This window comes from Crinia signifera, chromosome 3, assembly GCF_055691185.1.
Source record: "Crinia signifera chromosome 3, ASM5569118v1, whole genome shotgun sequence".
NCBI lineage: Eukaryota > Metazoa > Chordata > Amphibia > Anura > Myobatrachidae > Crinia > Crinia signifera.
The window spans coordinates 187,310,776-187,568,454 of NC_139219.1; the positions used below are offsets into that span (position 1 = coordinate 187,310,776).

At 42.7% G+C, this 257,679-nt stretch overlaps 2 long non-coding RNA genes across 3 annotated transcripts; both read right to left on the minus strand.

Annotated features, from left to right (window-relative positions):
* Window positions 1-27,113: 27,113 nt before the first annotated feature.
* Window positions 27,114-32,951, minus strand: LOC146062626 (uncharacterized). Its single transcript, XR_014471427.1, has 3 exons — window positions 32,217-32,951; window positions 27,750-27,859; window positions 27,114-27,541 (listed from the first exon to the last, which is right to left on the minus strand). It is a non-coding gene; the product is annotated as an uncharacterized LOC146062626 (long non-coding RNA).
* An 84,139-nt stretch (window positions 32,952-117,090) lies between these two features.
* On the minus strand, window positions 117,091-241,042 carry LOC146062627 (uncharacterized). 2 transcript variants are annotated; one of them, XR_014471428.1, is made up of 5 exons: window positions 241,001-241,042; window positions 132,833-132,974; window positions 126,703-126,769; window positions 124,837-124,891; window positions 117,091-117,606 (listed from the first exon to the last, which is right to left on the minus strand). It is a non-coding gene; the product is annotated as an uncharacterized LOC146062627 (long non-coding RNA). The 2 variants fall into 2 exon arrangements; XR_014471429.1 differs by lacking the exon at window positions 241,001-241,042 and adding an exon at window positions 146,015-146,090.
* Window positions 241,043-257,679: the final 16,637 nt, after the last annotated feature.

Here is a 257,679-nt window from a genome sequence, read left to right on the forward strand (position 1 = left end):
ACATAGATGAATGTAAGCATACAAGTAAGAAAACTTGTCGTAAAGATACCTTGATGTGTTTCTAAATCACCTGCTATATGTAGGCATACATGTACGACAGCTTGTGTACGAATCACAAGACACGTGGTGAACCCCGTAATGACATACTAGCACTGGAAAGAAAAAGGAAATAATTTGTGGCCCATAAACCCAAGAATATCTGTTTGATTTGGAAACAGGACTACACATTGTTTTTCTCTATTGGGTGTTTTTTTACATATGTTCCACTGAGAAAGAAATGGAGAACCTGTTTGGGACTTTAATATTGAGGCTGGAACGTAAGCATCATCCCCTAATTGTGGGCGCTTTTCCTGTTTTTTTTTTGTATTTATTGTACTTGGAGTGAGTGCCGGGCTGCAGCACGATATATAGGTATGTATAAAATATGAAATGTGTGTGGAGGGGTGTTTATTTTTTGGGAGGGGGCCCGGAGATGTCTATGTACCAGGCCCCAAGATTTCCATTGCCGGCCCTGCATATTGAACTCAAGTTTAATGGGGCCCAGACAACTATAGATTCCCTGTCCTGAGAATGTAGATCCAACCCTAGATCAGTATCACAGATTGGAAGACACTGATGATCAGTGATCCATCTGGGAATCTGCAAAAAACTGTATGTTAAAAATGTCTGCCCTACTGATCCCATCATTGTTTAGTTTGTAATCTTTAAATTGAGACTCTCTAAAATAATAGAGAGCAGATTCCAGATTATATAGGTTAGTATTATATTAGGTTATATAGGTTAGTAGACTGAATATGCAATTCCATAGGAAAAATACATACAGTAAGTGCTAAAAAAAAAGTAAAAAAAAACAAAAAACGGGGAGGCGGTCGGGACCCGGATGACCGCCGACAAGCCAGCGGGGACCCGGGGGAAGCGGCGGGGACCCGGGGGAAGCGCCGTCGGAAGGGGAAGAGATGCGCGCGCGTCCCCTTTCGCATATCAGATGGCGGCTGGCGGGGGATGGCGGCTGGCGATTCTGCCGCCATCCCCTGCAAAGACCAGGCCGGCTCCATCTGTAGATCTGTGTGAGTTACTTTGTTTCTGTGCAGGGTAAATACTGGCTGCTCTATTTTTACACTGCAATTTAGATTTCAGTTTCAAAATACCCCACCCAAATCTAACTCTCCCTGCACATGTTACATTTGCCTCACCTGCAATTCACATGGTTTTGGCCATTTTGAGAACAAATTTGCCCTGCGATCAGGTCTGAATTAGGCCCAGATTATGTGCCAAGCTTATCTGCTTGCAGAACACAGGAGAGGCCTTATGCCAATGCCAACTGTTAAAAATGTATCTCTGGCTCCAGCGGCACACTTGAGAACTGCTTATGGCATACTAATGTGCCATGGCATAGTTGTTGGAAAATGATGCTCTATGCAATTGTATCACAAAACATTATTAGCAATAAACAAAATGATATATTCTCTCTTAGATTTATATTTCTCTCTTTAATCCAAGAAACACCTAACACATTATTTTCCAGTTATGTGTATTCTGTGCAGTGTATAAGTGATAAAGTAAATATGTACAAATGATGATGATACCTTAATTTTGTTTCATAATTGCACTGTTGCTTGATAAAAATGAATGTTTATTGATCTTCAAGACTTTGAGAGTCCCTGTTTGAGAGCGTAGATACAACTATCTGAGATTTCCAACCTTTTAACTAATACTTAACTATATCATATGCCGTCTGGATATCCTCTGTGATCATGGCCTTCAGATTCTCAATTCAATTAAAATAAAACTGAATAGTTACAGTTCTTGTCCTTTGATGCTAATTTGAAATTCATTTTTCTTTGAACTAAGAGTAACTAGACTTTAGAGAAGATGAACGGAATATTCAGTCATTCTTCAAATACCTACGGATCATGTCTGGTTCATCTAGTAATTATCTGTCTCTTACACTTTTCACTGGTGCAGAAAATATTCATATTCCCCTCATATTTATCCAGCACATATAATTAAGGTGTTTGGTGTGATATGATGAAAAAGAGACATTGATGTCTTGAAATGTTTTGGCAGTACTGTGACAAGGCTATACAATTAGACATTTTCTTCCATATTCACCACTGCTGCCTACTTCTGCGAAATGAAATGTGTCTATCTATAATAAAAAAATATAAATGAAGTTTTACATGCCATGGGAAAATTATATGGTGTAAACCTTGGCAGTGTTGAGTCTATCTGTTATGAGAAGCAGACAGGCGCAGCCTGAAATACCCTTATTATGTGTCACCACACAAAGAAGATTTAACTTTTATATATAGACTTTACCTTAGCTAAATAAAGGAGAAACCGGGTGAGCAATTGCTTTATATAGATTCTCCGGAGATAGATGTTCTTCGAACCTGATACTAGTCTGCTCACAGATGCAGATTTAAATTTACATTGTCAAGTACTAAAGGTTAACCATAAAATGTTCACATAAGAAATATCTTTATTAACCTAACTTTGCAGTTGTTAAAAAGTAGAGTATTATCTAAATTCCATTATGGCCTTCGCCCACTGGTATTGTGTTTGACATGCAGTGGCTAATGAATGCTTGCACTTGCATACAGGTGTGGTACCCTGCCATTTGGGGTACCCCTTCATTGTACTTTAACTTCATATTGGTGGCAAGTGCTACCTATAATTATACACACTGACAGCCCATGCTTCTCTAAGAATCACCACAATGTACCTGCAGGGATTAATAGGCACCTGGATTGCAAGGCAACCACTACCACAGCAGCCTGCCTAACACACAGGCAGGACCCAGCACCCACCTGTGGATGCCTGGAGAGCGGGAAGGAAAGGGTGTCCCCTCATTAGTGGGTGCCAAAGAAGAGAGGAGGAGTCAAGCTGGGCGTGAAGAGGAACGCAGTCAGCTGTGGGCCCTGAAGGAGAGAGGTGTGCACAGTGGGCCGTGTGAGTAGTAAGCAGCACGTGGCACGGGGAAGTGCTGTGGAGAGACACATCAGGACGAGCAGAGTGGCAAGAAAGATTGAGAAAGAGCTGCCCGGAGCTAGAGAGCCACTTCAGTCACCATACCATACAGTGCAACCATACCTCCCAACCAGTGGCGTAAGTTCATACCAGGTGCCCGGAGGCGACAAAGATTGCAGTGCCCCCCCCCCCACAGCATTTATTAACCGCTAACATGGGGACAGTAAGCAGTAGCTGAGACTAGGATCTCTGTCACCCACCAGCACACATCCTCCCCCAAGTCCCCGTCAGCCTGTCTGCATGTGTGCAACTGTGTACACAATATACATAAAATCACACATATATAGTCCCACATATGCATACATACACCTATGCATACATTCAGTAATATATACATAGTCAAACACCAGTATGCATACATATACAGTCACACACCTATTCACAGACAGTCACACCCATGCACATATACAGTCATACACCTATTCACAGCCAGTCACACCAATGCACATAGGGTAACCAACTCATCCCTTTAATCCAGGACACATATTAATTACACAGGTTCTGTGGCAGTTTAAAACCAGGTGAAATGGAGTCTTGAGGAGTGCCAGTTTAAAACCAGGTGAAAGCCAGCCACAGAACCTGTGTAATTAATATGTGTCCCGGATTAAAGGGATGAGTTGGTCACCCTAGTCACACCCCTATTCACAGACAGTCACACTCATGCACACATACAATCACACACCTATTCACAGCCAGTCACACCAATGCACATATACAGTCACACACCTATTCACAGACAGTCACACCAATGCACATATACTGTACAATACAATAGTTACACAGATAAATACATAGAGTGCACCTTGTCACACTCAACATTCATCCTGAGGGCCTGCCGTTTGGCCCGGCCCCCTTTTCGGACTGTCCAGCTCCTCCAGAGCCTCAGTCTGCTGACTGGTTTATTAAACACTGTGGAAAGGCTGGTGAGGGGTGTCAGGGGCTGAGAATACTAGCCCCATCTTCATCTGGCTGCCGGGTGCACGGACAGCACTACAGGGAAGAAACTGAAAGTAAATGAAAGCTCTCAGCAGGTATTGTAGTTTACTTTCAGTTTCATGCCTGCAGTGAGTGCACACAGGACCCGGCTGCCGCAGCAGTGCTTACTTTGATCTGGATGGGCTCCCACATCATGCCCCCCTAGTTGTGGCACTTGCTCCTTCTCTCCTGCTGTGACTGAGCCTGAGGTGCGTTGCCGCTCACTGCAGAAGCCGAAGGACAGGAGATGCCTGGTTTTGGCTCCTCTGTGTCCCCCCCTAGTGGCTAACGCCCGGCGGCCAATGTCTCCATTGCCTCCAGGAGTTACGCCACTGCTCCCAACATGGGGAGGGACACAATGCTCTGTTTTTGGACCTTCCTCTTAATTTATGATTATCATCACCTGTGTTGCAGCACCTTTCTTATCAATTAACCTGTTTGACACAGGTGATGGCAATTATACATTAAAAGGGTAGTCCAGAAAGAGAACATTGTGCTCCTCCTGGAGAGGGTCATGTTGGGAGGTATGGTGCACCTCTGACCCGGCACGCAGTGATGGTGTGTGGAGAGCTGCAGCAGCAGCCAGAGACACTGGGGACCACCGCATTACACAGGCACAGGCAGAGTGACTCAGCACTGATCCTGACGCTGAGAGCCCAGAGCTGCAGCAGCAGCCGGAGAGTACAGGAGAGCCATGAAGGGAGACCTCATGGCGGTGATTGACAGATGTGCACCGCGCAGCAGAACAGCAGAGGCCCCGTCAGAGAGGACCAGAGACCCTGCATGCCCAGCCACCTCAATGCCACCCTCAGAACCCCCAGGTGCTGCCGACCACAACTGGAGGAACAGTGAGCAGAGTGGTGACCGGCAGGAACCGGCATCTCATGTGGAGCTGCAGGTACCCCTCATCTCAATCAACCCTCCTGTCCACTGTTACCTAAGCCCACCAGTGCTCACCAGCAAAGTTGTCCCTCAAATTTTCCCTAATCTTACCAGCTATAAATACACCCTATCATATGGGTGAACCCTCAGCCTCATTAGGGACTGTTTTATAGGGAAAGAGTTTCCCTGTGTCCCTGCAGACAGAAAGTAACAATGATAAAAGACTGATGTTGTTGTATATTGATAATGGAGCACTGATGGAGGTGAGAATCTATGGTGCAACACCAATGGAGCAGGAGACTTTCTGGGAAGCTAATAGTAAACTTTGGAGGTCAGCAGGAACTGATGAGGAATCAATATGGAATTGATGGTGAACCCATGGTGACTGATTGTTACAGGAGACTATCTGGTTAGCTAGTAGGAGACTCAGGAGGTCAGCTGGAACCGATATGGAATTGATGGTGAACCCATGTTGCTGAGAATCAATGGCGGAACACCGATAGAGCTTGGTATCGATGACAGAACACGATGGTGGAACACCGATGGAGTTTGGATCATTGCTGGAACATCGATGGCATGGATATATTAATGGTTGTATACCGATGGAGGACAGGAGGGTGCCCAGGATTGGCTGTGAACAAACAGGTGACTGGAATAAACATGGCTGCTCCCAAGTCCAAGGAAGGAGGAAAACACTGTACTGCATGCATACATACTGTTACATCTGGGGGGGGGGGGGATCGGGGACGGTTTCATACACGTGAGTTCTCTTCTTCCATCCTGGGAGCTCACAGCCCCAACCCCCAGAGAAGGGGATTGTGCTCACCGGAGGGGTAGGAGGAAGGACCTTGTGCTAACACTGGAGCGTCGATGGATGCAGTGTGCCCCGGTGCATAAATAACAAAAATACAGTACAAATAAAGAGCGCCATAGATCAATACACATTACAGCTTAAAAGTAAGTAGTGAGGACTCAATCAACATACAACTAGAGGCTTGAGGCCAATGATGGAGATGAGTATGCAGACGAAGACGGTCACTGAGTTTTGGAGTATAGGAGAGCTGTGAGTGACATGTGAAGAGAAGTGGGCTTTGACAACAGGAGGGAAGAGGGCCCTACTCGGAGGAGCTTACAATCTAGTAGGAAGGGGAGACAGACAGATTACAAGAGGTGCAAGCAAGTGGGTGGTGGTTAGATAGCAGGATGTAAACAGGCAAGGGGTCGGAGAACCAGCTGGTTTATGCAGTGGAAGGGTATGCTTTGATGAATAGGTGAGTTTTCAGTGCCCGTTTGAAGCTTTGCAAGGTCGGGGAGAGTCTTATGGAGCGAGGGAGTGCGTTCCACTGAAGGGGTGCAGCACGGGCAAAGTCCTGTACTCTAGCATGGGAAGCAGTGATCAGGGTGGAGGAGAGACGACAGTCGCCAGCCGACCGTAGAGGGCGGGAGGGTGTATGAATGGAGATGAGGTTAGAGATATATGGAGAAATGGAATTAGAGATGGACCTGTATGTGAGTGTGAGGTGTTTGAAGAGTATTCTGTAGGGGAATGGGAGCCAGTGCAGATTTTCTTGATGGGGAGTGTCAGAATTAGAGCGGCGGGAGAGGAAAATAAGCCTGGCTGTAGCGTTGAGAACAACTGCAACTTACAGTACAATTCTGACACATATGCTATTTGTTTAAAGTGTGCCCCCCAAAAAGAGTCTTCTTTCTTTACATGTGTGATATACACTTCTGGCAAATGCCAGAAGGGCCGATGGCCAGGTGGGCCGATTGTCAGCTCAGCACTGCCTCCTCGGCTGGCATCCCTGTGGTGAGCAGACAGCCTGAGCATAGACGTCTGCACGCAAATGTGGATTCCTGGCCCGCAGCAGCACCCCCAGAGCTAGAGCAGGCTCAGATTCATTGTTGGGCTCTGATCTTGCGCGTCCGCTGTTAGCCTGTGCAGCGTGAAGGAGCGGGTGTCTGCAGAGGCAGACCGCTGGTGGCTACACGGAATAAAGATGTCGCTCTGATCGTGCGGCCACTTGCAGGGCAGCTCACACAGCTCAGCTGCACCTGCATGAAAGCCTTGATGTGGGGGGGGGGGATTGGCTGGCTGTTTATCACTCTCCATTTAATCACTTTTGAAGATTTGTGCATCTGGCCCATACTGTGTGTGTTGAGGGGTACCCCAGTGATGTCAGAATACCAAGCCCTGGGATTACTGTTGCTTGCCCTGCCTGGAGCTTCTCTCTCTCGCTCTTTCACCCTGGTCTCTTTCTCTGTACCAGGTCTGTCTCTCTTTCTCTGATCCTGGTCTGTCTTTCTGTCTCTCTCTCTCTCTCTGATTCTGGTCGGTCTCTCTTTTTCTCTCTCTCTATGACCCTGGTCACTCTCTCTCTCTCTTTCTCTCTGATCCTGGTCTGTCTGTCTCTGTCTCTCTGACCATGGTCTTTCTATATTCGCACTCTCTCTGACCCTGGTCTCTCTCTCTCTCTCTCTCACCCTGGTCTCTCTTTCTCTCTATCTTTGACCCTGGTCTGCCATCTCTGTCTCTCTGACCATGGTCTTTCTCTGGTCGTACTCTCTCTGACCATCTCTGTCTTTCTCTGGTCGTACTCTCTCTGAACATCCCTGTCTTTCTCTCTGGGCATTACGGTGTGTGCGTGTGGCATATTGGGTGTGGTGTATAGTGTAAGTTGCATTACGTGTGCGTCATATATTATATAAGAAATATTACGGTGTGTGGTGCAATGTGTAGGAGGTATTACAGATGTGTGTGTGTCGGGGGGGCAGACACTTTTTTTGGCACAGGGGAGCAAAATGTATAGGTACGCCACTGGGCCTTGTGTTTTTCACCTGGTAAATGAGGTTTGTATCACTTTAATTTTCCATTATGGGTTTGAAAATATTTGTACTCGCTGTAAATTGGGTATGCCTACCATATTATTTCATCAGAATCAATGTTTCCTTTATATAATCTGTGGCACCACTCCTTAGGAATGTTTTCCTCACGGATTGATAACACTTATCTACTAAGAAATCCACACATTGTGGTATTTGGAATACTACATGAACGTGAGTATCCAATAGACATTGCCTCTGTTGCACCATGAAACAAGTTATTCCCAACTATTTTTGTTGTGCAGTACTAAGCAACAAAAGAGTTAATAGATACTGAATGCATTGAATTATCATAACTAATTGTCATAAACAGATTTTAAACAAATATCAAAATGCTTATCAGTTTGCTCTTTTTATTTTGTATTGACCAAATGTTAACTATGTAACGATGCTAATGCTTCAATAAAAATATGATTAAAAAAATGCTTATCAGTTACCCAGGAGTACATAAAATACAAGTAAAACAGAAAAACATTTAGAAAAATTGTGAATGACAACATTGTAAATATACAGGTAAGGAAATATAATGTAGTTGCAACAATAATATAACCCAGAACAGCATTACTGAACTTAAAACTGTCCAGTTCGGGACTCAGAACATCTCTGAAAAGCTGAACGTGACCAGATACTGGACTCTTTGCACTGGTGGTCTAACAGCTGTTATAGATGTTTTATTAAATATCATATATTAAAAACAGTAGGATAGAGGCTACATTGATTATGTACTACTTATGTACAGGGCCACCATCAGGGGGGTGCTGCGGGTGCAGCTGTCCCAGGCCCGACCACCCTGACAAAGAGGGAAGGGCCCAGGCAGCTCACTCCGCTGTGGCAATATCCCTTTAGTAGTGGTGGACGCGCTCCTGCAGATTCAGAGAGGTGCAATTGCCCCCTCTAGGCCCGCACAGCACACCACTTGTGTCTAGCCGTGACCACGTGCTGGCCTGGGTGGGCACCGCCCGTGTGTGACAGTGCTGGCACATCCTGAGCTCAGTGTTAGAGTGAGAGCATGCTCCCCCCCCCCCAAGGGTCCCTCCCAGCCCAGCCTTACCCACAGCACCTCGGCAGAGTGGTGGTGATTCGCACAACGTGGCTGCATCTGGAAGAAGTTGGCTGCGCAGTAGCACCCGGGGCTGGGGGTGAGCGCACAGGAGAATAAGCTGCCTGACCCCCATGGACAGTTTCCTGGCCAGCACTGATATAATCAGGCCATTACATGACGCCTAAGCATGTAGGACAGGTAGGAGGCAGTGTCAACACCACGGGCTGGGGCTGTAATGAGCACAGGACACTTCAGGGTGCTGCTGGAGGTTACCCCAGGGGGGGGGGGGGGGGAGGCGCAGCCTGATGTGTGCAGCTGCTCCTACTCCTAGTACTGTGTAATGAGATGGAGAAGTCAGTGGGAGGTTACACGATGACAATGTAGTGACTTTGGAAGTTCTCCTATGCACTTGCATGCACATGGCAGCTATAAAGTTCAGGGCACCCAAGTGACCCAGCAATGGCATGCACATGACAGCTATATACAGTAGTACAGGGTACCCAGGATAGGGTAACAGTGGCATTACCAGTGACTTAAATATAAAGGAGTCTGGACTGGAGGGGGAGGGTCAAGATTAAACAGTAAACTGCCCCCCCCCCCCCCCCCCCCCAGAAGAAAAGTCTAGATCCACCCCTGGTCTCCTGTGTGCTGAAGCCTGCCTATATATATATATATAGGCAGGGCACACTCTGGCAATGTTTTTTTTTTTTATTTGGGGGGGGGGAGCCCTGACCCCACCCCAAAATTTCTAGTGGCAGCCCTGCTTATGTGCACATAAGAAGAAAATGTGTTCTTCTATTCTAATGCTCATTACAGATTCAAAATAAGAAGAATGTTATCACAAATAAGGGATTTTTAATGGTATGAAAAACACTTTTAGAGATTACTGTTCAATCGAATGATATCTGCCCTAACTAGAGAATACTTAGCTGTGATTTAAATAACTAAACAGAGACAGCGTGATCTCATGAAGTGATGTAGAGAAGCGAAAACAAAACAAAAGCTGGCTCTTGGGATGCTGAATATACTATGAAGATAATTAAGGAAAATTTTGTGAAATGGCAAGCTGATTAAAAAACCTGACAAACTGTGACTTTTTGCTTTTAGCATAGATACACCACTACAGTATATACCGTATATACTCGAGTATAAGTCGACCCTATTATAAGCCGAGGCACCTAATTTTGCAACAAAAAACTGGGAAAAAACGTATTGACTCAAGTGGGACCCTCACTCGAGTATAAGCCGAGGGGGGCTTTTTCAACATACATTTTTTTCTGAAAAAGTAGGCTTATACTCGAGTATATATGGTACATATTTAAAGATCTCTATTGCTAAAAGTTAGTTAGTAAAGTGGGTGTATGAAGCAGGGATAAAAGTAAAGTATGCCTTGGCAACCAATCAGTTGCTATGTATAATTTAATAGAATTACTTTGATAAATGTTAAATCAAAGCTGATTGGACACTTCTCCACTGGCTCCACTACTATCACTGCTTTATACATTTACCTCACTATGTAGGTTCAGTGGCGGAAGTCCCGGAGGCAATGGAGTCATTTGCCGCCGGGCGCCACATTTGAAGGGGACACCCGGCCTGACATCCATTGCCTCTGAACTCCAGCCCCTGCGCGCCACTCAGAATATTGTATGAGAGCAGCGCTGCAGTGATTAGCAGCGCTGCTCCAGGAGCTCAGTGAGAGGAAGAGAGACTGGACTTCCTGTCACACGCAGAGCCCCTGTCTCCTCCTGACAGCCCTGCAGCCCGTCCAGCTCTCCACCCCCCACGATCTGCTGGCTCATGCTAAGGAAGGGATGCCTCATTTACAGGTGAGAGGGGGCAGTTGTAGTGTTTATTAAACTATTTATGTGTATTGTGTGTATATTTATATAGGGTTATGTTTACTGTATGTGCTTTTGTTGCTATGTGTGCATATATGGGCATGGGCTGTGGACATGTTGCTGTGTGTTTACATAGGTGTGTAGTGGGTGTATGTGCATGTGTGGCTGTGTGTATACATGTGTGTGTGTGTGTGTGTGTGACTGTGTATACATATGTGTGTGACTGTGTATACATATGTGTGTGACTGTGTGTATACATGTGTGTGTGGCTGTGTGTACAGTATACATGTGTGTGTGTGTGTGTGTGGCTGTGTGTATAAATATGTGTGTGTGTGTGTGGTTGTGTGTATATATATATATTTGTATGTTGCTGTGTGTATACATGTGGGTGTATGTGCATGTGTTGCTGTGTGTATACATGTATGTGTGTGTGTGTGTGTGTGTGTGTGTGTGTGTGGCTGTTTGTATACATATGTGTGTGTGGTTGTGTGTATACATATGTGTGTGTGGTTGTGTGTATACATATGTGTGTGTGGTTGTGTGTATACATATGTGTATGTTGCTGTGTGTATACATGTTGGTATATGTTCATATGTAGCTGTGTGTATACATGTGTTTGTGTGTATGTGGAAGTGCATACCCTCCAACATGACCCATTCCATTAGGTACAAAATGCTCTGTTTCTGGACTTCCCTGCCAGTGGCAGTTGCAGCTGTCAGGCTGCAGCACAGTCCAATATTCAAAAAGGGGAGCCACACCTAATGCCACTTCAAACATCACTGTCCTGGACTTACTGGCAGTTGATGTGACCCCCCCTCTTTGAATACTGGACTGTGCTAGAGTCCAAGCTCTGTAACTGCCACTGGCAGGGAAGTCCAGGAACAGAGCATTTTGTACCTAATGGAATGGGTCATGTTGGAGGGTATGGAAGTGTATAATTGTGTGTGTATGTGTGCATATGCACTGTAGCTACTGTGTATAAATGTGATGTATGTGGCAGTGTGTATACATGTGGCTGTGTATACATGTGATGTATGTGGCAGTGTGTATACATGTGGCTGTGTATACATGTGATGTATGTGGCAGTGTGTATACATGTGGCTGTGTATACATGTGATGTATGTGGCAGTGTGTATACATGTGGCTCTATGTATGTGGCTGTGTGTATATGTATGTGGCTGCTGTGTATATGTGTGTTCCTATGTGGCTGTGTGTATATGTGTTTGTGCATGTGCCTCTGTGGGTGTGTCTGCATTATAGGATGGCTAACCAATAGTGTTAAGAAAGCAAGGTTTTTCTTTTTTGGGGGGGGGGGGCATCACACTTTTGCCTCCGGGCATCTGTTATAAACTTACGCCACTGGGTACGGGAAATTCCCCCAATAATGGACTTTCTTTACAGTGATAAACGCTATTCTCCATACAACTAATGTGAACAAATTATCATAAACCAACTGCCCACAATGGGTTGGGATCGTTTGGTCTACAACAAGTTGGTCGACAAGCATTAGGGCAACATGGTTGTAGGTCAACATGGGACAAGGTCGACATGGGTGTAGGTTGACAGGTCAAAAGGTTGACACAAGCATTAGGTCGACAGTCAAAAGTTCGACATGGAGTTGTTCACAGTTTTTTAGCCGAATGTCGATGCAGTCGACATGGACACAATTTCCAGTGCACCGCATCCCCTCGCATTCGCTCGCAATGCTTCGGGCACACTTTTATCCTCCCACCATGCCCTAGTGCAGTGGTTCCCAACCCTGGTCCTCAAGTACCCCCAACAGTGCACGTTTTCCAGGTCACCCAGCAGGTGCACTCATTATTCAGGCACATTTTAAAAGATCCACAGGAGGAGCTAATTATAGCACCTGTGATTCTGTGTGGAGACCTGCAAAATGTGCACGGTTGGAGGTACTTGAGGACCAGGGTTGGAAACCACTGCCCTAGTGGATGGTAGGGCATGAAATACCACCTGTCAGCAAATGTTGGCTGAAAAAACAGGGAAAACCCCCATGTCGACCTTTTGACTGTCAGTCTAGACACTGTCGATCTAATGCTTGGGTCGATCTAATGACCTGTTGACCTAAACCCATGTCGACATTGACCCATGTCGACCTAACGGTGTTGACCCAATGCTTGTCGACCAACATGCTGTAGACCCAATGACCGTATCCTCCACAATAACCCCATATGAAGACTGTCATTATAGCCTACAGGCTATATTGTATAAGTTATACTTTATAAATCAGCATGTTACTTTGTATGTACACAAAACTGACTAATTCAGCTTCAGAATGTTATTTTAATTTCTGGCACATACTGGGAACATAGTACATACATACATTTGGCAAAAGTATGACAATCTTTGTAGCCTGGGCACGTTTTGATAAAGTAATGGAACACCCAGCGTTTTATGGGCATTACAGGTGTTAGCTGTGCAGGAGAAAGCCAGCTCACCCCGCTGTCAGTGCGGGGTGAGCTGGCTATGCAGGAGGGGTGTGGTATAACACACTGACAGTCGGGATTCTGACAGTCATTAGCTTGACGTCGGAATCCCGACTGCACAGCTGCGCTCGCCACCTATTTTATTCTCCCTCTATGTGGGTCATGGACCCCCACGAGGGAACAGTCGGGATTCCGACGTCAGAGTAATGAGTGTCGGAATCCCGACTGTCAGAGAGACATCCAGCACCCATGCAGGAGACAGACCAGCGCTGGATCCTGGATTGGTAAGTATATAGGTGTAAAAGTGAGGTGTATGTTTGTGTGTGAAATAAAGTTATATTTTTCTGTGTGTGTGTGTGTTTTATTTTAACATTCTTTTTACAGGTGGCCAATTAATGCCCCGCATGCTGGGACTTGTGGTTCTCCAAGTCCCAGCATGCAGGGGCGGTCTGCTGGCACTTGTAGTTCTCATGCATAAAGCAATGTTAGTTATGTGAAATTTAACCCTATCAGGCCGGCATCCACGGGCCACGGATGCCGGTGACAGCCCCGGGCTTCAGCCCTGGACGGGTGAAGCCTGGAGGGGAGACCCCTTTATTGGGGGGTCCCCACTCCTCCAGGTACCCCGTCCAAGGCTGACCAGCTACGGTGCTCATGTTTCGGCCGGAGGACCTTATATAAAAAGTGTCCCCCAGCTGTGGCATGACATCGCGTCCTGTTGGAGCCTGGTGCTTGTTTCAAAATACGGGGGACCCCCAGATTTTTTTGTCCCCCCGTATTTTTGGAACCAGGACCGGTCCAATAGTCCGGGGCTGGTTTCAGAAATACGGGGGACCCAAATGCTTTTTGTCCCCCGTATTATTGGAACCAGCTAAATGAGCCCAGGGCTGGTTATTATCAGGAGGGGGACCACACGCCGTTTTTTTTTTTTTATAAACACAAATTCGCACATTATCTCAAATTCGCACAATTTTCATGCCTAAAATTCACACTTAATCACACTTTTTTCCTGGAATATGCACCTCATTAAATATGCAAATTCATGGCAAAAAATGCGATAATGGGCGAATTTGAAAGAGCGAAAAAATTGCATTCTATTAAATGTCACCCATGGTATCTGGGCTATATAGCTGAGCTGGTTATCGGGGATTATGTTAGGGTTTTGCGTGATAGGAGTGCTAGGTGATTTATCAGTAAAAATTAAAAAAAAAAGATAAGGCAAAACTAAATAAGAGTAAACGGGATGCGGTCATCTATTAGAATGAACTTAGGTCTACAGTCATTAGGTCGACCCCACTAGGTCGACTGGCAGGAAGGTCGACCTGACTTAAGGTCGACATGGGCCAAGGTCGACATGACTTAAGGTCGAATTTGCATAAAAGTCGACATGAGGAAGGTCGACTGGTCATAATGTCGACATGGGGTTTTTCACTGTTTTTTGAGCCGACATGTGCCGACAGGCGGTATTTCATGCCCTACTATCCACTAGGGCGTGGAGGAGGTTATTAAAGCTGTGGCGAGCGAAGCGAGCCACCGTGCCCGAAGCATTGCGAGCGAAGCGAGCGATGCGAGGGTCCGATTTTCATTGCCAACTGTGTTTGTCGACTGTGTCGACATTCAGATCTAAAAACAGTGAAAAACCCATGTCGACATTATGACCAGTCGACCTTACTCATGTCGACCTTTATGCAAATTCGACCTTAAGTCATGTCGACCTTGGTCCATGTCGACCTTAAGTCATGTCGACCTTCCTGCCAGTCGACCTAGTGGGGTCGACCTAATGACTGTAGACCTAAGTTCATTCTGACAGATGTACCGATTCCGAGTAAATAAATAAAAAGAAAATGAACCAATACAAATAAATAAAAATAAAATAAATATAATGTATAAACAATAAGTAAATAAAAGAAAAATATTGGGATACAAAAGAATGTGACCAGTGATAACTAAAAGTTACTTTGCAATGTTTACACTCCTTTGGAGTGGTGGAGTGTCTGTCCCCTAACTTTCCCTGCTTTGCGGCTGAGTTACCTTAAGCTGCGTGTCCGTTCTCCAGTCCTGTAGATTGACAGCGGGGATTCGAGCGTGTCTTCTGTCGGGGATTGTACTTGCGGCAAAATGCTTGCACCGCAGCTCCTGCTGCAGCGGGGTTCAACGTGGTGCTGGGAATTGAGGCTAACAGTTTTATTAGGGAACGCTAAAACTATGGCAAGGCATGCTGGGATGTGTAGTTTCACAACAGCTGGAGGGGGCTTGGCAGCCAGCATTGTTGCCACTTTTTCCAGGAGTGGCCAGGCAAGGACGCTACCTCAATGCAGAATTTTCTTGGCCTCACAAGCCACCTTGTGATGGGCAGCTTAAGTAAGGTCTGACTAATTTTGAAGTTGCATAGGAGCTTCACAACTGATGGTAGTGATGTTCCTCTAGAGCAGTGATGTGATAACAGTTTTCAGCAGATGCAGGAAGGAGATGGTGTGCATCCCCTCCTTTATTTGCATTGCTAAGGATAACATTTAATAAGCTGCTGCATACAGTTTATCATATGCTATCAATGCTGAATCAGGCCAATGCCCATATTTCCATGCAGAGGAGTAGCATGGAGCTACTGTATGGCACATGGAGCAAGCCCATGCCATAACACCCCCCTCCCCCTCTCTATATATACACAACCATAGACAAGAAGCCTTGACCTCCACAAGTAAGAAAACACACAATAGCCCCCACAAAGGGAAAATTAATACACAATGTCCCCCACAGGAATAAAAACACACACATTGGCTTCCACTGTGGGAAAATATCCAGTAGAGATACTGAGCTGCCCCTGCCTGCTTTATCTGTATGATAGGAGTTGGGTGCTGCAGGTGAATGTCACACTGCAGCAGCAGGCATCTGTCACTGAGGAGCCAATATTTTGGTGTCACCCCCTATGAGTGATGATGCGGGAGCGCGCAGCAGCGCTAACCGCTCATCGCTGGGGCATACACAGTGGGCGGCTTTGAGCTGAAAGCCGCTCAAACAGGCGGTTTTCAGCGGCTTTCAGCTCAAAGTCACCCAGTGTGTATGGGCCTTTACTATCCATGACCAACAGGGGGCCACCCTATTATGGTAAAATCCTGGCAAATTGGATGATACTTCTATGAGTCCTGTGCGATTGACCCCCCCAAGAACCCATTCTTCTGAAGCGACTGCTCATTATAGTTATGATTTATGAACATGCTTCAGTTTGAACATCATTCTCTTAGGAAAGTTTACACATACTGAGCAGTCCTTTGAGAACTCTCATGAAGTCTTTTTAGTTCATAAACTTATAAAAAAAACATCAAAACTACACAACTTGTAATGACTATATCTAAGGTACACAAGTTATGTTATATGTATGCAGAACTACTCACAACTTCACTTGAAATTCACTGAGCATTCCTATAAAAATATTATTCCTCATAAAAGGGTCTAAAATATAGGGGGTTATTCTAGTTCACTCTTTCTGACAAAATCCTTTTTGGGTGGGGTTTTACTTTAAAGTGAGATCTATATTGCAGTGTAAAAATAAAGCAGCCAGTATTTACCCTACACAGAAACAAAATAACTCACCCAAATCTAATTTTCTCTGCACATTTTACATCTGCCCCCCTGCAGTGCACATGGTTTTGTCCATTTAAGAAGGATTTTGTCAGAAAGAGTGAACTAGAATAACCCCCATTGTTACAGGAATAAATGACACAGCCTGCCAAATTAATACATTTGACATAACATATACAACTTTTTACTGCAGTCCAAAACCCCAACATTAATTACCAGTATCTCAGTGTATTGACCTGGTTTCACCTCAAACTTACTGAAACTTCACTTCTTATTATTGTAGTGGATTCTGAATAGAGGCTAGGCTGGTAACTCCAACTGTAATTAGTATTATATTTAATTGGATGAGAGGGATTTACTATTGCAATTTAATAGAGGTGCTGAAGTTAATTCCAGTGATGAGAGATATCTCAATTGAATAACTCTAGCAGTTTTCATGCTTTACTGTTACAATATAATTACTGGTTACACAGTTGCAAAGTACAGGCATTCAACCAACAAGTACCAATGTGTTGCCATGATTAGTTCTCTCACATGATTGGTAAGCTTCCTTACATTATATTTTTCAATATGCAAAGTTCAACTAGAAATAATTTAATGCAAAATGCCGAAGCAGTTCATGGGAAGCTAAGTATTGTTCTTGGAAAATCATTTGCAGAGATAGAAGTCTCTGGGGGCAACTTACTAAGATGGGAGTTCTATTTCACATGTGACGTTGCAATGAACAACCAATCAGAATCTACTTCTTATTTATACCCCTTTCAGATTTACCACCTGGGATTTTAAACCTGGTACAATCTTGGGTTTTTAAAAATCCCGGGTCAATTGCAGATGTAAAGGACCCAGGATTTATCCTTTCAGACATACGCTAGTCCCGGAATTATGCACCTGTACCTATGTCTGAAAGGGATATGATTTAGCATTTTCTAGAAGATAATAGATATTATCTGATTGGTTACCCATAGAAACATCCCATCTGAAATAGAACTGCCATCTTAGTAAATATCCCCCTCTGTTTCCTACTTATCATCCACAGACCATATTATGGTTGAAGTCATTACTTGAAGTTTATTCAATCTATCTTTGAGTATAAAGAGACCATGACCAGGTATTACAGTTGGGTAGCAGAACCTCCCATCTATTATTTAAGGCTGTCTGTCCCTTCCTCTGCTATCTGTGCTGTAGGTGTAAATCTGACATATTAAGGGACAAATATAGGCAAATGGAGCTAGTTTAGGGAAGTTTGTTACTTCAGAATGTCTGCTCGTCATAAGGTTGAACTCACCAGTTCTGGTCATGCACCACAGGGTGGTCCTGAGTGACTGTAATTTATATATATTTTTTAGTATTTTACTAACACACTGTCTGCTACTAATTATGCATGCTTTTTACTAAACCAGATAAAAAGAAAAAAAGGGAAATAAATTACTAACACTTCCCATCAGGCACCTTAAAAATACAAAGCTGATAACCAAGTTAATCATCTGGTTTTTGTGTCAGTCTGTCTGTTATTTATTAATGTATGTCTATGTACCATTTTTTTATATTATCACTGGCCAGTGGTTTATAATGAATAAAAAATGCAAGTTATACTAAGGCTGTTCCCAGTGCACTTTTTCTATGTTTGTTTGTCTTGTTGTTGTTTCCAGAATTGGCACTGTAAAACATTTCATATTCAGATAGGGAAGATACATTATTCTGTCTGTCAAATCACCAGATCCACCTCAACTGCGTTCCAACAAGGCTCCTGATAGGCACTACCACGTGAAAGACTTGTAACATCTGCCTCTTCCCTCTTTATAGCTATTGGCTCATGCTGACTCCTCCCTTTTATTATAACTATTAGCTTATGCTGGTACTGCCTGGACTATTTTATGTATAAAAGGTAACCAATGGGTTGTCATTCATTTTTTTTTTATGGATAAATATAAATTAACATACATTTGTACATATCAACAAGTATTAAAATTCCATTATACCCTCAGTTCAGCTGAACTCAGGGTTATTTCATATAAGAACATCACTTTAGGATTTCTATAATATAAAGGCATTTTAAATGATAATGCCATGCTTGGGCAGCGATTCACACATGCATATATAGGACGTTGCCCCTAATCTTGTAAAATGCACCTACAGTACAGTATTTTAAATATGGCACTTTGTTACCATTCACCTGCACAATTACATCAGTCTTGCAAGAGTATCTTTGGACCAAACTGTTTTTTGTTTTTTTGTAAATAGGAAATTAGTTGTTTGCAGACAAAGAAAAGTATCTAGGAAATCTTATTTCATTCTGTGCAGCAGTTAGCTTTGCTGACTCAAAGGACTGGAGTCTTGAATTTAATTCCAACCAAGGGCCTATCAGAGGACCTTATTCTGGTTCGGCCTGCCAAACGTACGTACGTTCCGTATCACCGTACGTTTCCCGTACGCGGACGTTGAGCAAAAGTCCACTCACAAAACATCCGCATACGGACGGTCACAAACACCGACAAAGGGGAGTGGCGTACACTTGAGCGTACGCCACCGTACACGGACGGATCTCCTCTTAGACACCGACAACTGGCGTACAACAGAGCGTACGCCACCGTATACGGACGGGTCTCGTCCGTTTTCACACCGACATCTTAAACTCAGCGTATGTCACCGATCGTTAGAGTGAGCGTACGTCCTTGCACGCTGGCATACCCTTCACATATATGACCCTGCTAATCTAGCCTTTCAACTATGATTAAGCCAATTAAAGGAATTATTCTAATTGCTCATCAATTATTGTTTTCTATTACCTCAATTGTGTACCTTAATGAACACCCTAATAAAAATACATTTTACCCTTCCTTACATGTATATTTATTATGTTCTAATGTGGCATTTTAATCACTATCATTGTGTCCCCACATTGCTTTTACTTTTACAAAAAGTTATGTTTGTATAAGAGTGAAAAGGTTGACACATGTCGACTTGTGTAGATTGAGTGTGCTGCTGTTTAAAGTATATGAAAACACTTACTGAATGTGTGTAAATGGTTACAAAATAACTACCTTGGCATATATAAGCAGGTCTTAAAATTAATCTTAGCTAAAATGAAACCAACCTTTACATGTAGAGAAGTGTAGAAAGATATGCTTCCAATGTGTTTGAGTGCTGTGTGTGGCTTGCAGGTAGTGAAATAATGGTTTGGACTTAATAGGCTGCAGCATTGCTTATTACATTCAGGTGTATGTGTTTGACCAGTAATCAGCGTTAATTAGCAGACCCAGGCGTCCGCTCTCATGCGGTATCTGTAGGGGTGGTCTGGAGGTGTCGGTGGCGGCCGCCTGTTTTGTGTCCGAAATGCACGGTGCTTTCGCTTATCGAGCGGTAGTTGCACCGTACATTTTTTGTGCACACCCCGGTGTACGCCCATGTTTACGCCCAGTTTCCCTCATTATTTCGGCCGCTCCCCTCAACACGACCCTATGCCGCCCACAATGACCGTACTCTTGCGGACAGGTTTTTTCGCACGGAAAGACCCGTCCATGAGCGTTGTGAAGTCGCCGCGCCTGCGCATTGCGGAAGGTACGCATGCGCAGATCAAAAAAAAAAACAGATCCGCCGGCGTACGTTAATAACGTACGAACCAGAATAACCCCCGGAGTGTAGTTTGAATGTTCTGTCCATGTTCTGGGTGCAACGGTTTTCTCCACTAATTGAAACACCTATTGGTAAGTTAATTGCACTCGACCCCCTCCAATTTGTGTTTGTGAGTGTGTTTGTTTGTGTGTGTGTCGTACATAAGCTAAGGAATACAGGGCCTGATTTTGGAGTGGTTGACTTGAGCATTGCTGCTGCTTACATGGATGCTCAGATATGTTAATGCAGCAGGAGGCATCTGGTATAAGTAGATGTTTGCAGGCACAGTGTGTCTGATAATGCAGGGCCACAGTACACATGGACGGTGTGTCTGATAATGCAGGGCCACAGTACACATACACAGTGTGTCTGATAATGCAGGACCACAGTCCACATGCACAGTGTGGGTGCCAGTGCATGCACAAAGTACTGAACATAGGTACTGCTGCCACAAGAGTGTCAAGACCTGAATCAGACCCACAGTTTGTAGTGTTTGCTGGAACAGTGATTGATGCGAATGACTATATAGGGAAGCTATAGCGACTGTACAATTGCGGTCATATGAGGATAAGTTGCACACTCTTTAACCGGCTCTTTAATTAACAGAAAAGTTCTGAGATAAGCTACGCTTAACCCTTTGAGTGCCAATGTTATTTTGAGATATATCTGCTAAATATGCCAGCCTCGCTCAAAGCAACTGTTTATTTGTGCGTGCAGTATTTATGATTTCAATAAATTGACTTCAGATCAATTGCCGGCAATAACTAAACTAATTTATATTCCTCGACAACGGCCCTGGCGTTTTTAGCGGATATTTTGCACATCTCTCACAGCAATGTTGGCAGGGTTAAACTGTGTTTTGCATTACGTATTATTTTGTTTCATTTTTCAAAAATATAAAATTTATGAGTGCAAACTGTTTCAGCTAACGTGAAGCTCAATCTTTCATTTTCAAGATATGTGTCTAAGCATTTTTGTCATTTACCTACATTATGTTATGGTATCATTATAATATTTCATATTCAGATAACTACACTGACACTTTTTTATTATGATGTCTTATGAAGCTAGCTGCATGACTACACTAGTTTGCCTAGCAACCAGAAATGTGTCTCCCCTTCAAACTGCGATTGACAGTACAATATGCCTAACCTCCGAAATGGCACTAAGTTACAAACAGGGACAGTCTTCTACAGAGAGTTTGCCTAACTCTTGTCCGATAATTGGCAAACAAGATCAGCTGGTTGTTGCTAACAGCCAATTGGGTATATATAGTTATGCCTCTGATCTGACTAAGCGGCTTAACATACTGTAACTGGGTCCAGAGATTTATTACATGTTTTAGAGGACAACATTCCAACAATCAGCCTCTCGCCGGGGCGCTCCCAGCGTTTTATGCCTGCTTGGGGTGGGTGGCTGACATTAAATTACTTCAGTGCCCAACCCTTTTTCGGCCAAGTAAGACTAGACATAAGGAGCCCCCATACACGGTCCGTTGTGTATGGCTCCGTTCTGTACTATGCGATGCGCGCTCCCGCGCATCACATAGTACGGTACAAAAAGTATGTGCTGCACTAACTTTTTGTACTAGCTATACATCGGATCGGATCGCAGTGCATGCGTAACGGACCGTGTATGGGGGGCTTTACATGGTGAGAGATCATCGGTTGATTTTTCTTCCATGCGTAAGCTTACACATCGACTCGCATGCTAGTGTAGGGATTTGCTTGGTGGGGTGGGGGCGTGCGTTCAGCGCTAATATTTATACAATTGCATAACTCCCTCTTCTATTGGTACACCTCTTCACGTAGCTATATTTGGACTTCAATTTTATAAGGAAAGGAAGAGAAAAAGGTATCCAGAAAATATAACTGGTGAACTTTAGGTGAATTAAAATAGAATATAAAACACCAGTGATGTGGCCAAAACATGCAAGATAAAGAAAAATACTTCTCTTTTTCTGTTTTTCTTCGCCTTTCACAGGCTTTTTGTGATATGATAAAAAAGAAAGAAAATGCGCAATATGTCCAATATATTCAAAAATTTTATTCACAAATACAGAAACCTTTGGAATTATAGGGCCATCTGATGGTATCTTTGTAGAGGGAGCTGGTTTGTCTGTAAAACTGCTCACAGGGCTCCTAAAAACACGTTTGCTGGCAGATTATCCACCCCATCTGTATCACAGTCTGTATCTGCTACGCATTTTGGGAACAGTTCCCTTCTTCAAGGCAGTGAAGAAGGAAACCGATCTCGAAAATTTCAATCTCTATACCCTTGCCTATGGAACATTCCATATCCTCACCTGTCCTTCTAGACTTACCCCCCAGACGATGTTCATATAATGCTTGGTGTTTGATACTTTCTGCCCTATCATCCAGGCTGCAGTACATATACTACCCCCACAACCCCACCCCGGTGCCATGGATCTAACATAGTATTGGCTAGAGATATGCAGGCTCTGATTTACTCTGATTTCAAAGCAGGATCTTATTGGCTACCAACTGTCAACAATGGTCATGTGATTTGATATAGCCAATAAGACCCTGCTTTGAAATTAGAGTAAATCAGAGTAAATCAGAGCCTGCACATCTCTAGTATTGGCATGCCTTAGATGTGATTGAATCATAGTAGAGTTAGTCCCCTTGAAGTCACAGGCAAACAGATTGAAATGTCTATTAACTGGTCTATCTCATAAACCAGACATGACTAAACCACGTTATGACTGGTTTCTACTCTGAGACCAGATCAGGCAGACACAGGGGGCCAGAGACACAAAGCATCAAAAAGTGATAAAGTCGAGAATGATAACGCACCAGCCAATCAGCTACGAGCTGATTGGCTGGTTGTTTATCACTCAACATTTTATCACTTTTTGAAACTTAGTGTATCTGGCCCAGAATGAATACTGATAAGAAAAATGAATATGAATAGCATAACTTTCATTTCACTGTGGTCTTTTCCTATGATAATTGAATTATGTTTTTATAAAACCACTATTAAATGAATATTAATAGGATAGATTTGAATTGACAGTAATTTCAATAAAAACACTGCTTTATAGAACATGCCACTGCTGAATGTCATTTAAAAAACTACCAGGAATTGTAATTGTGTTGTTTTGCCACAGGTAAAATTAACACTTTTGATGATTCTTCTTTTTTCTTCAGGGACATATCTGATCCAAACAGAAGAGATGGAATATCCTGTTGGGAGAAAACTTTGCATGACAACATGGGACCTTCGTGGAAATGGGACTTCATCTGCTATGGGATCACAGTCTAAAGTATAAATTTAATAAAGCTTTTTAAAAATGAAAAGAGGATGTGAAGCACCAGAGAGGAGATCCAATAATGTCCAAATATCAATTAGAAGGGCTGGTTCAGGCAGAATTCTGGTCAGGTTGATACTGGGCACAATAGTCACACTTACTGTACTACCGATGTATTTCGATGTTTGCCAGAGCTTTATCAAGGTGAACCAGCCCTTCTACTTGATATTGGGACATTATAGGATCTCCACTCTGGTGCTTCACATCAAAGAGACCCCACCCTGTCTGACCTACTTACCTTGGGTGGAACATCACCTCTCTACACACAGAACACTATTCATTCATACACGTATTCACACAGTGCAAAGGGGCAGCACAGTGTTTCACTTGAAATCTGGTCAGTGGTGGGGAAAAGGGTGGGACGTACTGCATTGATCCAGGAGCCCAGTGGCAGCAGTGATTGATGGCAGCGGTGATGGTCCAGGTTCTCCATTATCAGTGGTGGCAGCGATGGCCCGGGATCCCCAGCAGCGGTAGTCCAGGGTACCCTAGCAGCATAGTGAGCAAACAGCAACATTTCTCCCAAAAATGTCAAACTGTAAATGACCAGTCAGTAACGGCTCTCCGCTTCATCATCCCACCCACTTTAGCGGGCTATATTAGCCTATGGGAGATAGGAGGCAGCCAGTCTGACAGAGGTGGGGGCGTAGAGAAGCACTGAAGAGGCAAAGACCTAGGGAGGTGGCAGCCACGCAAAAGCGCTTAAATGCCGCTGCAGACAGGTGAAGAACACAGATAAAGGCGCTGGAGTAAGCGCTGAGGAGGGGCATGCAAAAGTGCTTAAAGGCCGCTGCCCCCAGGTGAAGGCGCAGATAATATATTGGAACTGTACTGTGCTGCTTGTCAGGCCTTGCTGCAGTTTCTGTTCATTGCATTCAGTAGTGCCATATATATCCATGGCTAGTCAGCACTGTACTGTAGTTTTCATTAGTGGAGCAATTGCCAACTAGCGGTGAATCAGTGTATTTACATTCTTTTAGATCCTTGCATGCATTGGGGGTTATTAAGACCTGATCTACAGATGGAGCGCCCGCCATCTAGCTGGGGTCTGGTGGTCGGATCTTCAGCCGCCGGAAGGGAAGACGGCAGGGTTCTTGTCCCCCGCCACCCAGAAACTAGGATGTGCGTGCGTGTGGGCCGCTCGCGCGTCCCAGTCAGATGGAGCACCATCTCCCCAGCGGGGGCATTCTGGTGAGTTCTGGCACTGGCTGAGAGGTGCTCCATCTGTTGTTCTAGTTGCTAGTTCACAGAGTCCTGCGGTCAGGTAATCTCTACCCATACAGAGTGAAACCCTGTCCTGTGCAAGCCTGCAAATTGCTGTGCAAGGTTTGCGAATAGCTTATGGAAATTTTGCTGATCTGCAATTAGCAGCAGATCCATACACAAGCCAATCTCCATCAATGGCGCAACTGCAGCAATGATGAGCATGGCTATATTTGTAGTACTACTAATGAATGCATTAAGCAACACATTAGTCATAACTAATGTATCAGGAATTTTACTGGCTACCAGCTGTTCTAACTTTGACTATAATTTTCTGGTGTAACTATAATAGACTACAAAAGTGTCAAATTAGCCATGAAATTGAGATATTCTTTCCCAATAATAGATTTTGCGGCTATTGACAAAAAAAAAGCTGCAAAACTGGCTTTTCACCAGAATTTTCAACCAATCCTATTTCAAATTTGTGAAAGTGTGATTTGCTCAATGATTCTTCTTACATTCAAAACCAATGAAAAGTGTTGGTGAAAATGGGGATATCAGCCTGTACCCCCCAAAAATAAATGCTTAACGAACAAAGGATTAACATATTAAAGATATTTTGAAGGCTTTAATATGAATTTTTCCTACTAATTAAAAAACAAAACAAAGCAAACTTTATGTACAAAAGAAATGCTTTCATTACATTTTGGGTAAATGATAATGGGTGTAATTCTATATTTGGGTAATTTCAAGGTAATTTAAAAAAAAGTCACACTTATAAAACACCCCAATATAGCTGTCCAATACCTTGAACACTAATTTTCATAACTTTACTCCAAAAAATGACATGTCATTAATCATTTAAAATAATTATAAACTTCAAAGTGCCTAATTAGTCATTAAGGGTGGGCATTCCAGGGGCTATGGCTGAAATGCAGACATTTTTACTTTTCAGTATTTCAGTATTTTGTACTTCTTACTGTATCACCTGCTCAAATCCTAATTATCACAAGTAAATTATTACTGCTAAATGGAGAAGGGGTTTTCACTACCTGCAATAAAAACGCTGTTTTTAATGCAAAAATGGGTTTTCAGGGCTATTTGAATATAAACCCTGAGTTTTTGACAACAGCAAGATTACTGCAATTAAAAAAGTTTTAAAGTGTCAATATTTTACTAGTGAAACGCAACATGGTTTTGCTTTTTAAAATGTTGCCTCTTTTAATCTGAAGATAACCAGTAAAATCTCATTGGTTTCTGCAACTCGCAGGCTATTAATTAAATTAATCCCTTTGTCTCCTGTGTTTTAAACCTTTGTCTATTTCATTATTTTCCAGTCAAATGTAGATTCGGGTGTTTTCATTGACAACCTCAATCCCGGAATCCCGGAACTGAACATTTTTTTAATCCTGAATTTTGGGATTGGAAAAATGCCCCACGATTGGCATCCCTATGTTTCATTTGTTCCACATCTATCTATTGCCAAAATCACTAGATTTGCATAACATGATCTTCCACTAGCAAATCCCATTTCGTATTGGATTTTGTCATTTGATTTAAAAGTGATTTTATGAATTTATTGAATAGAAAATTTAACACTCATGAGAATATATACCTACTGTACATATATTACTAGTATTTGCCGCTACTTGTTATTGCCTGTGGCAATCTCTGAGTCAGACATAATCTATATCTAGAAAGAGCAAAATGTACATAAGAGAGATCAATTGACGGCAAAATGATGAAACCATTTTTTTGTCCTGATCTGATTGTTCCTCTATTTGCCCTTTTCTCTGTAAAAGCTGTCATGCTGTGTACCAATCATTTATTCCACTAGGCTGATCCACATGCTAGTCGTTGGGCAGTACTCAACCAAAGACTGTAAAAGAACCTACATTTATTTCTTGCTGCGTCTTCTAACTCCCATTATTTACTTCTAAATTGCATCTCTAATTCTCTATCCATTAAGTGAAAAACAAGCTGTGAAATAGAGCCAAAAAGTTGCTTAACGTGTTCTTTCATCTTACTTAGAACTTTCTTTCTCAGGTCATTTCAAATTTAAATAAGCATTACAGGCAACATTGGGATATTACAATCCTAGGTTTTAATGGAGATGTCCTAAACAATTACTAATGAGCGACCTGTCATTAAATAAAAAAGTAAAGAAAAAAGTAAAGAAATATTATTTTATCATTCTGCAATTAATACAATTTAAAAAAAAATACAGTAATAGATCAACAATAGTTTTATATAATAAATAAAAAAATCAAGGATAAACTAAATGGGGTAAATTTATTAACAATTCTAAAAATGAAAAGAGATGATGCTGCCCATAGCAACCAATCAGATTCTGTCTATCATTTCCTTATTGCAACCAAAAAATAAATGGCAGCATCTGATTTGTGGCAACATTTTTAGAAGCTTTAGTAAATATACCTGAAGACTAAATATTGTTATAAAGAGAGATAGGCAAAAAAAAGAAAGAAAAAACCATTGTCATTATCTATGTATGCAAATAAGGTAATTTCCTAAATTATAGTGCAAGAAAAGGATATGCAGCTAGGGTTACAGTGAAATTGGTGTTTTGTTAATCACCCCAAAAGGATTGTTTAATTTTCCTTCCAATGTTGGCCGATAGTAAATAACTCACCATACGATCAACAGCTGCAGAAATCAGTGTACATGGAAGACAGATAATTGTCTAACATGGCGGAAATATCTCCTGCAAAATGAGAGCCAATTATATTTGTTAAAGGTTTTGCTCCAGATTTTCAATAAATATGTGAAACAAAATGAATTGAAATAAGCCACAAATGACATAGAAAGAAGTATAGATAATCAGCATAGTTAGTGACCTTTTCATTATTTGCATTGCCAATTTCTTGGACTAGCAATGAAAGTAAAGTAAGTCTTCTGAGACAAGTACTTACATATGTCACTGAGTCCTCATTACTACATCTCATCTCACATTTATACAATAGTTATGATGAGCCAGGGCTTCTCCTGATTGGCATTGCTCGTAGCAACATCAAGCTTCAGCCTAGCGACACAGAGATAGGACATTTCGTTACTTGTTTTCAACATTAATGACTGACACATTTCAATTATACTTAAAAAGAACAGGAATATGATATGCCATGCAAGAAATTAATGCTGAAATATTAGCATTTGACAAAAGCTTCAGAGAGCACAGGAATATTTGGAGCAAAATAACAGTGAGGACAGTTACATTTTTATCTCCACTTAATGAACTATATTTTGAATATATATTTGAAAAAATACCTACTTTTATATAAGCCAAGAACTCAAGGGGCATCAAAAGTGTTAACAAAATACTTAAACCACATCCCAAATGTATACATTATTATGTTAGATTATAATCATATTTATACCAGTTTATCTCTTCTCCAGGTTTAATACATCTGCCCCAATGTTACTTAAATTACTATCAATAGAGCTAGGCTACATATCAGGAAAATCCCAAATCACTGACAAACAAATTTCCATAAATTTTTCTCTTAATAAAGGATTCACTTGCAATAATCAATAGAAATATCGGGTGAAATTTAATAGGATGAGAGATTTAGAAAGTGAGAGATTTGGTAAGAAATCTCCAGGTTTTTTAAAGCGGCAATCATTTACACTGCAAAACCAGTTTGATATTAAAGTGTAAATGATTGCCACATTAAAAAAACTGGAGATTTCTTACCAAATCTCTCACTTTCTGAATCTCTCATCCTATTAAATCTCACCCATCGTGTGTGGATCGTAGGCTCAACAGTATTTATGTCAAAAGAGTCTTTGCCAACCTCAAAAGATCAAAATGAAGTTTGGAGCACATGGACCCCAATTAGTGTACCACATACCACTTTCCGCACTAACAATGCTTCAGGCCAGGGGCCTAACTCTACTACTGCTGTTCCTAATTTGATAGTGTAGATGGCAAAGTATGAAAAAGTAAAAAAAATTCCATGTGTTGAACATGATCACGCAACCTTTTGACTTATTGTCTATGTCAATCTAGTGCATGTTGACCATTAGTGGTAACTGTTGACCTAATGCATGTCCATCCAAAGTCCAGATCTGAGAAATAATATTAGACAATATACTGTTTATTTTTCTATCTGGAGTCAATATAGAGAATCCCAACCAATGTAACGTAATTAAATGTATTCCTCTATTTAACATAGGGGCTCTTACTCCTCAAAATCCATTACTTAAGGCTTTCAGGCCAAATGCCAAAATACCTTGCAGCCCTGCATCATTCCCCATAATGCAGAGCAATCCCACAGTAGACCAAAAAGGATTGTGCTGCTTCCTAATTGCATGACACCAAGGACTGGCCGGCATTCCACAGGTATAAATACTGTATAATATGTACTTAGGATAAGGATATATTTTATTTACATAATTCTAAAGATATTTACTTGAAGGGATCAGCAGACTCGATGACCAGCATTGGATCATGGTAATCTTTTAAACGATTGGTCGCTCTGATCTATCGGAAACAGCCATATCATTTAAAAAATCTTGGACTTTGCTTATTTGATTACACAGCGATAATGCTACTGCTTTTTTCATGTTATGAACAGGTTAATGTTTCCTTTTGCTGCAGTATACTATCAATGTTGGTATAAAAGTATTCCCCCAAAAACCTGTTTATCAGATCAGTTTACCTCTTCTCATAAATGATGCACAGAGCAATTGATTTATGTTCAAACAGCAAGTATCTGGAATTGACTGCAAATTATTTGCATAAGTTATGAACTTTGGTTTAACCTGTTTCCACAAGTAATGAAGACCGTGGACCTAATTCATCATGGATCACTAATTAGAGGATTTTTAAATAAAGTAATTATCGAATGAATGCACAAGTGTACCGTACACATTGCACATGCGCAAGGGTAATTGGCAACTGAAAATGCATATGGATCTTAAATGCAATTGTGCCGCAGTTTGACAGGACCCTATATTTGGGGGTGAAGACCAGGGGTTTTCATGGGTGTGTTGGAAAAAATGAAGGCGTGCCCAGGCGATTCTGAGGAGGGTTTGTGATGTTTGCAATGACCACTTCCAGCCTATCTAAGTCACAGATTAGTGGAAGCCTCAGACCTAATCACATTTGCACAGATGGCAAAGTTTCTTCAATGTTTTGGGAATTGAAATGGATTTGCGAATGAATAGTCGTTATTGATAAATTTGCAATATATTCGCAAATTGGCACAGGGCATTTTCTTTTTCAGACTTTGTGGTAGCTTTGTCCTCGCAGTCCACTGTGAATTCTCTGACTGGTGATTTAGGCTGAATTAGGCCCTATCACTGATAATTGCTGTAAGGTTAATGGACATGTATAAATAATATCATTGGTTCAAATATAATGGATTATATTAGAAAAATTATTTATAAACAAAAAAAGTGAATTTAAGTAAAACACAAGAAAATTATTAGGCTAATAAAATTATTGTCTGTGTTCTACTAAATCCTGCATCAGTAATATTATGTGTGTTAGTGTAAATCTATATATATTACAGGCCCGTGGATTTGGATATATACTTTGTTTTCTCTTTATCATGCTTTTATGGATCTCTGGTATAACTCCCCATAACTTACCTGTCATCAGGCAGTTTGCTAGTATTCATATGATCACCTTTCCTAGCTAGAAGTGCTGATCAGTAACCTCCATACCTATTCACTTGATATAAGGATTCAATAACCTGTTTCTGAATGTATTCTCCAGAGATTGTCTGATAAAATAACCCTCCTGTGATATATAGAGCTAATTATGATGTTACATGTATTTCTGTTCACCCTGCTGTAGTAAATTTCATTCCCTTTCGAGAAAGGTGCATACGGCACTGAAACGGCCATCAGGGTACGCTATGGCAATGGAGCCTGTACTTAATATATTGACCATGTACTATGCCTAAGGGTGGGAACTAATTATGTCCTCTCAAGCTGCTATACCGATATTATGCTTCATTAACTATCTTTGATGGAATTGAGTAATACAGTTTTCTGAATACTACAAAGGGGTCTGGTGCTGTTTTTTTCTAACAGGTTGTTATAACATTTGGACATGTATATGTACCCCCGCACGGGTGCTAAAATACTGATCAGGCACTCCTTAACTTGTTCCAGCAAATTCGTCATACATTACATTAAATGTCCGTGTGGTCTTCTCTACATAGGGAAGACCATACGACAATTTAAGGAAAGAATTGCGATGCACAGGTGCAGCATACGCGCTGCACTGGAAGGCAAAGGTTCTGATCAGCCGGTCGCCCGACACTTCAAGTTGCTTAATCACTCTCTACCCACTTTGAGGTACAAAATTATAAACTGCATCCCCCCAGCAGGTGAGGTGGCGATAGGGGCAGAGCGCTCCTCCAGCTGGAGGCGAAATGGATACACCGGTTACAGACAGTTAGCCCGTTAGGTCTCAACGAGCAACTGTCTCTAACATGTTTTTTGTGATTCTCGCATTATCTACCTTGTTCTGTTTTCTCAACACACAGTATGTGTTCAAGCGCAGTTGCAACCTATCTGAGGTTGAGCGCTTGCAGTCTTATTCCCTTGTTCCCCGTTCCCCATGATCCTGTCAGACGCAACGCGTCATGAGCTTGTCATGTTGGACAGCTCACAAGGCAAGCAGCCGTCTCAGCACAGAGACGCCTTTCCGACCATACACGCTTCTGTTTGTTTCTTGCATACACTACATGGGTGAGACACCCCTGTGAATTCTTTATTACTGTACTAACCTTGCTATTTGTTTTGCTTGTTACGGTTTCATATGTACATTGTTTTGTTTCATTGCAGACTGCTACATGTGCGATTTTTTTCATTGTTGTTATGTCACCATGGTGACAGTTACACTGGTGGCACGCCCCCCCCCCCCCCCCCCCCCCCGGGCGACTCAGCCTCGTCGGAGCTACGGCGCTCCAGTGACGTCAGTCGGCTCCCCGGCAGCGTGCAGGTGATGGGCAGACACTTTGGGGTTTCATCACTCTCCTATATATGTAAGTCTTGTTTGTTTGCTTTATTATATGTCTTGATAAAGGACCTAATCATCCGAAACGTTGACCACATAACCTTGGGTTGTGTCCTTCTTTTGCATTTACCTATTGCTGAAATCGTGTCCGAGTGCATGCTAGTATTTGCCTCTATATATATATATATATATATATATATATATATATATATATATATATATATATAAAATAGTGTGAAGGAAGCGGCACTCTCCAGACTGGTTTCAGTAGTATAAAAAGCCTTTAATCCAACGGCATTTCGGGTGTTACCCCGTTATCAAGGACATACAAGTGCATGTGACAAACAATCAAACATATATACCAGACAAAATCCCGCCCCCACATTAATCAGGCACTGCCTGGTCTTACCGGTATCACCTGCGAGCGGCCATGGCGGTCAGCGTGTGTCCACGAGTTCCCTGTGTGTGCGTCGCATACGGATGATGCCATACGCTATTGTAGCGCACGCACGTCACCCCTCTGCTTACTGCCTCCAAGGCAACTTGCTTCCTCCCTGCTTAGCAACGCCCTGCGTCACTCCGCTGCGTCCCGGCTTCTCCAGCGTTGCCTGGCGACCTGTGTAACATAAACATAAGAGATAAAATGAGTTAAAGTACGTAGAACATACATTACATTCAATGATAAAAATGGACTGTACACCATACTGAGCTAAGTGGATAGGGAGAAACCTCTTGATTATTTACATAAGTATTCCCTAATATCACAAACATGTATAGGTTATTAACTCATGGTCTGCCCAGGCAGAGAAGAGGGAAACACAATAATATACAGCAGGTGCTGAACCGTGAGAGAATGAAGTATACAAAGAAGAGAGATTTGTATCACATAAAAAATTATTACATAAATACAGAAAATATAGCAGAACATCAATATAAAGAGGAGGAGACTTTTCTAGATATTATGGTCTCATACATTATAAATAACACTGCAAACCCCATTGTTCATTTAAGCCCTTTGGGGCTAGCGTTTGCAAAGAGTAGATCCATTTACACTCCAACTGCATCAATTTTTTGTTTCTATTTCCCCCTCGTGGGGAGGCCGGTATTTGATCTATGACCATTGATCTCATACTTACCACACTGTGGCCCATTTTGATGCAATGGCGTGCAACAGGTTAGTCACTATGTCCGCACAATAATCCCTGGTGTATGCCTGACCTATGTAGGGCCATCCGCTCCTTAAAGGTGCGTTGTGTTTTCCCCACATAGGACAGGCCACAGGGACAAGTGAGGACATAGATGACATATGTGGAATGGCAAGACAAGGGAAATTTTATTGGAATCCGTTTGCCAGAGTGTGGGTGGTTGAAGGTAGCACCTACTGTCATGGACCTGCATGTAATGCAGCCCAGACAGTGGTAGCAACCGTTCTTCCTTCCCAAGAATTTTGGACCTGGGAGTTTATCCCACCCCGATATATCCAGCTTAACTACCCGATCTTTGATGTTTCTACCCTTAGTGAGGCTGGGTAGCAAACTGGTGTTATTCAAAAGGGGTAAATCTTTGTCAGTAGACACTGCTGGCCAAAATTGCTTAGCTTTTGCAATATTTCCCTTGCTGCGGGTAGAGAACTGGTTTACCCATGGTATTTTAATGGCTGTATTGGTCTTTTTGACTGCCTTTCCCTTAAGTAGTGTGTTTCGGGGAATTTTCAGGACTTTCTTTTTGAGGGCTAGTAGCTCTTTCTTAGGGTAACCTCTATCTATAAATCTTGCAACCATGGCATCCAAGGCCGGTTCCACCTGGCTGGGCTCTGAGGTAATATGCCTTACTCTCAACAATTGAGAGTAAGGTAAGCCCTTATGGGTAGACAACGGATGGAAACTTTCATGGCGCAAAACCGTATTGCGGTCGGTAGACTTGATATACAAACTAGTCTGGATGCGAGCACCCACAACATCGATAGTCACATCCAAAAAATGCACTGTAGATGGATCCATAATGTGTGTGAACTTAATCACACTGGTAGTGTGGTTGTGTATAGCTAGTAATCTCTCCAATTGCTCAGACCCATCGCCCCAAAAAATCAATAAATCATCAATAAAGCGCCGGTAAAATAAAACTTCAGGATTCAGGCTGTTGTGATGAAAAAATAAACCTTGCTCGACATGATGCATAAAAATATTGGCATACGCCGGGGCCACAGAGGATCCCATAGCGCAACCAGCAACCTGTAAATAAAATTTACTGTCAAAAATAAAATAATTATGGGTCAAGATGAGCCTGAGCAATTGTAACACCAAACATACTGGGGGATCATCATATGTCATAACAGATTCCAAGAACACACGCACTGCCTCCACACCAGCATCATGAGGGATGCAGGTGTAGAGGCTGGCGACATCCGCTGTGCAAATGCATTGGAACGCCCCCAATGCATCGCTCTCCTGGAGTACCTCCAAATCTGCCAATAAAGTAGTGGTATCTTTAAGATACCCTGGCATAGTCTGCACTAAAGGGTTTAAAATGCTATCTAGATAGACAGACACCGGATGGTATAAGGACCCCCTTGCCGCGATGATAGGACGGCCTGGTGGATGTAGGGGGTCCTTATGCACCTTGGGCAAGGTATAGTACAGCGGTACTACCGGGAAATCCACTTTAAGTGCATCACACAATTCACTAGATATAAGCCCTTCATTAACTGCTTGTACCAGGATAAGATCCAGTTCACTTTTAAATTCCACAGTGGGGTCTTTTAAAAGACGTTTATAAACCATAGAGTCGTTAAGTTGTTTATAACACTCACTCTTGTAGTCGTCCAAATCCTGTATGACTACAGCCCCCCCCTTGTCCGCACTTCTGATGACAATGTCCTTCCTTGCGGACAAATCATTAAGGGCTGTCAGTTGTTGTGTAGTCAAATTAAGTCGACACAACTCGGGCGTCGGCGTCGGTTCACCCATCTGTTGTAAGAGGCGGGTGTAAGTTTTTATAGAAGCACTTGTAGACATAGGCTCGAACTTGGACGGTGCCATAATTTTTCTCAATTGATGTGGTAAATTTTCTTTTTCTTGCTCTTTAACTTGATTGTAGCTTGGTTTGGATGCTTGCTTCCCGAAATACTCTTTTATTTTTAATGTTCTATTGAACTTGTATGTGTCAATTTGCCATCTAAAGGGATCCATTTTAGTGGTGGGTATGAAGGATAAACCCAGAGACAGCACTTGTTCCTCTGTTGACGTAAGGGGAACTTTAGAAAGATTAAAGATTAGTTCTTTACTTTGCGGGGAGGACAGTACCTTGTTTTGTCTGCGGTTCTGTCCCGCCCTCCTCGTCCTCTTCCTCTTGGTGGAGGTGGTTTGGAGCTGGTGCTGGGGTCGACCCCTAAAGGGCCGCATGTTTCACCTGCACTGGATGGAAGGGACTCAATGTCACTTTGGGAGGTGCTAGTATCTTGTGGTCGTATTGGACCCCTACGGTTACGTCGGAAAAAATCTTCCTCTTTCTTTCCCTTGTTGTTGGAAGGGATTGACCCAATTATAAACCTGTTTCTGGTCATAATCGGCCTGGACCTTCCTCATCTTCTCTCTCTTGAACGCTATGAGGTCCTTTTTGTATTTTTCCATCTGTGACTGTATTTGGTCCATCCAATTTGCCCCCGTATCTTTAACCAGAGTATCTTTGTAAAGAGATTCAAATTCCATAATCTTTTGTTCAAACACTTTTTGCTCTCGGGTAGCCTCTTCTACCACCAATAAGATCAAGTCCATCGAGCACTTGTTTAAAACTGCCATCCAACGGCGACAAAAACTGATATTGTATTTCCCAATTGTTGGACAGTTTTTAACGCGGAAGCCGCGTGGAATTTGTTTTATCCTGTAGTACTCGGATAGTGTTATTGCGTGATACATAAAATCACATTCACGCTGTTTGAGCTTGATTAATTGTTTAGACAACATATCGGTCGACATACTGGGTGTGTCGTCATCCAAACGCTGACTAGAGAGGATTTTGTCAGCTTCAGCTTCACTTAGAGAAATCATCTCACGTACATCAAGCTGCATAAATTCTGCTGCCTCCTCCAGTGCCTGGCTTGCAGAAGTCATCTTAGCACTAGCAATTGCACAGTATGTACAGTCCAGTTAAAAATGTGTATCAAACTTACTGTGATACTCAGTGCTTACAGATGTCACTTATTGATCAATCTGGGTATGCTGGATTGTCCTTTTTTGAAGAAAGGAATACGGTGCCACGACAGGACCCTATCTAGGCTAGGTAGCCACAAGAGTCCAATATGTAGACAGACAGTTGGTCTGGCACTCGTGTAGTTATCCAGGGATATTGCTGTGGTGCCTTCTCAGGTAACAAACAAGGTTGCTCCAAATATAATAGTGTGAAGGAAGCGGCACTCTCCAGACTGGTTTCAGTAGTATAAAAAGCCTTTAATCCAACGGCGTTTCGGGTGTTACCCCGTTATCAAGGACATACAAGTGCATGTGACAAACAATCAAACATATAAACCAGACAAAATCCCGCCCCCACATTAATCAGGCACTGCCTGGTCTTACCGGTATCACCTGCGAGCGGCCATGGCGGTCAGCGTGTGTCCACGAGTTCCCTGTGTGTGCGTCGCATACGGATGACGCCATACGCTATTGTAGCGCACGCACGTCACCCCTCTGCTTACTGCGTCCAAGGCAACTCGCTTCCTCCCTGCTTAGCAACGCCCTGCGTTTTATATATATATATATATATATATATATATATATATATATATATATATATATATATATATATATATACAAAAGGTGTGTGAGCTGTGCTTTTGAAACAAGTAAATCTCAGACACAGTCACCAAATTAATCCCTTTAAGTGCAACACGCATCCAGGGTCAGGATGAACAAAATCTAGAAAATATAAAGAACAAAGGGGCGCTCCAATTGGTGCATGTAAATGTGATTTAATGGAGACAAAATGACAGCTCCAAGCATTCAGATAAAAGCAGATGCTCGTACCATTTAAAATATATGGGAGCAGTGGAGCAGCTTTGCCCGGGTATTTACTATTGTGTCATGTGGTAGCCAGCCCACAGCGATATTTTAAATGGTACGAGCATCTGCTTTTATCTGAATGCTTGGAGCTGTCATTTTGTCTCCATTAAATCACATTTACATGCACCATGGAGCGCCCCTTTGTTCTTTATATTATATATATATATATATATATATATATATATATATATATATATAGAGGGAGAGAGAGAGAGAGAGAGAGAGAGAGAGAGAAGATACGGTCCGGCACTACACACTATATATATATATATATATATATATATATATATATATACACACACACGCATGGACCCCAACATACATACATACACACACACACACACACACACACACACACAGGCACACATTTTATCCCATCTGAGATTACATCTGGTACTCACAGTTAAAATACCATCAGCAAGGGTTGTGTGCAAATCTCCAGCATGTAGGACTTGTATGAAAAAGCAGGACACTTACCAGTAAAAAAAATAAAAAGTGTAGTTTATTCCACAAATTTCTGGTTACAAAATGTAAAAGACATACAATGTTTCATTCCAGTTTATTCCACTTTAATCAAGGCAACCCGTATGACCGCATAAACAAGAATAGTCTTATTAGGGGAATGCATTTAACATCTGATTCCGGCATCCCAAATTTAAGTATGGGGGCTGGTTATGCAAAGGGAAAGGGGGGTGTTAAGGCAGTGATGGGTGACTGAGTTAGGCTAAGGGGGTGGAAGAATATGGTAAAGCTGCATACAGGGATGATTAGGTGGTGGAGGGATACTGTAAGGGTTATATTTAGGCTGTCGGGGTGAAAGGTTAGGTTTAGTCACAAGTGGGGAAGGTTATTTTTAAAAGGCTGTTTTTAGCCACAGCCTATGTAGGCTGTGACTCTAGCTAAATCAAATATTATTCTTATGCAACTATTAAATTATACCCAGTTATTGACATTTGAGCACTAACATCTGCTAACACCATGTTGATTATACATATGAAACACTGTGTGACCACTAGTTCGCTATACCACCACCTCAACAGTAAGAGTTAGCGTTGAAGCACATATCAGAGCAAGATTCCTGGGATAAACTGAAACATATTTGGTAACTTTTTATGGAGAGACATTTAAGGGAATTAACAGCTGTTACTTATGTAACAATTTAATAGGCTCTCTTTGGTTCTTCAACTACTGTACCTTATAAATAGATGCATTCTTATTATAGTGAGATACTCTAACATTCCCTTATATGACGAATATTAATTAAGGAACTATTTATATCCATTGAATACATCCAATTGTCTTTTAAATATCAGGACAAGAGGCAAACTTAGAATACTGATATGATATGAAAGCATACTCAGAAGATATGTATAATGTAGGGCAATGGTAACATAAATGTATCTGTACAACAGGTGTGCCATATTAGACCACTGTCAACAAATGGTTTTTATTATGTCATTTTATGGATTTATATGCGTATAAGATGTGGTACCATATACCACTGTCAGCAGATGAGGTTTCACTATATGTATGCTGCAGTATGAGGTGCCTTAATTGTATCCCATAGGTATTATCTTCATACAATATATCTGCCTAATCTATATTACAGTATTAACTGTCAATGAGAAGAATTAAATAAATATTTACTTACTTAATATTGTGCAATCTACAATATTCCTTTAATCAGATTATAGATTTGGAATTTAACCCCTTCCCGACATTTGACGTACATTTACGTCATGGCCGGGATGTACTTCCCGACGCATGGCATAAATGTACGTCATGGCTTTAAACTGTCACCGCGTCTATAGACGCGGTGACAGTTTAAACATGTCTGCTGTCCCTGACAGCAGACATGTCCCTGCATGCCCAGGGGGGGTGGCGATGCCTCCCCCCCGTCGGCGATCGCTGTGATTGGCTGTTCAAATGTGAACAGCCAATTACAGCGTTTTCTGTGTACCGGCGAATAACGTTCGCCGGTGACACAGGGATCGATGGTGATTGGTGCTGTAAAGTACAGCACCAATCACCACGGGGTGTAAGGGTGACACTGGTCTCACCCCACCCGCCCCCAAAGGCCGTGATTGGTTCGTCGGACCGACGGACCAATCACAGCCATGGAGGGTGATTTAAACTAACGGTGACTGCACTGCAGACGCCATTCCGGTCTGGAATTGCGTGCAGTGTGGTCACCGTACCTATCTGCCGTGATATACTGACCTGATCCTTGCAAATACTTACCTGATCACCTGATCACTGCTTGTAGCGTGCTGGATGCTTCCTGGATCTGACTTCTTGTGACTTCCTGTGTTGTGCTGCTGCTGCTGCAGTGTGATAGAGTTATAGATAGAGAGATAGAGAGAGATAGAGAGAGATAGAGAGAGATAGAGAGAGATAGTGACAGAGAGTGCTATATTTTTTGTCTGCTGCCCCCCCCCCCCCCTGTTGTGCTGATCAGTATATCTGTACTGATCAGCTACTTTTTGGGGGTGCTGTTTTTTTTTAAATATATATACAGCTGTGCTGCGTGTGCAACTGACTGCTGCCCCCCCTTTTGTGCTGATCAGTATAAATTAACTGATCAGCAACTTTTTGGGGGTGCAGTGCTGCTGCTGCAGTGTCATAGAGTGATAGATAGTGAGAGATAGAGAGATAGAGAGAGATAGTGACAGAGAGTGATAGAGAGTGCTATATTTTGTGTCTGCTACCCCCCCTTTTGTGCTGATCAGTATATCTGTGCTGATCAGCAACTTTTTGGGGGTGCAGGTTTTTTTTTTTTATATATACCTGTCAGTTGCTGCCAGTTGCACTGTCAGTTGCACCAAAGGTTGTGCACCTGCTGCCCCTCACTGGTAATCAGTGTCGCATAACTGATCACCTTTTTTTTTTTTTTTGAGGGTGCTGTGGGGTCTTTTTTTAATTTTTTTTTTACACACACTGTGATTTTGTGGGTGTCCTGTGGCCACTTTGCGCTGATCAGTGACGTACATCACTGATCAGCTTTTTCGGCACAGGGTTGATCTATTTTTTTTTTTTGATCAAATTCCTGTTGCCTTTGAGCGCTGTTCAGTGACGGACGTTACTGACCAACATCTGTGCTCAATTTTTGGCGCAGGACCTTTTTTTTTTTTTTTTTTTCTGCACTACATACACACTACACACTACATACCCCCCCGGGTTGAAATAAAGTTTGTACCCCCCCTACACTATACACGTGTTGAAACATTTCACTACCAGAAACACAAAAATAAAAATGGCATCCCAAATGTCATCCCAAATGTCATCCCAGTCATCCAGAAGAATGTATTCAGCGGAGGAGGCATATGACACAGCCAGTGAGGCAAGCGGGGAATTTGAAGGATTCATCTTAAGCTCCTCTTCCTCCTCTAGTGATGAGGGACCCCCTCAAAGACGCCCCCGTAGAGCAGCTGAGACCCCCCCCAATAATTGATCTCGTATGGACCCCACCACCAGACAATTTTGAGCCCCAGGTTCCTGAGTTTTTGGCCATCCCAGGAATCCAATTTGAGTCCACAGGTCTCAGAGAAATTGACTTTTTCAAATTATTTTTCTCTGATGATTTTATAAATTTAATGGTGGACCAAACTAATTTATATGCCCAGCAGTTTATTGCTCAAAACCCTACGTCATCATTTGCTAGGTGGACCCCTGTAGATGCAGTAGAGATGATGACGTTTTAGGGTCTGGTGTTTCATAGGGGCATAGTAAAAAAGCCAGAAATTAGGCAATATTGGAGTACAGATGTTCTGTACAGCACCCCACTTTACCGTATGGCCATGACCCGGACTCGTTTTGAGTTAATCCTTAAATTTTTGCATTACAACGATAAGGCACAGTGCCCACCCAGAGATGATCCCACCTTTGACCGGCTATTCAAAGTCAGGCCGGTCATTGATCATTTTAGTGCCAAATTTCCAGAGATGTACATCCCAGATAAATTCATTTGCATAGACGAGTCCCTTATACATTTTAAAGGAAGGGTTAAATTCCGCCAGTACCTTCCCAGTAAGAGGGCAAGGTATGGCATAAAAATGTATAAGCTGTGTGAAAGCACCTCAGGGTACACTCACAGGTTTAGGGTATATGAAGGGAAGGATTCAAGAATTGAACCGCCAGAATGCCCCCCCTCCCTCGTAGGTGTTAGTGGAAAAATTGTCTGGGATTTAGTGCACCCCTTCCTGGATAAAGGTTATCACCTCTATGTGGATAACTTTTACACTAGCATCCCCCTGTTTAAGGCCCTTGGTTCAAGAGGTACAGCAGCTTGCGGTACTGTGCGCAAGAACCAAAGAGGCCTCCCAAAAACGCACATTGCCCAAGTAATGAGAAGGGGTGAAAGCAGGGCACAATCCACCGAAAATATGTTGTTGGTCAAATATAAGGACAAGAGGGATGTCCTTATACTGACAACAATTCACGGAGACAGTACCACCTCCGTCCCTGTACGAGGTACCAGTACCCACACCTCAAAACCTAATTGTATCCTGGATTACAATAAGTACATGGGCGGAGTGGATCTTTCAGATCAGGTACTGAAGCCGTACAGTGCCCTGCGGAAAACAAAAATCTGGTACAAGAAGCTGGCCGTGTATATCATCCAGATGGCACTGTATAACGCTTACGTGCTATTCCGTTCTACCAGCCAGAGGGGGACATTTATGCACTTTCAAGAGGAAGTCATAAAGAGCCTAATATTTGGGAACCAGCAGGCAGAGGGCCCCAGTACTTCTAGTACTGGCCCCCGTATTGTACCAGGGCAGCATTTTCCTGATGAAATCCCCTCCACTGGAAAAAAGGGCAGGACACAAAAAAGGTGCAAAGTTTGCTATAAAAAGGGAATAAGAAAGCAAACTATTTTCCAGTGTGACACTTGCCCCGACAAACCCGGCCTATGTATAAAGGAGTGTTTTAAAATATACCACACACCTATGGATTATTAGGTTCATCATTTCACCGTGCTTCGGGGGTCTTGCTAATGCCACATAGCACCCACCATTCATTCCACCAGAATCTGAGCCGCAAAATCCAAAAATCACTCCTTCCCTTCTGAGTCCTGCCATGCACCCAACTGGTATTTTTTGGTCACATGTGAGGCATTGCCGTAGTCGGGAGAAATTGGGGCACAGATTTTGGGGTGCTTTTTCTCCTTCATAACTTATGAAAATGAGAAATTTTGAGCCAGAACTGCATTTTTGTGTAAAAAAATGTAATTTTTCATTTGCACAGCCCAGTTGTATCAAAATTGGTGAAACCCCTGGGGGTTTGAAATGTACACTATACCCCTAGATGAATTCCCAGAGGGGTGTAGTTTGCAAAATGGGGTCACTTGTGGGGGGGTTCCACTGTATTGGTGCTTTGGGGTCTTGCTAATGCGACATAGCACCCACCAAAATTCCACCAGAATCTGTGCTGCAAAATCCAAATATCACTCCTTCCCTTCTGAGTCCTGCCATTTTTTGGTCACACATGAAGCATTGCCGTACTCGGGAGAAATTGGGGCACAGATTTTGGGGTGCTTTTTCTCCTTCATACCTTATGAAAATGAAAAATTTTGAGCCAGAACTGCATTTTTGTGTAAAAAAATGTAATTTTTCATTTGCACAGCCCAGTTGTATCAAAATTGGTGAAACCCCTGGGGGTTTGAAATGTACACTATACCCCTAGATGAATTCCCTGAGGGGTGTAGTTTGCAAAATGGGGTCACTTGTGGGGGGGTTCCACTGTATTGGTGCTTTGGGGGTCTTGCTAATGCGACATAGCACCCACCAACATTCCACCAGAATCTGTGCTGCAAAATCCAAATATCACTCCTTCCCTTCTGAGTCCTGCCATTTTTTGGTCACACATGAAGCATTGCCGTACTCGGGAGAAATTGAGGCACAGATTTTGGGGTGCTTTGTCTCCTTCATTCCTTGTGAAAATGAAAAATTTTGAGCCAGAACTGCATTTTTGTGTAAAAAATTTAATTTTTCATTTTCACTGCCCATTTGTACCACAATTGGTGAAACCCCTGGGGGTTTGAAATGTACATTATACCCCTAGATGAATTCCCAGAGGGGTGTAGTTTGCAAAATGGGGTCACTTGTGGGGGGCTTCCACTGTATTGGTGCTTTGGGGGTCTTGCTAATGCGACATAGCACCCACCAAAATTCCACCAGAATCTGAGCTGCAAAATACAAAAATCACTCCTTCCCTTCTGAGTCCTGCCATGCACCCAAATGGTATTTTTTGGTCACATGTGAGGCATTGCCGTACTCGGGAGAAATTGGGGCACAGATTTTGGGGTGCTTTGTCTCCTTCATTCCTTGTGAAAATGAAAAATTTTGAGCCAGAACTGCATTTTTGTGTAAAAAAATGTAATTTTTCATTTGCACAGCCCAGTTGTATCAAAATTGGTGAAACCCCTGGGAGTTTGAAATGTACACTATACCCCTAGATGAATTCCCTGAGGGGTGTAGTTTGCAAAATGGGGTCATTTGTGGGGGGCTTCCACTGTATTGGTGCTTTGGGGGTCTTGCTAATGCGACATAGCACCCACCAAAATTCCACCAGAATCTGAGCTGCAAAATACAAAAATCACTCCTTCCCTTCTGAGTCCTGCCATGCACCCAAATGGTATTTTTTGGTCACATGTGAGGCATTGCCGTACTCGGGAGAAATTGGGGCACAGATTTTGGGGTGCTTTGTCTCCTTCATTCCTTGTGAAAATGAAAAATTTTGAGCCAGAACTGCATTTTTGTGTAAAAAATTTAATTTTTCATTTCCACTGCCCAGTTGTACCACAATTGGTGAAACCCCTGGGGGTTTGAAATGTACATTATACCCCTAGATGAATTCCCAGAGGGGTGTAGTTTGCAAAATGGGGTCACTTGTGGGGGGCTTCCACTGTATTGGTGCTTTGGGGGTCTTGCTAATGCGACATAGCACCCACCAACATTCCACCAGAATCTGTGCTGCAAAATCCAAATATCACTCCTTCCCTTCTGAGTCCTGCCATTTTTTGGTCACACATGAAGCATTGCCGTACTCGGGAGAAATTGGGGCACAGATTTTGGGGTGCTTTGTCTCCTTCATTCCTTGTGAAAATGAAAAATTTTGAGCCAGAACTGCATTTTTGTGTAAAAAATTTAATTTTTCATTTTCACTGCCCAGTTGTACCACAATTGGTGAAACCCCTGGGGGTTTGAAATGTACATTATACCCCTAGATGAATTCCCAGAGGGGTGTAGTTTGCAAAATGGGGTCACTTGTGGGGGGCTTCCACTGTATTGGTGCTTTGGGGGTCTTGCTAATGCGACATAGCACCCACCAAAATTCCACCAGAATCTGAGCTGCAAAATACAAAAATCACTCCTTCCCTTCTGAGTCCTGCCATGCACCCAAATGGTATTTTTTGGTCACATGTGAGGCATTGCCGTACTCGGGAGAAATTGGGGCACAGATTTTGGGGTGCTTTGTCTCCTTCATTCCTTGTGAAAATGAAAAATTTTGAGCCAGAACTGCATTTTTGTGTAAAAAAATGTAATTTTTCATTTGCACAGCCCAGTTGTATCAAAATTGGTGAAACCCCTGGGAGTTTGAAATGTACACTATACCCCTAGATGAATTCCCTGAGGGGTGTAGTTTGCAAAATGGGGTCATTTGTGGGGGGCTTCCACTGTATTGGTGCTTTGGGGGTCTTGCTAATGTGACATAGCACCCACCAAAATTCCACCAGAATCTGAGCTGCAAAATACAAAAATCACTCCTTCCCTTCTGAGTCCTGCCATGCACCCAAATGGTATTTTTTGGTCACATGTGAGGCATTGCCGTACTCGGGAGAAATTGGGGCACAGATTTTGGGGTGCTTTGTCTCCTTCATTCCTTGTGAAAATGAAAAATTTTGAGCCAGAACTGCATTTTTGTGTAAAAAATTTAATTTTAAATTTTTACTGCCCAGTTGTACCACAATTGGTGAAGCCCCGGGGGGTTTGAAATGTACATTATACCCCTAGATGAATTCCCTGAGGGGTGTAGTTTGCAAAATGGGGTCACTTGTGGGGGGCTTCCACTGTATTGGTGCTTCGGGGGTCTTGCTAATGCGACATAGCATCCACCAAAATTCCACCAGAATCTGAGCTGCAAAATACAAAAATCAGTCCTTCCCTTCTGAGTCCTGCCATGCACCCAAATGGTATTTTTTGGTCACATGTGAGGCATTGCCATACTCGAGAGAAATTGGTGCACCGATTTTGCGGTGCTTTTTCTCCTTCATACCTTAAGAAAATGAAAAATTTTGAGCCAGAACTGCATTTTTGTGTAAAAAAATGTAATTTTTCATTTGCACAGCCCAGTTGTATCAAAATTGGTGAAACCCCTGGGGGTTTGAAATGTACACTATACCCCTAGATGAATTCCCTGAGGGGTGTAGTTTGCAAAATGGGGTCACTTGTGGGGGGCTTCCACTGTATTGGTGCTTTGGGGGTCTTGCTAATGCAACATAGCACCCACCAAAATTCCACCAGAATCTGAGCTGCAAAATACAAAAATCACTCCTTCCCTTCTGAGTCCTGCCATGCACCCAAATGGTATTTTTTGGTCACATGTGAGGCATTGCCGTACTCGGGAGAAATTGGGGCACAGATTTTGGGGTGCTTTGTCTCCTTCATTCCTTGTGAAAATGAAAAATTTTGAGCCAGAACTGCATTTTTGTGTAAAAAATTTAATTTTTCATTTTCACTGCCCAGTTTCACCACAATTGGTGAAACCCCTGGGGGTTTGAAATGTACATTATACCCCTAGATGAATTCCCTGAGGGGTGTAGTTTGCAAAATGGGGTCACTTGTGGGGGGCTTCCACTGTATTGGTGCTTCGGGGGTCTTGCTAATGCGACATAGCACCCACCAAAATTCCACCAGAATCTGAGCTGCAAAATACAAAAATCACTCCTTCCCTTCTGAGTCCTGCCATGCACCCAAATGGTATTTTTTGGTCACATGTGAGGCATTGCCATACTCGGGAGAAATTGGTGCACCGATTTTGGGGTGCTTTTTCTCCTTCATACCTTAAGAAAATGAAAAATTTTGAGCCAGAACTGCATTTTTGTGTAAAAAAATGTAATTTTTCATTTGCACAGCCCAGTTGTATCAAAATTGGTGAAACCCCTGGGGGTTTGAAATGTACACTATACCCCTAGATGAATTCCCTGAGGGGTGTAGTTTGCAAAATGGGGTCACTTGTGGGGGGCTTCCACTGTATTGGTGCTTTGGGGGTCTTGCTAATGCGACATAGCACCCACCAAAATTCCACCAGAATCTGAGCTGCAAAATACAAAAATCACTCCTTCCCTTCTGAGTCCTGCCATGCACCCAAATGGTATTTTTTGGTCACATGTGAGGCATTGCCGTACTCGGGAGAAATTGGGGCACAGATTTTGGGGTGCTTTGTCTCCTTCATTCCTTGTGAAAATGAAAAATTTTGAGCCAGAACTGCATTTTTGTGTAAAAAATTTAATTTTTCATTTTCACTGCCCAGTTGTACCACAATTGGTGAAACCCCTGGGGGTTTGAAATGTACATTATACCCCTAGATGAATTCCCTGAGGGGTGTAGTTTGCAAAATGGGGTCACTTGTGGGGGGGTTCCTAACTTTTAGCATCTTATGGTGCCTAGAATCCTACATGGTGCCTAAAAAATAATCTCATAAAAAGGAGGCTCCAAAATCAAGTAGGTGCTCCTTCTATTATGAAGCCTGTGGTTTGGTCAACGTGCACACTAGGGCCACATATAGGATATTTATGAAAACAAAAGAATTGGGGGAATCAATTTTTAGTCACATTTCTCTAGTAAAATCTACTGTGTTCCTTAGAAAAATGTATTAAAATTGCAAATCTGCAAAAAAAATGAAATTTTGAAATTTCACCTACACTTTGTTTTAATTCCTGTGAAACACCTAAAGGGTTAACAAACTTCCAAAATGCTGTTTTGAATACTGTGAGGGGTGCAGTTTTTGAAATGGCATCATTTATGGGGGTGTCTCACATACAAGTCCCACAAAATCACATCAGAACTGAACTGGTCCCTAAAAAAATTAGTGTTTGAAATTTTCTTGAAAATTTGAGAATTTGCTATTCATATTTTAAGCCTCCTAGTGTCCAAAAAAATTAAAAGGAGGTTGAAATAATGATGGCAACATAAAGTAGACATATGGTCTATGTTAGTTAATAACTATTTTGAGTGGTATGATTATTTGTCTCACAAGCAGAAAATGTAACATTTTGAAAATTGCAAAATTTTCCATTTTTTTACGACATTTTGGTATTTTTCACAAAAAAACACAGACTGTATCGACCCAAATTTACCACTAACTTGAAGTACAATGTGTCACGAGAAAACAATCTCAAAATCACTGGTATAAGTAAAAGCAAAAAAAAGTTATCCCCACTTAAGTGATACCTGTCAGATTTGAAAAAAAGGGCTCTGTCAGGAAGGCAAAAACAGGCTGCGGCGGGAAGGGGTTAATACCACTGTTAGAAGATTTTATTGCATTCTCTTCTAATGTACACCAGCAAAAAAAAAACTTTTTCTTCTTTTTTTTATTACTGTAGTTTACATTAATTGTTTTTAGCAGCACTCTGTGTACATTATTGGTGACAGATTTGAGTTATATCGGGGAAAATAAATCCTGGATTATGACTGTCAGAGCATTCAGACAGTCATAATGCCAGCCATTTTTGTTCCGTTCCACTGTAACTTGTGAGCTGGAATTCAATGTTCCAGCTGTCGAGTCTCAGAGTCTCCACTGTCAAAAACAGTCGTGTATTGTAAAAAAAAGGACATGAATTTGACAATCCGTGGCCCTCTCCAACTACACAGATCCGGATTGTTGTTTTCAATTAGGTTCTGTTTTGTCAGAAACTGCCTTCAATGCTTTCAGTAATTGAGCATTGAAGAGGTGAGGGCCGCTATTACCGCCAGTGGAATACCCCCTTTAATGTTGGAGATGTTGTTGATATTGGAATACCTGCAGGTACATATGCACTATTCTATTTCCTTTATCCTTCTTTGTACTATAATACAGGTACAGTATCCCGTGTCCGTATATCCAAAACCCGAAATATTCCAAAAACCGCGGTCACCGGTGCGCCTGCAAACTCACGCAATGCACCCCTGGGACCACTGAAGAGGATCCTGAAGGCCATTGTGGAAGCCGGGGGGCGCCTGGGGACAATCTGGGGAACCAGGTAAGTATATTAAAATAAATATTCCAAAAAACTGAAACATCCTTTATCCGGAATGCTCATGGTCCTGAGCATTTCTGATAAGGGATAATCAACCTGTATATGAAATGGGGCTTCTCAAAATTACAAATTGCTCCTAATTTAGTAAACAAACTATGGGGTTTATTCTAGTTCATTCTTTCTGACAAAATCCTTCTTAGATGGACAAAACCATGTGCACTGCAGGTGGGCAGATGTAACATGTGCAGAGAAAATTAGATTTGGGTGAGTTATTTTGTTTCTGTGCAGGGAAAATACTGACTGCATGATTTTACACTGCAATATAGATCTCACTTTGAAGAAAAACCCCACCCAAATCTAATTCTCTCTGCACAAGTTACATCTGCCCCACCCACAGTGCACATGGTTTTGTCCATCTAAGAAGGATTTTGTCAGAAAGAATGAACTAGAATAACCCCCTATATTACTTATTGGTACATAAATTTAAGGGTGTTGTTTTTCAGTTTCTTTAAAGTAATTTCATTCATTACAACAGTATCATTCTGTAACCTTTCTATGAAGAAAATGCTTGCCATGTTTTTACGTTGTTTCAGTTTAGCTTGATGTGACCTGGCATTTATTATTCTACCCTTGTGCGCAAGTACCCTTTGTCTCTCTGCAAGGCCTACATGTTTCCTGTCACAGGAGAAAGTTAGGCAGTAGATGACCCCTTGTATTAATGCAAGTTAATGTACACTTTGATTTCCACAGTTCCATTGTATCTGTTTCATTATTCTTTTGCAGGTTATTTATATTTACATGATTTGTAATGTAATGTAACATTTCTAACATCATATTAAGCAGGTTAGAGGTTTTTCTTGAGGCAAAATTACTACAAACCAGCTTGTACTTTATGCTGTGTCATTTTATCAAAATTATGATTTTTCTTGCCAGATCATTATTTGTTGTGAGAACTGTACTTTCCAATGGCTTCATAGGATTGACTGGATATATCTCCATTGGTCACAGAAGAAGCACATCAATGTCATTTTATTGTCTGATTTTCTCTTTCTGTCTCCTTCCAAAGGCAATTACGATTCTTAGCTGTAGTGTAGGCTTGTTTATCTCTCTTCTCAAGTCTGTTCTATAGCTCTTTCTTCAAATATTTCATTATACTGTATAAGCAATTCCCCCATCTTTCTGAGATGTTCTCCTCGGAGAATACCTTTTGAGTGCCAGTGGAATATGTGCAATTTCACAGTGCAATATGCTTTTTGTCGCTGTTGTTTTCTGTAAAGGTCAGTTATTATTGTTCCTTCTATTGATTTCATAATGGAGGGGTCAAGGAATGTCATTTTTGTTTACATCTCATAGGTTCACGGTATTATTATTGAGATTGTTGAATTACTCCAATTTTTCTTTTTTCCAATCCCAATCTGTCTGGACTGTGAAATCCCATGTTCAGTATAATATTTATTTACATGGCAAAGACACATTGTGAGATGATCATTGACACATATGGAGACATATGTTGATGTATCTCAGGTATATACCTAGATGCTGTATGTGATAGTCTATGATTAAAGAAGAAGTAGGTCGTAATGAGAATAAATATTAGCTTTTGTATGATTAGTAACTATAATTCCAGTGTTTGCCTTTTCCCATTAATTTTTGTATACAATTGGCCCCGTTAACACAAAAAAAATGCTGATTTTTTTAAGGAGAAAATGTCCTATTATCATGCAATAGCACATGGGATCCATGATAACTTCCCATGTGTTATCGCGGCTCTGAAACCTGTTTATCACAGATTATGTTTTGGGTACCTGAGGCCCATCAGGCCCACATATTGGCTGGGGACACTTCACTTAGCTCTAACCAGTTTAGGGCACTCAAGACTGTAACAAATATGGGGAAATTACCTAGAGTTTTACAGGTTAGTCTTAATGAGTACAAGGCTTCACCAAATACATAAATTATTATACAATGTAATAAAGTAAATCAAACAAAAAGTGCCCACTGCTTGTTAATCACAGAGAAGATATCTTGATTCAATGCAGGATGATAATCTCTTATCCGAGACAGTTTCTTTCTACAAATAGAAAAGCAGCATATTGCTAATCTTATAGAGGTGTGTCATTTATTTTTTCTTCATATTGTATGTGTGACATTGAATAGTGATAAACTGCTAAAAGCATGCTATGAAAAGGGGGATTCTGCACCTTTAAGAAAACCATACAGATGGTATTGGAATTATTCCTATGCTATTTACACAGCATGCAGACAGCATCCCGGTGGTCAGGATGTAGACATTCAGTAAACCGACACCAGCATCCCAACTGCTTTCAGAACATCAAAAGATCAAGGATGTTAACCCTGGAATACTGACAGCCGGCATCCTGATCTCTGAGTATGCTAGTGGTATAGAGTCAGGCTTGGGAAGGGGATGATAGGTTTAGGCACTAGTGGGGGAACTTAGGGTTAGGCTGCTGGGGGTGATGACTTAGGGTTAGGCTGCAGAGTAGTGAGGTAAGGTTTAGTCATTTAGTGGGGAGGGTTAGGGTTGGGGGGCAGGGGGAAGGTAAGTATACTCACCTGACCCCCTGATTCCGTCTGACATCGGAATTTGGCTTTAGTTTTCTTCATCTCCTCATGTACTGCCATTAAAATATAGACACTACATTACATTAAATTCAGAAGCCCAAAATGGTTAATAAATAATAGCTGAAAGGCAGAGGCATAAATTCATTCCAATCGCTCGGAGGCAAGTTGATCTTTGGTGCTCCCTCCATTAAAAAAAGGGAAACAAATATTGTAGGTGTGTACCAGAGCCCCCAGTGAATTGGCAGGATTAGAGCTTTGCTGTTTGAGAATGGTCGGTGGGTCAGACTCATGAGCATTCAGAATGCTTTGTTTTCCTAATTTAATTTGACAAGAGTCTTTATAGATATAGATATAGATATTGCAGACGATAGAGTAGGGATAATTTGTTCTCAATGGTAATATTTTCATTAGAAATAAATATGGAGGTATGATGAGGTTGCCTCTTAATATATAGACATCATTATTCATAACTAGTAAACAAAAAAGCAGGAAATGTATATGGATTACAGGAATAGATACTATATAAATAACATCACCACAAGCCAAATATAGGTAAAACTCAAGGTTACATTGGCATCTTGTATTTTTTTTAAAGGAATTCTAATAAGGCCTTATATTGTGTTTAAAAAAATAACGAACAATGAACATAGACATGCTGCTGAATGTGCTGGCACAACATACATTAATAATAATAATAATAATAATAATAATAATAATAATAAATTATTATTATTATTACTATTATTATTATTCTATGAGATCTAGATCTGTGCCTTGCTTCGAAAACCAGAGCAAACTACTTGATAAACCCTTCTCCCTGAGGGGTTCATGCCACAGCTGATTGGATTGTTGTATATATCTTATATCTAGTGAAACAAACTAAAGGAAATATATGTGTAGCTGCATTACATTTCCGAATCAGTAATGGACAAATCAGAAAACACTGACAAGCTATTAAATCAATGCCTTACCTTACTTTGATCTCTCTATAGTTAGGCAGATCAGAAGAAAATACTCGGAATGCACGTTGCTGTCACGTACTGTATACTCACTAGCGGAAATGTTCTGTACTGTATGTTTAAATCAAATGATGTCTATATGTATATAATGAGAAGAAGATAATAACTTTCAGGAAACCATTTAATGCAATTTTTTTACAATGCAGTCAGCTCTGTACATCTGTACATATGTTTTGTCTTACAGTGTATAGAAAGACCTTGTTTCTAATACTGTAAGTGTTCTCCAGTGCTACACTTTGAATGATGCACAGAAACACATTTTCCAAGTGCTATTATAATGTGTTTTAGTCTGACAAACCTGTTAGGAAATGTACAATATAAAATAAATTGATGAAAATTGCTGTATACTGTATATACTGTAGGCTGCACAATTTCCATTACATAGGCTTTGTGATCTGTAATAGATATTGTGAGATGTGATTATCCACAGTCAGTCATCAATATTCCAGCCTACTGTAACTTGCAAATGGTAGATAGGTCAGTATTATTACTTTTGTAATTAGCTTTGATTAAAAAAAAAGTATATACTCTATGGCTGTGAGATAATGTACTGATGGATATTATACAGCTGTGCGCGAATCTCACTTGCAATCTTTCGCAGAAATGGTGAGAGGAGGCAAACACTTTGCATCTGCTCCTGGCGAAGTGTAATTTTGAATAACAATGTTAATGGACTACATATGGCATTGATTAATTAGTATCTCAGGTGGAAGCAATACCATAATTAATCCACTTGTTCCTTGACAAATGTGTGTGTTTACAAACCAGGGACAGTATTTGCATTTCCATTTATTGTTAGTATTTTGCATTTACACAAAAACAAGTCCTTCTGAAGGTAATCTTTTCTTTCCTTGTGATGTATTTGCATAGAAGCTAGATGTTTGTATTTGTATTCTTATATTGCACTCGTAAAGCAAACATACTGTAAGTAGTACTGTTATGCAAATAAATGTAAATGTATATTATAATGTTATATGTTGTGTTCGTAGTAACGTATTCATTTACTAATGCTTTTATGCTTTATTTTATCCTATCCTTTATACCGTGGATTGCACGATTTTATGTTATATATTTTTTGCTTTGCATTGGAGAATATTTCTTTGTGACTTTGGGACATTTAGCCTTATCCAATCACCTACTTGTCTAATTGTAGAAATTCTGTCTTGTCGAGAGAAATGTCATAAATTTGACTTATAGTATACAGTATTTAACTAAAAATAAGCTTCAAAGCAGTTTTATAGTTTAACACACCCTCCAACATCACCCTTTGCATTCAGTACACAATGCTCTGTTCCTGGACATCCCTCTTATGCTGCTTTCACACTGCCTAAAAGTTTAAGACCTGGTATTTCAAAACAGTATTTAAAACGGGTCTGAGCCACTAAAGCCCTTGCACATTGCAGGTGCAGACCGTTTTAAATAGCATATAATACCATTCACACATTCAACCCGTTTAACCCCCAAAGAACACGTTACAAGCCATAGAAATAGAGCCATTCACAGTGCCCAAAAAAGGGCTCTGAAACGGTAGGACACTGCTTTTTAACCGTTTAACAAATAACGGTATTTGTTAAATGGTTAAAGCACCCTGGAGTAAATTTACCTTTTAAGAGCTGCAGTGTGAAAGGGGTATTAATGTGTGAGTGCCATCACCTTAGTTGAAACACCCTTCTCGTCAATTACCTAGTTCCACACAGGTGATGGCAATCATACATTAAGAGGGAAGCCCAGGAGCAGAGCATTGTGTACCGAATGTAATAGGTCATGTTGGAGGGTATGGTTTAGTACATCCACTCAATAACAATAAGGTGAGTTTTCTTTGGCTTAGGGAGTGGTGTTGTGAAACTGAAACAAACATCCATTGTGTGCCTAGTTTTATTGCATTAACAAGCAAGTCCAATTATGACAGGCCAACATATTTAGCTATGCAAACATTTATTTAAATTAATATTACAGTTAGCGTTTCTAAGCATCTTAAGCAGGTTACCCCTTGGCACCAAGTGTTTACCCATGAATAAATGCATATTTGATCCATAATTACACTGTTGTGCATCTACTAAATTCATATTGAGATTTCTATACAATTACTAAAGTCACATAGGGCTAAATGTAATAAAGTGTGAAAATCAGAAAGTTAGAAATTTAGGGGGAAATTTCTCATTTTTTTTAAAGCAGCAATAATATACAGTACACTGCATTCATGGTTGATTTTGCCATGTAATTGATTACTACTTTTAAAAAATGGAAAATAACTCCCAAAATCTCTCACTTTCCTCAAAAAGGGAATATATGAGTGCAATATTTGCACTCTCTAAAATGCAGCAATGAGGCAAGGGCCTCAAAAGGAATTCCATATCGATTTGATGGAGCTATAGTGATGCCTTTTGTTAGTGAGTGACAGATAAGGGAATTATGGGTAAAGGCAATGGGTGACAGGGAGAAGGTGACAGAGAGTGGCAATGGCTGAGAGGGTGGAGAAGAATGTTTGATGGAGAGAGGCAGCGGGTGACCAGGAGATGGTGACAGGGAGATGTGATGGGAGAAAAGGATGGTGTGACTGAAAGTGGATGACAGACAGGGGAAGGAGGTGTCGGAGAGTGGGTGGCAAGTGAGTGATGGGGAGTGAGTGATGGACAGAGGCAGGGGGTGGTGGGTGTGGGTGACGGAGAGAGGCATTGGGTCACATAGAGTGGGTGATGGAGAGAGGCAGTAAGTGACAGCAACTGTGTAAAGGACATTGGCAAGGGGTAACTTGTGTGGGTGATGGAGAGTGGTTGACGGTAATTCTTGAAAAGTGTATAACAATAGCCTTACCTGGTCCTAGAAATGCAGCACATGGAAGGCAGCTTCAAATAGTGGCGATGGCGCTGGACTCTTTTTAAATCCAGTTCTCATGGATGATTGTAGAGTTGGGTACGGTCACAAGAAATTAGAAGAAACAATATTGAAGAAAGGAGCAGAAAAATGCATACAGGTTTCTTTAAGGATCACCTTGGTGGTAAGGCAGATGGTAATTACCAAATCACTCTATTAATTTGGGTGATATGTGTACCATACTCACATATCAACCCGCCATTATCAGCTCATAATGGTATCTTTTATATACCAAGCCTCCTTTAATTAAGTCAACAACGATCCTTATTCCCCCATTTTGCTGGCTAGCTGCAGTGTCCCACATACACCTTATTTCTACCCTCATAGAATTGTGCAGCCCCGCTCGCTTCTCCATTGGACACTACCACAGGGACTAGCCAACAGTCCAAGTAGGACGTATGAAAGGAAGCCTTTTTCCTTTCTTTGACATTGTTTCTTCTAATTTCATGTGACAGTACCAAACTCTACAATCATCCGTGAGAACTGGGTTTTAAAAGCCTAAAAACTGAGTACAGTGATTTGTTGTTTATGTCCATTTGCTTGAGGATCTTCTGTATCTGTATTTCACCCACATCCTTTTCCCATTTAATCCTTAATACCACCACTTTATAACTTTGTTTTATATTTTGAAGGGCTTTATAAATGAAGGAGACTTCATGTCTAATTGTGGACTTTGAGTAATTTTTTAGTCAATGACTCCTTCAGGTTAGATCTGCCTCCACCAAACTGGGGAGGGAGAATTCCATCTTCAATGATTGAAATGTTCTAATACCCTCATCATCATTCAGCTGTCCCAACTAGGATTGCCTTTACCCCCCATATCCTCCATATTTGTAGATCTTTCAGCTCTCTAACGAGCGTTATATAGTGGTGTTTCTGGGTCCATTCCCTGTCCCCCCATCCTTACCTCAGCTTGGTTCCATACCATAATCGCTTGTTTAACTATCGGCGGCCATCTGCGATGTAGATTACCAGACAGCAGTATATATTGAGGAATGTGTCCTGGGGATATATACCCTATCATTGCATGTATTAATTCTTGCTCATTTCCCCTCATTACCCATGTTTTTAACTGCGCCAATTGTGTAGATAAATAATATAACCGAAAATTTGGCAATGCCAGACCACCCTCGCTTTTTGATCTAAAAGAGTATCTATCCCTAGACGGGGTCTCTTATTACCCCATAACAGTGATGATATTAATCCATCCATTATACCGAATATTCGTTGGGGGAGATAAAGTGACTTTTTTAAATTGAATTCAATGTAAAGTATTGCGTTTTTTTACCCATCAGTACCGTGCAGTAAAGGTAACATGCAAATAGATCTAAAATGCTCTTCTGTAAGCATACCTATTTACTTTTTTGTGCCTTGGGCTATCAACCCACAACTGTTCCTTTCACAGTCACTTTATCATTGGCCTCTATTTGGCAAAGCACTCTTTCTACAATGGTATTAGTCACAGACACATAAAAACACATACATTGACGGCATATTAGAACCATCTAGTCAATATCAAAAGGAAAAACAGGTGATTTTAAATGCAGGGGAGTGATACCACTAGTAATTTAATATTTTTGTCAACTTGGTGGCACTATTACAGACATGATTTAAGTATATGCAGTATCTATAAAAAAAATGAAAGAGCAGTGACTGTCACACTGTGTTGTACTACTGTATATAGAAAACATTAAAACATAACTTTTATTTATTCTAAAATAGTCAAATATAAGTGTCAATAGCAATAGATAAACAGGAAGATTTAATGTACAGAAATATGAGAAATGTTTGTGACAATAAAATAGAACTAGCCATTTATCTATTATTTACCTATAAATACAAACAGCAGATAAAGTACTGTATAAAAGTTGCTAAATTATAAATTGTGAATAAGATATATAATATATTCTTTGAATGTGGTCAGTTATCTCATGGTTAGAACAAATTGTTTTCACTATACTCTTGGTTAAAAAAAATATATCTCTTGATATACTGTATTGTACTATGCTGTAATGTCCCATTTGGTTTAGAAAGCCAGAGCTTTAACCCTTTGAGTGCCAAGTGAATTTGTCAAAATAGGTGTAAAAACTGCCAAGCAAACCTTTTTATTCATCATAATGACCTGTACTTTTACCTTATATAGGAAATCTAATATTTGTTCACACATTTTTTATTTGAATTTATATAACAAATGTGAGCAAGGCTGGTATTTTTAGCAGATATTTTGCACATCTCTCACAGAGATATTGGCACTCCAAGGGTTAATGACTCTGTAACATACATACCTAGTTTGTACAGTATATCTTCTATTCCATTGCTCTCGAGATTAACGGTCTGAAATATACAATCCTGCCCGCCTCACTGGGAAGCAGGCAGCATGCTAGAAAGCTACTGTATGTACTTTTCTGAAGCCCAAAAATAGTGAGCTTCTGGGAGGGTAGTCATGTGTGCTCTGCAAGAACTTATTATTTATTTTTCCTCTGAGAGTAAAGTAAAAATAACAAGTAACCTTCATAAAACCATATCTATGTAATATCTTGCAATAAAATAGTGAAGCATTTAGGAATATCCAAATCTTCTATATTCAGTAGTATATCAGATGCAGGCCCTTAGTGCTCACTCCCAGCATCTAGTCATATATATGCAGTTCAGAACAACGGAATGGCTGCATAGACATGCAGTGAATTAAACATGCTGAAGCTGGGTGGAGACCTAAGTGAGCATGTGACTCGGGGTTATCCAATAGGGGCATAGGGATTGGTAGGTTAGCTGGTTCATAATAGCTGAAAGGGGGAGGAGTCTCCCTCTCTTCACTGAAAAATTGTGGTGAGTAGACGTGCTGCTTAGCTTGCTGCTTACCTTTTGGTCTTTGTGAGGTAATACATTTTGTGGTAGCCTTTGTGTCATGCCCAGGCCTGCCCCTCAGCGCCCTAAACGTGCCCCCAGGCTGCCGGCTCGTTATGCGGCCGAATCTGAAGTGAGTGCTGCCGGTGGTGAGGTTCCGGGGCCTTCTGCGGCACCCCCTGCTGCCATCACGGATGCTGTGGGCAGAGGGCAAGCGGCTGCTGGTTCCAGGATGAGGGCCGCGGCTGCGTCCTCTGTTCCTAGGCGTCCGTGGGTTGGTCGCTGGGTGGCCGCATCACGCGGCGAGCGTGCTGCTATGCGCGGTGCCCGTCGTCCAGGCTCTGTGTTCTGCCAGGCCGCCGCTCAGAGTCACGCTGCTGCAAGCGGGCGGCGGCCATTACCCGCTGCCGCGAGAGGTGAGAGGAGTGGGGTAATGGCGGCTAGGCCCGGGCGCATAAGGGGGCGGGGCGGCGCTGGTACTAGGGCTGCTGCTGCTGCGGGGAGACTTAGCGCTGGTCAGGGACAGGCACAGTGTGAAGTGGTGATAGGGACAGAGCCTGCCCCAGACCCTGAAACCCCGTTATACGGCTACAGGCCTTCATGGGAGAGGCAGGATGCTCCTGCACAGAGTGATGGGGCTGCAGGCGTGGCGGGCCTCCTGGCACTGGTTTTGACCCGGCTGTGCTTTCGCAGCTCTGTCTTTGATGGCAGGGGCTTTGGCTCCCTTGCTGGATATTGGGCAAGCGGGGGATGGGGGATCTGCAGGTAATAGTCAGAGCAACTTTGATTCCATACCTGGTTGTGCAGAGTTTGTCAACGCTTTTAGGGGTTTGCATCCCCCGGTTGACGTGGAGGTGGAGCAGGTTGAGGAGGTTCCTTGCACCTCGCGCAGCCACAGTAGAAGCAATAGGCGCTCGCATACCCCGAGGCCCCCTTCTTTTACCCCCACAGGTGCTGAGTCAACTGGTGGGAGCAGGAAGAAGATAGGGAGCAAGGATGACACTGATGTTGATGAGGATGAGGTTGGAGATGATGATGATGACACCTGGGAAGATCAGCCTGGGACATCAGGTGAGGGTTCTTCGAATGAGGTCGGGGGTTCCAGGGATGGTTCTTCCTCATCAGGTGGGTCACACTCCACGCACTATTCTTCTTCTTCCTCCTCTTCTTCCGCGGAAGGCTCTGAGGTTGGCAGTATGGCAAAAGCTTGTAAGAGGGCTGCCAAGTATGCGAAGAAGGAGGCTGGTAAGCGGGCGAAGAAGGAGGCTGCTAGGCGTACTAAGGATGCAAGCGAAAACGGGTGGTTTCCATCTCTAGGAGGGAGAGAAAGCGCAGAAACCTACCTAATGTGGTACATTGTGATTACACTGCTGTGCTTCGCGGGCTCAGGGAGAGTTGCAGGAGAAAAATCAAAAAGGGGAATTTTGTGGATCTATTCAGCCTGACAGATGAGACAAAAAAGGCATTCAAGGCTGCTAAGGCAAAAGGGGGAATTGACACGGAAGCATTCAGGTCTTATGACAACTGGTTGTCAGGCTTCTGTGTCTTTGCTGCATGTTACTTGGAGGATAGGCCCAAGGAGCATATGAATATCATTCGCTATATTCACATGGTCCATGACATGTACAGGAAGTACGGGGGAGTGGCTTGGAGGACTTATGATGATCAGTTCAGACACAAGCAGGACTGCTTACACATAATCGACTTTGGATGTAAGGATGTTGAAGTTTGGATGGAGGTTGCCAGGCTACACTCTGAGGTTACTGAGGGTGTTCGTCCACCTCCTGCGGCGCCTGCGCCCAGCCAAGTGCCTCAGAGGGCTATCACTGATAGCTCAGCTGGTAAGCGTTTCCCTCCTGGAGGAAAATCGCTTACTCCTGGTTCAGCCAGAGGGAAATGTTATGCTTTTAAAAGTTCCTTCTGCAACATGGGTCAGCATTTTCTGTATAAGCATATTTGTATCACCTGCTCTGGCAACCACCCTTCATCCAATTGCTTTCGTGGTGGCCGCCCCTCTCGAGGGGCGGGTAACCCAACTACTGCCAAACCCTCCTCCTCAAATACTCCTCATTAGAGCAGGCACACCTGTTAGTGTGGAAGCCATGTCTTCATGGCTTCAGAGTTACCCTGATAGAGATACTGCTAAGTTTTTGTTTGAAGGTTTTTCTGAAGGTTTTAGTTTACCAATCGGGGCAAGGTTGAAGGGGGATCTTTCCGGAACTTACAGTCCGCAAGGTCTCTCGCTTCTGTTTTAAGAGAGAAAGTCGACAGGGAGGTTCACTTGGGTCGCATGGCCGGTCCTTTTTTGGCTCCTCCGCTGGCAGATATGGTTATATCGCCGGTGGGAGTTGTGCCAAAGAAGGACCCAGGAAAATTTAGATTGATCCAGCACCTTTCCTATCCGGTGGGTTTCTCGGTCAACGACGCCATCCCATTTGAATGCTGTTTGGTTAATTACCAATCCTTTGATGATGCGCTGGCAATGGTTAGATCATTCGGTCCTGGAGCACTCATGGCCAAAATTTATGTGGAATCGGCTTTTTGCCTTCTACCCTTACACCCCGATGCATTTAGGTTCATGGGCTTCCGTATTGGGGGCGAATACTTCGTCGATAAATGTTTTTTTTGAGAGGTTCAGTACCTTCCTGCATTGGTGCATAGAGAGGTCGTCGGGTCTGGGCGGGATCGCCCACTACCTAGATGACTTCTGTGTGGGTCCAACTGGGTCCGATCAGTGCCAGCGCATACTGTGCGAGGTTAGGTCCCTTTTTGCTAAATTTGGAGTGCCCATTGCTGAGGAGAAGACCGAGGGGCCTTCAACCTGTCTGTCCTTTTTGGGGATTCAGATCGATACAGTTGAGGGTTGCTGCCATCTGCCTCTGGACAAGGTGGCGAAGCTGAGTGAGTCCATCGCTCTCTGCATTGGCTCCCATAAGGTTACACTGCGTCAAGCGCAATCCCTGCTAGGGCAGCTTAACTTCGCCTGCAGGGTCATACCAATGGTGCGATTGTTCTGCCGTAAGTTGGAGCGTTCCACCGCCGGGGTTAAGAGAGCACATCATTTTGTGCGCCTTTCAAATGAGATAAGGCGAGACCTGGCCATATGGTCCTCGTTTTTGGAGGATTTCAATGGCATTCGCATTTGGCTGGCTCCGGTTGTGGATAGCTCCAGGTTGCAGCTCTACACAGACGCAGTGGGTTATTTAGGCTTCGGATGCTATTTGGCTGGAAGTTGGTGCGCCGAGGCTTGGCCTCTGGTTTGGTTTTAAGAAGGCCTCAACAGGGACTTGTTGCTACTTGAGCTTTTTCCAATCATGGTTGCAATGGAGATCTGGGGTCGCAGCGTCCTTTTTTGGTGCGACAACTATAGTGCAGTTCACGCGATCAACAATCAGAAGGCAAAATCCCTGCTTGTTTTGCGCGTGCTTGGGCAGCTTTCCCTCCAATGCTTACGTTTTAACATCTTGTTTAAGGCAAAACACGTTCCTGGCGTCCAGAACGAAGTGGCTGTTGCGCTTTCGCGATTTCAATGGGAGCATTTTAGGGAGCTTGCTCCAGGGGCTGATGCTTGTGGGGTTTCGTGCCCTCTTTATGTTTGGCAAGTCATCAGGCCGGACTGGAGGGGCTAGCTGAACTGTCGGCGGCGCCAGCTACGCTTAGGAAATATCGCCAGGCTTGGTCGGAGTGGGAAGTGTTTTCTGGAGGGTCTGCGCAGCCAGGTAGGCGAGGGCAGAAACTTCTGCTATAATTTCTCTGGAAACTTTACAACTCAGGCAAATCCAGGGCGGTAGCAGCTAGTTATTTAGCAGGTATATCATTTTTTGCCCAGCTAAAGGGACTCACTGATTTCACAAAGGGGTTCCTGATAAGAAAAGCTATGTGTTAGGCATTTCTGTATCCCTGTATATCACCACTAGGGGCATCTGGCACCTGTGGACTTGTCTCTCTGTCTCCAGACTCTGAGGAATCAGGTGCCTGATGATTGGAGGCAATCTGCTCAATTGGACACCTGTGAGCGGCCTATTTAGTCCTTCTCAGACCAGCACTCAGGGCTGGTCATTGCTTCTATATTCCTGTTGTGGAAAGGAGTGTTTCCAGCTCATGTCCTGTGCCTCAGCCTCCTTCAGCCATTTCCTCGTGTCTTGTGCCTCAGCCTCAGTCTCCTACAGCCGTTGCCTGGTGTCTTGTGCCTTGTGCCTTGTGCCTCGTGTCTTGTGCCTCGTGGCTCAGTCTCAGCCAACTGCCGGATCATCTGCATCTGTACTCGGTACCTCGTTGTTTATTCTGTACCCCAGTCACCTTGTATTTTGTTTCAAGAGCATTCAAGTTTGTTCCTGTTGTCTTCCGCATTAGTTCCTGTGTTCTTTGTTATTTTTTCATTAAACAGCCAGCATTCCCCTGCATCGGTTTGTTTGTTCTGTTTTTCCTGGAGCACCAAGGGTTAACCGTAACATAGTGACCAGCCAAAACAGACAAGAGAATACTAATGTCAGTCTGGATTCTCTAATTATAACCTTGTGTGCAGAGCTCCCTGGTGTTTGCAGGGTTGCTGATGACTCCTGTGAAAAAACTGCAATTAACCCTTTGCATGCAGACATAATTTTATTGCGTATTCAATTGGCTCAAGTCTGTGTCTTTTTTCCTGACTTTCTGAAGAAAATGTCTGAATTACTACAAGTTTATTCTGCTTCTGGTATTCCTGGACATGTGACAGCAAAACAATCCTCCATACCGCAAGAGGGGCCTACCATTTATTCCTGTCCTCAAGATACTCTTTTACCATCTGTCGATGTGGCTACTAATATAGTCCATACACTAACTGGTGGTCCTCGTGCTCCGCTATCGGTTACAGAACGTGCCTTTCGCAGGAATAACTTTTTGTGTTTATATTGTGCCAGCCCTGAACACTTCTTGAACTCCTGTCCCAATCGCAGGCCTAAAATTGGGGAACTTCTGGCCAAGTCCCAGCCTGAGTCTCTACCCAGAGCTGCCCAGCCAGAGTCTCTACCCAGAGCTGCCCAGCCAGAGTCTCTACCCAGAGCTGCCCAGCCAGAGTCTCTACCCAGAGCTGCCCACCCAGAGTCTCTACAGTCTGAGGAATTTCTTGGGGGGAGGCCAACGTCCGATGTCCCGGTCTCCACCAGAGGGTCCGATGTCCCGGTCTCCGCCAGAGGGTCCGATGTCCCGGTCTCCGCCAGAGGATCCGATGTCCCGGTCTCCGCCAGAGGGTCCGATGTCCTGGTCTCCGCCAGAGGGTCCGATGTCCCGGTCTCCGCCAGAGGGTCCGATGTCCCGGTCTCCGCCAGAGGGTCCGATGATCCGGTCCCCGCCAAGGAGCCCGATGATCCGGTCCCCGCCAAGGAGCCCGATGATCCGGTCCCCGCCAAGGAGCCTGATGATCCGGTCCCCGCCAAGGAGCCCGATGATCCGGTCCCCACCAAGGAGCCCGAGGATCCGGTCCCCGCCAAGGAGCCCGAGGATCCGGTCCCCGCCAAGGAGCCCGATGTTCTAGCCCCAGGAGGGGGTTCCGTCTGTCTTGCCCCAGGAGGGGGTTCCGTCTGTCTTGCCCCAGGAGGGGGTTCTGTCTGTCTAGCCCCAGGAGGGGGTTCCGTCTGTCTAGCCCCAGGAGGGGGTTCCATCTGTCTAGCCCCAGGAGTGGGTTCCGTCTGTTTAGCCCCAGGAGGGGTTTCCGTCTCTCTAGCCCCAGGAGAAGGTCCTATCCATCCCCAGGAGGGGGTTGCTATTGCCCTGGCCTCCGGGTCAGAGGACGTTATTGCCCTGCCCTCCGGGTCAGAGGACGCTATTGCCCTGGCCTCCAGGTCAGAGGACGCTATTGCCCTGGCCTCCAGGTCAGAGGACTCTATTGCCCTGGCCTCCAGGTCAGAGGACTCTATTGCCCTGGCCTCTGGGTCAGAGGACGCTATTGCCCTGGCCTCCGGGTCAGAGGACGCTATTGCCCTGGCCTCCGGGTCAGAGGACGCTATTGCCCTGGCCTCCGGGTCAGAGGACGCTATTGCCCTGGCCTCCGGGTCAGAGGACGCTATTGCCCTGGCCTCCGGGTCAGAGGACGCTTCTGCCCTGGCCTCCGGGCCTGAGGACGCTTCTGCCCTGGCCTCCGGGCCTGAGGACGCTTCTGCCCTGGCCTCCGGGCCTGAGGACGCTTCTGCCCTGGCCTCCGGGCCTGAGGACGCTTCTGCCCTGGCCTCCGGGCCTGAGGACGCTTCTGCCCTGGCCTCCGGGCCTAAAGACGCTTCTGCCCTGGCCTCTGGGCCTGAGGACGCTTCTGCCCTGGCCTCCGGGCCTGAGGACGCTTCTGCCCTGGCCTCCGGGCCTGGGGACGCTTCTGCCCTGGCCTCCGGGCCTGAGGACGCTTCTGCCCCGGCCTCCGGGCCTGCCTCCATGGCTTCCGGGTCCGAGACCGTGGCCTCCGGGCCTGTTGCCTCTGTGACTCCTGCGCCCCCCTGTCTTGAGTCCGCTCCTGCTGATTCCATTGGGCATAAATTGAGTGCCGCCGTGTCGGCCGTCAGTTGCAATGTTTTTTCTTTCAGAGCATTTCCACCTGCCATGCCAGAGGTCCGTGAGGGTCCACCCGATGTGCCAGAGGTCCGTGAGGGTCCACCCGATGTGCCAGAGGTCCGTGAGGGTTCACCCGATGTGCCAGAGGTCCGTGAGGGTCCACCCAATGTGCCAGAGATCCGTGAGGGTCCACCCGATGTGCCAGAGGTCCGTGAGGGTCCACCCAAAGTGCCAGAGGTCCGTGAGGGTCCACCCGATGCGCCAGTGATCCAGGAGGTTCCGCCAGATGTCTCTGAGGTTCCGCCTGCTGTGTTAGACTTCTGTGTTCCAGAGATGCCAGTCAGGACCCAGGTGCCTTTGGTGTCAGAAGAGGATTTCGAGGAAGTCCAGCCCATCTATTTTGATGGAGATATCACCATGCTCAATTCTTTCTTCTGCCAGCCTTGGGAAGGGACAACTATGGAGGAACTAATTGCCAACATGTTGATTAGGTTTAGAGGGGAGGCATTGACATGGGCTCATTTTCTGGTGAAGACTAAAGACCCAGCATTGTACATTTTGGCTGCTTTCACTGAGGCAATTACCAAAAGGTTTGGTCCACCCGAGATTTGGGATCTTCTGAAGGACTCTCTCCAAGAGGCTGGTCTCGTTATGGCTCCTTCGTTTGGTTCTAAGAAGAACAAGAAGAAGAAGAAGAACAGGAGAAGATGACACTCTAGGCATCTGGAATCCGCCTTCTTCAGGGGGGCATAATGTTAGGCATTTCTGTATCCCTGTATATCACCACTAGGGGCATCAGGCACCTGTGGACTTGTCTCTCTGTCTCCAGACTCTGAGGAATCAGGTGCCTGATGATTGGAGGCAATCTGCTCAATTGGACACCTGTGAGCGGCCTATTTAGTCCTCCTCAGACCAGCACTCAGGGCTGGTCATTGCTTATATGTTCCTGTTGTGGAAAGGAGTGTTTCCAGCTCATGTCCTGTGCCTCAGCCTCCTTCAGCCATTTCCTCGTGTCTTGTGCCTCAGCCTCAGTCTCCTACAGCCGTTGCCTGGTGTCTTGTGCCTTGTGCCTCGTGTCTTGTGCCTCTTGCCTCAGTCTCAGCCAACTGCCGGATCATCTGCATCTGTACTCGGTACCTCATTGTTTATTCTGTACCCAAGTCATCTTGTATTTTGTTTCAAGAGCATTCAAGTTTGTTCCTGTTGTCTTCCGCATTAGTTCCTGTGTTCTTTGTTATTTTTTCATTAAACACCCAGCATTCCCCTGCATCGGTTTGTTTGTTCTGTTTTTCCTGGAGCACCAAGGGTTAACCGTAACACTATGAAAGACTGGTTGCGCAAAGCTCCAGTACCCCCAGATAGCAGACGGCCTATTGACGCCTCTATCCTCCCTTCTCTGTTAGATAAAGTGGGTAGCTATGCTGAGTCCGCGTTTGAGGCTCTGTTATTTCGCTTGGCCTTTTCTGTTGCCTTTCACGGGGCGTTAAGGATACTCGAGCTTGTTGCTCCGTCTAAATATAAAGATTCCTGTTTGCGGGCATCGGACATTCGGGTGGAAAAGCAGTTGCTGTGGTGTAGGATTAGACGGTCAAAGACTGACCAGTTAGCTAGGGGAACTTGGGTGTCAATGCTTTCGGTGGTGCCCGTATCTATCTGCCCAGTGGCTCTTGCGAGGCAGTATGAACTGGTGAGTCCAGATTCTGAGGGATCCTGGTTGTTACACTATGATGGGTTTCCTTTGACTAAGTACCAATTTAGTTGGATGATGAAGCACTGTTTGGAGGGCCTGGGTTTGGCGCCGGAGGATTTTGGCACCCATTCCTTTAGGATAGGCGCAGCTACATCAGCAGCTAGAGCAGGGTGGCCAGTTAAAGACATTAAATTATTAGGTAGATGGCGCTCTGTGAGCTATAGAAAATACATCCGTCCGCATCTTCTGCCCTGTTAGTCTGTGTGTGTTTGGTTTCCAGCTGTTTGGTTGTACTCCTATGTTAACCCAGCCCTCTTGTTACCTACTCGGGGATTAGCTACGCTCTGTTGTTGGGCCAGCGTCCGGAGTTTTTACGCTTTTTTGCTTGACCTGACGGACTGAATTCGGCTTACTCAATTCGGCTAATTTGGCTCCAATTAAAAGTCCCTCAGCAGGTTCAGACGTTTTTTCTCCGGCCGAGTAATCCCTTTCTTACTGACACCCCCTCCATTCCCCTTCCTTCCCTTTGTACGTTACCTTACCTTTTGTGTCTAGGAGTGGCTTCAATTGGTATTGAAGCGGTTCTACCACACCAAATTTGTGCACCATTCAAAAAAATTTTCTTTTGGCAGATCCTCCTAATGTGTACATTTCTGTCCTGACAAGAGCCCATATTAATCCCTCTCTACACAATTTTTTCCCTTCAGGTGTGGGCAACGATAACCTTAGAGTGTGGGTGGTAGGTCATTCATTCGTCCATTGGGCGGGTAAGCTGGTAGCTTCAGGAGAAGGTCCGGTGATTGATGGTTGGCAACTGGTGCGTTGGTTGGGAGTTAGGGGATGTCCTGGCGCGAGCTAAGGGCTTTCCTCCTTATGAATGTGGAGCGCTTTGGTTTGCCGGAAGTATTGGTACTTCATTTAGGTGGAAATGATCTGGGGAAAGTGTCCCAGCTGGAGTTACGGGCCTGGATCCTGGGTGACCTGGCTACTATTAGTGCAGCATGGCCTGCTTGCACTTTGGTATGGTCATACATAGTTCCCCGCCTGTGTTGGAGAGGCGCTAGGGATTGTCGTGCGATTGACGAAGCCAGTAAAAAGCTAAATACGGCTGTGGCTCGTTGGGTTCTGCAAGCTGGTGGGGCCGTGGTGAAGCATGAGAGGATTAGGTTTGGATACCACCAGCTTTATAGGCCTGACGGGATACATCTTGTCTAGGCAGGTCTGTGGGTATTTGTGGAGGATCTGTTGATCAAGATAGCTTCTGTGCGCTAGTCTGGTGGCGGGGTGGGGTCTCCGGGACCGGAGCCCCGCTTTGGCGGGAAAGAACGGCAAGTTGATAGATTTTAGATTATTTATTAAGTTTTTGTTAGTTGCGGAGTTGGCTTGTTTTCGGTGCACTCGCCTCTCATTGGCTTAGGCATTTCACTCTATCACCCGCCCGGGGACAGCGATCCCACCCGGATGGGTGGGTAGTCATTGTTGTAGGTTGAGTCGATACCGCCTTTCTGAGTTATGCCGATTTACGCAAGTTAGTTTGGGGGGTGGGGCTTAGCAGTGTTAGCCGTTCTTTCTGGCCACCATTAAATAACCAATTAATAACAAACAAAATCAAAAATTAGTTTAACATTTAAATAAATTCAGCTAACAAGTTCTGCCAAACCTATGTCTCCGAGTCTTTATTTAAGATAAGTTTATTTAGAAGTATAAGAACATCATGACATGCTTCAGGTGACACATCTGCTGATTGAATGTTTAGATGGGTTATGATAACAAGCATATCCAATACTCCTTGTCCCTCACGTGACACTTATCACAATAGGAGTAGGGACATGTGCCTGTGTTCTTTCCTGTTATTTTTACTGAGGTAACTCCAATGCTTTACTTCAGCGTTTGTTACACTTTTCACTGTAATCTTCTTCTGTGCATTTAACACACTAGTCCATGGGTCCTCAAACTGCGGCCCTCCAGATGTTGTGAAACTACAAATCCCAGCATGCCTTGCTACAGTTTTGCTATAAGGGAGTGTTAAAACTGTGGCAAGGCATGCTGGGATTTGTAGTTTCACAACATCTGGAGGGCCGCAGTTTGAGGACCCATGCACTAGTCCTTCATATCTCAGTTCCAAAATCCCTGTCTATCTGTCCCTGAACTATTACCCTTTAAAACAGGGGTGGGGAACCTTTTTTGTGCCAAGGGCTGTTTGTATGGGGAAAAAATCCTTCGGGGCCATATGTAAAAATTTCTCTTAAGCTGTGTACACACGGGGGCGATAGGGGCTGAAATAGCTGGAAATATGGTCGCAGGTGACCATATTGCCAGTGATGGGAGTGTGCCCCGGCGATAAATCGCCGGGTGCGCACTCCCGTTTTCAGCCCCGTTCTAATCGCTGGTCGCAGGAGCTTGCTCCTGCGACCAGCTGATTACCTCTGCCGGTGGTGCCGGCAGAGGTTCCGTTTCATCAGCGACCATCTCTGGTCGCTGATGAAAAGGAGAAACTGAGCAATATATTGCTCAGCCATATATTGCTAGCAATATATGGCTGAGCAATATATCTCCCCCATGTGTACGGGGCTTTACACATTGTCCTGCTGCAGCTGTAACACGCTCTGGTGGCTGCCGCTGAATAGGACTGACAGTCTCCGGCTGCTGTTGATCAAGAGGAATCTCGTGAAAACTACAGACCTCTCGTGAGAATTCGCCTGTACTTGACTCCCGGCAAAGCTGCCGGGCGGGTTGGCAGGCCACTCAAATCGGCTACGGGAGCCACATACAGCCCCTGGGCCTGAGGTTCCCCACCCCTGCTTTAAAACAAACACAGTCCTGCAAAACGGTTTTAAAGCAATATCTTGGGTCTCCCCACCAATTCCCTATCTAACTTACTGTAGCCACAAATCTCAGTCCATCATCAAATACCCCTTGGTAAACTGTAGTAACACAGGTACTTATCTTGCATGAATCCTTAGAATGTCTTCCTCCTCAGACTCTCCTCTCAGTGGGTCCAACCACAATTGTAGAAAAGCTTTATCCTCTTTAGGCATACAAATAGGTTTTCCTTTTTGGTCAAGTGCTTTTTTTAGATGGATCTGGGGATTTTGTTCTCAGCAAGCTTTAGCCCAGACCATGGCTGAATATTCCTTCCTTCTTCCATAGCTGCTGCCTATCCTTCCCCCTCCTCTCTTGCTCTGAACAATAACATTTCATTCCTTGCTCCCCCCCACTCCAGGCAGTGTGTCCCTGCGTCTACCAGCCTCTGCATGACTGTGTGCATATTCTCTGGCTGCAATGCTTTCTGGGAGATGTAGTCTCTAAGTACACATGTTTCTTTTCACATGTGATGCGTGTCCTAGGCACTGGCGCTACATCTAGTATAGGTGGATGTCAATCAGTTGTGGGATATGTGCAAATGTAGCCAATATTTACACTGCATGCTAAAATATTGTATTTGCACTTCTTGTATTGCAACATTGATTGTTCTAGATCACGACTGTCCAACCTGCGGCCCTCAGCTGTTATGAAACTACACATCCCAGCATGCCCTTCCACACTATTGCTGGTAGAAAATACTGAAACTGTGGCAGGGCATGCTGGTATGTGTAGTTTTAGCTGGTGGGTCTCACATTGGACAGGCCTGTTCTAGATAGATAAAGAATTAGCCCCTGTGCATCATTAAAATGAATTTAAGTACTGATCATGAACATTGTATAAATATAAATCAATAAACAGCTTCAAAACGTATGTCTCATATTGTCAGTATATAAACCACGAGTATAATTGATGTTAATTAATTATACAGCTATTAAAATGACAGTTGTTTCTCATCTATGATAGTCAGCAATTAGGCTCCAGAGGTGGTGCTATGGCACAGTTCAAAATTCAAACAGGGGAGCCACACCAACTTCCACCTCAAATGCTGTCAGACATCGCCAGCCAGGACCCACTGGCAGTTGGTGTGGCTTCCCTATTTTTAATATTGGACTGCACTGATGCCCCATCTCTGTAGCCGCCTCTAAAACAGCGTTTAGAAATATTTTTTTGATAGATGAAGTGAGCTATGCAATTACATAGTGCTGTAACTGGATGTTATTGACATGTGTTTATTGAAAGTGAACAATATTAAAATCTACAACACCAATTAGCATTCAATGTAGAGTAATATAGGAATGTCCTAGTGTATGTGAACAAATATTGTGCTCCTGGTATTACAGTATATGAAACATACAATATATTAGCACTACTATGAGTAATAAAGCACCAAATGTTTTAGTGTTTCAAACTCCATGGTAGGATAAAACAAAAGCTTCTGATTATCAGCCACATGTATTAATTAATTTTTTACTACACACCCACATTTTCTTGTTTTTAAATACAGATGGAGCGCCTCTCGCTATTGCAGGGGATGGCGGAAGATTCGCCAGCTCCCATCCCCCGTCAGCCGCCGTAAGGGGACGCGCGCGCACGAGATGCGCGGGCGTCGCCTTACAACGGGGCTCCCCCCGGGTCCCCGCCACCTCGCCGAGGGTCGCCCTGGATCCCCGCCACCTTGCCCCCCCCCCCCCCCCTAACCCTGTCCGTTTCCCTGAAGCGGAGACGGACAGGGTTCCCGTCCCCCCGCCGACGGGAAACTGAGACGCAAATGTGTGTGAGACGCACGCGTGTCTCAGTCAGATGGGGCGCCTCTTCGCCGGCGATCGCCAGCGGACAGATTCTGGCGCTGGCGGTGCAAAAGTGAGAGGCGCTCCATCTGCAGTATTAGATTTATATCCATACATAAATTATTATAAGTTTTTCTGAAGATGTGGTGTCCTGTATTGCACATAAACAGAATGTTGTTCAATATCTCTTGTCTGGCATCAATATATTATTTTACCCCTTGGGTGCTATGCCCGGAAATTTTCCACATTGCATTAGGTGCGTGTTAGTGGTGCCACAACTGGCGCACTACCTTTGGGGGTCTGGCTTCCTCAGGAGCAAGTCACACAAGGAACACTTGCTCCTGAGGAAGCCGGAGTATATCCGGGGAAACGCGTTGAGCCACTGAGTTTACCCCAAACTGACATCACCATTCACATTGCTGCTGCTGAGGAAAGAAGTAAAAACCTTTTCTACTCCAACTAGACACTGCATATGGGACAATTGCATCGGTTCCTAATTTGCCAGTATCCAGAGTACAGACCCACAAGGATTCCAGCAAAGTCTGTATTTAAAAGCCCTTTATGAGGACACAAGGGATATGTGAAGATAACGCAAGATCTCACATCCTTATTTCCTCTTAACATTATCGTCAACAACTACAATACCTCAGCAACACTCATACAGTACATCAGTGGATTGGTGACAAATTCGTCATTTATTTCCATTTGGACATCTATATATAGATCAACATTCCATATATTGCAATAAGATATTATGCAATTTAAAATCACTTGCAGACTGTTATATTTTATATATGTTTTATATGTGTATGTGTTATATGTTTAGTTATTAAAATAATATATATTTAAACTTCCAACTTGTAAATCCTTCAGCCAGCGCTGGCACTTACACTGTTTTTTTTTAGCTATTATTGGGGAGTGACTACCATATGCCAGCTGCTGCTGATTGAGCAACATACACAGCTTTTATAAAATTTTACACTAGCCTAGTCCCTGCATTTTCTGGTGTGAAGGGGAGAGAACCCCCTTCCCCTTTAACCAGCTATATCGTTTACCCGGCTATATATTCGGAATCAACTGACCCATTTACATGAGGGTGCCGGACGGGGTCACGACAGTCGGGATTCCGACAGGCATTTACCCAACGTCGGTATCCCAACGGTCAAAACACCGACAGCCGGGTTCCCGACGGCCACCTGCTATTTTCACTCGTGGGGGTCCACGACCCCCATAGAGGGAGAATAGAATAGGTGGCTTGTGTAGTGAGCCACCGTGCCCGCAGTGTGTCGAGCACAGCGAGCCCGCAAGGGGCTAAGTTGCGCTCACCATGCTGTCTGGGTCCGGCCAGTTGAGATCCCGACGTCAGGCTAATGACTTTCAGGAAATACCAAGAGGGTGGTTTAATACACAATTGTGTATAACCCCCAGGAGCGCTTATGTTAGAGATGCTGACTCAATTAGAGCGGCTGCTTAAGTGGGGAGGGTCATTCTCCACAAAAATTGTGAAAGAAAAGAAAAGCAAGAAAAGCAGCGCTCACATTCAATAATGAGTGAATCAAATCTTTAAAAATTAGAAAGGTTTAATTTATCATATGGTGTAAATTTCATGCATATGGCAAGCACATATATATCACAGTAATAATGCATATATTACAAAAAATTGTGTACACTGTTACAAAAAATATATGGATTAAAATGCTGTTTTAAAAACAATAATTGGTGTCAGATCTCACGTGTATCAGGGCAATACCCAGGGGGTGGAGGGGTAATGAATCCCGCACTGTCCACACTGTGCAATAATCCCAATAATAGGATGGAGTCCAGAAACGGCAATTTGTATTCCTGTGGGCACACTGAGGGAGTGGCTGATGTTTTTTGGTAGCCTACCTTCAACCTCGTGGCTAAGTGTCCAGGTCAGATGAAGTATTTAGCCAAAGACTTCCGATTTTTATTTGGGGAGCGCAGGGGTCAGATTATTGAGGAGGTAGGTCCTCCAAGAGTTAACCAAGATCTGGTATCCAGCAGCTCCAACGCGTTTCGCTGTCCAAACGTCAGCTTTGTCAAGGTTTTGACAAAGCTGACGTTTGGACAGCGAAAAGTGAAAGAGAAAAGAGAAAGAAGAGAGGAGAATGAGGGAGAGGAGGAGAGAGAGAAAGGAGAAAGAGGAGAGTAGGAAGATAGAGAAGGGGAGAGAGAAAGGAGAGAGAGAATAAAAGAGAGAAATCGAGAGAAAAGGGATCGAGAAGGAGAGAAAGAAGGAAAGATAGAAGGAGAGGAAATGAGAGACACACAGAAAGGAGAGAGGGAGAGAGAAAGAGAGAAAGGATAGAGAGAGAGAGAGGGAGAGAGAAAGTGGGTCATACAACTGTATTTGTACTATGTAAATAATCCTTTTGCCTGGCTGTAAATTACCTTTTTGTGCCATAAACTACTTGATGAATGTTACAGTAGCTATATTTATGTATTAAATATCACATAATCAAATACTTCAGTTTAAAAAGTATTTCCCACAAATAGAAATACAGCTATTTTCATATCATTTCCTCACAGCACACACATTAATCTATATTATGCATGCTAAACTTGGTTTTATTTTTAAAATCAAACTCTAATGGGAAAATAATTCAGCCATAAACTGTTGAATGATATGTAGTCATTGGCCCTTGGATAACAGACACAAAATATACATTATTTTCAGGGTTTTTAGATTAAGTATCATTCATGTATTCACTTTCGCCTTATGTGTTCCGGATGCTGTCAAGATTGAGCAGAAAAGAAATGTATTAGGGAGCTAATCTTAGTCGATGTTCCTAGCTGAATCCTTGCATCAATGCTTCTGTGGTGAGCAGACCAGACAGAAGTTCCTGGATTCTGAGTAACTGCATTACAGTAAATTGTCCTATATTCTAAGAGAGTCTTATTTGTTAAGTAATTATGCTACAAGATGTTTCAAGATTTGCTTAACCCTGGGCAACATTTACCTACTGGTTTATAAGAACTACCCAAATTTTAACTATAAAATACATTTACTATAATGATGTTTCTTTTATAAAATGAAGAAAAAAAACTAAAAACCCTCAGTAATTTTTAGAATGCTAAATTTAGAATTTTGGATATATTTCATAAATAGGCTTCATTTTCAACAATCAATTTAACATTTTTTTTCAATATATACTATATGCCTGATTTGGGTAGGACAGTTCCAATTTGAACATACATTAGTGGAACTGATCAGTACATGCCAAACAGCACATATAATTAGAGAGTACATACAGTAGGTAACAGAAAACGTAGACATAAAATGGGATTGGAATTGTGGTCCAAAGTGAGATGGCCACTGATGAAAAGGAACCTCAGCCGGCGGTGCCGCAGAGGTAATCAGCTGGTCGCAAGAAAATGGGAGCACGCACCCGGCGATTTATCGCGGGGGGCACACTCCCATCACTGGCAATATGGTCGCCAGCAACCATTTTCCCAGCGATTTCAGCCCCTATCGCCCCCATGTGTACACAGCATAAGTAGTGAAAAGCTATTTCTGTAGACTACAAAGTGAAAAATTGCAAAAAGCAAAGCAAAAAGCAAAGCAAAATTGCAAAGCAAAAACACCTGAGGGTCTGTAGTGTAAAAGAACACCTAGGGGTAAATTTACTAAAACTTAAAAACATTAAAAGAGTTGTCTATCATTTTCTAGGATGCAATAGAGAAATAATAGAAATAATCTGGTTGCTATGGGCAATATCACCTCTTTCAATTGTAGAAGCTTTAGTAAATTAACCCCTAGTCTTCAATTAAGCAGAAGCCCAAGGTGTATGGAGTTGGTATACACATGCGCATACCTATGAACTTGACAACTAGAATAAAAAGGCAAGGTCAGAGGTGATATCATGTGTCATAAAAGCATAAGGCAGAGTAAAATGATCCTAATACTATAGGCAAATGTGAGTAAAGCTGGCTATACGCTATACAAACTTTCATGCAACCATCCAGCTAGTTGCTTCTAATGGAAATCTAGTAAAGTAGGCATGCTGCTGACAATCAGCAATTGGTTAAATTTGATTTATACTGTACTTGTTTGAACGATAAAAAGGGTTTCATAGAAAATGTTTGGGTGTTCCCTACTCTAGTTTTCTGCTGTACGCAGTAGCGTAACTATTAATTCTGTGCCCCCCCTGCCGAAAATGCAGGGGGCGCCCCCCCTAGGGTAAACAACTCCCCCCCCCCTTCCCCGTGTGGCCGTTACCTCCTGCCACATCCGTCTGCACCAGGTCCCGGCTCTCCTGGCTACTGCTGCTAATACATAGTTACACTCGTAAAATGGCTGCCCCTATACAACAGACCATTTTTAAGGTTGGTAGAGGAGTCCGCTGCCTCCTCTAGCATTCTCTAAAACTGTCTACAGTATGGGGGCAGCCATTTTCTGAGTGTCACTTTTTTGTATTAGCAGTGCTGCAGCAGTAGATGGGAGATGCGGGACCCGGCGCAGACAGAAGCGCCAGGGGCAAAAGGCAGTGAGTAACCCTCTCAGCACCTCCCCTGCGGGACTATAGTTACGCCACTGGCTATACGTAAGGCCAATCTGAAAACTGCATGAGAGGGTTTGAAAACTGCCTAGAAAACTGTGGCTATAATCCTCACTAAGTTTATTATATGCAGTTTGATCATTTGAAAACTTTTCAATTAAGCAGGTCTTCTTTCTGTATAATTGGTCTGGTGTAAAACTAAATGTACACCCACATTTTAATTACAGAATGTACTAGTCCGTATATGTAGCTAGGCATGGCTTTTGCTTATGATTTCTTAAAATAAAAATAGTTTGAAAAAAAGGGCTGACTAACATAGCCCAAGTACAGGAATGGCCTGAAACACACTTTGTACTATGGAGGGATGAAACAGCATACTGTATATGCCTGTCAGGAGACATTTTGCTGTTTCACCCCTAGTGCAAGATCTATACTAGAGGTAATGATATTATAGATCTTGCAAATACTGTATGTAGGGAAATAAATATTACTTTTAAGAAGCAAATGAACAAAAAAATTATTTCCTTTACTTAAAGGTATGTAACAAAACACAATGGGGCAGATGTATTAAACCTTAACGAGAGATAAATGCAAGGGTGATAAGGAGAGATAAACATCCAGCCAATCACCTGCTAACTGCCATGTTACAGTCTGTGTTTGAAAAAAGTCAGTAAGGAGCTGATTGGCTGCATGTTTATATCTCTTAATCACCCTTGCATTTATCTCTTGTTAAAGCTTAATACATCTGTCCCATTGTATGTCTGTCAATGTACTAAAAAGTGTATTACCAAATAAAAATTCATGATTATAAAAAAAAAAAAAACTGCAATAGTGGTAAGAGCCTTAAGCTGTTTCCCCCCTAGCACTTGCTAAAATACCCTAGTGCAGTACATATAGGATGATAAAAAATGAAAGATAGTTTAATAGTATTTGATTCAGTAAACTACTAGTTGCGAAAAACCCTATCTGTAGTAAAGAGTCTGGATACAAGACAGTTTCTAGATCCTAGAGGCTAAAGGACCTCTGATGGCCAACCATGTGACATGAGATGCCAGGGGGAGGAGTAAGGTTAGTGGTCTCACACTGTCAATATCCACATTACCATTTATTGCCTTTAGTAACCAGGTGGAGAGCAAAGCGGAACAAGTCACCATGCCCAAAGCTAACCCGCGAGGGTACATTTGGGCTCCCATGTTTGGTCTCCCATGTTTGCACCCCCCCCTGTTGTGCTATGTCACGTGCTTGTGATGTCAGGGGTCATTTAGCCAACTAGGCTAGACTTAACCATGGGTACATGGCCATAAGGAGGGTTGTACATGTGGGGTGGCTGCACCAGGTGGCAGGGCATGGACCCAGCATCTATACTACTCACTGGACAGCCACTGTGCCTTCATGTGCGCTATCCCCTGTCTCCTCTGTGTGCCTCTCACAGAGCTGTGCAAGGATGCATGGGAGCATCCAACCAATGGTTTCTCTCTCCATTCTCATGTTTGGAATGCTGTTTAAAGCCAACATTGGAGCATTCAGGGGGAATTGGGGGTGGGGGGCTGTGTGCAGGAACAATGAGTGCATGGCTGTCAAGCTACAGTGGTGGCTGGGTATGCTGGTTGTTGCAGTGCTATAGATTTCAGCATACCCATTTTTGTCAGAGCATGCTGGCAGTTGTGGAACAAGAAGTTCCAGGGTTCCCTGGCCTTGCATAAACACGCTCTTTCACACATACCTCAGTACCCACTTTATTTCTCACCTAATTCCATAGGGGAAAGGCAGCAGTAAGATCCTCTACTTTGGTTTCTGTAGGTATTCCAATGGTTAGCAATGGCAAATTACAATTAGAAATTCCCAACACAATTAACTGATACAATACTAGTGCTGGATACAATTAAAGCATATATATCACTATAACCATATCTTACTGAACAAATCCACATATTGCATAAAATGTATATACTTTGTACTCAATTTATGCTTTTGTAGGGTCCAACTCTACAACGGCCTCTATATGCCCATCAACAATCCACATTTATATAACTGTGGCAATCACAAAGTATACTTCCGTTGCAAACAACGTTTAGAAGTTTTATATGTAAGCATCTATAAAAATGTAAATTGTCTGCATTAAAATGGAAATTTGATTACAATCTTGCAAAGTTATACTCTGGTGCATATTGTGTAGCTAAGAATAAGCTAAAAGAGGGGGAAAAAGATGAAATAAATAAGGTCTGGCGCCCAGATCTCTGATGACCTACAGCCATCTGGTAAACACAGTACAGTGAACTGCTGTCAAACCAAATTATGAAATCTATTCTGATTGTTCCATGTCAAACCCCTGGGATGCAGGCATATGGAAAAAAGTCACTTACTACAATAGCCCAACTGTTATCTCAGGATAGATATGTAAATACATTGTTTCCAGGCTTTTATTGCAAATTTAAATGATATTGCGCTATTGAAGTTATTTTTAACTCATTAACTTAAACAAAGTTAAGTATAATTTTTAAAGTCCCTGCAGTTAGGTGGTGCAAGCTCAATATATACTGCTGTGTTTGAAGAACAGACGTTCTCCTCACCATAACACGTCTTTACTGGCATTCCTAACTGCAACAGTACTTTTGTAAACTTTGCTTTTTTGCTCAGGAGTGGTGGTAATCCCTGGTTCCTTAGGTTATTATTATTATTTTTTTTAAATATCAATTTTATTAGTGAGACATCATAAATACAGAGAGAAAACATTGCAAGAAAACCTACATAGAGGTTTTGAACTAATGAGACAAATATTAATATATGTGTACATTTAATATATCATATGGACATCTCTTTTTAAGATAATAGAGTAATAAAAAGTTAAGAATTAATAGGAAAAGCAAAAGAAAAATGTGGGTAAAGAAAGAAAATTTAAAAGAGGGAGAAATGGAGAACCGGAAAAGGGAACCAACCCGACTGGAAAATACAATTATAGCACATTTGATCATACAATCACCGGAATGTCTACCTAGATCAATTTATTGAAAAGACGGAGGGACATTAAAATAAGTGGTCCAGGGATCCCAGGTTTTAATGAATTTTAAAGAAGAGCCCTTCATAATGCTGGTTATGTACTCCATTGAATGGACATGCCAGATTTTTGCAATGATTTCAGCCATAGTATGGAGGTCTGAAGATCAGTGGCTCGCAATAGAGGATCTGGTTGTGAGAACTATATGGGTGAACAATTTGTTCTGTGTGCTAGATGCTTCTGGAATATCCATGGAAAGGAGAAAACAACCAGCCCCAAAGGGAATATTTAGAAATAAAATAGAGTTAGCTAGAGCTGCAACATTCTGCCAGAGAGGAATTAAAACTGGACAATCCCACCATATATGTAGAAATGTGCCATCCAATTTTTTACATCTTCAACAAAGGGGGAAATCTCTGCATTCGTTTTATTGAGCCTGACTGGAACATAGTACCATCTATAAAACAATTTATATGCATTTTCTTTTAATCTTACACATATTGAGCTAGATGCAACGTTAGTGTATGTATTTGATCAATTTTAATCCTCGAGTGTCACTGCCAAATCAGTTTCCCACGCTATTTCATGTGCATCCCTAGTGTTTGAACTATGAGGCAACAATAAAAGGTAATATTTATTATTTATTTATTAACAGTTTTTTATATAGCGCATACATATTACGCAGCGCTTTACAGAGAATATTTGAACATTCACATCAGTCCCTGCCCCAGTGGAGCTTACAATCTATATTCCCTACCACATGTACAAGCACACACAGACATTCTAGGTTTTTTTTTTGTTGGAAGCCAATTAACCTATCTGTATATTTTTGGATTGTGGGAGGAAACTGGAGTACCCGAAGTAAACCCACGCAAGCACGGGGAGAATATACAAACTCCGCACAGTTAGAGCCATGGTGGGGATCGAACCCATGACCTCAGCGCTGTGAGGCAGTAATGCTAACCATTACACCATCCGTGCAGCCCAGGTAATAATGAAGATATAAGGCCTTTAGTGGATGCATTACGAAAAACTAGAGTCTCTATTGAAGAAAGTGGTCTTGCAGTGATTTGTGATTTTACCTAGAAGTGGAAATATCTGATTTGGAGATATTTAATTTTTTTTTATGAGGGATTGAATGTGATGTTTGAATGTTCGCCAAGGTGGGGAAGACAGTAGTTTGAGACATATCATTAAGGAATCTAATCCGCTATTCCACCAAAATCTAAAAGAGTTCAGGGAGCACCCTGGGTGAAAGCTAGGATTATCAAACAATGGAACCAAGGGGCTAGGAAGTGGGGCAAGATTAAATTGTCTATTCGACGCATCCCAAACATCAAGAGAGTGTGAAATTATCAGGTGGGGCTTAGTATTTTTAGATCGGGCCTTTCTAGGTAACTACAACAATGAAGAAATAGAGTGCATCTTAAGAACATTAGATTCAATTTACCTTTGAGCCCAATGTGATGTAGCTGATGAAAGAAGAGTACTGTACACTACTGTTCAGAAACAAGATGTATCATGTATGTTTGTAGGTGATAACGGGGTTCCCCCTTGCACATTATGGTCAGCTTTGAAGCCACTGCTGTTTATGACCAAAGGATATGGGAAACCAAATTGGGTAGGAAACGGCCAAGTTCAGTAGGGATCTGTTCACACAAATGAGTCCAATGAAGACCTACTGTATAAGTATTTCTAAATGTGCCTGTTAGCGTGGTACTATGAATACATTCAATACGATAATGTGGAGGGAGAATTATTACAGGTCCGGATGTTAACTTCTCATAATGGGGCAGATGTATGAACCAGCGTTAAGTGCAGAAATGCACTTAACGCTACTTAACTGGGGGAGATTATGTTTTCCCCAATGTATCACTAGCTAGTGACAGCCCACAGAATTACGCTCAGCGGGGCTGTCCCCTGTAATCCCCCCCAGTGTTTAGTGACCGGGGCGATGTATTAACAGCTGCCCAGGCGTTAAATCGCCCCAGTTGCTTTGCCAGCTCAGGGCAAGCATTGTCCTATCCCCCACTGTGGGGAAAATGCTAGCCCTGCTTCTGGCTAGGGCTGTGCTGGAGATCTCATGGTTTTAGCGAGATCTCACAAATGCCCATTAGAGCCAGCTGGGGGAAGAGGGAGAGTGCGCATAGACAGGGCGATAAGGAGAGCCATAAATGCTGAACCTCCTTATCGGCTGGGGGGGGGGGTCATACATCTGCCCATAACACACGCCCACTTCTCCATGTTATGCTGGAGAAGCGGGACCCGTTATTTAATAAACACTATGGGCAGATTCATACATCTAGCTTAAAGGTACATGCTGTACACAAATTTTACTTTCAAAATAGACAAAGCTTTTTAATGGAGAAGAAACAGCATCCAGTAATGCTGATAAAAAGATGATAAAACCGAATCAAATGATTATAAATTATTGAGATGTTGTTCTACAGGAATAGCAAAAAGCTCATTTGTATCCTGGAATCTTTATAAATATTTGAGAAATGTAATTATAAACCAAATATTTCATAGAACGAAAGTAATGAAAAATTTAGTAACAAAATGACATATCAATGAATTGGACAAATAATTTAACAGATTTAGCAGTTTGGAAAATCATTCTCCGATAATCTTCTAATTTTTTTGGTAATTTTTAAATCCCATTGTTAAAAAAAATTATTGCTAAAATAAGCATGATACCTAAAGTGGGTATCATGCTTAAAAAAACTACAATTAGCTCATGTATGGGATAAAAAATCCATTGATTCTGCACTTTACGCAGAATCAGTAGATTCCTTCCTTTAGAACTGGATTTTTTTTGTGAGATGGGGTTTTCGCATGGCTAGTTGAATACCCCCCAAAATGTATAAAAAAATAATCACATACTGTACTATAACTGATGTTTTGCCAGATTTTAGGATGTTTACTAACAACATTTGGTTATATGTTTTGTTGGTAATAGCAAGATTTTAAGATTTTTACTACCAAAAGATCAGATGTTTCTACTGTTTGCACACATACAATATATGACATGTAGGAGGAAATTTAGATGTGTATTCTACTTCACATGTGGTGTTACTATGGACAACCAATCAGAATCTACTTCTTAGTTATTTAGCACATTGTGGAAGATAGTAGACAGGATCTGATTGGTTGCCCATAGCAACATCACATGTGAAGTAGAATAAACATCTTAGTAAATTCCCCCCAGTGGCGGATCCACCAAGGGGTGACTAGGGGAGGTCGCCCCAGGGCCCACTTGAGGTGGGTGGTGGGGGGGGGGGGGGGGGGGTGGCAGGCAGCAGGGTCCAGGCAGCATGTCACTGTGGTCTGGGCAGCACGGGCAGGGGATCCCTGCAGCGGCAGGACAGTTAGCAATGGGGTCCCTGCGGCGGATGGGAACTAGTTCCCATCCGCCGCAGGGACCACGCCACTGCACATCCGCCACATCATGGGAAGCATTGCAGCAGTGCTGGGGGATAGGTGCCATGTTCTCCCACTCACCTGCCAGCCCTGCATTTCCTTACTGCCCTGCTTTCATCACACTGTCTCCAGGGGGACCTAACCCGACTCTCCATGCCTGTTTACCATGTGTCCAAGGCGCCATGAAGAGGCCGTGCCTGTGCACCAGCTCCGATTCCGAAGGGCAGCGAGAATAACTACTCCAGTAAGTGCTGAAGTGGGGTGAGAGGAGAGGAGGGGGGTGAGAGGAAGGGGCCCCCACAATTGTTGTTGTCCAGGGCCCCCACAGATCTTAATTCAGCCCTATTTCCACCATAATGTTCACAGAGATTTTGTCATAAATGTTATAGCCAGCGACTTGAAGGCATTTGTTTTAAATATTACTGCATCTGCTCAATCTACTGTGGATGAACATCACACCTTTGATGTACACTCCTTGTGGACCTTTATTTAAATCATATCACCAATTTTAATCATGGTCTGTTATTGCTTATTGTGATGCACTTAAACCTATTGTTTTATTGAGAAGGATTTTTCATAAAGAAAAAACCCTGATGTAGTCTGTCACAGACAAATAAGGTCATTCTAGTCTGTTTGCTCCCACGTGCATTTGCACAGGGGAGCAATGTTTTTTGTGTGCGCATGTGCATAAGCATTAATGCACATGTGAAGGCTCCTTTAGTGAACGGACACGGCGACACGCATAGTTGCTGGCCATTCGCACGGAGCAGTGTGAACGAGGGGTGGCAGGCATGGGTCACGGCCATGGGAACACCCAGCGTTTCATGGACATTCCCATGCAAACACTGGGCACTCTCATGCAAATGGTGCCATGACACGGGTGCCGGGGATGGGTAGTTGGAGTAACAGATAAAGTTTCCAATTAGGGGATGGGTAGTTGACATTGCCGGTTGTCAGCTGCCCGCCCTGTATCAAGTAACAAAGCGCCACAAATCAATGTCACCAGAGAGAGACTTAGATTTGCGTGCACTTAAGAAATAGCTCAACGGTCGGCGACCTTCAAATGATTTCAGCCCCATGCGCAAGCCTGCGAATGGAAGGTTATGCAAAACATCCATTCACATGCGTGTATGGACATTTGTTTTACGGGTGGGGGTGGACGTCCATGCGGGTGGTAAAGCTGTGAAATATGCAGCTTTGTGAGACAACAATAGTGACCTCCAAAATGCGTTGCGTTATTGTTTGGACTTTACCACAGTTTGCTCGACATGATATGGACTACTAAAAACTACTGGTTATACAGTACATCTCTAATATAGAACTTATTGGTGCCACTCCATTATTGTTGTTTTATTTCTATATTTAGATACTGTATATCAGGAAGAACTCCCCAGAGAAAGCAGGGATCCACAGGCAGGCTGTAGTATAGGGGAGGATATATATATATATATATATATATATATATATTTATATATACAGACAATAATCTGAAGAGCGCTCAGTCTTTTTCATGAAGTGAGTAGTCACTTTTACATACACATTTCTGTGACCCTGCCTTTCCTCCACATTAGAGGCTATCTCCAACATCAGGAATTCGTACTATTCCATAAAAGCTCACGTACACAGAAGATTAAAATAAACAGCTCATTCGTCACAGCGTCCAAAGATTTGGTACACTCGAGGTTCCCCCAGCATGGTGGCAGAAGCACACACAGACCAGCATGGATGTTACACGTCAGCTTCGCCTCGCTGAGGGGTCGGACAACCGGTTCACGTCAGACAGGAACACCCTGAACGCGATGGACTGACGAGTGTGGAGAACACCACTGCCGCCGCCGATCGATCTTTGCCGGTCCTGCTGGATGTCCTCCGGTTTCCGTGCTACAGGCTGCTAGCGGTGAATACTCCTTATGCCGACTACAGTATATTGAATTGTATGTGAGCCTACACTTTTTTAGTAAATACTGGTCATCACTTTGCTCATGTGTGCACTCCTTTCTTTTGTTATATATACTGTGTGGCGGCACTCCAATCATTTAAACAGTAGAATTCGGTACCTGGTCCATAATAGTAATACAGTACACTTAACCCCCCCCACTGCGGAAGGAGTCCAAACCGGCACACGAGTAGTGAAGAAAAAAGATGTGGTTTATTCCATAAGTACAAGAGTTATAACAGCGGTCCCGACAGCTGTTTCAACTGGGCCCCTGATGAAGACTGGTAGGACCCAGTTGAAACAGCTGTCGGGACCACTGTTATAACTCTTGTACTTATGGAATAAACCACATTTTTTTCTTTACTACTCGTGTGCCGGTTTGGACTCCTTCCGCAGTGTGGGGGGGGGGGGGGGTAAGTGTACTGTATATATATATATATATATATATGACAACTCCGGATACAGGGGGCTTATGAGGTAGCTAGATGCCAAATTAATTTAGTATAGAAAACACTAGTCACTTATTTGAGACTGTTATACCTTCACAAAACAAAGGCTTCTTATCCTGCCCCTCCCCCCTCAACTTTTCCACTTGCCTTTGAACAGTGTGGGTGGGGTAAAAGATGTGGGTGCTGCCTGGCTGTACTCCCTCCTTGGCTGCCAGATACCTCTTCTGCTCCTATCCTTGACCCAAGCAACAGACACCTCCACTGGCTTCTCCACATCAGGACTCCAGGTCTGTCACAGCTGCTGCCGACTGCCTGCTGTATGCACCTGGGAGGCGATGTTTGGGGGGCGGGCAGGCAGCGTGAGGCTAGTGGGTGGATAGAATCTAGAAACAGAGGCAGGTGTTGCAGCAGACTGTGATGGTACCCTTACCTGTAGCGGTGCTCTGCGCTTCTGTGCAATCTGTCTAATGGGCCAGCTAGCCCTGTGTGCAACAGAAAGTGTTGTCTTCAATTTACTATCAGGCAGCGACATCGGACAGCCCCTAAGGTCACGGTGCCCATAGACAGCTGCCAAATGGAAGCTCTGGCCCTGATTATTGGTGTATTAACCATGTTATCTTGTTGGTATGATTTATATCTAGTATGCAACATATTGCAACATATGTTCCCTCCACATTTGCATTAATATTGCCATTTTCAATGCTAGTCACAGAGTGTCTCGGATAAGATTTGCCATATTTTACTCTGCTATATTGAGTGACCCAATAGCAAATTAATTAATTTAGCGATTATGCTCACTATATTGAGTTTACACCAGGGTAAAAACATCAATGCGTGATGTTCAAACACTTCACTTGAGTTTAATAATTATTTAATCATGGTTGTAAAAATTGTTATGAAAAGAAATAGTCATGATGTGATGCTGGCCTGAAGATACCTCCAAGGGATGTATCACTGTATATTAATTTGTATACATGCAAAATTGTCATTGCCTTTCTACAGTACTTTTTGAACACTCCAAATCTAAGTCATGACATAAGAAATTTATATTTATAAGATGCAACCAAATCAGTTTGACCCAAAAAGTAATGAAGACATTTTCTGATGATTCATCTCATGCCTAGTACCTTTAGTATTACATGGTCTGCTGTCAACAACAATATAAATTTTGTCAACTCAATTCAATCCAAAGAACAACTACTTTACTTGCACTGAAACTACAACGAATACAGACCATTAAGCTTAATTGTTAAGTATCCTTATATAATGATATGATATTTCTTTATACCTACTGTATAAGTGCTGTTTTACAATAAAAATTTGATCTGTGTGTTACACTGATTAAGGCAGATGTTAAACATATTTGCTAAATAAGATAATGCACTTTTTTACTGATAGTTTAATGTCCAATTTGTGCTGACAGTGAATCTGCAAATATTTGTGGCCAAGATCACAGGTGTAAAATGCATTCCCTAAGAAGATATATTTGTGGTTATTTTAAAAATTACAAAAATGTAAATGCATGCTTGCCTGAACTCATAGCATTTATGTAATAACAAGAAAAGAAATAAAGGGGGTTATTCTAGTCCATTCTTTCTGACAAAATCCTTCTTAGATGGACAAAACCATGTGCACTGCGGGTGGGGCAGATGTTACTTGTGCAGAGAGAATTAGATTTGGGTGGGGGTTTTCTTCAAAGTGAGATCTATATTGAAGTGTAAAATCATGCAGTCAGTATTTTCCCTGCACAGAAACAAAATAACTCACCCAAATCTAATTCTCTCTGCACATGTTACATCTGCCCCCCTGCAGTGCACATGGTTTTGTCCATCTAAGCAGGATTTTGTCTGAAAGAATGAACTAGAATAAACCCCAAAGTGATGAGGTAGGCAATCAGCAGCTGCTGGCAGGGGGATCATCACTCCCCTTAGAAATATATATATATACAAGAGGTGTGCCAGCGCTGGATAAAATAATATAATTAAAAATGATTGTTTATTATCTATAAAATGAATTTGTACAATAATAAAAAAATAATTTATTAATTAACATATATTCTCTAAAATAGTGGTACTCGTACTCTGCTGCTTGAATATTACCAAGTATGAATGTCAATCATATTCAAAGTCTTTCCCAACTAGACAATATATATATACGATGTTATATTGCCATTTTTTAATATGATCCCTAATCAGTGGTCGAAGTGGGGCGGTATACGGGGGTATGCCATACCGCCACTTTAATCTGAAGATAAAAAAAAAAGTTTTTTTTCCCCCTCAGGATGCTCTCTGATCACTCAGCAGCGCATATTGTGCTTTTGTAATACCCCTGTACAACGGGGCAGTCTGGCAGGGGACGTTGATGGACAGGGGGGTGTCCGAAGGTGCGCACTATATTCACTCTTTACTTTTCCATACCCCCACTTCAAAATTTCCATACCCCCACTTCAAAATTTCCACTTCGACCACTGTCCCTAATAATAGGGTCTGTAGAAATTAGGGATGTAGATTTTGTCCCAGGATTTGCAGTGGATCTCCAGTTATCCCAGAATGCTCTATGATTTTAAAAGCTCAAGGTTCCTGATGACAATCCACTTGATAACGGTCTGATGGAAATTAGGGATAAGGCTAGGTACCCACAAAGTGCGTGTTTGCAATGCTATTCCTTCTCGTGGTTCTCTATAATTTCAGAAGTACAGTAGATCAGGTGGTAATTCAGATTTCATTGGCTAATTGCCGATATAAGAACATAAATACACCCCATAAACACTAAAAAGATTACCTTGTAAGTAAAATTCTGTACTAGCATGGTTAGGGACAGAAGGTTGCTTGGCTACAGGACACACATTTCGTTAGTAGTGTAATCTCCTCCGATTGCATATATATACTGTAACCTAAAGGCACTGAGAAGATCACCTAAAGGCACTGAGAAGATCATCCTCGAATCAAAATCCCTATGTTGAAACATGTGACCAGAGTCAGTCACCTGTGATCTTTGATTAAATTCAGACTGTCAAATTTTTTTTTTTATGGTGGTTCCTTTGATGTAATTAGAACATTATCACACATGAATCCCTTTTGTAATTAAGGGGTAGATTTATTAAGCTTGGTGAAGTGATAAAATGTCTGTTTTTTTTATCACCAGCCAATCTACTCCTACCTGTCATTTTTCAAACCAAGCCTGTAACTTCACAGTTAGGAGATGATTGGCCAGTGATAAAAACTGGACACGTTATCATTTCACCGAGCTTAATAAATCTGCCCCTGAGTTAGTTGAGTGGTATATATTGAGCTGCTTTTTATCCAACGTCACATTTGCTCCTAAGGAAGGTGGAGTGCAGATGATGCGTAGAAACATTGTTGAGCCATTTAAAATATCACCATTGAGAAACTTGTCACTAACCAGGAATTATATGGAATTACCACCTATACAATTGTTGGCCCATTGTATAGGTGTGATTGTACAGGTGTGTATTACAGTACCAATCCAGAAGAAATAATAGTTGTTAAAAAGCTTAAGAACGCTCCTGGAATGGTAAAAACTGGGAGGTTTCATTGTTTGTGCTGTATATCTGACCATGCAATCCTCAAAGAGGAGCTGCTTGCCTCACTACTAATGTTACTGCCTTATAGGGGTCATAGCTGGATACGCACCACGGATTGGAATTGAGATTGTGATAAAATAGGTTTGTACGGTGTACAAAATTGTTTACTGTCATATGTAAATTATACAATAAAATCAGGTTCCTGATTGGTTGATATGATTTTATGTCAATTTTGCCCCTGAATATATCAGAAAAGGAGACAAAAATCACTTTAACTTTTTAAAATAATGTTATTTTCAACGACACTACATAGTTTGTAACATATTGAGATTCATTGACTTATTTGTACATATTTCTTTTTTATTTAAGCTTTATTTAAAGTCCTTTTATTGCATTTTAGGGCTTTGTCTAACATGCCAAGAAAACGACAGGATAGAAATTAATTGTTTTTATATATCATTACATTTTTATATATCAGAGGCTTTAAACAAGAGTACCAAATTGTGAAAACGGCTGTAATGCTAAAATGCAGCAGTGCTGTAAATATTTAATGCATGCCCTCAGAAAAGCTAAGCTTTTCTATTTTTATAGATAATAGCTTTTATAATAAAATTCCAAACCCCATGAGTACAAGCCCAGGAATGGTAAAAGTTTTGGCTGTGAAATCCACTTTGACCCTCCTAGGATAGCACGAAATTAGACATTTTTGGCAGGGAAAAAAAACATATTTTGTGGTTTCTGCGAACACCAGAGATTGTAGGCAGGATAAACAGATGGTGACATAATTTATTTCCCAATATATCCAGGTTTAGATCATGTTCCTTTTCATATGCTCTATGAACTCTTGAATAATGTAACAAGATGCATTTTTACATGCATTTAATAAGCCTATGCACAATTGACTTCTTGTACTAAAAAGGTTCTTGCCAACAAGCTGGAGCTTTAAATATAAATGTTTCTATTCTATTATTAGATGCTATTACTAATGTATGACGTTAAAAAACTAGAAGAATGTTTTCTAGAGATCTGTAAAAGTTAATTATGTAGTAGGTTAAGAGGTTACATTAAGGTATTTATTTAGTAATGTGCAATCTATTTGGACGGTGTAATGGTTAGCATTACTGCCTCATAGCACTGAGGTCATGGGTTTGATTCCTCCCATGGCCCTAACTGTGCGGAGTTTTATATTCTCCACAACACATTTGTTGGTAAGCTGCTCAATCAGAGGTTTGTATATTCTCCCCATGATTCTGTGGGTTTACTCCAGGTGCTCCGGTTTCCTCCCATAATCCAAAAATATAATGGTAGGCTAATTGGTTCCTAATAAAAATTTACCCTGGAATGTCTGTGTGTGTGTGTACATGTGGTAGGGAATATAGATTGTAAGCTCCACTGGGGCAGGGACTGATATGAATGTTCGAATATTCTTTGTAAAGCACTGCGGAATATGTGTGCGCTATATAAGAAACTGTTAATAAATAAATAAATCTATTCCAGCAAGTTGGATGGAAAATATTTATTGTCCAACTCAACATGCTGAGTTCCACCTTTAAAAAAAGTTAATGCTTTATGTAAAAATAGCACCTCTATAAATAAACTGTCATCTGTCTATACTACTGTTGATATACAGTAGGATGATCTAATGAATGGGGACTCATTCTCCAAAACATCTCCATTTAACACTGCTTGTTACTGAAGTTGCAGACTGTCTTCAAATTCTCTGCATATGATAATAAAAAGTAGATTGTGACTCCGTCTGGACCCCTTAAAAATTTACGAAAAAAAAAAAAAAAAAAAAAAGTAGATTGTGAATCCTTATGTACAGTACATGTGATTTCGTTGTTTTTAGTAAATTTGCAAAAGTCTACCAAAAACTGTTTCACGCTGGGTACAGTTTGCAGAATTTTGAGAGGAAAAACATTAATGTATTCCATTTTTGAATGATTCTTTCTTTGGTCATTCCAATAAATATGGGACCTGACAGAAGGAGGTGCTAAGCTGTATAAGAGACCTGCAAGTGGCTGAGGTGGGAAATGGTAGCTCAGGAGAGATGGCTGATCAGAACAGCAGTGTTTTGGGCTGTGTAGTAATATGCAGAGAAAATACAGCAACTAACTTTTTTATTGAACTTCAGAAGATGGGTCTGTGGGGTAAATGTTATAGGGTGTGCATTTCTGGGGGAATGTGATACGGTGAGCATTTCTGGTGCATTAAAATGCAAATCAAGTTATGATTAATTTTTAGTGCGTTTGGACTGAAACCATTGAGCTTGTATGTGAATCTATTGAGCTCAACTGCATTTTGATTTCAACTGCATTTTGTTTTATAGTGTGAAGTTACATCTATTAAGGTGTTACAGACTTAATTCCAGAGATGAGTTTAAAACGTCTAGTAAGGTCTAGTAGTTTAAGTCCACTGTAGGTTAAGGGGCTAAGTTACACAAAATAGGATGAGTTGGAGAAAATTAGAAATTCTCACCCAGTGCATATCTTGTCAGATGTACACACATTTGGAGAAGTCGTTCCAAGGTGCATACCTCTGCCTGAAATGTAAGCAATTGGTCTCTTTGGAAACCAAGGTAACTGATATAAGGCAGACCATTGCAACAATGAGGGAGATTTCCAACCTTGAGCAAAGTTTGGAGCTCCCCGTTGAACTGTGAGGTAAGCCAAGTGGAGCAAGATAGAGGTGAATGAACAGGTAGGCAGTTAGGTAACAGTTATAAGGGGTAGCAGAGTTCTGAGGTTAGCAATCCCAGCAGATGTGCCCGATTGGATGAAGATACTGTGTATGGAACTTCAGATATATCTGCAGGTACCTATGCAGATTGTGGTGGTAGGAGATTAAATTATTAAGTATTGTGGCAGGAGAGGTACTTTGATACCTGGAAACAACCCTAGGGACTTGATAGTGGCCTGTGGAAGCTACTCCCAGGGTCTCAGGGGTAGATGGGAAGTGTGCATGGACAGGGTTCCCATCCATTGGGCCCATACCAGGTCTTATAGGCTTCTTAAGACAAGAAGCTGCTTCAATCATCTAGCACCTGGCTGCTTGGTTTAAAGCTGAGTCTCTCCCATTTATTCAGGACTTCTGATGGCAGTTAGAGTTCAGTTGAAAGGTCTGCTAGGGACAGTGGGATACAGAAGACTGGGGTACTAGTTTCAGGATGCCGGGACCTGATGGGTTCCTGATTGAGTAAAAAGGAGTGAGGCAGGGCCTAGCAATCTTGCAAGAAACCTGTTACAGTATGTAGATAAGTCAATCTTCTAACAGGACAGTTAATGCCAAATAGTCTCCTTGGTGCTCGAGTATTGCATAATGCAGATCAGGTATAGGTTGTTGGGAGGGGCTGAGAATGACAATGGGGTTTTGGTGCATGTTGGCACCAATGTTCGAGTTAGAGGAAGATGGGGTGTCCTTAAAAAATGATTTCAGGGATCAAGGTTGTAAACTTAAGGCATGGACATCCAAGGTAACATTTTCAGACATATTATCTGTGCCATATGCTAGTCCAGGGAGGCAGAGGTAGATTATGGATTATAGTATGAAATAAAGTATGACTAGGAGTTTGGTGTAGGAAGGATGCTTTAGATTCTTAGAGCATTGGACATATTTCTCTCAGGTGCCTTCTTTATTGTCATGATGGATTGCACCTGAATGGTTAGGGGGCTGTTCTTCTAGGGGATAGGATGGTTAGAAGGTTGGAGGAGATTTTAAACTAGGCTTCAGAGGGAGGGAAAAGTTAGAAATGATGGGATAGATATTGAGAGGGGTAAGGATTGGTGTATTTATTGTCAAGGGGGTGAGTAGCATAGCCAATATGGAACGGCCATTGGTAATGCCAACAGGTAAAAATATGATAAAACCACAAAAAGGTGCAAAAAGCCTTTTATGTAAAATGGGGGAATTAAAACTAGTAGCAATGAACGGAAAATATGATATTATAGGTATTGACATGGTATGATGAAACTCATGAATGGGCAGACAAGCTGGAGAGCTATACTCTCTTCAGGAGACATAGGGAAGAAAAGAGGAAGGAGGAGAATATGTCTTTATGCTAAAATATGCATATAGGAATTTATTTACTGGGGTATTGGTGATAACATAGAGGCTTTATGGAAGTACAGTATCAAGTTGATGTAAATGTTCTAAGAAGTTGCTATAACTATGCAATAAACTGCCAGATATTAGTGACACTGAAGAAGCTTAACTTCTCCTCCAAAAAAATGCTTCAGAACTGGGTCCTATTTTAATTATAGGGGATTTAAATTATGCACACATTGAATGGAGTAATCAGGGGCAAACGCAGGATTTTCAGAAGGGGGTTTCCAGAGAGTGGCGGAGCAAAGCACAGAGATGGGCACTTAGGTGACCCAGTATATGCCGGGTCAGTTAAAGTATTATAGATAGATCAAATGTATATAAATAATAATAATAATAATAATAATAATAATAATAATAATATACATATATATATATATATATATATATGTATATGTATATATATATATATATATATACACACATAACAGCAATGTAGTCCCCTGGGCATAGCAATGTATTGGGGCTCCTACCTATCCTCCAGCGGTAGGGGTGAGGGGTGCTATGAGCGGAAGCTTTGATGTGGGAGAAGGGGGCTTTGGGCTGAATGAAGGGGTCCTGATACATAACTTCCAGTGTGGCAGAGGATGTTTAATAAGCAGAGAAGGGGTGTATAGTGGAGTGGCTTATTATTCATAATTTTCTGGTGGGAGGACAACTTGCTTGACTGCAGATATCTCCAGTTCCCGGAACTAGATTTCTTAGTTTTTAATGGAATTAAAAACTAGAGAATCCCTCGAGAATTCCGCATTTCGTCGTGTTCACACGCCTTCATCAGGAGTTGGAATGTCCATTCCAGCTCCTGATGAAGGCATGTGAACACGCCGAAATGCATTGAGCCACTACATCCTGCTCTAGCACTTTATTGAAGAGCCATCCATCTCACACCCAGTTCCATTTTAAAACCTTGGAATCTCAGAGGACACCATACCCGGACCAGTTTTGCTGTATCTACCACTTTGGATCCCCTGAAATCTGCAGCCAATACATTTGGTACCAGCCGTACCTTAAGGACTGCCTCATCATTTCACCAACCGTGAGAGATTCGGGAATCCACCACTGGGAAATCTCCGGGACTCTGAAAACCCACTCCCATTTAAGGTCATCCATAATATATGGTAACTATACATCCTGGTGTTGATTTGGACTAAAATATCCATTTTTTGCCCCAACATTGATTGCTAGCTGAAAATCATCCTTTTTTAAATACAGTTTTATCATCATTTTTTCACTTTGAGAATTCTCATATGTAATGTATTGTATATAATTTGTATTTCATTTCTTTTAATATTGTAATAAATTCAGTAAATACCCGAGCGCTGTATCATATATCTCTCCATATATCTTGGGAAGAGCAATTAACAGGCTTGGATGGGGACCACTGCTTTGAAGTCAGATAACTTCGGTTCCCCAGGGCAGATTTTTTAAATTCTTGTACCAATAGAAAGAGGGGACCCTCAGCTTTCAGGCTAGGGCCCTTAAATTCCTGGGGGGTTCTGGGTACTCAGAAACCCCCCCCTGCGTGTGCTACTGAGTAATGATATATGTGGTACAGATAGGGGCAACAGGTTTCTGAGCATACTAAAATACCACTACATGTCCCAAATAGTTGGAAAACAAACCAGAAGCAGGACTAACTTGACCTAGTAAAAACAAATAATGTAGAGGTTATATAAAAAACTAAAGTAAGGGAGCACCTGGAAAACAGTGATCATAACATTTTTTTATTATTATTATTATTATTATTACCAGTTATTTATATAGTGCACACATATTACGCAGCGCTTTACAGAGAATTTTTGAACATTCACATCAGTCCCTGCCCCAGTGGAGTTTATAATCTATATTCCCTACCACATGTACATGCACATACAAACAATCTAGGGTTAATTTTGTTGGGATCCAGTATACTCACCAGTATATTTTTGGATTGTGGGAGGAAACCAGAGTACTCAGAGAAAGCCTACGCAGGCACAGGGAGAATATACAAACTTCGCACAGTTAGGGTCATGGTGGGATTCCATCCCATGCCATAATTGCTGCGAGGCACTGGCGTAACTATAGCTCTACAGACCCTGAGGTGGCTTGGAGGTGCTAGGCAAGTTTGGGTGCCACAGGGTCTGTGGAAATTATTGTTGTGGTCGCCAAATCTGGCCTGCCATGCCAGCCCGCTGGGACTTGCAGATCCTCCTGTCTGCATTCCTGGTGCTCCGCCTGATAGAAAGTTACTTGCAAAATGGCCACCCCTCATAGCAGACGGTTATTAAGGATGCTAGAGGGAGGGGTGACCTCATCTTGCATTCTAAACAATGGTCTGCTGTAAGGTGGCAGACATTTTGCAAGCGACATTCTATCAGGAGGAGCGCCAGGACTGCAGACAGGAGGATCAGCGGTGAGTGGAGGGGGCGTGAAGATACAGCGGTGAGGGGGGGTCTCATATTGTAGTTATGCCACTGCTGCGAGGCACTAATGCTAACCATTACACCATTCACACTGCCATCTCATTTAAAATTAGTTTCCAAAAGCAACAATATAAGGGATCACCAAGGACAATAAATTCTAGAAAAGCACATTTTACTATGCTTAAGCAGTCTCTAAAGTACATAGACTGGGATGCAATATTTCAAGGAAATAACACTGTAGAAAAAGAGGGAGGCCTTTATAATGTTTTTGGTTACACATACACATAAGTTAATTCCCATGAGAAATAAAGGCAAAAGTTCTAAGTTTAAACCAATGAGGCTTAATAAGAAGGTAAGGGTAATATAAAAGAGGAGGCATGCATGGAAAATGGTTAAAATCTAACAGGAAGGAGTCCTTCCTTTTATATAATTAAATTACATTAAAAAATTCACCTTATTCACCTGGTCTCATTGGAAGTTCGGGCTACAAAATCATTTGTGACTCCTTAATGGAGAAGGATTTTCATCATAATTCATTCTGGATTTGAATTGTATTTGACAGATATAATTAGAGTTCCCCTGATGAAGTCTGTCTTGACGAAACGCATAGGGACGTTTTCTGTTTTTTGATGATTTGCCTGGATCAACTTGCTGGAGAATGGTAAGGGTAACATATAGACAATAAAAATAATGATAATTTTAATAATTATAATCACAACACTAATAGTTGCACTTTTATGAATATTAATTTAAATTAACCTTTTCAGTTTTGTCACATTATGTATTATTTTATATTATTATTTAAAATCTAAGAGAATATATGATTTATATATACAAATAAATAAAGGGTCATTACAGTGAAATATCAGGTGATCTATTTGCCAAGAGGACATGCAGTCACCCTAAGGTTAGAGGAGATGAGATTTCTCCCCCAGTGAAGGAAGGATTTCTTTACAGTAAGTTATGAATTACTCTGCCAGTGCAGGTTGTGTTGACAGACTCAATTTATACCTTTTAAAAAAGGGTTAGACACATGTTTACCCAGATGAGTAACCTGGTAATTTACACCACATCTGGGTAATTTACACCACAGGAAATCAAATAGAGGTTGAACTTGATAGACTCACTTGATAGATTTCACTCACAGCTCTCCTTTTACTCCAACACTCAGTGACCATCTTCGTCTGCATACTCATCTCCATCATTGGCCTCAAGCCATTAGTTGTATATTGATTGAGTCCTCACTACTTACATTTAAGCTGTAATGTGTATTGAACTGTGGTGCTCTTTATTTGTACTGTATTTTTGTTATTTATTCAATGTTATGCCAAGTTTTGTCTCCCTGTACTGTTCCTTTGTACGGCGCTGCGAAACACTTGTGGCGCCTTATAAATAAAATTATAAAAATTATAATAGACTTTTTTCAACCTCAACGATTACAGTATGCTACTATGTTACTATCACATGTAATAGATGCTGGAGGAAACCATGCCTTAAAGCATTACTGTATTTCTCAACTTCAGCTACAGAAGAAAAACCTGCTAAATCCAACAGTGGCTCGGCTTGCCTCAGATCCTTAAAGTTTGGGTAGGTTTGGTTTCCTGTCCCAATGGAGTACTAAAATCAGCTTCATGAATGACTGTAAGTTATTAAAAGGGGGAAGTGATAATATAATCACAGGAATATAATACATTTTTATTAGGCAAATAGAAATAGTGGTATTCCAATAGCAGAGAGAGTGGATATGTGATGCATTTGTAAACAGATTACTTGGAAAACAGTGATCTGGGGTTAGAGTGACTCTCCTGGAACACTGTAAATGGAGATATAGGGAAATCGACAATCACATGAGTGAAATCAATTGCAATGGGTTTCCAAGTACAGTAGATATCCTATCTTGATTCTGTCTAGGAGGTAAAAAGGGATGGTCCTTAAATAAAAGATAAGCAGTTGTGAAGGAGTGTCAAGTGAAAGCAATCTCGATCCAGAGTCTCAGAAACACTTATTTAGCATTTAAGTGCCTTTCCAGGCTTGCGTTAAAGTGTGCTCCTAACAGACTGTCATACAGTACCTTTCCTGCGCCTGCCCAGTGGCATCTCTGCTGTCTCTTATGTGCTCGCTGTGCCATCTCCTGTGGATGTCCCTGATAGGCATTCCTGTGAGCAACTCTGTCCCACTGTGAGTCTAGGCTGAAGTAGCGTGCGAAGCACGCCGGAGTTCCTGCCGCTGTGCAGACATGGGTGCAGCCATCTTGCCTTGTCTCACATGACGCGCTGCAACCAATCCATGCTGCCTATTGTTGACATCACTTCACTGCCTCCAATCAACTTCCACTTCTCCCTATAAGTATGCTGGGAAAAGGCTCAGAATCTGTCAGTGCAATGGTGTCTACAGCCTAACAGCATTTACGGATTTGTTCCTGTGATAACCTTTTTGCAGACCAAGTGCTATTTCCAGCTTCAGCACAGTCTGACTTCTAGCAGTGCTACTGCATTGACTCCTTCTGTTCCAGTCAGCTTCCACTCCTTCTGCTTCCAGGCAGCCTCCACTTCAACTGCGTCCAGGCAGCTTGCACTCCAGCTGTGTTCAGTCAGCATGCACTCCTGCGGATTTCAATCATTTTCCACTCCTAAAGAACTTAGGTTAAAGTACAACATATTGGGCGCAAACACTAAAAACTTACCCTTGGAAAAAGGGAATCAATATACAATAAAGTAGATGGCTGCTCCCAATTAGCAAATTGGATGGTTTGCTAAAATGGAACAATAAGAAAATGGATATGTGTGAATAAACACATACATCCAGAGAGCGCCACACAATTGAAAAATTGTTCAAAGTGTTTTTAAATTTATTGGTACATACATATAATATAAAAACTATACCCGTGGTACAGACTTATCATAAAAATAAATATAAAAACACACAAACTCCTTTAAACATATAGCAGCTGCTAGTCCCGATAATTAATAGTTCAAGTGAACTCTTCTTGAGCAATAGAATAGAGTTATATTGGTCACTCCCTGTGCAAAATCTTTGAGGTAACAATTTTAGGGAAGTCGAGAAAGTGATTAGTGGCCAATATTTATATTTACAGTCCGTCCTGTCCGTAGACAGCTCTAGCTACACTTCCAGCTGTCGCCGCCTATTGACGATGGAAGCCGCTAGATGGAAGCCGCTGAATTGCCGGGGACTAGGAAAAATTGTGCGAGATGCAGGAAGACCCAGGCTGTTCTGACTTATCTCTCCTGCCAGAGAATGGCTTGCATTGTTAGTGCCAAAGCACTGGGGGGTCTCCTGTTGATCTCTGATGTGGGAAGCCGGCTCAACAGATGAAAGTAGGTTTGAGGAGATTGCACGGGAACTGCTGGTTATAGATTCACTTTTGGAGTATAAGTTAGCTCTGCTTTTGGAGTATAAGTTAGCAGAGCTAATTTATACTCCAAAAGTTAATTTATAACCAGCAGTTCCCATGCAATCTCCTCAAACCTACTGCCCTCTGTTGAGTCGGCTTCCCGCATCAGCGATCAACGGGAGACCCCCCCAGTGCTCTGACCCTAACAATGCAAGCCGTTCTCTGGCAGGAGAGATAAGTCAGAACAGCCTGGGTGAGTCTTCCTGCATCTCGCACAATTTCTCCTAGTCCCCGGCAATTCAGTGGCTACCATCTAGCTGTACGCCGAAGGTGGATGGCTCACTCACTGCATACAGATACATCAGCTGGTCGTCAACAGAAGGCGATAGCTGGAAGTGTAGCTAGAGCTGTCTACGGACAGGATGGACTGTAAATATAAATACCGGCCACTAATCACTTTCTCGACTTCCCTGAAATTGTTACCTCAAAGATTTTGCACAGGGAGTGACCAATATAACTCTATTCTATTTCTCAAGGAGAGTTAACTTGAACTATTAATTATCGGGACTAGCAGCTGCTATATTCTTAGGGGTATTTGTTGTGTTTTTTTTATATTTATTTTTATCATAAGTCTGTACCAAGGGTATATTTTTTATATTATTTGTATGTACCAATAAATGTAAAAACACTTTGAACGATTTCCAATTGTGTGGCGCTCTCTGGATGTATGTGTTTATTCACACTCATACGTTTTCTTATTTTCCACTCCTGTCATTACTATAGTGATTATCTGAGCATCTGCTGGCTCCCCATTGGCTACCCATTGGCTCCCCATCGTTGTTTGCAATCTCTCCGCTTCATCAACTGCTACTGCTCATCTAGTACCACTTGCTTCTACCAGACACCTCCTAGGTCACTGATACAGCCACCATCGGTGACCCAATATTGACCAACTGTCATCATTGGTGTACTTTCCTCGAGTGCCTGTGTTACAGTATTCTGGTGAGCTACTTCTACTTACCGGCAGTCATCGTAGTCTCCAACACCCTATTGATGATCAACGTCACATCATATAAGTGAGCATTCATTCTTCAATCACTGTTGTCTTCAACATCCTATCAATGGTTTTCATTGTATCATGTTAATGTGTTAATGAACTTTAATTTTCCAGTTCTTGTTCTCTTCAATGTCCTATCGATGGTTCACATTATATCATGTTAATGAACATTCATTCTCCAGTTGTATTTGTTGTCTTCAACACTGCATTGATGTTTTACATTGAATCTCATAAATGAACATTCATTCTGCAGTTGTTGTTGTCTTCCACATCCTATTGATGGTTTACATTGCATCATCCAAGTGAACTCTCTTTCTTCAGTTACCACTGCCTTGTTACTTCTTCATTCCAAGATCCAGTACTTAAGTTGTTTGCAGATTATTCATTACTTTTGCATAGTCATTATATTTACCAATTACCAATCCACATTGTTGTACCTACTGTATTGTGCTAACTTCTTTAAAGAATCCACTTTTCATTTTACTCCTCCTTCAGAGTCAAGTCAGTCCTCAAGTGTGTCAAAAGCGTTTATTCATTTTATATCAAGTGTTGAGAATCAGTTAATAGAATAGATTGAGAGAACCAACTTTGCCCAAAGGAGGGGACTGAGCCATGGTATGAATTCTAAGGAATGGCTGCCTAGTAAGTCACTTTCCACTCTACCCAAGTGTGTAGTGGGTGTGCCAAGCCACAAGACACTTGTCATGATAATACAAAAGAAAGAGAGGAAGTCCATATTACAGTAGCCCTGGCCAAAATAGTTTTCCATAGAGAAGTGTTTAATGCTTCAATACAAAATTCTGGTGAAGACAATCATCTTGGTTACATTGATTGTGCTGATCCAGCATATTAAATACTTTTAGTAACAAAAGAGATCCTGGCCAATTGTTGAAAGAAGAGTTGGATAGATTTGTAGAGACAGATGTAATCCTGTTAAAGGATTTTATAAAGCTATGTTTTCACTTAAGGTTACAGATCCACAGTGAAAGGTGAAACGATCAAGGTGAAATGATCTCAAGGGTATCAAATACCAAAATGTATAATCTATTGCAGATAACTTTAACATTCTAGAGAAATCTCCATATCCTAATGTCTAGTACAGTAGCTATATTTATACAAATTGCCAGAGAATACCACTAATTGTTCAGGCAAGCTTTCCCCAGGAAATCTTTCAAATTAAATTGGATATGGAAAATTGACACCACTATCTCATCTCCTGGATAGGACATGCCAATATTATTAAGATGCAATTGCTCCTTAGATGTGTGTATTTATTTCAAACATACTGTAATCATTTTGGATTTCTTCAAGAGACAGGAAAAGTGATAACATGGAGAGAGATAAAGTACCAGCCAATCAACTGCTTATCTGCCATGTTACGGGCTGGGTTTAAAAAATGACAGGAGCTGATTGGCTGGTGGTTTATCACTCTTCATTTTATCACATTTCAAAGCTTAATACATATGTCCCTATCTTTTTATGTTTGTTTAATCTGTAATTAAACATTAATGTAAAAAAAAAAAAGTTGAGCTATTCTGAAAAGGTAAAATGTATTGGAAATGATATTCCTATATAATTGTCAATACATTTTACCTTTTCAGAATATCTCAACCTATAAAGATAAGTAAATTGATTTTGCAAAGTAGTTTACAATATTCTTCTTCAATGGAGGAAATACCCAGCCTCCTGTAGCCTTAATAAGAAGGCAGTAGAAGCACCGTCCATGCTGTTTGTCTTCATTCAATTAACTATATGTGGCAAAAGACATTAATTTACTGAGAGAGGGGAATTTCATCTTACTCATATTGTAAGACTGTACAACTGATAGTGACAGCAGTATACAGTGATAGGTAAAATGTATGTAAATTAGCTGCTTCTTGTAAATTAACCTTTCACCTTTGTATGTTTACAGTGACTCAGAATTTAAGCCGACACATCAAAGTGAATGCTAACAGCATATTAACAGCAATAAGCACATTGATATTCAATATTAGCCAATTACCACGTGACAATCAAAGATAATTGGTCCTGCAGTGCAATGATTTGCACAAGAAAAGCAATGCCAATATAATGAAAAATCTATTTAAGTACCCAATATTAATAAGAGAATAATCTACATATTTTTCTTACATATACTGTAGTACAGCAGTTATAATACATTGGGCTTCAGAGTCATTTCGTTGTAAACCGAGTAAACGTATGACTTACCAATATGTGAGTTTTCTTCACAAATGAATTATAAACAGTTCAGGTATTTTAAAGTGTTTGAACTACCAAAGGTTAATTCTGAATAACAAACAGACATATAAAAACCACGCTGAAGACAGAATTATAACAGCTTGAATTTATTAATCAATCAGATTCATTAATATCATTGGCCAGTGAAGATATTAAAAATAGTATTTCACAGACAAACACATTTAAAAAACATTTAATAGACATTTAATAGACAGACACATAGACAAACTAGCAAACTAGACGGTTATTAACTGGATAAAAGCAGCCTTTGTATGGTGCCTTAGATTTGGTGTTAGGGATCCATCTCGTTTACCCGATTATTAGAATAGACATGCGCGGTATAGAAACTTTTGAGAAAATTATTTATGTTTTAGGTGGAGATTTACTAAGATGTGTATTCTACTTCACATGTGATGGTGCTATGGGCATCCAATCCGATCCTGTCCAGGGGCAAACACAGGATTTTCAGTAGGGGGTTTCCAGAGGGGCGGGGCAAAGCATGGAGATGGACACTTAGGTGACCCAGTATATGCCAGGTCAGTAAAAGTATTATAGATAGACCAAATGTATATAAATAATAATAATAATAATAATTAAAAAGAATATATATATATATATATATATATATATATATATATATACAGGGGCATCAACAGCAGTGCAGACCACTGGGCATAGCAATGTATTGGGGCCCCTACCAATCCTCCAGCGGTAGGGGTGGGAAAAGCTTTGATGTCCAGTGGGTGGTAGGGGGTATTATATCAACCGCTCAGCATGTAGGGCCTGGATCAGTAATTTCCACTAATTACCCCTTTACTGCACAGATGGTGGGAGATGGGGTGGTAGAAGGGGGCACTGGGCTGAATGAAGGGCCCTGATACATAACTTCCATGGTGGTAGAGGATGTTTAATACGCAGAGGAGGGGTGTATAGGGGAGTGGGCTTATTATTCATAATTTTCTGGTGCGAGGACAACTTTCTTCACTGCAGATATCTCCTGTTCCCGGAAATAGATTTCTTAGATTTTAATGGAATTAAAAACTAGAGAATCCCACCTACCAAATGGTTATGGGGACTAGGGGATCAGAGTTCAGGAGGTAGAGCAATCTGCCAATGAGAATATAAAACTACATACCAGGTGTGTGAAGCTGGAGCAGTAACCAGCTGCTCGAAAGCTGATATCTCTGGTTCTGGGAATAGTAGAGACAAGCTACTAGAGTCCAAGCTTATGGAATATACCCTCATAAAAACTCTAAGTCAGACAGAACCTGAAATATCTGACTGGGAATAGCAATTAACAGGCTTGGATGGGGACCTCTACTTTGAAGTCAGATATCTCCGGTTCCCAAGGGCCAATTTTTAAAATTCTTGTACCCATGGAAAAAGGGGACCCTCAGCTTTCAGCCTAGGCCCCTTAGACTCCTGAAGGGGTTTCTGGGTACTCAGAAACCCCCCTGCGTGCGCTACTGCTGTCTACTATCCTCTAGTGGGTGGTAAATAAATAAGAAGTAGATTCTGATTGGTTGCCCATAGCAACATCACATATGAAGAATACACATCTTAGTAAATTTCCCCCTTAGTGTTTAAGGTGAAAAATAGTCTCTTACTTTGTCACGTCTGGCCAGACAGAAAAAGGTACAGTACCTCTCCAGATCCTGCAGTATGGCGTTCCCTGAATGTTAAAGTTAATGCCAGCGGCGACACATTGTCTCAAGTGCTAGGTGGAAATAGTTGTATTGCCTTTTATACAGGTTCCTGGCAGAGCCTCCTTGTATTCCAGGTAGGTATGAGCGATGAAGCATTTCCCCACCTCTTCTACGGTATTAGCGGCTTCCTGAGATAAAAGTAAGGTGTTTGACATTGCTGCTAGTTTAAATAGCGTTTATTGCTGGTTTGCACATGCACATTCACTCGCTCATATTTTTACAGCAGTTCCATTGGGCGCATCCGTGCATTACAAGCCTCTCTCTTGTTTGCAGCAGCCCAATCATTGGCTTGTTTTTTACGGGCAGCTGAGTACTTCAAGTCTCATTTTCACAGCTGCTGCTGCCACCCCCTTCCCCCCACGGCTGCTTTACAAATGGTGCCCTTTGCGATACTAATTGCATATGCAATTAGTGTCTTTGTGATGAGTGGCGGAATGTACTGCAGTTGTTTTAAGACTTATCAGAATGCTGTGTACAGTAGTTAATATTCTAACCCTTTAATGTCCCACTTGTTGTGAATATCTTTAAGAAGACACACTTACGCTACCTTCTAGTCTAGTTCACAGGGGGTTTCTGTCCTCTCTGAGCTCACCTTAGAACACCTGTATTTTTGGTTTCAAACTCCTTACAATACCTGCTACTGTTCCCTATCCCAGAACAAAGAATCCTAACTTTCATTAATGGTGTTGCTGATGGATCTATTACTTTGACTAAAGTTTTTATTTGCATAAATCAGTCTCTTTGATGCCCAGATTATGAGATCTAAGCATAGTCATAAAAAATTATAACAATTTATCAATTGAAAATTCTAAATAGAGGTTGTCAAGTATTTTTGCATCTAGTTATCGTATAATCAGATGCAAAATAAATAAAGCAAGGTGGTGATGTGGCATCTAGAACTTTGCACTAACCATGTTTTAAAATATAATATAAATGGTGAGACTCCTCTTTGTGTTCTGGTTTGGAGCTTACTGCCAGTATAATGGTGTTAAGTCTGCTAGTATAAATATGGTATGTCTAATGTAGTAAGTCCTGGTACGGTACACACCGCAACACCTAATAGTGTATTATTTAAAATAAATTGCATATGACAAGGTATATTAAGCATACTAAAGGTAAAATTTAAGATTGCTGAATGGTGAGTTTCGCTTCTCAATGAATCTTCATATAATGCCAATCCAGGGATTCTCCTCTCTGATCCAATATGGTGTGAAAAGCATGTAAAAGCCATGCATTTTATGTGGTTCACAGCAGGATATACCCACAATATGTGGGTTGGACATGTATATATGGGTTTTTGAATGCCTCTAGAATACAAACTGTCATTGGCTTCACTTACTCATTTCATTTTGACTCCCAGAGTTACTTGCAGAAACATCACTGACATACTGTATATGAACTAATGTATTGAAATGTCAAAAGATCCAAACATGAAAAAATGGGGAGTAGGGCCACACAAACTCTTCAACAAACTCTAGATACCGCTTTCACACAGCTGGCAATTACCGTAAATTTTCCGGCTTTTGAAGCGCTGGGTTATTCGGCCACTCGCTTGCAGACTGTCACACAGGAGAGCAAATATCCGGGTCTAATATTTAGACCCAGAGATTTGGTCTAATACACGTGTTATTCACCTGTGTAAAAGGGTCAACCTGGATCTTAACTCCAGGTCTCTCACCATGATCCTTTGCAGGGTCGGAGACCCGGAGTTTAAAATCCAGATTGACCCTTTCACACAGAAAATTTCATTAAATTTCCGGGCGGAACTGCATCACCCAGGAATTTCATTTTGTATGTGAAAGGGGAATTAGACAGACTATTCCAGTGCCCACTAAATCGTTTAACACAGTTTGGACTGAGTTAAATACAGTACTCTGGGCTGGTTCCCACTATTAACAGAAAACACAGTGCCTTCCCTACTTATCAACTTTGAATATCCCAGTGTAATGGCAAAGGGTACCTAAAACCCTATTCTATTATATTCAAATGTAAAATAACAATAACAATAACAAAAAAAAATCTTTGCCAAAATAAATTTTACTGGAAAAAAAAATCTTTGAACTCACATTCCTCAAACTACTGTAAAAAAATATCTAATTTTTCATAATAATACTATTCTTGCAATTCACTGGGAAAATGTTTTTCTTTGCAATCGAAAGGGATTGTAATTTCATACTAGTAATTAAAAGGGATTTGTTTTTGTAATCCATTGGAAAAAAAACTAATTAAAAAACACTGAAGATCATTCAAATGTCTCTATAGCTTGGGACGCCAGTCCTTCAGGACGCTAGGGATCTATTATATGAAGGTCTAGTTATAAAGACTTTAAATTATTTGCAGCGTTATACTGGCGTTCTATTAGTTATAACTCCGTTGGATATCGATTGTGAATTGACTCCTGTATCCATTCCACCAACAGGTAATCATATGTCAGAAATCTACTGCAGACCATCACTGCAGCTTGCACTGACTTATATTGGGTAATCATATGTCAGAAATCTACTGCAGACTATTGTTTTAAAACTGTATAAGGCTGTTATTGTGATTTTATATCTGTGCTATGTCAAGAACTTAGAAATAGTAGGTCTGATTAGCACCTTTTGCTGGTGGGGGAGGTGTATTGGGTGGGGCAGTTAAACCAGGATGCACATATGTTTCTTTTGGCTGATATATTTATATTCAGTATAGCTTTGGACGCCAGTCCTTCAGGACGCTATGGATCCAGTATATGAAGAGTCTAGTTATAAAGGGTCAGCTTTAAATTATTGGTAGCTTTATACTGGCATTAAACCAGAAACCAGAAGGTAAACAACACACCAACATTACTTCTGAAGGACTGCATTATAACCACAAAACTCAGGAACATCATGTGGCCTCAACTCACCTTTGCCATGAGAACACCTGGACCAGGCCCACCACCCCTAATGCTGAGAACACCAGGACTAACCCTCATGGTGAGCATGGAGCTGTGAGGGGAAGCACCAGGGCCAGCCTATGTAGCAACACTTCCCCCATGAGTCCCTTGTAAAAGTGTCAGTCCCCTGCAAATGTGTGTTCATGTCTTTTCTCCCCCCCCCTCCTGCAGCTTACATCTACCCCACCATGTGCTATTCCTGTAATATATACCTCTGCAGATTGCACACCCTGCTAGCTCTGACCTATGCAGTGCACCAAGCTGGTTGCCTCAGATGGTATCTCTGTTGGTCACGTGGATGTTTCTGTGCAGGGTTTATCATACTACTACACAAGTATTTGCTTTCCAGTGTATGCATTGGATCCTTGTATGGCTTGCCTCCTACAGTGTAACCTTCGTAGTGCGCCCACTATGGCTGCCGCATCTGGTGCACTTGTGGATGGGATGAAAAATATATGGACCTGAGTATACATTGAAATCATCCATTTCGGGTAATTTCTTTTACGGGTAATCTATTCCACCCAGGGTAATCCTACACAGAGCACCTAAAATGGCTGCCGCACCTGGTACCTTGTCAGGGTGGAGTACACAACCCATGGAAGTTATTATGCTGCACCAATCCTGCATTATGCTTACTGTGTGCTCAAGGGTTTCTTTTGTCTGTGACTTGTCTGGTACTGTACCACCAACATCCTCTGTATTATGTGCATTGTTTTTTTGGAGAAAGTGCGCTATTTAAATTAAAATTACTTACTTATCTGCAAACTCACCACAGAATGATAAAAAAAGATACATTTCCCAGTAGTATTGTAATAGTCTCTCAAATGACATCTGTCGTGTGACAGTGACTGTATGGATTATGGGGGTGAGAGAGGGCAATATCCGTGCTATCATCTCCATTTATGTCTGTAGCCAATTAATGACCACTCCATTTCTCGTAGCAATCCAAATTTGTCCCAGCCTCGATGGTTGGTGTTTGTGGATGTGCCTTTCTGTAAACCCCAGCATGAACAGCTTTGGTGAGTTACACACTAGCCTGGCCATTCGCTGTGGGGAGAGGGGAAATAGGCCGGCTGCAGGGGAACACCCAGCATTTTATCGGCTTCCCCATAAAAACACTGGGTGATCCCCTGGGAACGTAGACGTGGCATTCCCTGCTCAAGGTGAGTGGCTGATGTCACATGACCTCAGCGCCTGCCCCCTCTTTGGCGGATCAACGGAAATAAGTCAGTATAGACTAACTTTTCTTTCCGAAGGGGAGAGAAAAGATTTGATGGTAGGCCACTATTGAATGGTTTCTCTCCCCTTCGGCCGCATGCGAGGGGATGTGATCACGTAATCCCCTAGCATGGTGCTGAGGGGATTTGGCACATGGGGGGGATAGCCTGGCAGCGGGTGGCATTAAGCGAGCTAACCTGATCACCCTCGTAATCCCATGGGAATGTGTGGGTAAATGAACTGAGACTGAAAGACTTCAGTACAACACTAGTTAAACTGCGTGTGGGTAGAGTACGTCACATTTTACTGCTGTAAAGATCTGTCAACTGTTGTAAGTGCTGTTACATACTTGTAAGGGAAGCACCAAAATTGGACAAGCAGCTTCTGAAAAACATACACCACAAATGCATTCAAGTATAAATTGAATGATTTATGGACACATAGGCCCTTATTCTGGTTCACTCGCAAAGGCAAATTCCTTCTTAGAAGGACAAAACCATGTGCACTGCAGGTGGGGCAGATGTAACTTGTGCAGAGAGAATTAGATTTGGGTGGGGTTTTACTTCAAAGTGAGATCTATATTGCAGTGTAAAAATAAAGCAGTCAGTATTTTCCCTGCACAGAAACAAAATAACTCACCCATATCTATTTCTCTCTGCACTTGTCACCTGCAGTGTATATGGTTTTGTCCATTAGAGAGTGATTGTGCCTTTGCAAGTGAACCAGAATAACCTCCATAGGGTGATATTTAATAGGATGAGAGATTTAGGAAAAGAGAGATTTGGTAAGAAATCTCCAGGTTTTTTAAAGCGGCAATCATTTACATTTCAAAATCAAACTGGTTTTGCAGTGTAAATGATTGCGGCTTTAAAAAAAACTGGAGATTTCTCACCAAATCTCTCTCTTTCCCATTAAATCTCACCCATACAATGCATTTTCATTTGACATGCATTTTAGTGCTGTTCATCTCCACATCACACAGTTAAGCCTACTAATCCTGACATGATACCCTATATATCATTTCAGTGATTGTTTTCTCTGATTACCTTATTTTGTATGTACACAACAACTGACAACTTCATTTTAGTAATAGCTTTTCTTTCAAGATACAGTACTGCTATGTTGCTTGATTGTTACAAGACAGCAGTATGTAAACATAATAGAAATGTCAGCATGCTGTCTTAGAGTGTCAGGCGGTGGGTATCCTGAACATTTTATAAGCTGATTATAATATTTTGTCCTCCGATAAGGTTGTTGAGCTGAATAGCACTAGTGTAGCAAATGATTATGCATCTAAACATTGCAGTATAGAAGAAATAACTCCATGGGAATTACTTTCTCTAAGATTTATTTCTGGTGTAATGTAATGTTCCACAGCAGGTTCTGTATTTCAGTTGTTTCAGTAGAAGACTTGAAAGATTCAACTGAAGCAGAAAGAGAGAGCATTATGTAACACACGGAGTCTGACCAGACGTTCTTAGTATATTTTCACTAGATAAAAAAAATTAAGAGGGAAAAAGGTCATTGATTAACGTAAGTTATTTTATATACAGTTAGTAATGTAGAGACGTGGGGAAATTTACTCAGATGGGTTTTCTGTTTCACATGGGATGTTGCTATGGGCAACCAATAACAATCTACTTTTTATTTATGTAGAACTTTCTAGAAGATAATAGATATTATCTGATTGGATGTCCATAGCAACAAGCTATCTCAAATAGAACTCCAATCTCAGTAAATTTCCCCCTATGTTTCTATAGGATGGCAAAAAAAAATAATCTTGTATACAATATGTTGGGTTAATTCAATAATGAATAAAACCTTATAAAATATCTAAATATATAAAAACATATATACAAAAAAAAAAAAGAAAAAGGAATGCTGGTAATTAGAATGTGCTCTTCCCAGTATAAAATGTAATGAAAAAATAAAGCCAGTACCTATGTTTGCAGTGATATTACTAATAGCAACAAATACTGCAATTAATATCCACAAGAAATGTTACATTAAATATTACTTCATTAACACAAACTATTTATACAACCCCACACACAAATTATAACCCAATGAGTTTAATTACCCAAAGAGAGTAATCAAACTGATCCACTAAATTAATTCTACTAAGATGTCATTGGTTATATTAGCATTAGATGCAAAAATTATTTAACCACATGACCTTACTATTTAAAGTATGTTTTCCCCACTTTAAGCCTTGAAGGTTTTATAGGAAGGCTCTTAAACCCATCCATGCCCTTTATTACAACCTCTTCTCATTTGTCACTTTGAATGAGTTGTCCCCAGATATGTTTTAATTGAATAATTGCATCAAGTACATTTGTCTGTTGTCTCTACTGATCAAAGTAAACAGGATTTAAAGGCATAAACAATGATAATTAGTAGTGATGTTCTGCTTCTCATGCTATCTACTGTATAGAAGTTCAATTATTTATATTCCTACTTTGCTAACTGAATGTAAGACAAATGTATAACATATACACTGTCCAGGTGCAAAATTATTCATTTTAAATTCAAAATGATTAACTCCATCTAGATTGTAAGATTGTGGAGCAGGGTCCTCTTCCATCCTGTTCTCGCAGCCCTCTTCTCTGGCCCTTCAAATACTGTTTCTCCTTTTTCGGCAACCATCATTACCCGCATCTCTTCTCACTTGTAATAATTCATCTCTTCCAACAACAACTTGTAACAACTCTTTTGCTTCCTTACATCTCAGTTGTATTGTGTACTGGGAATTGTGGTTCTGTGTTACCTGTGCTCTATTTAAATTTTTTCAGTTACTCTATTGGCATGTTTGGTGTAACATTTATTTATTGTTGTAATGTGTGCCATATATATGTCATGTGTGATATATGGAACTGAGAGCCACTTGTGGCAAATTAATTATCAGGAATAACCAAAATTTGAATGTCCTACTGTTACTACTCTATTTGTTACAGACCTGCCCAGTCATGATCATCAGTTTCACACTAGTGTTGCTTCAATCAGTACATTCATATGCTGTGAAGAGAGCAACAGACCTAGGAGTGCTCTAATTCCTAATTTTAAGTGTAAAATATCTCAATGTCTACCACAGGTACACAAAAAAGTCTCAGTTTAACTTTGAACTGAAAATATATCTAGGGGAATGGATTACTGGTGCCAGTGTACCATGTAATCCCCCTCTCCCTCTACTCAATAAATCCATTAAATTAGTAAACGCACTAATGCCCCTTTCACTTTGACTGTAGCGACCAGGCATTTGCAAGGTTTTGCTCACCACAGCGTATTGCTGGGTCTCTGACATCAGTCGTGGGGTGGAGCAGAGTGGCAGCGTATCATCGGGGGTATGGAAGGAGGCAGCACTTGGAGCTGATGCTGTCTTCAAGTGCTGCCTCCTCCATAGTGTGACTGTGATCCGGGCTGCTCGACCCGGGTGACCTGTTCACACTCCACAACAACCTGGGTCCGACCCAAGATCAACCCTTTTTTTCGGTCGGATTGCTGGGTTGTTGGACCCGGGAAATTGAAAAAGGTCTTTTCACCTCGACCAGAGACCTGGGCCGACCTAGCAACAATGAAATCCACCTGGGTTATTTCTGCAATGTGAAAGGAATATAACAAAGTAATAATGCATGTCTGTAATGAGTCCAAATTACTGTGTATGGCAGTGGTTCCCAAACTTTTTAAATCACGGCACCCTAATTTATCATAATATTTTTCAAGGCACCCCTAGGCCAAAAGTTTGTTACTGAGAGTTTTAGAAAAAATATTAAATTAAAAAAATTGTGATTAAATTGTATCCTTAGGTCCAGTTATATGGTGAGGAACATGATTCACTTCTGTTTGACCAAATATTTTATAATTGGAAGCCATGAGCACTGATTTTGCCTATTTCATTGGCCATAAATATTTTTTGTTGGTTCTGGACCACCAACCCGAGGCACCCCTGCAAGTGCTCCGAGGCACCCCAGGGAGCCTAGGCGCAAAGTTTGGGAACCACTGGTGTATGGTATTTTCTCATACAGAATTCATTACTTCCTTGTTACATGAGAATCTTTCGATATTTTATCATTAGAATGCCATGTTTAATATAACGATTCCCTTGTTTCCAGTCCACCTTCAAACTTAGAAACAAGGCCCTTCTCCAGACACCATATTCACATCAACCCATCAAATTGAAAATTACCCTGAATCGAAGCGTGTTAAATGATTCGATGTAGATTGGATCTCGATGCGGCATCGGGATCAAAAGCAGAAATAGATTTGCCTGTCAGATCTGACTGGCGCAATCGGATACATTATAGAACAGGATGCCAGAAATTGTTCTGCCTGCTGTCTTCCGGAGACTTACCGCACTAGAGGTTCCGTGAGTGCCCTAAGAGGATTCCTGTTCATACTTTTGCCAGTGTGGTACATGTTTTAAACCCTGTGGTATCCAACCCACAACAGAGGATAATGTTGATACGGATGCCGTACAAATCATATATTTTTATGTGACACTTCATCCTATTAAATTGATGAAGCTGCACGGCAAGGCACCCCTTCTATTTCTTATAGATTGCTGTTTTTATATATATATATATATATATAAATAGGGACCTCAACACTCACCTTAGTAAACTAACTTACCTTAATACACAAATAATAAAATAAATAATGGGGATTTAATTCATGAATTCATCAATGCATTTAAGCTTGCAGCCCATCACCAATGGATCCCATTTCACTGCAAGTCCTACACTAACAACCAATCTCTTAAGAGTCCGGCAGCTGCTGACACAGCATAGCTAAAATGAACATGTGCTTGTTTCTGGGATTATAGCTCAACTGCTATACCTTATGGCTTTTAAAGGTGAGACAATCACCAACACATGTCCTGAACTGCCACTAAGGGCTGTCACAGGTTTAAGATAAATGAGCTTACCTGGGGTGCATGAGAAAGCTCTTGATTAATAAAATTTTGCTGCTTTTTTAAAAACAGCATAATATATAGTAATTATTGCAGGGCAGTGTAATCAAGTAATATAATTGTAACAACAAATAATATTCTAGCGATATTTTATAAAAACATAATATGGTTGACTTTATTTCAGATAACAAAAAGAAACCACAGAGTTTTCCTTTGCTTGGTTAATGTTATTTTAAGAAAAGGGATATTAAAGTACTGTTGCTCTTATTCTGTTTTACTCACAAAGGCAAATGCCTTCTCAAATGGACAAAACATGTGCACTTAGATTTGGGTCATTTTGTTTCAGTGCAGAGAAAATACTGACTGCTTTATTTTTACACTGCAATATACAGTAGATCTCACTTTGAAGTAAAACCCCACCCAAATCTAATTCTATCTGCACAAGTAACATCTGCCCCACCTGCAGTGCACATGGTTTTGTCCATTTGAGAAGGCATTTGCCTTTGTGAGTGAACCAGAATAAACCCCTGTATGTGGTCCATAGACTACCACATTTTTTTCCATTATGATTTTAGATCTAAACAACTACAGAAAGATAAATATCTATAATTTTTTTTAGCTTTGTACAACATTTTTTTTTTGTCAAAATAGCCTTTGCCCTGTACAAACTTTCTTAAAAAAATATTAAAAACTTGATATCAGTTACATATTACACAATTGTATATTATGCACAGCGGTAATATATTTTAAAGGCAGACATATAAATACAGGCTACAGGGAGAGAGGGAACACATGCTGTATCTTATCACTGTTAAAGGTTCTGATTCATGAAAGCATATATCTATTTAATATTTCAATTTGTAATGCCATTTTCATATTTTGTACTATTTTCTCACCAATAGTCCATGCTAGAGGAAGTTGGAATAATATCAAAATATGCATGTCTGAAACATTTTTGAGATAGCTAAGATTATTTTGTAATCTTACTTTATCCACCAAGGGAAGGCATATTGAGAACTATCCCGTTGCTTTAAAATAATATTTTTTCTTTGAAATATCTCTATGCAGTTCTGTGTTTGCTACTTTTGATCGTATCATTTTAGTTACAACATCCTTCTGCTTCTAATATCGTTACAAAAAGAATGCATTTTTATATAAAGTATGTTAAATTAATAAACATAGGGGATGATTCAGGTTGGCTCACAAAGCATATCTGGGACCTTATTCTAGTTGATTTGCAAAGCTGCAAATTTCACAACTTTGCAAGTCCACCAAACGCCGCCCGCACAGCCATCCGCCCCCCCCCCTCGCACACTGAGTTTACTCCACACGCATGCGAATAGATGTTTTGCATAAAGATCCATTCGCAGCTTGTGTGCAGGGAGGAAATCATTCAAATGGATACTGACCATCGAATGATTTCTACAGCGCTCACAGATGTGAGACACCTCTCTGGTGTCTCACATCTATAAGCACCCTGTACGGGAAGCAGGCAGGCAGCTGAAATTCCCTGATGTCAGCTTCCCATCCCCCGCATGTGCGTCATGGGCACATTTCCATGGCAACGCCCAGCGTTTTCATGGGAACGCCCATGAAACTCTGCGTGTTCTTAGAGTTTGACCTCTCACCACTGCTAGGTGCGAACAGGGCAGCGAAGAAGCGGTTTGGATCGCCCGCTTGCACCAAGCACCTGCACATGTGCATAAATGCGCATGTGTAGATGCTAAACATCGCTCCCCCTGTATGAACCTGAGAGGTAATGTGCCATTCAGAGTAACCTCCTTGGTTTGCTAACGGACTAAACCATGTGCACTGCAGGTGGAGCTGTTGTAACATGTGCAGAGAGTTAGATTTGGGTGGGATGTGTACTTCAAACTGATATCTAAATTGCAGTGTAATGGTGCCCACACACGCACCGATTTCAGTGCTATGCGTTTTTGGCTGTACAATGGTTCTTTACAATTTTTCTGCCAGAATTAAGCATGACCCGATGTGATGGTTATTTTGCTGTCTGCAATGCGATGCTGTGCGATTTAAGCACATTTTTTCACTGGCTTTTTCTGACCTTTATTTTGTTTGAGTTCACATGTTTTAAACCTGCAATAAAGTTGTTGATACCAATTTGTATGTAATTATTCCCCCCCCCCCCAAAAAACCATCGTATAGCATCGGCTCGTATGCCTGTATAATGCTGAGCCCGATGCTATGCGATAATGTCCAAAAAGTACCTGCTGCACATACTTTTTTGGACATCTAAAATCGGCCCCCGGGAACGCGCATAGCACAGCATCGCGTCGCACACGCCGCACGAATACACCCCGATAATTGTACGCACGATGCGTTTTGTACTTTAAAAGTACAAAACGCGTTCTAAAATCGATGCGTGTGTGGGCTGCATTAGAATAAAACCGCCAGTATTTACCCTGCACATAAACAAAATAACTCACCCAAATCTAACTCTGGGGGTTATTCTAGTTCATTCTTTCTGACAAAATCCTTCTTAGATGGACAAAACCATGTGCACTGCGGGTGGGGCAGATGTAACTTGTGCAGAGAGAATTAGATTTGGGTGGGGTTTTTCTTCAAAGTGAGATCTATATTGCAGTGTAAAATCATGCAGTCAGTATTTTCCCTGCACAGAAACAAAAAAACTCACCCAAATCTAATTCTCTCTGCACATGTTTCATCTGCCCCCCTGCAGTGCACATGGTTTTGTCCATCTAAGAAGGATTTTGTCAGAAAGAATGAACTAGAATAAACCCCTCTGTCTGCACATGTGACATCTGTCTCCCCTGCAGTTTTGTCCATTAGCAAACCAAATGTGCTTTGTAAGCCAACCTGAATCACCCCCATAGTACACTTTGAAAGCAGAGCAGTGTTCCCACTCAAATTAGAAGTAATAATTTTCCCCACTCATTTCCTGTATGTGTCCATTTTTGATGGTTTCCAAATGGCTGACAATGTTTAGGTTGACAGTCAATTGGTTCTCCATTGTTTGGACTGTTACTTAACCATCCACTTAGACTCCAATTGGACACGGTAAAATAAATTTGGGGTCCACATGCTCAGGTTTCAACATTAAAACAAAAAATTAGAAACATTCTTGTCTATCGTGTCATGATTTGACCTTGTTTGAGAGAAAGAAAAGAATTTGCACGTTGGATGCACAACTTTAGGTGTGCATCCAACGTGCAAATTATTTTCTTTCTCTCAAACTAGTTCTACACCAATTACCCGGATAGCACCCCCGGCCACATCACTAAGAAAATGGCGGCCTCTTCTCTTTTCAAATAATACCCTATACCAATTTGAGATCAAGGGTACATTTAATCTGTGTGTGGACCCAAAACCCTCCCCATTCCCCTTTCCCCACCTAAAAGTCATGATTTGACCTTTCCATGTCAAATTTTTGCTTGTTCCAACCCATTTCCTGTGTCAACCTTGTGCATGGTAACCTTTTTTGGGTTAATTTAGACATTGTCTGAGAGATATACCACACCCATTTTGACAATCTTCTCTTTCCACTCTATTTCTTATCTCTCATCAGCTTCTTCAGCCTTAGGGCCAGATGCACTGAGCTTCAAAGGGGATAAAATGGAGAGTGATAAACAGCCAATCAATCTGCTCCTGCCTTACATTTTTCAAACACAGTCTGTGACATGGAAGTTAGGAGCTGATTGGTTGGTTGTTTATCACTCTCCATTTTATCAGTTTTGAAGCTTAGTGCATCTGACCCTTAATATCATCCACATGTTGATAATACTTAAGGCCCCCTTACATTATGCGATTTGGGCACGATTTTGCCCGATTCGGATGAATCGGGCCGTGAAATCGTCCCAAATCGCCTCCGACCTGATGCGCGGCCCCGTGCGCATCGGATCGGAGATGGGAGGTCGGACAGGCTGCACATAAGATTTGCTAAATCTTATGTGCTGCCCGGAGCCGTGCTCCCCCACAACAGGGGACCTACCAGAGTCAGGAGCAGGGAGCCGGGCAGCATCAGCGGGAGCAGGGGGGGCGGCGCAGAGTACCAGGGAGCCGGGCAGGAGAAGACGCTGCAGCAGCAGCACTTCAAAAAAAAAAGGGCCATACAAACGCATAGGAAGCCATTCATTGGCTGAGACCTCTCTCAACCAATCAGCAAATGGCTGAGACCTCTCTCAGCCAATGAGCGATTGGCTGAGACCTCTCTCAGCCAATCGCTCATTGGCTGAGAGAGGTCTCAGCCAATCAATGGCTTCCTATTCGTTTGTATGGGGTTTTTCTTTTTTTTTGGAAGTGCTGCTGCTGCATCGTGTTCTCCTGCCCGGCTCCCTGGTACTCTGCGCCTCCACCCCCCTGCTCCCTGCCCAGCGGCTCCCTGCACCCGACCCCCCCCCTGCCCACTCTCTGTTTGCGGGCATATTCCTGCTGCTGTCCCCCGCTCCCATTGTCCCTGCAGCTCCCCGGGAGTGGCATGTGATAAATCGCATGCGATTTATCACATGCAAAACTTGGCACATGAAGTGCCATCGCATGTGATCCCTCCCGGGGAGCTGCTGGGACAATCGGGTCCGACTTGTCGTTATGACAAGTCAGACAAATGTAAGGGGGCCTTTACTGTAAATCTACTTAGTTTCTCCTGATTTTTCTTTAGTTCTCCAACCTTTCTTGTGTCTATAACAGTATTTATGCCATACAAAACTATGGGGGATGCTTGCCAGTTGTAATTGTTGGAGACTCTGCAGATATTGGAAATATCTGCCACAGTCCCTCCTTGATACAATCCGGTGATATAGTGGTTTCGGCTGGGATACCTCAAAACTTACATTTTGTTGGGATTTATTTACCACAAAATAACATTAATAACTATGACCTATAACCCATTAATGCTGCAATGGAAATCATTAGCAAAATGATGTACACCCAATGTTGAAGATGTGTATTCTACTTCACATGTGAAGCTACTTCTTATTTATTTAGCACCCTCTAGAAGATAGTAGACAGGATCTGATTGGTTGCCCATAGCAACATCACATGTGAAGTATAATACGCATCTTAGTAAATTTCCCCCAATTAGTTTTCTCTTTAATCAGTTATTATTACATATTACTTATTACAAAGTTGGAATATGCATTCCTTATTTTTATTTTGAATATATCATGTGATGTATAATAAATAAAGATATGTTGTTGTGTCAAAAATGCCTTTGTGCATTATGCTTCTTTAACTGATTAATCCATTTTTGTTTTATAAAGATACGTTTCCCTCTTGGAACTAGTTCTCTGTGCTATTGGGACCCCTTATATAATTAGACCCCATTGCAGAAATCCATTACTTCAGTCAGCTAATATAGTAAGTAACAAACTGTTTCAGTAATTGATGCTCTTCGGCAGTCATATTGTATATTTTTGTGTTAGCAGGCAAGTATGGAATACATTATGTATATAACTTATTGGATTTGTTAACTTGCTTCTCCCTGTGCAAGAAGTACAGTAAAATACTGTATGACAATGCAAGGTTTGGAGAAGTACACAAAATTTCCACACAAAATAGATTTTAATGCATTGAGATAACTCTGGAGGGTGGTTGCTATGAGACAAAATGTGTTGATGATGATTACTATCAGCAGCTCTATATAGCTGCTTCTGATTAGCTGGCCTCTTACTGAGTCCTCCAAATGATTGAGCTTAAGTGATTATGTTATTATATATGAAGAAACTGTTGTCTACAGTATTCATATTGCTTAATTGACATTTCAATGTTGACTAACGCAGGAAAGAAGATTCCCATTTGATTTCAGAACAGAAAATAACAGATGCTTGCCTTTGTTTTTGTATGTAATTACTCTTTCTATGGAAAATGCATCTTTCTCATTTATAACTGTCCAGAGAATATTCTCTCTAGTTTACATGACATGAAGCTTATCAGGGCAAAGACATTACAACGACACACACACATTATTTAGGGCATTACAACACAGAAGCAGATGCACAACAAGGACCAGTCCATTAGGAACAAATGCATGTTGTTGTAGCACAGAATCTAAAACAAATAAAGAATGTAAAGCAGCACAAAAGATCACAGCTGTTGATTAATTGCCACAACAACTAACACAGACAAGGCTTGGGGAGAATAAATCAATGACTATTATAGACTCTCTTGTCCAATAAACATTAGTACATACTCATTGGTGATTGGTTTTGTAGTCCTCATGTGATCACATGCTAAAAGTACTTCAGGGTCATTGGCAAAATATTTCAGAGTAATATTTATTATACATATGGTTAAAGATTGCTAATAGCATTTCTAAGTTTAGAGGAAACTGAAATTTTACTGAAGAAAAAGAAAAATATATTTATGCTGTGAGACTGTGCAGACTCTAGTCTTCCTGTTCTCCATGAAGGCTACATACCCTATCCCAAGATGGCTACTGAGATCTCTTGGGCATGTGTGGGAGCCATCTTGAGATGGTGTTGGTCTTTATTCTTGTACCCGGTATCTTTCTAAATCCGTGCATTTCGTCTTCTCACTTGGGGTGTCACTCTTTGTTGTGGTGCTTCTGGCACAGGACTGGTCTGTATATCACTGCTGAAATAAAGAGCACATTATGCTATAAGCACCACAGCAGAGGATGACAACCAAGGGAGGGAAGAGGGACTGCATGGGTATTGGACAATACAAGGTGCTAGAAAAATCCGTCATCCAATAAAGTCAGAAATCAATTGCAATTTCTGGTAATTTTTTCAAACTATTTAGAGCCGGGAATGTGTGATTTTTTTAGTAATGGGAGTGCTTTTTTTTTGGTAAAATAAAAGGCATGGGGTCACTCCCCTGAGCATAACCAGCCACAGGCTCATTGAGCCAGTCCTGATTTCCCAAATATGGGGGGGAAATCGGTGGGAACCCCCATATTTAAAAAAACAGCACCGGCTCTTGGATGGTCCAGGTTAGGTTACAAATAGAGTAGGTGTCCCCCATATCTTGGATTCAGCACTGGGTTCCAAAAGCCAGTGATGTCATGCCACAGCAGGGGGACACTTTTTATACAAGGACCCTTATTCAGATCTGATCGCAGTACAAATTTGTTCTCAAAATGGGCAAAATGATGTGCACTGCAGTTAGGGCAGATGTAACATGTGCAGAGAGAGTTACATTTGGGTGGGGTGTGTTTAAACTGAAATCTAAATTGCAGTGTAAAAACAATGCAGCCAGTATTTACTCTGCACAGAAACAAAATAACTCACACAAATCTAACTCTCTCTATAAATGTTACATCTGCCCCACATGGTTTTGCCCATTTTAGGAACAAATGTGAACTGCAATCAGATCTGAATAAGGGCCTAGGTCCCCTGCCGAAACATGAACACTGTGGCTGGTCAGTCATGGATGGGGTACCTGGGGAAGTGGGGTCCCCTCAATAAAGGGTTCCTCTCAGGCTTCACTCATCCATGGCTGAAGCTCTGGTCTAGCCCTGATGGTCCTGGGTGTTGGACGCCGGATTGATTATTTTGTGGTTAAAAATAGACCTAATATTTAATATTGTGCTGTGGGACAACAAGTCCCAGCAAACCTCTATTTGCATACAGGGACTTGAAGAACCACAAGTCCCAGCATGCGGGCATTAAAGGGCCCTCTGGGAATTGTAGTCCCACAGCATGACCAATGTTACAATAAATACATGGGGCCTTATTCTAGTTCACTCTTTCTGGCAAAATCCTTCTTAGATGGACAAAACCATGTGCACTGCACGTGGGGCAGATGTTACTTGTGCAGAGAGAATTAGATTTGGGTGGGGTTTTACTTCAAAGTGAGATCTACTGTATATTGCAGTGTAAAAATAAAGCAGCCAGTATTTACCCTGCAAAGAAACAAAGTAACTCACCCAAATCTAATTATCTCTGCACATGTTACATCTGCCCCCCTGCGGTGCACATGGTTTTGTCCATCTAAGAAGGATTTTGACAGGAGACTGTGTTGGGACAGTATCATTCTAAATCCAGCTCCCCTCAGCAGAGGAAAGGTGTCAGCACTTCTTGGTCGACACTTTAGTGGTGTAGACCTTGGGTCAGTCCTAAATTATTGTGCCTCCTGTTATATATTAGCCACCACTATCATATCCCCACATATAGCAATGGGGAAAACTGGGAATACCAGTGCCATGGCACGTTTAGAAAAATATGCCCGTGCACACTCAAACACAAAGGGTCAAACCTCTTCCTCCACCCCGCTGTCAACCCCTGTGAAAGGGAATGACCCACAAGAGGCCCAAGATATAACAATGGTAACTCATGGAGGCCATAAAAGGATGTGAACAGAGACTTGTGGAAAAAGTCTCAGATTTACAAATAGAAGTGTCCCAGATGAGACAGGATATGAAAATGGTTAAAAATCAAATGAAAGAAGCCGAATCTCGGATCTCAAAATTGAAAGATTGCAATAATGTCTTAGAGGCCAAAGTCGATGTCCTGTCCAATAAAATGAGTGAGATGAAAAATAAAATCTCAGATTTGGAAGGGAGGGGCTGAAGGAATAATATAAGAATAGTGGGCTTACCTGAGAGGGAAGAAGGTACAGAGCCCATAAAATTTGTGGAACACTGGTTAAAGGAGAAGTTGGGAGGAGACTCCTTCTCTAAGTTCTTCTCAATCGAAAGAGCCCATCGGGTACCTTTTAGACCTCTACCCCCGGGAGCCCCACCAAGAACATTAATAGTGAAAATGTTGCATTTTTTGGATCGGGACGCAGTGATCCGTATGGCCAGAGCCAAGGGCCCAATTGAACACAATGGGGCCAAAATTATGATCTTTCCTGATTATACGATCGAGGTCCAGAAAGAGAGAGCCAAATTTGCAGAAATAAAACGTCGACTACGGGAAAAAGGTCTGGTGTACTCTATGATGTACCCCGCCAAGCTGAGGATTGTATCTGGCGCAGAAACAGTCTTCTTTGACAATCCTAAAGAGGCAGCAAGGTGGATCGATAAATGGGTCCCAGGCTCTCTCTTGCTGGCAGAGAAAACATAAATTAATAAACCAAATCCCAGGGGGCTCCCCGCACTATGGTGGTCGGAAGAAGTAAAAGCCCCTAGTGTAGTATAACATCTTGGGAGGGAATATAGGTGTACCTTAGGGAAGATAGGTATACAGGGTGGTGGGAGGTAAAAGGGGAGGTTTGGGGTTGGAGTGTGTTTGTAATTGTATTATGTATTGTCTTGTGATTTTTTATGTTTATGTGTAGGTACCAATATAACATAAGGCTGATTCAATATAGGGGATGTGGTAAAGATTCTGCGATACGGCCACGTAGGTGGCAAGTTATATGATAAATATGGTGTTTGGCGTAATAAAGATGATAGCTTGGAATATCCGTGGGATAAACAATAAGATAAAACGATCTCTGGTGCTGAATCAGCTGAAACAATATGAGGTGGACGTGATGTGTTTGCCCGAGACGCATTTAGAGGGAAAGAAACTCCTGACATTAAGGAGACCCTGGATAGGTCACACATATCATGCCCCCTTCAACTTCCAGAGGAGTTTCGATATTGATACGTAAAACACTGTCTTTCTCATGCAATAGTGTATCTAGAGACCCTTATGGCTGTTATGTTTTCTTAGATTGTACGATTAATTCTAAGCAATTGTTAATACTGGCATTATGTATTCCCCCACCATTTTCATATAATATTCTTATTAAGGCCACCGAGTTTGCCGCTCAAACTCCACAGGTCTCCGTGCTATGCATGGGGGACTTTAATAATGTATTAAATTCTAGACTAGATAGATGGAGCAAAACAGCAGCTGATAAAGGGAGGGGGAATCAGGGACTATCGGAGTACGTTGAAAATATGGGATGGATTGATCCAAGGCGTTTCCTAAACCCAACTGCAGTACAATATTCTTGCTTCTCTTCCACTTACACCACCTTTTCAAGGACAGACATGATACTTACTTCCAGGGATCTCATGCCATTGGTCCCTAAGATCGATTACAAAGCATGAGGCATATCCGATCATTCTCCAGTTTATCTGGAGCTTGAAGTTGCCAACGAAAGAGGATTTGATTTTTGGAGACTAAATCCCACTTGGTTATATAGTATAGATCAAAAAAAGGATCTGGCGGAGCTTTGGCAGAGATTCTGGGAAAGTAATTTCAATTCAGCAGATATACACATTGTATGGGACGCCTTTAAGGCATACATAAGAGGAACCTTGAGAAAGTGCATCGCTGAACAAAAAAAGAAATGTAGAGAACATATTGCAGAAATGGAAGGGAAGTGTATTGATAAGGAGAGAGAATATTGTATTAATAAGACTGGGACAGCATATACAGAATGGCAAGTGGCAAAGGAGGAGTGGTTGGAAGAAATTAGAAGGGGTAATTTAAATATTATGGCACATAAAACCAAGTTAAAGTATCAAAGTGAAGATAGGTCTGGAAAATACTTAGCCTACCTAATGAAAAGTGATAGTCCATCGAATGTTATATTAAAGATGAAAAATATCAATGGCAGTATTGTTCATACTCCAAGTCAGATTGGAGAAGCATTTGTATCATATTTTACCCAATTATATGCCAGTAGATTGCAATTTCAAGAATTGGAGATAAAACGATATATTGAGAAAATAAAGCTTCCAAAACTAGAGGAGGAAGGCCTCCTGGAGTTAGACGCCCCCTTTAAATTAGAAGAAGTTATAGAGGCCATTAAAGCATCACCATCTGGCAAAACTCCAGGCTTGGATGGCATTACTGCTGAGTTCTATAAAAAATATGTAGATATATTAGCACCTTTGTTGTATAAAACTCTTGAAGAGGGATTTGTGTCGGGTGCCATCCCAAAGTCATGGTCAGAAGCAAAAATAATTGTAATTTTGAAACCAGATAAAAACCCCTTAGAATTAGATTCATATTGGCCTATCTCTCTTATTTCCTTTGAGGCTAAAGTGGTGGCTAAAATACTTGCCAATAGATTAAATAAATATATCTCCAAACTGGTACATCCTGATCAATCAGGTTTTATGCCGGGCAAAGTCACTAGTTTAAATATCAGGAGGTTGTATTCTCACCTTCAGTTAATGGGGGAAAGAGAGAACCAGGCAGCAGTAATATCTTTAGATGCAACAAAGGCCTTTGATTCCATAGAATGGCTATACCTTTGGGAAGTACTTAGAGCCTATGGATTTGGCCCAAACTTTATAAGGTGGGTACAATTGCTATACACTGATCCTTCTGCCCGGGTATCTGTCAATGGCTGGACATCTGCCCCCTTTCGTCTCACCAGAGGGACACGGCAGGGTTGTCCCTTGTCCCCTGCCCTGTTTGCTCTGGCGATCGAACCCTTGGCCTGTTTAATCAGGCAATACCCGGGCGATATAGGCTTCTCCTCAAAGCAGCAAATAGAAAGGGTCTTGTTATATGCAGACGATTTGCTAATTTATTTAAAACAATATAAGGAGTCTCTGCCGATGATATTAGATTGCATAGGGGAATTTGGGGAATTTACGGGATTTAAGGTTAATTGGGCGAAATCAATTATTCTTCCAGCTGGGCACCCGAGCAACTATACTCAAGACACCTCCCTTCAGTTGAAGTGGGTAACCACATTTAAGTACTTGGAGTTGTTATTTCCCAAGACCCAAAGGAGTTTATAGAATTAAATATTAACCCGGTAATGAAATGGCTAAAAGAGAAGATAAGAATGTGGAGTAGATTGCCGTTGTTAACAGCTGGAAGAATAAATTTGGTAAAAATGACGGTTTTACCCAAGTTTTTATATATAATACAGCAGTCGCCAATATATCTTCCCAAATCTCAATTTAGGAAATTGAACGGTATTATAAGCTCCTTTATTTGGAATGGCACCCGCCCCAAGATCAACCTAAACAACCTTATGAGATCCAGATCAGACGGGGGTATGGGTCTTCCCGACTTTAGGTGTTATTATATAGCTGCTCAAGTGGCGCAATTAAAATCTTGGGGTAGCGTGACTGAGGAGGGTAGCCATTTGGTGAGAGAGATGGTAAGAGCTTCTACCCCTAAAATTGCCCCCAAGGATAGATTGATACAGGGGAAAAAATACTCAGGAGATTTAGCTTTGGTGGAGCAAGCGGTTAAAATTTGGAAGGAAGTAAACTATATTCTGGAGGTAGACTATATAGATAAAGAAAGTAGGATAGTTTATTACCTCACCCCAAGGGAAGTGGAAGAGCTACAAATAGTTGAGGCATGGCATCCTTTTTCAATTATATTCCTCTCCCAGGTATATGATTCCAACGGCTTAAAATCGTTCCTCCAATTAACAGAATAATATGACCTCCCAAAGACCCACTTTTTTCGATACCTTCAAATGAGAACCGCGCTGGGGGCGATTTTTAATGATACCTCCCCGCAATTTGAGGAGTCGGCGATTAAAAAGCTAATCAAATCCCCCAATAACAAAAAAAGTATCCAAGGTATATGGAATACTAATGAAAAATAAAAACAGGGATGGCTTAATGCAGTTAAAAGAAAAATGGTAGAGTAATGTTGGAGAGATAAGCGAGTTGGAATGGCTCAGGGCGAAGAAGGGGGTGACTAATGCAACTAATTCGATCCGAGTGCAACAAACTTAACTTTTCATTTTACACAGATCCTATATGTCGGCAAGTAGATTGGAAAAATTTGGGGGAAGAGCGTCATCAGATTGCCCAAAATGTGGTAACTCCCCAGGTACATTCATGCACTTAATTTTGGAGTGCGAATTGGTAGCCGAGTTCTGGGATAACGTCAAGTCAAATATAATAAGTACTGGGATACCTCCCGAAATCCTGACCCCAAAAACTGTTTACTGGGAATAGTGCCAGGAGATATGGATAGGAATGTTAAGTTGTATGTGAATAATCTCGTCTCAATTGCCAAAATCCTAGTGGGTAGTAAGTGGATGTCTAATGTTGCACCTAATATAGAAGTATGGAAGGCACGGGTGAACTTTATTATAGAACAAAAGAGAAATCTTGCACAAGCACGAAACATAAAAAAAAAAAAAATTTATTCAATATGGAATTATTGGTTACAGTCACCTCTATATAGAAAAAGTACACTTGTCCAAACTTATCCATGTAAACTTATGAAAGAGGTATAAATTTTGAGACAGTAAACTTAAACACGACCACATTTTAAAAGATCAAGGGTGAAATGTAATAGGATGAGAGATTCAGAAAGTGAGAGATTTGGTAAGAAATCTCCAGTTTTTTTAAAGTGGCAATCATTTACACAGCAAAACCAGTGTGATTTTGCTGTGTCAATGATTGCCACTTTAAAAAAACTGGAGATTTCTTACCAAATCTCTCACTTTCTGAATCTCTCATCCTATTACATTTCACCTTAGTTTCTTTTCACTTTATTTATTTATTTATCCTTTTCCTTTTTCTCTTTAGCCTCCACTCCCACTGAGTACACTAAGAAAATAGTAGATTATGGCAAGTAGATGTAGGGGTATAGTATATACAATAAAGATCTACATTACAGTCTCCCCAGTAGATATTATGATATATGATATGAGATGATCAGCCATTAATTATCTTCCTATTTTTTTTTCTTCCTCTCCATTCTATTTTTTATATATTTATCTTGTGTTTTGGTACCTAAACTATGTATGTATGTCTTTGTGAATGTAATATATGTTTTGTAATGTTCCAATTATGTGATGTTTTATAAAAATAACAATAAAGATTTAAAATAAAAAAAGAAGGCCCATAGTGACACCTAGAAAAGAAGAGCTTTATTAACATACATGCATACACCCATTCGCGCACACATACATACATATATACATGCTCACCTTGCCACATGTTCCCCCTGCAGATCTCTCCTCTTATCCAGTAGGACTCCTGCTTCTAGGAGAAAGAAGAGGGTAATGGGCCCCATACATCAGCAATCACAATTTATGGATTTCCAGATACAGGGATTTTTTGGCCAGATAAATGGATTCTACAATCTATTGGACTTGCCCACACATTACAGATTTATTTCAGTGATCGGCAGATTTTTCCATCTAAAGATTGCATCTTCATATCTGGAAATTGCCCAATCGATTGCTGTTCATAATGTAAATAGATGAAGAAGACGAATTGGGAATGCCCACACATATAAAAAAGATCTGCAGATAATACCAGATTATTAAACATGTTTAAAAACCTGATTAAGCAATCGATTGGCGATTTTGATTGGGATTGCCAAAAGGGGGAGCCCACACATCTAAAATTAATTGTGGCAATCATCTCCATATCTGAAAATTGTCACAATTAATTGCTGATGAATGGGGCTCTTTAGTTTTTATTCGTTAATGCAGGCATTTCCAACCACGGTCCTCAAGGCACACCAACAGTGCAGGTTTTAGTGCTATCCAGGCTTCAGCACAGATGGTTTAATCAAAATCCCTCAGATACTAATTAAGTCACCTGTGCTGAAGCCTCTATATCACTAAAACCTGCACTGTTGGTGTGCCTTGAGGACCGTGGTTGGGAATGCCTGCATTAATGTAATAAATAATGTCCAAAAGAACATTTGTAAACTTTTGATATGTGCTAACTGGCTGGGTTTATAATGGTTTCCAATTTTTTTCACATGGTTATGAACAAGGTTACCCTATAACAGTGATGGCTAACCTTGGCACTTCAGTTGTTGTCCAACTACACATCCCAGCATGCCCTGACACAGTTTTGCTATCTGGCCATGCAGGCATGTGCTGGGATGTGCAGTTCAACAACAGCTGTAGTGGCAAGGTTAGCCATCACTGCCATTGTTGACACATGATTAAAGATACATATCAAACAAGTGACCTGTTTAGGTGTTTGACACACATGAGTACTTTATTTGGTTTGTGTTTGTGACACATGAACAGTGGTGCTGACTAACACAGTGGCCATAAAACTTTTGTATTTGCCCTTGGCTTAACAAATCAACAAACCCATTTTTAGTGGGATCTGCCATCCCAAGGAGCAACAATCCATAGATTTTTTAAACAGTGAGTTAATGTTAGAAATAAAATGTGTGTTTACCATCCAAATGGGGGAACCAAGCACCAGCAGATTTGCACTACTGCTGTAAATCATAGTTGCCTAGTGCCTACCCTCCTGCATTCTGCAGGAGACTCCCTGAAATAACAACAATCTCCCTCTCTCATTCATTAGTCTACCTTTCTCACTAATTTCTCCTAGCCCATATTACACTGTTACAGTTTTCGGCGGAAAAAAGGAATGATAGACTGGTACATTTACATTGAACCATCAGCGCCATTTCCCAGCACTTTATCAAGTATAGTAGCTCTTACTAATGGCTTTGGGGCTCATCTACATTTGGATATAAGTCATTTTAAATTACACACCAACGCTTCAAGGTGCCACATTCACAATCTCTTTTCACAATCTCTCCATATATGGAATTAGACACGCCCTTTGGGTGGAGCACATCATGCCCCCTCAATTGGGCGCTTTGCAAAATTCTATTACCAACTATAATCTCCCTGAAACTAGTTTTCAAAAGTAGGCAAGTATGTGCTGTCCCTTCATTTGGTTTACCAATGCATCAGACTGGGACATTTCGGTGTGGATTTAGGATGGACCTAAAAGCAAAACAATATGTCAAGGCCTTAGGAATTGAATACATTTTTTTCAATTTAAAAACAAAAACCTTATATTTACAGTACCAGCATCAATCGAATCCTCAGCATTCGTCTGTTATTGTAGTGAGTTTCTGGGATGGGAGGGGTTTAGCTGTGAATAATTAAATACAAATGCAAATATAAATGATGTGCTTTTGTAAAGCGCCTTGAGTCCTATTGGAATAAGAGCTATGTAAATACAATTTCTATGATGATTATTATTATTATTATTATTATTATTATTATATGCAAAATGTGTTTTTTGCAACATACATTGTTGTTGTTTTTTTTTAACAAATATGAATTTAAAGAATATCGTAATTTAGCTATAATATGGTGGCTAATTGATGTTAGGGAGTAAAATGGTTTGTGGCCTACTTTTACCATATGGCCAAGGAATATTACACATGTAAATGTAACACATAAACAATATATTGTAATAATAAATCCTTGAATCCTCATGGACTCTAGGCAGAAATAAGCCACATACAGTGCAGACTGCCCCCTGCACACGCCTCCCAGCTAGTTAGGTGGGAAGCCATCACTGATCTGCGTATCTAAATAATATTTATCAGATCACACTTGCTTCACAGAATGTTTTAAAAAATTCCTCTCATTTGAGCGGGTCCTGCCGATTCTATCACCAATCGCCAGGACCCACCATCAAATGGAAGGGGGGACGTGTGCATGAGATGCTCGCACCCCCCGTTCCGTCAGAGCCCACTGCCGCCCTCTGCCACCTTCCCGTCGCTCCCGCGTTGGTGCTCACAGCCCTCCCGCAACCCCCCTAACCCTGCCTGTCTCCCTGAAGTGGAGACGGGCAGGGTTTCGCCATCCGCCACCGAGAGAAGGGGACGCACGTGCATCCCTATCAGATGGAGCGCCTCTCCACCAGCTCTCGCCAGCGGAGGCACTCCATATGTTGGATTCAACTCATGAAGACTTTTGCAGTATTAACAAAATAAATGGCCCATGTGAGATGGGAAAAACATAATACAGATGACTGACAATATTTAATATTTTTTCAACTAATAATTTATTTTCTGTGTCCCCTTAAATGTGAGCTTGTTTCTTCAATCCAGATCACACATAAGGAAAACGGCAGGACAGATGTGTTAATTAGCTGTGTATAGTTGACAAAAATCTCATCATGCATTTTAGTAGATAATAGAAACAAATGGTGCTATTGAAGTTCATTAATTGTAACAGCTTCAGTCTGTTCTCTACAATCATTGTGTAGAGTTCAATTTGAGAAATGGGCAATTTCTCGGGAATTAACAAATTGTTTTAAACCAATCAGATAGCTCAAATTTAGATGAGCATTCTGCTTAGCTGGAAATAATCCATTAATGTTAATAGTTCACAAAGTCCTCAAGACTACAAATAGGACAATGTTTTCTTTATTTTTTTCATTTAAATATGTCCCTTGTGAAAATTCTGCATCAGAAAGTAAAATGAGAATTTGTGTTTTGTCTGCAGTGGGAAGAAAATATAAATTTAAAGCCCACTGGACTCAGTACTAAAATCTGTGATGGGGCAAGGAAATACAATGATTTAAAATGCTCTGTATTTGCTGCTTTCCAAAAAATATTTACACACTATATCTGTAGAAGAAATCAAATTGATCTGCTCCACTATTACTAGTGTCCTACAGTATGTCATCTAACAATATTAATGGATAACAAATTTAATTTTTCCATATGTATCTATCATTGTTTTTCTCATCATAAGCTATATATTTTCCCTTTATAAATGGACAACAATAATATGTTATGTACAGTTTAATCTGGTAGGCCTAAAGAAGGGAATATGCCATAGTAAATCTGGCATAATTTGCTGAAATTAAAAATATTTTTACAATGATTTATAATGTTATATTGCTATGTTAACTGGGGAATCCAACATAAAAAACCACCATACTGTAAAATATGAAGGACTAAAAATTTGAACTTCTGGTTCCATCATTTAAAAAGCTCCTACTGTAGTTTTTTATTTATTTGAAAAAAAAAAAGTTCCTCTTCCCTTCCTGGGGTGTCGCTGTCTGCTGTAGTGCTTCTAGCACAGTGTGGTCTGTATATCAGCACTAATATGCAAACCAGACCTGTGCTAGAAACACCAAAGCAGACAGCGACACCCCAGGCAGGGAACAGGAAATGCATGGGTTTCCAAAGATGGCGGGTGCTAGAATGAACACTAGTTTAGATGATAGAAGGGAATAGAGGTGTTGAGCTGTGAAGTCATGTATTTGGAGTATATCAAATGTGTCTTACCTGCTTAATTGATTTGAGGACATTTCTCCATTGCAGCCAGGGGCAGCTGAAAGCATGTGACTGATTAACCAAGGTATCTGTTTGGAACTCCCTTAAGAAGACATTGTGGGACTTGTCATCTGCCCGCCTGGCTGGGAGGGGAGGAAGATTCTATACATGTACTGTATAAAATCCTAATAACACCAACTCAAGAAAAGGCAATAGTGTGGGTGCAGTAAAGATCCTTTAACCCCTTGAGTGGTGGGATTTGCTGGGGCATGACACACCTGCCAGGGTATGGGCAACTCGGGGGGACTCGGGCGCCCAAACTACCAAGCGCTCCGGAGTCCACACTAGCCACCTGGTAACTGATACAGTGCAAATGGTGGCAGGGGCATTGACAGGGGAGCTCCAGCATACAATCGGCGGATCACTGGTGGTATCCCTCGGACAGACCGCTGCTGCAGTGCAGTTGAGCGCGGAAAATTTCCGGGCATACCATTGAAGCTGTTAAAGATCCTAAAAAATAACCTTTAATTATATAATGTAAAACCTATTAATAAACTAGGTGAAACCTAAAAAATATATAGATAGTGAATTAAGAAAGAAAATTTCTGTATGAAAAATGATGTCTGCTGTCTGTATACAGTATTCTCAATAGTATATATTTTTATTATACTGTAGGATAAATTACCATTTTGTGTGTTTGTGTGTGTTCCAGTTCAATTATTATGAAATAAATGTTTCTAAACTGTTGTGCTATGTTACACTCTGCCAGAGATATCTATAGTAATATTCACTAACTGTGAACTCAATACGGTAACAATTTGTTTCCTTCAGGACTGTTGCTACTGTGAGTTTCTCAATTTTTTTACATTTCATGTTTAACAGTTTTCAGAACACAACAGTTTAGAAACATTTATTTTATAACAGTTTATCTGGAACAGCAGGGACAAACGCAGGAATTTTGTGTGTGTGTATGGGGGGTTTCCAAATGTATGTGTGTGTATATAAACACTGGGACCAGAAATCGGCCCTGGCATTTTGAGCACACAGGCCCAGTTGGAGTGAGCGGGACCTTTGCGCGGCGAAGCTGCGTGGCAAAAAGGGGGTGTGGCCTCATGAAAAGGAGGCATGGCATCACAAAAAGGAGGCATTACACATTATTTAACACACCATACTGCCCATTACATATTACTACACACCGTAATGCCCATTGCACATACCACAACATAACCCTTAATTCACTTTTATGCCACACACCATAACGCTTTACATGCAATGGTATGCACAATGGATAAATCGCCTTAAAGTGCCCCTCCCCACTGTGGGGTACATGCAGAGGGTTGTGAATAGAACAAAAAATGAGACATTAAAGTGTAATAAAAAGAAACCTAAATAGTCTTTCATTTTCACACATCCCCACACACAGATCAAGCAAGCATTGTACACAGGGGCATGTGGGCAGCGCACATCATATTAATCACAGTTGTCAGCAGCCATTCACAATAAGGAATAAAGGGAGTATAGAAATATGTGAGCCCCTTCTAGTGATGGGTTCTGATAAACAGTCACCTTATGAGGCCGGGGAAAGGGCCGCAGCAGACGAGCGGTTGGCATCGAGAGGGTGGACCGGCGGCGAGTATGGTGCCAGGCGCAGAAAGCCACGTTCAGATAGGGGAGGTGGTAGGCGGGTTGACGCTCAAGAGGAGTCGTGGGACAGCACTGGGCGGCTCAAATGCACGGCAGTCGCGTCATGACGCGACCACCCAGCGTTCAGCACAGGAGGCGGTGCTGTATGCACTAAATCCTGACCTGAACGTATGGCTGCACTAAATCGGCCCACGAGGCCATCGGCCATTCTGGCATTTGCCAGAAGTGCCAGATGGCCAGTCCGTCCCTGCATATATGGGACACATATTGAGGTCTGCCAGTGTTCTGAATTCAGATGCCGACATCCTGAAGGACCCTTACCCCCATACACCACTGCTTAAATCTAACCCCCCACCCTGCAGCCTAACCCTAATCTCTCCTCCCCACAGCCTAACCTAACCTTCCACCTTTGCAGCCTAGATCTGAGTTGTCCATAATGTCTAGCCCCCCTCCCAAACACTCAGAAGCAGCATCCCCCCTCCCCAGTGGTAGCCCCCTCCCCAGCCCTCAGTGACAGTCCCCCCCTCCCCAGCCCTCAGTGGCAGAACCCCCCTCCTCTTCACCAGCACTCAGCAGCAGTCCTCCCCAGCCATCAGTAGCAGCTCAATTACCCCCGATGTCTTCCTCACATGGCTTGCTGGGCACACCCTAGTATATGGTGCCGGTATCCTGAAGGTGATGGTAAATGGTCAGGGAGTTGGTTCCTGTGGTGCCGCTCCCTCAACAGCGCTGACTATCCTATGCAGCGCGGGCTCCCCCCCAACAGCATTTCCCCTCTCCCCACCTGTAAGCATTGCACCATGGCTGCGCAGCAGATTTGGGGGTAGGGGTCGGAATCAGGAATGTTTCTCACTGCTCTGCATCAGGTGCTTTGGTTATTAGTTATACCTGATGCAGAAGCACTGATAGCTGAGCCAGCTCTGATTGCAGGTAGCCTGCGGTAATGGTAGAGATAGAGACAATCTCTGGAAAAACAATTTGGGCTGTCAGGGGGGGGGGGGGTTCTGGGTACTCGGAAACCCCCCTGCGTGTGCTACTGAATAGGTACAGTAAAACAAGTCACACACACACAGAAAAAAGGAGCCATAAGAATGGAAACATATACTATTGAGATTATACAGACAGCAGACATATTTTTTATACAATTAAAATGTATTTAATATATCATATAAATACATTTACTTGCTACATTTAAAAAAAAAACAGCTAAGCCGTGTTTTGCATGCTGTGCCAAATTGAAAAAAATAACCAAGATGTATGTGGACACATCTGTATATACAACAAAAGATGATATCGGAGTGCAGTAGATTTATTAATAATAATAATAATAATAATAATAATAATAATATGGTACCACCCACCAATACAATAAATTATTCTTTAAGTCACTCTTCATGTTGCCGACCATGGAATGATTTATCTCCCCTTGCGCCGCATGCAAGGGGATGTGTTCATGTAGGTCTCCTTGCATGTTACTGCGGGGATTCAGCGGTGGGGGGGAGGGGCATGGGGCCTGGCAGGGGATGACATTAAGCCACTCGCTAGCCGCAAATGACCGCTGCTTAGCGAGCGCTTCTGAATCAGGCCCACAGTGCACTGCCAGGGAGGAGCTGGACTGCTTGGAGTCTGTATTCAGGCCTATGGGTTACTCCAGAGGTGGGGCTGCAGCATATTTGAAAATTAAAATAGGGAAGGCAAAGCAACTGCCACCATTCCATTCCAAACTAACTAACTAGCAGTGGGTGTGGCTCCCTTATTTAAATTGTGAACTGTGCTGCAGCCAGAGCTGGATTAAGGATTTCGGTGGCCCGGGGTACTTGAGACAGGGGGGGACCCAGGGTATAAAATCAAAATTGTGGTGTCATCAATTACAATTAGGTGGTAAATTTATAATATTCTTTCAGACAATACCTTCTTAAATGGAATAATTAATATTTAGTAGAAAAAGCTAAATATACACTAATATATATCTTTATATATATATATATATATATATATATATATATGCGTCTCTGTGGTATCGGCGGCACTCGGAAATAAAACACACACCCAGCTGTGATGCCAACGTTTCGAGGCTCGGTGGCCTCTTTATCAAGGTGCTCAAACAACAATATATATATAGTTGTGCGTTCTATGATACCGCACACTTAGGACTCCATTTCTGCCTCATTAATCAATAGGCAGCAGCCAATTTGTTTAGCAATGTTTCGGAGACTTTTATTATCCAGTCCTCAGGCTAGATATACAGTACAAGAAATTATGAAAACATTTACCTTAAATTTACCTTGGCTTGCGTTCAGCGTGCGGCATCCTCCCTCGCTCTTCCGGTTTGGGAACACTCCCCCCATGTGACGAGATGTTGGTGACATCAGGGGAGGCCGTCAGCTGTGGCAGGCAATGTTACAGTGTGCAAAACTGAAAAATTATACAAACATGGAGTTACATTAAAAACATTAATAGTGTTGAAAAATATGAGTGGACATTTTATCCAAATGTTATGCAGAAACCGATCCTCATTACTCATTAGCATTATTTTTACATAAATACGGAACTAACATAAGATAGATAAACAGTAATACCTCTATAAGAAAATGCTCCAAATCCTTTGTTCATTTAGCCCTTTCAGGTTGAGGGTGTCAAGTATAAATATCCACTTGGCCTCACATTTAAATGCCTATCACCAACCCTCTGCCATCGTCTGGTATATGGTCTATAACCATATGGCGAAAACTTGCCAAACTGTGTTTGGCTACTGCGAAGTGTTTGGCCAGTGGTTGATCCACATTCTTACCCTGAACTGCCGCAATAATGGCAGATCTATGCATTGCCATGCGTTCCTTAAAGGAGCGCATGGTGTTACCTATGTAGCTGAGCCCGCATGTGCATTTTGCCAAATAGCCTACATATGAACTGGAACACGATAAATTGTGGTTAATGGTGTATTTTTGTCCCGTATAAGGGTGACAAAAATATGGGTATCAAACTCATTGGCTTTCCTGGTCTTCATATTGAATTCTTTCAATTGTTTGGTCACATCACTGTGAACCACCCAATTGCGGATGCTCTTGTCTCTCTGGTAGCAATGTCTTACTTTCATTCTTGAACTCATCTTCTATACCTGGCCAGTTAGTATTAGTAACTTTCTTGACAGAGCTGGAAGCTGTATTAGATTTCTGTACCCAGTTGATATTTGGGTCTCCTGTATCTTTGGTTTTAGAACAACAATGAATTGTCGGTGGCAATCTATCATAAAACTTCAAATGTATATTTATCAATAAAGTATATAAATATGATAAATGTATATATATTAATTATTCACAAAGAATAAAAATAAGGATTTGTAGTGCACTTATCTTCCACTCTTAGTTGGTATGAGTGTCCAACAAATATCTATTGGTGAAGCCAGCTCAAAGTTTCCATGTTAGTTAAATGTTACAAATATATGAAGACATGTATCCACCATTACTTTGTTTATATTACTCACAAGCCGCAATGGTAATTAACAGATGTATTCCAATGTTGTCAAGCAGGGAGGTGGAAGGGCTATAACCGTGAATGGAGTTACAGGTTTTTGCAGTCCACTGCCCTCCATTCTACAACCCGCAGCTGGACACCAGACCAGAACCGGTGACCAACTTCCAGCGGTATGCTTTCAGTCTGCAGCAGCAGCATCTCTAAGGTGTGGCCACCTGATGCCTAGAGTCCGTCGATGACCTCAGTGCTGTGGAGCAGCATCTCTCATCCACCGCTCAAGATAATCAGCACCCGAGGCTCTACAGCTGCAGCTTGCAAGCATTTGTAAGTCCGTAAGTACAGCATACCTTTCCAATTGAAGCATCGGTACTTATATGTTAGTTGGGCGCCCACTATAGTTACTACGCTCATACCCCCACTATCCATGTCGGAATGGAGTTGATTTTATATAGTGTGGTGAGCGCAGCAAGCCACCATGCCCGAAGCGTGGCGAGCGTAGCAAGCCCTGCGGGGGGACACGGAAAACTAAGCAAATAGCTTAGTGTGTGCCCAACTAACATATAACTGATATTGGCAGTGGATGATATTATGTGTAGCTGGCAGCATGTCTCTTTGTTTTCAGGGGTACCGGGATCCTCGAACATGTCCCCTCAACTCCTTATGTGTGTTTTGTTTGTTGATAGCTAATTGCTCAGCTAATTGCTCAGGGACAGTAATTAGCCAGCCCCTGCCGGAATGGCTAGGAGATCCCATGCAACTGTGGAGATTCCTCCATATTGTTCATTATCCTTGGAAGGAGACAGGTCTGAGACCTGTCCTTGTGATGTCCCAAGTGCTCCACTCCGGCCCACTATCTCCTGTTATGTATAATTGGATTGGTGGGTTTTTGTTTCCCTGAATTTTTATTTTCTCTGAAATTGTCTTTTATTTTTGGCTTGTACATTTTAACAATAACTTGTAACCTGTTTTTCTTTAATATACTGTAATCCTTATAGTGTTTTCACTTAAATTAAGATCATTATTTAGTTTTGGTGTCTGTTGTTATCAAGCTCAAGCCTCTGAAGATTTTACCAGAGAGCTACCGTGTAATTAATAACTTTGTGTGTCGGCAGAACCATAGCTGCCATTGACTAGGTCCAGAACAGGTACTGTGGTTGGTGGCAGTTGAAGATCGTGTTGAAATAGACACGTGCTTGGGATTTGCAGATTGGTGTATCTGTGAATCGCCGTGCTTCGGATCGTGACATGGATAATTACAAAAATTCAGGGAAAACAGAGAGAAGAAATAAGGGAACAAAAGAGTTTGAGATGATGGTGCTTTATCATTGGTATGAACAAATCCCCAAAATTCAAACCTCCAATAAAGACTCAATTGTGAAATACCACAAATGGCTGTGTTATAGGATAATTATATGTGTATAGTCATAGTTACATAGTTACATATGTACATTTAGTTCAACCTATGTTTATAGTAGCTTATCCCTTGTTGTATAGTATGTTATGATATTTTAAAGACAGATTTTGTTACTTATTCATACCCATGGATGTTTTTAACCAATAAATGTTTATCCAACCTTATTTTAAACATATATATAGTGTCTGCCGACACCACTTCTCCAGGAAGAGAGTTCCAAAGTTTGACTGCTCTGACTGTAAAGAAATTTTGGTACTTGTGAGTTATCCGGGCGTCCGATTTTAAAATTGTATGCCTTAAGTTAAGGCATACAATCAGATGCGATGCGATACGATATCGCATCGCATCGCATCGCATGCGACCATCGGATGCGATGACCCGATTTTTCCATAGGAATCAATGTTAAAATGGACTGAGTCCATTTTAACATGGAATTCAATGGGAAAAAGGGGTCCTTTTCATACCCCTACTATCCAAGTGGGCATGGAGTTGGATATAAACCTGTGGCGAGCGTAGCGAGCCACCGAGCCCGAAGCGTGGCGAGCGAAGCGAGCCCCGCGAGGGGACGGTATTCCGTGTCCGCTCGCCACGCTTCGGGCTCGGTGGCTCGCTACGCTCGCCACAGGTTTATATCCAACTCCATGCCCACTTGGATAGTAGGGGTATGAAAAGGACCCCTTTTTCCCATTGAATTCCATGTTAAAATGGACTCAGTCCATTTTAACATTGATTCCTATGGAAAAATCGGGTCATCGCATCGCATCGCATCCGATGGTCGCATGCGATGCGATGCGATGTCCTGATCCGACCCGATTTTAAAATCGGACGCCCGGATAACTCACAAGTACCGAAATTTTTTCTTATAGATGAACAAAATATTATTTCTTCTAATCTAAACTCGTGCCCTCGCATCCTAGATTCCTTTCTAGTAGAAAAAAGGGTGTTTGACAGTTCCTTATATTGGCCCCTAATATATTTATACATGTTGAGCATATCCCCCCTTAAACGTCTTTTCTCTAGTGTAAATAGTCCCAAATTGTTTAATCTTTCCTCATAGTTTAAATTCTCCATTCCCCTAATAAGCTTTGTTGCTCTTCTTTGGATTTTTTCTAATTCTATTATGTCCTTTTTATAATGCGGGGCCCAGAACTGCACTGCGTATTCGAGGTGTGGTCTAACCAATGATTTGTACAGAGGCATAATTACTTTTGAGTTTCCAGGCCTCTTTTTATACATGCGAGAATTTTGTTGGCCTTTTTTGTTGCTATATTACATTGAGCACTACACACCAGTTTGTTGTCTATTTGGACTCCTAGATCCTTTTTGAGTACTGATTTACCCAATTCATCCCCACTTAGGTAATAACTTGCACACTGGTTATGTCTCCCAAGGTGCATGACCTTGCATTTGTTCACATTGAACCTCATCTTCCACTTTTTTGCCCACTCATCTAGATTGTCAAGATCATTTTGAAGCGTGGTGACATCTTCTGATGATTTAATAACTCTGCTCAGTTTTGTATCGTCCGCAAAGATGGATACATTGCTGAGTAACCCCATCCCAATATTGTTAATAAAAATCTATATAATAAGTTGAAGAGTCTGTGTGCGTGTGTGTGTGTGCGTGTCCGTCGCATTGCGGACACACCGTGGCACTCAGAGACACCAAATTTGGCAACAAGATACCTCTGGTCCCGGTGGTGTGCACCTCGAAGCCGTTTTTGGGAAATTTCACTTAGAAATTTAAAAAAAACATCAAGTTTTAATCAGGGCCGTTTCTAGAGGCGGACAAGCCGTGCAGCAGCCCGGGGCGCAGCACGGCTTGTCCGCCTCTGTTGAATAGCCGGGGCGCCCGGCAGCTCCCCCCACGCCGCTGCCCCCACCTTACTCCGCCTCTCCCCGGCTTCCGACACTGTTGGATAGCCGGGGCGCCCGGCAGCTCCCCCCACGCCGCTGCCCCCCCCTTCCTCCGCCTCTCCCCGGCGTACGTACGCCGCGGCCACACCAGCAACAGATGATTTGAAAGGGGAGGAGAGGAGCGCATAGCGCGTCTCTGCCTTCCCCTGTCTGTGTCACTGGGCTGTTAGCGAATCATCTCGCGGGCCGGCAGCTAATCAGGAGCCAGCCCGCGAGTTATGATTGGCATAGTGAAGGGGAAGGAGAGATGCATTAGAATGCGCTCCCCTGATCCCCTCCCCTCCCCTGGGAACTGATGAGGCAGCAACAGCAGCAGCAGGAGACCCGGACTCTGCTTTCCCCAGCAGCAGCAATGGTGAGTTGTGCTGCTGCTGGGATATAATATTCTAGCACTGTGGGGGCATATAGGTCTTGCACTGAGGGGGGCATATGTGTGGCACTGTGGTGGCATATATGGCACTGTGTGGGCATATGTGTAGCACTGTGGGGGCATATGTGTGGCACTGTGGGGGCATATATGTGGCACTGTTCGGGCATATTTGGCACTGTGGGGGCATATATGTGTGGCATTGTGGGGGCATAGCTGTCACTGTGGGGGCATAGCTGTCACTGTGGGGGCATGTTTGGCACTGTGGGGGCATATTTGGCATTGTGGGGGCATATATGTGTGGCACTGTGCGGGCATAGCTGTCACTGTGGGGGCATATATGTATGGCACTGTAGGGGCATATATGTGTGGCACTGAGGGGGCATATCTGCCACTGTGGGGGCATATATATGTGGCACTGTGGGGGCATATATGTGGCACTGTGGGGACATATTTGGCACTGTGGGGGCATATATGTATGGCATTGTGGGGGCATATATATGTGGCACTGTGGGGGCATATATGTATGGCACTGTGGGGGCATAGCTGTCACTGTGGGGGCATATATGTATGGCACTGTGGGGGCATATCTGCCACTGTGGGGGCATATTAGTAAACAGCATCAGTTGTATGGCAGCGGCGTGTGGGGCATAATGTGTAATAGGCATTACGTTGTGGGGAGTATTGTGTAATTGCCACCATGGTGTGCGGCATAATATGTAATTGTCATCACAGTGTGCGTAATGTGTAATTGTCATCACAGTGTGCGTAATGTGTAATTGTCATCACAGTGTGCGGCGTAATGTGTGATTGTCATCACAGTGTGCGACATAATGTGTAATTGTCATCATGGTGTGCGGCGTAATATGTCATTGTCATCACAGTGTGCGGCGTAATGTGTAATTGGCATCACGGGTAAAAAGTGTATAATGAATTAAGTAGCCAGTCATTGTTTGGCCTTGATCTGTGAGGCGTACTAGGTAACTGTGTGGGCCTTTATATTTTTATGTCACTGTGTGGCCTTCAGCCCGCCAACTTAAGTGCGGGAGGACAATGTCTAGACGTGCAGGTTGCAAAAGTGAGATGTAAGGTAATTGTTTCCTGATAGACCACGCCCTTATATTAAGCCACGCCCCTTTAAAATAAACCACGCCCCCTATTTCGGCGCGCGCCGAAGGCGCACGCAATTTCTTCTATACCATGTTATGTGTTGGGGGGGGGGGGAGCATTTTTATTTCTTTGCCCTGGGAGCTAAATTGTCTAGAAACGGCCCTGGTTTTAATTTGCCTTCATTGATGTTCTGGGGAAAAGATCGACGATCTGGGAAACCGTTGATAAAGGAACAACTCCACACCTGATTTCATTGCTGTCATTGAGTATGAATGACACATTCTAACATTATGGTGAAGGCTTTAAACAATTAGGAAATAATTGAGGATATACATAGACCACGCATAACACACACACGTACACATTGTACCACACATAACGCACACACACAGTACACCACATACGCACACATAGCACACAACACACACATTTATACGTAGAGCACCTCACACACTTACACATTGGACAGATACACACACACAACACACCACATGCAGTACAATACAAATCCATACACACTACAACACACACCCAAAACAGTACAACAAACACACAGAACACACACACTTAAACATTGCCAGGATCCGCACAGCACACTACACACACATATATACGTAGCACACCTCATAAACTTACACATTCGGCAGATACACACAACACAACACACACACATAACACCCCACTCACAGTACAACACACACCAACATTCACTACAACACACACCCAAAAACAGTACAATACACAGAACACACACACTTAAACATTGCACAGATACACAAAGACACAACACACACATACTGTATATACATAGCACACCTCACACACTTACGCATTGGACAGATACATACAATACAACACACACAACCACATACACTACAACACACACAAACACACAGAACACATAAAAAATAATTTTCCGTTTATTTAACAGTCTGTACCGGCAAATAAAAACTGTACCTAATGTACCGTTTCTACTTTGTTCCCCATATCCGTCTCTCCAGTCCTCCAGCCTGTCACTGCGCTCCTCGGCCAGTTGCACTGAGAAATCTTTGTCCTGGCCAATGCACCCATTGATCAATACAAAGTAAGTACACTGCACTCACCCTGTTAGTCAGTTGGATATCAGGCACTGCTCTGCCTTAAGGGTTTCCCAGACTCTTTTGGTTCATAGATAATGTTTGGTCGGTGGGCATGAGCGCTGCATGCATTTGTTTGAATGTTATGAGTGTAAGAAGTTGAAGAATAAGACTGAGATGAAGATTTGTCATGTTATAGTGTACAATTTACTCAATAAATCGTAAAAAAAATATGTGTACATAGAAGTACAATCAAGAAATAAAAGTAGGATTAAAAAATAAATTCTGATTCAAACTGATAATTGTTTGGATGGCGGTGGGTTGCAAAACAAATCTATAGGTGGAGGGGGTATGGATATTGTTGGCATAATTGGTGCTTGGTACACCTACGGGGGGTCCCCAGTTGATGAGAAATTTTCACTACAGTGTCACCGTAGGGGGATTTCCAATTGGGGTTCAGGTGGTCTTTTAGGGACCCCTTTACAATCCCGTTGGTCTCTTCTCCTGGTGCCTACGGTCTCCCTCAGTGATTGACTATCATTAAGGGAGACCGTAAGCTCAAGGAGAAGAGACCTACAGGATTGTAAAGGGTCCCTAAAAGACCACCTGGACACCAATTGGGAATCCCCCTAAGGTGACACTGTAGTGAAAATCCCATCAATTGAGGGCCCCCTGTAGGTGTAACAAACACCAATTATGCCCACAATATCCATACCCCCACCTATAGATTTGTTTCACAACCCACCCCATGCAAACAATTATCAGTTTGAATCAGAACTTTTTACTCCTACTTTCATTTCTTGATTGTACTTTTATGTACACTTACATTTTTTTTCACGATTTATTGAGTAAATTGTACACTTTGTAACATGGCAATTATTTTTCTCAGTCTTATTCTTCAACTTCTTACACTCATACCTTATCAATGCACCCATTGATGATTGTGATGGCTGGATCAGTGGATTGGCCCGGCGGGTGTAGGGAAGAATTTGGCCCATTGCACCCATTCCCAGTGGTGCATTACAGTGGTGTGGGTAGCGTGCATCGCGTCATGACATCATGTGGCCAGGTCCGCGGACCTGCTCCCACACTCAGGGGCTGCCCCACTGTTTGGTAGAGATGCCCGGTGTATATGCTTTACAGATCCCCAGACCTCAGAGACTGCCGCAGGCAGGTTCGGTGAGTGGAGTGGCAGTGGAAGGGAGCAGTGAATTTTTTATTAATTATGGCCCGGTAAGTAATGCCCACCCCGATCCCCACGCACTCAGCACCTGTAATTACACACCCTTGAAACTGTACCATTGAAAGTATAGAAATGGAGGTGTGACCACATCCCTTTCTGATTTTGTACCGATTTCTGACCCTCAGATGTTGGAGGATATGTCATACAGTAGGTGCTAAATCTCAGGAGTGGATGTGGAATTCATCAACACATACAAGTTATCAACTCAGGAGCGTTGTGTTTCAAACAACAACACCACACCTGATTTCATTGCCATCATTGAGTATCAATGCAAACACATTCTAACATTATGGTGGAATCTATAACAAATTACAATCTTAGGTCTTTGGCACAGCATACTGTAAGATTACATTTTTCAGCAATTTTGGAAATAAAGAAACCCCAAGGTTTTCCCGGGCAACGCCGGGCGGGTCAGCTAGTGTTAAATAAAATGGGCCCAAGAACCGAATGCTGTGGCACTCCACTTAGTACTGGTATCATATTAGATACGGCACTGTTCACGACCACTCTTTGTTCTCTATTACACAGCCAGTTCCCTACCCATCTACAGATATTTGCCCCTAATCCCATGTCCTCCATTTTATTTATCAACCTCTTGTGTGGTACAGTGTCGAAGGCTTCAGCAAAATCTAGGAAAATCACATCTACAGCATTTCCATTGTCAAGGTTTTTGCTAACCTCTTCATAGAAACCAAGTAGATTAGTTTGGCATGAACGATTTTTCACGAACCCATGCTGGTTATTACTGGGTAAACTATGAAGGTCTATATAATCCTGGATACCATCTCTTAAAAATCCTTCAAATAGTTTACCCACTATTGATGTTAAACTAACAGGTCTGTAATTAGCGGGATCCTCCTTTTTTCCTTTTTTGAATAATGGCACTACCTCTGCTATTCTCCAGTCTTTTGGTACCTTTCCTGATGATAGTGAATTATGAAAGATATAATGTAGAGGGGAAGCTAATTCCTCCCTTAATTCCATTAGTACTCTAGGATGAATCCCATCTGGCCCAGGTGATTTATTTGTTTTGATTTTGCTGAGCCTCAATATTATTTCCTTAATAGAGAATTCAATATTGAGGTCCGACTTGTTCATCCCATTTGTGGTATGTGTGCGTTCCACAGTCTGCTCTCCCTTAGTAAACAGTGATGAGAAGAACTCATTTAACAGTTCTGCTTTTCCCTTGTCCTCTGTAAAACTTTTTCCATTGATATCGGTTAGTGGGCCTATGTTGTCCTTAATTATACGTTTACTATTTATGTATTTGAAAAACTTCTTGGGGTTAGTTTTACTTTCAGTGGCTATGTGCTCTTCATAATCCCTTTTAGCTACTTTAATTGCCTCTTGCAAATTTTGTTTGATTCTTTGTATTTGGTGAACGCCTCCTCATTTAAGTTATTTTTATAGAATTTAAATGCTCTTGTTTTATTGTTGATTGCTGACCTAACTTTTTTGTCCAACCATGGTGGCTTTTTTTTATTGAATTTACCCTTAGTTACTTTAGGAATGCATTTAATAGTTAATGATTTGAGTATATTTTTTAGAGTATCCCACATTTCCTCAGCATTTATCCCCTCAAAAACTCTTTCCCACACAATTCTTTTTAGGGCTTCTCTGAATAATTCGAAGTTAGCTTTTCTGAAGTTTAGTATTTTTGTCGATCCTTTATGATGTAATTTACTGAAGTTGATTTGGAATGCACTTCTGGCTGTGGTGAAACCAGGGCCTTCTTAACAATTGTGAGGGACCCTGGGCAAAATACCCCCAGGGGTCCACCCCATCTACCTCCCACCTTTGCTACCCGGATCTGGGCCCGCTGCGTGGATCCGGGCAGTGGGGATCTGGGCATAGGCAGCTGGGAGCATTCCTTTTAGTGCTATTTGGCAGTGAGGTGGGAAGCTCTGCTGAATTTGAAAAGACTGGTCGGATGCTGATTGGCTGAATTCTCAGCCAATCAGCATCCGGCCAGTCTTTTCAAATTCAGAAGCTCTTCCCACCCCGCCACCAGAGAATAGCGCTACAAGCTCCCAGGCCCAGCCTCTGCTGCCCGGACCCTGCTGCCAGCTACCTGCCACCACAGCCGCTCCCCGGGGAAGTGCTGGCCATTGGCATGGGTGGCACTGGCTTGCATGGCGACCAGACCTGCATGATATGTGCTGCTCTCCCTGATGGGAGTGGGCCTGTGTGCACACCTTCCCCTCCCTACCCTCATCAGTGTTCACAGCTCTAACTGTGGAGACTTGGTGGTACTCGGGGACCCACCGGTTGTGACACGGAGCACCGGCGGTGGACTAATGCTGGGCGTTGACTAGTGGTGCAGTTCGCTTGCTTCCTGGTGCTGATGAGAGTAGCGGCCGCCCTGTGGGGATTGAGAAGACTGGTCTGAGAGTCCGGTAAGAAGGAAGGTGCCGGGGAGACAGGGCGGCAAGGTGACTGCATGCCTGATGATTACCTGCAAGGCCCCAGACAGAGACGACTAGCATGTTGAGGAGGCCAGGTAGGTCCGCGGAAGTGGTGGAGAAGAGGTGGCTATGCACACGAGAAATGGTGGAGATGCTGCAGCGCACCCTGCTCAGGCCAGGGAACTGTGCCGTCTTTCTTATTGGGGTTAGTCCCTAGAATCCCTGGGCCCCTGGGCAACTGCCCATTGTGCCCAATGGGAAAGATGGCACTGGGTGGAATGCAAGCCGGAGCAGCGCAGTGCTGCACAAACTTTAAAAAAAATACACCATCAAAAGCATTTACAACAATCTGATGCAGAGGCACCTCTCACTTGCCTTTGTACTAAGAGTATATATAACTTATTCTGACATGGAGCCTAGAATTAAAACATTACTAGCAAATCACTGGTGTTCATCACACGCACAGCCCCTTGGGAATTCCCAGAGCACTATGGTTAATAACTACAAATTGTCTTTTACGTTTCCCCTTCCCCACTTATAGGCCTATCACATTTATTTATCATTAGCTATCACCCTTTCCAATTGGGGCAATACAGATGGTGTAATGGTTAGCATTTCTGCCTCACAGAACTGAGGTCATGGGATCGATTGCCACCATGGCCCTGTGTGGAGTTTGTATATTCTCCACGTACTTGCGTGGACGTACGCCAGGTGCTCCAGTTTCCTCCCACAATACAAAAATATACTGTTAGGTTAATTGGCTCCTAACAAAATTAACCCTAGAATGTCTGTGTGTGCATGTACATGTGGTAGGGAATATAGATTGTAAGCTCCACTGGGGCAGGGACTGATGTAAATGTTTGACTATTCTCTGTAAAGCGCTACGGAATATGTGTGCGCTATATAAGAAACTGTTAATAAATAAATAAATTACACCATTTATTATGGAATTGCAAAATTCAGCATTTATACATATTTAAAAACAGTTAAACCTGTGACCAATCAAAAAGCGGGAGGAAGTGATGTAAAACTCCTTCCCTATAAATAAAGTCAGAACTGAGCCAAAGCAGTCATACTTGCTTCTGACTCAGAGACAACAGGTTCTACTGAACAAGGTGAGCTCATTGGTATGATACCTACTTTGAAAGCAGTTATTTTAGTTATAATCACTTTGTCAAATGTTATCTTATTGTATGTATTACACTTCTATAAGCTAAAACATATATATACTGTATGTATTTTTGTAGGTCAATTCCTGAGGTTTCTATGAGCATCATTTTTTGGTGTTAATGCAGAACCTAGTTTGAAAACTAGAATATGCATATAAGAACTTTATTTTATGGAGTATAAGTTGGTTCCATAAAAAAGAAATCTCTTTTCTGTCTGTATTATGGCCCTTATTCAGATCTAATCGCAGTACAAATTTGTTCTCAAAATGGGCAAAATTATGTGCACTGCAGGTGGGGCAGATGTAACAAGTATAGAGAGAGTTAGATTTGTGTGAGTTATTTTGTTTCTGTGCAGGGTAAATACTGGCTGCATTATTTTTACGCTGGAATTTTGTTTTTAGTTTCAAAATAACCCACCCAAATGTAACTCACTCTGCACAAGTTACATCTGCCCCCCCCTGCAGTGCATATGGTTTTGCCCATTTCGAGAACAAATTGGTACTGCAATCAGATCTGAGTAAGGGCCTATATCTTCTACATTTAGGATAACTTAAATATCTTGCCATGTCATGTCACCAATTTACAATGAACCAATTAATTCTTACTTTAGCTTGTGGCTTGAAACACAGATGCCAATATAAGGTCCCAGATGGCCATGAGGTGTTCTAACTAAGATAATATATGATGACTACATAATAAAGGTAGGAATGGTAAAAGGGTTGCCAGGTTAGACATTTATGTCATACAAAAAGGAAGTTTGCATGCTGCATACAGTAACTACATAGCACAGTGGAATTAGTTCAGATGCATAGAGCCTTCAGCTTCTACTCTGCAGACATGCAGCTTTCATTCATGCTATTAGCCAGAAAACATGTATTTTCATAAGTGGATAGTTTTTAAGTAGCTGACTGGCAATCCTAAGTGATTCTGGTCATCAGCATCTAAATGTATCCTTTTTCTGTCATTAGGACATAGGACATTAAGACATAATTGGTAACAATACAATTTGATAGCAGACATCTCTACTAGTCAATTATTATTATGAATGAAGAATATATTTATAATCGTTGAAGTAACCTAGCCTAGAATGCAAATATATACATATATATATATATATATATATATATATATATATATATATATATATATATATATATATATATATATATATACACAATAAGATCCTGCTTTGAAATCAGAGTAAATCAGAACCTGCACATCACGGGAGGGGGGGTCGTGGGGGGGGGTGCCGTGAATCGCACCTCGGGGGGGGGCGCTCACCTGGTGGCTGTGGAGTAGGTTCCTGGGCAACATGGGGAGGCAGAGGGTGTCTGGCACTGTGGGCTCACTGGGCTGGTTCTTTGTCATGTGAAGGACAAAGGACAGAAAGAAACTCTATTAGTTGGGGCACTGCTTATGACTTACAAGATATAAGTATCTATATCTAGGAATATTAAAATCTTTTAATTCAATTAATAAATCGAACATGAACAACATATAACATTTAATATATACAGTGTGCATTTATCATGTTAGGTTCAATGATCAAAGCACCGCGTTTTGCTGCGAAAAGTATAGCGTAATTAACAGATTAAGCAGTAATGCGCTAATTTCTGATATGTGAGGTATCCTTCCTTTATCTCTATAGTATTATCAAATTACTATCTCCAAATTGAGTGGCCAATTATCCAAACTACCACACAATCTGTGCTACATAGTAGTGCTCCAGTTTGTATACAATGTCATATGAGGTAGTACTGGTGTACTTTAGAATAGAGTAGGGAAGAAAAGATATCGTATCAGGTGAAGAAATGCCTGCTGTGCAACATCTTGAAATAATTACATCAGATGTAGCATGAGTTTCTTCCAAGCACCTAATAGTCTATATAAAAGAAAATAAAAAATGAGGTATTACAGAGAGAATAAAGTCTGAAAAGACCTGCGTAGAGCTAACCACTTAGCACTCTTGAAAACTCTCTCTTATAAATTTTAAAGAGGAGAGGGTAATTCTGGTGCCTGCACTCCGTGTCTCAGAACTCTTTGGCAGGGATAGAGAGTTACTGCTTTCGACTTATTGTATTTCTGTGCCCGAAGCCGATGAGTGCACTCAAGAAATATTAGAGAGAATATATAATATTAGAGAGAATATATAATAAGATGAAAGTTAAATTGGGTACACTGTAAAATTGCACAAAAGTTATCACTAACTAGGGTACACTGCAAAAATGCACATAAGTAATAACTAACTTTTCATTAAGTCGTGTGGGGTACTAAATAATTGATTACAGATATCTAACAGTGTGTAACCTCTATGTGTTCACCTTGCATCAGACTGGACCGTCTGTCGGCCCGGTTCAGGACACCTAGAGATATATTGCACTATATACAATAAACTGTACTTTAGTACCTACAGTTGCTCATAATTTCTATATCAATAGAGTTTCTTTCTGTCCTTTGTCCTTCATTAATAATAGAGTTTCTTTCTGTCCTTTGTCCTTCATTAATGATTAAAACTGTAAGGGAGCACCACCAGAACATACTATCCCACATCCTATTTATATAATAAGCATGGATGGGGTAACCATAGCATCACATGTATATTCTCTTCTTCGGATTCTGGCTTAATAAATTAGTCATAGCTTGTGCGGTGTAGCAAACCCCCTTCCTTCTCTGTCATGTGAGTCAGTCATGTGAGTCAGAGGCTCCACCCAGCGTTACAGATGCACTCACACCCTTTGAGTGACAGATGTAGCTAAATATATAAGAGATATATATATTGTAGGGGCTCTGCACTCACTAAATTAACTGATATTAATAAATAGTGGAGATTTAGTTCACAAATTGATCAATGCATTTAAGCCTGAAGCCCCCTTCACGGGACTCCACTTTTCTGCAGGTCCTAACACTATTGCTCAAAATGGCTACAATACACATACTGTAGCTATCACATTAATGTTTCATTCCAGGCATGCTATCTGGTCTAAAGCATATATATATATACCGCCGCTTCCACTGGTCCCCACTCCTCTGACACCCGCCGGGTACATGCGTCGGAGAGTGAAAGACACATTTTTAAATATATTTTTAATTTTGGAGTGTGTTTTATACAAAAATAAATTATTTTTGTTATAAGAGAATTGCACACATTTTTATTCTTTGAATGAGAATATCTGAAAGAAACCTTTTGAGGAGTGTCATCATGTAATACGCCGTGAGTACGGGTACGCACCCATCATCTAAAATATACCATTATATATGTACTATACAACATTACATTGTAAGTAAGGTACGCCCCCTTGCTGACACTGGATGTTCTTCTTATTAATCATTCCGTGAAAAAAATAGATCATCACACCGTTCTATTTCCAAAAATTTTATCTTTTCATGTACCTACCTTATCGGAGACGAATAATGAAGTAAAGAGTACCATCAATTAAAAAAGATCTCCATGAAAAGATAAGTATAGATATATTCTTCATTCAGCGACACTTTTTCTAGATGGGCCAAGTGGTTCTTATCTGCCGACAAATTCTATGTTTCACCTCACACACTTAGACATTGGACAGATGCACACAATCATGTTAGACCAAACTGAAAGAGCCAAGATTCACATTATGCCACATGGATTGAGCCAAAATTTGCATTATGCCAAATTCACATCATGTCACCCAGTTTGAGCCCAAATTTAAATAATTTCACCTGGAATGAGCCCAAATTCACATCATGGCATCCGAATTGAGCCAAAATTCTCATCATGGTACCCAGATTGAGCCAAAATTCACGTTATGCCACAAGGATTGAGCAAAAATTCACGTCATGGTACCCGGATTGTGACATGTTATGACACACTAAATAGTCAAAATTCACGTTATGCCAACGGATTGAGCAAAAATTTACATAATTCACCCGGATTGAGGCCAAATTCACATCATGCCACCCTTATTGAGCCAAAATTCAAATCATGTCACCCACAATGAGCCAAAATTCACATCATGGTACCCTGATTGAGCAAAAATTCACATTATACCACCCGGATTGAGCAAAAATTCACATTATGTCATATGGCAGCATGAAGCAGGGATAGAGACAGTGGAGTGACACCGGGACAGAGACGGCAGGGTGATGCATAGATGCCTAGGTGATGCAGGCACAGAGATGGTGGGGGTGATGCTGCACATACATGTCACACCATGTCACCCAGTCTTAGTGCACTACATGTCAAATTCATCCCACCTGCTACTGGTCATGCTATAGGATGAGGGCAGCAATTACAGGGCAGATGCGGAGAACATAAATGCACAAACTGTATATATTATAATGAGCACATGTGAGAGGGTAGCAGTGCGGGAGACAGCTGGAGGGGGAGATTGGATGGAAGCTGCACTGTGAAAGAGCCCAGCAGAAGTGGCTGCAAAAGGTATCGCAGAGTGGAGTGACTGCGAACACTGGGCATGGCGGCAGCAGAAGAGAAGCCCCGGCACCGATGCCGGCATCACTCCTGGCTGCTGTCTTTTTGTATGTTACACAACTGCTGTCCGGTGTCCCAAAGATGCCTCCTCCCTCTATTGGCAGCGGAAAATCTACCAACGACAGTACATCGCAGCCTCATACCCGCACTTTCTCACACACATGCTGCGCTGCACCAGCAGAACAGACTATTGGGTAGAACAGCCTGACCAATAAGATCACTGCCCCAGTTGCAGGTGGATTTCCCCACCTCTATAGCAGTCCAGACACCAGCATTTAAAAAAAAAAAGTTCAGTGCATGAACTGCCAGTATGTCATTTCGTTGCATAGCAGCCCACTTCGAGTACTGTGTGTGTTTAGTGCGCTGTGTGTATCTGTGCAATGTTTAAGGTTGTGTGTTTGTGTATCTGTACAATGTTTAAGCGTGTGTGTTCTGTGTGTTCGTGTGTGTTGTAGTGAATGTGGGTGTGTGTTGTACTGTGAGTGGTGTGTTGTGTATGTGTGTTTGTGTTGTGTGCATCTGTCTAAGGTGTAAAAGTGTGAAGTGCGCTACATATATATTTGTATGTATCTGTGCAATTTTTAAGTGTGTGTGTTCTGTGTGTTTTACTGTTTTTGGGTGTGTGTTGTAGTGCATGTGGGTGGGTGTTGTACTGCATGTGGTGTATTATGTGTGTATGCGTTGTGTGTATCGGTCCAATGTGTAAGTTTGTGAGGTGCGCTACATATATATGTGTGTGTAGTGTTCTGTGTGTGCATACAGATGTAGCGCCACTCATCCAGCGTCGGGGCCTGCCAGAACGCCCGCGCTGGCGAGCCGGACACTACATCTAATTGGGACGCGCGAGCATCTGACACACACGCATGTCCCAGTTTCTCATTGGTGGGGGACAGGAACTCTGGTCGCCTCCGCTTCATGGAGACGGGTAGGGTTAGTGGGGGAGCGGGGAGGTGGGGGAACGTGGCAGGGACCGGACGCAAGGTGGCGGGGAAGCTCCATTGTAAGGGGGCACACGCGTGTCTCATGCGCACACATCCCCTTGCGAAGTCGGGCTGGCGCATGGCGAATCCACCGCCAGCCCCTACTGACTACAGGCGCTTCATCTGTATGTGGTGTACTGTGTGTGTGTTTTGTGTGCATACAATGTGTATGTATGTGTGATGTGTAGTATACTGTATGTATATCCCCAATTATTCCCAATTGTTGTAAGTCTCCACCATCATTTTAAAATGTGTTTGCATTCATACTCAATGGCAGCAATGAAATCGGGGGTAGTGTTGTTCCTTTGTCTTCTGTTTCTCAGATCATAAATCTTTTTTCCAGTTCATCAATCACCTTGGTGTTTTTTCAATTTCTAAATGAAAAAACGGCTTTGAGGTGCACACCACCAGGACCAGAGGTACCTTTTTGTCGGATTTGGCAGCTCTGAGTGCCATGGTGTGTCCGCAATGCGACAGACACGCACACACATGCACACACACAGGTCTACGCATGTCGTCTCTTATGCTAAGGACATCTGGAAAAAGTTTGTGGTCACCCAGACAATTGCGTGTTTTAACTGACTTTTATTTATCAAATGAGTTGCAAAATTAATAGAACATATACTCAAGACATTGACAAGGTTGACAGATTTTTTATTTGAAATAATAATTTTATCTTTTAAACTTTCTTTAAAGAATGCTCCTTTTGTAGCAATTACAGAATTGCAGACCTTTGGCATTTTAGCTGTTAATTTGTTCAAGCTTCTCCCACAACAGCTCAATGGGATTGAGATCTGGCGACCTCAATATACTAAATCGCAGAGAAAGATATAGTGGAGATAGAGAGAGAGAGAGAGAGAGAGAGAGAGAGAGAGAGAGAGAGAGAGAGACTACCAATCAGCTCCTAACTGCAATACTGAAATTCAGCCTTTAAAATGACAGTTAGGAGATTATTGGTTGGTTCTTTATTACTCTCCACTTTATCTCTCCCAATGCTTATTAATCCTACTCTCCCACTGTAAAAACAAGTTGTGATGGCATCATGGTGTTGGCTTGAATTGCTGCTATTTGATCAGATTCAGGACAGCTTGTTATCATGATAGATTAACCAGCAAGACAAGGGGCCTGATTCTGGTTCACTCGCCAAAGCAAATTATGTCCCTAATGGACAAAATCATGTGCACTGCAGGTGGGACAAATGTAACATGGGCAGAGAGAGAGAGAAAATGTTTTTTTTTTTTTTTGTTTCTGGCTGCTTTATTTTTACTCTTCAATTCAGATATCAGTTTAAAGTACAAACCCCACCCAAATCAATCTCTCTCTGCACATATTACATCTGCCCCCCCCCCCCCCCCGCACACACACGGCGTCCGCGGCTGGCTTCAGGATCCTCTTCAGTGACATCTACGGTCCCTGGGGTGTATTGTGCAAGTGCGCAGACGTGCCGGCGACATCACCGCTGTGCCTGCAAACTCGCGAAAATGCACCCCTGGGACCACTGAAGAGGATCCTGAAAGCTGCCGTGGATGCCTGGGGGCCATCGGAGCACCACCAGGTGACCAGGTAAGAATGTTTAAAAACAATATTCCCAAAACCGGAAAAAACCCTTATCGGAAATGCTCGTAGTCTCGAGCATTTCGGATAAGGGATACTCAACCTGTAATGTGAACTTTTAAGATGAATTCAAAAACTTTACATTGCAATAAACTTAAAATTTGTGGGTTAAGTGAGAGTGAAGAAATATAAATACAGTCTTAGGATGGACTGTATTTTATAAACAATAATGCCCTAAATCAGAGTAGCATTATTGTGCAGGGAGTCCAGCATTACTATCCACTTGCCTACTCACACAACTCCCTGAGCATCTGTGTCGTCCAACGCATTCCATCTAATAACATATAGTTTTTCAAATTAGTCTTTAAAGATGTGAACTAAAAAGTTGCCCTTTTCTTTAGTGTTTTGTAGAACATTTGTTTTTAAATCATCTGCTGATTGTTTAATGGATTGCCATTTCATATTGCACAATGTAAACCACAGAGTATTTCTAATTTCAAATATTCCTACAAACAAAATGCATAATCAGGTATGGTATACCTCTGTGAGAGTTGGGATTCAGATTGTCCGTTCTCTGACTTTTGAATCCCATTTGTCAGGAGCCCGACAGGGGGCGATCGCATTCAAGCTCCTTGCAGGCTTGGTGGCAAGCTGCTCTTGCCACCTATTCTATTCTATTCTCCCTCTATTGGGGTTGTGGGCCCCCAAGAGGGAAAATAGCCCATATATGTCGGGATTCCGACTGCCGGGCCCCTGGCAGTTGGGATTCCGCTGTCAGAAAAAAATTACCGTTGGAATCCAGACTGTGAGTCATCTGACACCCAGTAGCAGTGCTATTAACTTTCATCTGTGTTCACTATTGGTTTAACAGCATCTTACAACTATTCCTAGCTATTGTATATAGGAGTTTTTCCAGAGAAGCAAGGAAGACTGTCTTTTTGGTGCATACTTTTACTATGGCCTGATTCTGTACACCAAAGCCGGTACTTGTTTCCTAGCAAGGCGCCCAATCTTTTGATCGTAGTACATCTTATACAATCGCATCGCATGCAATATAGCGGCATGCGATGCGATTCGATTTTTAATTGTACAAGCACCCTGATGGGTGCTTTCAATGTTACATGCACCCCCATTTGCAACGCCACCCCCACTATCAACGCCAACCCGAACCATGGCGAGCGCAGCGAGCCCGCGAGGGGCGTCGGTAGTCGTCCTCAGACCATTTAATACCTCCACTATCCACGTCGGGACGGAGCTGAGTTTAGATAGTGTGGCGAGCACAGCGAAAACTTTACATGTATTCCGCGCCCACTCACCACGCTTCGGGCTTGGTGGCTCGCTGCGCTCTCCACACTATCTAAAGTCTTCGCAGATTAGCTGGCCCTGAGGAAGCTAATCTGCAAAGCGCGTGCCGGCTAGCGGTGCGCAGGCAGATGGCTTCACTTTTATTATTTTTCTTACAAATGTATTTTGATTGATTGTGTGCTTAGCTTGGTGATTATCCCGTTAACCGCTGCCTAAGACCCACATACGCCTGGGTATTTGTGCGCTGGCTGACAGTGAGACACACTGGTTCTCAAACTCTAAGGAGACCAGTCCCTCCCTGGGTTGAGATCCCCTAGTGTATTAAGCTAGTGGGATACCCAGTAGTACCTAGGAGGCTTAGTCACGTATCTGTGCGTCTCTCATCAGCCAGTTGTGGTACAATTCCTGATACAGGCACAGATGCAGCACTAGTTATAGGGATTAATAGGAGTTATTAGAGGTGTTTTATACATACTATACCCACTCCTACTGAAGCAACCCAGGTGATCTTACAGTTACTCGGGCACAGTACTAAGACCCGGAGCTAACTGTTAAGAACGGGTCAGCTCACACACCTCACTCGCACACTGGAGTCAGAAGAGGTTATATCTTTAACCCCATGAATAAGTGTCGCGATCTATTCTTAATTTCGCGATAACTACATGGATTTAGGTAGCCTGCATCAATCAGCCTAATATCAATACCAGATAGCCATCTCTGCCTGCCACCATAGTTTTTTAAAAATTGTGTGTATCCCACCCATATATGTTATATGTCATTTTTAATCAATTTCGCAGCCTTTTAAGTATGTACTAATAAAAGTTAAATTTTAATATTTTCTTCGAGGTGCACCTTATCAAGGACATTCTTTCTTTCTTTGTAAATCTTTACAGTCTAAAGAAAAAACACAAGTAAGGCAGCACCCCAGAAAAGACTAGATATGCCTACCAGAGTCATCATGAAAATGTAACAACTGCATACATATTCATGAACGGAACAAAGATTTTTACTAAAGGTATAACCGCGCCAAACCTGACTGCAGCACCGTGTCCCACCTTGGGATACCAACCCCACCTCCAATACACAACAGTGGTGGACAATGATGCGCTGGCTCTATAATACAGGTGTGTTGTTTACTCCTCTTTGTTGTAATGGTGTTTCTCCCCTGGTATTTTGCTTATTCAAACGATAGAAAGATAAAAATATACTGATGAGTCAATAATTCAGCAAAGAAAATACAGTGTAGATCCACAGGCTTCCTTCTTACTGACCTGTATAACAGACCCTATATGCCTGTAAAGGTATCTTTATGGACCACCAATCACATCACACTCTATGCAGACATGCAGACATGTATTCTATATTTAGGTAACTCATATCATCTGTTACACCAGTATTGAAGTAGCTGCTTGCATACTGCTATATTCTATATTTAGCTAATTGTGCAAATATTTTTATAAGATTTGAAAGTGAGTTAGAATTTATTAGTGGCTGGGATGGTATGTAACCTCTTACCATTTGTTATCTTAGTTTTATTGCTAGTGGAAGAGGGGCTCTGGCTGGGTGGGGTCTCAATCAATTCACTTAGAAACAGCTTTTAGTATATATTGTGAACACAAGGCTGACCTCAGCCTGGCTGACTATTGCAAGCTGACTATTGTTAGTTTGTCATATTTTAAAGTAGGAATATTTTTAAGTAGGGCGAAAACTGTTACATAGATTAAAGCTTGGACTTATTCTGGATTTAAACTGGACAGAAACTGCCAACCAACTTAACATCTTCGTATCAAAGTGAATCAGAAAGACACCAGCAACCCAGAAAACCAAGAGACTGCTTTGAGTGAGCTCACTTCATTCTCACATCATACTACTCCTGGCTGCTTAATCTGCCTATTCAGCTGTGATATCCCCATTTCTCCATCTGCAAAAACTTTTTGAATATCACTCTTTATGCTTGTACTTGCACTGTCAGTTTTGAAAATGCCCAGCTGTACCTCTAATGACTTTACCTCTCTTGCTGTTCCATTGAGAGTAGGTGTCCCTGATTATTTTATTCTTGGCCCTCTTCTCTATCTCTACATGTCCTCTCTGGGTGAACTTATTTGTTCACTCGACTTCCACTATGCCGAAAATACTAAAATCTACCCCTCGTTTCCTGATCGCTCTCCTTCCATCCTAACTCATATCTCCAACTGTCTCTCTGCTGTCTACTCTTGGATGACCCAGCGCTATTTTAGACTTAAAATATCAAACACTAAACTGACCTCTTCCGACCCTCCTGCATAAAACCTGACCATCTCTCATCCTAACCTGTTTATGCTCACTTCTCCCCCTTCTGTGTTACCCCTGTCTGTCTAACCCTCCCCTTTAGAATGTAAGCTCTCACAGGCAGGGCCCTCTGTCCTCATGTGCCTTTCTTAGAATATATGAACCACTGCCACCCTGATAATTGCTTCAGTGTCCTGTCCCCTGATGCAACTATCTGTATTAACCATGTACTTGTCCTAAACTGTCTTGTAATGTAATTTGTTTTGTGTTTGCTCATAACTATGCTCTGTAAAGCGCTGCGGAATTTGTATGCGCTATATAAGAAACTGTTAATAAATAAATAAATCAGGGGCTCCTCGTCCCATTAGATGTGTGCTCACCTTCAAACAGTGCCCTATGTGCATCAAAATGTATCTTTTACGTCCCAACGTCTCCGTGGACGGATGTCAATCCAAGCTTAGTCACAGGTGGTAAAAACCAAATGGGTCTTTATTCCAAACAATCCATCCAGCATACAAAACAGTTAAAAAAAGTAAAAAAAAAAAACACAAAGAGCAAGCAATATTTCACCTATTTCATACATATTCACAGCAGAGGCGCAAATCTACTGAGTGAGTCTATGGTGAGTCTACAATTATAAGGCTGTATACTGTTATCATGCAGTGCTATGGATGGACTTTCAGTATCGGAGAAGCCTTGACTTTGGCCTGGAGGCTTAACCATAGTGCGTGTGTGCAATGTGGCCACAGCGCATGCCTGATCATCTGATAATCACTCGTAGAAATATTGACATTTCATATAAATTGGAATCAAGCTCTATGATTGTAGTAATTATATTTATTAAAATTTGACATTTGTTGTATACCCTAAAGCAGGGCTGGGCAATTGCGGCCCTCCAGATGTTGATGAACTACACATCCCAGCATGCCTTGCATCAGTTTCAGCATGGCCACATAGCAAAACTAATGCAAAGCATCCTGGGTTGTGTAGTTCATCAACATCTGGAGGGCCGCAATTGCCCAGCCCTGGCCTAAAGTAATATAAATAGTGAAATATATAGTATGTAAGGCAAAGTTCTCTTAATTAAGAAAAAATGAATTATTAATTATTCCTCATATGTTGAAAACAGGTTACAAAATGTATGTGCTGTATGTATTCAAAAAACTTTTAGCGTGTCTAAAATACTGTACGCCTGTCTCGCTGGGTGCTCTTGAATTATAATGAACTACCTTCAGTCATTTTTAATAGCTGCTCTTAAGAATCCTCGGAGATGTGTTGATGCAAAATATAAACTTAGTCTCAGCTGAAGTATGTATCCTATGTACATGCTAACCTCTAATTATAATTAACTGAGATTATTAATCAGCACAGATAAGTGTGCAATTACATACTTGTGTTAATTACTATATATTATTGTACATCTAAATTGTATCACCTAAGAGCAACAAATTAGGACCTTTGCAAATACATCCATGACATTAAGATCTGTAAATGAATTGGTTTACGAACAAGGCACAAATGATATATATAGTGTATCTACAGTACCTTGAATACATTGCTGTTAACAAAAAGCCATATTGTATGCTTGATTAGGTGAGTACAGAAAATAGAATTTTAACTTTGTTTCCGTGACCACTTATATTAATATCATGGTGATGACTCAAAGATGGACGCAGTAAAGTATTGGCTATGACAAAAGGAATTAAATCAGCTTTCCATTACGCGAGGGGCTTATATTTGCCTTGACAAGTGGTCCAAATATATTTAAGCTCTTTGTGGATCTCATTAGATATGTTCATACTTTGGGCCAGATGTATCAAGCTTCAAAAAATGATAAAGTGGAGAGTGATAAACAATAAGCCATTCAGGTCCTACCTGCCATTTTTCAAACTCAGCCTGTAACATGGCAGTTAGGAGCTGATTGACTGGTTGTGTATCACTATCCATTTTATCACTTTTTGAAACATAATACATCTGGCCCTTCGTGTCACAAAATAAAATAAAAAATTAAAACACAGCTAGAATCTAACCTTCTCTTATATTAAAATGATATGTGGCATGTCTATATTTTGTGTGTATTTGTGACTGTATCTGGTTTTCTGCCAAACACTGTAATATAATTAGGTATGCACTGTAGCATAACATTTTGTATACAGATACAGCTGCAATTACACACATAATATTGACATGCTGGATATCATTTTAAAAAACAAAACCTGCTTGTGCATTCTTGTGCATTGTGTTTTTATTGTGCTGTAATTGTATACTTTATTTTAACATTTTTAACATTGCTGAATAGAATTTACCCCCCCAAACAGCTCTATTTTTGTCTGACTTTGTAGAGTTTGTTTTATGGGAGAATTTCTAACACGGGTTCCATTGCAACTGTTATACTATACAACGCATTCCAGTTGGTCTGAAAAGTCAGACACTTCCTCCTCTAAAAATTCAATGAGTAGTTGGATCTGATTTACATTCGGACTGTTAAAGATGCACGCCATTACATTGGCCGAGTTCCAGAAAAAAGTTAGACATCATAATGTCCAAAGTTGTGAGCCTTTGTCCCAGACACTGAAGTCAGCTAAGTCATGGGGATGGCAATGGGGTCCAGGTTTGTGAAAACCTGTACATAGCTGAGTTTGAGGACCTCCATTTTTTGGACTGGCAGTTTCAGTTTTGCCCTGGTATTCTGTTACCGATACATACAGGAAAATTTACTAAGTCGGCCGTTTACGGCTGATCCCTGTACAAATGGGTACGAATGGCATAGGCCGTATATGGAGAATACAAAATATTCCTCATTCATATTTTCCAATGTTGTAGTGATTCATACCCGTTCATATTCCTATTCATTCATATACGTATTTGGCAGCCGTATTGACGACCGCCAAATACGTGCAAAGCATCAGCATTTCACAGATCAGTCAGAGGAGGAGGCGGAGGAAAACACTTAAGGCTGCTCCCATATGATGGTCTGGGTAATGTGCTTTGTTGTTTTAACACCCTGCATGCCTACTACGAATCGTAGAGGACGGCATCTATGCTGGAGGCCTTGGTAAGTATAATTTACTTCTGCAGGTACCCAATGGGATACCAATGGAGAAGAGGATGGGCCTATGTTGGAATCCATAGGTGATTATGTATGAATTAATGAAGTATGAATTAATGTTTTATTTTTCTAATGTGGGTATATTTTATTTCACTATTGGTGTTGTTGTAGAACTACAAGTACCAGCAGGCCCTTTAATCCCCCTCATTTTGGGACTAGTGGTTCTCCAAGTCTCTGCATGTGGAGCAGGCTTCCTGGGATTTTTAACAAGCAATAGATAACACTGCACTACTTCGAGGAGGAATAAATCTGATTACCACCATGGGATAAAAAACATATACATTTAATCACAAAACTGAATTAAAATACAAAACAAGGTACTCTTGTGTTGATAGAAAAAATATATAAAAAATATACATAATGGAAAAATTTAAAAATAAAAGAAATGGCAGCATGTGTGGATGCTTTCTTTACCAGTCTCTCTGGAAGCAGATGATCTAGTATCAATCCAAGTCCTGTTCCTATAATGCCCTCCAATTGCTAAAGATGGATCCCAAGGCTGACTTCATACACTCACTATTGTAGATCCTCACTCGCTGAGCATATAAATTGGCAAGGAGTATCCTGGAATAGAATGGCATCACAGCACAGGGAAAAGCTTTTGGCCCATAGTTTGAGGCTCTGACGTCCTGAATCAATTTTACCGGTCTGGTTTGGGGTTGGAGAACCGCTGTAGATGGATCCAATTGGGATTTGTCCAAGAGAGGCTGGTTAGTAGCAGGTGCTGGTAGAATAATGACTTGGATTGATACTAGATCATCTGCTTCCAGAGAGACTGGTAAAGAAAGCATCCACACATGCTGCCATTTCTTTTATTTTTAAATTTTTCCATTATATATATTTTTTATATATTTTTTCTATTAACACGAGTACCTTGTTTGTATTTTAATTGAGTTTTGTGATTAAATGTATATGTTTTTTATCCCATGGTGGTAATCAGATTTATTCCTCCTCGAAGTAGCGCAGTGCTATCTATTGCTTGTTAAAAATCCCAGGAAGCCTGCTCCACATGCAGAGACTTGGAGAACCACTAGTACCAACATGACTACCCCACCCCACACAGCAGCTGGGAATCTAACCCTAATCAGCGCCTGTCAGTCCCTAGTGGACATTCTGCTTTTTCTTTGTTCCTGGGATTTTTAGTTTTATAACAACACCCAATAGTTTATTATCTTAATTTTACACTAAAAATCAGCCCAGTGCCCACCGCCCTGGGGCACCAGGGACAGCCCCAGGCTGGAAGGGGTGATCCTTTTATTGGTGGGGTCCCCACTCCCCCAGCCCAGGCTGACCAGTCAGGGGGTATAATGTTTTGGCCAAGGGAACTTGTATAAAAAGTTTGCCACGGCTGTGGCATTACTCTGATGGCTGTTTGGGCCCGGTGCTGGTTGTCAAAATACGGGGACCCCTATTAATTTGTCCCCTGTATTTTGGGAACCAGGACTAGTCCTTGAGCCTAGTGCTGGTTTTAGAAATATGGGCTATCTTATTTTTTGAGCCAGGGGATGGTTATGGGGGGCGTGACATCACATGGTATTTAAAATTATTTATTAATTCTTTTTTTACACTGTGAAGCCTACATAGATCTGACTTTCTATGCAGGCTTCAGTCACGTGTGAATGAAAAAGATTTTCAATTTGACATTTTTATTTATTGGTGAATTTGTATTCATATTCTCCAGTACAAATGATAGTACATTTGTTGATACCATTGAAATGAATGGGGTTTTATGGCCTTATTCTATCAATGGTGTTTTAATTCATATTTTTTTAGAACTTCTATAGGAATTGTATACATTTTAACTTAGTAAATAGGTGTTTCACATTGAATGGGTACGAATACAGCCATTCATACCCATTCTGTCTTAGTAAATTTCCCTCATAATATCTATTTATTATTTGGGATAGAGATCCTCTATTATTAGCACAGAATTTATTTATTTTTTTCTCGCAATCAGAATTATTTTCTTTTATCCTTCACCCACCAATATAGTCGAGATTGTGTGGTTTTCCTGGATGTAACTTTCGAGGCTATAGATTCCAGGAGACATACATCTAATTGTACCAAACCTCTCTGCAATCAATTTTTTTGCACTTTAAAAGTGCACACAATGATCTGTGAAGGGTGAATATTCGCAATGGACAGTTGATGAAGCTCTGAAAAAACGAGAGGATGTTTTCCTTAAATAAGCAAATTAAATGGTAGAAACTTTTCGTCATAGAGGTCATCCAGATTCCCTTTAAATAAAAGCTCTTTCTGTGGTTTTACATATGAACAGATCAAGCCTCTTAGTAAAAAAAGAAGAAATTCATTACGTCTAGACAGATTTTTTTGTCGGTCTACAAGTTCAATAGCAAGCATATGAGAAAAAAGAAAGCTAGAAAGAGACATATATAGATTTTCAAATGTATAATATTTTGAAAGATATATTACTCAGTAACCCCAATATTAATTAGCTCTGAGTCATTGAAAACATTTAAGGTGAACCACAAGGATAGCCAGGTGATCTATGTGGAGCATTGGTTACCCAAAAGACCATCTGTTTTTTTTCACAGGTGGAACCCATTGTACATTGTGTACATTAGGAGAACAGGGAACAATCTAGTTATTGAAGAGGGATATGTTCATTTCATTATGAGCTTTATCATTGATTTTATTTTCAGAATATCATCTACCTTTTCATTTGTCTGTCAATGTGGGTTATGCTGTGTGTGACATAACACCAGCCCATTAAAGAGGCATTGTAAGGAACAATGCTCTAATATTGTTAACAATGTGATGACCCACAATGTACCCAACCATTTCCCTAATTGCATATTAGTGACCCTACTAGCACAGTATTAGAACAGGATTAGAACATGTTTCTAATAAGGCCTTTGATGGTGACAGATTTACAAGTTCATACAGACAGGAGGTTTACTGGATGTTTAGAATTAATTTAGTAAACCCAGATGGCCTCAACGAGACTGTAGACTTCTATAATTGAATAGCTAATTGTTACTGACAATGAGCATAGCCGTGTGCTAGCAGTCGCATTGAAGTCACTGTTTGATTGACAGTAAGCCAGAATTCAGGGGCAGAACCATTGTATTTTTTGTGTATAAGTGAAAATACAGGCATGCCCATGCATTTCTTGGGTGGGTCTTTGACATCAGCGATGATCACTTCCAGCCTGGTTCTTGAGCAGATTAGTGGAAGCTCGAGACTTACTCAGATGGAAAAAATGTCCGATGGTTTAGATTTTGCAAATGGATCTGCGAATGCATCACTATTTGCAAAGCATTCACAATTTTGTTAATGGTGTTTATTCATTCTGTCTGGCGGTAACTTTTAAAGGACCTGTGTTGAAAAGCAAATTAACAGGTAGAAGTACTTCACCCGGTAATTTTCTTAGCAATGTGAACAAGGTATAAATCACAACTTAATGTGAATAGAATGCACCTGAATACTGTGTTGATTCATTTGATATATATGACACTTGTATATTGGGGCTAATTCAGACCTGATCGCACAGCTGCAAATTCGATGCGGCCAGCGTTCTGCTAGTTGCCGCCCCGCTAGAGTGAAATTAAGCCTTGCAAATTATTGTGATCGCTGCATGGGTGGATGTGCATGTTTACAAATCTATTTGCAGCTGAGTGAATATGTCCAAATTCCATCGTAACAGACTCACCATCAAATGATTTTTACACTGGGCACAACTCATCGCAGGCTCAGAGTAGCCAGAGACTAAAGGTGGCCATACACACACAGATTCTGATCTGTAGATCTGTCTGGTTGGAACAAAAACATGGTTATGGATGAGAGCAAATGACAGTTACCATCTGTTTGGAAATGCTGGAAAAATGACCATCTGTCACTCATCCATAACCATGTTTTTGTTCCAACCAGCCAGATCTGCAGATAAATCTTACTAGTGTATGGACACCTTTACTCAGCCGTGTGATGGATAAAGAGAATTGGAGAGATCGGGACAGCTAATGGTGTCAGGGGCAAACGCAGGATTTTCAGAAGGGGGTTTCCAGAGGGGCGGAGCAAAGCAACGGAGATGGACACTTAGGTGACCCAGTATATGCTGGGTCAATTAATATATATATATATATATATATATATACACATATAGACCCCACTGACAAAGTCCTATGATGAAACGCGTAGGGGCATGGCCTGTGTGACGCACCCTGTACCGCCTTTATGTCAGTTACATGCCGTCTCAACAAATTGCCTGAATCAGCCATAAATGAGGTGACTATCCAGCTGTTCATTTAATCTTATTAAGGCACTATTACAACTGCTTGTGCTTACTTATCTGCATTTACCCTATACGGGGATTCAAATCTGGCAAACTAACGTCACCCTTAACATAGCGGGTGTGTGGATAACAACCATTGTGTTAAATCAATCTAACACCCAGTGAACTAACAAACTACACCTGCTTATTAACCCCTCATCTGCTGCTAACTGAATTGTGGTTCGTGCATGTTTGCCTACATGCGAAAACAACAAGGAAGGGGAACATAATTGTTAAATTCTATCTATACAGGCAACTTATTGTTATTGGAGGCATTAAGTATGACTATTGATATCAGCTGAAATGTTGTGCATTGGATGTGACCTTTTAATTTTATCACTGTTATTGAATGTACTTGTTCTTAATATTTTACTGAACCTTATTTTGCATATATAAAATATATTATATTAAATTAAACAGTGAGTCTGGTTTCTTTGTGCACAGCAATTACCACTAAATATTTGCAGCGCAATGTAATTGCATAAATTGTGTGATGGATAAATGCCTGGAGCTAACGTCACACACCCTCCCCAAAAATGTCCCGGACACTCCCAGCGTTTTCCTAGACACTCCTCCATTTTTCTTAGCACTCCCACTAACAGCAGGTTACCATCCCCAGATGCCTACTTACTGTCAACCACCTTGTGATCTGTGTGCAAATAGAAAAATTAGCTGGATTTCATCACAGCACCACCTCACGCATGCGTACTACTAGCTGTGCGCATGTGCAGTGTATCGATAATTGGCCACCATGTGAATTCGCGCCCGGGCGATCAGGCCTTAATTACCCCTATTGTGTGTGACTTAAGTTTGTACACAGAACCCAATGGAACATGTACTATTAAAAAGCTGCAGATGCTACAAGTATCGCCAGCCCCTGCAAAGTTTAGGCCGGCTCTGCCTGTATATACAAGTGTCGCATACAGTAACAAATTAATCAGCACAGTCTCCTGGTGCATTCTAGCAACATCGCATTCCAACAGAGATGCCCAATATGAGAAGAGTCTCATGGGACCAGGTGCGCCTACAGTGACTGAGGTGACTGCAGAAATGATATACGAGATTACAAGGACTAAAATGGGGCAGTCACATAGCATTGTCAGAAGGCAATCCACAGCCAATGAATATGTACTTCATACTTTTGTAAGAATCATGTTTCAAATAAACCCAAATCATTTTCAATCTGGATATGGACTACACCATAAATATGCAATGTTAATGTAACATATCCTTATGATGTAAGACATCTCTGTGAGTAGCTTTTATTCAGAAGGATAATAAACCCTTTAATGTTCATTTGGTAATGAGTGCACTTCAAGTTACATGAGCGTGTCCTTTTTTGGGTTGATTTAGGTGAAAGTACACCTGACATAAACATTGTCCATACTGTATGCTACTTTATTAATGCAGGACCAAACACATCTTTTGAGATCAACACATGCATACAAATGAGCCTTTCTTGCCTTCAGCCTAGCAGATTTGTTGCTGATGCAGATCTGGATCATTTCTGTGGTGTATAGTGATCGGTATATGGGCTGAAATACAGCATTACTTCCTATGCTGAATGTAAATTTATAAGCAATTTCTGATCAACTATGCATTGGCACCACTGTCTGTCATTTGTGACTATTGTTATATTTATTAGAGGAATGTTATACACTTATAGAATATAAAATCAGGTTCTGTTTTTTTCATGATATATCATTAATCAAACCAGCAGAAACTACTTAGTGTATAAGCCATAATTATTGTATACAAAAGATAATCTATTATTTACTATTTTCTATCTATCTATTTTTTACCTATTTAACTATCGTTAACATATGTCTTCCACTAATATTTGTCTCTATTACTTTCTTTCCATGTTATTTGCTCAATATAAATAAATACAAACATTAAAATCAGCATCTAGCTGTTCAAAGGACTGTCTTTTATGTATGACCCTCAATCATACTTCCCGACTTTCTGGCTGCCCTCTCTGGGAGAGAGCAGCCAGATCAGTGAGGCAGGGGGGTCGGGTCCAAGGGCAGATTGGGGACCAAAAGTTGCCCTGGAAAATTTCTGGAAGCGGCCTCATGTTGGCGGCACTAAATCAAAATGAGGGGGGGGGCAGCATAACAGAAGGCGGGTTACTACATCAGTATACCTGCTGAACTTGAAGCTGGAAGATGCACGTGTTTCCACCTAGTCACTGGTGTTGCGCCGCCCAAGCAATTCAGCCGGGGACACTGCAGGAAACAGGGCTGATTATTGTGGATACATACACTTAAAAAATATGAATATGAAGTTTTCAGCCCATGTATGATTCTGAACAATGGGAGGAGGGAGAGCACCTCTCATGGGGGGGGGGGACGACGACACATGTTCATGAGCTCTCCTCCTAAAGCCTAAGGGGTTGCGTACACATGGGGTGATTTCAGATCATTTTCTAAGCGATCTGAATAGATCACCTTCCCTTGTAGTGACATAGTACGCCTAGATTCCTGTGTAAGTCATAGTTGCCTACCGTCCTGCATTCTGCAGGATACTCCCTGAAATAGCAGCAATCTCCCTCTCTCCCTCATTAGTCTAGCAATCTCCCTCATTTCACCTAGCCCACATTACACTGTTACATTTTTGGGGATAAGAGGAATGAGAAACAGATACATTTACATTGAATCATCAGGACCATTTCCCAGCACTTTACCAAGTATAGTAGCTCTTACTAACTGCTTTGGGGCTCATCTACATTTGTATATAAGTCATTTTAAAAGATTTCCCTCAGATGTAGCAGCACACAGCCACGCTTCTAGGTACCACGTTCACAATATTTTTTCACAATCTCTCCATATATGGAACTAGACACGCCCCTTTGGGTGGAGCATGACACACACCCTCATTGGGGAGCTGTGTAAAATTCTACTACCAACTATAATCTCCCTGAATCTAGTTTTCAAAAGTAGGCCAGTATGTCGTAAGTTCTGTAGTATAAGCTTTGGCCGCAAAGATGAGAACGACCATACATACATACATACATACATACATATAGAAGAGGAGATATGGCCGGCACTCCATTTTTGACAGACATTATACCTTTCCCAGGCTGTTTGTTTGTTGAAAACAGTCAATATGGAGCAGTAAGTTGAAGTTTTGCCTAGAGTGCTGTGAAGCCTTACACCGGCCCTGCACTCACCTGGTGCAGCGTCGCACCGATGTCCAGCTCGATGACGTAATTTCCGTCTCTACGGCTCGAGTCACTGCGACGCATAGTAACTGGAATGATGCGTTCCACAGGTGCTTCCATAGAGAGCACTATACCCAGAAGTACTATATGTGCTTCACTCAAGTTCCAAACCTCTGTATCATCATCCCTCCATTATGTGTGGTTCGAAGAGGAAACTACATGTACGTATCCAAGAGCACATCTGCAACATCACCAACAAAAAGAACAACCACAGCATTCCTTCGCATTACACAGAAAGACACAACAACGACCCAAGATCCCTGAAGTTCATCGGCCTAAAAAAAGTGAAAATCGACTGGAGAGGTTGGAACCAAGACAAAGCTCTAATTAAAGAAGAAACTAGAGTCATTTACAACATGGGGACACTCACCCCCAAAGGACTGAATGTGGACTTTGACATAGCAGCCTTCCTTTAAATAAGTTTAAATAAGCGAAACTTTACCACCGCCCTCCGACGCAAAACGTTCCCATCCCCCGATGTATCCGCTAAGTATCCTTAATTGAAATTACCTTCAGACCATATTAATACCAAAAAACATCACTTAGACAGTATATCACCATTGTAATTTGGTCCCATTTTTACTGGTATTACTATAGACTATGTAAATTATACATCAATCCAGCCCATCTACTTTTGTGGGTTTAAAAAAAATTAAATATTTTATATTTTTAATTTTATTTATTTCATTATTATTATTATTATTATTATTATCTCTATATTTATTTATTTATTTTTACTTTATGTTATTTTATGTTATTCCATTTTTTCCATTATTTTCCATTTATTTCTAATATATACCAAACTACATTAGCATAGTTTAGTTGATATTATTATTATTAATATTATTATTATTATTATTATTATTTTATCATTATTATAATACTATATTTAACAATTATATCCAGAGTATAAACAACTGAGACAAATACCCCATTGTGTTAATATCTGACGTTTTATGTTACTTCGCAAACAAAGTGAACACCATGGAGCAACTGTCTACATAACAAATATACATGAACCAAAAAGTCGACACAGGAAACACCCAACCTGCGCCCACACCATCCAACCATCCAATCTCCCCCTACTGAAATAAAGAAGCAGGAGAAGGGACTGTAGATGATGGAAACTGCACCAGCCCATGAAAGGCGGACACTTGTAAAGCAGCTGTCAAGCGGCAGAACACTGCCGGAGCTGATATGATGTCGCGCCCAACCCCCTCACACAGCTGATCATGGCAATGAGAAGCAGGTGAAATCTAAGGGAGGATGTGACATCACACTAGACACTCCCTATGGAGAACACTCTCTACCAACACGCCCAGGTAAGGGCGGAAGCACTACTGCATTAGATTACAGGACGCCCACACAGGGGCGTGCTACACAGGCACCTGAATCAATCAGAGGACAAAATAAATCGTACTTAAACCCTGGCCTGCAGGGGCATCTACCACACACACCATCCTGAGGAAGCCTTGCTGGCGAAACTAGTCGATGTTTGTGGAGATCCCGCCAACGCCGTTTGCACAATACGGCACTGTTGGGTAAGTCTGCCGGCAGACCCCCTGTACCCTGAAAACAGGTACTCGTTTACTTCAAACCACTCCAACTATCCTAAAAGACTTTTCCCAACAGCTAATTAAGCTGCACCTGATTTGCATTTGCATTGGTCTCTTATGTTTGTCTTGTGACCCCCAGTCCTTATGTATATGTATACCAGTATTATCTGTTACATTTATATAGCGTAATACTGTAGCATACTGCTAGCATACTATCCTATATAATAATTTTTATCTTAATAATTTTTATCTATTTGCATTTAATATTATTATTCAAATTGCAGACTATAATAAATATCTACTTTTATTTTCACTAAACCACTGTGTACGTAATATTTTTCAGATTGGAAGTATAGCGCAGGGTGTACATCCCCCTTGTTTCCCTATTGCTCACAACTTTGGGTATTTGTAGTGTACCCACACACCGAGCCGCTGACTACCAGTATTATTGGTCTGTGGCACAGTCTTCTCTCCCCTCTCACCCAAATGGTGCTAGGGTGTTCGGCGCCCTCCTGCAAACTTTACATTTGCGCCCTCCTTGTGGTCTCACAAGGAAGGGGGGTACTTGTTTCCTAGCACGGCGCCCATCGCATTGTATACCATAAGCCTTACAATAGTATGCGATGTGATGCAACGCAATGGCACCCAATGTTATATAATTTAAAATTGTATACCATTGTATATGGCATACAAAGGCATACAATGCGATGGTATACAATTTTAAATTGTATAAGCACCCTAATGGGTGCCCATAATACATTATGCCACCAGTAGTGTCCCTTACACAATGCCCAGAGAAGTGCCCATTGCAGTATGCTTTCAGTACTGCTCAATGTGTAATCCAGTCCTGTCTAGCCCTGAGCCCAGCAGAGCATGCAGAGGCACTGAATTGATTTTACATATGGTGCCAGCTTTTGAGCCAATCAGCTCTTGGTCAGACAGCCTATCAATAACTGCAGCTGCTGGACCACATGATGTACCCACAGAGCAAATGGGCATGGAACCACTAGCACATGTGGCAGGTGCCCCTGGAACTATTGGATATCAGCGTACCTGGATCAGACGACGGCTATGCACTTGGGAGTCTTCACGGCCCTTTCTGATGATGAAGACGCACCTGTGGCAGGGGATGGAACACCCGGGAGAGAACCCACCAAAAAGCACAAAACACCCACAGCTGACAGCAACTGATATTTATTAAATGGAAAAATACTGCACGGTTGCTGCGGTTTTCTCAATGAAATATAATAACATCACACTTACAGTACAGACTACACAAATGAATGAATAAATATCCCTGCAAAACACTCTAGGGACCAATGACCACCTCAGTCCGTATCAAAGGTCAGACTGCTTTGGTCATGAGCAATTCTACCTACGGTACCGTAAGGCTAAGGGATGACACATAAAATAACAACGATAATGACAGAATAATGCGACAATCAAATTAGAATAAAGATAGCTGTAAATAAGATGAATATTACAAGAGGATGCTGAACTGTTTCAATAATGGACATCCACCAGAGGGCACCATATACCTTACATATACATTACAGTCTCGGATGTAAGTCAGTGTCCCCAAATTCAAATAAAGGTCCCACGCCGGTAACTCCTCAGGGTAAGGAACAAAATAACAATCCCCTTTTTGGGGTACAGGCGAGTCCCCGCTTCCTGGGCAACTCCCTGCTAGCACTGCCACAAATGGCCTTAAGGCAGGTGGCACTGCAATGGGATCAGTGGCACTAACGATGGGGACAGGACCAGTAGCAAGTCCCCTTTTAACTGGCCTCCGAGTAGCAGGGCGGTATGGGGGTCCTTAGGCCCTTTTGGCAGCCCTCCCTGTGAGGTAACAGGCTCTTGGGTGGTGTGAAGCAGGGTGTCAGTGATGGGGTCCTGGGGCTGGTGCAGGTGGTCAGGCAGAGGTCAAGCAAGGGAGAGGAGAGGGTACCTGCAATACTGGTGCCGCTGCTGGCTCCTGCCAGTCTCGATCTGCTGGGCTCTTTGATCTGCGTGTTCCTGCTGTTGGCCGGGGCTCTAGATGTCCATCACCGCCGGGGGCTGCTCTGGGGTGCCGGCTCAGTCTGGGCGCAGTCAGCTGCTTCCTCCCGTGCCTTCTGCCGCTGTCCTCTTGCCGCTGTCCGGATCTCCCTCTGGGGTCGGCGGGGGTCACAGCTTCTTCCGGGCGGGCACCTCCGTCCTCCCCGCCATCAATCACCGCCGGGAGCGTGGCTTGCGATGCGCCGGCTCTCTCTCTCCCTCTTCTTCCGGCTGGGCGCAGGCTGTCAGCTTCTCCTCAGCGTCTGTGCCTCACGTCCACACGCGCTGGCGGCAGGTCTCACGCTTCACCCCTCTTCCTCTGGCTGAACCCCTCAGGGCAGCCACACTCCTCCTCCTCCCCTTGGCGCACTTCCAGCTGGCCAATCCCTGTGAGACCAGACTCCCTTCACGTGAAAGGGAGCTGGACACTCACGGGGACATGGATTAACCCCTTTCAGTGCCGGGGGTAGCTTAAAGGGCAGGCCACTGCAGTGGGCTGTCACACATCCCTCTGCTGGAACAATGCGTGTCCGCACGCAACAAAACGGGGACCGTGAGTCCAGAATAAAGTCTTTTCAAGGTTCCTTGTAAACAAGTAACAGTATACAAAAAAATATACACATTCAATGAACAGGAGTAAAGTTATTCTCGGTAGCGCGAGGGCAGAACGCCTCTGGTGTGGCGCTCTGACCTCCTGACACCGATTACATTTGGTGCAACCTCAACATGAGCAACGTGATTAACATTTGGCACAGGATTTTGCTCTCCAATAATGGGTTCATCTTCCCACAACTCTGGAGCCGAGCTCCTGACCCTGAGATTGGGAACAGCATTTCCCAAAAACATCATCAATTCAAAGGGGTCGTTAAGTGGTACACCTCCCCAAGAATCCCATCCCTCTGCCACAGAGCTCTCTGCTTCCTGCAGTGCGGGTTCCTGTTCTGCGGAGGTGCATAATTTCAGCTGGTCACGAGGTACAGTGGCAATTCGGCCGTCTTTCGCTTGGATTTGATATGTATATGAGTCGCCAGATGGAACGGTCACAAGGGTATACGGTGTATCTTCCCACATCGCATCAAGCTTGCTGGTTCGCCGACTTTTCTTCCTCCACACTCTTTCACCCACTTGCAACGGGACTGGCCTTACATCGGAGTTGTAGTCTCTCTCTTGACGGGTATGCACAACCTCTAGGCGCTTTCCCACGATCTGGCGGGCGGTCTCAATGCGGTGTTGATGTTCCTGCACCCACTCGGTGTGCGGGGCACTGGCTTCGCAGAGTTCCGGGGTTAGCTCCAGATCTTTGGGGAGTTTACCCTGCCTTCCGAACATCAAGTAGAAGGGTGTGAACCCCGTTGAGCAATGTTCCGTGTTATTGTACAGATAGGCCATATCTGGAAGAAGGCGGGGCCATTGGGCCCGATTCTCAGCGGAGAGGCTTCGCAACATCCCGATCACCGTCTGATTGGCCCGTTCGCACAGGCCATTCCCCTGCGGATGGTAGGCCGTAGTTCTGAGTTTGCGACATCCATACATTTGGCATAGTTCGTGAAAGAGTTGCGACTCGAATGCCGGGCCCTGGTCTGTTAGAACTCTGTTGGGGAAGCCGTAGTGATGGACAAAATGCTTGATGAAGAGCTCGGCTGTAGTTTTTGCAGTCAGGTCACGGGCTGGGACCACCACCAGGAAGCGGCTGTAGTGGTCCATGATGGTGAGGGCATACTGGAAGCCGCTGGGACTGGGCTCTAGCTTGACGTGATCCAGCACTACAAGTTCACACGGTCGGCTGCTGGGGATCGGATGTAGAGGATCTTTCTGAGAAGACTCGACCGGGCGTTTCAGGCTGCACCTCACGCAATCTCGGCACCATCTCTCTATGTCTGGACGCATGCCAATCCAGAAGTACCGCTTCCTCAACGTGGCTTCTGTCTTCTGGGTGCCGAAGTGGCCCGACTGGTTGTGGTAGGCTGTGAGTAGAAAGTTGGCTCGTTCTCTCGGCACCACAATTTGGTAGACAGGCTGGTGGGTCCCAGGGTCAAGGCTGGTGCGCACAACGAGTCCTTGTTGGAGGCTCAGGCGGTCACGATGTCTCAGCAGTTTGACCAGTTCGGGGTCGGCATTGACCCTCTGCGCCTTGGTGAGTCGCTTCTGTTGATGGAGAAGATCTTTCAGGCCTTTGATCACCGAACTCCCTTCCTGTATCTGCTCCCAATCGAATCCCAACTGGTCACTGGGGTCCGACTCAGGAGAGGCGTCCATAGCGGCCACTACGGGATCGGAGGTGACAACCGCTCTGCACTCCTTGGGTTGCCTGAACACCGGGGTCTCAACATCTTCGGACCGGTCTTGCTCCTCTTCCTCAACATCTTCAGTGGGCAGGCGGGATAGGGCATCTGCGTTGCCGTTGGATTTGCCACTTCGGTAGACCACGGTGTAGCGAAAGTTGGCTAGACGAGCCATCCATCTCTGCTCCAGTGCCCCCAGTCGGGCTGTCGACAGGTGGGCCAGGGGGTTGTTGTCGGTAACTATCTCGAAGGGAGTGGCAACCAGATAATTCTTAAACTTCTCCGTCACCGCCCAGATGAGAGCGAGCAGTTCGAGCTTGAAGGTGGAGTAGTTCTCGCTGTTCCGCTCCGTCTTCCTGAGGCCCCTGCTGGCGTAGGCAATCACCCTCTCCCTACCGTCCTGGACTTGCGAGAGCACAGCTCCCAGGCCTCGGTGGCTGGCATCAGTGTAGAGGGCTTCTCGTAGTCAGGATAGGCCAGGAGGGGTGCTTCAAGCAGGGCCTGCTTGAGCTGGGCAAAGGACGCCTGGTGTTCACTTGTCCAGGAGACCACGGACGTGCTCCTTTTCTCTTGACCCGACTTGCCACGGAGTAGTTCATGGAGGGGCGCGGCCACCTTGGCGAAGTGTTCGATGAAGCGTTGGTAATAGCCAACGAATCCCAAGAAGCTCCGCACGTCCTTGACCGTCCTGGGTGCTGGCCAGTCTTGAACCGCGCAGATCTTCTCGGGATCTGGTTTCACTCCTTCAGCACTGACTATGTGCCCAAGGTACTGCACTTGAGGCTTCAGGAGGTGACACTTGGACGGTTTCAGCTTTAGGCCACATCGTGTCAGCTGCACAAAGACCTCTTCAAGATTCTTCAGATGGTCCTCATACGTCTTGGAAAAGATGATGACGTCATCCAGATACAGACGGACCATCTCAAAATTCCTGTGGCCCAAACAGTGCTCCATGACCCTTTGAAATGTAGCAGGGGCGTTGCAAAGCCCAAAGGGCATCCGGTCAAATTCAAAGAGGCCCATGGGGGTGGTGAATGCCGTCTTTTCCCGGTCTTCGGGGGCCATCGGGATTTGCCAGTACCCGCTGGTCAGATCCAAGGTGGAGAAGTAGACGGCAGTCTTCAGGGCCGTCAGCGACTCTTCGATCCTGGGCAGAGGGTACGCGTCCTTGTGGGTGACTGCGTTTAGCTTCCTGTAGTCGACACAGAAGCGAAGGCTGCCGTCCTTTTTCTTGACTATGACCAGCGGGGCGGCCCATGGGCTGTGACTTTCCTTGATCACACCGGCCTCCTGCATTTCCCCGAGCATGGTCCTCACTGGCTGGTACATGGCCGGTGGAAGCGGCCGGTGTCTTTCCTTAATGGGTGGGCTGGATCCGGTAGGAATATGGTGCTGCACCCCTTCTGCACGTCCGAAGTCGGCTGGGTGTTGGCTGAACGCACTGGCATTCCGGCAGACGACCTGAAGGACGCCCTCATGCTGTTCTGTTGGGGTATTGGAGTCGCCATCCTGTATCTCCTTCCACCACGCAGTTTCGGTTGTGATCAGGCTCGACTGACCCACCACGGCTTCTAGTTGGGCTTTCGGCAAAGACTCTCCAAGGATATCCTGGAAATCAACCAGGACCACGTTCGCCACTGTGCAGTGTCGGAACAGCCGCACCGGATAGCTGTGCGGGTTCAGCACGCGGACGGGGACTCTCCCACGCTCTACTCTGGCTAACGTCCTGGCCACGGCAAAAGGCTGCTGTCCCTCGAGGTCACATGGTTCAATGACGGCATCATAGTCTCGCCCACCTGGGCCAATTCTGGCCTTGCACCAGATCACGTGTTCGGCATTGGGCCGCAGAAGGATGGGTTGTCGGTCGGTGATCCTCGCCTTGCCCACTTCCCCTTGTGAGTTGGTGAAGCACTTGTGCCCTTCGATCAGGCGCACTGTCTGCTGCATGGCTCTTCGCTCCTTCGGGGCGGCAGCCCGCATCTCGATCCGGAGAGCTTCCACCAGCTCGTCTGGGCAATTCTTCAGGACGTTCATTCCCAGGATGACCGGGGGTAGATGTTCGTTGCAGGTGGACGTGACCAAGCAGCCCTGACGTTGTAGTCGGGCATCTCCAATGTTGAGATCTGCTTCCCAATAGCCGCTGAACTCAATTGGCTGTCCGTTACTGGCCAGCAGACTAAGCCACGGGGTCGGGGGTGACACTATCTCTTCCTCTCTCCAATAGCGTTGAAACGCATCCAGTTGTATCGTTGTCACCTGGGACCTGGTGTCCAAGAGAGCTGCCATTTCCACTCCGTTCACCTTGATCTTCAAGTGGGGGCACTTGCCAACGAACTGCGGCCACCACTCTTGGGTTGGCGGACCTACTGGCGAGGTTCCTCCCGAGGGTCGGTCCCTGGCCTCGGGGTTGAGTCGTTTAAAGGCTGTTTGTCGCACTCTCGTTCGACATGCCCGCTGAGTTTACATCGGCGGCAGATGGGCCTTCCTTGGGCATCAAACTGGTCTGTGGAGCGCCTGCCCGACCTTCGTGGGATGTCCCACTGTCGCCTGCCTCTTCCGCCTGAGTCACGTTGCCATCCTCCTTGACGGGTTTCATTCTGTTCTTTTCGCATGTCCCGTAGCTCTCTCATCATTTCTGTGACTGCCGTGGTGAGGGTTTCCATTTGATTCGAAGTCGCCTGGGCTTGTTGTGTTACTGTGGGCTTGGTCTTTCTGGGTTCAAACCTTGGGAAGAACTGGGCTTGTTCCACCTCATCATCCTCCATTCCCGCTGACGCAGCTCCACCTTCTTCATCGACATTCTGATTTAACCCCAGGATGGTCAAGGTGGTTTCTTTAAACTCCGGGAAGGTGCAGTCGGGTTTCTGTCGCCTCCACATTCTCAGCTGTGACCTAATTGCCTCTCCTCGGGCTCCTTCAATGAAAATGTCGATCAGCGTCTCATCCACTGGAGTAACGTCTTGTGGGGTTCTCGCTTGAATGGCCCGCATCGCTTCCTGCAGTCCTATGGCGAAGTCCCGCAGGGTCTCTTGAGGCTGCTGTTTCCGAGCATACAGTCGCCGTTTCAATTCTGCAGCGGATTGTGCGTTGAAGATGCCGGCCAGCTTCTTCAGTATGCCGTCAGCTGACTTCCTTTCCTCCGCCGACCATGACCGGACCTCTCGTCGCGCCGCCCCTTTCAGCTGTCCAATTACCATTCCCGCCTTCTGTTCTTCGCTGGGGCTGTACATCAGGAATGTGTTCATTAACCCCTCCTTGAACTCTCTGAAGGAGCTGGTTCCAGGCGTGCGGGAGTCTCCGGAATATGTTGGCATCCATGGTGCCCCAAAGAAGTAGGGCATGGTGATTTGAGCCGCTGGAGCCATCGGTGTATCTGGCAGCCTTCTCCTGCCTTGTACTTGTTCTGCCGGCTGTTGCTGATTAGGTTGTTGCTGGTCGAGCTGTTGTTGGTCGACCTGCTGTTGGTCGACCTGCTGTTGGTCTCCTGCGTCCGCTGCGTTCTGTGGCTGCAACATCTTCGCCGTTCACAGGGGTCTTTGACAATCCTGTTCGTAGACGCCAAGTTGTGGCAGGTGCCCCTGGAACTATTGGATATCAGCGTACCTGGATCAGACGACGGCTATGCACTTGGGTGTCTTCACGGCCCTTTCTGATGATGAAGACGCACCTGTGGCAGGGGATGGAACACCCGGGATAGAACCCACCAAAAAGCACAAAACACCCACAGCTGGCAGCAACTGATATTTATTAAATGGAAAAATACTGCACGGTTGCTGCGGTTTTCTCAATGAAATATAATAACATCACACTTACAGTACAGACTACACAAATGAATGAATAAATATCCCTGCAAAACACTCTAGGGACCAATGACCACCTCAGTCCGTATCAAAGGTCAGACTGCTTTGGTCATGAGCAATTCTACCTACGGTACCGTAAGGCTAAGGGATGACACATAAAATAACAACGATAATGACAGAATAATGCGACAATCAAATTAGAATAAAGATAGCTGTAAATAAGATGAATATTACAAGAGGATGCTGAACTGTTTCAATAATGGACGTCCACCAGAGGGCACCATATACCTTACATATACATTACAGTCTCGGATGTAAGTCAGTGTCCCCAAATTCAAATAAAGGTCCCACGCCGGTAACTCCTCAGGGTAAGGAACAAAATAACAATCCCCTTTTTGGGGTACAGGCGAGTCCCCGCTTCCTGGGCAACTCCCTGCTAGCACTGCCACAAATGGCCTTAAGGCAGGTGGCACTGCAATGGGATCAGTGGCACTAACGATGGGGACAGGACCAGTAGCAAGTCCCCTTTTAACTGGCCTCCGAGTAGCAGGGCGGTATGGGGGTCCTTAGGCCCTTTTGGCAGCCCTCCCTGTGAGGTAACAGGCTCTTGGGTGGTGTGAAGCAGGGTGTCAGTGATGGGGTCCTGGGGCTGGTGCAGGTGGTCGGGCAGAGGTCAAGCAAGGGAGAGGAGAGGGTACCTGCAATACTGGTGCCGCTGCTGGCTCCTGCCAGTCTCGATCTGCTGGGCTCTTTGATCTGCGTGTTCCTGCTGTTGGCCGGGGCTCTAGATGTCCATCACCGCCGGGGGCTGCTCTGGGGTGCCGGCTCAGTCTGGGTGCAGTCAGCTGCTTCCTCCCGTGCCTTCTGCCGCTGTCCTCTTGCCGCTGTCCGGATCTCCCTCTGGGGTCGGCGGGGGTCACAGCTTCTTCCGGGCGGGCACCTCCGTCCTCCCCGCCGTCAATCACCGCCGGGAGCGTGGCTTGCGATGCGCCGGCTCTCTCTCTCCCTCTTCTTCCGGCTGGGCGCAGGCTGTCAGCTTCTCCTCAGCGTCTGTGCCTCACGTCCACACGCGCTGGCGGCAGGTCTCACGCTTCACCCCTCTTCCTCTGGCTTAACCCCTCAGGGCAGCCACACTCCTCCTCCTCCCCATGACGCGCTTCCAGCTGGCCAATCCCTGTGAGACCAGACTCCCTTCACGTGAAAGGGAGCTGGACACTCACGGGGACATGGATTAACCCCTTTCAGTGCCGGGGGTAGCTTAAAGGGCAGGCCACTGCAGTGGGCTGTCACACACACACCTAGCTATTGCCCTGCACAGCACCTATTGTCCCTTATTTACATTACTCTTCACAGTAGTGCCCATTACACAAAATGTCCACAGTAGTAGCACTGCTTATTCATATAATGCCCAGAGTAGTCGAACCCTTACACACACATTATGTCCACAGTAGTTGTGCCGCTTACACATAATGCCCACTGTTGGCCACAATAGTAGCATTGCTTATACATAATGCCCACTGTTGCCCTCAGTAGTAGCACTGACTATACTAATGCCCACACCAGTTGCAGAAAGTCTCAGGGCTGATTATACGTAATGCTCAAACCAGTTGCTGACACTAGTAGCGCTGCCTATACATATGCCCACACCAGTTGTGTCAGTAGTAGCAATGCATAATGGCCACACCAGATGCAGACAGGAGTAGCGCTCAGGGCCACCAAGAGAATTCCTGGGCCCCGGTACAACAACTTCCTAGGGCCCCCACGGAGGGAACTCTGCCGGTGCTGGCTCCCCCAAGCAGATGTTAAAATGCTTGTTTCCATGGAGTTACATGCTCTGCTAGGGGTTACATGCTCTGCCAGGGGTTAACATACTCGTTGCAATGTGGTTACATGCTCTGCCAGGGGTTATATGCTGACCAGAGTTGTATCTCATCCGCATGCAGCATGCAGGGAGGCAGTAGACACAGATCACCCAGCCACCCACCTTCCCCCTCTCGGCGGCCCTGGTAGTGCTGCTTATACCTAACACCCACACCAGTTGCCAACTGTAGTAGCGCTGCGTAACACCCACACCATAAGCAGACAGGAGTAGTGCTGCCTATACATAACGCTCACACCAGATGCAGACAGTAGTAGCGCTGCTTATACCTAACACCCACGCCAGTTGCCGAATTATTCGGCACAGATGGCGGCACCACTGAACTAATATGGCACACTTGGCAGCACACATGGAATTATACAGCACACATGACAGCAATCCTGCAATTAAAAAAAAGAGAATTTTTATCTTATTCTTTTAGTAAAAAGGACAGCTCCCCAGGAACTGTACGGTTGATTTATCAGCACCCCAGAAATTATATGACACACTTGGCTGACCCCAAGAATTATACAGCACACTTGGCTGACCCCTGGTATGATATGGCACACTTAACAGCCCTTACAGTTTAAAAAACATAACTTTTTTATTTTAATAAACAAATGGGGGGGGTCTGCTCCCCTAAACTGTTACTGTGCACCACAGCTGGACTGATACGGGACACTGAACAGGTCATCTGGACTGAGGTATCATAATAACAAGAAAAGTATCAATAGGTACATTTAACATATTAAATAGACAACTTTTGTTTTTAAGAAATTCTTAATTTAAAGAGTAATAAAAAGTAGTAAAGTAATAGGAAAAGTCAGAAGAAGGGCAATGGAGGGAAAGAAAAGTGAAAAGAGAGGAAGGGGGTGGAAATAGGAAAGGCATCCAACCCGGCTGTAAAATATAATCACCGAAAGATCAACAGGATAATCACCGGATGGTAATTACGCAGGAGATTTAGCGAAAAGCCAGTGGGACATTGAAGTAACTGGCCCAGGAATCCCAGACTTTAATGAATTTTGTAGAAGAGCCTTTCAAAATGCTGGTACTGTACTCCATAGAATGGATATGCCAGATCTAGGCAGTGTCATTGTCGGAAGATCCGAAGATCTCCAATGGCCTACAATATAGGTTCTCGCTCTATACCCACTACCACACTACTGACCCCTCTATACCCCCCCCACTACACTACTGACCCCTCTATTCTCGCCACTACATTCCTGACCCCTCTATAACCCACCACTACATTACTGACCCCTCTATACCCATCACTACATTACTGAACCCTCTATACCCATCACTACATTACTGAACCCTCTATACCCATCACTACATTAATAACCCTTCTATACCCGCCGCAACTACACTATTGACCACTCTATACCCACTACTACACTACTGACCCACTATTCCCGACTACAATACTGACCCCTCTATAATCACCACTACATTACTGCTGCAATGGAGGGTTAGTGTACATATGGAGATGGAATTTTCCATATTGGGATGCCAGGGCCAGTCATTTGACTGCTGGCACCCTGATTGCTTTATGTATCCCATACTGACACTGACATCTCTCTCACACATACTGTACATGTAGACATCCTCCACTCTTCACATGACACTGACTACCCCTTCTTCTTACACACAGCAACCAAATCAACCAGACCCTTCCTCCTCTCAAACACTGACTAACAGTATACAAGTGACACAACTGTCACAGATTCCATGTGAGTTCACCCTAAGCTCACCATGCTTTTTCAGCAGAATGACTCCCCGACAGAGGGTCCACACACAGCTCTAAGACACAGGTATTCTCCCCTCTCCAGCATGCTGCTGCAGCACACAGGAGTGGAGACTCCGCCCACTGTCGATGGCTCCATGTCACTAGCTGTAGCAGCGGCAGTTTCAGGTGCCCAAACTAGGGGGACCAGCCAAGAGGTCTGTGAGTCCATCCCGGAAGGCCTATCTGCCCCTGTACAATGCTTCCTCCATTGGAGAAGGAGCTACTGCTGCTTGTGATGCACAGCAGACCTCCGAGAGCAGCAGCCATGCTTGTTATGGGCAGCCAGGAGCCCCATTCCTCCCACCGTGAAATACCCGGCACACTGCTCTTGGTCCCGGCACTACCACTGACTGCTTAGAGATGTCAGCAGCAGTGCTAATTATCGGATGCCTCGTTAGCTTAGCCGCCCCTGGGTATAGAGGAATGCCCTAGGCAATTACCTAGTATACCTATGCCTAAGGCTGGCTCTGACCAGGAGTGTATTCCCTGGGCACCCTGTCCAGCAGTGGCGACCATACAAGCTTGGCCAGAGGCTTGCACATGAGTAGGAGCAATGCAGGGTCCTGAAAGAAGTTTAGTAATCACTTCATATCTTACACATTAGAAGGATGTGTAAGAAATTCAATTAGAATGTGCAAAACTTATAGAGTACAACCCAGCAAAATTATAGAGTGAAACCTGTGGCCAAATGTAATAGCCTCCGAGCCGGCAACCAGGCAGGATGCTGGATCAACTTGAAGGGTTTTTTGAAGGGGCAATCAAATACAAGGCAAAACCATGCCTTGTAAATGACTGCCCCTTTAAAATAAAAATAAAAAAAATAAACCTCTGAGTTAGTCTAGCTTCCCAAACTGTTGCCGAACCTGGAGGCTATTACATTTAGCCGCTGATCTTTTTGTGGGAAGAAAAAAGCTGTGCTGTCTAGAGTACTGCAAAGCATATAACACAGCTGTAACTGAAATCTTTGTCTTATTTAAATATTGTTCCACAGATCTCAAAATAAGTGTAGCTTTTTTGGTGGAAAAATAAGTTTGACAATTCACGTCTAATATGTAAGACATATACCAATAAAATAACCTAAGTCTCTAACTTTTCCACTTGATCAACACAACCCCCCCCCCCCCCCCCCACACACACACACACACACACACACACACACACACTCACACCCAACCCCCTAAACGATGCTGCCAGCTTGCCTGCAAATGCATGGGATCCCATTTAAATGAATAGGATGAAACCAAGGCATCCCTCTAGAAAGCTTAGAAATGTTCTCACTATAAATTCCTCAATAATTATCATGAAATGAGAAGCTGTTATAGACATCTGCTGTTGTTGTTTCATCATAATTCAGATAATTAGTGAAAAGAGGGAAGGCCTAAAGCTATGTCGCCTTTAACACTAACACTTGTCTGATGCTGTTTCAACCAGCTGTGAGTTACAGTACTTCTAATCTACCCAACATCGGGAAGTCTGTGTATAGTAAATAATTCTGAAAATAGCTCCCAATTAGGAGGTTTAATTGAGAAACATATTTTGATTTTAAATCTACACAACATTGTCAGATAAACAAATTAGAAAGTTTAAAATAGCATGATTAACAGTCTTTTAATGAATAGGTGAGATAGTAGATGTGCCTGTAGACATATGGGTTAGGATAGATCTGACCAGATACAGATTTAGACCTCATGGGTAAGATATTGGGTGGGTGCCCTCCTCCTTCCAACAATCCATAACACTATATTTTTGGTGCTAATTGCAGACGGCATCTTTAGAGTACCTTGACTCGTCAACAGTCTACCAATAAAGGCTCAGCTGTGTGAACATGGGTTTTTAATTTAATTATAATTTAATTTACTATGATTTGAGTTCCATTGAAGATATGATATTACCCAAAGCAACCAATCTTATTCATTTTGCACATCCTAGAATAATAAGATAATAGATGGGTTGCTTCAGGCAACATTCCATCTTCAGTAGAACTTCCATTTTAGTAATTTACCCCCTAGGTCTTTTAAAAGACTTAATACCTGTGTCACATTTAAAGTGAAGTGACTGCATACAGGGGGGGTGAACCATTTTGTGTGTCCAAAATGTTTGTTACCCTACCAAAGAAGTTTAAAGGGACTTTGAATGCGGGAACGATATGTGATGTCATAACATCACCTGGTAGTTGCGCAATGCTCTTTTGAGAATGTTTTGGATGACTAGGTCAGGATATCTTTATGGGGCCCCTGGGGACCTGCTGGGCCCTAGGCAGGCACCTAGATTGCCTTGTGAAAAATCCACCTCTGGATGTGACCCGTCGACCAGAATACCATGTCCAGTTTGTCACATCAGAAAGATCTGACTATTCGAATTGAGTTGCTATGAGGCAGATGATGACTAGACACTAGATGACCAGGCCTTATCCATAATTTTGCATATTTTTTGGTCAAAAAGTAGAACTTTTAAAAAAATATATAGTCCTGAAAGGTTCACAGATTACAATATACAATAGAGACAGAGTAAAAGACAGAAAAAGTTCTCTGGCCTTTTCTTATCAACAGTAGGGATGTGCACCGGCCACTTTTCATGTTTTGGGTTTTGAGTTCTGATTACCTTCAGGTTTTGGGTTCTAATGGGTTTTGCCAAAACACCCCCTAAACGTTTTGTGTTTTGATTTTGGGGTTTTGGGTTCTAAATTATTATTTTTTTAAAGCATAAAAACTTCTAAAATTGCAGAATTTATTTATTTTTTGCTCCTGCGCTATTATTAACCTCAATAACATTCATTTCCACTCATTTCCAGTCTATTCTTAACACCTCACATCTCACAATATTGTTTTTAGGGCAAAAGGTTGCACCGAGGCAGCTGGATAACTATGCTAAGCCACACAAGTGTGTAGCACAAACACGTGGCTCATGTAAGAGTAGCACTGCAGTGGCAGACAGGATGGCAGTTTAAAAAACTAGTTCCCAAAAAGACCCCTGTCTGGCATGATCGTGCACTGTTTACCATGTGCAGCCAAGGAGCAGTGGTCATTTCGTGCAGCACAGAGTTTGTCTGCAAGTGTGTAACTTGCTTGATTGTGTGATTATGATTATTATTAATTAATGTAATCTGATTGTTTAATTTTGTGATTATTATTCATTTATTAGCAGTCGTCTCTTAAATCATTGCCTAATGGGTGGAGGGGAGGGGGCTAATCAATTTTAAGGTGGCAGATGGAAGAGTTCCTCCACCTCTCTAGGACCCCTGGGTTGGAGATGTATCGCTTTTCAGCAACCGGTGTCTTACTACCTAAACGTACATGTACGGGTAAGCAGCCAACAAGACCCCTATCTGGTATGTGATGGCTATCTGGCTGCTACTTCTCTCACTCAATTGATCACTAGGGTGGATTCAGCTATCTGACTCGCTAGGCTGGTGTTTCCTTTCCTCCCTCAATGCTTCACATGCGTTAGGTGCAGCCCTGCTCCTCTGCCTATGTCGTAGGTGGCTGTGTAGGCTTTAATGGCCTTTTGCTGCTCCTCCATCCTCTGCAACATATAGAGGGTGGAGTTCCAGCACATCACCACCTCTTGTTTAAGCTGATGGCAGGGCAGGGCAGGGCAGGATAGCAGCCTCTATTCCGTGCAGGCAGCACCAGTGGACTATGTATAATTAAATTAAATATTAATATAGCAGCCTAGTAGGTAGAGAAACTACTAGATAGGTAGGCAGTAGCACTGCCTGTGGCCACCACAAAGGTAGTTACAGCAGTAGCAGACTACTATATACACCTGCAGAATTTATAATAATTAATTTTATTAGGTACTGCTTGGCACTCAGTGGCACACATCAGTGCACCAGCAGCATGGAATTATTTTTTACAGTTCCACGCAGCACTGCAGGACAGGTATTATTTTTTAATTAAATTATATATAGCAGCCGAGTATGTACTAGGTAGGTACACTTAGGCAGTAGCACTGCCAGTGGCAACAGTGAACTGAGTAAATAATACTGTCAGCCTCTATTCAGTGTAAGCAGCACCAGTGGACTATATATATCATTAATTATTAATATAATAATAATAATTACAGCACAGCACCAGAGGTAGGCCCCAGCACAGAGGAGATAGTAGTACTACAAGTACACAGTTAGACTGTCCTCCTTGCTATGGTGATCCCACCCTAAGCAGAGAGGAGAACAGAGTACACAGCAGCACTGTGCGAGACAGCCCCAGTGAATAAAATATTGCGTTCAAGGTCAAGCTCAAGCTCAAATTTGAGCCCCAGCAGCAGCACCAACACACCCTCTCCCAACCCACTACTAGACTGGAGTGAGGATGGCGGGCGCGGGAGCCGCTATTTAAAGCCTCGCGAAATCCGGCGCTGGGCGATGACGTTTTGCCCACGCGGCCGGACCCGGGCTCGGATTGATGATGTTCGTGGGGGCTCGGATCTCCGGAATCCGAGTCTGCACATCTCTAATCAATAGTAGTACAGTATACTGTATGTTAAATCAGTTTTATAAAGACAGAGGAGCCAGGGTAATAGTAAAAATAAATTAGGGGCATCAGTCTACACCTCTCAGGATAGAATTTCTTGGAAGCCACTGCAACTTTGATTAGGAGCAAGTTGACACTGATCAGCAGACACCAGATGGTTGGCGCGACCCAGAACAGGAGCGCGGAGTATAACACACCGGGGGGTGTTCACCAGGGAACCCCGCAAGGGGATTTGGGCTTCGCTGCCACTGTTGTGCAGGTCGCGGCCCCCTGCCTGGGTCACCTGGTATTAGCACAGTAGTCCACAAGGTATTAACAGAATAAATAACCTGGAGGAATGCAGCTGGAAGGCAGGGGTTAATAGTAAAAGACTGATTCAGCAGGACTAATGGCAGGCAGGTTTGATGAGAGCCAAGCTGGATAACAGAGGAAAACTTTAACTTGCAGGCTGTAAGTCCTGGACTTCAGAGCTGGAATTTGGCAGGAATCACATGAGTTAGTTTGGAGACTGGATACAGAATTGAAGGTTATGATTGCAGAAAGGTCTGTATGATTAGACTGCAGTGCAAAACTGGACAGGAGTTGGATAACTGTGGCAAGGTGCTAGGCTGGTTGGAATGGTGCACAGGTAACAAGAAGCAGAGATTCCAAGGCAGAAGGACACACTGGATATACCTGTAGAATTGCAGATACAGATCCAAGATGAATTGGGTACAGAACTGGCAGGAATACTGGGACCAGTTACTAAAATGCAGGAGACTGGGAATTTGCACAGCGTGCAATGGCCAGGTACTGAGCTCACAGAAACAGGCTCTAAGGAGCACAGACTAGGTACTGACTCTGAAACTGAAACTCTATCACTGGCACAATGGTATGTGGATCCTCCCTAGTTAAAGGGAGACAGACCAATCACATGATAATCAGACTGGAGTAGCAGATAATGAGGTTCAGGTGATCAGTTGCTAGGGAACAGCATAAACAACAGAAGGTAGCAGCAGCTTCCAGGTGCTGATTAAGGCTGAAGCAAACTGACAGATAACAGCTGCTGCACACATAACACATATCCACCTGGAGATGTCTGAGTTTTGGGTATTCACATGGTGGCTGATTATCGATACTCTGCGCATTTGTATAACCCATAGGGCGCATGCGCAAGGCCATCCTGCAATGACGTCCTGCTACTTTTTCTATCTGAATGCAGATCGCAATGTGATTGACGTCTGTAGGCATCTGGGGTGTTAACCGGCTGTTTAGTGGGAGTGCTAAGAAAATGCTGGGAGTGTTCAGGAAAATGCTAGACATGCCTATATACAGAAAGTGAGAGAGAGAAAAAATTTAAAAAATAATGAAATGTGCTGTAATTAAAATATTAAAGAAAAAGCTTTCGGAAAAAATGGTGCTAAGTGTTAGATAGAACATAAAGACATGCCATGCGAGATCCATCCAGCCCAACCAACCCAACTGTTTTTTACGTTTGACTTACCTATTAATCATATATCTTGTAACTTATGTTTTCTGTAATATACTGTAAGCCTTGTAGTGTTTTCTCTTAATTAAAAGTCATAATTAGTTCTCGTATCTGCTGTTTTCAAGCCCAAGCCTCTGACGAATTCGCCACCCTGTAATTCATAATTCGGTGTGTCGGCAGAATCAAAGCTGTCGCGGACTAAGTCCAAAATTTATATTTTTATTACCCCCTCGCATACTGCACTTTAATTGAGAGACCTACTACCTCATCAATTGAAAGAAATGGCGGAACGGCAGCTGGAACGCAAAGTGTATAGAAACCAGCATTTCCGCCATAATTTCCTGGTGAATGGACCGCATAACTATACCAGAAGGCTGCGGAATGAACCGCAGACGTCATTTCCGACGTCAATCCGGCGGAGAATCAAGAGATATGGGACGTTTGCCGCAAGTTTAATAACCGGAAATACGCGGAGTGAACCGCAAACGTCATTTCCGGCAGTAAATCAATGTGGAACGCGGAAGTAATGTACATGTTCCCGCGGGTTAAAAACAAACCCGAAACGGACTTTATACCATTGTATATGTTTAAGATAGGACATCAGCGGCTAGGAAATTCCATGTCTGGTAATAGGTATACATGTAGGGAGTATAAATAAAGGTATTGAACACTGCACTCCATATGCCTTGACAAAGAAACCGGTGTGTTTCGAAACGCGTTGGCGGCTGGAGTGAGGAAGCTTGGTGGGACTGCACTGCTGGGAGACTGTCAGGGACGCCTGGGACCCCCCACAAAAACTTGTAACATCTGCGCATTTGTCTGCATCTACATGTGTGGACCACACGTTTTGGTGAGAGTCCACCTTGCTACCTTTTTATCATATGTATCCATGTCATAGAAAATAAAACTGTATTACACCATCCAGTACCTTCTCTTTTTCATGAGCAAGAGATACAGATACTATCTGATCCATCGGTGACGTGACCGCTCCCCTATCAAAAACGCAAATGTCTACATGTTAGTAGACATAGGAAAAGGGTACGAGTCAGTTCAATCACCGGTGTCACATATGTCAATATTATTGTGAAAAAAAACTGTATTACACTATTGTGTCTTTTTTTCTGTTTTTACTTTTTGGGTAAACCAATAAGAAAACAAGAAATCTATTTTCAACCAGCGCTAAGGGGATAACTGGTAACTTCTTTCCAATTTGTTCACTTTTTGGTGCGAGTAGGTGACCCACACTCTCCAGTATATCCCTCAGCGAAGGTTTAGCGCAATATTCTCTTCCCACTACCCCTACTTCTAGAATTGTCCAGATTCACCATAGTGGGAAGTTTGTTTGCTGCTTTGTAAAGAAAAATGTTTAAAATTAGAGAAAATAGAACCAACAAAATGGTAAATCTCTTCAATGATCCCTCAAAGGAAATCCCTCTGATAGATGAGAGCCTTGAAGGCCTATTAATTAAATTAGAAAAAGCCTTATTAAAGGAGACAAAACTGTGGTGGGAAATTGCCGCATTAGAGAAGTATATAGCTCTCAAAATTATTCCTAAAGGTCTGAAAGTTACCAAAACGGCAAGTTTCAACTCAGATAATGAACACTTCATAAAACAATGGGATGATATCTTGTTCAATTGTTCATGTGAACTTATATATCTCATTATCAAAGAAAGAAAAAAAGATCTAGAAATAATAGAAGGAGAAATTAAAGAGCTTAAAACCTTATCTACTCCATTTAAAGACCTAAAAGATTATAAAGAAAAAGAAATAAAAATAATAGAAACCCTAGAAAAAACAGAAAATCAAATTATCAATAGGAAATTAAAAAAATTACAAAGGGATATGAATGGGGATGAGGAACAAGATACCACTACTCCCCTTATCAATAGTTTGAAACAAAAGGGAAACTCCATCCCTAATCGTACCCCACAAAAAACACCCAAGAAAACTCAATATAAAAATAAAAATACTAATAAAAATCATTTCAACTACAAAAATAGATTAAATACCTATCACACCCCACAAAAAGAAAGAAAATATCATAGAGATGAATTCCAAATACCAAAGTGGAGACAAAAGAAAGAATACCATCAAAGAGATAGGGAAAACAGTCATTTAAATCCACGTTTTGTCCCTACTGTCCCCACTTATAACAGATTCACTGGTCTAGAAGAAAGACCAGGAAAAACACCATTTAATCGGTATTCTGGTCTAGAAATAAGACCTGATAGTCCCCATCATCTGAATAGGGATTTTTTAGGACGAGGCCATCCTCCACACATCCAAAGATAAATAATACAACTAAAAGAGGTAAAAGAGGAGGAGATAAAAATAAATTAAGGCTTAGACAAAAATTGAAAAAACAAACTAAAGATAAATCAAAAGTTGCCCAAATAGGAGAAACAGAAAATGTACCTGAGACCAATAATCTAGGCACAATAAAAATTTTTAATCTCAGTGATCATCTTTTATTACAAGAAGAACGTGCATTGTTAGAGAAGGGATTAAAATTCTGTCCCTCCACAACTATGAATCAGTTCGACTTTTTTATCGATTTGCAGAAATTCCTGAGGAAATTGACACTCAGGAAGTTTTTTCATGATAAAGATCAAGATGATTACGATCCGGATACAGTGAATTTTAAGCAAAAATCTAAATTCTATCCGTCCCATTTAAAAGGATGCTTTTTGGATTCGTTTAACACTATGGTTATGGATGACATCAAACAACTAGATAACCAAATTAAAAATAAAAATTTAACCTTCAAAGAAAGGAAGGGGCTTAAATCGTTACAAGCTGACAAAAATCTAGTTATAAAACCGAGTGACAAAGGGGGGGGCATTGTTTTACTGAATAAAGTGGACTATGAAAAGGAAATCTTTAAACAATTGGAAGACAATGAGACGTATAGGAAATTAAGAACAAATCCAACACAAAAGATTAGTGATTTGTTAAAAATTCTAACTGAAAAATATCATAAAAAATCCATCATAACAGAGGAAGAATTAAAATTTCTGAATATCGAACATCCAATTGTGCCCACTATTTATGTCCTCCCTAAGGTCCACAAAAACCCAGTTTGCCCCCCCGGGAGACCAATCATCTCGGGGGTTGATTCGATAACATCGAACCTTTCATTGTATATAGACGTCCAGCTTCAACCCCTCGTGATCAAAAACAGATCACACCTAAAAGATACAACTGATGTAATCTCTTTCCTGAAAACCATTGAATGGCAGGAAAACTGTTTTCTCATCACGGCGGACGTCACGTCCTTATATACCGTGATAGATCACAAACAGGGTATAGAAGCAAGCAAAAGAGCACTCTCAAGATCGGAAATGAATAAAGAACACCAATCTTTCATAATCGAGGCTATTGAATTGATCTTATATAATAATTATTTTTTATTTAAGGACGAGTATTACATGCAGAAAAGAGGCACCGCCATGGGCACCAGGTTTGCCCCCAGTTATGCAAACATCTTTATGGGTGAGTGGGAGACCGACCAAGTGTGGTCCCACCACCCATATGGGGCAGGCCTGGTGTCCTGGCGGCGCTACATTGACGACATTTTATTTATTTGGAGAGGCAATCAAGAAGATCTTAATCTTTTTTGTCAATACTTGAACAATAATGACAAAGGAATTATATTAACTTTTAATATAAGTAAAGAAAGTGTTAATTTCTTAGATATTGTTATTTACGTTGAGAATAACACGCTGAAAACAAAAAACTACATCAAGCCGACTGACTCACAGGCATATATAAACCGTGACAGTTGTCACTTGGACATGTGGCTTGAGTCAATTCCAGCAGGCCAGTTCAAGCGCCTGCGGAGAAACGGCACAGAACTCCACGTGTTCAACAGTCAAGCGATTGAAATGAAGGAGCGGTTCATAAAGAGTGGCTATGAAGAAGCCAAAGTGAATCAATCTCTAAAAAATACTCAAGATCTCGATAGAGAAACACTCTTTGAACCCAAAAATACTCAACTTGTAAAAAATGATAATTATAAGTGGTCCTTCACCACCAACTTCTCCGCACAACATAGAGAAGTAAAGAAAATTATCAGTAAACATTGGGACATACTAAAAAAGGACCCAATCATAGGAAAAGAAATTCCCACCAATCCAAAATGTGTTTTTAGGAAGGCACCTAATCTTAAAACAAAACTTGTGAAAAGCCTTCATCCCATTTCACCTAAAAAGTCTACCATTAACTCAATAGGATTCTATAGGTGTGGATCTTGCATGGGCTGTAAACATGTAACAAACACTTTTGGCCCCAAGATCAATGAGTTAAATATTAATGGGAAGAAACACATTATTAAAGAATTTTTAACATGCCACTCTGTAAATGTCATCTACGCAATAGAATGCACATGCTCCAAATTTTATATAGGTCGAACCAGTAGAGCTTTTAAAGTACGGATCAGTGAACATATCCGGAATATTAAAAAAGGCCTAGAAGCACATGCACTTTCCTCCCACTTCAAATTGGTTCACAATTGTGATACCGCTGGTATAAAATTTTTTTATATTTTGAATAAAGTGGAACTCAATAGAAGAGGAGGTGACATCAGCTCACTACTGGCGAGAAAAGAAATGTCAATGATCTTCAACTTTCATACATTGATACCTAATGGCTTAAATAAAGATTTCGAGCTCAAATGGTTCATGTAATAGTTCCCCATATTTTAGACTTTGTATTTTTATACTTTTTTATTGACATTTTTAATATATATTTTTAAATGTTATTTGTACTGTAAATTTACCTTCATGAATTGTACATTAATACCTTCTTTTTTATACCGTTTTTATTACCCCCTCGCATACTGCACTTTAATTGAGAGACCTACTACCTCATCAATTGAAAGAAATGGCGGAACGGCAGCTGGAACGCAAAGTGTATAGAAACCAGCATTTCCGCCATAATTTCCTGGTGAATGGACCGCATAACTATACCAGAAGGCTGCGGAATGAACCGCAGACGTCATTTCTGACGTCAATCCGGCGGAGAATCAAGAGATATGGGACGTTTGCCGCAAGTTTAATAACCGGAAATACGCGGAGTGAACCGCAAACGTCATTTCCGGCAGTAAATCAATGTGGAACGCGGAAGTAATGTACATGTTCCCGCGGGTTAAAAACAAACCCGAAACGGACTTTATACCATTGTATATGTTTAAGATAGGACATCAGCGGCTAGGAAATTCCATGTCTGGTAATAGGTATACATGTAGGGAGTATAAATAAAGGTATTGAACACTGCACTCCATATGCCTTGACAAAGAAACCGGTGTGTTTCGAAACGCGTTGGCGGCTGGAGTGAGGAAGCTTGGTGGGACTGCACTGCTGGGAGACTGTCAGGGACGCCTGGGACCCCCCACAAAAACTTGTAACATCTGCGCATTTGTCTGCATCTACGTGTGTGGACCACACGTTTTGGTGAGAGTCCACCTTGCTACCTTTTTATCATATGTATCCATGTCATAGAAAATAAAACTGTATTACACCATCCAGTACCTTCTCTTTTTCATGAGCAAGAGATACAGATACTATCTGATCCATCGGTGACGTGACCGCTCCCCTATCAAAAACGCAAATGTCTACATGTTAGTAGACATAGGAAAAGGGTACGAGTCAGTTCAATCACCGGTGTCACATATGTCAATATTATTGTGAAAAAAACTGTATTACACTATTGTGTCTTTTTTTCTGTTTTTACTTTTTTGGGTAAACCAATAAGAAAACAAGAAATCTATTTTCAACCAGCGCTAAGGGGATAACTGGTAACTTCTTTCCAATAAGTCCAAAAAGCTTACTTTGATTGGTGGCAAGCGGAATCGTGGTGAAATACGCACATGCTTGGGGTACCCAGGAGAAGTGTCACTTGGCCGGGAACCTCAGATTGTCGTATCTGGGGAATCACCGACTAGGGTCGTGACAGGGGGGGTCCACACTCCCCCAGGGCCCCTGATTGGTCAGAGGGTTAATGCTTTGGCCGGGGGGACTTGTGTAAAAAGTCTCCCCACATTGGCAAAGTGATACTATTTTATTTTATATGTATTCATTGATTATTTAAATATGTATGTATTCATGTTTACTATATGTGTATTTTATTAACATTGTGTGTGTTATAGATTATAAATAAACAACAATCTTTTTAGAAACATTTAATTCTGAGTATTTCCTGCGCTCTCTAGATAAGAGTTTCTCTTTCTTCTATAGTTTTAACTTCACCTTACCTTTATACTCTATGTCAGAAAAGTGATTATTGCATGGATCTAAATCATGCCTTATGTGGTCAACTGCATTAAAAGTCTGCACCACTGTCTGCTTCCTGTGGCCTGTGGTTCTTGCTGCCAATTTACAATAAAGCTCAACAAAATTCTTAATCACTGCATTACCCCGGGTCATGTTTTCTTTAGCGCTAAGCCAGACAGCTTGCTTTGGTCTTGTGGGATGACTCCTACTTAGGGTCCAAATCCCTCTCCTGTGCTTCTTCACCCACATCTGGCTATGACACCTTCTATAACTCCCTACTCCTTCTCCACTTCCCCACTATATTAACACAAAACAGATAAGACAGACATGACAATCAGTGAAAAATAAAACCTACAGTACCACTAAAGCCCCGTACACACGGGGGAGATATATTGCTCAGCAATACATTGCTAACAATACATTGCTAACAATACATTGCTGAGCAATATATTGCCCAGTGTCTCCTTTTCATCAGTGACCAGAGATGGTCGCTGATGAAAAGGAACATATGCCGGTGGTGCCGCAGAGGTAATTAGCTGGTCGCAAGAGCAAGCTCCTGCGACCAGCGATTAGAAAGGGGCTGAAAATGGGAGTGCGCACCTGGCAATTTATCTCTGGGGCACACTCCCATCACTGGCAATATGGTCGCCAGCAACCATATTTCCAGCGATTTCAGCCCCTATCACCCCCGTGTGTACACAGCTCAACTTTTTGCAAGCACGTCATAGGCACAAGCAAATAAACTAGAGATGTGCAGGTTCTGATTTACTCTGATTTACTCTGATTTCAAAGCAGGATCTTATTGGCTATCCCAAATCACAGGACAGTTGTTGACAGTTGATAGCCAATAAGATCCTGCTTTGAAATCAGAGTAAATCAGAGTTAAGGTGGCCATACACACGCAGATTTATCTTCAGATCTGGCTGGTTGGAACAAAAACATGGTTATGGATGAGAGCAAATGACAGTTGACCATTTGATTGGAAATGCTGGAAAACTGACAAACTGTCACTCATCCATAACCATGTTTTTGTTCCAACCAGCCAGATCTGAAGATAAATCTTACTAGTGTGTGGGCACCTTAAATCAGAGCCTGGACATCTGTAAAATAAAAATATTATTGAGACAACTGACAAAAAAATAAGAAAAACTTAAAAAAAATACCACAATACTAAAGAAAAAAAAAAGGATGGGACAACATCAAGCAATCAAATGTCCTGCACAACCTATTACACCAAACTCCAAAATCCTCTCCTCAACATTACACTACGCTCAATGGGGTAGATTTACTAAGATAGGTGTTCTATTTAAGATGGGATGTTGACCATAGTAACCATTCAGATTCAACTTCCTATTTATTTAACACCTTCTAGAAGATTATTGATAGAATTTGATTGGTTTCTATATACAATATCTCATCTTCAATAGAATTTCAATTTTAGTAAATTTACACCATGTGTTGCTGAGATTTGGGGTGTGGGAAGTGATTGTATCAAAAAGTTTAAACTTTAAACCAATAGAAAAGCAATAGGAGCTATTTGTTGGATTCTGTTGCTTTCCGATGGAATTACACTTCTATTTGATGTCGGATTTTTTCAGAAATAGTTGAATCCAAAAGGGTTTTACACAAAAACATGGATGCATATCATTGTTGGATTTCTATTGATGTTGAAATCTGAGGCTTAGTAAATACTGGTTTTGTAGACTGCAATCCCACGGCGCAGTCCACAGGCTTGCAATAGATGTTAGAAAACGTAACGGATATCTACGGGAACATATATTCATCTGTGATTGCTCACGACATAATCTATGCAGAAAAAAAACCTGTCACACCTCCTTTCACATCTGGAGAAAGTTGAGACAACCCAATAAGTTAGATATATCTGCTACCTTATTTTGCATTTCTTGATGAATGCCTTTACTGGTGAGAGCCTGTAAGACTGAAAGCTTTCAAGTGTTCTTTATTGTCAGACAAGGCTGCCGTCTGTTTTCTTTTTGTCTCTTGTACAGAACGGTCCTCTGATGCATCTGACAGAAGCCTGAGATCAGAGAGAACCCTACTGTACTGTTTTGTGTATACTCACAGAACACAGATTGTCTCTCTGAACTGAACAATGTTTATTCTATCTGAATTACATCAGTTATTCTTTGTCAGACATCGGCATCCATATTGCAACAGCCATTGATAAACAACTTAGCTCTATATGTGTTCTAAAAAATGATGGCTCAAATGCTGAACTAAAATGTACAAGCTACAGCAGGAGGAGGGAAGCAAGCAAGACATGAGGCTAATTATATTATGCACCCAACATCCCCAGTATTTCTATTTATAAATTGTGACAAATCTTGTGAAATGCTACTTCTTTTACAAAACAATTCAGTCCAAGTGCAGGGGGAGTTTGGAGAACACTAGTGTTCTCCAGTTCCTCCTGGGCTTTATGAATTGGGCATACTGTAGAAATGGTCATCTACAGTATGGTTAAATATTGATAGTGCCATCTGTAAATATCATCAATGACAATAAAACCAATGAAGTGGAGTCCATATCTCCAGATTCTGGAGGCCATATCTCCAGAAGGATATAAATACATTAGAGGCTGTACAAAGAAGGGCAACTAAAATGGTGCAAGGCCTACATCACAAAACGTACCATGAAAGACTAATACCCCTTTCCTCTAGCCTAAATATCCTGGGTTTTTGCACGGGAGCGCGCAAAACCTGGGATTTTAAGCAGGTGGAAACACTCCCTTTAGAAATAACCCAGGTCGTGAGACCCGGCATTTCTACCCAGGTAGTGACCAGGGTTGAACACGGGTTCAACCTGGGTCACTGTGTAGTGTAAACGGGTAACCGGAAAAGTATGTGGTGGTAAGGTGCGCGTGCTAACAGCAGCTGGTATGGGGATAGTCAGTCCCCCCAAAAAATATAGGGATACAAGAAAGAGTAACCAGCGCTGGCTTGTTTCTCAAATTATTCGGAGAATGACGGTTTCTGGATTTTAAAAAGATTTATTAAAAATTAAACACATATAATTAAACACATACATATAAATATATATATGGGCTGGACACATGGGAAATATGGTTAAAAAGTTTGGAATGATACCCTTTTGACACTTTTAGACTCCTATATCCAGGATAGTGATAACTGGAGGGGAGGTCTCTAATATTAGCAGCAATATATTACCAGGTGGCTGGTTCCAGATGCATAGTAAGATGGTGAGTAAATGTTCTGGTGGCTTGTCCGGTATACCTGGCAGAATTGTATCGGTCGCTGCAGGTCCAATCTTTGAGCTTGTAAAAGATGACCAGATAGAGAGTAATAGTCCCAATTCCGGTAGGTGATTTGTTGCAAATTTGTAATCCTCAGGAGTCTTGGTGGTGTCAGGGTATTAGAATTCTGAAAGGCTCTACGCGTTTCCCTGGGAAAGGTCTCCCAGCTTCTTCAGGAGCATTTCCCATGTGTCCAGCCCATATATATTTTTATATGTATGTGTTTAATTATATATGTTTATTTTTTAATAAACGGGTAACCGGGGTAGATGCGACCCGGGTCCCATTTACTACAATGCAAAAGCTGGCGCTGGGAGATGCTCTCATCTCCCAGCGCCTCCCCGACCCCACCTCCCGATGACATCACCCACCCGGCATTATGCTGGGTGGGGACTCTAGTGTGAATGGGTTCGCAAGCCGAGTCGCACCCAGGTTGTAGCCGGGTACAAAATCCCGGGTGCGACCTGGCTTGTAGATGGAAAATGGGTATGAAAGATCTTAATATGTATACTTTAGAGCAGAGAAGGGAAAGGGGGGACATGATAGAAACTATCAATTATATAAAGGGCTTTAACAAGGTACAGGTGGGAGACATTCTTCACAGGAAAAGGAGCAACGGAACACAAGGACATTCACTAAAACTAGAGGAAAGAAGATTCATGGGAAATTTGAGGAAGAATTACTTCACAGATAGAGTAGTAGATAAGTGGAATAGCCTCCCATCAGAGGTGGTAGAGGCAAATATAGTAGTACAGTTTAAACATGCTTGGGATAGGCATATTGATATCCTTACAAAAAAATAAGGATCAAAAAGGACAGACTAGATGGGCCAAAAGGTTCTTATCTGCTGTCAAATTCTATGTTTCTACCCATCAATTTTTTGTGCCAGTCTATGGCTGTCCCTACTGTGGTGAATATCAGTCAGTCGGCCAATCAAAGATTTAAAAAAAACGAGCTTAAGGTGAAAAACATCACTGTTTGGCATTCATTGATGGCACAGAATCAAGAAAAAGATCTTTGCATTGATGGTAACATTATTGGCAGTTGTTCACCATTGGTGGTTGATGGCCATCACTATGATAAAAATTGGCAGAGTTTGCACCCTTCTCTCTATTGTCCACATGCATCTGCACTGACAGGAGAAGTCACAGGCCACAACACCTTCAGAGATGCAATCATTCCAAACCAGGTATACTATAGATTATTATAGAAGTGAAAAACAATATTGAAAGTAGCAGCGCCTACATGGACTAAGTACTACACAGGAAATATGGAGATATGATACAGTGCTTGGGTATTTACTGAATTTATTCCAATATTAAAAGATATTAAATACAAATTATATACAATACATTACATATGAGAATTCTCAAAGTGAAAAAATGATGATAAAACTGTATTTAAAAAAGGATGATTTCCAGCTAGCAATCAATGTTGGGGCAAAAAGTGGATATTTTTGGTCCAAATCAAAACCAGGATGTATAGTTACCATATATTATGGATGACCTTAATGGGAGTGGGTTTTCAGAGTCCCGGAGATTTCCCAGTGGTGGATTCCCGAATGTCGCACGGTTGGTGGAATGATAAGGCAGTCCTTAAGGTACGTCTGGTACCAAATGTATTGGCTGCAGATTTCAGGGGATCCAAAGTGGTAGATACAACAAAACTGGTCCGGGTATGGTGTCCTCTGGAATTCCAAGGTTTTAAGATGGAATTGGGTGTGAGATGGATGGCTCTCCAATAAAGTGCTAGAGAAGGATGCAGTGGCTCAACGCGTTTCGGTGTGTTCACACGCCTTCATCAGGAGCTGGAATGTTTGTTGCTGCTAGGGTTCTCCTTTATATACCCTGAGATTGATTATGGGACAAATCCCAGGTGTGATGGGGCTTCATTGGAAATCCCATAATAAAACACATAAATAAAAAACATTTTAAAAAACATAATCAGTATTCTACAAATGCACAGAAGGACTTGAATTTATTTAGTTATTAACAGTGCAAATATTAAAAAAACACATTAATGTTAAGACAGAGATAAATAAAGTTGTACAATTGTGAAGCCGCGTGACCTCCGTGAGTCACGTGATCCGGAACTACCCAGATTCATAATGAGTCAAACAAAGCACGGGATCGCAGGATCTGTTTAATAAGGGGACAGACAGGTGCATGTGTGCATATAGTATTATCTCGCCTGATGTTCAGGCTAAGGGCTAGATCTTTAAACCCACTCCGTCCGCTATAACGGAGCTGTGATCTGATAATTCTGTTTGGGCGGAAGTGACGTCGCGCCCGGGATCTGCCCTGGCGGAAGTGGTAATAGTCTGCCGTTCAAGGCATCAGTTTGTCTGAGAGGGCGGAGGTGACGTCGCGCCTGGGATCTGGCCTGGCGGAAGTGGGCATAATCCACCATTTAGTAGTGTCAATCTGTTTGAAAAGGCGGAAGTGACATTCCGTTATGGGCTAAGTACTACACAGACCTTTGCTCTTCCCTGCAATGTGGCAAAAGAAAAAAAACAGATTATATTCCCTATATAAGTTAAATATTACAGGTCATTATGATGAATACAAATATTTGCTTGGCAATTTTCACACCTATTTTGTCAAATTCACGTGACACTCAAAGGGTTAAGAGACCCAGCGTGCCATCTCATTTTGCACGGTTCAGCACACTTTACCATTCCTAACTGGAGTCCGTGTGGATGATAAAGTAGGATAAGATCCCTCCCACCCAAAGAAAAATTCCCCAAAAAATCACGTCAATCTTTTAATGTGTTAACTATTGCCATGCCATGCCAGGCTCTTGTTTAAGTCTATGGTGTTGACTACTGACCGAGTACCGAAACAATTATATGCCAAACAGTATAGACAAATGTAGGGCCTGATTCAGGACTGATTGCATAGTTGTAGCTTGTGTGTGCTGAGTTACAATTCTCAGGGTGTATTCTTATTTTTATTATTATTTTTAGGGCTATTCATATGATTAAAATTATGGGACTGATCCAGAGTTTGAAGTACATCAGTGGTATGTGGGTCATAAACTGCATGTATGGCCAAATGTATATATTTAATGGTATGCAGAGTTATGCGCATCCTGCGATGGGACCACCTTTATGTATACACTTGGTTTTGTGTCAGCTCATCATTATAAATGTGCACTGTCACCTACCCTATACTAGGTGCAAGAGATGTGCCTAGAAGAACACATTGATATACCCTCTCTGAACACCCTGTTAGAATACAGTTAAACCTTTCTGGACCAAAGTATACATGCAGTTAAATTGCATTGTCTGTACTGTGAACATTGGGGTCGATTCAGGACTGCTTGTAGTGAATAGAACAGCTTTGGTGAGTTACATAATTGATGGGCCGTTCACTGCAGGGAGGGAGGGCCAGGAGCAGACACAGGGCCGGACCAGGGGAACACCCAGAGTTTTATGGGTGTCCCCGTACAAAATGCTGAGCATTCCCTGGGAACACTGGACATTCCTCAGTGGATGATGTCACAGGACGTCATCCACCCGCCCCCTTTCATCCTAGCATTTGTAAATAAAAGTCACTTCAGACTGATTATTATTTGCGAAAGCAGGAGAAATCATTTGATGGTCGGTGGCCATTGAATGATTTCTCCTGCTAGCTGATGCATGAGGGGGAATGTGTACAATACACATCAACTCACATGTTACCGAGGGGATTTGGTGGCGGTGGGTGTTCAGATGGGTGGCAGGTAGCATTAAGCCGCTCGCTGAACAGCAAAGGGCCGCTGCATCACACGCTGTACTGAATTACCACCATTGTCAGCGCCAGAGGACATAAGGCTTTTAGTCCGGCCCTGCCTCTAGCCACAACATTATTGGTTGTCCCCAACATGTCACTGCCCCCTTCTTGCTGGAGCTTCCGGACTGCCAAAGCAGCATCAACCTCAACTGCACCCAAGCTCAACTACCACAATTTACTGAATATTGCCATTAACTTCCTCATAAACAAAAAACATAAAAATAAGTCATAATGACAAAAAAATAGTCACCTATGTCCTCAGGCTATCAGCTTAGCAGTGCTTTCATGCAACTGAGCAGGCCCTGCCCCCCTGCAGTACCTGTCCATATAGACACACGCCTCGTGCCAAGAGGGAACCCAGCACTCAGCATATGCAGTGTGAAAAAGATATGCTTCATTCTCATACAGGCATACATTCAACTCAGTATCAAACCCATTACTGAATATGGTACTTTTCTGCATGTTAAATGACAGTATTTTACTAAAGAAAAAAGCCCGTTTCTCAAGTATTGTTCTCTGTTTCCTTGTGATCTGGGCAGGTTTTACTCTTCATTCTTGTCAGCTGTCTAATGTTCCCCACTGAGAGCTACAGCACAGCTCAAATGAATGTTCTTATTCTACTTGTTTTACAGCAGCCCTGAAGTGAGTTCTAGCTTCAGGGAATTACAGTGAAAATATGGGCTGGGGATAAACAACCCTAAACAGCCTCTGTATGTAAAGAATTGATATACTGTATACTTCAATTCACATGTATCTGGTCTACCAATATAGAATACCAATTTGTTTTCCTCATGTTTCTGCATAACGTTTTATTAATCTGTAAAAACATTTTTAAAGGTCTCATAGGCTCAGGCCAAAAGTTTTCTCAGCTGATCATGTTTTTTCCTTATGTTGTATTAGGCACTGACAACTTGTTTATCATGCTTATTATAAATTAATATGACCATGTTTTGTTATTAAGATTACAAAGTTTTGTATCATAATATAGTCACACCCAAGCAGAACTCCTCGATCTAGAAATCAACATCCGGGACAATCAAATACACACCAAAACATTCCATAAAAAGGTTGATGTTAATAGTTATATCAGGGCAGACAGCAATCATCATCCAAGCTGGATTGCCAGCATCCCACGCAGCCAATTTACACGCATTAGATGCAATTGTTCCACGAGACACAAGGACAGGACCTCAAAAAACAATTCTTAGAGAAAAAATACAATGCCACCACTGTCAATAAAGCTTACCAGGATTTGATACAAAAAGAAAGATGCAAACTCTTAGAGTACAAAGAAAAACACCTCTCCACACCCACCAATGACAAAGTTTTTTTGATAACGGGCTACTCTGATGCAGCACCGAAATTCAAAGCAATTATTCATAAACATTGGCATCTCCTACACCTAGATGAAAAACTACAAACCTTTCTCCCACCAAAATCATACATCGTCTTCAGAAAAGCCAAGGACATAGGGAGACAAGTCATAAAAAAACCATCTGACAACCAGTGACATATTAACACAAACCACCTTAGAGGGACAGGCCGTCAGTAAAGGCTTTTTCCATTGCGGTAAATGCCATAGTTGCCAAACACTCCAATATAGGCACACCAAACCTACCAACACCTTTGCATCAAACCAAACAAAAGAACAGTTCACAATCACTAAAACCCTCACCTGCAATACTAAAAACACCATCTACTTCCAAGAATGCCCCTGTCAGAGACAATATGTGGGCCGCACTATCCGCAAACTGCATACCAGAATCAGTGAACACATCCGTAATATAAAAAATGGACGACAACAACATAGTGTCAACAGCGATCACAACAGCGATCCCCAAGGACTGAAATTTGATGCCATCGATCAAGTCACTCCACTCTGGTGTGGAGGGGACCACATCCAGAGGATCAACCGAGTCGAGAGCAGGTGGATCTTTAACCTGCAAACTTTGAATCCACAAGGTCTAAACATAGACCCCTGAATAAGTACTAACGACCCACGTGGTCCATTATCCTTTTTAGCCTTGTTATCCTTTTTATCCTTTTTTATCCCTTTCATTTTGTTTATCCCTCCCCTTGGTCTCCCCCGGTTTCCCCCCCCCCCCTTTCCTTAACATCAATGTCACAATAGCACCATCAGTACTGCTCACATTTCCCCATCCGTTGTTTTTGCAACCTGGTCCCCATCAACCTAATAATTGCTATCATCATTACTGTTCTCCAAGCTAGGCTTCCACCTCCCCTGTTATCCTCATCCCCATTCATGTTCTGATCACTCTCATGACCTTCAGGTAGCTTTCTTCTCATCATTATTATTATTACCACTATCACTGTCTCCAATTTCATCCAATTAACTGTTACATTAACCATTTGCAAAATCTGGCCCCCATCACCTTAACTGTGGTTACGGTCATCATTCCCTCATAATTGACCTCATTCTTTATACAAACCCCTGTTTAATATCCAATAATTAAACACATTTCTGCCTACCCACATCCCCCATATCATACCCATATGCTCCTTACTCATATTAAATCAAATTGGTTTTCATTCTATTGCCATATGTCCCCCACACGCATCCAACATATGTGCACTAGAGCCTTAAGTTGCACAGCTCATCTGCAATGCCTCAGTCTCTTTATTACTACAAATCTCGACAGCCCCTGCCTGACACAGGCGCACTGCCAATTCTTTTCATCTCTGACACATTTAGTCTCCGCATTACTACAAATCCCGGCAGCCCCCGCCTCACACATGCGCCTGACCACATCCGGTTCCATCATCCCTGATTATCCCAGCACTCGGGCGTACTGCCCGCATCTCGCACATGCGCAGTTCTCACCATACTTTACTGCACACATCGGGCTCTAGCGCCCGGTCTGTGCACATGCGCACTGCAGCCACATGCCCCCGGAAGTGATTAGGATGCCAGGCTTCCCAGCAGCAACACACACATCTACCCTATTTAAACCCCAGGACACAGCATCGCAATTCTGCCATTGAAAAAGTCCTATCCTAGGATGAAACGCGTTTGGCTACATTTCTCATGGTAAATATTTGTTATCCCACTGTATGCTCATTTGTTCCAGTTGTTACTGGTAAAACTTTCCACTGGTAATACCTTTACTGTTACTAGCTATCTGTCAATAGTCACAATAAATAGAATTTTGTGAATACACAAGTTCAGCTCTCATTTGTCATATGTGCACTCCCAAGTCCCCTTCCCCCCACCACACGGAAACATTAGGCTCTGGAGCCGTGACAATACATCAGGATTCGGGGAAGTTATGCACCATCGATATCCGCTGATACATCGGAACTATACGGGCTTGACGTGAAGGGATCTGGGTACCGTGACATCTCCATCTACTGGTAAGACAGCAGGCATTGCCTCACCGTGGGACAGGTTACCTTAACATCCACCATAGTTGGGAATCTCCCTCCCACCACCTCCATCACCAACATCCAGCCTACAGATATTGCTCCCAGTTTTATACATCATCCCAATACCCAGCCTACAGTTATTGCGCCCCGCTTTCACCATCACAACACTCAGCCCACAGTTATTGCTCCCAGCATCTGACTTTCTATACGTCCAAATATCCTCACCAAAACCTCTGAGCGCCGGCACTCCCCTCCCCTCTCCTATTTTTGCATTTGTATTACTAGGGGGACCAAGACTTTCCCCCAGGAGTGTGGGCTGCTAGGGGTTTTCTCTCCAAGCGCTGTGCAGTCTTCTCTTTTACTTTGTATCATAATTGCCTACCATAAAAAATTGGATGGCCTTCCCAGCTCCTGGAAAGGTGGGCAAGTCTCCCTCACTGCCCCGCATCCTCTGCACACACCCTGGCCACTCATTAAAGAACATAAGCGGACAGTCCAAGGGGGAACTGATGATGCAATTTTAATCATCCCTCCGCTTAACAACGCATACTGCGCATGCATGAATCTGGCAATTTCGGAAGCGATCCTGCCACCGCAGGATGCCAGAGGGTAAGTATTAGAAAAATGGGTGCAGCTTGCACAGTGTGGGCCCCCTGGGACTTAGAGGACTGTGTAAACCGCACATTACACACTGAGCGAAGCGGATTAGTTTATCAAATTAGTACTGAGCACAGCACAGTATCAGTGAGAGTATTGTTATTCTCAGGGACACTGATGGGAACAGAGGGCAATGGGTTAGAGAAGGGATGCAGGGTGGGAAAGGGACATATTGGAGATAGGAACACTAGGTGGGAGAGGGATGCAGGGTGTTAAAGGGAAATAGGGCGAGAAGGGGACACTGGGTAGAAGAGGGACATTTTAGAGAGATATACTGAGTGGGAGATGGTCCTACAGGTAGTGTGAGAGGGCGGACACATACTGCATGCACAGATGTAAACCAAGGAAGGTGTTTATAGAAGCACTTTCATAAAAGGGGTTATTCTGGTGCATGTGCAATGCAGAGAGAATTAGATTTGGGTGAGTTATTTTGTTTCTGTGCAGGGAAAATACTGACTGCTTTATTTTTACACTGCAATATAGATCTCACTTTGAAGTAAAACCCCACCCAAATCTAACTTTCTCTGCACAAGTAACATCTGCCCCACCTGCAGTGGTTTTGTCCATTTGAGAAGGAATTTGCCAGAAGGAGTGAACCAGAATAACCCCCAAAGTCACAGATGGGCAATCTCTAAGGATAGCAGCTGTGGGTGCTGCTGTGTCCAACTCTGAATCAGACCCTTTGTGCTTATACCTCTTTATATCTTATATATCTTAATATGTCCCATAGAAAGTCTTTTTTTAAATTTGCAGAGCTCTGCTTGCTGTTTTCCAAGAACACAAGCTGTTTCTCAGTATAACTCTCAGAGATTTATGGATCATTAGAGGTTCTAGTACATTTTGACAAAATTAATGAAAATGTGTAGAGTAATTAGTTTTTTTTCTATATTCAAACATATTTATATTATTATTAAGAGTGAATGTTTTGTTTTTGCTATACTATTAAAACTGTCATTTTATAATATGCTAGTGCTATTTTAAAAAATTTTTACAGCGGTTTATCCTTTTAAGTTTGGACAAGGTAATTACATTATTACTACAGATTTTCCAGCTGCTTAACAAGCCAATATGATTGGAAGTAACAATGAAAGCATACTTTTCTCATGAACACATGTACAGGGTGTTATTATTGAAGATGAGTTACTTTTAACTGCTTTCACATCTCAACACTGGTTGGCAATAATCACACGGACACCGTACTTTTTTAATAGCAAAGTAACAGAAAAATGAAATTGCTATTGAATGCCCTCTGTACTTTACATATGTAGGTTTGGAACCTCTATTGGGGAAAAAGAAACATTCCATGACTATGGGCCAGATTCTCTAAAGGTGCCCATACACATTACAATTATTATATACAATATTATATACAATATCGCATCTCATCCGATCTCGGTTTTGCGATGACATCAGATGAGATGAGATCTAGTACAAAAAGAATGTGCAGCACATACTTTTTGTACTAGATCTCATCTCATCTGATGTCATCGCAAAACCGAGATCGGATGAGATGCGATATTGTATACAATATTGTATACAATGATTGTAACGTGTATGGGCACCTTTAGCTTCAAAAGTGATAACATGGAGAGTTAAAAACAGCCAGCCAATCAGCTTCTACCTGATGTGTCACAGACTGTGTTTGAAAAATGTCAGACAGGAGCTGAATAGCTGTAGCCTGTAAATTGTATAGTACCAGTCCTTGGTGGGTCACTATTCGGCTGAATGGTCGCCTCAAGTGGCTTTCTCAATTCCAGAGTACCTACTACTCTGGAATTGAGAAAGTCACCCTGTGAGTGGAGAAACGCGTTTTCCAAGGAGTCTAATCTGGAAGCTGGCCGCCCGGTACACTAGCACCGCAAGTGACCCCATGTGATTTCTACACTGCAGCACGCTTGGAGCGTTGGCAGAGTCTCCTATAAGTGCTGCCACATCACGAGAGTCCGGTGAAAAATAGTGTATCACCAGCGCCCCATGCTACTTGTTTTCCTATTCAAACAAATGGGCCTAGTGCCCGACTAATATTGGCCACGGGCCTGGAGGGGACCCAACTTACAGACAATGGGCCAGAAGGCCTAGGGGACCACTAATTATGCCTACGGGCTGGGAGGGCCTGACCACAATGCCCACAGGCCAAGGGCCGTCTACCTGATGTTGGGAGCTGGCCTCTCCTGGGGCCATCATCTTCTTTCTTCTGCCAATGGCCTGTCCTGGCCAGCGGCGGCGCTGCTTCTTCCCCTCTGCCAGATGGCGCCCAAGGTCCTCTTCAGGGGTCCCTGCGTCTTCTGGCCTCTTCCACGGCTTCCGGCATCTTCTTTCTGCTGCGCACTCCTGCGCTCCGCCGGCGGGCTTCTGGCCTCCTCCTTCGCCTCCCGGCGGCACCAATTTCAATGTCTGCTCTGTCCACCACTCCCCGCTGCACCCGTACTGTGGGCGCAGGGATCAGACAGCTGATCCCTGCGCTGAGGAAAGCAGAACACAGCACAATCTCTCCCTGTCCCTGCTGCTCTGGTGCTGGGAGCAGGGGGGATGTCCCAGCACCGGGGCACATTGTTACATTAGCACCAATATGTTAGTACAGCAGAAGGTGTCATGCCTCCTACTTGTATTAGTGACCCAAGCTTCATCCTAGGATGCAGCATTGGATTGTCTGGCATGCTGCCATTTTAGGAAATGAAGGAAATAGCCTACCCTCCACACCCCCAAATGGCAGAAGACTGTTGTTTCCAATCTGCGTGCTATGTCACAGATCCATAGTACCCATGCGCAGTATGGGTCCAGCACATGGTCAGAATTCCAAACATTTGTACTTGGTGGCATGCACTGCTATTCCAATCAGACAGTGTTACAGTACATAGGGACCACCTTGAAAAAGTTGCATAATGTTAGTTTCCATACAGATGAGTCCACTTGTGTTGTTGGTGTGATACGAATACGTACAGTATTTATCACAGTATGCAGTATAAAATGTGGCATCGAGGGGCACATGTTAATATATGCTCCAGCTATGCCATTCACTACAGTGGGAGCTGGCATGCACATGCGATCATCTCCCATCCAGTTCAAAGGACTGGACTGTGATGTGTATCGCAAACCACTACAGTAAGCTGCTGCTATACACAGAAATGCTGTAGCAGGACACATCTGAACTGTATGTTAAAGATTTTCAGTAATTCAGTAAGACAGTAATACCACTTTCACACCGCACAATAACCCAGGTCCGACCCAGAGTTTTGCTAGGTCCACTCAGGTAGGGTCTCATTTTGAAAACCAGGGTCCAGCAACCTGGCGGCAACAGTGTCACTTACTGCTGCCTCCTCCCCCGCATGATGCCATGTCGCTCCACCCTGCCCCCGGATGACGTCAGCAACCCAGCAATGAGCCGGGTCGATGACATTCACAGTTATCGCAGATGCCGGAACGGATAAGTTTTGACTGTTTAAGTTTCCGTGGACAGAAGACCTTTTAATGGCTAACACATACTAACCTACAACATAAATATTGAAATGAACAGAGCCTCTAAATTTTGCAGTCTATTGACATATCCCCAGAGATGTACTCTTAAATACTTACACTAATTAAGAATCTGCAAATACAAGCCCTAACCAGCCTTTTCATAAGGCAAGAATTAATTGTCTTCTTTTGTATGTCTTGCCTTTGACATTCATGACCATCTCCATTTGTTTACTTAGAGCAGATACACATTGCAAGATAGAATTTCGTTATTTTTAATTATGCAGTGTTTCTTAACTCCCACATGTATTGTCAACTTTTCTGAAGGTAACTAGATGTGAAGTTCCCAGTATAAATGAATCTAAGAAAATAATAAACATTTACAGAAGGCCAATTTCTGTATGCGCTACAGTATTTGCTATTACCTCAGCAATTGACTACGTTAAAATTAAAAGCTAGTCTACAACACGAAACCAAGTACTTTTATATAGATCACAGAACTTAAATATGGGTTTTTATATAATTATATTTTATGGAATGCTTTGTATATTATAATACAATACAACCCCCCCTCCAAAAAAAAACCATACACTTAAATCTACGTATATATGCAATAACATAACTGGGTTAACACTGCAGGTACTATCCTATTACGCACAAGCGCTAGTTAGATAGCCCTGATAACCCAGTATGAGCCATGGCTTAATGTTTCACCTGCCTTGTTTTGGGGCTGCATTGGGCAAAAACACACAGGTTCCACTGAATTTGGTGTTTTCGGGTGAAAATGTGTCTTTAACAGAAATCGGTGAAACAATGGGAAGAAGAGCGAGAAACTGAAGTTGTATGCTTCTGATGTTTTAATGCCAGTACTAGGCTTCCCCCTGCAGCTGCATAGTCATAATAATTTTATTTATATCAGAATCCTGCAGTTCAGATTCTCAGAAATCCAAACACAGCCAAGCTTAGGGGATCCAAGTGTTTCCAAGTCTCAGCTGTGAAGTTCCCACCACACGAGGATCCACACTAGAGGCAAAACTTCATGTCCTCTGTGTTGGATCTCAAATGGTTTGCTTTCCATGGAGTTAGATCTAATGTGTTTTGAGTCTTATATATGCCATTAGTAGCATTCATTAGCACATTTATAAGGGTAGAGGAGTAGCAGGACTGTTAATCATACCAAACATTATAGCTTACTTATCTGGTTACTGCCTTCTGCCTAGCTGTCATTGTCACTTGGCACTCCGGGCATTGTTTTCTCTCTGTTTTCTCAAATTTGCAATGGTTAGCAATGTTTCCTGGCCACAGCAAATTCAGTGGCGTAACTATAAATTTTGCTCTCCCCTGCCAAAAAGTTTGTGGCACCCCCCCCCCCCCCTCTAGGCTCCTCGCCAGCATATTTCCCCAGCGTGTGACGTCACACGCATAACGGAGAAGCTGAAGCAGGAGAGAGGAAGAGAGACCAGCATACACTGCTGCATCCCTTGGCTCCGACGCATCCCAGGCTGCCCTAGCACGCCCATCCGCCCGCCTATCGTGTACACAGTAGCCAATAGCCATCTCTTTGTACAGTCAATTGAATAAGTGGAGGAATTTGACATCTCTGCGATGGCCCCACCCTCGCTGTGGCTGACTCGCCTCCAGTGCTCAGTCAGTGGGCAGTGGCAGGCAGCAGCATGTCAGTACGTTGAGCGGGTGCCGGCACCCACATAGACCCTGCTGCTGCTTGTTCCCCCAAGTGGCTGCTGGGGCTGACTTACAGTAGTTACGCCACTGGGCAAATTGATTATTCTCCGGCAGCCCGCACACAGAAATGCAGGTAGGGGGAATGGGGTGGTAGGCTGTTGTCGCGCCCATTGGAACGCCCGGCATTTCATGGGCATTCCCATGAAAATGCTGGGTGTTCCCATGGAAATTCACCTGTGACGTGGGTGCAGGGAGTGGCCAGCAGATGTCAATGGATGTTAGCTGCCTGCCCGCTTCCTGCACAAGGCACTCGCAGATGTAAGACACCAGAGAAGTGTCTTACATCTGCAAGCTCTGTATAAATCTTTTGATAGTCGGCAACCATCGAAAGATTTTGCTGCAAATGGATGTTTATGCAAAACATCCATTCACATGCGTGCAGGTGCAATCTGCGTGCGGGCAGACCTTCGTGCGGATGAGGGGCAGCATTTACATGACCCGCAAAGCTGTGACTTTCGCAGATTTGTGGGTCAACCTCAATGACCTCCTATGTCACATAAACATAAAATATACAGGTTGTATGGCCTGCATGATACATTCTTGACAACAATTTGTAACTTTTTTTATATAATATACATAGGCCTATGTGTAATACAAAAATTGTTTACAAATTGTTCCTTCTATTTTAAAATTTGGAAGAGTCTCATATTTTTTTCATATTATCATATTTCATATAACATTGTTGCACCAGTTGACAGTCATAGTACTTCTTCAACATCTACTGTACTAAAGGTGGTGAAGGGGAAAGATGATGTATAAAAAGGCACCTAAAATCTAAAGAACATTTTACAATGGTTAAGAAAACACTACATCAGATTCTAAATATAAGAGGAAAATTCACAGCTAAACATGCAAATTGACAAATGTGCAACACACCCCACACTGTGGAAACAAAAGGCTTTTCTTTGCAAGTGGCGGTCCTTCTAGTGCTGTTTCATGCAATAAAAGTCCTATTGCAAAAGCCAGGGCCAAACACAGTCAAAACACAGTTAACTTTGCAATCAACCCCTAGATGTTTCAGCTTTAAAATGGACAAAGCACTGCCAAAAAATGGAAGAACACTAAGGGGGATATTCAATCTCCCTCCGTCATTCCCGACGGGGGAAATGGCGATGAACCCTATTCAATGCTGTCTTCCTCGACAGCATTGAACAGGGATCTCGGCAGAATGTGCCCAACTTCACAAGCAGTCGGGCACGTTCTGCTGGGAACGGCCAGGAATTGACAAGCTCGCCTATTCCAGGCCACTTCTTGTGGCCACCCCCCTTCTCAGCACTCGGCAGGCGTGACATTGAATCCCGCCTGAAATATCTCTGTCAAGCAGACCGAGAATGGAACAGGGTCACAGATGTCGGGCCAGTCCGACAGTTGTGACCCTACATTGAATACCCCATTAAGGCTGAAGAACAAAAACTGTGTTCAGAAACTTTACAAATCCATGAGGAGTGTTCAAACTAAGGTGTCCACTTTAGCTGAGTCTGACATCATAATTGTAGAGAAGCCATCTTTCACCATGTCTGAACCCCTTGAGGATGAATAGTTGTGAAAGTTAGGATGATGCTGATTTAGAAATGGAAATTGTGGATGCTACTGTAAAAGTGCAACAGAATGAGGGGGAATATTTGTGTATTTGATGCTAATAAGGATGTTGATGATAAATGTGTTGGACAAGAATTTTAACAAATTCAGGAGGACGCTGTTGGGTACTTGTGTACAATCACGGCTCCCATCGCATGCCATATGTAGTGGCATGCGATGCGATTTTACCGTGTTTTTATGCATTTTTGTTAAAAATCGCATGCGATTGCATGAGATCGCATGCGATCTGATGCGATGCGATGTCATTTTTCACTGAAATTATGGACATGAGTTGAAATCATGTAAAATGCACCCCAAATGTCATTTTTCACACTGTACCACCCCCACTATCAACGCCAACCCGAAGCGTGGCGAGCGCAGCGAGCCCGCGAGGGGCGGCAGTACGCGTCCTACGACCTTTTCATACCCCCACTATCCACGTCGGCGTGGAGTTGAGAATAGAAAGTGTGGCGAGCGCAGCGAGCCACCGAGCCCAAAGCCTGGCGAGCGCAGCGGATACCTTCACAGGTATCCGTGTCCCCTTGCGGGCTTCACAGGTATCCGCGTCCCCTCGCGGGGCTCGCTGCGCTCGCCACGCTTCGGGCTCGGTGGCTCGCTGCGCTCACCACACTTTCTATTCTCAACTCCACGCCAAAGTGGATAGTTGGGTTATGAAAAGGTCGTAGGACGCGTACCGCCGCCCCTCACGGGCTCGCTGCGCTCGCCACGATTCGGGTTGGCGTTGATAGTGGGGGTGGTACAGTGTGAAAAATTACATTTGGGGTGCATTTTACATGATATTAACTCATGTCCATAATTTCAGTGAAAAATGACATTGCATCGCATGAGATCGCATGCGATCGCATGCGATGCGATGCGATTTTTCCGTATACGATGCCCATCGTGGGAGCCGTGATTCTACACAAGTACCCGCTGTTGTTTGTGTAAATATTAACCATCCACCAGCGGAGGAGGAGAAATAGGTAGAAAATAAAGAAGAGGAAGAAGGTAAAAAGAAGAGAGGACACTATTAATCATGGTGAGCCATGATTGCTCACCAAGGCCTATTGTTCTCAGCTGCAATACAATACATAGAGAACAATACAGTAGGGCAGTGGTTCCCAAACTGTGTGCCATGGCACAATGGGGTGCCTTGGGACACTTACAAGGATGCCTTGGCTTGGTGGTCCATGAGTATTTCAAATTCATATTGGTCAGTATAGTAGGCAAAACCAGTGCTTGTAGCTTCCCATAATAAAAATGTGGACAAGCTGAAGTGAATCCTGTTTCTTACCACATAACTAACCCTAAGGATGACATATAAATACAATTTACTTAATTTATTATTTTTATGGGGTGCCTGATACTCTAGGGCGCTGTGATTCAAAAAAGTTTGGGAACCCCTCCAGTAGGGGATTAGCATAGGAATAAATCCGACAGCTCTGAATCACTTAATCCTATGAAAGGGCTAGATGAGGATGTCTCTATCTGTAGCTGCATTTATTGGCACACAAATTCACTAAGAACCCAGGAACAGAACTGATTAAATGGTACTTTATTTAAAATGAGAGAATGCTCACAATGTTGAATGAATATTAAAGATTTTTCTAGATTCGCCTATGCAGATAACACATGACTTATGCATTTCATTTTGAATCATCCAGTATGTGATTTTGCACAAAACAATAGTTATATAAAAAGTATATTTTCACATAATCATCATTAAGGACTTTTATGACACAGCAAACTGCAAATAGGCAATGTCCTGGCTCTGGTTTCATTATTTATGGATATTATTATAGCTTTAATTCATTAACCAAGATACTATCCACCTTCATGACCCTCTCTTAAAGAGCAGATCATGTTCTTTTCTCACAGCAGCTGGATGAAGTCGCACATCAATCTTTAACAAACGCACCACAGAGTTGAATTTGTGATTTTAGATGTCACTTCTACTGTACATACTGAAAATCATTTAGTTAACACGTGATTATGCTCTTTTCCTGACTTATGGTAATAACACAAAATTGAAAACAATGAAAAACATTTTAAATGCTATTTTCACAATGCCCAAAGCCAGTCAATGTTCCTAATGGAATGGCACTGTTGTTGTCCAATTTGTATTCATTATTCATACCCATGGTCATTTATAAAAGAACTGTTAATGGCTGGAGCCAGTCCAGCTTGACCACAAGGCAAAGATACATTATTGAATTTTGGATGTACTCCAATGACGGGAAAAAAACTCATAGTTTATGGGTGATTTATTAACTTATACAGAATTTATACTCCATGTATAATATACTATTAAGCCGTATTTTTGTGGGGGTACTCATATGCATTCCTGGCATCTTTTTATGGTGCATTATTTAAATCTTATAACAGGAATAAATCAGTAAACATTTTTTTTAAATAAATAAAATAAACATTGGCACACGTACAGTATCTAGGCTTAAAGTGATTTTTGAGAACCATCGTCTTTTTGTAAACTCGTACTTTCATCCATTGGGAAAAAAACACAGCATGGGTTTGCCTTGTAAATTATTGCCTCTTAGGCATTTATTCAGATCTGATTGCAGTACAAATTTGTTTGGAAAATCGTCAGAACCATGTGCACTGCAGGTGGGGCAGATGTAACATGTGCAGAGAGAGTTAGATTTGTGTGAGTTATTTTGTTTCTGTGCAGGGTAAATACTGGCTGCATTATTTTTACATTGCAATTTAGATTTCAGTTTCAACACACCCCACCCAAATGTAACTTATATCTGCACATGTTACATCTGCCCCACCTGCAGTGCACATGGTTTTGCCCATTTTCCAAACAAATTTGTACTGCAATCAGATCTGAATAAGGGACTTCAAGAAAACTTTCAAGATCGTCCAGCATCCCGCACATCTGCTGATATTGGATTGCATTACATCTCGCCCATGATGCCATATTTTCAAGTGTTATCTGATGACAGTTTCTTAGGAACAGTTTTTTGGTGCTAGTACAGTATTTTAGCCTCATTTTCCCTCTTCACTAAATCCAAAGCAGATCACTACTGTAATTAAAAAGTTCTTCACAACACAAGTGGAACACTTTATAGTGCTGTAATGCAGTACGTTACATGATACACTGGCCACTCAGAGGTAAAACTATTAATTGCAAGTTTTCTGCCCAGAAAACATCATGGCACAACATGATATGAGAACTGATTCTAGGCCAAATTGAGTGCCATGGCAGGATTTTCAGAAAGTTGTATTTGTAGGTTAGGTTAGGTGTTATGTCATATTGGTCAAGGAAGGAAGAGAAGTTTCGGGGGCAATTACTGTACCTGTGTGAGGAGGAAATAAAAGGGCAAATAACTTCAATTATGAAGGATGCCATGGTGTAGGTTATATTTCAAAAATCCTGTGGAGCAGTGAGGTAAAGAAGACACAACAGCAAGTAGATAATAATATAATTGCTAAAGAAACAGTCCACAAAGGTCTATGACCATAATTGTAATAGCATTGGTGCCAGACAGATGGAGTAGCCATTGCATGAATAGTGCAATGTGGTTACACAGTGCTATGCTACATCATGTAATGCAAGCCCACCTACTGAGACACTGACAGGCACATTTACAGTGACTCCTGTGTAGCCAATAGAGCCAGGCTGCATTACATGTACAATTTGATGTTGATGGTGACACAGACCCATATGTGGCCATTATGGAGGCAGATAGGGGGCATAGTTCCATCCAGAGACCAAGGGAGCTCAAATCCTTCTGTCTCTTCATGTAATCCCTGACAGACTGGTCCCTGTAGAATGAAAGGGAGTCTCCAGCAGAAAACCTGGGATTTTGCTGAGTGGAAAAGCTAGAGTCAGAGCAGGGAAATTCCTGGGTCATATTTCTAAAAATTGCATGACACACATACAGCAAAAAACCCATGGTTTAACCATGAATGATGTGTAAAAAGGGGTCTATGAGCTAAATACAGATGTAGCGCCGCTCATTCAGCCTACCTATGATGGTTGTACCTCCAGCCCGCCATGGTGGGCCACAGTTCAAAGCGTTGCAATACATTTTAAAAGCTAAGCAAATCGCAGTGGCGTCTCCGGAGGAGTGCAATACCAGTGATCACCCACCAGATGTCACTTTTTGAAATTTTCACTGAGCATGTGTGAAATGTGTGCTGCAGTGCATGCATGAAGTGACTACAGTATTAGAAAGATCAGTAGCACAGGAACTACTGTACTTTGCTACTATTTACAGTAGGTTAAATTACTGTGCAGCATACAGTATTTAACACACACAAAAAAATCCTGCCTCCCTATTAAACTTTCCGAGCATCTGCACGGGCAAAGACGCTAGTTTGTCTGCTAGGAGGCATCTGAGTGTGCTACAGTTTGCCTGAGTTCGATGCAGTACACACTGTAAAGGGACCAAATTTTAATTTTAGCTCAGTTACTGTATATTTAACAAACAAAAATCCTGCATCCCTATAAAGATTTCTGTTTGTCTGCAAGAGCACGGACGCTAATGCTTCTCATTGTTTTGTTCAAAACTGTAGGTGCAGCACGTACGCTAATACATGTCATTGTTTTGTTCAATACTGTAGGTGCCGCACGGACGCTAATGCTAGTCATTGTTTTGTTCAATACTGTAAGTGCTAGGATGCATCTGTACTGTACAGTACATTAAAGTCCAGTTTGCCTGAGTTCGATTCCTAAAGGTATCTTTTTTTTTTACACAGTACAGTAGGTCAGTTACAGTATACAGTGGTTATTTTATGTACAGTATGTCTAGTTTTATTAAATATCACTTTCCAAAATATTCGAATAAAATACAAAAAATAAAAAAATATAATAAATTTGACACATGTTTCCAGCGTGAAGAGCGGCGCAGCTACCCACTACACTACGCCAACTGGTGATGTGTAGAGTCTGTAGAGTGCTGGTATAATCAGTGGCAACCATAGCGTTGTTGGAGAAACCCAAGACGTGGGAGCATCTGAGACAATTGTGATTAGCGCTGTTGGAGATAAAGTACTGTAATGTACAGTATTCAGCTCAAGTTGACTCCCGCATCCCCTTGTTTTTTGTTTTTTTACTACACTAATGTCCCAATGTTCTGCACTGCTTTAATGCCCCAATGTTCAAAATATTCAGCATTGGCTACGTGAACGTGAAGGTAAATATTTGCCTATACGATCGCAGTGTTCACGGGCGTCTCATAACGCACAAGCATCTCATAGCACATGAGCGTCTCATACTACAGTACATCACAAAAACAAAAATTGGAATACAACAAAAAAAATGACATATGAGTGGAGGTGGAGTACGTTTTTCCAAACACCAATCAATTTAATGACTTCATAAAACAAACATTTTAAATGAAACCAGTTAAAAAATGACAAGCACTATGATTCCAGTGCATAAATCCCTTAATAGACAGAGACTGCCAATTACCGGATATCAAGGAACTGAGAGCTAAGCTGTTCCAAGTGAGCATGGATGTCCCTCCACAGTTGCAAACTCTGCTGGGCTCTTTGTATAAATGTCCTTCAGTTCCACTTTCTCCTTTCTGGCTAAAGCAGTGGTTCCCAAACTTTTTTGAATCACGGCACCCTAGAGCATAAGAAGAAATGCTTCTTATCGAGAAATTCAGAGAAAAATATAAAATTAAGTGCATTGTGTTTATATGTCACAGTTATCTGGTGAGGAACAGGATTTGCTTCTGTTTGACCACATATATTATGATTAGCAGCCACAAGCACTGGTTTTGCCTGGTACATTGACCATAAATAATATGAATTGATCTTGGTCCACCGACCCAAGGCACCCCTGCAAGTGTCCTGAGGCACCCCAGGGTGCCAAGGCACACAGTTTGGGAACCACTGGGCTAAAGTAAAGTCCACCAACGCGTTTCTTCCTCTGTGAGGATTTTTTCAAGGTGTACCACTGGCTGCACCAAAGCTCCTTATATACTACAAAGTATTTCTGCGCCACAGCAGGACTCCTAATCAATGTAAAATCTACCAGTCCCATAGTCCTCTACTTTGGCGCGGAGTTCCTGTCCCGCCGTATCCTGGCGTCCAGGGTTTCTACGTCAACTTCTGCCTGTGACACAGCAGAGTGCTGAGTGCTGATACATCATTTCCGGCCCGGCGTACTTCTAGCTTTAGAAGGGAGTATAACTTGTATGCCGCATAAATCTATGCTAGGTTACTAGGTAACGCCTGCTGGACTTCTGTGTATCTTCAATAATTCCAATCCATACCAGTCTATGTAGAAAATATCAAAATATCAAAATCAAAAGGAAAAATGAGACATATGATTACAAAAACCATTTGATTTCAAAGTCCGAATTGAGACCAGCGTGGATTAAAGTGTTTAAATCGAAAATAATTTGCATCTCTGCCCTTGCTAATTGCTTAGCCAATCCCCGCTGTCTCCAATTCTCTTTGATTTACCTTAAGCCACAAAAACATTATCTTAGATGTACAGCAGTTATGTTTTACCCTAAAGTGCTCAGATAACGCATGTGTAGCAACACCTTTCCGTATATTTCTAAGGTGTTCACTGATATGTATTTTCAGTGGTCTGGACGTACGTCCAACGTACCACAAATTGCACTTACACCCAATAGCTTAAATAACGTTACTGCTATTGCAAGTAACAAGGGGCCTTATTCTGGTTAGGTCGGTGCAACGTACGTACGGTCCGTTTCACCGTACGTTTCCCATACGCGGACGGTGAGCGTAAGTCCGCCCACAGAACAGCCGCATATGGATGGTCACAAACACCGACAATGGGGAGTGGCGTACACTTGAGCGTACGCCACCGTATAAGGACGGGTCTCCTCTTAGACACCGTTAACTGGTGTACAACAGAGCGTATGCCACCATATACGGACGGGTCTCATCCGTTTTGACACCAACATCTCCAGTATATCGGAGCGTACACCACAGTGCATGGACGGGTCTCGCCTTTTTTCAATGGAAAACTCAGCGTGTGTCACTGATCGTGAGAGTGAGCGTACGTCCGTGCACGGTGGCATACCCTTCACATATATTGCACTGCAAATCTTCCCTTTCAACTATAATTAAGACAATTAATTAATTATTCTAACTGTTATTCAATAATTGTTTTCTATTAACTCAATTGTTTACCTTAATAAACACCCTAATAAAACAACATTTTAACCCTCATTACATGTATATTTATTATGTTCTAATGTTGCATTTTAATCACTATCTATGTGTCCCCAAATTGGTTTTACTTTTAAATAAAGTTATGTTGGTGTTACAGTGAAAAAGTTGACACATGTCGACTTCTGTGAATTGAGTGTCCTGCTTTTTAAAGTATACAAAAACACTTACTGAATTGGTGTAGATGGTTATAAAATAACTACCTTGACATATATAACCAGGTCATAGAATGAATCTTACCTAAAATTAAAACAACCTTTACATGTAGATAAGTGTAGAAAGATATGCTTCCAATGTGTTTGAGGGCTGTGTGTGGCTTGCAGGTAGTGAAATCATGGTTTTCACTTAATAGGCTGCAGCATTGCTTATTACATTCAGGTGTAGTAATCAGCGTTAATTAGCAGACCCAGGCGTCCGCTCTCATACGGTATCTCTAGGGGCTGGAGCTATCTTTGGCGTCTGCCTGTTTTTGGCCCAAAATGCACGGTGCGTTCACCGATCGAGCGGTTGTAGCACCGTACATTTTTGGTGCACACCCCCATGTACGCCCATGTTTCCGCCCAGTTTCCCTCATTATTCCGGCTGCTCCCCTAAAAACGCCCCCATGCCGCCCACAATGTCCGTATTCTTGCAGACAGGTTTTTCGCACGGAGAGACCCGTCCGTGAGCGGTGTGAGGTCGCCGCACCTGCGCATTGCGAAAGCTACGCATGCGCAGATGAAAAAAAACCCCGATCCGCCCGTATATAGTCCCACCGTACTGAGCAGAATAAGGCCCAAAGTTCCTAATTTTAAAGACTTTGTGGTTAATGATCACCTCATTTATCTTGAAAGAATCCCCTGGGATTCCTCTACAGCCCAAACATAGTCCGCATCTAAAAAAGCCCTCTACTTCATAGGCGGAGCAGCGCTTCTGACCAGATTGGTCCTAATGGTTGGTGCTCTCTTTTAAATACATTTGGGCCGATCTGGTAAGAGTTTCCTTATTACAGGGTCTTTTTGCAGTACCCCAATGTTTTTTAAGTGATTTTTCAAGTATTTTATATTGACTAGTGTATGTCGTGACAAATGCCCATTTAAACTTGGTTTTATCATTATTTTGTGCCTTGTCACTAGGTCTTAATAAGTTTACCCTATCCATATCGGCTACTTAGTTGTAGCCGAAATGGATAGGGTAAGTTATTCTCCTGATAATTTACTTTTTCTTTCCATCACCCCAGCCTGATCTTTATATACATTAATATTATACAATTTCTTCTTATATGCCTAAACTGGTCCTCTGGAATGGACTTGAGCCAGTTCAGGTGGTGGCAACTGGTGGCGTGGATATAAGCACTGGAATCAGTCAGCTTACTGTAGTTGCTAGTATGTAAATTACTATCTTCTACATAAATAGACACATCCAGAAAATTAATTGTGGTAAAACTACTCTCAAACGAGAATTCAATATTTAATTGATTAGTATTAAGATAGTAAAAAAAGTCTTTAATAACTCCTCCCCCCCTTTCTATATAAAATTACATAATCAATGTATCTCTTCTAGAGCACCAGGTTCGCCCCAAAGGGGCAGTGGTTCCAGATTATAATACAGTACAGTATACTGTATTGTAAGCGTGCTCCACTCGCAGATTGGCGGGGTTCCATATCACTCCGATGCTAGATTGATGGAGCATTAGCCGCCCAGCGGTGGCAGTTTGTACTGCATGGTGTGCGCCCACGCCCCTTGGTGGATGGGAACGCAAGAAGTAAAGTGGAACACCAAAACCTTCGCCACAGCGAGCTGGTGGCAATGATGAGCAGGGCCGTCTTTCCCATTGGGCTTAATGGGCAGTTGCCCAGGGGCCCAAGGATTGTAGGGGCCCACCTCAATGGGGAAGACAGCACTGTCCTGGGGAATGGCGGCGGGTGACGGGAAACCAGGCAGCGACTGTCAGAGGTGACGCAACGGCGGCGGTGATCCAGGCAGCGGGGGGCTTGATGTAGCAATCTGGGTGGGTTGTGTTGGGGATTCGGGCAGCAGCTGTCAGCGGCGACACAGCAGTGATCCAGGCAGTGGGGGGCTTGATGTAGCAATCCAGGTGGCTTATGTCGAGGATTTAGGCAGCAGCTGTCATCGGCGACTCAGCGGTGATCCAGGTAGCATGGGGCTTGATGTAGCAATAAGGGCAGCGTGTGTCTGGGATCCAGGCAGCAGCTGTCAGTGGCTGTCCAGGCAGCGGCTACTCAGACCTTGATGTAGCGCTATTTGCTGAGCGGGAAGCGCTGCTAATTTTGAAAAGTCTGGCCGGACGCTGAATGGCCGGATGCTCAGCCAATTAGTGTCCAGGCAGTCTTTTCAAAATCTGCAGCGCTTCCCGCCCGGTGGCAAATAGCACTACATCAAGGTCTGAGCGAGCTGCCCCGCTGACAGTGGCTGCCTGGATCCCCACCACATGCCGCTTGGATAGCTAAATCAAGCTCCCAGCTCTCTCACTGCCTGGATCACTGCTGGGTCACCACTGCCTCTGCCTGGACGTCCACTGACAGTTGTGCCTGGATCCCCGCCACACGCTGCCCAGGTAGCTACTTCAAGCCCCCAGTGCCCCCCGATACTGCTGCACATAGGTGGGTGGAGAGGTGTTGTGAGGAGAGGGGGCCCTAAAAATGATTTTGCCCAGGGGCCCACTAGATGGTTAAGACGGCCCTGATGATGAGAGGTGCTACATCTGTACCTAAGTTTTACCCTGGTTAAAAATTCACAGTTAAAGTCATGTATTTGCTGGGGCATACATAAGAAATTTATATTACAATGCCACTATGCCACTTATCCATTGCTATCTAGTTATATTCTGCATTAGGATGCATTGCCAACTGTAAAGGTTTTAACATTTCTAGCACTTAATTTTCTATATACTGACACAATAATCTGAATGGGGGAGCTCCTCCATTGTCATATAAGAGCATTTATTTTAATGTCAGTATAAGAGTGAAATATAATAGCTGTCAGTGCAAGCTTTCTAAGTGCATAACTTACACAACTATTACATATGAAAAACCACATATATAATCCCATGGAGACAGGGCCGGCTCTACCATTAGGCAGCTTTAGGCATCTGCCTAGGGCGCTGGGATCCGGGAGGGGGGGGCGCCACCAAGTCTGCAAATCAAAAAGTCAAGGTTGTTTATGAGGATCCTTGTTGAACTTAATGCAGGTGGCAACTGTGGAACTTCTAAGACCTCACCTCCATACTTTCCCTTGAGACATACTTCCCTACATTGCTGCCCCCTCCTCCTTGTACTCTGTTGTGAGTGGCAAAGGGGAGGGTGCAGAGGGCCTTCAGGAAAAGCAGGGGACTTTCCCACCTTCCCAGCGGGAAGGGAGGGGGGCACATGATTTTTTTTTGGGGTAGGAGTAGGTTGAAGTTTTGCCTAGGGTGCTGAGAAGCCTTACACCGGCCCTGCATGGAGAGGTCAACCAAACACAGCAACAAATGAAATCTCCACAATGAGGGATCTATTCATCATCATTTAAATGCCCTGATATACATGGAGAAATGCTAGTTTCTGCCTGCATATTTTATGTCACGGGCTCTTCATAATTAGGGGTCTGGTAGGGTTGCCTAATATTCAGAAGACAGGGTTTTCTTGCAAGAACAAATACCATTTATTCTCAGAGTCTTGCTCCATCCCATAGTAAGGAGGTCTGGGATTGCAAAGTAGCAGAGAAGTAGCAGAGAAAGATGATTTTTAAATCTCCACACTGGAACAATATTGTATTGCTCCAGTGAAGAGAATTCCACGGCGCAACTTTCAGCGATTTGGGGCGGGGAGGCACTATACATTTGACCCTATCAGCGCCTGATCACAGTTATGTATATATTTTTTCTGCACCAAATTCTATGAGGGGATAAGTGAATACCCTCCATACACAACCAGATAGGCTGCTGTGCGCACTGTTGGGGATCACTAAACTGTATTCTTGTGTCTGTTATTGAATAGACCCAAAACAGAAATTTCACTGCCCAAATCTATCTAACTAGATACATTTTGTAAGAAATCTGCAAAATAAAATAATGTACTTAACAAGTTTAATATACTCTATACTTACATTTCCAGAAAACATGAGAAACAATTATAAAATTAATTTTGGGATATGAATACAAAATGTGTAACATTCCCTTGTAAACTAGGCAAATAATAACAGCTTATTTTTCATCTATCAAAAAATATTATGTAACAAGCGTTCTCGTGCTAAGCTGCAGGTTTGACCTAATTCCACATCTCACAGCTCTTCCACTCTTTGCTGGATACTGTATGGCAATAAGAGTTTACTAAATACTTCTATCATGGGAATGAACAGCAAATACAAGCTTTGAAATGGGACAATACCTTTAAATAACACTTCTAGTTGGCCGGACTTGTAATGTCCATGAAAGTTTAGCTACTGAAACTGATCTAATGGATGATATAAATAAAAAAATAATGTATAGCAGCTCATATCATACAGTTTACCTCAGGTACTCTTCCAATGGGTATGTAGCACATTTCTTTGCTGGAGTAGAGTAATGACTGCTCAATGCTATGCTACTAAAGGGCCAGATGTATTAAGCTCGAAAAGTGAATGTGAAAAGAAACAACATGAAGTTTAATTTAGTGTGTTCAAGCTGAGTTACTATCATTGGATATTACAGTTTAGTATACAGGAAATGTTGCGTGGCATCACAGTATAGTCACTCTCTGCAACAACATGGATGATTTTGTTATTATACAATGGACCATATCACACATAACATAGGAAAAGGACCAAACTGCGCTCGAATAGAATTCACAATTATATAAAACAAGAAGTCAATATATGAAGACAAGTCACCATTGGGGGTCGCTGTGACCGACATATTATTAATACTACTAATGACACTGTCACTTCAAGCAATATGTATACAAAGAAGTACACTGTAATGAAATAATAAATTAATTTTTAATTCTAACTGAATAGAAATGGATAAATTAATAATACAAAAATTATAAAAAAAATAGAGAAATCTATAATACATAAATCATACAATATGACAATAAAAACCAAGTCCCATTAAGGGTGACAAAAGTCAATACTGCTGCCATTAATGTCCAGTCCAGTGATCCAGCTGTATAAGTCCACTCCAGAGAAACTGCCTTTAAAGTCTATTGATACTGCTGCAGTTCCAGTCCAGTGATAGTGCTGAGCCGAGTCCAGTGATCCTGCTAGGGTAAATGTCCAGACCAGTCTAGAGGTCCTGCTGTATATAAGTTCACTCCAGAGATACTGCCATTAAAGTCCAGTAGTACTGCCATTGAAGTCCAGTGGTACTACCTTTAAAATCCATTGGTACTGCCGTTATTGTCCAGTGATAATGCCATTAAAGTCCAGTGAGACTGCCCTTAAAGTACAGTGGTACTGCAATGAAAGTCCAGTGCAGTGATACTGCTGCCGTTAATGTCCAGTCCAGTCCAGTGATCCTACTGTATACTTCCGTTATTGTCCAGTGATAATGCCGTTAAAGTCCAGTGGTACTGCCGCTAAAGTCCAGTGGTACTGCTGTTAAAGTCCAGTGATACTGCAGTTAAAGTCCAGTATACTGCCTTTAAAGTCCAGTGAAATTGACATTAAAGTCCAGTGATACTGCTGCTGTTAATGTCCAGTCCATTGATCCTGCTGTATATACTGTAAGTCCACTCCAGAGATACTGCCCTTAAAGTCCAGTAATAATGCTCCAGTTCCAGTCCAGTGATAGTGCTGTGTCCAGTCCAGTGATACTGTTGCCATTAATGTCCAGTCTATTCCGGTGATACTGCCGCTTATATCCAGTCCAGTGACACTGCTGCACAAGTCCAGTCCAGTGGTACTGCCACTAAAGGTCAGTGGTACTGCCGTTAATGTCCAGTGGTAATGCCGTTAAAGTCCAGTGATACTGCTGTTAATGTCCAGTGATACTGCCTTTGAATCCAGTGATACTGCTACCATTAATGTCCAGTGCAGCCCAATGATCCTACTGTATATAAGTCCACTCCAGAGATACTGCATTTAAAGTCCAGTGATACTGCTGCAGTTCCAGTCCAGTGATAGTGTTATATATAAGTCCAGTCCAGTGCTACTGCCATTTAAGTCCAGTGGTACTGCCATTAAAATCCAGTCTAGGGATACTGCTGCATAAGTACAGTCTAGTGATACTGTGGATAAAGTCCATTGGTACCACCATTAAAGCCCAGTCCAGTGACTCTGCTCCATAAGTCTAGACCAGTGGTACTGCCTACAAAGTCCATTGGTACTGCCAATATAGTCCAGTGGTACTGCCGTTAAAATCCAGTGATACTGCTGGAGTTCCAGTCCAGTTATAGTGTTATATATAAGTCCAGTCCAGTGGTACTACAATTAAAGTCCAGTGGTACTGCCATTATAGTCCAGTGATACTGCTGCATACTGCAAGTCCAGTCCAGTGGTACTGCCGCTAAAGTCTATTGGTACTGCCATTAAAGTCAAGTGGTACTGCCATTAAAGTCCAATCCAGTGATACTGCTGCATAATTCCACTCCAGAAAGATAATGGAGAACCAAAATTTGGAGGATAAAATAGTGAAAGAAGAACAAGATCCACTTCCTTCTAATGCTGAAGCTGCTGCCACCAGTCATGACATAGAAGATGAAGTGCCATCAATATGTTATCTGCCAAGGCAGATGCCAGATGTCATCGTAGAGGGTATTTAAAATCCAAAAAAAGTTCAACACAAAGAAAACTAATAAATGTAAATTGTCTAAGGAGAAAAGTAAGCTTGCTAATATGCCATTTAGGAAACAGAGTGGCAAGTAACGGCTTAGGCCCTGGCCTATGTTTATGACTAGTGGTTCAGCTTCACATGATTATCTAAACCCTCCTCCTCCCCCCTCTACAAAATTTAACAGAGTTAAGCTGTCATCAAAAACATAGCAAACAACTGGGCCTTCTAAAAACATGGTATCACAAATCCCCAAGGAAAGTCCAAGTGTGTTGGTGGTTGCAATGCCTGATGTTCCCATCACTGTATGGGAAGAGGTGGCTCCTTTCACCATTTACATGCCCTCTGCATATGTTGGAAGGAGTACCCACAGTGCAGTTCCTGATATTGAAGGTGTCACTGTTGAAGTACACCAGGAGGAGGATATTGATGTAGCTGGTGCTGAGGAGGAAGTTGACGAGGAGGATGCTGCTGATGGTTATGCCATTTGCCTAAATGAGGCACCGGGTGAGACAGTTGTTGTCCATGGGATGCAAAAGGCCATCGCCATGCCTGGGCAGAAGACCAAAAAATCCATCTCTTTGGTCTGGAATTATTTTTGTCTACATCTGGGCAACAATTGTCTTGAGATATGTACCTTATGCATCACCTGATGCTCATTCATAAGTCACTGTTTAGTTCAGGAACTGGGGATATGACCGTAAGCAGTCCAGGGACACCTAAATCCCTTGGTCTTACATTATCCAAGCACCTGAAAACCACACCAGCAAGTCACTTCTCATCAATTTCCTCCTCGATCCAGATTGGAGATAGTCCTGCAGGCCATGTCACCGGCCTGACTAACTCCTCTTCTATCCAGGATTCCTCCATAGGATCCGACAGTGCTACACCTACTGCTGCCAATGCTGTTTTTGCTGATGGGTGTCATTCATCATCCCAAAGGAGAAGTCGGAACACCACAACTTCTTTGACTGTCCAACAGTTGTTTGCAAGCGGATAACTGCGGCTTTGACAGCTATGGTGGTGTTAGACGTGCATCCGGTGTCCACCATTTTTGGAGTGGGATTTAGATAATTGATGAAGGTATTTTGTCCCCTGTACCAAATTCCATCTATATTCCACTTCACTAGGCAGGTGATACTCAGGATGTACAAAGACATCATAAAAAGTGTTCTCACTGTCCACTTAACCACGGGCATGTGGACAAGTAGTACAGGGCAAACTAAGGACTATGGACCTTATTCTAGTTCACTCTTTCTGACAAAATCCTTCTTAGATGGACAAAACCATGTGCACTGCAGGGGGGCAGATGTAACATGCTCAGAGAGAAATAGATTTGGGTGAGTTATTTTGTTTCTGTGCAGGGAAAATACTCACTGCTTTATTTTTACACTGCAACATACTGTAGATCTTACTTTGAAGTAAAACCCTACCCAAATCTAATTCTCTCTGCACAAGTTACATCTGCCCCACCTGCAGTGCACATGGTTTTGTCCATCTAAGAAGGATTTTGTCAGAAAGAGTAAACTAGAATAAGGCCCTAAATGACTGGAACAGCCCATTGGGTAGATACATCGCCTTCTGCAAGCTATGCTGTGTATCACCAGTTTCAGTAAAAGGCACAATGACAACAACCTCTGACAGACACTGAAGGAAATAATCGTGCAATGGCTTACCCCACTGGTATCGGACAATGCCAGTAACCTTGTGCGGGCATTACATATGGGCAAATTCCAACAGAGGTTGGTATGCGCTGGAACTCCACCCTCTATATGCTGCAGAGAATGGAGGAGCAGCAAAAGAATATTCTAGCCTACACAGCCATCTATGACATAGGCAAAGTAGTGGGATGCAGATGACCCAAGCACAGTGGAGACTGATATCTGTGTTGTGCAAGGTTCTCCAGCCATTTGAACTTGCCACACGTGAAGTCAGTTCAACACTGCCAGTTTGAGTCAGGTCATTCCCCTGATCAGGCTGTTGCAGAAGCAGCTGGAGAAAGTAAAGTAGGAGCTAAAGCGTGGCGATTCTGCAAAGCATGTCGGTCTTGTGGATGATGCCCTTCATACGCTTTGCCAGGATGCGAGGGTGGTCAGTCTAATGTCAGAGGAATACATTTTGGCCACTGTGCTTGATCTTCGGTTTAAAGCGTATGTTGTGTCTCTTTTTCCAGTGGACTCAAGTCTACAGTGTGTACAGTGTAAATACCTGCTGATCAGGAGATTGTCATCTGAGGTGGACCATGACACGGCAACAGCTCCGCCTTCATTTTCTCCCACACCTGCCGCTGTGAGGAATCAACTTAGATTTCCTACCCAACCCGCTGGCGGTGATGCAGGGCAGGCTGGAGTGAGGTGGAAATCTGGTCCTGACTGAAGGAATTGCCAACAATTGCTGACATGTCTACTGTCGCTGCATAGGATGCTGTCACCATTGAAAAAATATTACTCTGATGACAGCATCCAAGTAGATTTGGTAGACAGTCCATACCTGTACTGGCAGGAAAAAGAGGCAATTTGGAAGCCCCTGTACAAACTAGCTCTATTTTACCTGAGTTGTCCGTCCTCCATTGTGTACTCTGAAAGAGTTTTTAGTGCAATCGGGAACCTGGTCAGTGAGCGGTGTAGGAGGTTTCTTCCATAAAATGTAGAGAAGATGATGTGCATCAAAATTAATTATCAATTCTATAACGAAGACCAGCCTCCAGAGACTACAGAGGGACCTGTGATTGTGGAGTCCAATGGGGATAATTTTGATATAATTGCTCCTCAAGATGTTAATATCCTGAAATATATCTTTAGATACTTTGTTGTAAGAAAGTCTCTCCCAAGGTATGTGCTATAAATTAGCAAAATGGTATTGTAATGATTTTGAGCACAGTTACCTTAAGTTTGCAATTTGTGTCATATTGTAAACAGTGACACTTACAGGTTTCTGGACACTCCCATGTGGCCAGGTCCCAGCATGATTTGCTGACGACCATATTGCCAGTGATGGGAGTGTGCCCCAGTGATAAATCGCAGGGTGCGCGCTCCTGTTTTCAGCCCCATTATAATCGCTGATTACCAGCTGATTACCTCTGCGGCTCCCCTCGGCAGAGGTTTCTTTTCATCAGCGACCATCTCTGGTCGCTGATGAAAAGGAGCCATGGAGCAATATATCACTAGCAATATATTGCTGAACAATATATCTCCCCCAGTGGGTAAGTGGGTAGGATTTCTTATGCGCAAATTAAAAGTGCAGCTAGCCTCCTTTACCAGGAGTTATCGGCCTGGTCAGAACGAAGCATATACAAAAAGAATATTAGGAGGGCAGCGCTCTACTGTGGGTACTGGTAGCCAATGATATATAAATCGGGTATGTTTTACCAGGTGTAGATCTCAGACAGCTTCTTTTCCACAAATATTTCGTATGATCACATATAAAAAAATGGAAGACAAAAAAAAGACATATATAGTGTAATAGTCCCAAAAAACAAAGTCTCTATAAATATAGGAATCCCACGGGACCACAAAGACTGGGCACTTTTCTTCTATATCTCCAATGTGAAGTAAGAGGATCTCGATTATAGGGTCACCTCGTGCATCTACAGGAAATTCAGAATGCTTACACTCTGCTTACATGAAAAAGGGCTAATACTCCATATATAAAGGTATCTTTTATACGGAATCCTTCTGTATCCAAAACTGAACAACAGTGCTTACTTGGCTCTTACTTGTAAAATGATGGTTGTCCTCGCATCAAGGTTTCTTTATATAAACGTCTCTTAAACCAGTTCCATTTGGTAAAAAAGGGTTTCTTTTTATTTTTATTATAAAATCACATAAAACATCGGTGCCAGATGTGATAGTCAACCAGAAAACTTGAAAGCGGCCAGATGGAAGACCCGGGAAGCTCACTCACAGTTCGCTGGTGTACAAGGCAACTCCGCAACAACTTTTCCTCAGATAATAGTGGCATCCCACCAACGTGTTTCGACTTTGGACTTTTGGAATAGTCTTTATCAAGGTGGTGCCACTCCAAATCCCCCACCCTTTAAGAGGTTCAACAATATCAAAAATTGGAGAAGATTTGAGGGTTTCAATGAACAAAGAAGAAAACCCCCAACATAAAATAATAAAAAAGATTTCTCTCCAAAATCCTACTACCACAAATCATATAAACATGATACCACCCACCATGGTAAACACAGAAAAGCTAATGAATTCCTGATCCAAGATGAATGGAATGAAGGTGATCATCAAACTCCCTATAAAAGATCACAAAAGAAATACCGAAATAGACATGTAGAGGAAACTACGAAAAGGCACCGGACTCCGAAAGACCAGAGAGGAAAGAATGAAAAAAGATATCCGTACCATACACAGGAAAGAAATGAAAGAATAAAATGTTAGATTGAGAGAATCTAGCAATATACAACCAAATTCACCTTTTTTGGAATACGGGAGAAGGAAAAAAGAAAGGTGGTAACACAGAAGAAAAAACAGGATAGGAAGACCAAAAGAGGGAAAAGGGGAGGAATAAAGAAAAAGAAGAAGAAGAACATTGAAATCGAAACAAATGAGGATTCGATCACAAACATCAAAGAAGCCCCTATAGATAATAGAATCTTTAATCTCAGTAAACATATACTTGAACCAGAAGAACAAGCTGTATTAAATTATGGCCTAAAATATGCCATAGACAACAAAATAGATAAATTTGGAACGTATATAGACGTCCAGAAATTTGTGAGGAACCTCTCATTGAAACGTTTCTTTGCAGGGAGAGAAGAGACACAATGCGAGGAAAAATCCTTTAAACCCAAATCTAGCTTCAATCCCACTTTCTCAAAGGGATGCTACGTTGAGACCTTTCAAAAACTAGTAGCGAGGACCTGGATAAGATGACACCAAAGTGGCCGAAAAAAACAAATCTCAGCAAAAAAGAAAGAGATGCTGTTAAAACATTACAAGACAAAGAAGATCTTATCATCAAGCCGGCCGATAAGGGTGGAAGCATAGTCCTCATGAATCGGTGCGATTATGATAAAGAAGCATTAAAACAACTAAATGATAGAAGCACTTACCATCTATTACGAGGCGATCCAAGTAACCGTATAACAAAGGACTTGGAAAAGTTGATTTCTAAATAAAGGGACCTAAATATCATCATGGAAAATGAGGCAAAATTTCTTATGAATCCAAATCCATCGCTACCAGTATTCTACCTTCTTCCGAAGATTCATAAGAATACTAAGGAACCCCTCGGGTCATCCGATAGTGGCGGGTACAAATTCGATAACATCGAATCTATCAGAATTTGTGGATCATGCTCTCCAACCTGAAGTAGCGAAGCTAAAAGCATATTTGAAAGATACCATCAGCATAATAAACGTGATAGAAAACACAGAATGGGAAGAAGGAGATATCCTAGTCACGGCAGATGTGAGCTCCCTATACTCAATAATTGATCATCACAAAGGTCTGGAAGCAATCGAATACTTCTTGGAAAAGGGAGGAATGGAAGATGAAAAAAGGAATTTTTTAAGGGATGCAATTTATTTTATTCTTACTAATAATTTTTTCTGGTTTAATGAGAGGTTTTACAACCAAGTTCAAGGCACCGCGATGGGTACCAAATTCGAACCAGCCTATGCTAATCTTTTAATGGGCTGGTGGGAGGAGAATACCATCTGGCAAGACAATATACATCAGAATAAGATAAAAGTGTAGACGATGTCTTCTTAATTTGGCATGGAAGCAAGGAAGATCTGCAGATTTTCTGCGAATTTCTGAACCAGAATGTTTTAAACATCAAATTAACCTTCGAGATAAGTGTTACGGACCTACATTTTTGGGATTTACTGATCTATGTGAAAGACGGGAAACTACACACTAAAAACTACACTAAACCGACGGACAATAACACATATATCCCCACCACTAGTAACCATCATAAATTGTGGTTACAAAACATTCCCACTGGACAGCTACAACAAATCCGGAGAAAGTGCTCTGAATTGGAAGTTTTCGAGACCCAAGCAAAAGAGATGAAGGCGCGTTTTATTGAAAAGGGCTATCAAGAAGAGAAGATCAATCAAACCATCACTTCCCTAGGTGAAAAAGACAGGGCACCAATGCTACAATACAGAAAGAAAGGACCCTGTTCAAAGCCCAAATTATTGTTTGTGACCAAATACAACAACCAACATAAAGAGTTTGAAAAGACCATCAAAAAACATTGGCACATTCTGACAAGAGATCCCCTTTTAAAAGAACATTTGGAAGAAAAACCAAAATTCATCTATCGCAAGGCCAACAATTTGAGATCTAAGCTAGTAAAGAGCGCAATTCCATAAAAAAGGGTAGGCCGTATTCTAACTAAAGGCTTCCATCGATGTGGGATTTGCCCCATGTGCAAGGTACATAAAGACACCCCGAGGAAAGTGGAAAAAATTATCTCAACATCTAATGGAATTTCGTTTAGCATAGATGAATTTATAACATGTAATTCCAAAAACTGCATTTACGTTATTGAATATAAATGCGGATTACAATATGTGGGGAAAACTTTCCGTACTCTGAGGGAAAGATGGGCGGAACATGCCCGAAATATTAAGAAAGGAATGGAAAACCACCTATTATCGGAACACTTTAAAAATGTACACAATTGTTCAAGTAAGGACATAAGACAAGTGGTAGGCATTAAAAAAGTTATGGCAAATTGGAGACAAAAAGGATGTGAAATTACTCTCGCACAAACAGAGATGAAGTACATTTACAACATGAGTACCCTTACCCCTAAGGGACTTAATGGGGACTTCGAAATTAAATGGTTCCTGTAGTTTGCCACCTATATTTCCTATTTGTCACCATCAAATAGCGTGTAGAACCATTCAGGAGGTAGATATAAAATATTTACTTTATGTTTTCCACTTATTGAGTTATCCGTATCCAGATAAATCTACAGCACTTTATAGTGTAATTGTTCTTTTCCTCAAGTAGCCCGTTAGAGTAAGGAATATCCCATATTTTATTATAACAAGTTTTTCCACCTCTATTAAGCACTATATATTCTATTGGAGTGCTTTGTTCATACACCATTGATGCCCCCTTGGTTTTATGATTATTACTACTTATTGGATGTTTTATTATATGTTAAGAAGGAGGTGCTATACATCTTCAATCCCTGTGTGTTCCACCATAATGATGGACGTGCGTTCCACTGCCCCTAAAAGCCGCCCACACCTAACATGACAGCGCGCCTCCTCTTTCTCATAGACTGCGCGTGTCATAGGCTATAATACACGTCTATGTGATGAATATGGCCGTGCGTTCCATTTGAAGAATGGACGTGCGTTCCAATGCCCTGCATCTCTATAATACATTCCACGGAACTTTTTAAAGATGGCCGTGCGTTCCATTTCATCAATGGCCCTGCTTTCCACGCAATTACTACCTGCAAACGGAATGTTTGTTTAAACCCCACGCTAATCCCTGACATTACCAGCAGTGAATGGGGATTGATATAGGGCTGCACACTTCCCTATTCCACACAGGATGTGCAGCACGTATTTGAGCACCATATGACCATATTAGGACTGCCAGGTTAAATTTTACTTGCTGTATTCAGATGGATTTGTTCTTTTTTACCTAATTTTTGCATTATTGTTTCATGAGATATGTTTTATTGATGTATATTATAGATATGTTGCAAGATATTTATGTTTGTTAAGGCATTCTCTTATTTACTGTTGATGTGGAACACGCCCCTTAATCAAGCTATCTGTACCTGAGGGTATATAAATCCCTGGGGGATTTGGAGTGGCACCACCTTGATAAAGACTATTCCAAAGTCGAAACGCGTTGGTGGGGTGCCACTATTATCTGAGGAAAAGTTGTTGCCGAGTTGCCTTGTACACCAGCAAACTGTGAGTGAGCTTCCCGGGTTTTCCATCTGGCTGCTTTCAAGTTTTCTGGTTGACTATAACATCTGGCACCAGTGTTTTATGTGATTTTATAATAAAAATAAAAAGAAACCCTTTTTACCAAATGGAACTGGTTCAAGAGACGTTTATATAAAGAAACCTTGATGCGAGGACAACCATCATTTTACAAGTAAGAGCCAAGTAAGCACTGTTGTTCAGTTTTGGATACAGAAGGATTCCGTATAAAAGATACCTTTATATATGGGGTATTAGCCCTTTTTCATGTAAGCAGAGTGTAAGCATTCTGAATTTCCTGTAGATGCTCGAGGTGACCCTATAATCGAGATCCTCTTACTTCACATTGGAGATATAGAAGAAAAGTGCCCAGTCTTTGTGGTCCCGTGGGATTCCTATATTTATAGAGACTTTGCTTTTTGGGACTATTACACTATATATGTCTTTTTTTTGTCTTCCATTTTTTTACATGTGATCATACGAAATATTTGTGGAAAAGAAGCTGTCTGAGATCTACACCTGGTAAAACATACCCGATTTATATATAATTGGCTACCAGTACCCACAGTAGAGCGCTGCCCTCCTAATATTCTTTTACTATATCTCCCCCGTGTGTACGCACCTTAAGAGTTTCCTGTTGCATTTGCTATTTAATTACACCGATTTCAACAGCTGCACCATTACAGCAATGCTATTCTTTGCATTTAGGCCCATTATCCAATGTGGAAAATGTGTGCTATATTCATATATTAGACAATGAATTCTTATTTATTACTGTATTATTACTCAATATAATGCATAGAGAGCATACAGTAACTGGACTGGTTCTTTGGTTAAATTAAATATAAAGAGAAAACTGAAAACATTTGACTGCGCTGTTGTGAAATTTAGTGGCCTTCTGTCAAAGTAATGACAGATTTCTTCTGTCAGGAAATGACAAGTGATAGATCATCAAATGTGTTATATTTCATACAAGATTATATACACATCCATGAAGAAGGCGACCAGTCTCAAATAGGTAAAAATGAAAAAAACGCAATTGTTAGGCACAAGGTGCCGGGAACCCAAAGTGGAGGTATCGACACGGCTCAGACGTGCTAGGAGACCCGGTAACTGTGAAGCTAAATGGGTCCTAGCTGGTAATCATCACCGGTCGACATATACCACAGAGAGATAAACAGGGAAATGAAGGGCGATAGCCCTGGAGGCCCACTGGGTAATAGCGAGGGCAGGTGACTGACCAGGAGGTGGAGATGGTCAGCACCGGTAGGAAGGGAACTGTCTCAGCCCCTAACTCCGTTGTCACCCTGTACGTTCAACGGTATGTGCGGAGGCCCTAGATCTTCTCGCACGGCAGCCACGTTTGAAGCACGGGTTAAGCCTGTACAACTCCGGTGCCCTCCAAAGCGTTTTAGGTGGTGGCGACAACGTACCGTTGGAGGAACGAGGTGGACAAGGGGAGAACTGACTGAATAACCCCGGTGGCCGAGACAGGTGACAGGGAGATGGATGAAGGGAATGGACGGGAACCCTGGTAACCCCTAAAGACTGTAACCTAGCACTAATACAACACACAAAATAATAAACCACGGTACAGCAGGAATAAATGGTAATAAGGAGTGAGTAACGATACCACTCCGGGGTACAAGGCAGAAGGCAGGAATATCTCCAAGGAAACTGCAGGAAGCCGGAAGCCAGGAAAAAGTCTGCACAGATCCTCTGAGCTGCAGGATCCACCGACCACAGGCAGGGAGAGTAATGCGGGGCTAAGAGCTGGAGAGGCCCCCAGTACGAAGCAGGGAAGGAACTGCGGAATGAGCTGAGGAAACGAGAGAGACACCCCAGGGTGCCTAATGAATCCTATAACCAGCGACTTGCTGGGCTGGGCAGCCTCCATTTAAAGGAGAGCGTGTGCGCACAGCACACTGTGCGGGGCGCGTCGTGATGACGCGGCGGGGACAGACGCCGGGCGGCAGTGGAGCGTGGTTGCCAAGCAACGCCCCGATGCTCGGACGCCGGGCGTGACGTCACCGACGCTCAGGACGTTGCCGACGCTCGGGGCGTTGCTGAGCAACGTCCTGATAGTCAGAGGACCGCCCGCCGTGCAGCTTGGAGGACGGAGAGGCGGCTGCACGGCGGCGGCATCTGACAGTACCCCCCCCTTGAGGAGAGGTCAACCGACCTCTGAAACCGGGCTTGTCAGGAAAAGACTGAAAAAACCTCCTTTTGAGTAAAGGAGCATGGAGATCCTGATCAGCGACCCACGACCTCTCTTCAGGTCCAAAACCTTTCCAATGCACTAAAAAGAAGATCCTCCCTCTGGAAGTTTTGGAATCCAGGATGGAATCAACCACATACTCCTTTTGGCCATGACGTAAGATGGGCACTGGCCTGCGGACAACCGGTTGGAGAGCAGGTTTGAAAAGAGAGCAATGGAACGTGTTGTAGATCCTGAGAGAGCGGGGCAGCCCTACTTTAAAAGCGACCGGGTTAACCTTTTTGATAATCCTGTAGGGACCGATGAAACGTGGACCCAATTTGCGCGAGAACTGCCGGAGCTTGATATTCTTGGTAGAAAGCCAGACCCAGTCCCCAACCTTGAACAGGCACGGTCTCCTGTGGCGGTCAGAGAAGTGTTTGGCTGACCTGGCAGCAGAGAGGAGCGCTCCCTGAACCATGCGCCACAACTTCCTCTTAGAAGCCACCCACCTAGAATTACCCACTTTGGCATCCGTGGGAAAGAAGGAATTGGCTCTAGGGTGGAAACCGTAATTGCAGAAAAACGGAGACTTTCTGGTAGCGGCATGCCAAGCATTATTATAAGAGAACTCCGCAAAAGGCAGATTCTCCACCCAGTCCCTTTGGGTCTTGGAAACATAACACCGTAGGAATTGTTCCAAGGATTGGTTAACCCGTTCCGTCTGACCATTCGACTGTGGGTGAAAGGCCGTCGATGGGCTAAGTTTAACCTGCAGGGCTGCACACACTGTTTTCCAAAAACTGGCAACGAACTGGACACCTCTGTCCGAAACAATGTCAGAGGGCAGTCCATGAGCACGAAAGATATGGGTGATGAATAAGGAGGCTAACGTTTTAGCCGAGGGTAAGCCTTTGAGGGGTACAAAATGTACCATCTTGCTAAATCTGTCAACCACAACCCATATGGTATTAAAACCCGAAGATGGTGGTAAGTCCGTAACAAAATCCATGGAGATGTGCGTCCAAGGTTTATCAGGCACAGGTAAGGGCACTAACTGCCCTATGGGGGAAAGACGAGAAGATTTGTTCTGAGCACATGCGTTACATCTGGACACTAACTGCTCCACTTCTGTCCTCATGTCTGGCCACCAGACCGCACGCGACATTAAGGAAAGTGTCTTAGAAACCCCCGGATGGCCGGCGGATTTACATGAATGAAATTCTGAAAAGACCCTTTCCCGGAGCTTCTGGGGAATAAATAATTTACCCTCCGGAGTGGTGGCAGGAGCCGAACATTGGGCCAGCAGCACCGAATCCAGTAATCCTTGCGTGAGCCCAGCCAGAATGCATGAAGGTGGAATAATGGGATCGGGACGAGATACTGGATCTTGCATGGCCGCGAAACTCCTGGACAAGGCGTCTGCTAAAACGTTTTTTGCCCCGGGTCGATAAGTAATTAAAAAATTAAACCTGGCAAAAAACAGAGCCCACCTCGCCTGCCGCGAATTCAACCTCTTGGCTGAGCGTAAATATGCCAAATTCTTATGATCGGTAAAGATCGTGACCTGATATTTGGCCCCCTCCAACCAATGCCTCCACTCCTCCAAGGCACATTTAATGGCCAGCAACTCCCTATTGCCGACATCGTAGTTGCATTCGGCCTCCGAGAATTTCCTAGAGTAGAAAGCACAAGGATGTAGCAAGCCATCCAGTTTGTCCATTTGGGAAAGAACCGCACCTACGCCAATCTCTGATGCGTCTACCTCAAGGATAAAAGGGAATTCTGGATCGGGGTGTCGAAGAATGGGAGCAGAAGAGAATGCCCGTTTGAGCTCTTTAAAAGCCTCAATGGCAGAACCAGGCCAAGATGCAGGATCGGCTCCCTTCCTGGTGAGGGCCACAATGGGGGCGACAATATCTGAGAAGTGGGAAATAAACCTCCTGTAGTAGTTCGCGAAGCCCAAAAATCTTTGAACCGCCTTCAAATTCGAAGGTTGCACCCACTCCCGAATGGCCTTAAGCTTGGCAGGATCCATGGCGAAACCCTTGGGAGAGATAATGTAACCAAGAAACGAAATGGAATCTACCTCGAACTCACATTTCTCGAGTTTGGCAAAAAGATTATTCTCCCTAAGCTTCTGAAGCACAGCCCTGACATGCTGGCGATGAAGATCCAAAGAAGAAGAATAAATTAAAATGTCGTCAAGATACACCACAACAAAAATACCTAAAAATTCCCTGAGGACATCATTGATGAGGTCCTGGAACACGGCGGGTGCGTTGGCAAGGCCGAACGGCATGACTAAATACTCATAATGGCCCGAGTGAGTGTTGAACGCCGTCTTCCACTCATCTCCCGCCTTGATGCGGATGAGATTATAAGCTCCGCGTAAATCAATCTTCGAAAAAACCACAGCTGCACGCAACTGATCAAAAAGAACAGAAATCAACGGCAAGGGATAAGAATTTTTTACCGTGATATCATTTAACTGACGAAAATCAATGCAGGGACGTAAGGACCCATCTTTTTTTTTAACAAAAAAAAACCCTGCTCCAACTGGAGATTTAGAGGCTCTGATGAAGCCTTTTTTTAAGCTCTCCTCCACGTACTGTTGCATAGCCTTCTCTTCAGGCAAAGACAAAGAGTACAATCTACCCTTGGGTAATTTAGAGTCGGGTAACAAATTAATGGCGCAGTCATACGGACGATGCGGAGGAAGAGAGTCCGCCTCTTTCTTAGAAAAAACATCTGCGAATTCTGCATACTGGGCAGGTAACCCAGCAGGAAGGGAAGTGGTGAGAAGAGCTGGAAAACTGATACAATGCTCAAAGCACTCCTTACCCCACCGTATCAATTCCCCAGACCGCCAATCAAAGACCGGATTGTGTCTCTTAAGCCAGGGAAGGCCAAGCACAATGGGTGTAATAGGACACTGAAGAACAAAAAACTTTATGCTCTCCGAATGGGAGAGTCCAACTCGGAAATCCAATAATTCTACAAAATGAGTGATGGCTCCGCCGAGCAGGGTATTACCGTCCAATCCGCAAACGGTGAGCTGGGACGTCAACGGTTGCAGCGGTAATCCCATATCATTGACAATTTTACTGTCCAAAAAATTGGCTGCGGCGCCAGAATCCACTAACGCCTTGCCCTCCCAGGAACAGAAACTAACTGGGATAAACAACGAATCAGATGGGGAAAACAATGAAAGGCCCGAGAAGATACTCCCCATTACTTCTGGGCTCTGCCGTTTCCCTGTAACAGGGGACATTTGTTCAGGATATGATCCTTAGATCCACAGTACATACATAGCCCCAGGGAACGTCGTCGGGCCTTCTCCTTGGGAGTGAGCCTAGAAAATAACCTGGTAGCCCCAAGCTGCATGGGTTCACCCAGGTCTGGGGGAGCCTCCTCTGGGAGCTCAAAACTGGGTAAGGCTTGAGCCTCTTTTTCGAACCGCCTCTCTCTAAGTCTCCGATCGATACGTATGGCTAGAAGGATTAATTTATCCAAAGAAGGAGGAGAGGGATATTGTACCAAGCCATCCTTAACGTTATCCGCCAGACCTAGGCGAAACTGACTCCGTAGGGCTGGATCATTCCACCCAGAGTCGGCGGCATAACGTCTAAACTTGGCGCTGTACTCTTCGGCAGAAAGATGACCTTGTTTAAGGGCTCTAAGATAAGCCTCAGCGGAGGCTGATCTGTCAGGATCGTCATAAAGGACTCCTAATGCCTGAAAAAAGGCATCTACCGAGCGGAGAGCAGGATCGTCCGGAGCCAGACTAAAAGCCCAAGACTGGGGATCCCCCTGGAGAAGGGAAATCACAAGACCCACTTTCTGTTGCTCGGAACCTGAGGAGTGTGGTTTTAACTGAAAAAACAACCTACAACTCTCTCTAAAATTTATGAAATGGGGCCTATGACCTGAAAACCTATCAGGGAAGTTAACCTTGGGTTCCTGGTGAGAACCCGCTGGCGGCTGAGCTGAGAATCTGGTCTCTACCTTAATCGATAAATCCTGTAACTGTTTGGTCAGGAGCGACACCTGATTGGCCAGAGCTTGGGCCGCGTTGGGATCCATGACGACCCAGCAAAATACTTAAAAAATAGCGGTATAAGAATATGGACCGTTCACTGGGGGGGGTGAATGAGCCCACAAAACTGTTGGCTGGTTATACTGTTAGGCACAAGGTGCCGGGAACCCAAAGTGGAGGTATCGACACGGCTCAGACGTGCTAGGAGACCCGGTAACTGTGAAGCTAAATGGGTCCTAGCTGGTAATCATCACCGGTCGACATATACCACAGAGAGATAAACAGGGAAATGAAGGGCGATAGCCCTGGAGGCCCACTGGGTAATAGCGAGGGCAGGTGACTGACCAGGAGGTGGAGATGGTCAGCACCGGTAGGAAGGGAACTGTCTCAGCCCCTAACTCCGTTGTCACCCTGTACGTTCAACGGTATGTGCGGAGGCCCTAGATCTTCTCGCACGGCAGCCACGTTTGAAGCACGGGTTAAGCCTGTACAACTCCGGTGCCCTCCAAAGCGTTTTAGGTGGTGGCGACAACGTACCGTTGGAGGAACGAGGTGGACAAGGGGAGAACTGACTGAATAACCCCGGTGGCCGAGACAGGTGACAGGGAGATGGATGAAGGGAATGGACGGGAACCCTGGTAACCCCTAAAGACTGTAACCTAGCACTAATACAACACACAAAATAATAAACCACGGTACAGCAGGAATAAATGGTAATAAGGAGTGAGTAACGATACCACTCCGGGGTACAAGGCAGAAGGCAGGAATATCTCCAAGGAAACTGCAGGAAGCCGGAAGCCAGGAAAAAGTCTGCACAGATCCTCTGAGCTGCAGGATCCACCGACCACAGGCAGGGAGAGTAATGCGGGGCTAAGAGCTGGAGAGGCCCCCAGTACGAAGCAGGGAAGGAACTGCGGAATGAGCTGAGGAAACGAGAGAGACACCCCAGGGTGCCTAATGAATCCTATAACCAGCGACTTGCTGGGCTGGGCAGCCTCCATTTAAAGGAGAGCGTGTGCGCACAGCACACTGTGCGGGGCGCGTCGTGATGACGCGGCGGGGACAGACGCCGGGCGGCAGTGGAGCGTGGTTGCCAAGCAACGCCCCGATGCTCGGACGCCGGGCGTGACGTCACCGACGCTCAGGACGTTGCCGACGCTCGGGGCGTTGCTGAGCAACGTCCTGATAGTCAGAGGACCGCCCGCCGTGCAGCTTGGAGGACAGAGAGGCGGCTGCACGGCGGCGGCATCTGACAGCAATATGCTGTTAAACTAAAATCTTACTCTAGTCAATTGCTCATCGAGCGGAAATAAACTATAGTGGAATGAAAAAGTTTGAATTCCCCCAGGCCAGTCTGCATGAGTCATATGTAAATGGTGGCACCTGAGACAACTAGCACTGTCATGAACGAGAGAAGACTATGTTCACTGAACAAGAAAAAATATTCCACGGCTAGGGTACTCTTCATAAGCTGTTGTCTGAGCAAATCAAAGTGGTAAACCTAAGGAGTCAAATGCAACACAGAATAGGAATGCATTAATGTCATCACTCACTGTGATTTGCATTGGAAAACAGACCATTAGCTCAGCCATCCTTTGAGGCTAAAGTGATTAACTTGCAGTGGCAGGCAGCCAGACTAAAGTTACATCAAATTGAACTCTTCAATTTTTTTGTTTCAACAATTGATTTCTGGTGCATTAGGATGTTTACACTGAATTTTCTCAGGACATTTGTCACTCTCCAGAAATTGGGTGTAATTTGTGAAAAAAAAAAATGTTTAGGTGCAATACATTATACAACATAGATCATATTTAAAAGCAGATGCACATGTGTACACTATATAAGAAACTGTTAATAAATAAAAAAATAATAAAGTAGCAGAAGAAATAAACATTAATGAAACCAATGTGACAAATTAGTTCAATGTCAGTAGCCTCATCTGAGTGCCTGTCTTATAAAAAATGCCCCCGTAAACAGACAACCATTAAACTAGTAACTGTCTGCAGTTTCTCTTGCCTGCATTTCTCTTGCATTTCTCTTGCTCCAGCTTCTCAGTAGACATGTAATACTCTTGCATTCCAATGAGTATCTCTCCCCTCTTTGCCAAATTGCCAACCTTGCTCTTCTGGCACATGCTCCCAGCATAGGGGATGCAAAACAGTCTTTCAGACCAATTCATGTTTAAAATAATCTGCCACAATTAAAGACAATTAACAGAAGTGTTAAAAATACTGTACCTAAATAACAGAGTGTAATGCATTGTTTACTGAACTTACTGTAACATTCAGTAAAGAGTTGGACATTAGAAGACACAGAGGTGCACTATTCTATGAAGGGCAAACTGTCACGAACGAGGGTTTGAGCTCTCGGTCTTAACCGTGGTGGGCTGTGTTGGATACAATGACTGAGAATTGGATTAGACTAAAGGTGCCCATACACTAGTAAGATTTATCTTCAGATCTGGCTGGTTGGAACAAAAACATGTTTATGGATGAGTGACAGTTTGTCAGTTTTCCAGAATTTCCAAGCAAATGGTCAACTGTCATTTGCTCTCATCCATAACCATGTTTTTGTTCCAACCAGCCAGATCTGAAGATAAATCTGCGTGTGTATGGCCACCTTTACAGCGAAGCTGACCGGATCTGGAAACCGCAGAATAGAACTGGAGACACTTTACTCTAGGGACACCAGACAGGATCAGGAGACCGATCAGGAGACCGAGAAAGTATCTAAGGTACTCAATTCTGGGAACCCAGACTAATACTATATTCCAGGGATGCCAAAATCACAATAACTCAAGATGGCCGACTTGGCATCGATGCCTTGATAAAGCCCCGGTGAAACGATCGTTGTCAGGGGGCCATTGTCTTATGTGTAAATTGTGTTACTTTGTCCATAAAATGTACTATAAGCGCAGACATTCCTAAATGTAATATACCTGAAAGCTACATTGCAGGGAACCAGGGCATAGGATTTGAGTATGGTGCGGCTCATGGGCAGGCTGAGAGCGGAGTCCGTGAACTAACGGACCAGGCAGCTCACAGACCACCCAAGGCGCAGACCGTCCCGACTGCCCCGCTGTGCAATGGACACCCACCGTGCTACTGATAGCCGCTGAGATCCCGCAGACGGCTTGATACGCTAAGCCGGGGATCCATTAACAGCTGGCTATACCACAGTATAGGAGAGCCTGCATGTGGCATGATATTGCGAATTTATGACAATAAAAATTATTTTATCACGGTACCAGTAGCACAAACACACAGGCACAGGTGGCAAGATATTGCAAGTCTATGATTATATAATTATTCTGTCACGGTGCTAGTAGCACGGACATGCAGGTACAGTCAGATGCAGTGAAGGTCACTGGCAGCATTATAAGTACAGCTTCCACTACGAATATTTATCTGGAACTGAATACAATCCTGCTAAAAATCATAAATACTGTATATGAGTGACTGAGCCATTCAGAGTGATTAACACCTCACTTACCTATTTACAGACCCGCCGACAGGGGGGGTCTGTGGGGTCTGGAGTCCCGGGCCCTCACAGAGAAAGGGGCCCGGACCTGGTCCTAAAAGTATTTTAACATCAAATAGCTCCTTACCAGCTGTGTATCTACCATGATTTCTGTCCCCTTGCTGTGGTGTGTCCATCTGCTCTGCTGCAGCCAGACTCTGCTCTGGTCTCGGACAGCAGGGGCTGCTGGGACATGTAGTTTTTTTTAAAGTGTTTGTCAGCCAGGCACTTAGAAAAATAACTACATGTCCCTGCAGCCCCTGCTGGCCGGGACCAGAGTAGACTAGAGTAAAGGATGCCTGAAGCAGTTCTCGGTAAGAGCTGATGCTCAGGAGGCACAGACACAGTGCTGCATGAATATGGTGCACTGCCTGTGCGGATGAGGGGAGGAGGAGGACCCAGCAAGCCAGAATGATCAAAGAAAACCCTGCAGTGAGGATCTCCCTGTCAGCCCCCACCACAGTGAGTACTTGTATTATGTAGTCTTATTCAGGATGATCTCTCAGTTGCGACTCTCTTTCTCTTTGTCACACACTCACCAATTTCCCTTTGTCACACACTGCACCAATATCTAGGTGCAGGGTTCGGCACCCCAAAAACTATCATAAGCTATAAAGCCCAGTGCGGCACGCCTGCAGCTAGATATAGCGCTAGGGAACACCAATATACAGAGAAGCCTTGACCCACCCCCACAGGTGACAGCCCCCCCTTCTGAACTGCACATGCCTGCTGACACCCCCCCCCCCCCCCACCCACAAGTGACAGCCTGCACTTACCTGCAGTGGCATAACTATAAATTTTGCTCCCCTTCGTCCGAATACTTTCTGGTGCCCCCCTCCATATTGCCCCTTACACTATAAACCGCACACTATAATGCACCTTACACATTACACCACACACCATAATGCCACTTTATTAGTATAGTTAGGCTGCAGGGGGGGTCATAAGGGTTATGCATTAGGGGGAGGGTAAAGCTGTGTGTGTGTGTGTGTGTGTGTGTGTGTGTGTGTGTGTGTGTGTAAGGGGGGCGGGGTGTTACCCAGGGTCGAAACTAGGGTTTCTGGTGCCCAGGACAAGGCAGTCAGTAAAAAAACATTGAAGAGTCAGGGGATGACCATAGTCTAGGAGGTATATATTACAGAGGGTAGACAGCAGACTGCATATAAGGGGGTATATTGGGTGTGCGGCAAAGACTTTGGTTGTGCATGCTTAATCCCTGAGTGGTGATGGTCATGAGGTAGTGATTGTCCAACCATTTATTCAGCACTTCGAAATGTTGGGTTAGTCTCTGGCAGTGATGTGTGCAGCTATATAGTATATCATGACTGTTCACTGCTATCAATTTCATATTGCAATTTAAATCTATCTATGTCATAGAGTACCAATAGCAATAACATTCTATTTCAAACTGCACTCTTAGATAACTATTCGAGTTCTTCTGTTTACCACTCTAAATGGATGCATAGAACAGTGTGACCTTGAGGGCCACTCAGAATCTTTGTGTCCCTATGGCACTCACAATGAAGTAAATTTTTTTGCTACATGAGCGATGCTTTAAAACCAATTATCATTGTCTTCTCTATGGCATTTCTGACATTTAAGTTACTGTGAAATACATTAATAACATTTCTGTAGATAAGAAAATGTTAACATTTACTTTATTATGTGTAATACAAATACCTTTAGGTTGTCACATGACCTTCTCTGTCAAGTTTTCTCTTTGTGTATGCAGCTCAAACATTTTAAATAAATCACCTATTTTTAAAGCACAAAGATGACCTTGTTTTTATTATACACATGAAAGCTTGCTAAATAGTTCAGTGAGTTGCTGTGTGTGGGACTAACAAAGTTCCAAAGATATGAAACAGCAGCATATTTTCAAGTCTTATAGGCCTAAAGAGAATCCCATATCACAATGTGATATTGTGGGCCAATGAGGGCTTGTTTAAGAGAGGATAGGGCCTGAGCATTGGCCGCACCATTGGCCGCACCAGAGGTGGTGCTGCAGCCAGTTAGATTAAGGGGTGGGGGTCACTGGGGGTCAGTACCAGGCCCCTTTGTCTGAAAGGGCCCCCCTGTCGCCAATCAGAACTCTTAAGGTGCCCATACACTTTGCTATTTTGGGCCAATTTCCCCCGATTTCGTCACTTTGGGTCGATAAAGCAGGGAAAATCAGCCCAAAATGGCATGAGTGTGACATCAGTTCCAATGCACAGTCATGTGCTCATCGGATCAGATCAGGAGGTCAGACATGCAGCACATAAGATGATGTCCAACTTTCCTGTTTGCTCATGCTGTCGATTTCCCTGCATCTGCACCTTATATCCAGGCAGCAGGTGCTGATAAGCGGGATGGGCAGCAGCGGGTATTATAATTTTAAAATAACCTGTCAAACGACTGGCTGGCCTCTGATTGGTTGAGAGGACTCTCAACCAATCAGTGGCTGTCCGGAAGGGAGACACATTACTGCCTTTTAACGCTCAGCACCTGCTGCCCGCCCCACTACTCCTCACCACCCGCTTCAGCTCCCCGGTTTTACATGTGATAAATAGCATGCAATCTATCACATGTAAAAAATGCCACATCAAGCGCCAAATCATATGTGAGCCACCCAGCGAGCTACAAGATGGCTCACAGGAGAATTGGGTCTGATTTGCCCTTAGGACAAGTCGCTTAATTTATCCGGTGATGTCAGCTGTCCGCCCCCGGCCCCCACGTCACTGGGCAATTTTCATGGGAATGTCGATGCAACTCTGGGCGTTCCCATGGGATTGGCCACCGCCCCACGGCTACAGCTTTGTGTTCATGCACCCAGCGAATAGTCTGTTCACCACGGCCCCATGCACCCGGCATATGCACATGCGCAGAAATGCAGCTATGCATACGGAAAACATCGCTCCCCGTGTGAACATATGGTCCTTGTGAACATACCAGAATAACCCTGGATACTGGAGACCTTGATGAGCAGAGGCTGAGCTGGGGAAGAGGTGCTGCTGGAGGTTCCACAGAGGTACTGGCACTGCTGTATAATGAACATCACAGTGTGTGGCATATGTATAATGAGCATCTCAGTGTGTGGCATATATATAATGGGCATCACATTCAGAGGCATAGCTAGGGCGGAGCTGGCGGAGCACCAGCTCCGGGCACCGACATGTCACCTGGCGCCGGAGCTCTGCCGCCGGCTCCCCCGCCCTGCTCGCCCGCTCCCCGCTGTGCCTAGCATCAGTCTGCACTGGGGACAGTAAAAACCCTGCGAGCGCTCTCACAACGCGCATGCACCAGTTTGGGACGCCGGAGGCAGGGAGGCAGCGCCATGACGTCACAACATCATCAACGTCACGGTGCCGCATCCCTGCCTTCGGCGTCCCAAACCGGTGCATGCGCGATGTGAGAGCGCTCGCCGGGTTTTAACTTTCCCCACTGACTGATGCCAGGCACAGCGGGCATCAACATCATGGCGTCGCATCCCTGGCACCGGAAATCCTATCCAGGGGTCAAGGGGTGAGCGCTGTGGGGTCCTATTATTTTTATTATTATACAGGGGAGCAGCCTTATTATTATACAGGGGGAGAAATCTGTGGAGTCCTTTTATTATTATTATTATTATTATTATTATTATTATTATACGGGGGGGAGCAGCCTGTGGTGTCCTTTTATTATATAGGAAGAGCAGCCTGTGGTGTCCTTTTATTATACAGGGGGATCAGCCTATGGTGTCCTTTTATTATAAAGGTGGAGCAGCCTGTGGTGTCCTTTTATTATACAGGGTGAGCAGCCTGTGGTGTCCTTTTATTATACAGTGGGAGCAGCCTGTGGGGTCATGTTGTGATTGTACAGGGGGAGCAGCCTGTGGGGTCCTGTTATTATTAACGAGCAAGGTCAGCCCTCTTAGCAATGAGCAAGGTCAGTCCCCCTTGGCAACAGGCAAGGACAGTCCCCCTTTTCGCCACGCAAGGAGGGGGGCGCAAAACATGCCCTTGCTCCGGGCACCGTGGAACCAAACTACACCCCTGCTCACAGTGTGTGGTATATGTATAATGGGCATCATGGTGTGTGGCATATGTATAATGGGTATCAAGGGCATCATATGTATAATGGGCATTTCGGTTTGTGGCATATGTATAATGGGCATCAAGGGCATCAGATATATAATGGGTATCCTGGTGTACGGCATATGTATAATGGGCATCACGGTGTGTGGCATATGTATAATGGGCATCAAGGGCATCATATGTATAATGAGCATCACGGTGTGTGGCATATGTACAATGGGCATCACGGACTGCACTATTGGGGTCATAGGTGTATCACGCCCCCCATTTTCATTGGCCATGCCCCATGTGGCATGTGGCCACACCCATTTTTGACGTGCGCACACAATACCACTCTGTATTTTTTTAGACTTGCACCACTGGCTGTGGGCATTGTTTATCTGGCATTACTGGGGGTATTGGGGGCATTTTGTAACTGGCACTGCTGGTGGCATGTGTATATATGGCATTACTGGTGACATGATGTGTATATATGGCACTGCTGGGGGCATTGTGTATACAGTATATTGAACTGCTGAGGGCATTATGTGTTAAAAAAATATATACAGGTAAGTCCCCTTTAATAAGGATAATTACAAAAATTCAGGGAAAACAGAAAGAAGAAATGGGGAACAAAAGATTGTGAGATGATGCTTTATCATTGGTATGAACAAACCCACCTTCTCATACCTCCAATAAAGACTCAATTGTGAAATACCACAAACGGCTGTGTCACAGGATAATGACATGTGTATAGTCTATGTATCTAGTCTATGCACAGATGTCCAAAAATCGCAATTTAGGTTTCGACGGGAGGTGGCAACAATATGATGGGGTAATTATGCACCATTATGGGGATGGGACATAACGTATTCTGGTTGCAGCCCAAAATACAGGGAGAGGGTTTTCAGCGGCTACGTGACATCAAACACAGCTGCTGCGACCCTAAACATGGCCGGCCTGCATCCTACTTTGCAGCTAGGCTTCCGGTAATGTGCACTGTGTAGTGAAGCACCCTTACTTTAGTTATATGCTGCAGTTTTGTGACATTTTGCAAAGCTGCAACCTGGTCTTAATCAGGCCCTTACTGTGAATTAAACAACGACAATGAAGATGGTAATGGCCTACTTACTGTCGTTACTTTCAATGTTTCATGATAAATGCTTTCTGATAAAGCACAAATAGGTCTCAACTTATTTATACATAAAATGCAAACATTTAATGGATTAAAAACATTATAAGTATGTATTTCACTGTAATACAGATGCAAGTTAATTGCCTCTTTCTCTAGTCCTTCTATTATATTAATTCATGATGTATTTACTGAGATGTATGCAGAACCATAGATAAAAGTATATTGTAGTATGTTTTATGAAAATAACCTTGAAAAAAAATCTTTGTCGGTATAAGCATTACGTGACTGCGGCGAGCACTTCATGGCTGCAGATAGCTATGGCACAGAATGAAGCGTTGACAAGAAGATTACTTCACGATTAAAGAAGAAATAAGACATTTTCTTTATTATTATTTTTGAGTCAATATTTTGTACATATGTACTGCTCTGCTTCCAATGCCCCTGATGAAGTCAAGCTGTTGACGAAACGCGTTGGGCCTGTATCCTCTATTGGAAGATTCCTGAATAAACTTTTATATGATTCTTCTCCAGACTACTATACTGTTTGTTCAACAAATCTGTTGTGTTTGCAAATGAATTGGCGCACTCTGAAACCCCACTTTCTCTATCTCTAAACCTTTGGGTCCTGTCTAACAGGGGGCCCCTCAGAGGTGCTGCCTTCTCTTTGTGAGGCGCGGTTGGGTGTTCCGGTTTTATACATATATATATATACATATATTATATATATCGCAGGGTGGTGAACCGGCACTCTGAATTAGGTGGCAACTGCCCCGGGTGCCTGCAGTGGGATGCAGATACAGTGGGAAAAAACTGAGTCACTCCTGGGATCTTTAGATGAAAAGAAGTACTTTATGAGGTAGAATCAAACATATGCAAATGATCGACGTTTCAATACCCAAATGGTATTTTCCGCAAGACAGTATATGTTGCAAAACTTACCCCGCACAGCGGCGGGGGTACAATACATATAAGCGCTCGGCGGCGCACAGACAAATATATACTAACCAACTCCTGAAGTCATCCACGGCCGGGTTCTGCACGCGTCACCTCCGGGATGGAGTGGCGCTTGCTGCTGACGTGCGCACCAGCTGTGTTGCTAGGCAACTGTGCTGGACGCCGTCCCCGGCCGTGGTGACGGACAGAGTCGGGTCACATCGTCATGGAAACAGCTAGTGAATAACAGTACACTTGGTGGCAATGAAACACAATGAGGGTCCATACACAAAGGTGCAGTGATATACAGTGTAATAGATATTAGCCAGACTCCTGACTATACTCACAACCAGCTGCTGTGTGTGTTCACCCCGGGTCAGGGGTGGCGCCGGTCAGCAGACATGTATACCCACTGTGTTGCTAGGCAACAATGCGGGGCACAGTCACCAGTCGTGGCAGCGGTCAGAGTGAGTCTTTACAAAAAAGTCTGCCAGGAGAGTCGTTCGTTAAGCCCTCCCGGACGGACCGTTTGAAGTCGATAAATCCATCGTGATTCCAATTTCAATAATGAGCCGTCTCTATCCCCTCCACGGATAGAGGTGGGAATGTGATCTATGATGATGAATTTCATGTCAGCGATGGTAAGATTCATTTCCAGCCAGTGTTTGGCGACGGGTTGGTCAGATTTCTTGGTAAGTAATGCACTGTTGATGGCTGAGCGGTGTAGTGCCATACGTTCACGTACAGTGCGGATAGTTTTTCCCACATAGTGGAGTTGACAAGGACAATAGAGAAGATAGATGACATGGGTGGATAAACACGTGAGGACGTGCTTAATGGTGAATACTTGGTCTCTGTGAGGGTGTTTGAATGTCCGACTGGTTACTATATTTTTGCAAGTGGTGCATTTTAAGCACCTATAGCAACCAGGTTGTCGCTGGAGGAATGTGAAGCTGGGGGTATCTTCTGAGAAACCAGTGATATCCGTTCGCATCACAAAGTCATTGAGGTTTCTGCCCCTGGTATAGCACGACATGGGCCTGGCCTCCTTGAAACAGGGGAGTGCAGGGTCGCTTTTTACAATCGGCCAAAGAGTGGTGGTGGCTCTTTGTACCACCTGGCTAGCGGTATTGAATTGCTGTTTCCAGGGCAGTATTTGTTTCTTCACTAGGGGTCGGCTGACTAGTAAGTCTTGGCGAGGGATGGCCAGCACTTCATGCTGAGTCTTGCGTAGCTGTTGCAGATTATAGCCTCTAAGGTGGAATTTAGACACTATGTTATTGGTGCTAGTGAGTGCTGCTTCAGGAGTGCTGGAAATTCTTGCAGCTCTCATGAATTGAGACTTGGGCAGCCCACGTTTAAGAGGCTTAGGGTGGTGACTTGAAGCTAACAGCAGGGTGTTTTGCGGTCCGTCGATTTCGTGTAGATTTCAGTGTCAATTTTTGCAGCTTTGATACACACCATGACATCTAGGAAATTGATCTTCTCAGTTTGGATGTTGATCGTATATTTGATCGGTGAATTACTGGTATTAATGCACGCCAAGTGTTGTTTCAATACTGAGGTTGGGCCTGTCCATAACATAAAGATGTAATCTATAAAGCGGACAAATAGAAGTACATGTTGGTTAAAGCTGTGTTGGTTTAGGAATTTGTCCTTTTCCTCACTGAACATAAATATGTTGCCTAGGCTCTGCGCTACTGGGCTACCCATGGCGCACCCTGACAGTTGTTGGTAATAGCCGCCATCATAGATGAAGTAATTCCATTCCAAGGTGAGTGTTAGAAGTTGTAAAAATAAGTTTTGATTCAGATCTTGGATATTATTCTCTCTATATATTTAGTCGCTGTGGGGGTTGCTGTGGCACAAAGGAGACTGGTATTGTAGCAAAAAAACTATTTTAATGTGACAAACACACACATCTCATTTCCGAATATAATATATTTCCACATTCCGAATATATATTGCAAGATACAGTATATCATTAAAGTTATAGAAAGTTATTTAAGATGGCTCCTAGAAACTTATGATGTTACAAGTTATACAACTGTTATCTTTATTAGTTAAATCAAAGTCTCATTGGATATACAGATGAGTCTTGATGACACCATCTGGTAAGATTATTATAAAAATCTAAAGTGAAGTGAGCTCAGCTCATAGGAGGACTGCCGGTACACGTAAACATAAGAGATTTCTCTGTGTCAAGACTGGGGTTCCTGTCAATGACTCTAGTGAGCCAGTGGTGGAAGCTTGATGGAGAAAACTGAGAGTCTTTAGGTAGTGAAGTCCAACACACTGGTGGTTTCACCAGGGACATTGCAATTGAGTTTTGACTAAGCTGCACCCAGCATACAGGTTGTGACCCTCTGCCTGGGTCTCTTGAAATTGATGCCAAATTATTTTGGGTGTATAAGATGGTAGTAGTGTGGTACTGGATAGCAGACAGAAACCAAGGATGAAGGTTAATGGACAAGAACTAGTAATACAGACATTAAACCGGAACCAATGATTCAGATACTGGGCTAAACCCAACAAGCTACAGATATAGTACCTCTCAGCCAGTGTTGGGAATCGCCAGATTTACAGAGCTGGCTCACTGTGGCGGCGAGGCGCTGCAGTTGACGGGGACAGGCGAGCGTCTCACACACACGCACGTCCCCTTCACTCGATGGCAGGGAGTGGAAACCCTGCCTGTCTCTGCTTCAGGGAGACAGGCAGGGTTAGTGCAGGGAGCAGGCAGCTATGGTGGGGCAGCAGGGAGTAGAGGGGAGGCGGTGGGCGCCACCCCTTCTGGTGGATGGTGAGCGGTGGTGGATGGAGATAGAATTGCCAAGAGCAGCTCTGATAAGAGCTGCTCCATCTGTAGCTATACTTGCATTCTTGGCTAAGCCCAGCAAGCTATAAACTCTTGGTAAGCTGTTGCTCTGAGCCAAACACAGTAAGCAGGACATACTTGGTATGTAGTTGTGTGAGCTGGATAAACTTGAAATGTAGGTTACTGAGCTAAACCCAGCAAGATGTATGTACTTGAAATGCAGGTGTGCTGAGCTAATCCAAGTGACCGCTATTCATTAGGAATGCAGGTTTACTGAGCTAAGCCCATCAAGTTGTATACACTTGAAATGCAGGTGTTACAGATGAAACTGACAGATAAATACAGAATATGGACAATACTGCAGGTAGCAGAAGCCAAAAGTACGGAATGCAGGACCCAGCACTGTGATGTGACATCTTTCAAGGCATATGCATTTTGTCTGAGATCTTTTATCCTCCCTGTTAAGTGGCAATTGGAAGACTGTATCAGCTGACCACTGTAGAGGCTGTGGTTGGAGAATCAGAGGTCAGCTGACTGCAAGTGTCATTGAGGCGACCATGTCTGAGTTTGGAGGGAACATTAGCATTCAGTCTGAGTATCAGAATGCTGAGAGACTGTGCAGGGACAACATGTACAGCTTTCACTGCCAGCTGGAAGACATTTGCAAAAAGACCAGCTTATCGCACCGTATCGCACTTTTTCAATTCACATTTTTTCCTTCAAAACCGATTATTGGGATGTGAAAATGCGTCCAAAAAGTGCGGTAAAGTGCGAAGAGATGTGATGCGAATTTATAACACATAAATGTGCGAGTTAGCAATGTGCCAGGCTGCATGGCCATATCAAGGCCTGGGCCAGCCCAGACCCCGGAGGAGCAGGCACAGCAGGAGGAGGTGGAGGACCTCTTGCATCCCCATCTCATCCACTCACGCAGGACCTGTTCAGCACACAGGTCCGATGAGGAGGAGCAGGACACCCACATGTCTGATGTTGACTGGCCTGAGGTGGAGGAAGATGGAGGTGAGGAGGAGGAGGAGGGTGAGCCTGCCCTGGAGGAGGAGGGGGACATGGCGGCAGAGGAGGTGGAGGAGGAGGCAGAAAGTGGGCGCACCCAAAGTGGCTGTAAGGTGCGGTTTTCCTATGAGGAAAATGTGGCACTTGTCCGTGCTATTGTCCCTGTATATGACCATAACAACAGGACAACTGCGCAGTGGAAGAGGGCCATGTAGGACTCTATTACATGCGCAGTTAATGCAGTAAGCAGTAACAAAAGAATGTCAAGAAGCGATTCAATGACATTAAAAGGCAACTTAACGCCAAGATGGCCACCGAAGTAAAAGAGGCCAGCCGCACTGGAGGAGGTACCACCCAACCCATCACATATACCTCCTATGAGCAAAAACTCAAGAGAATCATCCCACCAGAGGTTCTTTCTTGGCTCCATTTGGCGGACTCGGTTAGGCCAGCTACGCCACCCCAAGCTGGTAAGTGTTCACACATTTTCATGTACATCATACATTGCAATGTTTTTTAACTGTAATGCTCTCTTGTAATGTTTACATAACAATAATGCTGTTGTGGAACTACATATCCCAGCAAGGGGAACTTATGTAAATGTCATGGTCATAGATAAAAATTGATGGTGATGCTGGGTCATGTAGTTCCACATGCTGCTGGTTTTGGTCAAATGTCTATCAAATTATGTTACAGGTTTTAATTGCTCAGGCCCCAAACATGCTTGTCATGTTGTCATACCTAAAACGCCTCCATACAGCATTATTGCAGGCATTTTGTAGACAAATACACTTTGTAAAAATTTAATAATATATAAAATATATATAAAAATTGTCCAGAAATAATTGGTCATCATGACCCATGTGTGTCCCAGGAAAAAAAAAATCATCGTGCATGCTGGTAAGAAATGCTGTCCTTGCAATTTTTGTAATGCCTGTCCACCATTTTGTTTGCAGATCAGCAGTCCCGAAGTGCTTACGCACCACATACAGGCCGCCGTATTGGTCCTGATGCAGAGGATGCAGGTAAGCAAAATGAATGTGAAACCATTACACATACAGTACACACACCTATGTAACATGCACAATAGGCTACATTACAATCCACTCCTGCGCCCTATTGTAAACCAAATGTAGGTTCAATGTCAACCACATTGGGTAAAGGCCTTTATGCAGCATGTTTAAATATTATTACATGCTCACTGAATCAATGTCATATTGCCTAAAGCCAAACAAAAAAGCACATTAATGTGCTGCCAGATATGCTGGCCATGCCATGGACTCATTGAGACCCACTACATACCAACGGGTATTAATGTAATGTGAAACAACCATCAGACTTATTAAAAATCTAACCATTACATTTATTCCAGGGGTACATGTGTTACTGAACACTACCCATTGTTATGTGGCATAACCCACAAGACACCTTAAAATCAAAAGGACACATACAGCACAAATATGGTAGAATACCAATTTCTTTTTTTACACAGGATCATCACAACTATTGCTGCAACCAACAGATTCTGCGGAAATGATGGACACAGATATGGAAATAATCCTACAGCCCGTCTAAGTATTCTCACCTGAGGAAGAAAACACTGCAACATCAGTGACTAAAAGGGCAACAGCTGTGGTGACTCCCTACCAACCCACACTCACCCATTCACCCCACACATCAACCCCAGAAGAGGTAGCACAGTCATTGCACACATTTAAAAACAAACAGATACAATTCATGGCAATGCAAAGCCATCAAATTGGCAATATGCAAGGCTACCTAAGAAACATATTCCAACAACTAAAAAAATTGACCACCAGTGTCCGTGTAAGTGTGGGCACACAAGTCAGAATGGCTAACACCCTGGACACTCATCTGTCCGAAATTAGTCAGGCCTTACGGGTACATAACAATAATATAGCCATCCTAACTGAAAGTGTACATGGTCAAACACAAGCTATATCAGCACAGACCTTGATTGCCATGCAGGCACAGTTAAATACTCAAGAATTACATTTATTAGGAGCAGCTACATCCACTATTAGTAGTGTGTCAAGTACACCACTGAGTGGATCACCCACTTCATCACCACATAGGAGTGTTCACCACCACATAGGAGTGTGTGAAGCAGGGGTGGGCTGGGGTCAGGGGCAAAGGGGGATGTGCACGTGCAAAGGTACCTAAGAAATGATTGTACAAGTTGCACATGTCTATTGTTCTTCTTATACACTTGTATCATGAAGAATATTTTTGTGACAATGTATGGCCCAGTAAAAGGACCTAAAATATTATTTTCCCATTAGTAAAGACGTTCCTTTACAGTAAAATGTGCCTGTGGTTTATTCTATCCTAATGTTTATTTATAACAACGTAAATGGTGTAACCCACTATTGTAAAGTGCAGTTAGGGTGTTGAATTAATTTGGTGGGTTTGGCCATTTTTTTAAATGGCATACAGCATTGTCATAATGTACTTACCAGCATGTAATCAGCAAGGGATACCTCCGGTGAAGCAGCTTCTGCCATTAACCTCTTACTACTCCCCTAAATATTGGAGGGATATTGGATGGGAAATGGTTTATGGTATGCAATCACACTTACACCAAAGGTACATGGATGTATAGTTTACACATGCAGTTACCTGAGAAATAGCGCCTGATGATCTCCCTACGCATCAGATCCCCCCTCTGCGTACCCCTAACTACCGTAGGTTGGGTAGTTTCAGCTTCCTGCACGACTGCTGCAGTGCCATCCTTCACATAATGTGGTTGGGAAAGGGCAATGTTGTGTAACATGCAGCAAGCTGAGACAATCATCACTACTTTTGCTGGGTGGTAAAGCAGTATACCTAATGACCTGTCCAAACACCTGAAACGACTTTTCAGCACCCCCGTAGGTACGTTCCACAACATTGCAGGTGGCAACGTGTGCATCGTTATAGCGGTGCTATGCAGGGCCTTCCAGAGAACGCAGAGGTGTCATGAGCCAAGGAAGAGAACCATATCCTGAGTCACCTTTAAAGAAAAGATGAGGTCAGTACAGTAAATGGTAACATATGTGCATTGGTTTTACATGAGCAAGGGGGACGGGATGCGGTCAAAATGTCGGCTGTCGGAATCTTGACTGTCGAAATACCGACGCCGGAATCCCGACCGCCCCAATGCCGGCACTTTGTCCCTCTATGGGTAACCACGACACCCATAGAGGGAGAATAAAATAGTGTGCCGAGTGTAGCGAGGCATCGGGGCCGCTGCGTGGTGAGCGCAGCGAGTCCGCAAGGGGGGGAGCATCCACGGCCTTCGTTGTCATTATTGCGGTGGTCGGGATTCCGGCATCGGTATTTCGACCATCGGTATTCCGACTGCCGGGATTTCATACTGATCCCAGGGGGACAACACCGACATTGAAAGAAGTCTGGTAAAGGAGAGAGACTGATTGCACCTATATATTGGACATAATAGAAGAGACTACACACTAAAGTACCACTTTAGAGTTAATGAAACATGTATTCATGGTTCTACAAACCATGATATTCATGGTTCTACAAACAAGCATACCCATATTTTAGGCAGACTGACGTCAGCTTTAAAAGTGATTGAGGGTTAGATACATTTGTGGGTAAAGTTTACACACTATTGGGACACTACACAGGAATGTAATAATTGTTTAGTATATAAATGAACACATTGTAGCACTATACATAGTGGGCAAACATTTCTATGTATATACCAAGTAGCCAGCCCTCCGGCATTTGGTGGTCCTGGAATCGGTCCCAGAGGGCTGAGTGCTGCAGAATATAGGCATCATGGCAGTTCCCTGGGTAGTCTGCAACCACATACCACCTGCACGTTCAGAGAGTGACGCCCACGCCGATTGACATAGTTATGTCCCCTCACATGCGGTGCCCAAAGCCCAATGTCGGTGCGATCTATGGCTCCCAGCACATTTGGGAATGCTGAGAGCCAATAGAAAGCTACCTTAAGGTCCTGCCACAATGTGGGAATCTGATATATGTGCACCACAACTTCTTGAAAGCAAGTAACACTTGAGTGAAATATTTCGAGAAAGTGGCTTGTGAGACCCCCAACGACCATGAGGTCATAAACGGAGTGGAGCCTGTGGCCAAGAAGTAGAGGGCACACATTAATTTCTGCGGCCCAGTCACTGGGTCCAAATCATCTCTCACCTGCTCATATAAATTCAAGAGGTTATTGCGGTTCAGCCTAAACATCCCCACAACCTGTTGATCAGAGAGAGAGAGTCCAGGAACAGCCTAGCACGATACCTACGTGAAGCACGCAGTACTCAGGGTACCTGGATCTGGCGCGCAGCTTCCTCCCTCCTCCTGCGCAGCTCCTCCAAACGATCAAAGTTACAATCAGCCAGCTCCACACCACTCTGCACAATCTCCATCTCTCAAACCCTCACAGGTGTCCTTAATGATGTTGGGGTATATGTAGGGGAGTTTATTATTAAAAATGAGGACACCTGTGTGAAATTTAACCATTTCTGCACTTGACCAAAGTTGCTTCTGGGTCAATTCACCCATCAGGACCTGGTCTGCACCAGTGGCGAATTTGAAATGCAAATTCCATTTGAGCATTCCATTAAATAAGCAATTTGTATACTTTTCAATGCGAAAACATCTGGATGCGATAAAAAGGCGAATAAAACATTCAAGTAAGAAAGCGTGAGTTATCGCACAAAATGTGTGAATAACGGGACTTAGCGCACCCTATTAAGTACGCGATTTTGGGAAAAAGTGCAAAAACGCCAAAATTCACAATAAAACAACTATCTTAGTCTATTAAATGTCACTCCAAGTTTCTGCAGAGTACTCACAAATGTTACCTCTCTAAAGTGGCTAATCTACCAGGAAGGAGATTCAGCAGCCAAAAAGGATACATTTGAAATTGGTAAACTGGGATATACCCAGTGAGAAAGTAACACTGAACTGCAGACTGTTGGCAGAGGTCATAGGACGTGTTACTTGAACACAGGATAATTAAGTCAGGATCATGCACACTGGGGTAAATTGACTAAAATGGGAGTTCTTTTGTGGATGGGATGTTGCACATAGCAACCAATCAGATTCTACTTGTTTTTTTTTTATTTTTATTATCTAGGAGATAATAGATATAATCTGATTGGTTGCTATGGGCAACATCCCATCTTCAATAGATCTCCCATCTTAGTAAATGTACCATACTATATTTTGTTTTACTTGTACAGTATTCAAATTTTTTCTCTTCCTAAACTAGTAAATACAAGTAAAACTAATTATACCGTATATACTAGAGTTTTTCAGCCGTTTTTTATTTGTTGTTGAAAAAGTACCCCTTTCGTTTATACTCAAGTCAGTGGCTTGAACATAGGTGCCGGCCTCCTGCACTGAGGACATGTCTAGTGCAGGAGGCCTGGCAGCTAGTGATTGGAGCCAGGTAGCGCTGTGGACTTAATGATTGGCGAATGGCCGGACGCAGGAGCAGTTCAGCTGTGACAGCGGCTACGCAACCCCCCATGGAGCCGGTCAATGGCGCACCCCAACCGCCTGGAGCAGTTCAGCGGCAGCTGCACGCAACCCCCAAGTGGATTGGATGCTGGAGGAGGTTGGCTGCTTCCCCCCACCCATTGTCTAAGGTGTGCCGTGCAGGGGGAGAAGCCTGTGGTCTGCTTTGCAGGGGAAGCAGCCTGTGGTGTCCTGTGCAGGTTGAGCAGTCTGTGGTGCCCTGTGCAGGGGGAGCAGCCTGTGGTGTTCTGTGCAGGGGGAAAAGCCTGTGGTGTCCTGTGCAGGGGAAGAAGCCTGTGGTGTCCTGTGCAGGGGGAGCAGCCTATGGTGTCCTGTGCAGGGGGATCAGCCTGTGGTGTCCTATGCTGGGGGAGAAGCCTGTGGTGTCCTGTGCAGGGGAGCAGCTTGTGGTGTCCTATGCAGGGGGAGCAGCCTGTGGTGTCCTGTTATTATGCAGGGGGAGCAGCCTGTGGTGTCCTGGTATTATTATACAGGGAAATTTACCAGTAGCTGCTCCATTTCCTCGATTAGGCTTATACTCATGTCAATACATTTTCCCAGTTTTTTTTGGTAAACTTAGGTGCATCGGCTTATATTCGGGTCGACATCCTCGAGTATATACGGTAATTTAATTCTTGACTGGACAATGGATAATTTATTCAATATCTAATTGTATTGTTTGTTTAAAAGACTGTTACAACCTTGTCAGCCTTTGAATGAATGATCAGTGTATGTGTTTTGGACCAGCCTTAACAGGGTCAGCAAATGTGTAAGATTCTGAATATAGGTATTAATTCAGTTACTGCCTAAAGGGAGAAGCAATAGTCTCATCCAAATCTTATAAACTTAAAGTAAAAATCATATAACAACACTAAGGCCTTAGACAGCAACGTGTGCAACATTTATGAGAACATAAGACTGGACAAAATTGGGATATAGATAAATGGTAAAAGGTAAATGGCTTCTTTCACATGGAGTGACCAAATATTCTCACAAGCTTGAAAAATACAAAAATAACTTGTGTCTAGTATAAAAGTGCAATGGTATTTTGTCTTTTTTTAAAAATATATTTAAGGTGAGTGAGGGGCTGTACAAAAATAATTGATTTTGACAGCGTACCTCACTTACGTTTATATGTAGATGAAGAACACATATAAAGGTTTTTTTTATAAACCCCGATTGTAATCTGGGGTTTTCAAACCTATCAAGGTTTCTTTACATGTGCTTTTCACGGGTGACTCAGACCATGACGGTCAGATAGACTATGTGACTTGTGGCCTGATGACTCCAATAGTCCAAGGTGCATAAAACATAAAAGATTTCCAAAT